This window comes from Phallusia mammillata, chromosome 3 (genome assembly GCF_965637545.1).
Source record: "Phallusia mammillata chromosome 3, kaPhaMamm4.hap1.1, whole genome shotgun sequence".
In the NCBI taxonomy this organism is placed as follows: Eukaryota; Metazoa; Chordata; class Ascidiacea; order Phlebobranchia; family Ascidiidae; genus Phallusia; species Phallusia mammillata.
The window spans coordinates 784038-990771 of NC_137254.1; the positions used below are offsets into that span (position 1 = coordinate 784038).

The 206734-nt window shown below is 36.6% G+C and overlaps 17 protein-coding genes, 2 long non-coding RNA genes, 2 other non-coding genes and 3 pseudogenes across 28 annotated transcripts; 11 read left to right on the forward strand and 13 right to left on the reverse strand.

Annotated features, from left to right (window-relative positions):
• The first annotated feature begins 4545 nt into the window (after window positions 1-4545).
• On the forward strand, window positions 4546-7113 carry LOC145219106 (uncharacterized). Its single transcript, XM_080086484.1, has one exon. It carries the CDS (start codon window positions 5123-5125, stop codon window positions 7094-7096), a length of 1974 nt encoding a protein of 657 aa, XP_079942610.1. The 5' UTR covers window positions 4546-5122; the 3' UTR covers window positions 7097-7113.
• LOC145219107 (uncharacterized) lies at window positions 7058-9361 on the forward strand (annotated as a pseudogene). The gene is made up of 7 exons (XR_013857857.1): window positions 7058-7340; window positions 7402-7507; window positions 7619-7779; window positions 8111-8189; window positions 8246-8451; window positions 8626-8785; window positions 9154-9361. The product of XR_013857857.1 is annotated as an uncharacterized LOC145219107 (transcript).
• Window positions 9362-12640: 3279 nt separating this feature from the next.
• Window positions 12641-15994, reverse strand: LOC145220613 (uncharacterized). Its single transcript, XM_080087810.1, has one exon. The coding sequence runs from the start codon at window positions 15944-15946 to the stop codon at window positions 12785-12787; it is 3162 nt and encodes a 1053-aa protein (XP_079943936.1). The 5' UTR covers window positions 15947-15994; the 3' UTR covers window positions 12641-12784.
• Window positions 15995-21380: 5386 nt separating this feature from the next.
• Window positions 21381-29853, reverse strand: LOC145218124 (GTP-binding protein 10-like; annotated as a pseudogene). The gene is made up of 11 exons (XR_013857545.1): window positions 29732-29853; window positions 29051-29253; window positions 27713-27807; window positions 26077-26219; window positions 25631-25704; window positions 24869-24972; window positions 24394-24461; window positions 23867-23958; window positions 23259-23529; window positions 22318-22431; window positions 21381-21487 (listed from the first exon to the last, which is right to left on the reverse strand). The product of XR_013857545.1 is annotated as a GTP-binding protein 10-like (transcript).
• A 1109-nt stretch (window positions 29854-30962) lies between these two features.
• On the reverse strand, window positions 30963-33541 carry LOC145220614 (uncharacterized). The gene has a single exon (XM_080087811.1). The coding sequence runs from the start codon at window positions 33539-33541 to the stop codon at window positions 31676-31678; it is 1866 nt and encodes a 621-aa protein (XP_079943937.1). The 3' UTR covers window positions 30963-31675.
• Window positions 33542-40775: 7234 nt separating this feature from the next.
• On the reverse strand, window positions 40776-43013 carry LOC145218125 (uncharacterized; annotated as a pseudogene). The gene is made up of 5 exons (XR_013857546.1): window positions 42868-43013; window positions 42113-42705; window positions 41780-42039; window positions 41562-41737; window positions 40776-41409 (listed from the first exon to the last, which is right to left on the reverse strand). The product of XR_013857546.1 is annotated as an uncharacterized LOC145218125 (transcript).
• Window positions 43014-43820: 807 nt separating this feature from the next.
• On the reverse strand, window positions 43821-44702 carry LOC145220616 (uncharacterized). Its single transcript, XR_013858241.1, has 3 exons — window positions 44553-44702; window positions 44398-44491; window positions 43821-43976 (listed from the first exon to the last, which is right to left on the reverse strand). It is a non-coding gene; the product is annotated as an uncharacterized LOC145220616 (long non-coding RNA).
• A 3529-nt stretch (window positions 44703-48231) lies between these two features.
• On the forward strand, window positions 48232-53814 carry LOC145220615 (uncharacterized). 3 transcript variants are annotated; one of them, XR_013858240.1, is made up of 8 exons: window positions 48232-48375; window positions 48525-48582; window positions 48666-48792; window positions 49158-49280; window positions 49465-49539; window positions 49687-49744; window positions 50236-50362; window positions 53753-53814. It is a non-coding gene; the product is annotated as an uncharacterized LOC145220615 (long non-coding RNA). The 3 variants fall into 3 exon arrangements; XR_013858238.1 differs by lacking the exons at window positions 48666-48792; window positions 53753-53814 and having other exon boundaries at window positions 50236-53051; XR_013858239.1 differs by lacking the exons at window positions 48666-48792; window positions 53753-53814 and having other exon boundaries at window positions 49161-49280; window positions 50236-51314.
• Window positions 51358-55746, reverse strand: LOC145220612 (uncharacterized). Its single transcript, XM_080087808.1, has 2 exons — window positions 55617-55746; window positions 51358-55481 (listed from the first exon to the last, which is right to left on the reverse strand). The coding sequence occupies exons 1-2, from the start codon at window positions 55708-55710 to the stop codon at window positions 51502-51504; spliced, it is 4074 nt and encodes a 1357-aa protein (XP_079943934.1). The 5' UTR covers window positions 55711-55746; the 3' UTR covers window positions 51358-51501.
• A 4840-nt stretch (window positions 55747-60586) lies between these two features.
• Window positions 60587-64865, reverse strand: LOC145218841 (large ribosomal subunit protein uL14). Its single transcript, XM_080086246.1, has 5 exons — window positions 64791-64865; window positions 64515-64598; window positions 62442-62570; window positions 62074-62187; window positions 60587-60693 (listed from the first exon to the last, which is right to left on the reverse strand). Exons 1-5 carry the CDS (start codon window positions 64801-64803, stop codon window positions 60611-60613), a joined length of 423 nt encoding a protein of 140 aa, XP_079942372.1. The 5' UTR covers window positions 64804-64865; the 3' UTR covers window positions 60587-60610.
• A 349-nt stretch (window positions 64866-65214) lies between these two features.
• LOC145220454 (ADP-ribosylation factor-like protein 16) lies at window positions 65215-92198 on the forward strand. Its single transcript, XM_080087660.1, has 2 exons — window positions 65215-65224; window positions 91150-92198. The coding sequence occupies exon 2, from the start codon at window positions 91166-91168 to the stop codon at window positions 91667-91669; it is 504 nt and encodes a 167-aa protein (XP_079943786.1). The 5' UTR covers window positions 65215-65224; window positions 91150-91165; the 3' UTR covers window positions 91670-92198.
• Window positions 67822-88924, forward strand: LOC145217629 (guanine nucleotide-binding protein G(i) subunit alpha). 3 transcript variants are annotated; one of them, XM_080084925.1, is made up of 11 exons: window positions 67822-68062; window positions 70152-70282; window positions 78406-78448; window positions 81344-81485; window positions 82108-82265; window positions 84346-84474; window positions 84784-84912; window positions 85911-86040; window positions 87068-87221; window positions 87583-87781; window positions 88191-88924. In XM_080084925.1, the coding sequence occupies exons 2-10, from the start codon at window positions 70165-70167 to the stop codon at window positions 87771-87773; spliced, it is 1194 nt and encodes a 397-aa protein (XP_079941051.1). In that variant the 5' UTR covers window positions 67822-68062; window positions 70152-70164; the 3' UTR covers window positions 87774-87781; window positions 88191-88924. The 3 variants fall into 3 exon arrangements, with proteins under 3 accessions (XP_079941051.1, XP_079941054.1, XP_079941052.1); XM_080084928.1 differs by lacking the exon at window positions 84784-84912; XM_080084926.1 differs by lacking the exon at window positions 84346-84474 and having other exon boundaries at window positions 67823-68062.
• Window positions 92199-94508: 2310 nt separating the features above from the next.
• Window positions 94509-95905, reverse strand: LOC145218126 (protein phosphatase 1 regulatory subunit 3B-like). The gene is made up of 2 exons (XM_080085522.1): window positions 95684-95905; window positions 94509-95030 (listed from the first exon to the last, which is right to left on the reverse strand). The coding sequence occupies exons 1-2, from the start codon at window positions 95879-95881 to the stop codon at window positions 94509-94511; spliced, it is 720 nt and encodes a 239-aa protein (XP_079941648.1). The 5' UTR covers window positions 95882-95905.
• A 547-nt stretch (window positions 95906-96452) lies between these two features.
• On the forward strand, window positions 96453-99010 carry LOC145218548 (CCA tRNA nucleotidyltransferase 1, mitochondrial-like). The gene has a single exon (XM_080085966.1). It carries the CDS (start codon window positions 96571-96573, stop codon window positions 98041-98043), a length of 1473 nt encoding a protein of 490 aa, XP_079942092.1. The 5' UTR covers window positions 96453-96570; the 3' UTR covers window positions 98044-99010.
• Window positions 99011-99028: 18 nt separating this feature from the next.
• On the forward strand, window positions 99029-99726 carry LOC145218549 (NADH dehydrogenase [ubiquinone] 1 alpha subcomplex subunit 13-like). The gene has a single exon (XM_080085967.1). The coding sequence runs from the start codon at window positions 99032-99034 to the stop codon at window positions 99494-99496; it is 465 nt and encodes a 154-aa protein (XP_079942093.1). The 5' UTR covers window positions 99029-99031; the 3' UTR covers window positions 99497-99726.
• Window positions 99727-99733: 7 nt separating this feature from the next.
• Window positions 99734-112969, forward strand: LOC145218547 (uncharacterized). The gene is made up of 13 exons (XM_080085965.1): window positions 99734-99879; window positions 101250-101303; window positions 101901-102087; window positions 103023-103177; window positions 103735-103827; window positions 104425-104585; window positions 105188-105294; window positions 107665-107790; window positions 108750-108913; window positions 109858-110043; window positions 110460-110683; window positions 111180-111267; window positions 111917-112969. Exons 1-13 carry the CDS (start codon window positions 99736-99738, stop codon window positions 112025-112027), a joined length of 1800 nt encoding a protein of 599 aa, XP_079942091.1. The 5' UTR covers window positions 99734-99735; the 3' UTR covers window positions 112028-112969.
• A 21-nt stretch (window positions 112970-112990) lies between these two features.
• Window positions 112991-131936, reverse strand: LOC145218127 (uncharacterized). Its single transcript, XM_080085523.1, has 25 exons — window positions 131550-131936; window positions 130313-130414; window positions 129673-129831; window positions 127968-128020; window positions 127451-127629; window positions 126973-127172; window positions 126546-126650; window positions 125840-125941; window positions 124600-124796; window positions 124027-124210; window positions 122946-122999; window positions 122658-122778; window positions 119795-119958; window positions 119383-119436; window positions 119233-119277; window positions 119064-119168; window positions 118741-118881; window positions 118113-118202; window positions 117735-117824; window positions 117219-117447; window positions 116307-116495; window positions 115615-115713; window positions 114720-114833; window positions 113671-113753; window positions 112991-113164 (listed from the first exon to the last, which is right to left on the reverse strand). Exons 1-25 carry the CDS (start codon window positions 131934-131936, stop codon window positions 112991-112993), a joined length of 3420 nt encoding a protein of 1139 aa, XP_079941649.1.
• Window positions 131937-134272: 2336 nt separating this feature from the next.
• LOC145217477 (uncharacterized) lies at window positions 134273-140562 on the forward strand. The gene is made up of 5 exons (XM_080084752.1): window positions 134273-134434; window positions 135398-135691; window positions 136717-136799; window positions 138830-138935; window positions 139948-140562. Exons 1-4 carry the CDS (start codon window positions 134341-134343, stop codon window positions 138908-138910), a joined length of 552 nt encoding a protein of 183 aa, XP_079940878.1. The 5' UTR covers window positions 134273-134340; the 3' UTR covers window positions 138911-138935; window positions 139948-140562.
• Window positions 140563-140829: 267 nt separating this feature from the next.
• On the forward strand, window positions 140830-154972 carry LOC145217475 (enhancer of polycomb homolog 1-like). The gene is made up of 16 exons (XM_080084750.1): window positions 140830-141286; window positions 143949-144105; window positions 145250-145413; window positions 146374-146490; window positions 147400-147486; window positions 147546-147694; window positions 147956-148129; window positions 148569-148701; window positions 149244-149390; window positions 149901-149996; window positions 150700-150809; window positions 151210-151340; window positions 152763-152909; window positions 153340-153385; window positions 153533-153675; window positions 153783-154972. The coding sequence occupies exons 1-16, from the start codon at window positions 141134-141136 to the stop codon at window positions 154733-154735; spliced, it is 2907 nt and encodes a 968-aa protein (XP_079940876.1). The 5' UTR covers window positions 140830-141133; the 3' UTR covers window positions 154736-154972.
• Window positions 154973-155065: 93 nt separating this feature from the next.
• On the reverse strand, window positions 155066-165580 carry LOC145217476 (UV radiation resistance-associated gene protein-like). Its single transcript, XM_080084751.1, has 15 exons — window positions 165354-165580; window positions 164242-164401; window positions 163228-163320; window positions 162833-162930; window positions 161953-162125; window positions 161603-161708; window positions 161405-161531; window positions 160663-160849; window positions 160342-160409; window positions 159761-159926; window positions 159043-159219; window positions 158366-158451; window positions 157630-157745; window positions 156822-156977; window positions 155066-155935 (listed from the first exon to the last, which is right to left on the reverse strand). The coding sequence occupies exons 1-15, from the start codon at window positions 165423-165425 to the stop codon at window positions 155513-155515; spliced, it is 2208 nt and encodes a 735-aa protein (XP_079940877.1). The 5' UTR covers window positions 165426-165580; the 3' UTR covers window positions 155066-155512.
• Window positions 165581-167049: 1469 nt separating this feature from the next.
• On the forward strand, window positions 167050-193004 carry LOC145217942 (unconventional myosin-Id-like). The gene is made up of 24 exons (XM_080085316.1): window positions 167050-167237; window positions 167945-168051; window positions 168362-168463; window positions 170671-170756; window positions 172354-172527; window positions 173070-173199; window positions 173670-173806; window positions 175666-175753; window positions 176948-177063; window positions 178779-178855; window positions 180014-180152; window positions 181132-181344; window positions 182239-182384; window positions 183393-183525; window positions 184027-184193; window positions 185862-185948; window positions 187035-187155; window positions 187407-187519; window positions 187935-188045; window positions 188396-188540; window positions 188847-188951; window positions 189789-189905; window positions 190481-190635; window positions 191020-193004. The coding sequence occupies exons 1-24, from the start codon at window positions 167140-167142 to the stop codon at window positions 191177-191179; spliced, it is 3027 nt and encodes a 1008-aa protein (XP_079941442.1). The 5' UTR covers window positions 167050-167139; the 3' UTR covers window positions 191180-193004.
• Window positions 177121-177194, reverse strand: Trnas-gga (transfer RNA serine (anticodon GGA)). The gene has a single exon. It is a non-coding gene; the product is annotated as a tRNA-Ser (tRNA).
• Trnas-gga (transfer RNA serine (anticodon GGA)) lies at window positions 190168-190241 on the reverse strand. The gene has a single exon. It is a non-coding gene; the product is annotated as a tRNA-Ser (tRNA).
• A 9139-nt stretch (window positions 193005-202143) lies between the features above and the next one.
• LOC145218803 (uncharacterized) lies at window positions 202144-206728 on the reverse strand. Its single transcript, XM_080086208.1, has 6 exons — window positions 206598-206728; window positions 205345-205422; window positions 204740-204877; window positions 203650-203754; window positions 202968-203135; window positions 202144-202466 (listed from the first exon to the last, which is right to left on the reverse strand). The coding sequence occupies exons 1-6, from the start codon at window positions 206667-206669 to the stop codon at window positions 202302-202304; spliced, it is 726 nt and encodes a 241-aa protein (XP_079942334.1). The 5' UTR covers window positions 206670-206728; the 3' UTR covers window positions 202144-202301.
• Between the last annotated feature and the right edge of the window lie 6 nt (window positions 206729-206734).

Consider the following 206734-nt stretch of genomic DNA (forward strand, 5'->3'; position numbering starts at 1 on the left):
GTTGTATATTAGGGTGTCAAAATATAATGTAAGCCACCCTAGACTCTAAGGCACATTTTGCGATGTTAGATACTATTGTTTAATACACTTCTTTATGCTGCTACATAGAACAACTAATTGTCAACAATTGTCAGTCACACAAATAGTTCTATTCAGCAAGAACAAGTGACATGTAAAGCCAACATGAAAAAATTGAACACCAATATGGGATTATGCATTCAGGTTGGACAGTTTTTCTACGTTTTAGATATTTATCACAACATAGGGTTGGTTTACTTGATTATAATCCTTAATTCCATCCAACAAACTTGGCAATAATACCTTCCGTTGAAGTCAAACCGAACAAACTACACAATTTTGTAATTATATCTATCTGCTATTAAAGTTTCATTAAAATCCATCAAACATTTAACGTTGTTCGACTAGCTTTCGAACAAATGGGAAAATACACAGATTTAAAAACATACAAGTTTTCGGGGACCAGTGGGGCTATTGAGTGGCACAAAACAAATGGCACATCCACATTACTATATCTACCATGTGTTGCAGTTTTATCGAAATCCATCAAAGATTTCATGCTACAAAAGTGCATGGACGAACTTTCCAGGAGAAAAAACATATATATATGATCCTTCAGTAAAGTGAAGTGGAGCAAAGAATTCAAGTTATCCCTATCGTTTTTGAAAGCAACAAAAGCAGATTCACAGCACAACAAAGTTTTGTAGTACTAATCTGAACAAACTGTCATCAAATTTCAAGCCATAGCAAGCGGTTTGTAGTTAAGAGCCTTGCTAAGTTCATTCAAATGCTTGTCATCTTTTCTTGTGCTAAAATTTCCAGGGCAAAGTTCAAATGCTATTTTAGTGTTTGTTTGCCAAACTGTTAATGTCACAATAACCCACAAGCAAACAATGGTTTCAAAGCTTGTTCTGAAACAGTAAAAATTAATGGTTGCTTCATAAATGTAAAACAAAATCTCATCATATTATTCTTCGGTGATACTAAATATTTTACTACATGTTTCATTGTACAAAAATAAGTTGCACAATAAAAAAAAACATTAAAAGCTGCCAAAAACCTTGTATACAAAAAAAATTAATTTAACTTCTATGCTGCAGAAAAGAATAGGCTCACAATTATAAATTACTTTTGATGATAAATTCACAGCAGGAGAAATTCTAAATTGTAGTTGTACATAGGACACCTACATTAAAACGTTACTTCAAATCTAAAAATAGCCTGTGCTTGAGGTGTTCAGTGGCAAATATTAACTAATCAGTGGGTCCCGCGGTAAAACACAAGAGATCATTGTGTGGTATTGGCACTGCACACAAAACTTGTCGGATAGCAAACAGTGTCTGTTACGCAAGTACGGACGGTGTGTGTACCCAGACCCAGGCCGCTTCTCATTAGTAAGCAGAATTGCTGCAAAATTCTGCACGAATGACTGCGAGGCAAGCAAAAAAGAACAACAATACTACTTTTTACATTTTTTTCACACAAAAATGCATCTAGTTTAACAAACGAAAAATTGAGTTTTAACTATCTTTGCAAAATCTTAAGAACAACTTATTTGCTTAACTGCCAAATTTGTATTATGTTTTTCAAAGTTGTAAATGGGCCTGAAATTGGAGCCCGAACACGAAAGTACAAGTCCGAAACCTGGCCGCAACCCGTATTGTTTTTGAGAACCCTGTTTAGGCCCGAAAGTTTGATTGACAGGCCTGTACATTGAAGACTCAGAAAAGACCAAGACAACAAACAATTGGCCTTAAACAAGGCATTTTAGGGTTGTTTGATATTAGGTCAGGTCCAGCAACCGGCTAATTATGAATGTTTTTAATTACAACGAAAAAATGATATAATGCGCTGCCAAACTATCTCATTTTAGCACATTTCTAATTGACTAAATTGTGATTAAGTGGTATGTGTTACTGGCATCAAACTAATGCACACTGCAAGCTTTATTTCACATTTAAATTTGCTTGAATTGATCTAGCATAAAACAAAATTTGGTGATGCACAGATGTTGATATTAATAAATAGTGCAGAAAAATACAATATATAAGAATTCTAAGAAATCAATTTTTTCATACTATGGCTTAAATTCTTTTTAAAAACAATAAACATAAAAATGTTACACTTGGCATAGTCACACTCTCATACACACTCGCACTTATTATTAAACGACAAGTTTTTTGCAACACACTCAAATTGACATGACACTGGTTAAAAACACAGAAAGAAAACAAACTTCATAAACTGCTGGGCACTAATTGTCAAGAAATAACACCTCTTGCAAGCGTAACAATTCATGCAAAGTTAAAGCTTCTCACAAAATAAACTTTCTGGTAAAAAATTTCAGCCTTTAAACTGTTGATTTGAGGTTTTTTAGGCATTTTCTGTGTAAATGACATACTGAATTATTGATGCAAAAAATACATAACTTAACAATAAAAATGAAATCAAACAACACAAAAATCCACCGAAGACTTAGTTTTTAATTTGCAATCAGCGTTCAAATGCAAAAAAACGTGTTTTAAAATTACAAAACTTTTAGTGATTCTAACTTCCAAGTTTGTCGGAATAAAATGCAAAATACCTTCAACAAATTTTAGCAAAAAAAAAATACACACAGTGTTGCCAAAATACTTTTAGAATACGGAGAAGCTTCACAGAAAACCAGCTTGGAATAAACTACTTGCCCAATTAATCATTACTAGCTCGTTAAAGAACCGCAGAAAAATAATAATGTAATTATTACATCATCAGCTGGTTGAGGGCACAGTTTAATCCGGACCAGTACGATAAATCACAGAAATCGTAAATTACATTGTAATGTCTTGGTGTGTGGTCTGCCCTTGACCTTATGACACACTTTATTGCAATAGCTTCCAAACTGCGCGTACTACTTGTAAAACATGGTTTCTGTATTTTTCTTGTTATCAACTTCTTTTAAACCTGGCCGTCTCTACCTACACTTTTTACACTGACAACTTCTTTAAAGATTTTATACTACAAACCACTGCATGCTAAAGTGCCAGTAACCAGTTTAGGAATAAATTATTAGTTTATTTTAACACTGTTAATCCTACGTAGCAACAATTGTACACTGGAAAGGGCATTTACTGCTGAGATTTAACAAATATGTCGTTCAACTAGTGCAAAACTTGTATTTGCGCTGATGTTTCGCCCACCAGAATGGTATTGCGAGCAAACTAGCGTCCTTAAAAATCAACTAGTATTTTGTTTAGCATTACACCAGTTGAACGACAAAATTGTTAAATATGCAACCTGGTGGACGAAACGCTTCTTCAGTATTTTTACTGCTGAAATATTTAACCATAAATCTGTAGCAAAAGTATGTTGCTATCCCAAATCAGTTCCAAATCAAATGTCAAACGCCTGTCTGCAAAAAAAAAACATCTGTAGCGAATCTAAAATAGAAGCGCACCTGTTACTACAATCAAAAGAATAATAAAACAGTAGAGAGACAATTAAACAAAGCGATCTTTCCATTGTGACGATTAGTTCTAGAGTGGCGTATCAATTACCTTCCACTTCAAAGAACCTTTGACTTCAAAAACCGCGCAAATCGGTTTGAAACAAAGTTTTTGACACATAGTCGAAAAAAGCTTTGTGATTTTTTGTTTCAAAGCGAAATCAACTTCATACCCAACTAAAAACGGCATTGCGTTGTGACGTGCTTGCATTTTATTCTTTTTTCCTCTGTTTATCGTGCACTGTACTGCTCGCATTCAGTGTTATTTACCCTGATGAAGGCGACCTGTATAGGACGCCGAAACGTCGAAAAAATACATTTGCCAGAAGAGCTCTACAAACTTGATATTATGCCAGGCAGCAATAGCTTAAATAAAAACGGCATTATTACCAATGTGGCATTTATTGTTAGTCAAGTATTTGTCGGTTAACCCCAATACATTATCGATAGTTAAAGAAAATGACTCGATTTTTAATAAAGTCTAAATTAACAACAAAGCAATAGTCTAAAGCAGTGGTTCTCGGTAGAACGACTAACACAATAACTCACGGCACAGGCCTGCTAATTTCCGGTAAGTGGCGCAACGGAGCATAAGCGTTTGCAATGGCAATAATTGCCAAGTCGTTAATTTGCTGAGTCAGCAATTATTGCTATTGCAAACGCCTATGCTCCGTTGCGCCACTTACCGGAAATTAGCAGGCCTTTGCCGTGAGTTATTGTGTTAGTAGCTCTACCGTGGTTCTCAACCTTTTATTGATGGTAGAGCTACTAACACCATAACGAGAATCACACACCCAAATGTGGTTGGTTATATCTCCAAAAATGCTCACGGTTAGGGCTATTAGGCTTGGGGTAAGGTATTAGCACTTAAAATTCAATAAAACTAACCCAAAAAATTAGTTAATAATGCAAAAATTTTATGTAATTATTTCCCAACCCAACCCATTAATAGCGGCTAAATACAAATTCAGCTCTTTACGCCCCCTTGTGAAAGCGAAGTTCGGATTCTCGTCATGGTGTTAGTAGCTCCCCAGATAGCAAGACTTTGTTGGCAGACCGTTGGCCAACATATTTTTCGTTGGCGTTGGCTCTTGGTGTTTGGCCCATCATTGGCGCATTGATTTTTCAGTAAATACAGCCTGGTTTCTTTATATTTATTAGCAAGACTTTTGGTTAGACAAATGCATAATCGTTTTGTTTGTTTTGAATCTTAACCAATTATTTATATTTTCATCACCTATGTTGGCGTTCGGTCCGAAGCCCAACCGTTGGTTTAAAAAAGCAACGCCAACGTAGGCGCAAAGGGGCTGGTTCGCAGTTATAAGGAAGTGAGCTATATGGGACGTACGTTTGTTTACAATAATATCATTCGATTTATCCCATGTCAGTTTACAACAACTTACTTTGGCAACCTTACAACCCATACCTTTCCAATTACTCTGGCGTCTAGGTTTTGGCGGGAAAACCTTAAAATTGCCTGCCCGAATGTTTGTGATGACGTATCAGAGTCACATGACCAAAAGCCCGCCAAAAAAGACAGAGACTGGTAGTGTCGTCGGTGGCCTTCACGTAAAAATGTTTTTACAGATTCGCGTTTATTAGAACGCTGTAGTGTTAAAAATGCCGCGTAAGTTAAAAGTAAAATCACAGTGGACAATTCGACGTCAAGTAAAACGGAACGTCAGGAAGTTGGTGTCGGAACTTGACTCCCAGAAAGAGCAACCAGTTATCAAGGAACACAGCAGTTATGAGACGGTGAACATTGATGTTTTGGATTTAAATTGTGTTACAAGTAATGATGTAACTTTTTGTGAAACACAAGACAACTGTTTTAGTATTGACAGTAGTGATGATGAGGATGACAATTCTTCTGAAAGCTGTTTAAATATGAAAGCTGAATTAGCAACATGGGCTACTTCTAATAGAATTTCTCATGCTTCCTTGTCTTCTCTTTTGTGTATTTTAAGGGTTGCTCATCCATTTTTGCCAAAGGATCCCCGCACATTGCTTCAAACAGCCACAACTTATGATGTGAAGGCAATTTGCGGTGGCGAGTACTATCATTTTGGTGTGGAGAATTGTATTTTAAAGGAATTGAGTAAGCTTTCAACTTTCCCAGAAAAAATATTTTTGATACAAATAAACATTGATGGCTTGCCTTTGTTCAAAAGCACAAACAGTCAATTTTGGCCAATTTTGGGAATTATTACTAATCTTTCATATGCAAGTCCTTTTCTAATAGGTCTTTTTTATGGACCTTGTAAGCCAAAGCCGGTTCAGCAATATCTGGAAGAATTTATTGCTGAAATGAAATCCATTGAAGAAAAGGGTTTGACTCATGACAAACAGAATTTTAGTGTCAAACTATCTTCTGTTATCTGTGATTCTCCTGCTCGATCTTTAATAAAGTGCATCAAGCAACACAATGGCTATGCAGGTTGTGACAAATGCACCCAACATGGACATTGGAATAATCATCGAATGACTTATCCTGATTTTAATGCTCCCTTGCGTACTGACAAGTCCTTTGCTGATATGGAAGATGATGAGCATCATTTATCTGTATCTCCTTTTTTATCACTTAATGTTGGACTAGTGTCTAACTTTCCTCTTGATTACATGCATTTAATATGCTTGGGTGTGACAAGACGCCTAATTGGCCTTTGGTGTCATGGACCTTTAACAACTCGCATTAGTTGTTCACAGGTAAAGGCCATCTCAGCTTCATTGCTTGGTTTGCGAAGTTTTATACCATCTGAGTTTGCTCGAAAACCTAGGGGTTTAAATGAATGTGACAGATGGAAAGCTACTGAGTTTCGCCAATTTCTGTTGTATACTGGACCAATTGTTTTAAAAAGTGTTTTGGATAATAATGTATACAAAAATTTTATGCTTTTGCATGTAGCAATATTTATTTTGCGAAGTCCTGTTTTGTGTAAAAGTTGGTGTGATTATGCCAACAACTTGTTAAATTTATTTGTAAAACATTTTACTCAGTTATATGGATGTGAAAATTTGGTGTTTAATGTTCATGGTTTGTTGCATATTTGTAATGATGTTAAAACCTATGGTGCACTGGACAATTTTGCATCTTTTCCTTTTGAAAATTATTTGCAAAAATTGAAATGCATGGTGCGAAAGCCCAAGTATCCTTTGCAACAAGTGTTAAGAAGGTTGTCAGAAGATTTTATGTCTGTTTCTGACAGAAGTAAAAAATGGATTTCTTTTCATCACTTACATAAATCTGGGCCTTTGCCACAATCTTTTGGCAATGGATTTCTGCAGTACCGGAAGTTGCAATTGCCAATTCTTGCAATTTCTGTGAGTAATGGCAACAATTGCTTTAAACTTAAGGGACAGATTATAAAAATATTCAACATTTTGGTTTCCTTGGATGCAATTTTGTTAGTATACAAAAAGTTTGAACATGCTGTTGAGTTTTATTCCTATCCTACCAGCTCTAAAACATTTGGCACATATTTTGTATGTGATCTTCATGAAAAGCTATATGTGTGTATGTTGTCAGAAGTTGAAAGCAAATGTGTATTGTTGCCACATAAGCATGGCTTTGTTGTATTTGAAGAACATTGTTAAACTTATTTCATCTACAGGTTATTTATAGTCATGTATGCTGTAGTAGAGTTTTCTGGAGAAAATGATGAGAGTGGTTGTTCAATGATTGAAATAATACCTTTGGGGTGGCTGAGGGAAAATGAGAAGCTCTGTTATTGGCCGCCATATAGGAACAGTTTAAAAATTGCAAAGTGTGTCAAAAACCATGTAGATGCTGATTCAACTTGGACTTCATGCACTGTAAAAAGGGTAATGTACAAAACAGGTATTTCATTTGTGCTTGCATGCTTGTTTTGTATGTATACTTACAAAACTGCAATGACTAGATTCATACTTGAAGGCCCGAGAAAAATTGCGCCAAGCAGAAGAAGTCTCAGATCTTCAAACATCAGATATTTCTGATTCTGAAGTGTCAAAGAAGCGGATAAAAAGGTTTGTTAGTTATCTTGAATGTTAACCTATGAAAAAATTGAAAAAGTATCACAGATCATTTTAATGAAAGTTTTTCATACAGTCCATGTTTATCATTAGTTTTATTTTTAGACCAGTGGCTCGTTATGCTGATTTTGACTCTGATAGTGATGACTCATCTCCCCCTTCTACAAAAAAGAACTCAATCTGCACCTTTACCACCACCCTTGATACGTACCTCAAGTGCTCAGAATCCAGAAGAATTGAAGCGTAAACTTTTGGAAAGTGATCAGGTGTGTCATGTTTTCAAACATATTTACAAAATCTGGTGTGGTTAAAACTGAATTTCCATGTACAGTTATTGGGTAATATTATATGTTGCCAAAATAATTAATCTCCTTCCAAGTACAGTGAAAGAATGAATAATTAAAGGCTATAAATTTGTCACTGCAGGAAGTACCAGAGCAACATCATTTTTAAATATCAGGTTGCTTGTTAGAAATGCATTAATTTTGTTAAATGATAATATACAGCGACTGATTTAAAGGTCTTTCTATGGTACTTACTAAAGTTTGTGTATATATATATTTCTTGACACATTTTTGATTATTTTTGTTTTTTTAGCGAATTGATGATTCATTTGAATTTTCCAATGATGACTCCTTTTCTGAAAAAACTTGTGCGTCCCAAAATACTTCCACATGTATGTATTTTTGTTTATGCAGTTGTATTTTGTACTTAAAGTTTTTCTATTATTAGCTGTTCAAAAACAAATTCTATGTGGCATTGAACATGTGAAACTGCAACTGGCAAATGTGTTGGCTGTACTTCAAAACAACTCCCAGAACCCTTCTAACCCAATAAAGTTGCCATCAAATGTATCGTTTCCACTAAATGACATGGAATCTTTGCAACACTTCGAAGATGTTTTAAAAGACAAAGACAAAACAGTTCAAAATAACCTGGTAAGAATAAATTTAATTCCAAAAGGCTTTACACTTGTTAGGTTAATTTATGAAGTATAGGAGTGAGTCAGCTTTTTTGTGTGAAAAAGGTGGGTGTTGTGTACAATAATTTCTATAATGAAAATGTGTGATTGATTTTTTTTGGTAATGATTTCTTATTGTTGTATCTAACAGGTACAATATTTGGGCAGTATTGGTGGAAAGGACATCAGCACAACTGTAAGACATATCTTGGTGCATTGTGTAAGCAATAAACTTGCTTTGCAGTTCAACATGAAAGGCAAAGGAAAAAAACATGCATTTACCCTTCTTGGACTCAATGAAATAATTCAAAGTAAGTTTGACACTTACCTCACATATCAGTGGTTCCCACCCTAGGATTGGAAAACCTCCAAAAGTTAGGATTTCGTTTCTAGCACAGGGTAATTGTACAAGGGGGTCCACAGAAATGATTACATTACAGAAAGGTTAAATATGCTTTAGCTGGTAATATTTGTAGTGACTACAAAATGCCCTGGCTCATACTTTGCAAGGCCTGCTGCTAGAAGAGTGTAGTAAACCATTTCGAATATCTTTAAACTTTAATGCCACATATTCTATTGTCACAATAATACATTTATAGAACAAAATTCAGTGAAAAATTTTATTTTTTCGGGAGGTAACCCACCTGGAGGTTGCATAATAACATAAATATTTTTACAGGAGCGGTGCGTCGAAATCACATCACCGCCAGTGCAACGGATGCCGATATCAACGCAGTTACTGCAGACTGGCTACGTTTCGCAAAAGACCGCGACGGAGGCCGCAAAGAGAGGGAAAGAAAGAAATGGGAAGCCCAGTTACTCTCAAAATAACAATTTCCATCTTCCTACATTCGTTACTTCGTTTTAATACAGAAATTGTTATTGTGCGAAGTGTGTGGTGCTGTTTGTAAGCAGAAAACCGTGTGCAGAACAAACGTTGAACCATTGTAGAAAGGACGTTGGTGAAAGCATTGGGCCAACGATGGGTAAAAATTGGCCCGATGAGTAATACGGTTGGGGATTACGTAGGGGACTGGTTGGCCTGACAGTTTCGCCGTCCAGAAGCCAACGAGGAACCAACGAGCATTTAGACGTTTACCCAACGGTAACCCGACTAGTTGGCCCGATTAAAATTTGATGTTCACCCAACGTTTTGCCAACAAATATATGTTATCTGGGTCTACCTTTATTGATCGCGTACCACCTAACGATTTTTTCTTTCGCTGCGTGTCACTTAAACCCTGTTTACATAGGTGGACTAAGAAATAAACCTGTTTTCCTGGACTATCTATAGCATATTTCTGAAACCAACAAGGTTAACAGTTCCAAAGAATGTCCAAGAAAATAGTTTCGCCCGGAACCAAGGCTGAAAGTTGGAAGTTGCATTTCATGATCCGACTTTAATTAAGTATCTCTGCTTTTTTAACAGCTATGCGAAGTGGAAATAATATGAAAGAAAACAACTCGCTTACCACCTGAAAAGCACAGGCGTACCACAAGTTTTAAAAAAGATTTTGACACATTGGAAAAATGATTTGTAATTTCTTGTTTAACAGTCAAAATATTTTTATAGCCTCGCTCATTTCTGCGAGACATAAGCGCCGGATATCAGTCAACATACGCATAAAGAAAGTGGCCTTGATATTGAGAATTAGCTGAGAAGAAGAGATTCAACGCCACTACTACATATTTTCTACATGAGCACTCGCATCTATTTCTATACACTGTTCCATGTCTCTGGTCTGATGAAGATATGCTGCATTGCTTGTGCGAGATATTTCCTTCTAGCACTTTTCGAACATTAGTCACGTATAGATGGGCTCCATTTATTTGCCATTCGTAATTGCCAATTTCAATTTTGAACTTTTATATTAATAAACCCCATCAGACCCTAATGCAGCGGTTCTCAAACTGGGGTCCGCGGTCGGTTAGGGTCCGTGAGGCAATTTTGGGGGACCGTGAAAAGGTTGAAGTAATTCTATAATTTTATTTGGCGTCAGTTTGTGCCACTGAATCAGTTTAAATCAAATTAGAATTGAGAGTCGACTGTCTCCATTGCTAAACAATAGCCCTTATTACATGACAACTAAAAAAACGCAATTGTTTGTGCACAATCGTAATGTTTATTTTTTCTGAAATACATATTCAAGCTAAATGACCGCGAGCCCTCGAAATCATGGCAAATGGGCCGTTTTGAAAAATTAATGAAAAAGTTTGAGAACCACTGCTCGGATGGGACATAGTGCGTTGGATTTGAACCACCAACCTCCACCGTTCAGTCGGTACATGTGTCTGATGGCCCGGATTTTATTTTAATGACAGCTTTCATGCAGAGGTATTCGTAAAGAACTTGCCAAGCAGTTTGACCACTTACATCGTTGTTTGTTCGTGCTTGTAAGGTCGACAGCGCGAAATTCAAATCGTAAAAACAGTAATTTAAGTAAAATTTAGCAAGTCCGGTATAAACTCGTCAAACGATGAACTGTTTTTCCCCCAAGCTTCGTTAAAAATGTCGTTAACTGGTCGTTGTTACCTGGTTATAACACCCAAGAGGTTACTAAAGGTCAACGTTGAACTTACATATTTCGAAACACAGTTAATGTTTTACGGCTTTATCACAACTAATTTCTCAGCTTTTGTGATATTTGGAGGTTATCAGGCTGAATTGCTATGACATCAATTTTGAGCATTAATATCATACCTTATTTTGGTTATAGCAAGACTATTTTTGAAAGTAAATTAACTTAGCTATAACCTCCAATTGGTAACAAAACTTAGCATCTGTATGCGCTATGCAACAAAACAGAATGACATTATAACCAGTCAGTCATCAAGCAGGAAGCCTTAGAGCTGTTTTGTTACTACTTGTTTTGTTGTGTAGTAAAACAAAAAACAAATAATTGCATTTAGTCCCCATATTGTTTAATGGATTGGATTTCTTAGAAACAAGTCTTGACTTTTGTAGTGAAGCAATTCAACTAATCTTTAATTGAACTTATTACATCAATTCAAAAAGCTGTTTCTTTAAATAATGTTTAGGACTGGCAGCTTGTTTTTACTAAAATTTGAAATTCTCTTGCTGTTTGTTTCACAGTAATCTAATGAAATGAATTTTCTCGTTTGTAGAAATCAGCATTTGAACAAACGGAATGTTTGTACAACATAACAACAAACAGGACTGGAAAATTTTATTACAACAAGTATAAAGATCTCATTAGTGGAAATATCTACAGCGCATTGTCTAAATAAAACACAGGTGCATTTAAAATTTAAACCATTTATGTGTTTATGAATCTTATTTTCCAACAGTAAAGAGACTAAAATATTACAACAGGAGCTTTTACCCTATATTGCTTTTACACAAGCACTGTAAACCAAGAGGGTCATAACTTAGTATTTTGCAATAGATGTTTTTCTGTATTTTGGTTAGTTAAGTGCAGGGTCATGCAACATACGGTCCGCGAGAGCTATTTGTGTAGCCCACGCTGATTGCGTCAAGTAGTCCATTGTTTTATACTTTTCACTGTTAAATCATAGGAAGATGTTGTTTAGCATTTTTGACATTGCATTACTAGGTAAAATTTAGGCAAAGTTCTCTGGTTTAAAATTTTGCCCTCGTGGACCCTTGAAAACAAACCAGGGACCCTTGAGAGGGGCAAACCGCAGGTTGGAAACCACTACAATAAATGAATTTTATCAAAATGTATCAAATTGGCCCTCAGCATCATTATGCATGTAAATTGTGGCCCATTGCAATAAGCAGTTACACGCCCCTGGTTTATTGCTATCCCTATTCATAGTGAGGTTAGTGGTTCAAATTTCAATTCGGTGATTGTTTAAGTGCTATTATGTAGCTTTGCTTGCTATCTTTCACTGATGCTTGTGTCCTATTGTACTCATATCGATTTATACAGACTCTTTCAACTGTTACTAAACCTGGATATTTGTGTGCGTATTGTTGTAAAGCTTGTTCTTAATTACAAAGTTGTTATTTTTTCAACAAAAGGCAAAATTAGTTTCTATGCTGTTTTAAATGTAACAATCGTTCTTTCTACATTTAAAAAGCATGCTAAACACCTGAAGTGCCCTTTTACTATGTTTGTAACTTTCTTAACTTAGCTCTTGCCAAAATAATAATGCATACAAAAATACTCAGACATTATAAGTCAAATTTTCACATAATAAATTGACATATTTACATAACCATATACACATGACGGAAACCAGATCGAGTATAATAAGATTTAACAATGCGAAAACTGCAACAAATATTTGTGGGATATTTACTATTGTTTAAGTTTATGGTTGTTTCATTCTCTAAACTCAATCACTCTGTCGCCTTCTTCATCTGCATGAGCATTGTATCCAACAGCTAAATCAGTTGAGCGATTTGTAGCTGCACGTAAAACGGACAATTTCTCCATCAGCCATTTCTTTGCCCTAACAAGTTGATCTTCTATTGCTTTAGAGTAAAGCAAGGGATTAAGAGCACTGTTGATTGGTAGAAATAGACAAGCACTCAACACATAAGCATCTGGTGGCATCTTGATCCCTCCAACACTCAAATATCCCATAACACAAATTGGAATCCAGCAACAGAAGTCGGTCAAAATTAATCTCGAGATTCTCTTCTGCATCTTGGAGCTAATATCGTTGCTTCTAGATCCTTTCATGCGGTTACTCTGTTTGTAGATGAGAACATATGCAACCACCATGTAGATGAACATAAGGAAGTTGATTGTGATGAGGAAAGTTGAATATTCCCAAGCAAATTCACTGGTTGTGGCAAACAAACGTGGCACACAGACGGTTGTTTCTCCATAATATCCAAACTCTCCTTTGATTGGGTTGCGAGGAAATGTTTCCTTGATGGTTTGTTTCACATCAGTCCAACTTTCTGGTTCCATACCAGTAATTCTTTGTGCAAGAAGTGACATGTTTTCCCTGGAAACAAAATCATTTCCGAAAATGTTGTTTGGAAACCAAACATCAGTTGTAAAATATTCCGAAGTGACTTTTAGTAAAGGAACAGTTGCCAAAACTACAGCAAAAATCCAGCAAAACAATTCAGCAAGTAAAACTCTAAGAACACCTACACTTTGAATTGTAAATGGTTTAAAGGCTGATACAAGGCGATAAGTGGTCATTGCTGTCATAGTCATGGCCGATGCTTCAGAAGAAACCACAGCAAGTGCCCCGAGTCCCGAACACAAACTACTTGATCTCCATTCCTTATCAAATAAACAATACAAGCCAGAAAATTGTGTGGCTTGCACTATAACAACAAGCAGATATATTCCCATGAGGTAATCTGAGCAACATAGGTTTAGAAGAAAAATACTTGTGTTAATTAAAACATTTTTGTTTCTGTCTACATTCCATAAGCTGCGAGCAGTTGCAATAAACACAAACGAATTTCCTCCCAAGGCTAACACTGCTGTTATCCAGAAAATTGCTCGGTATATTGGATTGGCAATCATTTCATTGACATCTGCAAACGCGTCCCCAGCCAAGTTCACACATTCATCACTTCCATCCGAACAATCGCGAATTCCATTCTGCACCAGTTTCCATTCAACTGACAAAGGTTGTTTGTTTGTGCAATAAAATCGTTCCTTTTCGCAACAACATCTGCTTTCATCAGATTCATTATCGCAATCGATAATTCCGTCACAAACAGTTTTTCTGTCAATAGAAATTAAATCTTTGCCTTTACAATAAAACTGGGTTTTGTTGCAAAGTTCAGGAAATTCATCTGAGCCGTCGTCACAATCGACTTTTCCGTCGCACACCAGTGTGTTTTTTATGTTAAACTTTCGTTTTGAAAAACAAGAAAACATATTTGGACAATTCACTTCACCATATAACTTCAGCTTGTCCCCAACTTTTCCATCACATATTAAGTCCAACAAAACTCTGGCTTCAATTCCCTTACCTAGCCAATACTGAAATTTACTCCTCAACCAATGGTTGTCATTTCTCGCACACTTAAATATTTCGTCAATTTCGAGGCCTTTAAAGTTTTCTGGTAAACACTGAGTTTGTTCCAAATTATTTGCAGATGAACAGTATTTTGTGTTTATTTGATCAACACATTGCACGCTTGAGTTGCACAACTTTCCACTTTGAACTGAACATACAGATTTATTTTGGCAATGCATCTGATTTGATGGACAATCACCCCTTATATCATTACACAAACTTTGATTAAAACACAAACACTCATCTGTCATATCAAAGCAATCCACTATACCATCACAAACTTGCTTGGATGATATAATCAACTTTTTATCCAAGCACTGAAAACATTTGAACTCTCTGTTGACAAAACAAAGATCAGATTTATCAGAACATTGAGCCACTGAATCGTAAACGTTAGGTTGAGGCAAAACACAAACACCTTGTCTCGATGATCCAGAGCATTTAAACCCAAAACCAGATTTTATTTCATCACTGTTGTCACTACAACTACTAACTGAGTCACAAAAATGACTTCCAGCTATGAATTTTTTATTATTACAAAAGGCATAATTCTGACAATTTTTTTCAGTTTTTTTGCAGATTGAGGAGACGCAAATCACATTCTTGCTTTTACAACTGTTGATGTCATCAGTACAAGATGGTTGGATTACTGTGTTGCACCCTGCTGGAACTGGGGAATGTAGAAGATACCTGGCAAGTTGTTCACTCTTACAAGTTGTGGCAAACATTGTGCAAGATTGACATGTGAAGTTGGAAACTGAACAAAGTTCGTCACTTCCATCATAGCAATCCTTAAATGTGTCACCAATCCAGTCAAAAGGTATGCATCTGCCAGTAGATGAACAATGTTTGTTACCAGGATCACACGGACATCTTGCGTAAACTCCAGAGCAGTTACATGTGTAATGTGTCTCATCACTACCATCAAAACAGTCACGATTTCCATCACATAATAAAGATCGCTCAATACAACTTCCCCCTATACTGATGTCGCATTGTTTCGTGCCAACACATGCACATTGAAACTTATGAGCTGGACAAGTGCAATTAACTTCATCACTCCAATCTCTACAGTGATTATATCCATCACATTGCCTGTATTTGTAGATGCAACCCCATGCAGTTGTGCAGTTGTTTGTTTTGTAGCAATCACATTCAAACTTATCAGCTGGACAAGTGCAATTAACTTCATCACTCCAATCTCCACAGTCATTATATCCATCACATTGCCTGTTTTTGTTGATGCAACCATTATCAGTTGTGCAGTTCTTTGTTTTGTAACATGGGCATTCAAAGTTATGAGCTGGACAAGTGCAATTAACTTCATCACTCCAATCTCCACAGTTATTATATCTATCACATTGCCTGTTTTTGTAGATGCAACCACTGTAGACATTTGTGCAGTTCTTTGTTTTGTAACAATCACATTCAAACCTATAAGCAGGACAAGTGCAATTAACTTCATCACTGCCATCTATGCAATCTATCATTCCATTACATCGGTCCCACTCCGACACACACCCAACAGAACCTTTACAAGTTGTGTTGAAGCAGTCACACTGGAACGTGCCTTCAGGACAAACCTCACTAAACTCGTCGCTCCAATCACCACAGTCGTTGTACCCGCCATTTACCCTCCACATCTCAATACATCCTGGTTTGTTTCCACACCGACCAAACTTGTGACAAGCACATTCGAACATTGAAGAAGGGCAGGTGCAGTTGGGACCGCGGTATGGTTTCTCGCACACCGAGAGATTTTTAGGTTCTGTGAAAAAATTGCAAAATTAAGTTTTACAGAAAAATAAAATTTAGCCAAAGTTGAAGAAAAGTTTAATTTGATACAACGATGTGCCGGTTATTATAATAATTATTAAATAAATTTATAACCGGGTAAGCTTACTTATATAAGGTCGAGGAGCGAGTCTGAAATCCTCACCCGGACATTCACCTTCCGCGCATCCGACGAAAAAAAATAGAAATAATAACCACAGCATGTTTATGATTTCTATAGAACAACTGTTAATATAAGAGTTTAGTTTGTTTCTGTACAAAAAAAAAACTCTTACTCATGTAATAGTTGATTCTTTTGTACCAAGTTAAGTGTTGTTACTTGTAGTTGTGTGAAAACAAACAGAACACTTTTCAAACTAAATCCGATCCCTGTTACCGTGAACTTAAAACCACTTCAACACTACATCTAACCGATGAACTAATTTACAACTCTCAGAAAAAATACCCGGTTCTTATTTATTTTGTTTTGCGCTTTAATCTTGGTAGGGGAAAAGCATGAGCTAAAATCAGAGTTAGAATCAAAAGATTTTTGCGAAAACGAAGAAGCAGATAAATCCTTTTATGTCGGAACAAATTAAACAGGAAACCACCTGCATTAGATCTCCCAAAATAAATGATAAAATCGAATTATGCCGCACAAAATTAGACCAGGGTTACACAACTTGCGGCCGCAATGACGAGTTTGTGCGGCCGTGAACATGTGTATTAAAATATATTCACTGGCCGCCGTGACGTAAATAAAACTCATTTGCCAAATATTTTGATTATCAAACTGCTCTAAACAGAGTTGTGGTACTGGAAAGAGTATTACCAGTTTAGTAGCCATATAACTCAGACTGTTTGTATGCTTATTGTGTGCAAACAATGCGAAAAAACAGTTACCACAAGCGTATAGATTATGACGTCATAAACAGTTAAGAACTGATCTTCACACTGTGCAGTTAAATCTGTGCATCAATTTAGGGGCATTTTGGGCGCCATTAGATGGTATATATATATATTATTTTTTGCATCAGTGATTTTGAAACAAAAACAGGCAGGTAATTGGTTGCCGTTGGTTGAATAAGAATCTGCGATGTGGCCGTCGTAGCGAACAGGTTGTGCAACCCCGTCTTAAACTGCTCAATTTCCAACCAAGTTCTCTGCCATTTAGACCAACTCCTTGCAAACTAATTTAATACTAATCTCGAAACTAACCCTAACCTAAAATCCTTAAATCATTGTGTCTTTGAAACTCCATTATTGCATGGTAAAGCTCACACAATCTGGCGCAACAAAATTATTGAGGAAAAACAGAAATTGGACTTCTCGAATAAATTCGTCCACAATCAAACATTTCTTGCAAAGTGTATTCCGCGAAAATATTTGTTTTAAATCTAGACATACATACTGCAATAAAAAATTCGGCGACAACTGTGTCAAAAATCTAATAATTAACACAGCCACGTAGAGCAAACCAGTACATGTAATACTCTGTACCATTATGTTTCAATTGATTTAGTATTGCGTGGCCTTCGTACGGTGGCCCAGAAATGCAAAACACAAAACTCGTGACACACGCAAAACTTACCAAAGTTAGAACACGAAAATCGTGGCATAACCCTAAGTCAGAAAACATTACCCATGACACGCACCGAAGTAAGAACTCAAAAAACCCTGGCACGCACCCCAAAGTCAAAACATGTTACCCATGGCACGCACCCCAAAGTCAAAACACAAAAACAGTGGCACGCATCAAAGTCAGGACATGAAAACCGTGGCATAACCCTAAGTTAGAAAACATTACCCATGACACGCACCGAAGTAAGAACTCAAAAAACCCTGGCACGCACCCCAAATTTAGAACACAAAAACCATGGCATACCAGAAACCATGGCATTACAGACTATTCTTATTCTTCTGAAAAGCTGTAGTCACTAATTAAAATATATAATCCAATGGTATTTACAATACAAAAAAATCAATACTGAGCAGAATTAAATTCAAGTTATTATTGGTTCGGTCCAGAGTTGTAAACGGGCCTGAAATTAAAGCCCGAAGCCGGCCCGAACCCGAATCGTTTTTGAGAAGCCCGTTTAGGCCCGAAAGTTTGATTGGCAGGCCAATACTTGAAGCCTTAGAAAAGACCAAGACAACAAACACAATATACAATAGGTCCCGAACAAGGCGTTTTAAAGCTTTTTGACATTAGGTCAGATCCAGCAACTGGTTATTTAGCTAGTTAAATTTATTTGAAAAAAAATACTGACACAAAGTGTAAAGTCAGGCCTGAATAACGCCGGATTTTCTGGAAAAAACCTAAGCCCGAAACCGGTCCGACTTACAACTCTGTTGTAAGCAGCGACATACAAAGTTTTTTTTCCCTACCGTTGGTTTTTCCCTACTGGTTCGGCCATCCAACACAAGTATGTTTTCTTATCTGTCCCCTTACTGAAATTAATTGCCCACCCCTGGACTGAAACGTCTGATTATGGCTGATTTTGTCCACTTAATGTTGCGATGAATTAAATATATCAAGCGAAAAAACACAAGACGAAATCTGTTTAAAAATCTGATATAAATAAATCTAGACGCAATTCTGTTAGACTAAAAATCTCCCGAGCTACTTTACACTGCGAACTTAACTAAACCCACTTGCAATCTGAATAAACCGCAATTTCGCAGAATATTTATAGGCACTGAAACGGAAACGACAGGTGATATGTGGCACAGCCTTCTATCTTTCGATCTTACACACCGGTGTCATCCGCCTTGTTTTCTGAAATCAGATGACGAACGCCAATTTGCGTATACACTGTACGTATATACTAACTGCAAAACAACAAAATGGTTCTTTATGTTTTGTAAATTAGCGCTTTGAATTTAAACTAGCATGTAGTACTGTAGGTTTCGGAGATATAAAAAGCTTGTGCATAAACTTCCAACTTGCAAAGTCGTGCATGTAACAATCGCTGTGATTAACTGCACGAAACCCGCTTTAAGCTTGCAAAGTCGTGTGTAACAAGCGCTATGGTTGACTGCGCGAAGCTCGTTAGGAAACCTGCTTTGAGCTTGCACAGTCGTGTAGAAACAGAGTTTTAAACGGGCCTGAAATGGATGCCAGAAACGCGGCCCGAACCCAAATGTTTTTTGAAAGCTCGTTTAGGCCAGAAAGTTTGATTGACATGCCTATACATTGAAGCCTTAGGAAAGACATAGACAACAAACACATTAGACAAATAGTCTGAAACAAGGCGTTTTAGGGCTGTTTGACATTAGGTCAGGTCCAGCAACTGGCTACTTAAATTTTTTCGAAAAAATACTGACACAGAGTGTAAAGTCCAGCCCGAATGAAGCCCGTTTTTTTGACGAAACCCACACCCGAACCCGGCCCGACTTAGAACTTTGTGTAGAAAGCTATGTGGTTTACTTAACGATGCTCGTAAGAAAACCCGCTTTATCTGTGCAAATTCGCGCACGTAACAAGCGCTATGGCTTGTTTTGATCAAACAAAAAGCATGCATACGTTCAAATGTTTTTAGGCACCGTTTTTATTTAAGTTAGGGGCAAATAGCAAAGCAACCCGCCGGTTAGTTTTTTGTTAAAGACGACGGTTGCAAAATGGCCAAGCGTTAGAACACTGGTCTTACGTAAGCATGGAAAATACACAGTATACCACTCTCTGGGTAATTTGTTACAAGCGCAAGGCTCGTCCTTTCGCACTCATTAGAAAACTTTCTTAGGTAAGCATGGAAAAATACACAAGCGACCAATTAGGTATTTTGTTATGATCACGTGACCTTTATAAGCATCATCCTTTCGCGGGCATAAGAACACCAAGCTTTAAGCAAGCATTGGAAAATGCGGCATGAAGAGCGATTCAGTGGTTGCTCCAAATTATCAATGCATTGTGCCTGGTGCGTTATTACAAAAGATATAACTTAGTTTCATCAGAAATGTGTAAATTGGAACAACGAAATGCGGAATAAAACTACATGACTGAATGGAATCAAATTCAAAACGCAAACATTATAGATAGCAGATCTACGTCAACAGGCGTTGTGACATCACTATCATTTCTAGCAACGAGTCATTACATTCCATCATGCGTGACAAGGCTTCCCATATGAGCTCAATGAAGGGTTATTTCCTGCGCTTGCAAAACGACACCAGTAACACGTTAGATGCAAGCAAAACAAAACTGCCACCCTAAGAATTACGGCGCTTAAATTCCTTTGAGAGCTGAACATTTATCTAAATGGTCGAGCTGTGGTATGTAACAAATCGCCCACTCGGCGCGCCCGCAAAATTGTGATGATTTTATCAAGGCGCGTTTGGTTTTACGCACAGTCCACTGAGTTAATACTGCATTGTAAATTAGCAATGCACGCAAGTTGTGAAATTTCCGGTAGAAAATGGAGTTTTGGCGAAGTTTTGGTTTTGGCCCGAACTTTTTTAAAATGCGAAACTTTAGATAAATAAAATCGTTAAATAAATAAAATCAGTTTCACAACCAACCAAATTAATTTATCAAAACATCATAAATTAACCAATCTTGTCTCTATACAACAGTAGCCACGTTGTGAGTTCTTACTTTATTAGTTCTACCAAAAAAATACAAATTATTTTGCAGACAACGTGGCTTGTGTTTTGGAAAGACTACGATTAAGTAATGTAAACTGTTTAGGAACCAGTACACAGCGATAACACTAACTGTTTTTTTTCGCAGGTTTGAGCTGCTTGATACGCAGAAAAACGCTCGGTAGGCGATCGTCAGTTATGAAAAGAGAACAGTTGGTTAATTTCGGTAGAACTACTAAAGTGATTTCCTATTTTTGAGTGTCTCTATCGCCCCCCGCTGGTTGTATTAACTCCTTCACGACTTTGTACACTCAACATGCGTTTTCCCAAACCCACTTTGTGTAGTCAACCATAGCGCATTTTTTCCAGTATTACACCAATTTAGGTTACCCTACGTAATTCAAAAGGGTTGTTGCACAAAGTAACTGCATGAAAGCTGGTAGATTTGCTGCAAACCCCATACAACCACGTTTAGCAATTAACAAACTTAAATCGGCCAGTGTGGTTTTCGAACCAACAACTTTGCGAACATTTCAAAGCACTTAGAGACGGTTTAAAGCACAACAAATATTTTGCAGGATTTTTTCTCATGTTTTACGCAATCGAACTGGCATTTGAAGCGATCCTCGGCCAACAGTCGGCACATTCTTTTGCCACAGGACCAGTGATAGCAGAACCTGAGGATGCAAAAAGTATGTTTTTAATATCAAGTGGCAAGAGTCAAGTCAAATTTATTTACATTGTCACTTCATCACACTGTCATTGTTACATATTTTCAAAAAACAGAAAAAAAACTGGTTTATTTAACAAAGTTACAACAACAAGGATCCCTGCTCTGAAGGTATAAAGTATATTTCTTTAGCTAACGAGAGCAAATAAAACCACAATCACCAAAGTCATGGGTCTTGTAAATTGCAAACACAATAAACTTATCACTGTAGCAACTATTGTGTCAAACAAATTGATGTTGCATAAAACATATCTACCATATGTGAAATTTGGAATATATGGATTTTGTGCCAAAGTGCACAAACATATGATAGGAATAGAGCATGCTTTGGATAGTTAGGTTCTGTTCAGATTCAAGTCTTGGCATCAGGGTATTCAGTCCCGAAAGATGGTAAAATGGATCATCATAACTAGAACACTTTTGTTTGTGGCAAATTGTTTACTTTAGCATATGGCACCAAAATGTTGCTCAAGTCCCAAAAAGTTGCTGTTATATTACTGTGTAACATAATTCTTTACAGTACTATCTAACTGCAAAACGAAACCCAAAATACATGTTGTCAAATGCTGTGGATTTTAGATGTAACTTTACAGATGGCAACCTGGATTTTTAAAGAATGTATGCATGAAAATAACCATCACAAAACATTAATGGGTTTGGGTAAGTTTAAGATTTCAAAACCTAGTAAATTAAAATCAGTACATTCCATTCCAGCAGGTTTTACTGGGCTAAATATGATGCGCTAAACTTAATAAAAATACAAATTGAAGACTTGACCTTTCATTTCGCCCTTGACATTAACTATCACCCCGGCATTATCCTCGAAATATACAAACTGCCCATTTTTCCGATGTATCGGCTTCGATTGTCGTATGAGAACTGCAGGGTGAACTGTTAGACAAAAAAGTAGTTTTATTAAAGCCTGGATATCCCAAAGCCATTGTGTATTTGCAACTTACTTTCAGCCACACCAATAAACTTTCAACCTTATCAAGAAATTATTTTGACTTAAGTATAATAATTCATGGTATATATTGAAAATGTGAAACAATAAAAACAGTATGCAACTAATATAAATACTTTAGTATTACAATGTAGTGGTAAACTTATAAAAAACATTGACAGACTCATTTGAATAACATTTTGGAAATTATATTAAACAGCAAACAGTATAAACAGCAAAATGTCATGCATATATGTAATTATAGCATTAACATGAAATACTTGAAAACTAGTGACCTTGTAACTTTGGAGGCAAAATCACTTTTAGTTTGGGTGGGTTTAATACTTTGACATAAAATGCTCATGAAATTTGACATGAATGGTAATATATGTCACAAAAAGATAAATTATGTCAAACAGCAGCTATGTATTAAGTTAGTGAACGATGCAAACAAAATTATGGTGATTTGCTGCATTACCATGACAACCATGTAATTTAAATGTCAGTCTCACAAAAATAGAGTTTTTTTTCAAATAAAATATTAAAAATAAACAGCAAAGATTTAAACAACTGGTTTTTAAAACATATTTAATGTGTTAAGACTTGAGCTCATTCCCCAAAAAATGAGTTCTGAGGTGTTTTATTATTTATTTGTTATGCTGACTATTTGTTATTATTTATTTTATTATGTTATGCTGACCATGAATCAATTTTGAACTGAACAATCATTTCCATACCAAATTGACTGAACCAAAAAAACGGTAAATTTTCTAACCTTAGTGCAGAGAGATTTTCTCTTGGTGATAAAATCAATTTTCTTTCATTGTCTTGTTTTGTTTTATCCAACAAAGCATCATCATTATTGTTGTCGTTGTTCTCAATTCTTAAATGTTTGTTGTCTTCAAACGCTGTTTTGTCGAAAACTTCTCTAATACGAAGTTTTAATTCTTCAGTTCCAGTGCCTTCTTGCGCAGATATTGGAATGATGTGTTTAAATTCGGGTTTATCTTCTGGTAAAAGAGCTTTTGGAATAGTGTCAAGATGTGCTAAAAATTTAAACAATTACACAATTTATTGCAAAGGGATTAGCCTGGGTAAAAAATAAAATAAAAATAAAAAAATGAATTTGGAACTAAAACCTAGAGATGAAAATGATTCAAATCAGGGGTGTCAAACTCAAACAACTTTGAGGGCCAAAAACAAACTTTTAAGAAGTCGCAGGCCACACTACAGTGTATGACAAAAAAATACATGATTAAAAAGTGAAATGTTAATATTGCCATTAACTACATGCAAAAATAATTTTGTAATAAATAACAAACAGATATACAGTGTGAAAGAACCAACTGTGCTCTATTGTTTTGTTTGCAAACGATGGCATACTTCTAAAAGTTACTTCGCTGGCTACACAAAAACTCTTGGAGGGCCGCATGGTTGACATCCCTGATTTAAATAACTTGGTTGGCATCAACAAACTGTTACAAAGTCAACAACAAGAAACTATGAAAGAATAAGTAAGCTGCAGACTGTGCACACTGTTTCAACCGAAAAGGTCTCATCAGTGCAGCTGGTGACAAGAAATAGGCCTTTATAAAGTTAACTAGAACAAAAAACACCAAATGCCAACTATATGGATGACTCTGCAAGCTTAAAGCGGGTTTCCTAACGACCTTGGTGCAGTCAACCATAGCGCTTGTTACATGCACAACTTTGCAAGCTTAAAGCGGGTTTCCTAACGACCTTTGTGCAGTCAACCATAGGGCTTGTTACATGCACAACTTTGCAAGCTTAAAGCGGGTTTCCTAACGACCTTTGTGCAGTCAACCATAGGGCTTGTTACATGCACAACTTTGCAAGCTTAAAGCGGGTTTCCTAACGACCTTTGTGCAGTCAACCATAGCGCTTGTTACATGCACAACTTTGCAAAAAGAATGACGTCCGTTCGTTCAACGTGTTTCAAGAAAGAATGCCCACATCCCTGTAAATAAATGCACTAAATTTGTTCACAAAGTTGTCAATCTTGCAATTGCAAGGTTGGTGGTTCTAATCCAAGTTTGGCCTCTAAGATGACCCAGTGGTTAGTGCAACCGCCTTGCAATCGTAAGGTTAGTGGTTTTAACCGCAGTATAACAGTGGTTCTCTGTGGTACGCATACCACTAAAGGTACGCCGGAACTTTTCAGGTGGAACGCGAGAAACTTTCTGTGATACATAATTCAATGACATTCCTTTGAATTTGCTTAATATGCTAGTCAGGGTGAGGAAATAGGCCTATTTCTTGGACTGTCCATTCAAACCGGGTTTAGGATAGGTGGTACGCAGTGATAGAAATAGTCGTCGGGTGCTACGTAGTCCCTATAAGATTGAGAAACACTGTATAACATACCTTGTGCATGAATGCTCCTTCCATAAGTCCTGGCAAATCAGCAAGTTTTATCGATCGAAAATCAACGTAACTTATCACTCCAATCTCCGGGTTCATTGTGGTAACTAGAAAAAAAGTTAAATAACAATTTTGCAATTAAGTTAAATAATTCAGTAGCGCTGATGCCAGTAATTATTGATATTGAAAACTGTTATTGATTAAAACAAATAAATAATTCGAAATGGTCTTTTTATGCACAAAATCAGAATGACATCAAATAATAGAGAAAATTAACATTATCAATTTACCATGCATTTCTATACAATTGTCTGTAATACATTTTAATTTTCCCTAAAATCTAGCACCTCTTGATGGGTTATTGTTACTGCAATTGTATCTATCACCAATACAATGGATACTAGTAAAAATTAAATGATTCAGTGGCGTGTTATTGATTAAAATGAATAAATAATTCAAAATGCTCTAGTTAGGCACTAAATCAGTATAACATCAAACAATAGAGAAAATTTACATTATCAATTTACCATGCATTTCTATATGATTGTCTGTAATACATTTTACCATTTTTCCTACAATTGTGCCCCTTAATAAAAAATCGACTGCTTAATGGGTTATTGTAATTGTATCTATTGCCAATACAATGGACAAAAATCTATCAATGTTTGCAGTTTACAAGTTTCAACTAAATCACACAGCTATGTTTTTGTGTATAAGCAAAAAACTTATCATGATATTTGTATTTCAACAAAACTGGGTACTTACATGGGTAATTAGCAACTTTAGGTGTAGCGTTGGACAAGGCTGTCAACAATGTGAATTTGCCGGCATTCGGAAATCTTTTAAGAAACAAAAACTATGTGTCATTAGCATGAAATAAAAAATGGCCTTTTTGGTGAAAAATTACAACTTTGCAATTTCATGAGTGGTTCTTAAAAAATGTTTGACATTTTTTTCAGTCAACACCCTACATACATATTTCTTTGAAACCAGTTTTGTTTTAGGCTAAGATCAGTCCTGAAGTGTTCCAGCGATCCTGGCTAGATTTTTTCAGCCTACGCCTTGCCATATGGTGGTGAATGCTTGGTGGTTGGCCGATTTTGTATAACGCTTTTAATGGGCCTGGCATACTGTGATTGTTTTAGGCTAACAAAAAGTTTTTTAATATAAAAAAGAAGGGGACCCATAATTACCTAGAATTTTTCACTTACCCAACAAATCCCACATCTGCAATTACTTTCATATCCAGCCAGAGATTTCTCCATTTTCCCTTTTTCTGTTGGTAGTTGTCGAGACGATGCTCCTTTCCCACCGGTAGCAACAAGCAGTGTATCTTCAGGTTTTAATATATCACCTGCAAATTTAAGTAAAGCTTCAAAATTTAACATTTAACAATCTATTTGTGAAGCGTGCTGTGCAGCAATATGGGTCGCCAACCTTTATCACTCTAAGAGCCATTCGCACCATTTTAACATGGTAAAAAACACTGGGAGCCACAAAAGCTGTTTTAAAATGATCTGCCATTGCAAGAACGTTTTGTTTTTTTGGTCTCAGGACTTTCGACTTTTTGTTATAAGTTAGTTTCTTGCATATCAGGCACACTTGGAAAACCTTGTCAGCAGCGAAAGCAAATGAATCCCCCATGCAGCATTAAATGTTCTGTTTTCTTCAGACACTGATATTTATTTTTAGTTTAACACTTATTGTTAGACAATATGAACAAAACAGGTATTGTTGCTTAACTGTTTGTCCTAAGTCGTATTATTATGCTTTGCTTTACCTGTTTATTTTGTTATTTTCACACATAACATGCCTACAAAAGTCTGACATAATTTTTACAAACCTTAATATACCTTAAACGATCTCTAAAACCCATACTCTGCCAGTTTCAAATACCAAACATCTAGGAAAAATTTTGATAAACATATGGGTTCAGGTTCGGCTAGGGTTCACTTGGTTTTGTTTTTAAAGGTTCGGGTTCAGTTCAGGTTTTTAAAAATGAAAATTTTCGGGTTCGGGTTTTGTTCCGGTTTAGACAAACTATCCGGTCCGAACCAGTTTGGGTTTTTTAAACTGGTTTCAACTTTTATTCATTTTAATTTAATTCTACCCATCATCTACCTGGCTTTATCAAACTCCAAAAGAATTGCACTGGTGCAATGTTATTTTTTACACGCCCTATAAGCGTATTCTTCAGTGCGCTGTTTTGAAAAAAATCACAAAACCTAAAACAGACTGCATTTTTTTACTGGTTCGGTTCCGGTTCGGGTCTGCTGCCAAACAAAATATGGGGTTCAACTTCGGTTCGGGTTTTGGAAATTGTAATTAGCGGTTCGGGTTCGGTTCGGGTTTAATGAAATTAACCACTTAAACCGGTTCGCGGGTTCAGGTTCAGTTCAGGTTCGACTCCCTGGTAGGGCTGCGAGTTTGACACCCCTGTCTTAAACGATCTCTAAACCCTTACTGTGCCAGTTTTAAATACTAAACATTTAGGAAAAAGTTTGACAAACAAACAATACATACATTTCAATATACAAGTGCACAGTCTCATAAACCTGTATATGCTGTTGCATGTTGTGCACCCCTGGTCTAAATTTTGGCTTCTTTCCATTCTTACACAACACTCCACTGTTTTACACTACATTTTAATAAAAGCATTGGCTTGCATAAACATTATCTGAAGTATGATTAAACTGCATACCACACATCACACACCTAATTCTACAAAAATAACAAGAGGAGGGCCCAGGATAAGAAACAATTTACTCAAAGCTGTAGGTATCCATCCATTGCCATAACATATTTTGGAACAAAATAAACTTTTAAAAAATCCCTCTTTTGACTCACCAATTACTTTGTTTTCATCCGCGTCAATTAAAGTAATCCCATGGGGAACCTAAACGTATATGCTTCCACCTTTTAAACCGAACAGTTTGTTTCGACTGAAAAACAAATAATAAAGAAAATTATTTTAGATTAGGTGAAACAGAACACTATATAAGGATCTGTTCATAAGTTTAATGGTGAAAATAACGGCCCAAATAGACATAAAAAGCGACATGCTTTATTGTTCAAACGTTGCAATTGCTCATGTCATCATCAGTGATATGAAGGCCACATTAGTTACACCCGTTTATATACACTTTAGTCGCATGAAGGAATGATAAAAAGGTGCGAAACAAGCGTTGTATAAAAACAATAGATAAAAAAGGTGCGCAGAAGTGAGGTGTAAGCCACCTGCTAGGTGAAAAAAAACTGTTGTATTACAAACTTTTCAATCATGATGTCCAAGGCTGATAAAAATTTTGAGTTTTATTTATAAATGATAAAGCTCGAAGTTTCAAGTAGAATCCCAGTAAACCAAATTTATATCTGCTGTTTACATTTGGTAATAGAAATAGTATTCCACCCTACAGACTTTAAATCTGTAGCGGTCAAGTGGTTTTAAACCATCATTTAGGCATATTAGTTTGCATCAAAGGTCTATAGTTATTCTAAAATGTGTACCAGCAAATCACACAACATATTTTTTTCATTTACAGCCATTTTTACATGTTAATATCATCAACATTTGTTACAAGTTAATAAAACTGAACGCTTTTGCATTTTTTAGCTGTATGAATTGTTATATATACTAGAAATTTAATGTTTAAATTGGCGTTTGGTACCAAAAACTGTTGTATAATTGGGATAACACAATTGGTGTATAGATTGAAAAAGCGATGCAGCCAAGTCACAACAATAGCCAGTCATATTGCTTTTTTCGCTGCTTAAATACAGTTTATAAAACCCTATTGTCACAGGTAAGATGATGTTTTTTGAAACACGTTTTATAAATACAGTGGAAAACTACAATTTAAATCAGGGGTGGGCAACCTGTGGTCCTTGATTTAAGGTTGTGCGGCCTGCAGAGACCCTTGGATTTCCAATGTATTGGCAAATGCGTCCAACTATTACATGTTTTTGAGCAGATTAATGCTCCCAATGCTATTTTTCTGCGACCTGGCAATATGTGGCTAGAATCAAAAAGCAAATTTTACTTGTAGTTAACCATATTTGGTAAGCAACAAATTGAAATCACCTTGTGTTATACACAGGTGTGGCCCCCGATCTGATTTTGGCAATTGTAATTGGCCCCACAGTAACAAAGGTTGCCCAAACTCCAATTTAAACGATTTCACTCACCTTGAGTTCTCCCCATTGTGTGCAATGAAGCGTTGTGTTGTATACGTCTTTTTCATGTCCTTTAGAGTTGTGCTGTTGTCTTTCGCCGTGACAACATAAACATCGCCGCCTCGTCCACCGATTCCCCCTAAACTGGGAAAACTGATTCCTCCGCTGCCCCCGCGAACATAAACTCGTAGCTTGTCCACAAACTTGTGATTGTACTGAAAGAATTTTGAACAATCTAATTAAGACATATAAAATCTTTTGCCACTAGGGATAATAATAGAATATAAATAAAATTCAAACTTTTTACTTTGTCGCAATAGAGGCGATAAACTTATCTGGTCTGTCAACTATTCGTCAAGCATGGACTAGAAAATGTCTGGCGAAAAAATCTAATAAATAAAATTTTTCTTCCATTTTGAAAGTGTGGTTAATGAATTTAATTGTTTTTACATTTTTAACACACTTCTTTTATTATATTTGCATTATTATTTATATCTCTGTTCATAAAATTAAGGAGTTTAATGCATTTTGGCAGACTAAAAAAGTTATAAAATTGCAAATATTGTGTTTTTGCTTTTTAAAACCACACATTACCACTTTGAGCTAAACGTTTTATAAATCAAAATGTTGAAAAAAGCATTTCATTTAATCTAGAAAACAAACTTTTCAAAAAATATTGAAATCAATCTGTACCTTTCTGATAAAAGTACGAACTGTTAGATGAACCATTTTTTTTGAAGAAACGGAAAATCTCAACGCTTTAAAATCGGTTTTTCACATTTTCAGTAAAAATTTTACGTTTTAACGCAAAAATCTAATTGTTCTGAAATCGGAAAAATACGATTTTATTTTTTTGCACAACAAACATGTGTTTACAAATTCTCAACACGCGTAACGCATGACTAGGTTGCCCACTGAACCATAACATTTTTTCATTCTTGTGTTAGTTCGTGATGAAATTATTTTATTTCTTCACTATTATTTACACCCACATAAATTTGGTAGAGCTACTAACACGATAACGAGGATCTACCCCCCAAATGGACCTAATTTCCGGTAGGTGGCGCAATAGAGCATTCCGCGCCAAAAAGGCGTATTATTGAAAGTGTACTTACATTATTTGGTCGTGGTGTGTAGTTTAATTATGTTGTGTTTGTTTCATAAAATGGACATTAAATTTATTAATTTTCATGTAGAGCAATGGATATAAAGTTCATTAATTGCAAAAACTGTCACGTGGAGCTGCGGCAGGTTGCTGACAGCAAAGTGAGTTGTTTTAAATTGTCAAGTAGTCGTTCAAAATTTAGCAAGACAACTTAATTCATTCTGTTTATTATACAGACACAAAGGGAAAATCGGCAACGAAGGTAATACAGTTGATTGCTAATTAGGAAATCTGTGTGGCAGATGATTTAACATAAATAGAAATGCTGTATATATGTTCAATTTTACAGATTTATGCCTTACCGGCAATTCAGGGCCCTACAACAGTAAGTGACCTGTTTATAATCATTACCATACAATGTGTTACTATTATATGTCTTATATTTTACAGACAAAATAAAATATCCCCTAATGCAAAGTAAGCAAAGTGGTGTAACTGAAATTTGGTGTAATTAATCCATCTATTGCATTATTATTTACAGATGGCTTCCCAGAAACAAATTTAATCATAGAAGTAAGACCATTTTTTAAATATGCCTGTTTATAAAATAGATGACAACATTGTGTTTTTAGACCTAAGAAGAGTCCCATTTAAAAATAAAGTAAGTATGTGACATAACAGTGGATTTCAGTAAGGTGTTTGTGCCAATTGATTATGTCTGTGATAGAGCTAATGACATTGTAGGAAATAGGTATGTATATTATTACGTGTTCTGCGACTTGCGTTTTCCTGATTCTTCTTACAGCAATAGTCCAGCCGTTGGTTAGTTTGTTTTATTATAACACCAACAGTAATGCAATTTAAACGTGGCTTGACGTAATGTGATTCATACGCCCAACCGAAGTCGAATCGAATAGAATAAAGTCACTTCAAAACCACAGAATATATACACAGATCAAAACAACATAATTTAGGCATTCGTCCCGTCAACATCCCGTCCTGGTACGGATGCTCACAACGTTCTCATCCTGTCCCACGCAATAACGGACAATTACATGACATAGCCACTTGTGGTTCCCACGTTATAAGTCGCGTAGCATATGAAAGTTACGTAATGGAAAAGTTACAAGTCATGGCAGCTCTACCCATGACGTCAATGCGAATATTACATCATTTATGTTACATTAGTCTTCCCCCAAGAAGTGTTTTAGACTGATGTTTTGCGAGACAGTAAACGATACAGTAAGCGAAAACGAACAACGATTCGAAAACAAACAATAAGAAAGACAATACAAACACTGAGTTGCGTCTTAGGTAAACACTTGAGAAAACATTTTGACAAAAAGACAATAGTACACAACGATAATAGCGTGACGATAATATTTGATCGTATAAGTAAAATGATAAGTCGATGTCAGTATATTCTACAGCTATTTTGTATTTGCTTTATTTATTTATTTATTTTTATTGGGTTTTATTTGTAATCATTTTTATGGGTTTTAGCACCACTTAACACAATCATTCCTCAACTCTTAATCCAAATTTGGATAAATTTGGTTAACATTATGAACATTGGTAGTAGGGATAAATCCTACTTCCTCACCATTATCAGGCTTAGGTTCGTCAACCTTATCGTTTTTACGATATGCCTCAATTTTTCCCCGGGCTATTTGAATGGCTATTGACAGATAGTGTTTAAGAGCCCAGAATGTTAGGATTCCGCCCCATATAAGAGCCAAAAAGAAAAATACTACCATAATACCGCCTATAAAAGGGCTTGTAATATTACTTATGGCGGCAATAAAGACATTTGTTACCACATTTTCTGCCGTCTGTGCAACAAAATCCATATCGGCATCGACATTACTCTTTAGGTTAGAGTTTATGTAATGATATAGCTTATCATGCGTAAGTCGAGCCTGTGACAAAGCCATTAAAATGCTCGTCATGTCATCTAGGCCAGTGGAAGGTCTAGGAAATTCGTTCATAATGGATTGATAATCGACAGTATGTGGGGTATAGTGAACAGGAGCTAGTTGGGGAGTAAGATAATGTACTTTCGAGTTAACATGGGCTAAGGTGTAATTTTCATAAGTATAGTAAACATCTCCCACTTTAAAAGACATAATGCGTCCTGGAACATAATTTTCAAGGAACTTAATATTCTTATAAACATAGCCATCTCTATAATATTGACCCGTGATAGAGTGATTTCCGTTTGGGTCTTTAAATTGAATAAGAGGTCTAGTAGCAAATAAATTACCATGACGTAAATCACGTATAACAGTTCCGGAAACTGGTTCACATGTTATTGCGGTAACGACATCACCAATAGTAATGGCAGCTTTGGGTATCCCAAGGAGTTGACTTAAGGTTTCTCCTGGATATTGGCGAGCCAATAAGGAATATATCGTGGTAAGCAAAGAAGTTAATTGACACTCCAAATAATGAATATCAGCGGTTACATTTACGAATCCTTCGCTCACAGTATCACTTAACTCGGTTAAAAATAGGCCCAAAGGATTCGAGCTAGCAATAGAGTCATTAACATCGGGAGGAGGATGCCTTGCTGCGAAAGGGGTTCTTAGAGCACTACAATTTTCTGGAACTAAAATTAATCCTCCAGGTGCACAAAACGGAATATCACCATAACAATCTCCAACATTTGACGAACATTGTACACTATGATGAATACTCATACCAAGATCACGTATTTCCATTCTATGAGGTGTCGACAATCCTTTTTCGAAATGGATAAGTAATTCATGAGTACCCAAAGGTGTAGTAACAGGACAATCAATACGATCAGGTACAGACCACACATACGAACGTGTCCCCACAGTGCACGCGCCTCTATGAATATTGCAATTCGATAAAATTCCGAGAGCGCTTTTCATAACCTTGTTTATGTGGTCATACAAAACAACAGACTCAGTAAGAATCGCATTTCTGACACTACCTTGTGCCGAAGTTGGCCAATGATATTTAATTTCAAGCTTATTTCTAGTAGACCATGAGGACTTAGTTAAAGGAACTAAATCACCCATAGATGAGGTCTTATGAGTTCTAGACCATTGTTCACAAACACTAGCAAGAGGAGCACCACCAGCTATAGTGGTCACTTCATGAGTTTTTGCACCAAAAAAATATGAAACACTTGTATACTTTTCTATCATAACTTGGCACATAAACACTTTGACTTTAATAAAATCAGTAGAAGGATGATATACTTTTGCCTTGCAAGATGTTACGTTTTCAGGTTCAGGGCGCTTGCATGGCGGAGGTTTGCTTATTACGTATTCACCATCCGACACTGTTTCGTGGCAAACCTGAAATGTCTGTTCACACATAAAACAACCAAGAAACATAACAATAAGAAAGCATTGTAAACGCAGCATGACTTCAGTCTCTGTATCTCAAAGGTTTCCTAATTTCACGTCCTCTTCTCGTCTGTCTAATTGGTTCAATCGGTATCTCAGGAAGAGCCGAACTGGTCTCTCCTGTAAGTAAAGGATCTGTCGTTAGATCAGTGTCTATGTCAGTGTCAACTACGAAAGAGGGTACAGTTTCAACCACAGCATCAGTGTCCTCAGAGTTATCATCGTTGTTAACAACATTTGGTAAACGTGCAACCTTAATTCTGTCAATAGAGACACTGTTTTCTTTTCCAAACATTGCCAAAACAAAATATTTGTTATGTCTTTCAAGAACTTTAAACGGCCCAGTGTAAGAGGGATGCAAAGGCGGTTTGTGCCCAGAAACCTTGACAAAAACATGTGAGCTAGTTTGTAGATTTTTATCAATATAGGATCTTCTAGCTGGCTGCTCACGCCTGGGAGAAAAACGTAAACCCGACATGAAAGAAGTTAATCGTTTAGCATAGTCAGATTTGGTTTCACTACTCTCTACTTCCTCGAAAAACTCGCCTGGCAATCTCAACTTCTTTCCTGATACCATTTCTGCTGGAGAAGCATCTAAATCAACATTATGACTAGCGCGGATTCCAAGAAGAACCAAACCAAGATTAGAATACCAATCAGTGGGATTTTCATAAGATTTTAGAGCCGCTTTTAGACGTCTATGCAATCGTTCTGCCAAACCGTTGCTTTGGGGATGATAAGCTGTAGTTGAGCAAAATTTAGTGCCCAACATTTTGCATAAATCTTGGAATACACCTGACAAGAAGTTGGCGCCGCGATCGCTAGAAATTCTCAAAGGACAACCGAAACGCGCCACCCAGTGGAGAAGAAATGCATCAGCACAGCTTTGGGCAGTGTAGTCAACCAGAGGAATAGCGTCAATAAAACGTGTAAATCTGTCAATGATTGTTAATAGATAAGAGTATCCACCTGAGTTTGGAAGTGGACCAACAATGTCTATGTTAAGATCACAATACTTATCAGTAGGTTCAACATAATGAGATAAAGGTGCAATGTTGTGACGGTAGACCTTGTTTACTTGACAAGGTATACATGTCTCGCACCAGTTTTGTATGTCTGCGTTCATACTCGGCCAGACATAACGTTCACAAATCAGCTTCCGACTGATTCTGATTCCAGGATGACTAAGATTGTGTAAGACATCAAAAACACGTTTTCTAAACTCAGTAGGTACAACAGCACGAAACACTCCAGTAGATATATCACCAATCAAAGAAGTTGGACTTCCAGGAAGACGTCTGCTAACTAACTTTAAGCTTACACACTGATCTGACAACATCTCTTGGAATTCTGCAGTCTGCTGACCTTTAGCAAGTTCCTCTAAATCTAAGACATCATTAGAAAGTTTAAGAGCATTGATTTCGATTCTAGACAAACAATCCGCCACTTGATTATGCCATCCTGCAATATGTTCAATGCGGTTGGTAAACTGTGAAATGTAATCAAAATGACGTTCTTGTCTAGGAGACAAATGATCAGATTTAGCCAAGAAAGCCTTGATCAATGGTTTGTGGTCAGTTATGACGTTAAAATCTCTGCCACGTAATAAAGGTTTAAAATGTTTAATGGCTTCATAGATGGCAAGAAGCTCACGATCAAACGTCGCGTATTTTCTTTGAGCTTGGTTTAGACCTCTGGAAAAGAAAGCAAGTGGACACCATTTATCATCAACGAACTGGTGTAAAACAGCTCCCATAGCAAAGTTGGAGCTATCACAAAGAAGACTGAACTTTCCATTCATCTGAGGGTATTGCAACAGTGCTTTCTCACTTAGCAACTCTTTTGACTTTTCAAAAGCCGTAATTGCCTCAGGGGACCAGTGAAGAGCTTTTCTCTTTACCTGATCTTTCCGTAGCATTGCATTCAACAGCCTTACATGAGCTGCACACTGAGGTATAAACTTGCGGTAAAAAGTTAGCATACCTAAGTATCTACGTAATTCTTTCGCTGTAGTAGGTCTGGGAAACTTTCTAATTGCCTCAACCTTTTCTTCTAAAGGACTGTAACCTTCAGTTGATATCCTGTGTCCTAAAAAATCTAGAACAGTTTTTCCAAAATCACTTTTGGCAACATTGACCTCAAGACCATATTCATCAAGTCTTGTCAAAACAGCTCGCAGATGGGCTTTGTGTTCTTCAGCAGAATTGGAAGCTATCAACAAATCATCTATATAACAATAGACAAATGGCAATCCTTTTAATACCTTATCCATAAAAGCCTGAAAACTATTCGGCGCATTTCTAAGCCCAAAAGGAAGTCTAAGATATTCAACTGCCCGTCCGGGAATTACAATAGTCGTCTTAGATATAGAATCGGGTGCAAGGGGAATGTGAAAAAACGCATTTTTTAAGTCAATTTTGGTAAAAATCTTTCTTCCATGTAACCCATTCACAAAATCTGCAAGATTTGCAATTGGCCTATTCATACTTTGGGTTATTGCATTTAACGAGCGGAAATCCCCGCACGCGCGGAAGCCACCCCCTTTTTTAGGAACAACATGAAGGGGTGAAGCCCACTGGCTTTCGCTATCTCTAACAACACCTTGGCGTTCCAATTCATCAAAGTGTTCATTCACCATCTTCAACATTTCAGGCGACAATCGTCTAGGCCTGCAACTCACTGGATGACCTGTTGTGATAATCTGATGTGTAATGTCGTGCTTAATTGGTTTTTCCAACGACATAGGCTGAAGGACAGAGGGAAATTCAAGCAGTATTCTCTTAAATTCATTGCTTTCATCTTTACTTACAAAATTCTTACTTTTCTGTTCCACTGTTGTCTTATGCTCACTACCAGCTGTCTTAGCTGCACTGTTTACTTCACTTCCTAAACCTCTAACATACTTACGATTGCCATATCTACGGCTTTGCTTCATTCTCAAACCATCATGACTAGGCCAGGGAAAGTCCCTGTGGGAAAATTCCCTACAACAACTTGGCTGCGACTGACGTGACTTACGCACGTCACGTTCATGATGCGCAAAACGTGGTGACGTCATATAATTGCCACGCACACTTCGAACACCAGAACATCGCCTGGAGCAACAGCAACTCGGATCACTGTAAAACTGTGGTCTTGTTACAAGTCGTCTGTTGGGTACATCAACTAAGAGAGAAAAGGCATACAAAAAATCACTGCCAATCAGAGCTTGGTCAACATCACAAACAACAAAAGTCCATGAAAAAGTACGACCTAAACCAATATCGACATCAAGACGTTTTAACCCATCAGCATGAATAAAATTACCACCAATACCATGTAAAATCTTATGCTGACGAAAGAACTTATTTTTGACAAACCAACGAGGAAGCAAACTTACATCAGAACCAGAATCAACTAAAAAAGAAAGATTAAAGCGCTTATCAAACACACAAAAAGTCCGTTTCTGAAATAAGCCTTTCCTACCAAAATCCGGCGGAAAGGCGCTTACTAGTTTTTTTTATTCTTGAACTGATAATTCAAACGACAAGGAGGATCACAGCGCTTAGCATTATCACCAAAAAGTGCATGATAATAACAAAGATTACCAGGACCTCTAGACCAACGTTGTTCAAAGCGATTATTCTGCTGAAAACCAGTATTAGGGCGCCCAAAACGACGCTGATTAATCCAAGGCCTTTGGCCAGAACTTTGCCAATTGTTACGCGGAACAGCGGGTCTCATTTGCTGGCGAAACTGAGGTACCCGTGGTCGAAAGTTACGACTACCAGACATAAAACCATTGTCTCGCGGACTCGAGCACAACTGGCTTGACAATGCATTAATCTGTTCCACCAACTTATTCATACGTCTCTCCATGTTATCATTAATTATTGTTTGAGAAGAAACAACAGGCGTTACAGCCACGGATCTACCCAAATCTGGAACATCAATCTTAGGCGAACTAAGAGACATCATCGTATCAGCCTTCGCTGCTAAATTCTCCAAAGAATCGTCATAATCAGTCGACAAAATTAGGCGCACATTAGCAGGTAATTTATCAATGAAAAACCGTTTCAACAACCTTTCAGTCGTAGCGTCCAACGGACCAGCGTGATTTAACAACGAAATCATCTCATTAAGCAAATCAGTGGGACGTCTACCATGAAGACTAGTCTCATTAAGAAGCTTATTCAACCGAGTAATATCACTTTGTTCATAATAACGCAACAACGCTTGCTTAAGAGTGGAATAAGGAAATTGGTCACTTTCAATTTGCAAAACTGCGTTCCCAACCTTAGTAATCTGTTCCTGATTAAGACAAGACACAGCGTAGTTAAACATTTCAAACTCACTGGTTATATTACAATTAGACAAAATCGCCTCGAAACTTCTAAACCACGCTTTGGGCAATTTAGGCCAAAATTCAGGCAAACGCATTTTGGGCGCTTGCTCTGCTAAAGTCCTTTTTCCTGTACGGTTACTTGCAAAATAACGGTTATAACTATCTCTATCAAAATCATTATCATCATTAAACATAGGACGTGGCATCTTTAATGTATTGGAACTAACATTCACAAACTCCGTATCTGCCATAAGCGTAGACCCTGGTTTTGTGGTTGACGAACTTGGGCCAGAGGTTAGTTCGTTATCGGTCATTTCGAGAGTTGATGGGATAACCGTATTAAATGGAGAGAATTTTACCGTAGACTTAGGGGTTGACGTTTTACTCTTTTTCTTACCAGCGAATGGTAAAAATTTCTCCATACACTAGATGCTTTGGTTGAACGTTACCACAGTACAATAATACTAATACTTAATGAGTGACAAAACTATTTCACGTAATATAATGTTTAAGATTGGTTGCAGTGACTCGTAGTGAAGAAAAGTTATTGGCTTACAATGACATTACACAAAAAAAATAAGAAAATTTGCATGCACACATTACCGATGACGTCGTCGATTCGTTATTTCCACCAGATGATGCGGTTCCACTCCTGTTGTTCCGTTGTTCCGTAATCCAATTGTAATAGACAGTTCGTGTTCCGATCTTCGTACCTCGAATAATGTGAATCCCGTACACGATCCGATGTCCGTACCACGAATGATGTGTGATCTCCGCACGCGAATTAGTGCGACCTCCAAACCGAATCCGTCTCCGAACGTACGCGAATGGATAGTGTCCTCCTCAGTGGCTCGAGCTCGATTGATTCGTCAAGAAATTGAAAGCTCGTGCTCTTGAATCCTTGTGGATGGATTGATTGATTGATAGTAACCTTCTAGCACTTGGCAAGGCTTAGTGCTTGTTCGTGTCGACTCGTCGTAGTCGAAGCGATGCTTGATTGTTGCGGGGTTAAATTGTACCGCTTGCTTGATTGTTGCTTGACGCTTGAATGGATCAGAAGGTTATTTGTTGAATGGTTTAAGAAAGATTATCTTCGTTTAAATGATGAAAGATCTTCCGACCAAAAGTACAATTGTTTTGGTACTCACGGTCACAGTTGTTGTTGTTGTTGTTGTTGTGGTTGTTGTTGTTTGACGTATTTCTTCTTCTCTTCTTGCAATTTACTGCCGGTAGCAAATCGCAGTCGGGGTACACCAAATTGTAGGAAATAGGTATGTATATTATTACGTGTTCTGCGACTTGCGTTTTCCTGATTCTTCTTACAGCAATAGTCCAGCCGTTGGTTAGTTTGTTTTATTATAACACCAACAGTAATGCAATTTAAACGTGGCTTGACGTAATGTGATTCATACGCCCAACCGAAGTCGAATCGAATAGAATAAAGTCACTTCAAAACCACAGAATATATACACAGATCAAAACAACATAATTTAGGCATTCGTCCCGTCAACATCCCGTCCTGGTACGGATGCTCACAACGTTCTCATCCTGTCCCACGCAATAACGGACAATTACATGACATAGCCACTTGTGGTTCCCACGTTATAAGTCGCGTAGCATATGAAAGTTACGTAATGGAAAAGTTACAAGTCATGGCAGCTCTACCCATGACGTCAATGCGAATATTACATCATTTATGTTACAACATCACCATTTTTGTAGGCACCAAAACAGGACACCCCGGCAGAAAATGTAAGTATGGTAAAAGTCCTTAAGTGTAAAGTTTTTTGAAACTGTTGCTGTGCTTTGCAGAAAGAAGAGAAATAAAATGAACAAGTTGTTTATGGTGTCGTTTTTGAAAGTTTTAAAGTAAAGATAACAATGCACAGAGTCTGCATAATGCGTTCCATATACACAATTTCTTTGGCAGTTATGTTTATGATAAAAAGATAACAATATTTATGATTGTATTTACTAATATGAGAACTTATGTAAACTATCATGAGAATTCCAACCACACCCATGGGGCTCTCATTTGTGGTCGTTGGCATTTTTGATAACCCAGACGCCTCGCCAGTAGCCCTATGAAACTGGGGGTTTGTAGTACAACCACACCTTTAAGCGTTCAATACTGCAGGGTTTAAATCTGCAGACTTAAGGCTAACCACACCTGTTGAAGTGTTCAAAACTTCTTGCCGTAATAGTAAAATACTATTGCAGTGAGTCAATCACACTCAGGCGTTCAAGCTAAATGCTTAAGGGTTAACCACACTCAGGCGTTCAAGCTAAAAAGCTTAGGGGTTGACCACAATAATGTGTTTCAGGAAAAATGCTTGTTAGGTAATATCACTTTTAAAGCATTTGTACTGATACTGATAAACTTTTCAAACAATGCCTTACAAAAAAGTGATATTTTGTCTATTACATGAACTAGATATTGCAGCATTTAAGGGCATATAAACCTATTGTCCACAATGGAACATTGTGAAATTGTGTAAAGACAGCTGGTGTGAAAACCTTATTTACATCTCACACACTTAACCCATTCCCCTTTCATAATGCTGGTATTGTCTAACATAGTGCCAGTTTGACATATTTTACACTGGTCTCTCTTCAGACTTCCTTGAAGACAGTTACCAGAAATACAGTGGAACATATTTTTTCGATATACAACTGTGAAAGCGGGTTGCATAAGGTTTGTGCCTGCTGCAAGCCATTTTGCGTACATGCAAATGAAAACACCACAACTAGAAGAATCGTTTTGTGGGGTTCGCATTGGAACTTCCACTGATTCTAGTTGGAAATGGAATTTTTCAGCCAGCAGGTAGTTAGCCAACTCCTTTGCAGCTTGAATCTTTGTACTTGTCCTAATACAAGGCATATCAATAGGATCCAAGTAAATAAGTTTTTTGTTTTCAATATCAATTGTCAAAAGAATCCAGTGGCTCTGCGATGGGTTCCATGGAATGAAAATAAGCTTTTTGTCTGTAAGGGACAAGCCACGCCAAAGATTTTCAATGGGACCCTTTTTTCGGTGAATTTCCGGATGGTTTGCTGTCTTGGAGTGTCTTCATTTGCAACAGTGGGTGAATTCACAGTTGTGTTTGAACACAATGAATAAGTTGAAATGATATTACTTGTAACAGCTTCTTCATTCGGTTTTGATGCACTTATAGCGTTCACAACATTTGGATCCAACACCATGTGAACAGAATTGTGGTACCATTCAGGTAAGCTGGACCAATCAACATCATCATACTTGTTAAACACAGCAAACATGTGCTTACATGGCAAGAAGTGTCGGGTAAAATCTGCACATGTGCATTTGGGAAATTCATCCTTTGATCCCAATCGCACAGTGTACATTTGGCCAGTAGATTCACTTTTAACTGAGAATACATTTCCATTCCTTGCAATTGTGTTTGATTGCAAATTTGCAGACTCTCCAATTCTTTGAATACAATGTTTTACCAATTTTCTTGGTCTGTTTTGTAAAAAGTCAGGAACAGAATTGTTGTAACTTCTGTAGTTGCTTGAAGATCTTAAGTTTTCTTGCTCATACCTAGATTACATACTTTTTTTCATACACCGACAGTCAACTATAATTAAATAAAAAAGTATGAGACACATGTGAATATTCCTTAACAAGTTGAGTACTTTGACAAATGTTGTACAAACAGGGATCCAACAAATTATATTTTTGTTGCAGCTTACTTGGTTTTTCCATCTGGGAGAAAATCTTTGTGTAAAATTGTAATCAGTCCAGATAAAGATTTATCTGTTCTGAAACGTGTATGGCATTCTTTTAAAACTCGATTTTGTCTTTCCACACCATTGTTGGTGCGAACAAGTACTTTTAATTGATCTGCTCGATACAGCCACAACCAACGCTAAAAACATACCTGTCATAAATACCTAGCTCGTATCTTTTATTTAACAACTTTCCTTACCTCTTTTTGTGATAGCCAAGTTTTAATAAAATAGTTTTGAAGTTTATCATTATCAATCCATTGAACACATGACTGAAAATCGTGTAATGCTGTTTGGTAAGTTTCCTCACTTTCAGCTCTGGCAATAGCTCTCATAAATGCTAATACTTCATCTTTGCTATCCCGAACACCGTTTTCAGACTTTTTCACCCAACGCTCCCATGCTTGCTCACGATGAAAGTCGCATATTAAAACATGGCAATCTGCAAAAGTATAGTTTATATATTAGTCTTTTCATTAAACATATACATAACTCAAAATTAAAAACAAGCTTACCTGAAAAAACAGTTTCAATGGCATGTATTTCAGCATCACATTTGTCTGTCATAAAAAAAGTTGGTTTCCAGCCAGGTGTCCATTTCTTCAAAAGCGAAAGAGCTTCTTCAATATCAATTTGCCTCTCATTTTGTGTGATAAAACTAGCCACAACCTGGTAGTTCATGTTTGTTTTAACACACAAAAAAAAACAAAGGCAGGGCATATTTAGAAGTCTTATATGTAGCATCTAGTAGGCAAATGTCCTGCCCGTAACGAAGAAGAAGTTTTTGCTGCCAATGAAGTTGATGGACAAACAACATAGTTTGCTCTGATGCAATTACAGGAGGTGTTTTTTCATCTGTAAGGTCTAAATTAGTGGTGTTTACCACATTAGGAATATATATATGGTAGAAGTGGCTCTCGACATCCTTTCTTGTCGGAAAAAATCTTCTGTTTGTGTTTGATGGCACATTATCATTTTTAAACAGTTCATGCACCACAAATAATTTTAGGCCTCTCATGATCTCCCCAATATTGCATATGCCTTCATTTACCATTTCATCAATTTTAGCAATGATCCGCTTATCAACCATTTGAAGAAATCCTGCCGCCTACAATACAAACAAACACATATATGTATGTCAAATTATTATATTAGGTGAAACAATGATCACTTATGGAGATATTTGGTAGAAAGAATAAAAGGTAAAGATTTAAAAAATCAAAAAAAAATCATTTATATGTTCGAATCAATAATGGTGTTTATAACATACTTCTCCAATAACATGGCCAGAATGATCACCACTGCTTGGGAAAGAAACGCTACAAGCACATTCCTTTAACATAGACTCCCTTGAAGCTTCGTCTTTCAAAGCCTTGTGAATAAGCACAGCTGACTTATTCCTAGGGTTTTGAGATCTTGCCATAACCTGATATTAACAACAGCAAACATCAGTAAATATGAAATTATTTTTTATTTGAGTATTAACATGAAAAAAATACTCACTTGAAATTGGGGAAACCTTGGTATTTCTTGTATTAGTATTTTTGCTTTGCAGTTGCACTTTTTTGAACCTTGAATACACATCTTTTTTTTGGCAGGATTTGGATGGTCAAGCAACTGCACACAACAACAAAATACGATTTTTGTCTTTAAGTCAATGTAATGAGTAACACACAAGCATACCTGTTTGGGAATGCATGGTTTACGTTTTTCATTTCTTTTCTTATTTTGATCTTTGGCATGTTGGCACTCCAGCCACACACTTTTTACAATAACATATGGGATAAAATCTTTGTCCCATCGAATACCACCTTTTGATATATCTTTGTCAACATAACATGATCAGCAATAAATATGCGACCGTTGATTTTACAAAATAGTATACAATAGAAATGTTTCACATACCATAACACTTTTTTTGGTACACAATAAATTTGGTTAAAGTGGTAATTTCAAACTCCTCAACTGCCCTTTCGGCTTGTTTAAACGTAGAAAACCACTGAAATGTATTAGAATAATAGTTTATTAAACCACATAAAAAAGTATAGGACAAACCATACCTTCAAATTTGTTTCATCTACTTGGTTGGGTTGCTTGCATATTTTTTCTGTAGGCAATGTCTCCGTTAACTGTTACAAATATAATAAAATGACTTTGGGGGAGCTGAAAAATATATAATGTAAGAAGGACACGTTTCTTCTATAACAACTATAGGTTCACAAAAGGAAAACTTAGTACATTTAGTTCTATACAAACCATGTCAATGGGAATTTTTAAAAAGTTTATATAAAATGCTGTTTGTTGAGACAGCTGCTTTCCAGTTGAAAGTGCTTCTTTGATGTGTTTGCCTACTACCCACCGTCTAAACTGTGACTTGTTCTACATATAAAGCAGAAAATTGTGTGACCAAGTATCTGAAATATTTGTTTATCACAACACAAAGAACATGTATAAAGGACAGGTTGTTAATAAACCTTATCTCTTTTCAAAATAAATTACATTTTTAAAATAATTAAACTTTCAACTTTGATACCTTAAAGGTTGGAAACATAGTAACTTCAAACATTGTTATCGTGTACGCATGCTGGAAAACCATCTCCTCATTTTGCTGAAATGATTTCCAGCAATTACTTTGAACAGTAATGTATGGAGTGTCATTGTTCCAACACACTTTGCTTTTTTTAATGTCTGTAAGTTTATGTGTTTAAATATATGTGTACATATACAAATATGTTATTAAAATGTTACATATATGCAGATGAATAAATTTCTTTAAACTAAGGTTAAAATGTAGACCCACCATATGTCTTTGATTTATGCAAATGCAGCTTTAAATCCGTCACAGTTTGGAATTGCAGAAATGATTTTTCTGCATTTTCTTTACATTGAAACCACTGCAGCCAAAAAATATACTTTAAGACAAACCAAATTCGGAATTTTCACGCAATTACCAACCTTTTGAATTTGGTTTGATGTTGCAAAATCAAATTCATGCAAGGTTCTTGCATTTTCATCTCTGCAAAAAAATAACTATCCTTTTGTTCTCAATTTATTAACAAAACAACCTACGTGGCTTCTTTAGCATTGCATGGAGTCATATCTTGTGCACTTGAGTCCTCCACCATGTTTGCTTGCGAAAATTAATTGTTTTAAATTTAGCTTAATTTTACTACAGCTTAGCTTACTTTCACTTAACGCTTAATTTCACTAAACTAAGCTACACTAAATTAAATTCAGCTTAATTTAATTAAACGCCACTTAATTGGTTGCAAACGTGGCGCAAAACTTAATTAAATGGCGCAAACGCCTTTTTGGCGCGGAATGCTCTATTGCGCCACCTACCGGAAATTAAGTCCTTTTGGGGGGTAGATCCTCGTTATCGTGTTAGTAGCTCTACCCATAAATTTTGCCCAGCATATGCTTGCGTAAAAAAGCTAGGAATATATTTTTCCCAACAAATTGAAATAAGGCTCGATGTAATATAGATGTTGGATTGAGATTTTTATTCGTACAAACCAGTAATTACAAGTAAACCAATCAATACCTCCAGCATTTAATTCCTCAAAATTGTATACCATATGTTGTCACATTATGTTGACTGTTTGTGGTTTATAGTTGTAGAGATAGATGTTGTTTCGAACGATATCCAACACATAATCATATAATTTAGTCCATTTCGATTATCAGGAGTCAACGGACGTAATCGTGTACAAACGGAGTAGACATAATTAGATCTAGCAAGTGATCGGTCACTACAGCGACTTAAGACCTATATATTTTATTTATCGCGGTTATGTTATGTCTTACCCTATATATTTTTATTTATCGCGGTTATGTACCCTTCCACGATGTTAGGCAGGTTTCGTTTTTGATGGTCGTTGTTTACATACCTCCAATATTCAACCGGCTGTAATTTACCCATGTTGTCACACCCAGTCGCGTTGCCCTTCGTGCCGCTTGCTTCTCCAACGAAATTCCACCATTCTGTCACATGTAAGTTTTAAACGTAGTCTTAAGATCCGACTGCTGCGTGTTTATGTATTGACTTCTCTCGCGTTTGGGTGTTTTGCCTCTGTATTTTGCAGGTGTTTATTTTGTATTGATATAATTTTTTTAACCTATTTTACTTTTTACCACTTTATTTGGACAGTCTAGGCTAGGCTACTACATCACGCAGTATCACAAGGCCACCGTATTGATTTCAATGCGGCGTCTGTTGTGGCCCGGGAGCCTGACTACAGGAAAAGACTATTTCTTGAGTCATGGAATATTCACCAACGGGGCAACACAATGAACATCAAAACAGACGTGATGCTTTCAGCGTGCTACAGGCACCTGCTCAAAGATTAGAGGCCCAATCATTCGATATCGCGCGTGCTTGCGTTTCATTCTTTTTTCCTTTATTTATCGTGCACTGTTCTAGTCGCATTCAATGTTATTTACCCTGATAAAGACGACCTGTATAGGACGTCGAAACGTCGGAATAAAAATACTTTTGCCAGAAGAGCTCTATAGACTTGATACTATGCCTGGCAGCAACAGCTTATTTAGGCTACTACATGTTTGCTTTTACTGAAACTGCAATGCCTGTTTATTTAAGGCGAAATCTATTTTTCTGTTGGTTTAAAAATAATGATTTACACTTTGTACCTGATTTTTATGAAACAGTCTAAATATTCACGTGTCCTATTTATGTATATTATTCTTACATTGGCGTATTTTCAACCGCGAGGTTTGTTTATCCGTTTCCCGATTCTTTGGCACTAGTGTAGTATTTTGTACTGTTACGTGCCATATTTATATACGGTATAAAAAATAATCCAATGCAACGTAATTTTCAGTGGGTAGCCTACCTCAGGTTTGCAAAATAACATGCTCGATGTCAATTTTGGTTTCTACAACTGTCGATGACCTAAAATCACCACATAAATTTATTGTCGCCTTTTTATATTCGAACCAAGTTTTTCAAATCAGAAACCCGTACACAGCGATAACACAAACCGTTTTGCGCAGGTTCAAGCTGCTTAATACGCAGAAAACGCTCGGTAGGCGATCGCTCGCTCATTTCTACTAAACATGAGCGCCCGACATCAGTCAAGCGCAACCGGACACAAAATAAACAAATTTACGCAAACTTGAGCGTGCGTTATACGCACAGTAAAACGGGCCTTAAAATTGAGAATTAGCTGAGAAGAAGAGATTCAACGCCACTACTACATATTTTCTACATAAGCACTCGCATCTATTTCTTTACACTGTTCTATGTCTCTGGTCTGAAGAAGATATGCTGCATTGCGTGTGCGAGATATTTTTTCTGACACCTTTAGAACATTAGTCACATATAGATGGGCTCCATTTGATTGCCATTCGTAATTGCCAATTTCAATTTTGAACTTTTATATTAATAAACCCCATCAGACCCTAATGCAGCGGTTCTCAAACTGGGGTCCGCGGTCGGTTAGGGTCCGTGAGGCAATTTTGGGGGACCGTGAAAAGGTTGAAGTATTTCTATAATTTTATTTGGCGTCAGTTTGTGCCACTGAATCAGTTTAAATCAAATTAGAACTGAGAGTCGACAGTCTCCATTGCTAAACAATAGCCCTTATTACATGACAACTAACAAAAATGCAAATGTTTGTGCACAATCGGAATGTTTTTTTTTTCTGCAATACACGTTCAAGCTAAAGGACCGCAACCTTCGAAAGGGGCTGTTTTGAAAAAATAATGAAAAAGTTTGAGAACCACTGCTCTAATGGGACATGGTGCGTTGGATTTGAACCACCAACCTCCACCGTTCAGTCGGTACATGTATCTCATGGCCCGTCCTTTGATTTGATTGACAGCTTTCATGCAGAGGTCTTCGTAATGAACTTGTCAAGCAGTTTGACCACTTACATCGTTTGTTTGTTTGTTTGTGCTTGTAAGGTCGACAGCGCCAAATTCAAATCGTAAAAACAGTAATTTAAGTAAAATTTAATTTAAGTAAAAGTCCGTATGTTTACAGGTCCAGTATAAGGTCAGTAGGTCACATCATGTGGTTTTACTTGCGCGCGGTATAAACTCGTCAAACGATGATCTGTTTTTCGCCTAAGCTTCGTTAAAAAGTTCGTTAACTTGTCGTTGTTACCTGGTTATAACACCCAAGAGGTTACTAAAGGTCAACGTTGAACTTACATATTTCGAAACGCAGTTAATCTTTTACGGCTTTATCACAACTAATTTCTCAGCTTTTGTGATATTTTGGAGGTTTTTAAGCTGAATTTGTTATGAAACCAACTTTAAGCATTAATATCATACTTTATTTTGGTTATAACAAGACGATTTTTAAAAAGTACTTTAACTTTCAATTTAAGTTAGACATTTTTATGTTTAAGAATTTGTGATAAAATGATTATTTTTTATTCCAAATTAATAGTTTACATTTTTTCTGTGAACAATGCTTATTTTACTGGAACTGAGAGAAATCTGCTTTGCACAGAAGATTTGATTTATAGAAGAATTTATGAAAGTGAAGAAAATGTTTAAGGAAAACGAATGGCATTGCGGAATTATGAGTTTATGCCGATGGTAGTGAACGGTTGAATATATTAAACTTAACTTGAAGTGTGTATCCCTAAAACTGAACATTTTATTAAGTTCTATCTAAACTCTTGTAATTATCTAAACTGGTCTAAAATATTTCAATTTATTTTGTTTTCTTCCTGCAGCTTGTTCAATTTTCCATAAAATGTTGATTGATTTGGATTAAAACGTTCCTAGCAGATGATTTTCACACAAGGTATGTTTTTACATCTTTTTTTATTTATACATTGGTATATCATTTGTATAGTTTACCCCCTAGATTCTTGGATCCACCCCGTTAACCTCACGCTACAAAATGCTTCAATGCATGTATTGAATGAACAGTTTGAGGTGAAATGTACACAGGTAGAAGGCTGGCTGTCACTCTACATCAAAATGTTCAGCACAACATCACCACAATCAGGTGAGTTTAAAATCTACAAATAGCAGCAGTTGTCGTCTACTGTCTACTGCTCTTTTGCCGTGCAAAAAATTTTTGGTTATTAGCAACTCCACTTTGCCAAGTTTTACTATCAATTGTGAAGCACAGAACTACACCTACATTTGCAATGAACAGAAATTGTATGTATCTGTTTAATACTCAGTAGGAACCTGGATGTGTTGTGCATAACAAGTAAGTCATCAACCCTCAGTGCTGTTTTGTTACCACTTGTTTATTCTGTGTCTAAGTTTCGCTGGTTTGAAGCAATATCTCAAGTTTTATGGAACTAAACACATAGGCTATATATTGTGGTTAAAACCATTGTTGTCCTTGCTTACATAAGGATGTTCATTATTACTGCAGCAAACTTTGCTGAACAAACAAGTACCAAGTAATTTTTGTCAGCCTCAAGCAAAATGGTATTTGATTTGTTGATTGTAACAAAACTTAAAAGTAAAAGTAGTAAAATAATCGTTTTCATGTCCACTTAATAACTGACAATTTTTGTGTGAACAATGAATATTTTACTGAAACTGAAGAAAATCTGCTTTGTACAGAAGATTAGATAAATGGAAGGATTATGAATGTGACGAAAATAATCAAGTTTTTCTCCACACAAGCTGTCCAAAGCCTAAACCAATTAACGCATCAGGACAACGAATAACATTGCGGAATTATGGGTTTGTGCCAATGGTAGTGAATTTAATTGGTGGAACTTATTTGGTTAAAAATGGTTATTAAACTTAGCTTAATTTGGGTGGTGTGCATCCCTAAAACTGAACATTTTATTAAGTTCAATCTAAACTTTTGAGTAATTTACTAAACTGGTCTAACATTTATTCAATTCATTTGTATTTCCTGCAGCTTGTTCGATTTTCCATAAAATGTTGATGGATTTGGATGAAAACTTTCACAACTAGTAGATGATTTTCTCACAAGGTATGTTTATTATATACTTTATTTCATCGGTGTTATGTTATTGGTTTAGTTTACCCTCTAGACCCCAGGGGTTACCCTGTTAGACCCACACAATAAAATGTTTTAATGCATACATTAAATAACCAGTTAGCTGTGACATGTACACAGGTAAATGACTGACAGTCACTCTACTTCACAATGTTCAGCACAACATCACCACAATCAGGTGAGTTTAAAATATACAAACATTGGCTGCTGTCGATAATCTACTGCTCTTTTGTTGGGGAGAAAATTCTGGTCATTGGCAAATTCACTTTGTCAAGTTTTCACTACAAACAACTGGAACGTACAAATAGTACTAATACTGTTTATGCATCTGTATGCGCTATGCAACAAAACAGAATGACGTTATAACCAGTCAGTCATCAAGCAGGAAGCCTCAGAGTTATTTTGTTACCACTTGTTTTGTTGTGTAGTAAAACAAAAAACATAATTGCATTTAGTCCCTATATTGTTTAATGGATTGGATTTCTTAGAAACAAGTTTTGACTTTTGTAGTAAATCAATTCAACTAATCTTTAATTGAACTTATTACCTCAATTCAAAAAGCTGTTTTGTTAAATAATGTTTAGGACTAGCAGCTTTTTTATGAAAATTTGAAATTCTCTTGCTGTTTGTTTCACAGTAATCTAATGAAATGAATTTTCTCGTTTGTAGAAATCAGCATTTGAACAAACGGAATATTTTTACAACATAACAACAAACAGGACTGAAAAATTTTACAACAAGTATAAAGATCTCATTAGTGGAAATATCTACAGCGCATTGTCTAAATTAAACACAGGTGCATTTAAAATTTAAACCATTTATGTGTTTATGAATCTTATTTTCCAACAGTAAAGAGACTAAAATATTACAACAGGAGCTTTTACCCTATATTGCTTTTACACAAGCACTGTAAACCAAGAGGGTCATAACTTAGTATTTTGCAATAGATGTTTTTCTGTATATTTGGTTAGTTAAGTGCAGGGTCATGCAACATACGGTCCGCGAGAGCTATTTGTGTAGCCCACGCTGATTGCGTCAAGTAGTCCATTGTTTTATACTTTTCACTGTTAAATCATAGGAAGATGTTGTTTAGCATTTTTGACATTGCATTACTAGGTAAAATTTAGGCAAAGTTCTCTGGTTTAAAATTTTGCCCTCGTGGACCCTTGAAAACAAACCAGGGACCCTTGAGAGGGGCAAACCGCAGGTTGGAAACCACTACAATAAATGAATTTTATCAAAATGTATCAAATTGGCCCTCAGCATCATTATGCATGTAAATTGTGGCCCATTGCAATAAGCAGTTACACGCCCCTGGTTTATTGCTATCCCTATTCATAGTGAGGTTAGTGGTTCAAATTCCAGGCATCTTCTTAGTGACCAATGTAACAGCCTTGATTTTCGATAGATGATCTTAATTAAACCCAAAAGTTGCGCAGCTGATTTCAATTCGGTGATTGTTTAAGTGCTATTATGTAGCTTTGCTTGCTATCTTTCACTGATGCTTGTGTCCTATTGTACTCATATCGATTTATACAGACTCTTTCAACTGTTACTAAACCTGGATATTTGTGTGCGTATTGTTGTAAAGCTTGTTCTTAATTACAAAGTTGTTATTTTTTCAACAAAAGGCAAAATTAGTTTCTATGCTGTTTTAAATGTAACAATCGTTCTTTCTACATTTAAAAATCATGCTAAACACCTGAAGTGCCCTTTTACTATGTTTGTAACTTTCTTAACTTAGCTCTTGCCAAAATAATAATGCATACAAAAATACTCAGACATTATAAGTCAAATTTTCACATAATAAATTGACATATTTACATAACCATATACACATGACGGAAACCAGATCGAGTATAATAAGATTTAACAATTCAAAAACTGCAACAAATATTTGTGGGATATTTACTATTGTTTAAGTTTATGGTTGTTTCATTCTCTAAACTCAATCACTCTGTCGCCTTCTTCATCTGCATGAGCATTGTATCCAACAGCTAAATCAGTTGAGCGATTTGTAGCTGCACGTAAAACGGACAATTTCTCCATCAGCCATTTCTTTGCCCTAACAAGTTGATCTTCTATTGCTTTAGAGTAAAGCAAGGGATTAAGAGCACTGTTGATTGGTAGAAATAGACAAGCACTCAACACATAAGCATCTGGTGGCATCTTGATCCCTCCAACACTCAAATATCCCATAACACAAATTGGAATCCAGCAACAGAAGTCGGTCAAAATTAATCTCGAGATTCTCTTCTGCATCTTGGAGCTAATATCGTTGCTTCTAGATCCTTTCATGCGGTTACTCTGTTTGTAGATGAGAACATATGCAACCACCATGTAGATGAACATAAGGAAGTTGATTGTGATGAGGAAAGTTGAATATTCCCAAGCAAATTCACTGGTTGTGGCAAACAAACGTGGCACACAGACGGTTGTTTCTCCATAATATCCAAACTCTCCTTTGATTGGGTTGCGAGGAAATGTTTCCTTGATGGTTTGTTTCACATCAGTCCAACTTTCTGGTTCCATACCAGTAATTCTTTGTGCAAGAAGTGACATGTTTTCCCTGGAAACAAAATCATTTCCGAAAATGTTGTTTGGAAACCAAACATCAGTTGTAAAATATTCCGAAGTGACTTTTAGTAAAGGAACAGTCGCCAAAACTACAGCAAAAATCCAGCAAAACAATTCAGCAAGTAAAACTCTAAGAACACCTACACTTTGAATTGTAAATGGTTTAAAGGCTGATACAAGGCGATAAGTGGTCATTGCTGTCATAGTCATGGCCGATGCTTCAGAAGAAACCACAGCAAGTGCCCCGAGTCCCGAACACAAACTACTTGATCTCCATTCCTTATCAAATAAACAATACAAGCCAGAAAATTGTGTGGCTTGCACTATAACAACAAGCAGATATATTCCCATGAGGTAATCTGAGCAACATAGGTTTAGAAGAAAAATACTTGTGTTAATTAAAACATTTTTGTTTCTGTCTACATTCCATAAGCTGCGAGCAGTTGCAATAAACACAAACGAATTTCCTCCCAAGGCTAACACTGCTGTTATCCAGAAAATTGCTCGGTATATTGGATTGGCAATCATTTCATTGACATCTGCAAACGCGTCCCCAGCCAAGTTCACACATTCATCACTTCCATCCGAACAATCGCGAATTCCATTCTGCACCAGTTTCCATTCAACTGACAAAGGTTGTTTGTTTGTGCAATAAAATCGTTCCTTTTCGCAACAACATCTGCTTTCATCAGATTCATTATGGCAATCGATAATTCCGTCACAAACAGTTTTTCTGTCAATAGAAATTAAATCTTTGCCTTTACAATAAAACTGGGTTTTGTTGCAAAGTTCAGGAAATTCATCTGAGCCGTCGTCACAATCGACTTTTCCGTCGCACACCTGTGTGTTTTTTATGTTAAACTTTCGTTTTGAAAAACAAGAAAACATATTTGGACAATTCACTTCACCATATAACTTCAGCTTGTCCCCAACTTTTCCATCACATATTAAGTCCAACAAAACTCTGGCTTCAATTCCCCTACCTAGCCAATACTGAAATTTACTCCTCAACCAATGGTTGTCATTTCTCGCACACTTAAATATTTCGTCAATTTCGAGGCCTTTAAAGTTTTCTGGTAAACACTGAGTTTGTTCCAAATTATTTGCAGATGAACAGTATTTTGTGTTTATTTGATCAACACATTGCACGCTTGAGTTGCACAACTTTCCACTTTGAACTGAACATACAGATTTATTTTGGCAATGCATCTGATTTGATGGACAACCACCCCTTATATCATTACACAAACTGTGATTAAAACACAAACACTCATCTGACATATCAAAGCAATCCACTATACCATCACAAACTTGCTTGGATGATATAATCAACTTTTTATCCAAGCACTGAAAACATTTGAACTCTCTGTTGACAAAACAAAGATCAGATTTATCAGAACATTGAGCCACTGAATCGTAAACGTTAGGTTGAGGCAAAACACAAACACCTTGTCTCGATGATCCAGAGCATTTAAACCCAAAACCAGATTTTATTTCATCACTGTTGTCACTACAACTACTAACTGAGTCACAAAAATGACTTCCAGCTATGAATTTTTTATTATTACAAAAGGCAAAATTATGACAATTTTTTTCAGTTTTTTTGCAGATTGAGGAGACGCAAATCACATTCTTGCTTTTACAACTGTTGATGTCATCAGTACAAGATGGTTGGATTACTGTGTTGCACCCTGCTGGAACTGGGGAATGTACAAGATACCTGGCAAGTTGTTCACTCTTACAAGTTGTGGCAAACATTGTGCAAGATTGACATGTGAAGTTGGAAACTGAACAAAGTTCGTCACTTCCATCATAGCAATCCTTAAATGTGTCACCAATCCAGTCAAAAGGTATGCATCTGCCAGTAGATGGACAATGTTTGTTACCAGGATCACACGGACATCTTGCGTAAACTCCAGAGCAGTTACATGTGTAATGTGTCTCATCACTACCATCAAAACAGTCACGATTTCCATCACATAATAAAGATCGCTCAATACAACTTCCCCCTATACTGATGTCGCATTGTTTCGTGCCAACACATGCACATTGAAACTTATGAGCTGGACAAGTGCAATTAACTTCATCACTCCAATCTCCACAGTCATTAATTCCATCACATTGCCAGTCTTTGTAGATGCAACCACCAAATACAGTTGTGCAGTTGTTTGTTTTGTAACAATCACATTCAAACTTATGAGCTGGACAAGTGCAATTAACTTCATCACTCCAATCTCCACAGCTATTTTTTCCATCACATTGCCAGTCTTTGTAGATGCAACCATATCCAGTTGTGCAGTTGTTTGTTTTGTAACAAGGGCATTCAAACTTATGAGCTGGACAAGTGCAATTAACTTCATCACTCCAATCTCCACAGCTATTATATCCATCACATTGCCAGTATTTGTTGATGCAACCATATCCAGTTGTGCAGTTCTTTGTTTTGTAACAAGGGCATTCAAACTTATGAGCTGGACAAGTGCAATTAACTTCATCACTCCAATCTCCACAGTGATTATATCCATCACATTGCCAGTATTTGTTGATGCAACCATATCCAGTTGTGCAGTTCTTTGTTTTGTAACAAGGGCATTCAAACTTATGAGCTGGACAAGTGCAATTAACTTCATCACTCCAATCTCCACAGTTATTATATCCATTACATTGATCGTTTTTGTCAATGCAACCATATCCAGTTGTGCAGTTGTTTGTTTTGTAACAATCACATTCAAACTTATGAGCTGGACAAGTGCAATTAACTTCATCACTCCAATCTCCACAGCTATTTTTTCCATCACATTGCCAGTCTTTGTAGATGCAACCATATCCAGTTGTGCAGTTGTTTGTTTTGTAACAAGGGCATTCAAACTTATGAGCTGGACAAGTGCAATTAACTTCATCACTCCAATCTCCACAGTGATTATATCCATCACATTGCCAGTATTTGTTGATGCAACCATATCCAGTTGTGCAGTTCTTTGTTTTGTAACATGGGCATTCAAACTTATGAGCTGGACAAGTGCAATTAACCTCATCACTGCCATCCAAACAATCTATCTCTCCATTACATCGCCACCTCTCCCCCACACACCCAACATAACCTTTACAAGTTGTGTTGAAGCAGTCACACTTAAACTCGCCTTTACGACAAACCTCACCAAACTCGTCGCTCCAATCACCACAGCCGTTCCCCCCGTCATTTGCCCACCTCATCTCAATACATCCTGGTTTGTCCCCACACCGACCAAACTTGTGACAAGCACATTCGAACATTGAAGAAGGGCAGGTGCAGTTGGGACCGCGGTACGGTTTCTCGCACACCGAGAGATTTTCAGGTTCTGTGAAAAAGTTGCAAAATTAAGTTTTACAGAAAAATAAAATTTAGCCAAAGTTGAAGAAAAGTTTAATTTGATACAACGATGTGCCGGTTATTATAATAATTATTAAATAAATTTATAACCGGGTAAGCTTACTTATATAAGGTCGAGGAGCGAGACTGAGATTCTCACCCGGACATTCACCTTCCGCGGATCCGACGAAAAAAAATAGAAATAATAACCACAGCATGTTTATGATTTCTAGAGAACAACTGTTAATATAAGAGTTTAGTTTGTTTCTGTACAAAACAAAACTCGTACTCATGTAATAGTTGATTCTTTTGTACCAAGTTAAGTGTTGTTACTTGTAGTTGTGTGAAAACAAACAGAACACTTTTCAAACTAAATCCGATCCCTGTTACCGTGAACTTAAAACCACTTCAACACTACATCTAACCGATGAACTAATTTACAACTCTCAGAAAAAATACCCGGTTCTTATTTATTTTGTTTTGCGCTTTAATCTTGGTAGGGGAAAAGCATGAGCTAAAATCAGAGTTAGAATCAAAAGATTTTTGCGAAAACGAAGAAGCAGATAAATCCTTTTATGTCGGAACAAATTAAACAGAAACCACCTGCATTTGATCTCCCAAAATAAAATTGAATTAATGCCGGACAAAATTACAAAATTAGCCCAGGGGTGCACAACTTGCGGCCGCAATGACGAGTTTGTGCGGCCGTGAACATGTGTATTAAAATATATTCACTGGCCGCCGTGACGTAAATAAAACTCATTTGCCAAGTATTTTGATTATCAAACTGCTCTAAACAGAGTTGTGGTACTGGAAAGAGTATTACCAGTTTAGTAGCCATATACATCAGACTGTTTGTATGCTTATTGTGTGCAAACAATGCTAAAAAACAGTTACCACAAGCGTATAGATTATGACGTCATAAACAGTTAAGAACTGATCTTCACACTGTGCAGTTAAATCTGTGCATCAAGTTAGGGGCATTTTGGGCGCCATTAGATGGTATATATATATATTATTTTTTGCATCAGTGATTTTGAAACAAAAACAGGCAGGTAATTGGTTGCCGTTGGTTGAATAAGAATCTGCGATGTGGCCGTCGTAGCGAACAGGTTGTGCAACCCCGTCTTAAACTGTTCAATTTCCAACCAAGTTCTCTGCCCTTTAGACCAACTCCTTGCAAACTAATTTAATACTAATCTCGAAACTAACCCTAACCTAAAATCCTTAAATCATTGTGTCTTTGAAACTCCATTATTGCATGGTAAAGCTCACACAATCTGGCGCACCAAAATTATTGAAGAAAAACAGAAATTGGACTTCTCGAATAAATTCGTCCACAATCAAACATTTCTTGCAAAGTGTATTCCGCGAAAATATTTGTTTTAAATCTAGACATACATACTGATGCAATAAAAAATTCGGCGACAACTGTGTCAAAAATCTAATAATTAACACAGCCACGTAGAGCAAACCAGTACATGTAATACTCTGTACCATTATGTTTCAATTGATTTAGTATTGCGTGGCCTTCGTACAGTGGCCCAGAAATGCAAAACACAAAACTCGTGACACACGCAAAACTTACCAAAGTTAGAACACGAAAATCGTGGCATAACCCTAAGTCAGAAAACATTACCCATGACACGCACCGAAGTAAGAACTCAAAAAACCCTGGCACGCACCCCAAAGTCAAAACATGTTACCCATGGCACGCATCCCAAAGTCAAAACACAAAAACAGTGGCACGCATCAAAGTCAGGACATGAAAACCGTGGCATAACCCTAAGTTAGAAAACATTACCCATGACACGCACCGAAGTAAGAACTCAAAAAACCCTGGCACGCACCCCAAATTTAGAACACAAAAACCATGGCATACCAGAAACCATGGCATTACAGACTATTCTTATTCTTCTGAAAAGCTGTAGTCACTAATTAAAATATATAATCCAATGGTATTTACAATACAAAAAAATCAATACTGAGCAGAATTAAATTCAAGTTATTATTGGTTCGGTCCAGAGTTGTAAACGGGCCTGAAAGTACAAGCCCGAAACCCGGCACGAACCCGAATCGTTTTTGAGAAGCCCGTTTAGGCCCGAAAGTTTGATTGGCAGGCCAATACTTGAAGCCGTAGAAAAGACCAAGACAACAAACACAATATACAATAGGTCCCGAACAAGGCGTTTTAAAGCTTTTTGACATTAGGTCAGATCCAGCAACTGGTTATTTAGCTAGTTAAATTTATTTGAAAAAAAATACTGACACAAAGTGTAAAGTCAGGCCTGAATAACGCCGGATTTTTTGGAAAAAACCTAAGCCCGAAACCGGTCCGACTTACAACTCTGTTGTAAGCAGCGACATACAAATTTTTTTCCCCTACCGTTTGTTTTTCCCTACTGGTTCGGCCATCCAACACAAGTATGTTTTCTTATCTGTCCCCTTACTGAAATTAATTGCCCACCCCTGGACTGAAACGTCTCATTATGGCTGATTTTGTCCACTTAATGTTGCGATGAATTAAATATATCAAGCGAAAAAACACAAGACGAAACCTGTTTAAAAATCTGATATAAATAAATCTAGACACAATTCTGTTAGACTAAAAATCTCCCGAGCTACTTTACACTGCGAACTTAACTAAACCCACTTGCAATCTGAATAAACCGCAATTTCGCAGAATATTTATAGGCACTGAAACGGAAACGACAGGTGATATGTAGCACTGCCTTCTATCTTTCGATCTTACACACCGGTGTCATCCGGCTTGTTTTCTGAAATCAGATGACGAACGCCAATTTGCGTTACACTGTACGTATATACTAACTGCAAAACAACAAATTGGTTCTTTATATTTTGTAAATTAGCGCTTTGAATTTAAACTAGCATGTAGTATTGTAAGTTTCGGAGATATAAAAAGCTTGTGCATAAACTTTCAACTTGCAAAGTCGTGCATGTAACAATCGTTATGGTTGACTGTACGAAACTCGTTAGGAAACCCGCTTTAAGCTTGCAAAGTCGTGCATGTAGAAACAGAGTTTTAAACGTGCCTGAAATGGATGCCAGAAACGCGGCCCGAACCCAAATCTTATTTGAAAGCCCGTTTAGGCCAGAAAGTTTGATTGACATGCCTATACATTGAAGCCTTAGGAAAGACATAGACAACAAACACATTAGACAAATAGTCTGAAACAAGGCGTTTTAGGGCTGTTTGACATTAGGTCAGGTCCAGCAACTGGCCACTTAAATTTATTCGAAAAAATACTGACACAGAGTGTAAAGTCCAGCCCGAATCAAGCCCGTTTTTTTGACGAAACCCACACCCGAACCCGGCCCGACTTAGAACTTTGTGTAGAAAGCTATGTGGTTTACTTAACGATGCTCGTAAGAAAACCCGCTTTATCTGTGCAAATTCGCGCACGTAACAAGCGCTATGGCTTGTTTTGATCAAACAAAAAGCATGCATACGTTCAAATGTTTTTAGGCACCGTTTTTATTTAAGTTAGGGGCAAATAGCAAAGCAACCCGCCGGTTAGTTTTTTGTTAAAGACGACGATTGCAAAATGGCCAAGCGTTAGAACACTGGTCTTACGTAAGCATGGAAAATACACAGTATACCACTCTCTGGGTAATTTGCTACAAGCGCAAGCCTCGTCCTTTCGGACTCATTAGAAAACTTTCTTAGGTAAGCATGGAAAAATACACAAGCGACCAATTAGGTATTTTGTTATGATCACGTGACCTTTATAAGCATCATCCTTTCGCGGGCATAAGAACACCTTTAAGCAAGCATTGGAAAATGCGGCATGAAGAGCGATTCAGTGGTTGCTCCAAATTATTATCAATGCATTGTGCGTGGTGCGTTATTACAAAAGATATAACTTAGTTTCATCAGAAATGTGTAAATTGGAACAACGAAATGCGGAATAAAACTACATGACTGAAAGGAATCAAATTCAAAACGCAAACATTATAGATAGCAGATCTGCGTCAACAGGCGTTGTGACATCACTATCATTTCTAGCAACGAGTCATTACATTCCATCATGCGTGACAAGGCTTCCCATATGAGCTTAATGAAGGGTTATTTCCTGCGCTTGCAAAACGACACCAGTAACACGTTAGATGCAAGCAAAACAAAACTGCCACCCTAAGAATTACGGCGCTTAAATTCCTTTGAGAGCTGAACATTTATCTAAATGGTCGAGCTGTGGTATGTAACAAATCGCCCACTCGGCGCGCCCGCAAAATTGTGATGATTTTATCAAGGCGCGTTTGGTTTTACGCACAGTCCACTGAGTTAATACTGCATTGTAAATTAGCAATGCACGCAAGTTGTGAAATTTCCGGTAGAAAATGGAGTTTTGGCGAAGTTTGTGTTTTGGCCCGAACTTTTTTAAAATGCGAAACTTTAGATAAATAAAATCGTTAAATAAATAAAATCAGTTTCACAACCAACCAAATTAATTTATCAAAACATCATAAATTAACCAATCTTGTCTCTATACAACAGTAGCCACGTTGTGAGTTCTTACTTTATTAGTTCTACCAAAAAAAATACAAATTATTTTGCAGACAACGTGGCTTGTGTTTTGGAAAGACTACGATTAAGTAATGTAAACTGTTTAGGAACCTGTACACAGCGATAACACTAACTGTTTTTTTTCGCAGGTTTGAGCTGCTTGATACGCAGAAAAACGCTCGGTAGGCGATCGTCAGTTATGAAAAGAGAACAGTTGGTTAATTTCGGTAGAACTACTAAAGTGATTTCCTATTTTTGAGTGTCTCTATCGCCCCCCGCTGGTTGTATTAACTCCTTCACGACTTTGTATACTCAATATACGTTTTCCCAAACCCACTTTGTGTAGTCAACCATAGCGCTTTTTCCAGTATTACACCAATTTAGGTTACCCTACGTAATTCAAAAGGGTTGTTGCACAAAGTAACTGCATGAAAGCTGGTAGATTTGCTGCAAACCCCATACAACCACGTTTAGCAATTAACAAACTTAAATCGGCCAGTGTGGTTTTCGAACCAACAACTTTGCGAACATTTCAAAGCACTTAGAGACGGTTTAAAGCACAACAAATATTTTGCAGGATTTTTTCTCATGTTTTACGCAATCGAACTGGCATTTGAAGCGATCCTCGGCCAACAGTCGGCACATTCTTTTGCCACAGGACCAGTGATAGCAGAACCTGAGGATGCAAAAAGTATGTTTTTAATATCAAGTGGCAAGAGTCAAGTCAAATTTATTTACATTGTCACTTCATCACACTGTCATTGTTACATATTTTCAAAAAACAGAAAAAAAACTGGTTTATTTAACAAAGTTACAACAACAAGGATCCCTGCTCTGAAGGTATAAAGTATATTTCTTTTGCTAACGAGAGCAAATAAAACCACAATCACCAAAGTCATGGGTCTTGTAAATTGCAAACACAATAAACTTATCACTGTAGCAACTATTGTGTCAAACAAATTGATGTTGCATAAAACATATCTACCATATGTGAAATTTGGAATATATGGATTTTGTGCCAAAGTGCACAAACTTATGATAGGAATAGAGCATGCTTTGGATAGTTAGGTTCTGTTCAGATTCAAGTCTTGGCATCAGGGTATTCAGTCCCGAAAGATGGTAAAATGAATCATCATAGCTAGAACAATTTTGTTTGTGGCAAATTGTTTACTTTAGCATATGGCACCAAATTTTGCTCACGCCCCAAGAAGTTGCTGTCATATTACTGTGTAACATAAATCTTTACAGTACTATCTAACTGCATCATGAATCCCCAAAACCAGGGGTGGGGAACCTGCGGCCTAAAGGCCACATGCGGCCTATTGGGGCACAAAGTGCGGCCTTCCAAGTCAAAATACATTTTTAGGATGTTGGGACTACTGACTGCAACAGGCGCAGAAAAACTAGAGCCAATAGTCCCATAGTGCTACATGCAGCGATTTCCGTAGGACTACCGAAAGGCCAAGGTTCTACAATCTTAATTGAGTTGCAAAAGAACAATTGTTTGCGCATAATCGAATGTCTTAAACTCGTCTGTGATGTCACAAGGTGTTCTTAGATCATTGATATTTGTAAACAAGCGAGTTTCTAGTATAAATAAATCCATAATGTTGTAGTGAAGGTGAAAATGCAGTCAGGAATTTTATTTAGCTTCGACAGTAAGTCCTACAACACTACGAGGGAATAACAAAACGACCATTCTGCAAGTCAAAAGGTTAAACAGCACTGTCAATGGCCTGGGAAATAGTCTATGCGGCCTAACGAGTGTCGATAAACTGTTTGGTGGCCTTTACATACAAAAAGGTTCCCCACTCCTGCCCAAAACATATTGTCAAATGCTGTAAAATTTAGATGTAACTTTACAGTTGGCAACCTTAAATTTTTCAAAATGTATGCATTAAAATAACCATCGCAAAATATTAATGGTTTTGGGTAAGTTTAAGATTTCAATTCAGTAAAACCTAGTGAATTAAAATCAGTACATTTCATTTCAACAGGTTTTACTGGGCTAAACATGGTGCGTTAAACTTAATAAAATACATATTCAATGCTTTACCTTTCATTTCGCCCTTGACATTAACTATCACCCCAGCATTGTCCTCGAAATATACAAACTGCCCATTTTTCCGATGTATCGGCTTCGATTGGCGTATAATAACTGCAGGGTGAACTGTTAGACAAAAAAAGTACTGTATTAAAACCTGGATATCCTAAAACATTTGTGTATTTGCAAATAACTTTCAGAAACACCAATAAATTTTTTAACCTTATCCAGAAATTATTTTGACCGAAGTATTAGAATTTATGGTATATATAGTAAGACAATGTAGTGGTAAACTTATAAAAAGATTGACGAACTCATTTGAACCAACAATTTTTGTATTGAACCCAAGTTACACAAAAAAACAAAATAGTTAGTTTCACCTTTTTTCCTTAGTTCCGGTTTACCCTTTTTCACAGTTGCAAGTACGACATCACCAACGCACGCAGCCGGTAGACGATTTAAACGACCACGAATGCCTTTGACAGCAATAATGTACAGATTTTTTGCACCTAAAACAAGCACATTATTATAAAACCTATTGTAAGTCCAATTCATACATTTGTAGCTGGGTTATAAGCCAGCTTTGGGCATTCAACCGTGAAAGTATGTCAGTAATAAACAGTAACATGACTCAGATAATTTGAACATCAACAAATTGTTTTCTGCCCCGAAAGATGGTAATATAGATTATCATCATTGTCATGTTTTTCTTTTGTACATAAAACTTGTTTTTAGTTGTTTAAGTGCTTTAATTCTTGCTTGCCGTAATTCATTTAAGTGCCATTTTAGGTAAGTATTTGTAAAAACCAACAACCAACCCTGGTTATTGTGTATATCAATAATAAATTCATTTACTAACTAGAAAAGGTGGATTGCCTTGTTATTGCTTATTTGTATTATCTTTGTCCTATTACACACCATATGACGCCCTATGTAAGCAAAACCAATAGTTCGTGTGATTGGTTATGGTGGAAATAGGATAAAAATATTTACAGACTTCCAAAGGACAAATACCAGAAAGATTCAATCCAAACTTTAAAAGGTTTTGCAGATTTTTTTTATTATAATTTTATAAATTTGTAAAAGTAGTAAAATAAAAAGGAAAATACTACAAAATCAGGTTGAGAATTGAATCTCTAAGTTTAACTATTATAACGCGCATACAAGCACTGTTTTAAATATTTTAATAATTAATTTATTTGTAATAAAGATCATACACTTGACACTTTACAAATACGGTGTATCTAAAACATACAGGACCGCTCAGTGCTTATCGCTTGGTGCACCTTTACCAGATTGGAAAGTTTTGTTTTTGCGCGGAGGATATTTTTTTCGCCAAAATAATTGCGCGGATTTTTGCGCGGAATTACATTTTTCTGCACGCATTGAGAGATTTTTGATTGACAGGCATTTTGCATGTAACGCCTGCAACACTATCTAACAAAAAGAACAACAAATAAACACTACGAATCTTCAATTTTGCTCTATTGCGCACGCAGCTGCTTTGCTAAACTGTAAAAATTTTCATAACGATTCAAACATTTTTTGGCTGTTACATTTCTTTCTTTTGAAGTAATTTAGGATTGCCGAACTGCTTTTGATTATTTGTCAGAAAAACATTATTTTATGTAACTTGAATAGCCGGCGGTCACTTTAATGTCATAACTACGTCCTAAAAATACTGATAAATGTCCTTTAAACGACTACGTTAGCGTATCAAAAATGTTATTGCAAGCGTGACGATCGGTAAGTTACGATGCGCTTGACTGATTTACGTGGAATATTCGCGAAATAAGGTTTGTGACGACATATAACTTCATTGTGCAACGTAAATATAATATTTTACAGAAAGTTTATTGAAGTTACCTATAGAAGCTGTGGTAAGTTGCACGGACAACATTTTTTTGCGCGGATTACACGTCAAAAGCCTAAATTTGCGCGGATTACAAGGGAAAATCAAAAATATTTTAAATCCTCCGCGCAGGCCATTCTTTCCAATCTGGCACCTTTATATCGCTTGGTGCACATTTATATCGCTTGGTGCACATTTATATCGCTTGGTGCACCTTTATATCACTTGGTGCACATTTATATCGCTTGGTGCACCTTAACATCACTTGGTGCACATTTATAACGCTTGGTGTATCTTAATATCACTTGGTGCACATTTATATCGCTTGGTGCACCTTAATATCACTTGGTGCACATTTATAACGCTTGGTGTATCTTAATATCGCTTGCGCTTGGTGCATCTTTATGCCAGGTTATTAAAAAAACAATAAACATAAAAGTTTTGTTTTTATCTGGTAATAAAATGCAAAGGTGTAACTAAATCAACGAATTTAATTGTCCTGTTTTTACATCACGATTCTTCAAACATTAGTTCAAACCAGACCAGATAAAAACAGGAAACATTTTAAACAAGCTAATTTGGTATTTAATACTATACAAACCTGTATTATCTGCACAGTTGACTACGGCGCCAACCGGTAAACTGAGGGTGATACGGAATTTACCTCCAGACGCGCCTCCACGTCCTAAACAACAACAAAATACTTAAAATTATTGCGAAAAACTGCATCACTATTCTGGGCTTAAAACAGAAAACAAGTCATAAAAAACTTGTCTAAACAGACACAAAACACTTGCTGGTGAACAGGCTCAATTTAGTACATTTGTATTAAAGTTTAGAAAAGGATTTAGGCAGATTTAAACTCTTTTTAACCGACCTCTCTTCGACATGATTCTTGTTGGAAAAGAACCAAATGCGCATAATTTTGTTTCACCACGCACATTTCGGTGGCGCTATAACAATAAAATATTTTATTAGGCGGGGTTTTTCAGCCTGCGTGGCAGATTTTTGTTTAGAATTATGTTAACAGGGCTATATTATGGATTTAATCAAAAACTTTCTTGGGTTAATGTCAAATCCACCCAAATTTCCAGATTTATTTATCAACAAAAAGCAACAGCACCTATCAAAAACGGGAGCAACAAATGTTATTTACACATTTTGACAATAGTAGCCTGCAGAACAAGTGGTAATGTAATAGCCGAAACACTGAATAAAACAAGTAGATTTTTCGAATATTTTAGCAAAAAAAACTTGGGACAAAAATGTATATGTCAAAGCCGTTATTTGGTTAACAGAACGTTTTAATGGGTAAAAATTTAACAAAAGGAAAGATGAAATTGTTTATCATTGGAAACATTGAATTTTTCGGTCTACGCCGTGCCTATAATATGGAGAAGGTACAGAATTGGTGAACATCAAAATCATTTCATAAACCTTTTATAACAGTTTTAAAATCTAAATAAACCGTCTTATTTTGTTGTTTTTGTTGAAAATACATTTAGATTGCCATTTTATTGCGTTTTTAAACTGCCATAGCATACACCCAAAACCGCTGTTTCCAATTTCAAAATAATCAATAACAATCCATGGCGTCACTTCAAAAGCAAAGCAACCAATCACTGGATCAGAAACTCACCTTAAAATGACGTCATATTGGCCCGTAAAAAAGTGTATGGTATCCGGCATAACAGGGAATTTAATATGAAGGAATAAATGTCATAGAAAAAGCCAACAATAAAATGCATTTGCAGGACTAATCGGTCTTTGCCAAATTTGAAATATTAAAATGCTTGCTAAGACGTTTTTCTGTGCTTTTTATCGACCACCTTTGTGACAAAATAAAGCCAGAAATCGATTCTCATTTTAGTGTGTCGATGAAAAAGCGGCGTCAAGAGGAGTGGGAGCAATAAAGAAACAAAGCGGAGAGCGCGGCGTTCTTTTTTTTCGGCGCGTTACAATCGATATGGAACTTGTTAGGGCGTATTCTTGGAAAGAAGCGCAGCTTTTCGCAAACAGGAGTTACAGAACGGAAAAAGGTGTTTTTTACATGACCTTGCTGCACGTTTTTTCGCTTGTTAGTGGTTATTTTTTGCTCAGTTGCGAACATATAAATAAATTATTTGTTTTTCTATGTCTTGTTAAGGTTTGGTTTTTGCTATTTAAAGGCATAATTACAAAATAAAAACCAAACGTTACAGCGTTATTACTTTTTTATAAAGTTTCAAAAAATATCTTTTGCTACAAAGCGCATTTAACTGTGCTAGAAATGTGTTTAGAATGTTGTGTGAGAAGTTTTAGCTGTTATTTAGTTCTTTTATTTGTTCAAAATAAGTTTAGTTGTTGGTTTTACTCTTTCCTAAACAATTTTAAGAATATCGTTTATTTAAGAAAATTGGTGCTTCAAGCCTGTTTAAAAATTACTACACTTTAATTAATGTTATTGCCTACTTTATTATTAGAATTTATAATCATGTATTAGTCATTTCTGTTGCGAGGAAAAAAGTTTTCTTAAATATTTTAGTGTAAGCTTTTGAATTTGTTAAATGCAACCGGACTAAAAACAAGGTTTAATTAACACCATATTCCATTTTGAATCCTTTTCATAAGTACAAAGTATTGTTGAAAATCATAATTCAGTGCAATAAAAAGCGCCATAGACCACTAACAGGCTTTTTTGCTGTTTTACTTAAAAGATTAAGATATTATATTTCTAAATGTCTTCAAAAAACCTTTTTAGTAAAATTAGTTTTGCATGATTTTGAATTGCAAATGTAGCATTGAATTGTAAAGCGATTTAAACAGACAAAAACATAAATTTAATGTATGATAATAGTGATGGGACAGGTACCCGGTACTCAGTAACGATGGAATCCACGATTTCAGTAGTATCGATACTGGTACTCGGTATTGAAATTTTTTTTCTCAGTTTTCGTTACCAATGTGCGAGTACCAAAGGTCCATTTACAGCATAAGAATACGGGCAACTTTATGCCAATATTTGCTTCGGACAGCATAAAATTGGAAAAAAGTTCTGCCAGGTTACGTATATTTTTTTCACTATCGTATGGAGATTACATTTTTCTGCATGTGTGTGTGCAAGCCTGTACCCCGACCATGACAGATAAATTAGCCAGTGATATACAACTAAGTACAACACTGTACTAAAGTACTCGGTATCGATGGTATATACATGTGGTACTCGTACTCGGTATCGGTACTCGCTTCAAAACCTGGTATCGTCCCATCACTATATGATGATGCCTCATTAAATATTAAAAGGATTCTGCATGCTATAGTTGATGCATAGATACTCTAATTTTCTTTTTTTTAGTGTTTTACTTTTTTAATAAACATTTGGGTAGGTCTTGACATAAAAAAGACCTTTACACTTTAATTACACAATGTGGTAAGGTAATCTTGTTGCATTAATAAGCTCAAGAAATATTTGCATAAAAAACATTTCGTAAATTGAACAAGGTATTTAAATATATAAACTGTTGGTGCCAGTGTCTTGCATGGCATATAAACTAATAATGATTCTTGGCAAATGATTGTCTAAAAATGATGTTTTTATCACCCTGGTGATGGCAACCTAAATATGACATTGAAACTTAGGTTAAAACAACACATATATACATTTGCCAGCCAAGTATTATTTGTTTAACAAGATTTTTGAATTCAAGTATTTTTGTGTGCATTTTTTTAATGTTAAAACTGTTGTGTAAAATTAAAAAAATGGGGCAAATACACCATAAAGATCATATTTCTGCACAAAGTGTGTAAATGCAGTGACATGTGGTCGGCAACCTGCAATGAGAATGAGCCCATTGTTCAACAGTCCTTGTGACGTCATAAACTTATGTACAAGTGCTGATTAGTCTTTTGTGTAGAGTTTCTCGTTGAACACTCACAAAGTTTATCTTTTTTCTGCAGAAAGTGAAAACGTAACATTCTTGAGTTGATTTTACACTGAAAATTCTTTTATTACTTGTTGCGACCTCAAGGATTTCATTTTAGCCCTTGGAGAAGAATTTTGTGGACGCTCGTTTTTTGTGCCAATTATCAAAGGGGCTATTTGACAAAGCTCGACAACGACCAAGAGACTTTATTCTTTCATTTTGGCAACCCTTTTTGGTGATATTAAAAGTAAGTGTGTAACCTGTATAAGTTTTTGTAGTCTAATGCGCAGTGTTAAAATGCAATAATGTTGAAAATCTTGTAAGGAAAAATGTTCTTCACCTAGAAAAGTCTACCCACACATAATCTACGCATTTTTAACTTTTATTATTTCAAAACAACTAAAATTTGTTTCTTGTTTGTAAAAAATACTCTCATGACAGTTTGTTACTTGACTAAGTTTGTATTTTTACTGTGGTTTATTGAGCCCAACCAAGAGAGTAATTGTTGAAAATAAGACAAAATCTCAAGTCAAAAACATGGACGTTTGTTAGAAATAAAGGACAATAAATATTTCTAAGACATTGCCCTTCAAACTAAAGACAAATCTTCGAACATTTGTTAGAAATAAGGACAATAAATATTACTGCCCTTCAAAATAAAGACAGACATAAAAATATACAAGGACGGTATAGAAACCTTGCTTATAGAAAAGTCAAAATATGTGTGAGTTTTAATGTTTTAATAAAATGTTATAAAAAAACTAAAATTTACACGTTTTAGTTTCCCATTAAATAGGTAAAAACAACACCATTCGGTGTAGCATTTGCTTTTAGTCTGTGCTGTCCTACTTCCCACCAAGTATTGTTTACCAGGCAGTGTAGTCACTTCCTTTGGTGACAACCAGATTGTCTTTGAGCACGTGAAACTCCACAGAAACCTGATTTCCTATTACACTTTACACATCCCATATTTATTCATAGAATTTCTTGCATGAGAGCCGCATTTTGATCATAATTTTTACCCCTAATAACCTTACAAAATTGTTGTTTAAAAGACTTCTAAGTAACGCTTATTTTGACACTAAACTGTGGTCTCTTGAATGTATATTTATACATTTGTATATATGTACGCATATACTAGTATTGGTTTTTCAATCAATTTTGTACAACTGCCACAATTCATAGTTTTTCAGTTCCTGATTTGAATTTAAACCAAAATTGTAGTTTTTAAATCAAATGTAGTGGGATTGTAAAATAACATAGAGAGTTTTTTATGCTTTAGTGCAGTGTGGTCCAACTTTATTTTGTTGCGGGCCATTCAAAATCGTTAACTTACTACACGGGCCAAGGTTTAAATGTTTTCAGGAAAAACTTTTTTCTGGGTCAAACTCTAACTCTACACCTTTTTTTGTCTATCGATAAGTTTATTTTTAATTTATAGTTATTTACTAGGTAGAAGCTACCAAAACCATTCAATTTCCACTCTAGTGCAAAATTGCCCCAGATCGGTGTATAGAAGCAGAACCCTTTATTGCATAACAATGCCTTGTCATGCGTCACAATAGGATATTTTGCAGTATTTAGTGTGTTTTAATCCACATTTTGAAAACATTGAATCATTGAAAACAAAACTTTTAGTTGTCATTAAAATATTGGGACTTTCGCGGGCCAACAAAATTACCTCGCGGGCCACAAATAGCCCGCGGGCCTGCAGTTGAACCACGCTGCTTTGGTGTGTACTTTAATCCAAAGTTTATATAAAACACAAGTTAGCCAACCTATTGTTACATGATAGAGCAAAATAATACAGCGTGTTAAGGAAAAAACGCATAAACTGCCTGAATTTTACAAACTGGAAAGCTTTAATGTGAATTTGATTGATCAAATTGTTAGCACCGAAAAGATTCATTCAATTTGGCCAGTCAAATTGAGATAAAGGTCTCCAGTTTGTAAAATTCAGGCAGTTTATGTGTTTTTCCTACACTTGCTGTATTATTTTAGACACATTAAAAAGTAAGGTAAAAAAACACGTAATGGGTTGGACAGTTTGTGTTTTATATTGACTTTTTTAAATCAAAGCCACTGCATTTGTGAGTGCAAACAAAATGCAATAAGTACTGTATTAGTCGCATTCAGTGTTATTTGCCCTGGTAAATATGACCTGTATAGGACGTCGTATTGTTGGAATAAAATAAAATTTGCCAGAAGAGCTCTATAAACTTGATATTATGCCTGGCATCAATAGCTTATAACAACTTAAATCAAAGCTACTGCGTTCGTGAGTGCAAACAACATGCAATAACTACTTTATGATCGACCAATGACTTTGTTTTTAGCTTCAACGCCGAAATGGGGTGTGCAGTATCAACCGATGACAAAGCAGCGAATGAACGATCCCGACAAATCGACAGAAATTTGAGGGTGGATGGGGATAAACAGTCACGTGAAGTCAAACTTTTATTACTGGGTGAGTAGTGAAACATTCTCATAGCGATGTATAAATATCGGATAATGCTTAGATTATATTTTCACTTTATTGCTCTCTTGCCAGTAGATGAAACATTAGCGAAAGTTTTTTTGACAAAAAATGAATACCTTGAGCAGATTTGATCACTTAAGTAAAATTCAAAAAAAAGGTGTTGAATAGCCAACAATTTTTTTCTGCAAGATTGTTTTCACAAGACTTTTACAAATTCCTTTTTTATTTCTACTTAGTGGCAGCAATGTTAAAATTTAACAAACTAAAAATTTAACTAAAATACATTTTACCTGTTAATTTTTTTAACCGAAAGTATGTGCATTGTTTGTTAATCTGATTATCTGCAAAAAAATCCTAAGTGTGGTAAACTTGTGGGCATGTTTTGGCCGTCGTACTCTATACAGTTGGATGCTTTTTCTTTGTGCAGGGTCTAATAATAGAACAGGGTAATTATGCATAGAGTCTTGTGAAAGGCTCTCAATGCTTTAATGACTTAAGTGCTAATTGTTTTAGGGCACTGCCAATCTCATCATAGTCTGAACAATTGCTTTTGTGCTGTCTTTTGGTATGGTGTACTAAGCAGGCTTCTATTTATTATTACATGACAACTTATCAATCAATGTTACTTGGCCTATAGTTTTGAATGATAGTTTGTTTCTTATGTTGTATGCTACAACCTACAAGACTACTTTTTTGTGTACAGCTGTTGAAAAATAGAAAAACACATGTTGTTAATTTACCTATATTAGTGTACCCAAGCAGTTGGCGTTGATTGTGGCAAAAAGCGCTTTTGTCAAATAAAAATGTCCAGAGTGTGCAGTCCAGAGTCCCAATCAATAAGTAATGGCTTGCCACTGAATAATATATGACCATCTGTTGCACAGGGCACACCCAACTGCACCTCTAGGGAGTTTGGTGCCTGATGACAATGTCAGTTACCTCTGTGCTATGTGGCTTTGTAAAATATCATAGCAAGGCTTCTATCATTTAAGTCCTTGTTTTGTTTTTTTGAAATTGCTTTTTTTTTCAGATTTATGGTCAATCATAGCATTGTAATTAAAAACAGACTAAAATCTATTTTTAAGTCCCGGAAATTTGATGCTACAAATCATTTAATGTTCTATTGCCATTCTTGCAACGATTTCCACCTTTCATTATATATTACAAGTTGGTAAATGTTTATTTCCAGCTTAAAATCAGTTGACTATTTTAGAAACATTCCAAATCATATCATTTATTAGGAATCATTTATTGACTCATATGCTTTTACATTCCTAATCATAGTTGTGAAAGAACTATAGCCTTTTCTGATTTTAATCCCCTTTATAGACACAGAAGATGATTTTTGGCAAAATGTATTTGTTCTTTTTGAGATTTGCAACTAATTTTACTGTGAAAAAAATACATTTCCCGAGTAAGTAAGGTTCTTGTCTTGCTTTGTGCAGTTAACCATTGCAGGGCATTGAAAAACTGTTGTAAATCATATGTATGTATTGATTTTATTTTTGTAATGCCATGTTTGAACATTTATGGTTGACTGCACAAATCTGGCTTAAAAGCAAACATATGTCACAAAATATATATGGCTGAATGTGACAATGAATGGCACAGCACGTAATCAAGCAAATACTGCAATCATTTTGATGATTCACTAAAAACCATTGTACCTGTTGTGACAAAAACATACAGCAGCACAAACAAAAAGACATTCATCTATGTAATAGTTTAATTATTATCAAACACATACTTATTGTGGTCTTGAAAGTACGTCAATAAGATTAGTTGCAGTTGTGCCATTGCATGTGTACACAAGACGAAGACCTACTTGAATAAATCAATATTTGTGCAACCTTACAGCCTATATTTGCATAGTGTTGTTGTCGATACTAGTAGCTACATCTATGACTTTTATTCAGAACTTCTTTACTGTTTTTCTGGGGTGTCTTATGCTAAATTGAAAGTTAAGACACAATGTGAAAGTATAGATAGCTTGTTTTAGCTAAATTGTCAAAAACTCTCATATCAATATTATGGCATGCATTATAATTACTTTTCAATTTCCTAAATTTGTGGGTAGGTTTGACAAATAACTCTGATACCACCAAGTTTATGCAAAAAAGAAACAGAGTATATAAATTTAATTACCTTACCTTACAGAAATCTTTAAAGGAGTCTAAAACATAAATGAAAAATATTATGCATAGCAATTAGTAAACAAATTTGGCCGTCTTCAGGGGGAAATTAACATTTAAAGTAGGTCAAATTGAAATTGGCTGGGGAATAAACAGCTGAATCTGTTGATTTCTTCTGCCTTTTATCTGTTTTTTTTGCTGATTCAAAGCACACAGCATGAGTATTTAATGTAAAAGTCACTTATTCCACAAAAAACAGTGTTCTTTTTGTACTGTCTTTAATTATTTAGTAAAAAAATAAAAATTTATACTCAAAGGGCAAAAATGTCACTTATTTACCAACATTTGCAATAAACTAGGCAGACTCACATACCAGAGTGGCTTATCATTTTGACTTCCTTTTTTTACATTGAATGCCAAGGTGCTCAACTTCCCGCTTCAAAATTCAATTGTTCTAATTTTGCATCCCATTAGTATAATTGCGTCCAGTCCATGTTAAATTGAACACTGCATTTACAATATTAGCACAGAGGCAAGTTTGTAACTCTGTTGCATTGCAGTTTTAGGAGTAGCATTTTTTCCAGCTCTGTACTCAATTATTGTTGGCACAGCAGGTGTTTATGTGTTAATTGTTTGTTTTCAAGTGTATGAGTAAATAATGTGCAACAATAGAATGAGCTTTCTAATTCAATATATTTAAATCTTTTTTAAAGTTTATTTTTTTTTACAATAAACATATATTTGCCAAAATCAAACTCATTTTTTAAAAATTAGTTCATGTTTAGTTGAAGGACCACGATATTATGTGTAGTTTATTTGCCTTGTTGCAATTAAATCATATGAAACAACTTCTCATGAAACAAACCACATGAAAAACAACTTCTCATGAAAAATATCACAAAAAACAACTCTCATGAAACAAATCACATGAAACAACTTCTCATGAAACAAATCACATGAAACAACTTCTCATGAAACAAATCACATGAAACAACTTCTCATTAAACAAATCACATGAAAATAACTTCACATGAAATAACAATCATTCAACACAATTTAATTACATGTACATTGTACATATTGCAACAATACAAACTGGATTAAAACCCTAATATATGTATCCAATAGGTAGAGTGGTTGTCTTTTAACATTGACATTTATTTTGTCGAAGTTATACAAAACAAAATTTTAATAGCTTTTAGAGGCTTTGTTTTAAGTATAATCTTGAAAAATATTCTTGTTTGTCACTTAGCTTGTGACGAAAAACCTTTTTGTTACAAGCTAGTGATTTAAGAAAACCACAAATTTGTATTGAAAACCCTATTTCGGAGAAAAATTTTGGAAACATGGTCTGTTTGGTCGAGGCATTCATCCGTGACATTACTTAAAACCTGGTTACGCTTGAGTTGATGTGTTTTGGAAAGTTTATTGAACCGGAACCTGTTTTAAATGGTTGCGTTAAACTAACAAATGGATTTAAACTAACTCTGATCATAGTGTTTGAATGAAAAGTATTTAATTTAATGCGGCTATTTCACACAAAAACTTGCCATCGTACTGCTGGCTTTGTACCTTTAACAGTAGTGTAACTTACAGGAATATTAAGTTTTTTGATAATGTAACCGTGTTTTTTTATTTAACGAGCTTGATTACGTTGAAAACCCGTTTTAAGCTTACAAAGTCGTGCATGTAACAAGCGTTATGGTTGACTGCACGAAGCTAGTTAGGAAACCCACTTTAAGCTTGCAAAGTCGTGCATGTAACAAGCGCTATGGTTGACTACACGAAGCTAGTTAGGAAACCCACTTTAAGCTTGCAAAGTCGTGCATGTAAGAAGCGCTATGGTTGACTGCACGATGCTCGTTAGGAAAATTTTATTTTCCCATACAACTCAATCTCAAGCTTGAGTGGAAAACATGAAATTTACTCCCGAGCTTTTGAATTATTGATCTACAAGCGCCAAAATGTTCATTAATTATTTACGATTTTCTTACGGTACATGTCCATGGGTTTTGTGCCTGTCATATGTGTTTTCTACCCCCAAATGTTTTACTTCACGGCTCATTGGTAGGAAAAACTCTTGCTTACGATGCGTTAATTATCTGTCTAATTCATCGTTATGGCTGGAAGTTAATTGCAACATAGAAAAACTTTTTACTTAATTTGTTTTGCGTTATTACTAGAAATGTACCGAATCGGCTTTTTTTGAAACCGAATATTCGGCGATTTTGCCAAATAAATTTGGCCGAATTCACCATAAAATTTATGACGTCACGCGAATTTATAACGTGGGTTTTGTCTGGAGTGGTAAAAACGATAATGTCATAAAAAATACATAATAGTTGATACGATTTTAGTTACGGCTTAGTTTTGTGTGGCAGCTATTAGTTTGTGGTATTAGAGAAACTTTACATACATATATATCTATATCGGAAATATAATTTTGAATATAATAACAATGTTTCAAATTTGTTGATTAATTTCCGCTATTGCGCCGAATGTACAGGATATTCTAATTGTTTCCATTTCCTTTGGGGTGATTGTTTGTGACGTCATAAAGGGGTGTGTTTGGTCATAGAATAGTTGGATGTGTTTTTGTGCCAATTCATCTTGTCTTGTTATAAGGACATTGACATGTTTAGCAGTTTTTTTGACCTAATGTTTTAATAATGAAAAGAAGCCGATTAAGAATAGTCATATGGACCCCGTATGTCGTTCCACCAAAATCAAAGCGGTTTAATCCGGAATTTGAAATCGCCACGAACGGCAACGGGATTGTGACGTAATAATGCCGAGGAAATGGGTCTTGCCGATTTTAATCTGTCGTCCAGATGTTAAACTATTCCACAGATTGCGATTGGTGTCTTATGTCTCCGCTGTGACGTCATAATGCCCTTTGTGAGGTCAACGACGCGTCCCCGGGATTCTAATCAGTGCTTTTCTAATCAATAACTTCTAAGGCGTCGTAAACAATAAAAGTTCATTTCTAACAATATGTACGTTTTTTGCGCGTTTTGTGATCTGAATTCTTTGCTTATTGATAATGAACGATTGCTGATTGATTGTTACGTCATATTCAGCGATTGCTGTTTGGTTATTACGTCATAATCAACGCTTGTGACGTAGTGGTGTCAAATTTATGTCATTGGTAGAACGAAGCACAAAAAAATTTGTTTCGAATATTTTTAATTTCTTGTTTTCCTGACGGCCTTATGACGTAACAATGCACTTGAACAAACAAGCATTGTTTGAATTTTTACTTTCCTTTGTGCAGTGCCACGACTTTGCGAGTTTTCAGCTATAAGGCCAACTTTAATACACATACAAATTATATTTAACTTTTGCAAACGTTACAACTCAAATAGTGAAGTCCAGTGTTTTGTTTATTTTCACAAGTTGCTGAAAATTTCGTTTCAACCAGCAATATTTTGCACTTGTTTCACTAAGCGCACAGATTTACCTCTGAGATATCACTCCTGTTTTATGTAAACATTGCACGGTGTCTCGGCAAACACAGAGATACATCTTGGCGCCCAGTTTCAGTTCAACGCGGTTTAAATCACGCCATCTGCTGTGATTGGTTAATACCTCGCATGCATGGCTGCACACAAGTGTTAACCCAAAAATAAACGCTTTAGTTTTTATGCATGGTCGAATTTCTGGTTTGACAAAAAATTTGGACAAATTCTTGTTCGAAAAGTTCGAAATGCGACGTTTTCTGGTTATGACGTCACAGTCAAACCTGTTTATGACGTCACACTATAGGAGAATTTTTCTTTTGTTTTACAAATTCATTTTTGGGACGATTTTGTAGCCACTGTTGCAGAAAAGAGTAATTTTTGTGCGTGCTGCCAAAATGTCTGAATAATCTCTGCAGGAAACACCATCTTTAATTAGTGACGTCAATTTCGGCGGATGCGCTTAGCCGCTTAGTGTAGTTTTCCAGACGATCACTTGTTGCCCAAAAATCACGAAATACTTCCGGATTTTTGTGTCATTTCTTCACACTAAAACTTTGGCATTTAATTGTGTGACAGACATTTTACAAAACTATTACCTTTGCAAGCTTAAAGCGGGTTTCCTAACGAGCTTCGTGCAGCCAAGCATGGCGCTTGTTACATGCACGACTTTGCAAGCTTAAAGCGGGTTTCCTAACGAGCTTCGTGCAGCCAAGCATGGCGCTTGTTACATGCACGACTTTGCAAGCTTAAAGCGGGTTTCCTAACGAGCTTCGTGCTGTCAACCATAGCGCTTGTTACATGCACGCCTTTTCTAATTCACAGAATGACAAAATGAATCTAGCATTGAATTGTTTCATGGACCCCTTAGGCAGCAGAATAATATTTACACAGCACTAGTAACTTGCGTAAGAATGTTGTATTTAAATCTGTACACAACATAATATGTGTTTAGGGTTGGTCTCTAGTAAACTTATGTGAAGTGTACATACTACAGTTAGTCGTCCGAACGTTGATACTGGTTACCTGCCTAGCCTAACAATGTTGTAATTTCAAAGGCATTAACATTCAGTATGTGTAAACAAATGTTTTAATCTTTAGTGGTTCCAACTTTTAAGTAGGAAATTACGGATGTAGAAAATGTGGTAAACCTCGTTTAGTGTTATTTGGCAGATGCTGCCGCAAAACAAGACAAAATTTTTCTACAAAACGTTTAATCGGGAATTGAAATCAAAACGCGGTTTAAAATTAGAAACTAGACGCGTAAACGGCACGTTTTGCAACGTTGCAATTCTGCGCGGTTACTATAAGTCACGTGATTTAACCAGGAAGTGTGATTGGTCGAACGGCGTCTGAATTTAAATTTGCCGTTTTGTGTTTGCAAATTGCGCTGCGAATTCAATTTATGAACAAAATAACTTAAACAGTTTGCTCTAAGGCCAAATAACCTCTTGGTGAACTGGCTTGTGGGTGGGTTATTTCCTTGCAAGAAAAACAAACAATTGTAAACAAATGCCCTCAGTTTTGGAAATTGCGTTGGTTTAATGCCACCAACTTGAGGACTGTGTTTGATTTGTGCAGTCTGAATAAATATACCCATATCAAAATGGATGTTTTGTTAAATGAAGTGATTTGAAAAGGCCAAGTTTTGCTATGCTGAATGTTCTGGAGCAATTGGTTGTCTTTTTATTGGATTATGTGTGTGTTTTTATGTTGAACACATATTTTTCTGTACAAACCACTTTTCCAGACCAAACTGCTTTTCACTTTACCCTCTAAAACTGTGTTTTTTTGCAATTGAACATATTCTAAAATGTAAGTTTTTGCAACAAATGTTTAAATTCCCAGCTAAAGTTTCAAGTTTTGTTTTCTTAAATACACATATGCTGTTTTTAACCCTTTTTTCTTAACTGTTTTACAATGATACATTTTTTGAGAAATATATTTTATTACGATAGAAATTTAAACCCGCTCTAAATGTCGATAAGATGATTAGACTTTCTTGAAAATGACTTGCAGTTATCGGATGTGGGTAGTTGTTACTGTAATACCCACTAATTACCAAATGTCAATTAATTTGGTGTAGTCCATGCCCTATTATTAGCGCAATTGGGTGAACGCTTCCTAAATATACAACACCATGCCACTCAAAACTAGAAGTCTGCATTGGCTTCTGAACATTTTCTTTATTTAGTAAAGTTTCCATTAAAAATGTGCACTAAATGGAACTTATTGATACAGATGTTTATTGTCACATCAAACCTGTCTGTTTTTTTAGAATTAGACTATTAAAATGTTTAGAATTATACCTTTGTTTATCGTGCACTGTACTAACACATTCAGTGCTATTAACCCTGATGAAGGCGACCTGTACAGGACGTCGGAATAAAAATACAATTGCCAGAAGATCTCTATAAACTTGATATTATGCCTGGCAGCAATAGTTTATATATGTCTGTTTGCAATTTAAAACTGAAATGGTTTTATTGCTTTTTTTAACTGTTTTTTGTTATTTTAACAGGTGCTGGAGAATCTGGAAAAAGCACAATCGTGAAGCAAATGAAGTGAGTGCTTGTTTACAATATTCTCGTTGGTCTATTAACGTTACAGCCGATATTGTCACAAAAGAGGAACCACATTGTTAACATCTAAATGATTAATGCCTGCAATTTGGCAACTAACGAATTTCGAGACTACAGTTCCTAGATTAAACACCACCAAATATGTGCATAGTACTGCAATTTAAACCCTAAATTACTACTTTATTTTAGCTCTTGCAAGTTATTTCTGATTGTGCTTTTTATATGCTTGTTTACACAAGGGCAGATTAATATGATGCAATATTTCAGTAACTTTATGAACTCCAAGTAACCAATTTTAGATGGTATTTGGGATTTAATACACAGTAATTCTACAGAAACCGAAAAACACATGAACATTCTTATCGTAGTATACCAGGCCCATGAATGTGTTATACGAAATTCTTATAGCCTGTGCCATGTCATATGGGAACCGTCTTGATTGGGTATTATGTCTTTAATGGGCCTGGTGTACTATGATTTATGAACGAGTATGAGTAAAAATTGTGACATAGTTTGCCATTTTAAAAATCATTAAAAAAATTTTTGTGCCACATACTGTTTTAAAAAAAATCGCAAAAAATGCGCTAAGCGCTAAGTACATAACCAAGTTACTTGTTAAAGTCTTAAGTGGCCTAATACATAGAGCTCTGTTGTGCATAAAAATGTAAATATTAGCTTTTATAATTACTTTTTCATGTCATGTATACCACTGACAAATTTGTATGTAACATAATGATGAATCCCCTATTTACTTTTATATACCTGTCCATGACACTAAAATAAATGTTTTAAAACATCCCTACAACACTCAATTAAACTGCTTTTTTTGCTTTTATAAAAAGAACCACTAAGAGCAGACTATATACTTGTAGTGAATACATGCAAATCAATTGTGGGAGTTAGCAGGTTCGCACGGGTTCTATAGAACCGTCTCACAAAAATGAGATCAGCGAACCGGTTAGCATTACTGGTTACTGTCAATTGACTTTTTGTAACAAAAGCGGCTGCAAAATATGACTTTTGTGATAGAACCTGCTGACAAAAAATCCCACCACTGATGCAAATGTTTTAATAGTATACCGTAATTTTCCGTGTATAATGCGCAAAATTTAATTAATTTATTGTCCTAAAATCTAGGGTGCGCATTATGCATGGGTACAACAATTTTTGAAGAAAATCTGCCTCGAAATAAAACTTGAAATCAGACCTTTCTTCTTGTTTGTTGTCAATCGCGCATCACATTTAGCCATCCTGCCCAACACACTTAGTCAGTAAAATTCATAATTGACGACACATCGTTTGATGCGATGGTGCAATCCTTGATGGTGTGTTATTGTCAAATACTGCACACTGCCCATTTAGCGACAACGCAAATGGGGTGATATCATTGCCGATATGCAACGGATCGAACTAAAATTTTGTATATAAGTTTGAATTTAATTATTCTGATTTTTAGGTATTTTAATCTGATACATATTAAACTTCATTTGTGTTTTAAAAATAAAAATGTTCTCTGCAAGTATTAAGATCGGTTCCGCTTGAACGCGACCAGTAAGATCTCGTTTGCTGTCACGATGTACCCTACACAAATCCTAAACATTTTTCGCTATCGAGTTTGCGAGCGCATGCGCAGTGATACTGACCGGCAGAATAACATCCGGTTGTTTCAAAAGATGATCTTTTTTCTGAAATAATTTTACGTTTACGGATTTAAGAGTAAACATTTGGGTGCGTATTATACATGGGTACAGGCTTTTTTCCAGCATCGACATGCCATTTTTAGGGTGCGTATTATGCACGGGGGCGCACTATACTTGGAAAATTACGGTATTCATTTACTATCTGTTTGCAGTTTTTAATTGTCTAAAGTGGTAAAAATGACTTTACTTGCATACATGATTATTTACCTTCTATTTTAAGGAACACATAAATGCACAAATAGTTACTGTTTTCCAGTTCTGAATAATCGCTGACTAGTTATCTAATTGCACCAACTGTTGTTACATTTACATCAAAAAATTCCCTTGTGTATAAGCATTTATAATAGTAGTTGCCATGTATTGGCTTGATGCATTGTATTATTAACAGTACAAAGCTATGTCGGAAATTTTGTACCATCTATAAGATATTTCCTGCAATTTTACGTTTAGAAAACAAAGACTAAATTAAGTGTATATGTACTGAAAATTTAGATAGACTGTATATCTGAAGCCTATTTTGAAAGGTTTGAAAAATGTTATTTTCTTAATCAATTCAAGTTGGTTTTGTAACATTTTGCACTTGGTCATGTCAAAGCATTCGTTAAAATCTGAAATTGATTTCTCTATGAACCAGGCCTCCAATTGTGCTCTCTATGTTTTGATAAGGAGCTCATTATTTTCTTGAGAGTTGCCTGTGGATAGGCTTTGTGCTATGTCTTGTTATGAACATTGTGTCAGCTTTGTAAAGTACTTGCTGACATATTTATGCATCAATTTTAGTTGTTCATTGTCTAAATCAGGGTTTTTTAACCTTTTTTGGGCCACAGAACACTTTTTGCAACAAATTTTTTTCACAACAAGTCTAATTATTACACAACAATAAATGACGCAAATCGCAAAGGACATTAAAACTGTTGAAAGTGAATAATTACTTTTTTAAAGAATAACTATGTACCCCCATAGTGAAAAAATTAGTGATTTTTGACCGGTGTTTCATGGACTAGTCAACTTCTCAGCAACTAACTTGCTAGCGTCAGTGTCTGTTAAATTTTGCCTTTTGCCTTTATTATGAAGAGTTGTTCAAATAAATCGCTTTGTTTAAAGTTGTTTCATGAAAACAAATACAAAATTTTTGTCAAAAAAATTTGTAGCTTTCAAATATGATTTCTGTGTTTAGAATTATCCACGAAGACGGATACACTGAGGAAGAATGCTTACAGTACAAAGCCGTGGTTTACAGCAACACTCTGCAATCACTCATCACAATCGTCAGGGCGATGGGAAACCTTAAGATTGACTTCGGGGCTCCAGACCGCGCTGTAAGCAAATAAGTTGTAAAATATGAAATTGTTGAACGAATTTTCGCCAAAACTTAATCTATATATGCCTATTCAATTGCAAGCAACCGTTTAAAAAGTTTATAGGTTTGTGAGCAGTGATGGGTTTCAGCCGGTTCGCACCGGTTCTATAGAACTGTCTCACGAAGTTTTATGAGATCAGCGAACTGGTTAGCATTACTGGTTACTGTCAATGGGCTTTTTGTAACAGAACCGGCTGAAAAATATGACTATTGTGACAGAACCAGCTGACAACAAATTTGAATCCCACTACTGTTTATAAGTGTTTATAATCATACAGTTTGTGCAACAATCAATGATGGCAAAAGACATTTTATCGTAATATCTTGTCAATATTTTTCATGATATTGCATTCAATTTTCACATTACTTTACATTGTTGAAACACAATAAGATGTGTACCTTACATGTAAACTGTCTTTGCTCAAGCAACAAGCCTTTAATTTGTTCTCTAAAAGAGAAGTCTAAAATTGAACGGTAAAGAAACGGACAAAAAGGCTAATACTGAAATTTTTCACATACAGAACTCAAAATGTTATAATTTTTATATTTTAAAATTTACACATATGATTTCTATATTCCAGGATGATGCACGACAACTTTTCGCTCTCGCTGGATCGCTTGAAGACGGTGAAATGACATCAGAACTGGGAGACTGCATGAAGCGAATGTGGTCAGACAAAGGTGTCCAGGTCTGTTTTAGCAGATCTCGAGAGTTTCAACTTAATGATTCAGCACAATAGTAAGTTATGAATTTATATTTTTATCAAATTCTGTAATGCAGTTATTAGGGATGGGCCAAAATTGCAAATGTTCTGTTCGGTCGAACACTGCAAAGCTCGGTGCATTGTTCCATCACAAACATTCCCAATTCCCGCTAGTTTTGTAGCTTTCCAAGGTCCCTTACGTCACTAGCGGGGTATTAATCTGTGCAGGCCCCAGAAATACGAGCTATTTCAACATCTGACACATAAAAAAACAGTCAAAAACAGTGTTTCTTGGATACCCTTTTGAACACTAGTTTTGTATAAATGGGCATGAACATGCAAATTTATTGCTCGGGCAAATTTGTACAAAACCTGAGCATAGCTGTTTTTGATGCTCGGTGCTCAGCCGAGCAGTTGCACAAACTGACCCTGGTAATAAATTTGCATATTCATGCCCTGCTAACTTACGAAACTAGAGTTCGAATGGGTATCCAAGAACAAAATGAAAATTAAATGTGTTAGGAAAATGTGTACTTCTGGGACCTGTATGGCTCAAAACACCGCTGGAGGCGTAAGGGACCTTGAAAAGCTACAAAGCTAGGGTAGAAATGGGAATGTTTGTGATGTCACAATGCACCAAGTGCGCCCAGCCGAGCATTGAGCATTAACATGAGATGCTCGGTGCTCAACCAGACAGAACATTTGCAGTTTTGGCCCATAGTGTTTATAGCATAATATTGGTCCCTTAATGCAGGGGTCCGCCCTTTCACCTTTCAGTTTGGGTCGCGAAATATATTAAATTTCCCATGAATATAAGCATCGCATCTACAGTATTAATGAATTTCGGCTTTTTTAATCTTTTCATTATTATTGCATTGTTACGTATGACTACGTATGACATAAAGTATATGTAATAATGTAAAAAGTTAAGCGCACCTATGCAAGTGTTCTCAATACAGAGCCCACATTTCTCATTTGTTAGAATAAATACGTTCGTTTACCTCCTGTTTTATGTGAAAATATCAACTGACAATAGCATAATAGCAGTCTTAATACTGATATTTAGTTGATTAGTATTTTCCACAAACGTACATGCTAAAATGTTTGGGTCACGAGAATTTAGAGCAATTTTGCAAAATGCTTGGGTCGCGAGAATGTAGAGCAATTTTTTTAGGGTCACGCCAAAAAGTATTTGCGGACCCCTGCCTTAATGGACTGTTTCAAAATATTATGGGCCAAACATTTAGTCAAAGCACCTTTAGTCAATCCATGGTTTGGAAATATTACAATTTTTCGGTCAATTCTACAATTCTATGAGAGGGTAAAAGGCTAAAAGACTTAACCCTTACTTCTTTTGTTTCAAATTACCTCAAAAATGTTCGCTGGCATTAACCTACTAGTTTAGCTATGGTCTGTTAAATGTACAGCAATATATAATCCTTATGTAAAGGCCAAGGATATACTGGGAAAAGCTGTGAGACGTTCACTCAGATCAGTGATCACGGCATACTCGTTTATAAATCATAGTACACCAGGCCCATTGAAGGCATGTTAAGTAGTCTCTAAAGTTTTGTGGTAAAAAAAAATAGGAAATACTGAATTTGCCTTCATAAAATCCTTGTGTTCTGGCATAACCCTATCAAGTCTAGACAAAATTAGAACAAGACTATTCTCTGTCCTCACGTCAACTTTACCCCAGTGCCCGTTGTTTATGTGTGTTTTATGATGTCACAATCCATGTGTGATGTCACAATTGGCTTGGGTGTAAAACATGTAATGAATATTTTTACGAAAATACAAATTTCTGCATGAATGAAACTGCCAAAAAACTTTTGCCTTACTTTTTTGAAAATTTGGTGTTTGATTTCACAGAGTTTGATCTACTTTGATTACACTTTTGCTTAATCAGGTTAAAATAAAATAAAAAAAATCTTAGAAATTCGTTTTATTTTGCCAAAGTTGCGAAAAAAAATTTTGTAAGAAAAAAAGTTATTGGGTTAAGATTGTTTTTTCATCCTTTGACTAGGAAATTTATTTCAAATTTTGTTTAACAAGGTGAAAATAATTAGGCAATCATAAACTACCTATTTTTTACTAACCATACTTTTATATCAGCTACTTGGATAGCTTAGACCGCTTGGTATCATCTGATTACGTCCCCACAGAGCAGGACGTCTTACGCTCTCGTGTAAAAACCACTGGTATCGTGGAAACACAGTTCGAACACAAGGATTTACATTTTAAGTGAGGGCCTGTCTGTCACTAGGTGTCCCCACAGTGCTGTCTTTGTTGTTTTTTGTTGCTGTTTCTGTGTTGGTTGCTATGCTCTTGGTGTTGGTGGTTTAGTAATTTTAAGATACAAGTCAAAATACTCAATTAAAAATTGATTTTTATTTGGATTTTCTAAAAATTTTAAACAAAAGAGCTATTTTTTTGGAAAGAGTAACAACTTAGCCACTCAAATATCCGTGTATTAAAGCAACCAACACACACCAAGTGAGCTTTTTATGTTGCATGAACTCGTTAGCATGTTGTTTGTTGTTGTTGCCATAGCTACCTGGATTCGCTGGAGCGCTTAACGAGTTCCGGTTACATCCCGACACAACAAGATGTCCTCAGAACGAGAGTTAAAACCACTGGAATAGTGGAGGTTCACTTTAACTTTAAAGACTTGACTTTCAAGTGAGTTGATCTTGAAACACAGAGATTCTAAACAGAAAAGATTTTTGTAAAGAAAGAACTTTTTTTGTAAGAAACAGGAAGGACTGTTGTATGAAATCGTTATCTTTTCAGAATTGTGATTAATGTCAAAACTGTCCAAAAAACGCTTTCACAAAATTTCCCTGAAGATGGCACATATTTTTTTCTGCCAAATGCTGGTTTGTTATACGTGTTTGGTCAAGAAAGAGTGCTTTAAACTCATTTAAATTTACACAGATGTTAGTTAGTTATCCAAATTTGATCCTTCTGAAGTTTGACCCTGAATGACCCAGCACCCGCAGGTCCCAAAAACATAAAATTAAATTTGGTTGACTTCAAAACTAGATCAGCAAATGAATAAAAAACTTTACTTTGTTAACAATTTTCTGCTATTGTTTACCTCATATAGATAGACTAAATCTACTACCAAAAACATACGTTTTGACATTTGTTTAATAGATGAAAGTTTCTGCCTTAAGTAGCCTTACTGTTTTCACTTTTTCATATTTTGTTGCCAAAAACAAAATGAAATAATTTTCATACCTTCCCATCACTGCAAGAACAGTAAGAACAAGGTGCATGTTACTGTGAAAAGTGTCTGTTTATTATTTTGTCTTGTTGTAACTGTGCTGTGCTGCAGTGTTGCCAAATATTTGTGGTTTTGTCAATGGTGTTATAAAATACTATCTATAATTTTTTACAGTTTTTCTAAAATTTAAATGTGTAAATAATGTGGATTAGTATAGTTTGTAAAGCTTTATAAAACAATTTACCCTAAAAATTCGAGCTATATGTAATAATGTAAATACAAAATATCAAACTTTTTTGTTTAATAATATGTTGTCAAATAGAAAGCAAACTATCGATTATATTAAAAATTTTGATCCATCCATAAATTACTAAATCAAAGAAAAAGAACAAAAAACAATTTTGTTCCATATTTTTGTTGAGAAACAGAAATAAAAAAAATTTTTCAACAGAATGTTTGACGTTGGTGGCCAGCGATCTGAACGAAAGAAGTGGATTCATTGTTTTGAAGGAGTAACCGCAATTATTTTCTGCGTTGCTCTGTCTGCTTACGACCTTGTTCTTGCTGAGGATGAAGAAATGGTAAGATCAAAAAACAATTTGTTCGGTCAAGAAAGAGTGCTTCAATTTATTTCACACTTCAACTAATATTAGTTATTAATCCAAATTTGATGCTCCTAAAGTTTGACCCCGAATGACCCAGCGGTTCACCCATAGGGCTCCAAAACATTTTTTTTAAACGCTGGTTTGGTCAAGAAACAGTGCTTCAAATTTATTCAAATTTACACAGATGTCAGTTATTTGTCTATATTTTATCCTCTTGAAGTTTGACCCCAAATGACCCAAGGGTTCACCCACAGGCCCCCAAAACGTTAATTTTTTAAAAACAGCTGTACTTGTCAAAGTGCATTATTCTGGAGTTTCATATTATTGTTGATGATGGGGTTTGTTACTCGTTCTTTTTAAAAGTCATTGTTTTGCCTGTCTGTCTTTTTCTGTCCAGCCCAAGTTTGCACACATGTTTTGGTCAAGCATAAGTGATCTGAAAATCTCAATTTTTCACAGTGTACTATAAATTTTAACCCAGTTGGTTAAGCCTTACCCACAGGCCCTCAAAATGTGAGATTTTGAAAAGGGACATACTTAGTATATGAGCCAATATCTTCATACTGGTAGTTGTTACACAAATGGTCTAAAGAGCTTTGCAAATTTTACTTGGTTTCACTTATTTTTTACTTTTGTACCCTAAATATTTGGGTTTTTTTATCAGAAATGTAACTCCTAATGTGCAGAACTTTTAACACTTAGTTGCTTGCTGCACATTAGTAAGAAATAAACCAGTATAGGCAATAAACACAAGCGCGAAAGGCAGGTTAAAAAGTAAAGATAACGGCGATAAAAAGTCATGTGTTAAAAAGGTATACCGGGGTCGAATTTTGATCTACATTTAGCTCTGGGGCTGTGTTCCTGAATGTAGAGTGATTCCAAAATCAGCAGGCGAGTAAGATCTTTTGACGAAACCAGTTTAATTAAGTTTATTCCAAACTAACCTTAATTGAACGCTATGATCTAACTCAAATTTTAGCGTTGTTTTGTTTTTTTCGTTTAGAATCGTATGCACGAGTCGATGAAGTTATTCGATTCGATTTGCAACAACAAATGGTTTACCGAAACCTCGATCATCCTTTTCCTCAACAAGAAGGATTTGTTTGAGGAGAAAATTGTAAAGTCCCCTCTGACCATCTGCTTTCCCGAATACACAGGTGAATATGATGATGATTAGAACGTTTGTGCCACCAGCCTTACGATTGCAAGGTGGTTGCACTAACCACTGGGTCATCTTAGAGACCGAACTGGGATTAGAACCACCAACCTTACGATTGCAAGGTGGTTGCACTAACCACTGGGTCATCTTAGAGACCGAACTGGGATTAGAACCACCAACCTTACGATTGCAAGGTGGTTGCACTAACCACTGGGTCATCTTAGAGACCGAACTGGGATTAGAACCACCAACCTTACGATTGCAAGGCAGTTGCACTAACCACTGGGTCATCTTAGAGACCGAGCTGGGATTAGAACCACCTACCTTGCGACTTACACAACCAATGTTTCCCGTTTCAGGCCAGAGCACATACGAAGAAGCCGCCGCCTACATTCAGTTGCAGTTTGAAGACCTGAACAAGCGCAAAGACACCAAGGAAATCTACACCCACTTCACCTGCGCCACCGACACCAACAATATTCAGTTTGTGTTCGACGCCGTCACTGACGTCATCATTAAGAACAACCTTAAGGACTGTGGACTCTTTTAAATTTTCCGGTAGGTAGCGCTAAAGCTCGCTTGTTACATGCACGACGTTGCAAGCTTAAAGCGGGTTTTCTAACGAGCTTCGTGCAGTCAACCACAGCGCTTGTTTCATGCACGACTTTGCAAGCTTAAAGCGGGTTTTCTAACGAGCTTCGTGCAGTCAACCACAGCGCTTGTTTCATGCACGACTTTGCAAGCTTAAAGCGGGTTTCTTAACGAGCTTCGTGCAGTCAACCACAGCGCTTGTTTCATGCACGACTTTGCAAGCTTAAAGCGGGTTTCTTAACGAGCTTCGTGCAGTCAACCACAGCGCTGGTTACATGCACGACTTTGTAAGCTTAAAGCGGGTTTCCTAACGAGATTCGTGCAGTCAACTACAGCGCTTGTTACCTGTAGTAAAATGACGTATTTCGATTGACAGGCAGCAAAGTCCTCGACCCAAGTGAAAATGACCGGGGCCGAAACACAACAAACTGCCACCCCTCCCCTCCTATGACGTGGCATATTACGTCATCATCACCATGGTGACGAGCAAAGACAGTATTTACATGCGGTCCTCTCTATTTGTTGTCGTTGTAAATCATTGTTGTTTTATCCTGATGAAAAAATGAACTTTTTTGAGGAAACCTTTTCTCTGTATTTTCTTTATTATTTTTTGTAAATTACTTCTGCTTTTATTTTATTCCTCCCAATCACAAACCCAACGTCATTTCTTTTTACCGCTTCAGTAATTTTTCTCACATCCTTGACAGTGGTAGCTTCCCTTCTATGACGTCACTAGCCTTCATTGGCCACGTCATCGTATATCATATTATGACGTCATACACAAAGTCAAAATACTGTTCATTTTGCATTTAAATGAAATTTGCATCAATTGAGTTTTGCATTTAAATGAATTTTGCGTTGTGACGTAACAACGACCTTCCGTAACAATCGATGACGTCATAGAAGTGTCGGTGACGTAACAATGTGTACAAAAAATTCGCGTTTCTCTTTTGTGACGTCATCTGTCGTTTTTATTCCGGTCGAAAAACTGAATATGGATGACGTCACAATTTGCTCGTTGTGACGTAGGTACTTAACTTTGTTGTAGTTGAGTTTGTTCAACAAATGTGGAAAATGAAATATAATATGACTGTCCTGGGCAAAAAGTCACTGTTTGGTGGTTTACCATTGAGTTAAGGTACAGTCGATCAATAATCTGCTGCATTTCTCTATTCTTTCATAATTTTTTTTTACTTCAGGATTGAGACTCAGATTTAAAGCAGTTTAGAAAACGGAGGTATAATAAAAACTACAGACAGTGCACACTGTTTCCACCACCTATAAGGTCTCATCAGTGCAGCTGGTGACAAGACATAGGCCGTATTGGCCAGTAAAGCAATCTTCCAGCACTCCAGTTTGTTGGAAGCAACAGGGTAAAAAGTCATCCCTCACCTATCCTGTTTGGTGCCACAACTGGGCATTAACGAAAAAAGAAACAGTATGCACTGTCTACAGCTCATCATATTGGCTGTATGCTTTTATATTTACTGGAAACAATAATATTTTCCAAGCTGGGCTTTTTTGGAGTTGGCTGTAACAATGTATAGATGTAACACCACCGTTTTAGTATTTTGGTATATTTTCTGCTCATGTAAATTAGATTTTATAGCAGTATTGTAGCTTCAGTTATTACCGAGATCTTTTGTCAAAAGACCAATTAATTTGAAAGTGGAATTGTTTGTCATTTGAATCAATGATTGTGTAGCGAGCCCTGAAATTGCTTTTCCAAGCGGCCATTGAGGATTTAAGCAAAGCAACCATGGATCGATATGTTAATGCCTGTTATCTAAATTGGAAACCGGGTGTAAAAAATCAATACATTTGAACCAGGCGAGCTATTTGGCAACAAATCGTGAACTGATTCGATTTAAATAATAACGATAAAACGTTCAGGAAAAATATTAGGCGATTTGGGCAGTAATTTTGAGTTTACATTTTTTCGATTCATTTGTTTATTCCGATAAAATTGTTTCAGTCTTTACACAAATAAATATTTTACGTCATATTTACTAAAAAGCAAAACTCAGTGGTGGGAATCAAATTTTTTGTTCAGCCAGTTCTATCACAAAAGTCATATTTTTCAGCGGGTTCTGTTACAAAATATCTATTGAAAGTAACCAGTAATGCTCACCAGTTCGCTGATCTCATAAAATTTCGTTAGACGGTTCTATAGAACCAGTGCGAACCGGCTGAATCCCACCGCTGACTAAACTGTATTTCTTAGTTTTCATTTTATTTATTTCTTAGTTTTCATTTTGTTTTTGTCATTTAGTCTAATACAAAAGTATGGTAAATGCAAATGTATGAAAAATAATAAAAGAGGTGATAAACAGCTTAAAGATGCATTAAACAGATGCAAAAAGTCGAAGCTAAGCCGAAATATCACAAAATATTGGTCTAAAAAGGATAATAAAATAAACACATTTTTTCTTCTTTTTGCAAATTTTCGATGCTCATTTGCGCTAAATGCGGAACAATTTGAAAGGTGTGCATGGACGTTAGGTGGCGGTACATGCAAGTTTATTGTCTTTTGTGAAATTGTCAGAAAAAAATTCTGTGTTTATTTTGATTAATTGTTGTTCTGTTTTTGTCCGAGACTAGTAAGGTATTGGTTTAAATCTGCGTGCTACTCAGTTTAATATTCTTGTTTTGCAAATCTTCCTGTCTTTGTGTGAAAAAAAAATTTCCAGTCTTGCCAAAAGTTTTTTGAAATTCAAATTTTTCCTCTAGGTAAAATTTCTATTGCTTGCTGACTGTATTACACTAAAATAATAATTGTTACAATGAGGGACATTTCATTACTTTTTGTTTTTATTGTAGCAGATTGGAGCTAGTAAAAAAACATGACAATAAAAGCCAATTGTTAAATTTGTCTACTTTTGCAAATAAGTCCAGCCAAAATATTCTGGTTCTGTAAGCAAGATATTTTTTTATTCTATCAATTTTTTTAAAAGGCTGATATTGTAGTGGACAGTGGTTGTCATGCAAAAGCATTAGATTTAACATCATAAACTTATAAAATTGCCCAAAGCCCCTCACAATATTATTGCTTTCTGACCACCTTTTTCTCCAATTAATAAAAAGCATTATGTTACCATTCCTGGCTTATAACAGTACGCCAGGCCCATTGAGGGCTGCTGATGTCAGTTATAAATTTGTGTTTATCTTTTATGGCCTAATTTAGGTTTCATAAATTTTTCAAATTGAAACAAACTGAATAACTTTATTACACAGTTTGAATATTTTGAGAAATGGCTGTAGCTTGCATCTGTTTAACATACATATAGTAACATGCTTTTTATTTTGTGTAAACTGCCAGATTTTTTAATGGATATATAGATTTAAATCAGTATGATTTTGTTACTGGGGCCATCGGGCAGCGGAAAATCGACATTACTGAAACTTTTGATGCAAGATAGCAAACAAAAAACATCGAAAAACGATTTTGTTGAGCTGCCGGCGACAATACCAACGGTTGGCTCAAACATAAACAACATAAGTCTTGGAAAAAGGAGCCACATAGAAATCCGCGAACTTGGGGGCTCAATGGCACCTATTTGGAAAAGTTACTTTGATGAAGCAAAAGGAATTATATTTGTAATTGATGTTTCAAACCCGCAGCAAATATCGGTTGCTTCGATTCAACTAAAAGAAGTGTTAGCTTATAAACTGCCAACATTAGTTGTGCTCAATAAATCAGATATTTTGTCAGTCACTAGTGTGAATGAAATGAAATATCTTTTGCGACTAAATCAATTGTTTTTAGTCTGTGAAAGTTATATGTCTGTAGTTGAAACAAGTTGTCAAGATAAAACAGGATTTCAAGATATTTTTAAATGGCTTAGAACTTTTTAGCTTGGATCATTTTACAAGCAGTCAAATCACATTAACATTTTTTTTCTGCTTTGTTTCTATTGTAATTTATGATTATATTATATATTTTTGCTACCTATGTTGCATTTTTCCATCATCATTCATGCTAATTATATTTTTGTATCAACCAGTTTAAAATACATGTGCTGACTGTTTTGTTAGTGCGAATAATAGGACTATATTTCTTTTTTTTACATATATAACTTTTTGTATCGATAGTGCAAAAAAATCTAGAGACTGTCCATTTGACAAATTTAGCTATTTAATCTTATTGCTTGTTTAACATGCAGTTTTTTTAAAGCAATGTAGTTTGTGACATAGCTCATTTTGGTATTTGTGCTTTGAAAAATTAGCTTTTTTTGTTAATTTAGAGCAGTGGTTCTCAACCTTTTTGTAGTCACGGACCCCTTTTATAAATTTCAGACCCCCATATGAAGTATTTTCTATGTTTTTTTATTTCTTGCATTATACGTTATTATACTTCTGCTCTTGGGGCAGCATTTTAATCAACCTTTACAGTCGTTATATCTTAATGAAAGTCTGTACCGTAACAGTCGAGATAAATTTTCTAGTGTACAAAGATTGAATCAAAGCACTATAAATTCCATTGTCCATGTGTGTTGTGATGTAACAATGGAGATAACAATCCCAAAAAAGTAGTTTTCCCTAATGCATAGGTTTAATAAACAATCCGCACTTGTGGGTAGGAATGTAAAAAACGGTTTGGAAACTTAACAATATTTTACTGTTGGTTGATGATACTAAAAAATGTTTACTTTCACTGCCCCCTGAAACCATCTCACAGACACCTTGGTGGTTTGTGAACCCCAGGTTGGAAACCACTGATTTAGAGCTTTGTCAGTGAGAATGTGCTCGTAAAATGCAGGGGTGTCCAAGTGTGACCATTTCTTATGGCCCATGGCTGTTTTTTCAAATTCTGTTGCGTATGGTCACACATAGTTTAAGTTGTTTTTTCAGTTTGTGGTGACTTTCGACATTTGCTTAATAATTTTTGTTGCAATTTGATCATTCATAAAATTTTTACTGTTGTACAAGTTAGGTTGACATAGAACACAAATACTGTATTAAAAAAAGTTGAGTGTTAGACATTAAAAATTGGTTTTGGGCATTTTTTGTGGTTTAAAAACGGCGAATGTTATATCCGGTAGATGGCGCTCTTGGGTAAACTTGCCAAATTAATTCATCAGGGACCCGGATACTTGCAGCGGTGCTCTACAGACTTTTCTGTTTAAATCAGTGGTTCCCAACCTGGGGTTCGCGGACCCCCAAGGGGTCCATGAGATGGTTTCAGGGGGTCCATGGAGGCAAACATTTGTAGTAGCATTAACAACAATACAATATTTTTAAGTTCCCAAACCATTTTTACAATCCTGTATATGAGTGCAAACTGTTTATCAAAGGAAGCTTGTGATTGTTCCTCCATTGTGACATCACAACACACATTAACAATAGAACTTATTGTGCTTTGTTTCGGGTATTGTACACCATAAAATTTATCTCTTTGTTGCACTGACTGCTACTGTACAGAACTTTATTGAGACTGAAGGACTGTGAAGGTTGATTAAAATTCTGCCCCAAAAAGCGAAAGTTTAATAACGTATAATGCAAGAAACGAAAAACATAACAAGACTACAATACGTTGGTCGTCCGCGGACCTATAAAATTTATAAAAGGGGTCCGTGACTACAAAAAGGTTGGGAACCACTGGTTTAAATGCTTTAAGTTTAAAACATCTTTTTTTCAGATATGATAAATGAAGCAACTAGACTTGTATAAGCTGTTATTAATTTTCGTTGCTCAACATATGTTGCTTAATGAAGGCCGGTACCCGATAAAATTTCGGTTTCAAACGGTCCGCAGAGCAATAAAAAGGTTTTTGACAAAATATCATTACTATCACAAAAAAGCGCAGTTTTGTTTCTCAACAAGTTACAAAACACAAAGTTTTACAAGATCCAGCACTTTTTTCAGAATACTGTTAGTTTTCAAGGCGCGTAGTCGCATGAATATAGGCGGTAGAGTGCATCGTGCATCAAAATCAGCACAGACAACCGCTTAAAGGTAATACCTTCTAGAACGGGGGGTGGGCAACCTGCGGCCCGCGGGCCAAATGCGGCCCTTTATTAAAAGTTGTGCGGCCCGCAGAGACAGCACTTGAATTTCTACTGTACTGGCAAACGAGTCCAATTATTACATATTTTTTAGCAGATTAGTGCGCCTGGTGCTATTTTTCTGCGACCTGACATTAGGCTGCTAGAATCAAATGCGAATTACTTGTAGGCTATTTAAGCATATTTGGTAAGCAACGAAGTAAAATCACCTTGTGGTATACACAGGTGCGGCCCGCGATCTATTTTTGACAATTTTAATTGGCCCCACAGTAAAAAAGATTGCCCACCCCTGTTCTAGAATTTAGACTAGAGTACTAGACCCTTAAAAATAATTGTGAAACTAGTGGAGGTTAGGCTACTTAGCGTGAAAATCCTGGACAATAAGAGTGCTTTGAAAACTTATGTTCGGACACCAACATTACAGAAATGCCAGAAATTTCTAAGGTCTGGTAACCGTAGGTTAGATTAGAATGCCTTTTGGTAACAAACAAAATCAGAATAAGGTTTTGGAGCTGTCATGACAGCTAATGAAATGCAGGCATACTCGTTTTTTTATCATTTATCCCTTAAACACGAGTTAAACGCTGAAAAAAAAACACCTGTTTCGAGACAAACATGTTTGAAGGGCCATTGGTAAAACTTCTTGTTTAGAATTTAAAACTAAGCGATTTATTTCGACCTCTGTAACATCACGTGACAAACGCTGCTGTGTCACCAACTAGGTCGTCGCCAGGCGAAGTCATGTGAGCAGCCACACAATAGTCAAGTCCACGGTTATTATCCCAGAAGTTGGCGCCATTGCACTGGTATCGCACGCAGAAGTTCAATTTCCGGCATTTTTCAGGGATTGAAAAGCTGAAATCGAAAACATCGATGTGCTCGTTGTCGGAGCGTGAAAACTTTCCCCTGAAATGCTGAAAGGTTTTCCAAGAGTCAAAGGTCACTCGAAGGTCGACTTGTTTGCTGTAGGCAAGGTTAACTACGAACACAGATCCAATGAGCTGATCGTTTTTGACCCAAGCAAGATGCAAGGAAACGTTTTGAGTCCATAAAGTCCGCATAAAATTTCGATAGTTCACTGAAGGCTGGGGAAAAAGTAGAAAGTATTTTTCGATCTCTAGTTTCGATTGTTGCACGTCGTTCATTTGTGACGTCATAGAAGAAAAAGAACGCCGCACAACGAAATCGGTTGAACCGTCGAATTCTCGGATCTAAATTAAAAAAATAATTAATTTGCTGCACAATTACGTGAAGTTTGATAAATGCGTACAGGTTATCATATGGTTTGCGGAAAAAAATGGTTTATAGGCTAATCACATTTCTTACAAAAGAAATAACTTAAAAGTTAAATTATATCGCTGTAAAAGTGATGCGAATTTCAAACAAACCGTTTTAGCCCTAAAATCACTTTATGTGTTATTTTAAAGCTTACTGGAACGTTGTTTGGAGCTGCAAGACAAATTTCGATATTTTTTGACCTTAAAGACAGTTTACACAACTTTTGTCTAATCGCTTCCACATAAGCTTTTTACAGTGCGCATTGTTTCGACCTATAAGGTCTCACCAGTGCAGCTGGTGACGAAAGATCGGCCGTATTGGCTAATGTAGCCCAGAGCTGTAAACGGGACCGAAATTAGAGCCGAAACCGGGCCCGGACCTGAATCGTTTTTAAGAAGCCCGTTTAGGCCCGAAAGTTTGATTGGCAGGCCAATACATGGTGTAGTTATTTAACGACATTCCAATTTGTTGGGACTTGGGAGTAACAGTCATTTGCACATAATTTTAAAGTATATTAAGTTTCATACGGTATATGTTAGCACTTGACTAAAAAAAGTTTTGCGTTTAATTAAAGTGTAAAATGTACCTCTTCCAAATTAAGACCTCGAGTGTCGGCAAACGAGACACTTTTTGCACGTTTCCGTCCTGAACTTTGATGATTTTCACCGCGAAATAAAGATTCAGATAAACTTGAATGCAGACCATCGGTCCGTTTCTCGTGGGCATTTTCTTTAGCAGAACTTTCATCAGTGTTAACCATATCTACGTCAACTCCTTTGGACATGTTAAGTAATGTAGGCCTTGACTCATTTTGATAGTTGCAGACGTTTTTTTGTACAAAAAAGTTTGTTTTTTTAGGCAGGCATAATGCAATGCCAATTAATGCGGTAAACTGAAAATACAACTTAGTTTTGCCTTTTGTTGCATCACAACTATTGCATTGTGACGACAACTTTAAAAGTAAGAATGCCTAAAGCGCATTTTTATCAACCATTTTGGACGTTGTAATTTATTTTTAATAAATATACAGCATTTTACAGTAAAAAAAGTTCTGTTACCATCGTTTAAGCGCAAAAATATTTACTTTTGCAATATTTTGCAAAATGTTTATTGATTTCTATGGTTGTACTTGCCATCGTTGCAAAAAAGGTCATTGTTTTAGTTTTCAACAAAATTAAATCATAAATTCTGAATTAAGTTGTAATTTTGTTTGCTAATTAATATTTTATAAAGAACTACAGACTCTTTGCTATTATAGATGCAAAAATTTGCCGTGTTTTAAGAAATACTTTTTCATTAGGAACAGAAAAACTTTTAAATTGGGAAACTTCATTTTGCATTTTTGCATGTAAAAATTTTCTGTTTTTTAATTTGTTAGCACAGAAAATGCCCGAAACTCTGTTTTCATCAGCTAATTTAGGAACATCTTTGTATTCCATTTGCTAAAAAGCTTATTGATGCACAAATTAATCTATGTGGCCTCTTCAGCGTTTTTGCGGTGTCGTACATCGATCCTTTAATTCTTTAGGACTTTTGGAAATTTTTCGCTATCGCCAACTGAGCAACATCACAGTTTCCAAGGCTAGATTCTCCAGTAAAGCTGCATCGCAAATGTTATCTGCCGACATTTGTAAACAACCCGAGCCGACTGCTGATGTTAAAATTAACACTCCTCAGTTTCAAAGCCTGTTTACTGAAGGATTAAAGACAGTCCAAAAGTTGTTTAAAGACAATAATTATGAACTACGTCTGTGTGGGGGTGCGGTGCGGGATTTGCTAATGAACAAAGAACCTAAAGATATTGATCTTGCAACGGTGGCAACGCCTGATCAAATGGTCGCAATGTTTGAAAAACAAAATATTCGACTGATTTCAGCTAACGGGATCTCACACGGAACTGTTACATGCCGAATAGCGGAGCAAAACATGGAAATCACAACACTAAGGATTGATAAAGTGACTGACGGACGGCATGCAGAAGTTGTTTTTACAGATGATTGGTTTTTAGATGCTTCACGCCGTGATTTGACCTTCAATGCAATGTTTTTGACCTTGGATGGTCAGCTTATTGACTTTTACAATGGGAAAGATGACCTTGAAAATCTTAGAGTCAAGTTTGTTGGTGAAGCGGAGCAAAGAATAAAAGAAGACTTTTTAAGAATTTTGCGATATTTTCGATTTTTTGGAAAAATAGCTGACGACAATACAAAACATGACGTTGAAACATTAAATTGCATCACTAAAAATGCTCATGGACTGGCTGGTATTTCCGGTGAGCGTCTTTGGATGGAATTAAAGCTTATACTCAGTGGTAGGTTTGTTTTTGAAAGCTTCAAGTGTATGCATCAATGTGGGTTGTTCCCTTATTTGGGTTTACCTTCGGAACTTAACAGTGATCTACTTGAAAATGTCTGTGCGAAGGCCAGACATTTAAACATGCACCATGTAACGCCACTGGCGGCTTTGTTTAATACTTTAAACGAGGTGGACATATGTTGCGAAAAGCTGAAACTTTCTAATGCAGAATACCATATTCTTTGGTTTATTGTTGCATACAAACACACCCTGCCTAAAGGAAATGACCGTTTTAATGCCTACATGGAAATGTTAGTAAGTGGATACAGGTTTCGACAAGATTTATTGTCCAACTTGCACGAGCTTTTAAAATTTGCCGGTGACATTGAAGCTTTGGATTATTTCACAAATTTCAAAGTTCCCAGCTTTCCATTAGGTGGCGAAGAAGTCAAGTCTCGTGGCCAGATCAAGGGGAAACAGATAGCACCGGCAATGAGTACCTTGTTTGCAATATGGAGACACAGCGGGTATACGTTGAGCAAACAACAACTCTTGGAACATTTTGGCCCGGACACAAACTGGACAGACTTGCAAGCGATGTACCCACAAATAGAAACAAAATTTGCTCCGAAAAAACGAAGGAAGTTATAGTATTGGACTCATTTTGGGTGTGGTTTTTAGTGCAAACAATTATGGTTATTTGCAATTCATTTATTGCATACAGAATCCCAAACGTTATTCTATTGATTGATTCCAGTTAACTGCATACTCTGTTTAATTGCATACTGAAACCAATATTTTGGCCTATTATTTGTAATATACTGGTTTGTTCATATTTAATCTAATTGCATATTGAACCTTGAGTAGTCTGTCAAAAAAGACAAGCATTAATATTGAGTTCCAGCAACGCTTTTTGAAACACCTATTTAATGTGTGCAAAGTCGTGTTTTTCATTAAATTATTATTGGATTTTAACAAGTTAAATAATATGCCCAGTATCAGTACATCATGTTAAGCATAAACCCAAGATGCCTTTTTATAAAATTTTCAAGATGCAATTCCAAAATTATGTTTTATTTGGACATTTGTGGAAATAAATCAACAAGGGTACATGGAAATTTAAACAGTAAATTGTTGTACAATGTGTTTGCATACATTCTTTGCTTCTGTTTACAAGACATGTCAGACTGCCTTACCAAGTTCCTATGTCTATTAGTATTACCCCAGCCATAGTTGTGTGCTACACATACAATCACACATTTATGACCGGCCAATGTGACCAAAACATGTTTTAATCTTTCATTAATTAGAAGAAAAATCTGTTGTTGACCAAGTTTTATGATCAGTAAATAAAGTATTGCTGCCAGGCATAATATCAAGTTTATAGATAGTGTTTAAATATATAAAATACTAGTAATCATGTACTTGTGTACAAGTGCAGTAAAATAGGCACTTTAAAAACTCAATTTACTGATGATGGCATGTCGCTTTTTACGTTTATTTGGGCTGGTATTTTCATCATTAAACTTATTAATAGATCCGCATATAGTGTTCCAAATTCGAATTAGTTTACAAACTTCATTTTGCTACTCGAAAAACCTGTTTTTTTTCTTTTAAGGTGGTAAAATCAAATAGAATTATGTCGACAGGCTGGTCGGACATAAAATACCGGCAGGACATGCCGCCACCCGGTGGCTATGGAAGTATTCCTTACAAACGGAACCTGCCTGTCCGGGGCCCGTCCGGTTACATGATGTTCGGATTAGTAACTGCAATCACTCTCAGCGGGTTCCGCCTGCATCTCAGACAGCGACAACTGTGCCGTGATGAAATGAAAGAGAGTCTTAGCGCAGAAAAGTTGCTCATCCCACTTATGGATGCTGAAAAAGATCGGCATGACTTAAAGATCATAAAGGAAACGGTCGAATCGGAGGCCCTTAACATCGTTGGTACCGGTTACGTGCCTGACCATAAGGCTGGAGACCGGGCTGTTGAAAACTACATCAAGCGTTATACCTTCCCAAAACTACAGATTACGGACACTTTCATGCCTTCTGTCTATTTCTCTTACCAGTTGTCAACAGTTCCAAAATGTGGTCCTTAAATTTCAAAAATTCAAATCCCGGACTTGAGTTCATTGTAGTAAAGATTGCTTTATTATTGTTTTTGTGGTATTTTCTGTCATACAAACTTGGTTTAAATCGTTTTTTGGTTTTTCTGTTGCGTGTACTTTTAGTAATTCTGTTAAGATACTAAAAAGTTTCAACTAAATTGAAAGTTAATGTGATTAATGTTTTTTGGCATATTGACTCTTAATACATTTGTGTGCATTAGGTGAAGAACATGGAATTTTTGTTGACATTAATAATTTCTTCGGTTGTATTATGGTTTGTTTTTCTGCGACGACATGGCAGAGGACCTCGTGCGTATATCTGCCGGAAACAGAACTGTTATGATGACAAATCGTATAAGAAAAAGTTTATTCAGGTATGTTCAATATATTTTCTGCTATATTGCAAATTATTCCAGTTTATTGCATACTTGTGGACTGTACAGTCTGTTTAAATGCATATTCAGTTCCAAAACCTTTCATTAGTAAACATACTGGTAAAAAAACAGTTGTCAAATAAAAAGGTTTGACTAAACAAAATTTTATTCTTATAAGAATCTTATTTAGGTTTCCAAACTGGCAAAAGCAGTATTAGTGACATAAATTTTGTGCATTCAGGACAATGAAATAAAACTGTAAATGTTCTGTATTGGCTAAGTACTGAATTGAATGGTGTTAAATTTCTGAGAGGTATTGTAGTATAACATATATGTATATGATTATTAGGGATGGGCTGAGCCGAGCCAGAACCCGAGTACTCGGTACCGAGCATCGCTGTTTTTAATGCTCGGTGCTCGGCCGAGCAGTTGCAAAAACTGACCCGAGCGTTAAATTTGCATATTCATGCCCTGCTAACATACGAAACTAGCGTTCTAAAGGGTGTCTATGAACAAAAACGAATGATTTTTCAAATGCATTAGATAGTGGAAAAACACGTACTTAAAAGGGCATGTACAGCTTAATAAAACACCGCCGGTGACGTAAGAGACCTTGCAGAGCTAAAACGTAGAAAGGGGATTTTTTGTGACGTCATAATGCACCGAGCGTGCTCGGCCGAGCATTAAAGTGAGATGCTCGGTGCTCGACCAAACAGAACATTTGCAATTTTGGCACATCCCTAATGATTATGACACACTTATAAATGAATCATAGTATGTCAGGCCTATGCTGAAAGCATTCGCATATATGGCAAGGTACAGGCTAGAAAAATCTAGCCTGCAGTGGGTATTCGAGACCACGACAGGGGTCTTTCCGGGACTCGCGCTCCACCAACTAAGCTTCACAGGCAGTGGTGAAAGTCGAATCACAAGCACCATTGCCTGCCTTGTATACTGCACATGTCAGCTTCGTAGTAGGGGATCGCCAGATTGATATTTAGCACAAGCGCTTGAAAGGCTGGATTGCCATGGCTTCGAATTCCACTGTAGGCTAGATTTTTCTATGCCTTGTCATGTGGGGATGCTTTGCGACTGGGCGCCTTCAATGGGCCTGGTGTACTATGATTTCTATAGGAGTGTGCCATGATCGCTAGTCTGCAGGGCACTTCAGGGCTGATGCCAGTAATGAATTTTTGTCAATCTTATCTAATGTAACATGGTGGTATATTACACATAGATAATGCACTATTAAGCTTCGTTATACAATGTCTATAGCTGTTAGTTGTATTAGGCACTGAGAAAGTTGGCATATACTTTGTGTTGAGTGCACGGTTCCAATGTAATCTAAAATGTGGTTTATTTTTTCACAGGTCCCAATAATGCGTGGATTTAAACTCAAACTTCTTACAAAGCTAATGAGTTCGGTATGTATGCCATATATTGTTTTAATATAAAAAAAAAAATTTTGATGCTAGGTATTTCAGCACAAATTATTTTGTTGACATCGATGGTTTTTCTAATGCAGCTTTTTATGTGTTTAAGTCAATGGAAACTTGTTTTTTGGTGTTTGCAAAACTAAAATTGTCTAACCAAGTGTTTTCTAAATTTAACCTGCTTTAAAATTATCCCAAAAAGCCAAATGTCTTGTTTTGGTGAAATATATCTTTAAGTTAAAAAAATGGTTACTTTACTTTTGACAAAGATTCTGAAAGTTAAATGATGTGGTTTAAACCAAATGCCAAAGAGCAAAAAAATGAAATGATCAAAATGCAAGTACAAGATTTTTTTTTTTGAAAACCTAAATTGCCTTAAAAAAAATCAATCGCATTTTTTATGTCCCACATAGGGCAAATACATTCTAAAGGTATTTGCCCTTCTATACTAGGAAATAACTTAAAAAAATATTGTAAGTAATACTATTTTATCCAGTGCCTTTGGAATGTTAAACCACCAAATTATTTAGCTTTATTAACATTTAATGTTATTTTCGTGATAATTTATGTAATTTTTTTATTTTTCAGCTTTTCGGGAATATATGGTTAGTAAAATATATAAACGCCGAGGCAGAATTTTTTGACTTTCGGAGGACGTCATTTGAAGAACTGCCCACATTTTATCCAACGGCCTACCTTCAAGTGAAACATGACGATGAAAAATCGTTCACTCACGCCGATGTCGAAAATCTAATTCATGGGAGCCAAAAATCAGGTACTTAACAGAATGATTTTTGACGGAGCCCAAACACCTGTTTAAAACAACTCATCTCTAAAAATGCTGACGGGTAAAGCTATTAGAGTTAGGTATCATCTGAAAAATTTCAAAAAAACTCTTGTTCCAATTTAAAAAAATTAAAAACTTACTTCTCAATGGTACCTCTCTTTAGCCACTAAATAAATAATTCAGTTCTTTGCACCACCTACTGAAAGTTAGCTAAATGTTGATCTGACATGAGGTATGCTGTTAGTTGCTCTTCCTTTTCACCTAGAGCAGGGGTGCACAACCTTTTCACTTTGACAACCGCATCACAGATCCATTCTTTCACCAACGGCTGCAAGGGTCTGTGTGATTAAAATACTGATGTAAAGAAATATGTTTGTCTCATATAGATACCCTATAATGGCACCAGAAAAGCCCAGATTCATTTCAAATTTTATCCACAGATCATGCTAGACAGTCTGACGAAAGTATTAACCATTTACGATGTAATAACCTGTATTATGGATTTGTGGTTCCTGTTTTTCGCATTGTTAGCACACATAAGGCACACAAAATATCTCAAGCCAATGGATACTAATCTTTCTAGCCCCCCAAAATGTATTTAGAGCAGTTGTAAAATAATAATAAAGTGTTTTATTTACATCATGGTCGCCCTTATAGTTTTAAAATCTAAAGCAAGAGTTTTATTTACGCCACAGGCGCCTATTCGTATATTTTAATATATATATGTGTTCACGGCCGCACAAACTTGTCTCTGTAGTTGTTCACTCCTGACCTGGTGTTTGTGTGGCTTGCATTTTTAATATCATGCTAATAAATTTGCCACGCTGCATTTTTATGCAATTTGCGTTCAATTTTTTTTCCTCAAAAGATGAACAAACTGGAAAAGTTTTGAACTTTGACTAATACAGAATTTTTTTTTGAAGAAAACTTCAAGTTTGTGTCGATGAGCCAAATTTTGTCACACTACAAAAATGGAACAATAACACCAAGTCAACTTGCTGAAAAAACCCTCAGGATTTTAGGACGAATGAGAAAATACAATATTATTGTCGATTTTGATGCGGAGAACCTAAAAAAGGTAACAATAAAGGAAAAACTAATACTGTAAACCAGTAGTTCTCAAACTGTGCGTCGCATCGCCCTGGTGTGTCGTTTCAATTTTCCTAGGGCGTCGCAGAATAGTTTTGTTTCGTTGCTTTTTGTTGTTGTACCAATAAATACAACTTTAATAATACGTTTCCTCAATAACTTTTATTTGCTGGTGTGTCGCAAGACCAGAAAGCTTTTCCAGAGGCGTCGCAATAAAAAAGTTTGAGAACCACTGCTGTAAATGATAATTTGATTAGTAACAAAATCTTAGTTTCTGCCAAGTTTTTTTGGTCCAAACGGTTTCGGATTAACCAGGGTTTTCGGTATATACTTTATTGCAAAGGTTGTAACAATTGTTGAACAGCAATTTTATATCAAGTCACTTTTGAGGTCTTTTTGAAGTATTCCTATGTTGATTTTTTTTATCATAGTATTTACTTGAAACACCAGATGCACATTTGAAAAGTGGTTTTATCTAAAACTCTCAATGAACTCAAATCAAAAAATATTGTGTTTAAACACTACATGATTTTTTTTGTTTTCAAGATGGCTGCCGCTTCAACGGATCGATATCGTGACAAACGGACATTATCTCCAATCGACGGAATTTTTGTTGTCATAAAAGACGAATACCCTGCGGTTGGTCAAGTTTTTATTTATTTCGTTTATATTTATACTTTATATTCAGTTTTGCTATGAATGCTGCTCATAGTGTAGATGTTTTATCAAATCATTTGTCATTATTAGTGCAGGTGGTAAACTGATTTATCGAAACTGTCAGGAAGTTATGTATTAAGTTAGAGTACTCTTAAGTTCCATGTATAGCAGTAATTCTTAAACTAGTGTGTCGCGAAATATTTCCTATTTTAAAGTGCAAACATTCCATGATGTTTCAGGGCTTTATGACGAAATACTGATGTGCATGACATTGTTTTAAAGCTCATATTTTTGTCATTGGTAATGAAAAGCATCACAATAAAGTTATAAAATATTCTTTGAACCACTTTTGTTATGTTTATCTGCGAAGTGTGCCTTAATGCGCGACATGTTTAAAAAGTTTGAGAACCACTGGTGTATAGTGTTCCTAGAATATTAAATATTCATAGAATATGATCATTTTAAGTAAAGACCAATGTACAAAAAAGCCATATATAAATAAGAATTTTTAATTTAGTTGTAGGGTAAAAGTCAACATTTGCGAAAGTTTTTAAATGTTTTTTTTTCATTTTTTTGCAGACAGGTTTGACTTGTAGCAGTGGAACAACATTTATTGGGCGCAACAGCTGCAAAGAAGACTGCGCTATGGTTGCTAGGTTACGGGAGCTTGGTGCAATTGTGTTCGCTGTAGCGAATATGCACGAGTTTGGTCTAGGGACCAATGGAAATAATGTCAACAAGTAAATATATTGTTTGAATCTGTAGTTGCTTTTTTGATGGGCAAAAAACTATGTCGATTAATGAACCACTGGGTCATCTTAGAGGCCGAGCTGGGATTAGAACCACCAACCTTACGATTGCAAAGTGGTTGCACTAATCATTGGGTTATCTTAGAGGCCGAGCTGGGATTAGAACCACCAACCTTACGATTGCAAAGTGGTTGCACTAATCATTGGGTTATCTTAGAGGCCGAGCTGGGATTAGAACCACCAACCTTACGATTGCAAGGCGGTTGCACTAATCATTGGGTTATCTTAGAGGCCGAGCTGGGATTAGAACCACCAACCTTACGATTGCAAAGTGGTTGCACTAATCATTGGGTTATCTTAGAGGCCGAGCTGGGATTAGAACCACCAACCTTACGATTGCAAGGCGGTTGCACTAACCACTGGGTCATCTTAGAGGCCGAGCTGGGATTAGAACCACCAACCTTACGATTGCAAGGCGGTTGCACTAACCACTGGGTCATCTTAGAAGCCGAGCTGGGATTAGAACTACAAACTAAATATGTTTTACTTCGAACCATAACATTACAAATATTTCAAATGTTGCCATTTTTCAGGGGTTACGGCCGCTGTCACAATCCCTACAACGAAAACCACTTCACAGGTGGAAGTTCGTCTGGATCTGCAGCAGCTGTGGCGTCTGGGATCGTCCCTGTAGCGCTGGGTTGGTATTTTTCTACTTACAGTCATAAGCTCATTTATATGAGAGTGTGATAATTTTTGGGTCAGTTAATTTTTCCAAATTTATAAACTGTAAGTTTACGTATGTTGTGTGGCTTAAAGTAACTAAGCAAAATCAATTCTGTTCAGACAAAATCTGCAAAAACGATTTTATTGCATTTTACTTTATCATAACTGTTACTTTTCATTATGGGTCCCCTTCCCTGAAGGGGACACATATTGTTTTTGTCCGTATTTTTTTTTTCTTTTTTTCTTTTTTTCTTTTTTCTTTTTTCTTTTTTCTGTCTAACGCTGGTTTGGTCAAGAAAGAGTGCTTCAAATTTATTGAAATTTGGACATGTGTTACATATTAATCCAAATTTGCTCCACCTGAAGTTTGACCCCAAATTACCCAGCGGTTTACCCACAGGCCCCCGAAACGTAAAATTTTTAACGCTGGTTTGTAACGCTCGTTTAGTAAAGAAAGAGTGCTTCAAATTTATTCAAATTTGGACATATGTTAGATATTAATCTGAACTTGGTCCACCTGAAGTTTGACCCCGAATAACCCAGCGACACACCCACAGGCTCCCGAAACGTAAATGTGTCTAACGCTCGTTTGGTCAAGAAAGACAATGTAGGTAGAAGTCCCAAGAGAGTACGTTAACGAATAATAGGGCAGTTCGGGGGGGCTCAGCTTGACGTCGGACAGACGTTTTACGAGACGTCGTTTCGGTGATTAGAAATCAGCTGTTTTGCACAGCAATGCTAAGTCGTTTTATTAAGTTATCACTCACATTTTCAGTTTTGGCTAAGGTTTCACACATATGACGCGATTTAAACCTAATAAGCGTGCTTCGGTTTCGTATATTGTCAAGCAAAACTTTGTTAAACAAACTAAATATAAAAAAATAAACTTGACTTTTTTGCAAGATAAACGTTTTTTAAATGCTCGTTGTCAGGTTGGCCGCTGCATGACCATGGGTTACTTAAGGTCAATTAGTAGGTATTACTAACACAGTTCAGAACTTTCTTTCGCCATAACGTAGCGTTTTTTTTTTGAATCAAATACTCAAGGCATGTATAAATTAGGGCAAACGGTGTTGTTGAACACCAAGGACGGCGTGCTATTGAAAACGGTGTCAAAAGGTCAAACAGTCGTTTGGTGTGTGCACCCTAAAGGTTACTACAGGTCAATGGTACTCGTTTTGCGAAACAAAATGAAAAACTCGTTTTGCGAAACAAAGTTAAATGAAAAGTTATGTATACACTTGCAGCAAATCGCTTTTTAATTGTCTGTAACACAACTGTTACAGCTTTCTAGAAAAAATTGTGTTTAAAACCCGACCTTGGACGACAATATCTGGGTCAAAGCAAGAGATTAAATTGAAAGTATTTGTTTCGTTCTTTTTTAATGTTTTCGTAATTATACGACAATAATAGTGCAAAAAAATACAACAAAATTTTTCATTGTTGGGTTAATGCTTTCTAAAAATTTGTTCTTAAGAATTTAAAAATCACCGCAACATTTGTTTACCGCAAATCCGCACAAACACGCGTGTGGGGACCCATTAGTTTTTGTTTACAAAAACAATCATATGTGTAGATCAAATGATGTGTATAGTAAATTGGTAAATATCGTATAGAATATATAAAATGGAAGTATATCAGAAAGCCACCATTCTAGTTAGTTATAGTTATACAAAATATTGCAGTTAGTTTCACATTTTTGGGTGGTTATAAGGTTACCAGATGGAACTTCAGCTTTTAGTAGCCTAACTTACAGAAGTTTTCACAAGTCTTTGTACGGGGGAATTTTTTACGTTACAGGGTTACATTCAGTGGTGAGATTATATTTTTTTGTCAGCCGGTTCTATCACAAAAGTCATATTTTTCAGCCAGGTCTGTTACAAAAAATCCATTGACAGTAACCAGTAATGCTAACTGGTTTGTTGATCTCATAAAAAATTTGTGAGACGGTTTTATCGAACCGGAGCGAACCGACTGAATCCCACCACTGGTTGCATTATAGCTGTTGTCTGCTGTGATAATTTTGATGCACAATGCACCCTACCGCGAATATTGTATATCTTGGAAACAATGCATACTAAAAGCTGACAATACTCGACCGGATCTTGTAAAACTGTTTTGTAACTAACTTAGACACAAAACTGCGCCTTTTATCTCTGTAACAGTAATAATATTGTATTAAACATGGCGGTTTTGGGGTTGGTAACGTGACAACATGCTAATACATGTGTCAAAGATAGGTATTGAAACCGTTCAAAATTTGGCCCCGCAGATATGGTAACCTTACTATAACTGATATCACGAACAAAATCAATTCGTCACAACACTTATATTGTTAACATAGGAACCGATGGTGGTGGTTCGATTCGAATTCCCTCATCTTACTGCGGGGTTGTCGGTTTGAAACCAACTTTTGGACGGCTCTCGTCTGCAAAAATGCACAGTCATGCTAACACTGTCAGTCATTGTGGTGAGTGAAATGTGTTTCCAATGTGTTTTTTAAATTTGTTGCTTTTTAAATTTGAATTCCTCACTTAACAATTGAAAACATTTTTATCCTTTCCCAATAGTAGACGCTAAACCATATAAAGACTATTTAAATTCTGAGGTTTTATAGGGATGTGCCAAAACTGCAAAAGTTCTGTTTGTTCGAACAGCGAGCATCTCACGTTAATATTGATGCTCGGCCGAGCACGTTCGGTACATTGTGACGTCACAAACCTTCCCAATTTCACGCTAGTTTTATAGCTTTCCAAGCAGACTTACGTCACCAGTGGTGTATTAACCTGTACAGGCCCCAGAAGCACGCGTTTTTCTACCATCTAACACAGGTGTCGGCAACCCCTGGCTTGCGAGGTGGTTTTTCATGGCACGCCAACCGATTTACGTGTTTATATTGAAGTAACAATTGAACCTGTTACACTGCTGATTTTCAGTTTTTAATCATGCCATTGTCTTAAAATTCAGCCTTACATGCACAAAACACTTTGCGTTCTCTTTATTATTGATTTTTGCTGGCACGAACCACTATTATTTGGAAAAACGTTGGCACATAAGGTCATTAACACATGGAAATAACAAGTAAATTGGCATGCGTCGCCTAAAAGGTTGCCGACCCCCGATTTAACACATTAAAAAAACTTTTTTTGTTTTTTGGATACCTTTTTGAACACTAGTTTCGTATGAAGGTATGCAAATTTAATGCTCGGGTCAGTTTGTGTGAATGCTCGGCCGATTATCAAAAACAGCGATACTCGGTACCAAGTACTCGGGTTCTGGCTCGGCGTGTCCCTCAGGTTTAACGCTTTGTTAGTTTGGTGTATTATAAAGTATTTTTTCAGGGAAACTGTTTCTAAGATATTTTTTTTTCAATTCTTATACTTGTTAACATTTTTATTAAAATCTAACATTGATTTTTTTTGCGTAAAGGTCCGATATGTGGAAATGTGCGCGACACGGCAGCCGTGTTCTCACTTTTGGCCGGAGCCGATCAACGATTCCCTGAAGGTACAAACCAACCAAAAGTTATTTTGCCGAAACTGAAGGAAAACCTGGATGGATTAAAAATTGGGATCGATCGAAGGTTTTTTGAGGTTTGAAAAATATGTTTTTAGTTATAATAAGATCTCATCAGTGCAGCTGGTCACAAGAGATCGGCTGTATTAGCTAGTGTAGCCATCCAACAGCACTCAGTTGGTTAGGAGTAACAGGGTAAAAAGCAATGCCTCACTTAGTCTATGCCAGTGGTTCCCAACCAGGGCCCATGGCCCCCCAGGGGGGCCACGAGCTGTGTTCCGGGGGGCCACGGGCGTAGATTCACAAGAAACACCCACTAAAAGACATTTTCACTTTAACTTTTTTCCCAAAATTAATGGACTATTTCACATTCTATTTGTTTATAGTGAGGTTTATCACGCTCATTTACTCTATTAGACCTGTTTAAGGCCAAAATTAACACCCCATTCCAACGCGAGATTGCTATCTACATTTTAAGGGGGCCACAGGTCCTACATGGTAACTTGAAGGGGGCCACGAGGCCAAAAAGTTACTTTAAGGGGGCCACGGTCCACGAAAGGTTGGGAACCACTGGTCTATGCGATGCCACAACTGGGCAAAAACCACAGAGGAAACTGGCTCACAATGGTCTAGAAAAAATGTTTAATTGAAAATAACAATCAAGGCTTTTGGGAAAATAATTATTTTGTAAAAAAAAAAAATTTCTACCAATCATTTCTGTCTGTGGTTTGCAAGTTTTTCAATGGTTTTAGAATATTTAAATTAAAAAATCGCCCGACCTCAGTCGTGTTTACCCACTATGCGTCAACCTCACTCTCTGGTGAGCCCCAGTCACATAACGCTTCATAATACCTTGTAGCTACAGGGCGTTTAGCCATTATCCACCAATTGTACCCTTCACTATTTTGCTCCATAACGTTTAAACGTTGCACAGCTGTTTCTGGCTTGGTGATTGTTTTAGTGCAATTGTGTCGCTATGTGTTCTTTCACCAAGCGAAATAAACCCAATTCTAATTACCAGGATTGCACCGAAGAGGTTCTAGAACATTGCAATCGTGCTTTACACCACTTGGAGCGCTCCGGAGCTGAAATAGTGGATTTGGAAATAGCCGAGTTGAACGAATGTTCAGTTGCACATCGAATAACAATCCTGTCGGAAATGACAACTTCCGCACAAAAGGATTACGACAATCACTACGATGAATGGGTCAGTATGACGTCACAAACTCAGTTTGTTCGCTATGACGTCATAAAGTCAAAATTTGCATCTCGCATTAGAATTGATTTTTATGTTTTTTGTGTGTTTGAAAAAATCGCGGCAAAAAAATGTTATAAATGATCGACGTCAGATAATAACCGATTGTGACGTAACGCACTAGTGACGTCATAATGTTTTGATCTCAGATGCGAAACAGTTAAGAAAAGTTTTTTTTAGTAAATTAACCTAAAAGTAAGAAGCAATAGTAAGTGGTAAAAAAACCCTATTAGTTAATAAACCAATTAGTAAAATTAACCTATTAGTAAAAAGTACCTAGTGGTAAAATTAACTTATTAGTAAATAGTTGCATGGTTGCCTGCACACAGCTGTCATGAACCCTTTTTAACGATTTAATATTTCTATAGACTCTACCGAACCGTATGTTATTTGAAATGGGGAACCATATAACTGCTGTGGATTATGTCCAAGCAAATAAGCAACGTACACGAATGATTGGAATTATAAGGGAGGTGTTTGAACAAGTGGATGTTATTGTGACTCCGACATGCGCTCACGCAGCACCCAAAGTACATCCTGGTGACATCAAGTATGGAGCTGCAAATGCCAACCAGGATACAATGAATATGAGGTGAAAAGGCTCTACTGACTAAAGTACATGATCTGAGAGTTATATGCTTTGTTGGTTGATGCAATGTAAGGTATTCTAAAGAATTTTCTAACTTTTTCACCCTCTGTCTAACGATGGTTTGTTATACATGTTTGGCCAAGAAAGAGTGCTTAAAATTTATTCAAATTTGGACAAATGTTAGTTATTGATCCAAATTTAATCCTTCTGAAGTTTGACCCCAAACGACCCAGTGCTTTACCCACAGGGCCCCAAAACGAATTTTTATAATAAACGGCTGTACCGACTAAAGTACAGCATCTGGGAGTTTCATGCTTTGTTGGTTGGTGCATCGCAGTATTTCAGAAGATTTTGTAACTTTTTATTGGATTCACCCATTTTCACCCCTTAACTCCAAAATATTCATTTTTAGCTTTAGCACTCCTTTCGGTCAAAAATACAAGCCAGAATGTGCTAAAATTTTAAATATACTTTTTTAACATGAATATTTTGTTTTTAGATTTTCAACTTTAGGAAATTTCACAGGAATTCCGGGTGTAAGCATTCCGGTTGGATACAATGATTCCAATCTACCCATTGGCTTCCAGGTAACTTATGTGTCTTATTTATTCAAGGGCAGCGCTTATTGTGTTTTTTATTTTATCTGACACAATTTATATTATGCCAAAAGGATTGTTTCTGATTTTAGCAGTCACATTTTCTGATTCTTTGTTGTCCATAAAAGCGCACTTGGTTTTATGTTTTGGTGTCAAAACCAATTAAAATTTACGAATGTGACAAATGTTACTTACCTCCGTTGCGCTTTTAATTACCCCAGTGTTACAATTCGCAGAATGAAACTAAAGCATTTGCAGTTGGTTATGTCACACTCTTATAGAAATCACAGTACACCAAGTCCATTAAAGGCGCCTTAACGAATCAGCCAGTCACCAAGCATTCACCACCACATGACAGGCGGAGACTAACTAGAAAAAAATCTAGCCTGCGGTGGGATTCGAACCCACGACAGGCTCGGCGGTAAACCCATCGAATCACAAGCACTGTTGCCTGCCTAGTATGCTGCACGTGTCAGCTTCGTGGTAGGGACCTAATGTCCATTTAAGATGATTCATTTAAGATTTAAGATAATATGGTTAGCTAAGTGTAATGCCGAACCCGAATTGAGTCCAATTTATTCAAACTAAAGCAAGGACCCTCATTATTATTTAAAACCAACTTTTTTGTTCTTTTTTACAGATAATGGCTTCTTGGTGGAGAGAGGATTTGATTTTTCAGGTCGCCGAATATTTGGAAAACAAAATTAAGTTGAAACGACCTTCAGTGTATTTTAACTTGGTGGATGAATAACTTTTGTTTTGTGCAGTCAACCATAACGCATTTTAATGTGAAATATTAAACTAATGGTAATATATATTTGTTTCATCACAAAAAAAATTGTTTCTAGTCTGCCAAATATTATTCGTTATGGTTGACTGCACGAAGCTTGTTGGGAAACCCGCGTTAAGCTAGCAAAGTCGTGCATGTAACAAGCGCTATGTTTTTTCGCAGCTTTAAAATAATTTTATTTATGACAAAACCAACATGTCAGTGTTAATTTAGAACATTTCGTTTGTCAAACAACATCAATGTACTAAAATTGTGTAGTTTATTTTTTTTGCAATATTTTTAATGAAAAATAAGTTCTTCGAACAACTTTTATTTGCCTCAATTCAAAATTATTTTTTTATTACCCAAGTTTTATTAATTTGTGTGCTTCACTGATTTCGTTACGTTTTGTGATAAAGATCAATTGTAAAGTTTTTTAACAGCTTTTGATAAATTTGATGCTAATATTTAATTCATATTACTTATGTTTCTTGCCTTAATACTTTTTTTGAAAATGTTATTAACGTACTCAGTTGAATTGTATTGTTTTCCAATTTTTATTTTTGGTGGAAATTATATTTTCTAATGTTAAAGCAATTGAATACGTGCTATAACTTGTATATCTAATTTTTTGCTACATCCCACTCTATAAAAACTTTTAGCTAACTAAAAGCGGGCTAATAACTAAATTCTGATTATTTTCACAAAAAAAGTGTTTTTAACTAGTTTCAAAAATGCTGAAAAGGTCAAAAAGTTACCTCGTTTAAAAAATCGCATTTTCACTTCAAACTGAACGTACTTCAAACCTTTCTACCTTACGTAGTTGTGACGTGTAAAACAAAATTCTATGACGTCATAATAGCCCGAGCATTGTGACATCATCCTATGCAATCAAATCCGAAATAAATCAAGCGAAAAATTTTAGACTTCTTGTTTTTTTCCCGCTCAAAATATTTTCGGCAGTTTTACGTCACGTGACAGTATCATTGCGCCACCTAGCGGATTGAGCTGCTTGGTCACGTGAGAAATAAGTAGAGTGGGAGCGGCTGGCTCGCTAGGTGTCGGTGTGGAGCGAATTCTTTCGATCACACTTCTGCGCGCTTGCTGAAGTTGAGGTTTCTGTGGTGGAAAAAAGTTGCTCGTTAGGAAACCCGCTTAAGGCGTGCGAAGCAGAGTTGTAAACGGGTCGAAAATTGGAACCCGAACCCGAAAGTGCAAGCCCGAAACCCGAATGGTTTTTGAGAAGCCCGTTTAGGCCCGAAGGTTTGATTGACAGGCCTATATATTGAACGCCTCGGTAAAGACTAAGACAACAAACACAATAAACAATTGGTCTCGAACAAGGCGTTTTAGGGCTGTTTGACATTAGGTCAGGTCCAGCAACTGGCTACTTAGCTAGTTAGATTTGTTCAAAAAAATACTGACACAGAGTGTAAAGCCAGGCCCGTTTTTTGAAGAAAAGCCCGAACCCGGCCCGAGTTACTGCCCTGGTGCAAACTCGTGCATGTAACAAGCCGTATGGTTGACTGCACGAAACTCGTTGGGAAACCCACAATTTATGTTAACTCTTAAACTCAACCAATGCAGTTTCAAAATCCTATCAATTTATATAAATAAGTTATTACCTGAATCTGAACGTTCAGTTGCTTTTGAATTTCAGTTAAAGTTAGACCTTCTGAGTTTCTGTGGTCATTTCTACGATGTTGTCCTGCAGAAAAATTGGAAAAAATCTGCCCTGGTTCAAACAATTAAGAATATGCAAATAATCGACATATGCGATTAACCGGATTTTGTGGTTCGAGCAGGGTTTTTTTAAGGTTTGGTTTGGGTGACCGCTAAGTAGTTTTAAGAGACCGCAAGTGTTTCATTCAAATACCAAAAACTGTAGTTGTAGTTGCAAGTTCAAATTTTGGGAAACCGTTGGAGAAATTTGAACACCTCAAAATACCTTAAAAAACACTGGGTTCGAGTATAAGTACTCAATCTTGCTGTACTCAATTTAATGTCTAAGAATCACAACAAGTTACTGTTAAATCGTCAGCACATTCTATTTCTGCCAAATAGAGCTGGATTAACCATTAGGCAAAGTAGCCACGTGCCTACAGACCAGTCAAAAATCCAGGCCACTGTAAATGATTGGGCAACACTGATAATTCTAATTTTTTAGTTGGCAGCTCTGATTTTCGGGCCACTTATAAAATGTGCCTACAGGCCAGCAGACTCTTAATCCCGCACTGCTAGAGCTACTAACACAGTAACTCACAACACGCCGCTTAAGGATTTTTCCTTAAGGTGGCGCAACGGAGCATATGCGTTTACTGTGACAATAATTGCTGAGTCAGCAATCTGCAGGAATTTGCTGAAAAATAGGGCAACGTTTTCAAGTGATTCGTATTTACAACAGGTTATTTTTGGAATCACCATTGTTTTGGTTTCCGAAATTCGCAAATCTTTTCAAGAAAAATGTAGAGATCCATCTATTGGTCTACCCATGCAAACAGGGGGGACTCAGCGTTACAAGAAGTTTACGGTGGTACGCGGTCCGCATAAGGTCGAGGACCACTGGACTAGACCATTGACAATGAACTCATTAAATTACTGTCTCAAAAACTTTCTGCGTAAATTTTCTAATGAAAAGTATTAGTGGACAAACAAGTAAAAATAAAATCTTTACTTGGATCTTGATATGACTGCGCAGTAGGTAAACTCCCAGCTACAACCGGACCGAACCGGCTCGAACCGGATCCACCATGAGCAACAGCTTGTGGAGATTCACGCTGAATTGCAGCTGTGAAGAAAAAGTTGTACATCAGAATATGCAAAGATTGTTAAGTGGGTAAGCTGGGATTAGAACCACCAACCTCACGATTACAAGGTGTCTTAGAGGCCGAGCTGGAATTAGAACCACCAACCTTAGCGGTTGCACTAGCACTGGGTCACTTTAGAGGCAACTTTTGTTCATTTCAAATTTGAACTCCAGATTTGCATGTTTTTTACTACATAATGCAGCGAGGCTGAAAACAAACTCCCTACTGATGTGGGTGTGGTCATTATGTCAAGCAGTTAATTCGAAAATAGTCTGTTATTTTGACCAGAGATTGTCGTAATGCTTGATTTTTTGCATCGGCGGACAGTTGTAATTGTACTCGCCTTTTGCGATTTACGCAGCTACCTCAGTTTTCGCATTTCTGTGCTTTCATGCAAAATGCACATTTCATAATCTGATGATGTTAGGTTAGTAAACTTTTACGCATAATCCTCTTTCAACTGACATACAAACTGTATTCCCTTTTATTACAAGCCGCAACAGCCAACGAGGTAGTGCTTTAGATTTATAAATCGAAATCATATAGGTCCTGTTCGTCACAGTGCCAAATTTAACTGAAAAACATGTTTCAGTAATGCAGTTTGGTCTTGTTAGTTACGTGGTTTTGTGCGCTTTGGATACGAAACGCATACATATCACTTGCCAAAAATGTCGTTGGACAAACTAGCGTATTGGGGAAAACTGTGAATTAGATTAGAACTAGAATTTACGGCACCGGGATTAAAACCAAATAAGTACTCACAGCTTTTAACGACCATTCCAAGCCCACGAAGCTCAGGTTTCAACCTCGCTCGTCGGACTCGCGCCAATTGCATGTCACGTGGTCGACTCGCTCTACCGCCTTTGAATCACGTGATCAACCATGCAATCAAAATTATCGACAAAATATACATTTGAGTTGACAACATAAAGACAAGAATTAAAAACAGGGTCGTGCAACATTCGGCCCAGAGTCCGCGACAGCTATTTGTGTAGCCCGTGCTGACTGCGTCAAGTAGTCCATTGTTTTATACTTTTCACTGTTAAATTGTAGGAAGTTGTTATTTAGCATTTTTGACATTGCATTACAAGGTAAAGCGTTTTGGTTTAAAATTTTGCCCTCGTGGACCCTTGGAAACAACCCAGGGCCCCTTGGGAGGGGCAAACTACAGGTTGCAAACTACTACACCACTGCAATGAATTTTATCAAAATGTATCAAATTGCCCCTAAACATGTAAATAGAGCCCATTGCGATAAACAGTTGCACGCCCCTGGTTTAAAACAACCCAGAAACAGCTACATTAGGCACCAAGCCATGGATTCGAACCCACAAAGTTTGGATCAAGTTTACCTGCGTCTGATGTGGTCGAGAAAAGAATCTAAAACAACCTAGAAGTATCTAAATTAGGCACCACGCCTGGGATTCGAACCCACAAAGGTTCGTTCAAGTTCACCTGCGTCTGATGTGGCCGGTTTGCTTTTGGTCGCTATCTGATTTTTCTGTTGCACAGATTCTGTGGCCGCATGACCAAATAAGGACAGAGGGGGTTGTGGAGCTTCGGGGGCGGTTTGGGCGTGGAATAATTTAGTGGGTCGTCGTCCAAGTGTCCATGTGCCTGCCTGCCTTCCAACACTCGGACTGTCTGTGAAAAATGTTAAAACCAAATCGTGCTGTGTTCGAATCCCACTGCAGGATTTACCAACGCTTTTATGTTTTAGGCTAATTTCACTTTTTATTCGGGTTTGTAAAGTTAAATTGATTAGAGTTGAGTTTATTTCGCTTGGTGAACGACAACATAAATTTTCGCGACACAAAGGCAATATTTTAACGTTTTTGTCACAAAACAAACCGACAATCGAGCCATGAAATGACATATAAGCAGTGGTAGGATTCAAATTTTATATCAGTCGGTTCTATCACAAAAATCATACTTTTCTGCCGGTTCTGTTACAAAAGACATATTTTTCAGCCGATTCTGTCACAAAAAGTCCATTGACAGTAACCAGTAATGCTAACCGGTTCGCTGGTGTCATGAAATTTCGTGAGACGGTTCTATAGAACCAGTGCGAACCGGCAGAATCCCACAACTGCATATAAGGTCTTATCAGTGCAGCTGGTGACAAGAGATCGAGAAATGAAATTTGTGCTCAGTTGTGGCATCGCACAGAGTATAGGCAAGGCAAGGGTTTTTGCCTGTTACTCCAACAAACTGGAGTGCTGTTGGATGGCTACACTAGCCAATACGGCCGATCTCTTGTCACCAGCTGCACTGATGAGACCTTACAAGTCGAAACAGTGTGCACTGCCTGCAGCAAATAGACAGTTATTGTCAAATAACAGATAATTAATTTGGAGCAAAACTCACTGAGCGGTCCTTCCCCCATCGCGTGTGGTTGTGACGTAACAGACGTGTATCGCTGCACTCGATTAATCGAGCCCCGTTCCGCTCTGGTTACTCTGGCCATGTAACGCATGGATGACTCTACTTTGTTCTGGATGTTACGCATCGTTGACTCCGAGTTGGGAACCAATCCTTTCACATCGATTCGTGGCTCTTCTTGAACCGATGTGTGAATATCACTGTACTCTGCATGCTGTAAGTGGTAGGATTGACTGCACGAAGCTCGTTAGGAAACCCGCTTTAAGCTTGCAAAGTCGTGCATGTAACAAGCGCTATGGTTGACTGCACGAAGCTCGTTAGGAAACCCGCTTTAAGCTTGCAAAGTCGTGCATGTTACAAGCGCTATGGTTGACTGCACGAAGCTCGTTAGGAAACCCGTATTAAGCTTGCAAAGTCGTGCATGTACCAAGCGCTATGGTTGACTGCACGAAGCTCGTTAAAGAACAAGCATCAACGCAGCATTAATATTTCGAAACAAACCTGTTTTGCGACTTCACTGATGTAAACGTTCATAACATCGGTAACATTGTTTCTCATCGATTCTTCAACTAGCTTCAGTTTGCAACGAATCTGTGCCAAAAAGAAAAAGATTTTTTGATAACTTCAGTCTCTACTTCTCTATTTACACTTTTAAGGATTTGTAAACGTATGTTACGCCTAGTGCTTTTTTTGAAAACGTTATTCTTTTCATTCTATTCAACTATAATCTATAATATACCTTTACAAAACACTTTATCAAAAAAATAATCCATTCTATTCGAATAAGGATTTAAACTTAGAGCCCATCTTACATTCACAATCTATTATTACAACAGCACTAAACCATTGAGACGTCATTTTGCTCGTTTGTGACGTCACCTGCTCTGGCAAACTCATGTCCTTCCATTCCTGGCTGTGTTCGGAACAAGACGTTCCCAGTTGCGGAGAAATCCCGTTTTTCGTTTTGCTCTGTTCAAATTTGTATTGTAGAAAAGTTGAAATTAACAATTTGAAAATTTTAGGGACTTAAAAATTTCCAAAGTTTGTGCAGTGGTGTATATTTGTTAATTGACTTATTTTTCAGGCGTTGCTTATGGCATTAAAAAATTCTTCAGTGTTTTATTAGAGCTACTAACAACATAACTGACGTCAGCCGCACATTTAGCTAATTTTCGATAGGTGGCGCAGGAGCTGAATTATTTATTGAGCGGCTAAATAAGGGTAGGGAAGTAAGTTTTGAAAATTTTGCATTAGGATCTAAGTTTTGGAAAAAGTTTCATTGAAATTTCAATGATAATACCTTACCTGAATCCTAACTGTCAGTATTTTTGGAGATATATCATTGTAAACAGGTATTTGTTTTCTTTGCGCCATTTTTTGTTACGTGAGTTATGAAGTTGGTAGATCAACCAATTAAGTTTAACTTACAAATTCATACAACTCAAACTTTTGCCCCCAAACTCGAAATTTTGCTTAGCTTAAATTCACCCCCTGCCCACAGTTTCACCTTTTCCAGTTTGCTTTGAACATTACTCGGTAAATTTTTCTTGATGACTTCGTTTGCTTCGCACATCATTCCTGTCTGGCAACCAATCACCGCTTGCGCTTTGTTCACGAATCCCGAAACATTCTTCATCATGAGCTCCATCTGTGTGTGACGTCATACACTGATTATGACGTACACGTCGCGTCACAAACAACGAAAATGCACTCAAAACAAAATTAAACAATAATTTTCAAATTCATAGTGACGTCACAAACCACATCGTTTTTTTGTGTGTGACGTCACAACTACAGTGGCAGTGTGACGTCACAGTGACGTTGTATTACCTCACTATGCATTGAGTTGATGCCAGCCAGGTTTTTCGCTTCCAACATTTGAGGGTCTTTTCCTCCCAACATTTCTTCAGCCAACTGCTGAATGCTCTTTGTCACCTGTTATTATGTCACAGTGGGTGATTATTACGCAACAGCTGAATTTGCTATATGACGTCATTACCCGGCAAGATACTAGATCTTCTCTCGCCTCTTTCAATTCAGTGATCTGAAAACATTGTTAAAAAAACTGCTAAATTTGTTGTTTTTTTTGTTTCCTGGAGATTTCAGCAATAACTCGACTCGATTCGATTTAGCAAAGAGTTGCACAAACCTTTTGCTGTTCGGCTTCGTCAGGAACCGTATCGCCCCCATGCGGCGGAGATCCCTGCATAAAAAATCAAATAGAAATCGTAAAGCATGTCTCACAAGCATTCACCAAGGCACAGACTAACTAAATGAAACAAGTTATTTTGAGCTATAACATCAAGAATCACATATGTACATGTTTATTACTGGGTTCAAACCATTGTACGTCAGGCTTATTAAAGGCATATCAAGCAATACCACAAATAACAAAGCAAAGACTAAAAAAAATCTAGCCCGCGGTGGGATTCGAACCCACGTCATACAAATTTCAAGAAAAACACTAAACAAAAAGACTCTATGGTCCTAAAAATTAAGCCTGAACTGAAACAATATTAGTTAGAAACAAAAAATAAAACTGAAAAGAACAAAGAACTTACTGAAAATATTCGAATGTAGTCATTCTGACAAACAATCCCATGCTCCAGTTCCTGTATGTCATCTTTTTCAAGCTGACTCAGCATTAATGCCGATTCCGTCCACTGCGGGCCAAATTGCTGATTCATCTGTTCTGCAACCTGATACAAGTTGCGCCGTTCTTTTGCTGAGTCATAAACACACGAAAGTTGTTATGGCTGAGTCATGTTAATATGTAAGAAGTTGTAATTCAACCTAATGTGACTTAAGCAGTAAGCTTAGAACAGCGGTTTCCAAACTATAAGTCGCGAGCCCTAACTGGGGTCGCCAGACAATTTGACTGGGTTCGCCTAAGACATGACTCCCAACTTGTTTTAGACCATGGACCACTACCCAGTGGTGGAATTCAAATTTTTGTCAGTCGGTTCTACCACAAAAGTCATATGTTTCAGCCGGTTCTGTTACAAAAAGTCCATTGACAGTAACCAGTAATGCTAACCGGTTCGCTGATCTCATAAAATTTCGTGAGACGGTTCTATAGAACCGGTGCGAACCGGCTGAATCCCACCACTGCACTAGCCCCAAAAAATAAACTCATGGACCACTTTATTGTTGAATAAAAAAACAATCAATTTCAATTTAGAGCCTACTATTTTTATCCATGATGTCACAGCAACTTATGTCAACTTATGTTATCAAGGGGTCACGGCACCAGAAGGTTGGGAACCACTGGTTTAAAAATAAACAACTAAAATTTCTTCTCTTTTAAGGCCATAGTTTAAATGGCACCGAGCGAACCAACTGCACCACAATTAGCCCAATTTTTTAACCTTGAACATTATCTAGGAACCAGAACCGACAAAACTCTTCATTTAGTATTTGTAATTAGTCCCATAACAACCCAACTAGCACCAAGCGAACTAGTGGTACCGAGCAAGCTTGATTATAAAAACTTAGCTGCGTACCTAGCATAAGTAACTTTCAACACAGTTATTTTATTACCCCATCGACACCAAGCGAACCAATCGTACCGGGCAGACCCATATTTCAACTAGAATGGTGGCTTTCTGATATACTTCCATTTTATATATTCTATACGATATTTACCAATTTACTATACATATCATTTGATCTACACATATGATTGTTTTTGTAAACAAAAACTAATGGGTCCCCACATGCGTGTTTTTGCGGATTTACGGTAAACAAATGTTGCGGTGATTTTTTAATTCTTAAGAACAAATTTTTAGAAAGCATTAACCCAACAACAACAAAATTTTGTTTGTATTTTTTTGCACTATTATTGTCGTATAATTACAAAAACAATCAAAAAGAACGAAACAAATACTTTCAATTTAATCTCTTGCTTTGACCCAGATATTGTCGTCCAAGGTCGGGTTTTAAACAATTTTTTTTTCTAGAAAGCTGTAACAGTTGTGTTACAGACAATTAAAAAGCGATTTGCTGCAAGTGTATACATAACTTTTCATTTAACTTTGTTTCGCAAAACGAGTTTTTCATTTAACTTTGTTTCGCAAACGAGTACCATTGACCTGTAGTAACCTTTAGGGTGTACACACCAAACGACTGTTTGACCTTTTGACACCGTTTTCAATAGCACGCCGTCCTTGGTGTTCAATAACACCGTTTGACCTAATATATACATGCCTTGAGTATTTGATTCAAAAAAAAAAACGCTACGTTATGACGAAAGAAAGTTCTGAACTGTGTTAGTAATACCTACTAATTGACCTTAAGTAACCCGTGGTCATGCAGCGGCCAACCTGACACTGAGCATTTAAAAAAAACTTTTATCTTGCAAAAATGTCAAGTTTATTTTTTCATATTTAGTTTGTTTAACAAAGTTTTGCTTGACATATACGAAACCGAAGCACGCTTATTAGGTTTAAATCGCGTCATATGTATGAAACCTTTGCCAAAACTGAAAATGTGAGTGATAACTTAATAAAACGACATAGCATTGCTGTGCAAAACAGCTGATTTCTAATCACCGAAACGACGTCTCGTAAAACGTCTGTCCAACGTCAAGCTGAGCCCTCCCGCTCTGCCCTATTATTCGTAAACGTACTCTCTTGGGACTTCTGCCTACAGTGTCTTTCTTGACCAAATGAGCGTTAGACACATTTACGTTTCGGGGGCCTGTGGGTGTGTCGCTGGGTCATTCGGGGTCAAACTTCAGCTGGACCAAGTTCAGATTAATATCTAACATATGTCCAAATTTCAATAAATTTGAAGCACTCTTTCTTTACTAAACGAGCGTTACAAACTAGCGTTAAAAATTTTACGTTTCGGGGGCCTGTGGGTGAACCGCTGGGTAATTTGGGGTCAAACTTCTGGTGGACCAAGTTTGGAGTAATATCTAACATATGTCCAAATTTCAATAAATTTGAAGCACGCTTTCTTCACTAAACGAGCGTTACAAACCAGCGTTAAAAATTTTACGTTTCGGGGGCCTGTGGGTGAACCGCTGGGTAATTTGGGGTCAAACTTCAGGTGGACCAAGTTTGGATTAATATCTAACATATGTCCAAATTTGAATAAATTTGAAGCACTCTTTCTTGACCAAATGCGTCTCACAAACCAGCGTTAGACAGAAAAAAGAAAAAAGAAAAAAAGAAAAAAAAATACGGACAAAAACAATATGTGTCCCCTTCAGGGAAGGGGACCCATAATTACCAGCAACATTTGGCTTGGTACCTACTACCGACAAGCCGAATCAGAGCATTTTAGGTGGAAAATTGACAATCAGTACCGTTCGAACCAATGGTACCGAGCACAAATCATGTAACAACATGCAAAGATTGGAAAAAAGTTTTCAAAAATTCGTAACTTTATACTATAACGGATAAGAAAAATGTTATTTACCCGACTTGTATTGCAGCGTCGGAACCGACTGAGTTTGTACGCCGCATGACGTCACAGACACGTGTGCTATGACGTCAGAATTAGGTTTTGTTGTCGCATCAAGTAATTCAGTTTGCGTTTCCTGTGAAAAAAATCAGAACAGCTGAGTGAAAAGTGCTGAGTCACGATGACTAACGCAAAAATGATTCTTGTTTGGACTAAGGTAAATACTAAAATACCAATTTTCTGTTAAAAATGTGTTTTTTCACATTGCAAAGCTTACATGTAAGTAATCAAAGTAAATTTTACCTGATTTTTCGTTTCTAATTGGCATCGATCTTTTCTTTGAGAAGATACGGAATTCTAAAACGCAAAAAAATAAAACATAAAAGATGTTGCTGAAATTTGAATCCTGTACCTTTCGATCTACAGAATTTCAGAAAACGTCTTTTTTCAAACAAAGTTATTTTCTGGTATAGCTACTAACACAATAACTCTTCTTTATCTTAACTTTTGTCATATTTTCAACAATTAAAAGTCAAATCCCTGCAACAAGTAAAAGTAAACCTAGACCTGAGCTGTTGTGAGATGCGCAAAGTATTTTCTACGAACAAGAAGTTGCTGGAACAGATTGTTTCTGGCAAAAAGAATGTGGCGTGTAATATGTCATGGCTCGTAAAAATGCAAAGACTTGTTCAAAAACGTTTGTTTTGTTCGTATGAAATTTAATTTTAAGGTTTTTCTTATTTTGGGTTCCATGTCGATGGCAACCCTGGTTATAAATAATAAATAGAAATTATACCTGATTTCGTGTTTCTAACTGGCTTCGATCTTTCCTTAGAGAAGATACGGAACTCTAAAAAGCAAGAAAGCAAAGGTGTTGCCGAGATTTGAACACTGTACCTTTCGAACTGCAGTTTTCCAACAAAATTTGCTTTTTTCAACAAAGTTATTTGCTGGCATAGCTACTAACACAAGAACTATTTTTTATCCTAACTTTTGTCTTATTTTCAACAATTAAAAGTCAAATCCCTACTACAGGAAAAGTAAACCTAGACTGTTGTGAGATGCAAGTATTTTTTACAAACAAGGAATTGCTGGAACAGATTGTTTCTGGCAAAATATATGACGTAGGATATGTCATGGCTCGTATAAATGCAAAGATTTGTTCAAAAATGTTTGTTTCGTATCGTATAAGATTTAATATTTAGGGTTTTTCTTATTTTGAGTTCCATGTCGATGGCAACCCTGGTTATAGCCAATAAAAAAATTATACCTGATTTCGTGTTTCTAATTGACTCCGATCTTTCCTTAGAGAAGAAACAGAACTCTAAAACGCAAAAAAACAAATAAAAATATAAAAAGCGTTCCCGAGATTCGAACCCCGTACCTTTCGATCTGCGGATTTTCTCGCATTTTCCAACAAAACGTGTTTTTCCTTCTCCAGTGTGACAACCCGGGCTTTGAGGCTTTCGAGTTCATCCCGTGCACTTATCGTGCTTGGGGTGGGCGGAGGAACCACCCTTGCCCCCAGTTCAGCATCTCGCGGCATCAGATGGCTGCTACTGCTCGATCTGTTGTTAAAGAGGGTTTGTTGTTTCAAAGGTTGATGGTTCGAAACTGACGGAAACCGACGGGTTTTAATAATCTCGATAAAATGCAAGAGCGTGTTTTTGGCTCGTGTTCTATGACGTACGCTTTAATGAATAAAGCAAAAAACTGCGGCAGACCTTCGTTTGCATCCATGTAAGGCAGAGAAGAGGTTTCTTGCGGCTGGTCCGGGGGTGTGTGCTTTTTGTATTTTTTGCTTTAAATTATTGGTTTTATTTTGTTTTTAGACACTGATGATGCTTATAAAAGCAAAATGCATTTGTTTTCGTAAAACAAATCAAACACAGCGACAGAAGTAGTGATTTTTACACTGAATTTCCTTTAAGTCAGACTTAAATAAACTCAATCTTACGTGTCTCGTTTTCCGTGTGAACTTTTTGATGCTTCACGCTCCACTGGTTTATACAGAGACTCCGTCGCATAGCAACTGTTTTTTCTCAATGCGCTTTTCAGTTGTTGGATTTGACGCTGTTGTTCTTCAAATTGTTGTTCCTTCTCTTTAAGCGTCCACGTGACAACTTCTAGCTTCTGCTTGATGGTGCTCAAGTGCTGAAATATTTACAAATGGGGAAATTCAAGTTTTTTGAACCGTATTGTGACTGTAGGTTTTCTTATTAAGCATTTTGTTTTTTTATAGTGCATTAAGTAGCATTATTTTTATCACTTTATAAGGAGACAAAATACATGTCAATATTTATTAACAGATGCAATTTATGCGTTTAGAAAATAAAAGTAAATAACATATGCAACATATTTTTTAAAAGCTGAGCAGATAGTGTGTTGTATTATAGAAATTTTCGAAATGACTGAATATTATGAGATACATAAATAAACGAGTACTGTTTTTGCAGCAGTTTTTATTATAAATAATTGAAGAACAAACTTCGTTTATACATTATGCCTGGCAGCAACAGTTTATTTATTATGAGATTTTTTATAGTTCTCCATTTTTTTATGTTCTCGAATTAATTTATGGCACAATAAAGGCAACTAGCACTCCAGGACATTTACTGAACTAATACGGAGTCAAGGCATACAGTAGTGATCCTTTGAGCACGGGCCAATACCTCTGAAGGACTGGCGCTGGAAAATAGAAAAGCAGATCAAGTTATAATGCGGCAACTTGCCCAGTAGTTCTTAACTGGCGGTCCATGATGACTTTTTGGTGGTCCACAGGACGTTAATTATATTGGCCTGGAAATGTTCCATGTAATTTGTTGAAAATTCAGTAAAAAAAAAAAAAAAACTGATCCAAGTTGCTGGTCATTTATTATTTTTTTCGCTGAGTTATTGTGTTAGTAGCTCTACCCTATTTGTTAAGACGACCGAGTAGTTGGCGCAATCGCCTTATGTTCACAAGGTCATGGGTTCTAGTCCCTTGTGTGCTTTCCTGGGAGCTGTACAAAGGATTTTCTCTAGTTCGGCGGTTCTAAACGCGTTTCAGGCCATGGACCACTAGTTCAATTAAATATATATCGTGGACCAGTCCATTGATAAGTAAGGATGAAGAAAGCATCAACAACAACTTTTTTGACATAATTGTGGAAGAAAATCAAAAGTCATATTACAACTGAAAAACTCTTAATCCGAACCTGTTCAGTATCTTTCGAAACTTTTTCCTTCTCGCTTTTTGAAACGGACATTTTTTTCTTTTTCTCTAATTCTGTCGCGCGCTTCTTCATTTGTTCCACTTCCTGCAAAATCACCATGACAACCGAGTTTTATCGTATGACGTCACTGCTTAAGTCATATCTCTGTACGTGTGTACTGGTATACAGTAAGTGTTGTGAAGCTTTAACGGTGTTATTATGCACTGAATATGGAAAGAATGGCAATTGGTAAATGACTTTGGTTCCCAAGCAGTTGCTTGGCCATTGTGAGTCAGTTTCCACTGTGGTTTATAGCCAGTTGTGGTACAGATTAGGTGAGGCCTGGGTTTTTACCCTGTTACTCCCAACAAACTGGGGTGCCGTAAGATAACTATGCTATCCAATACGGCCAATCTCTTGTCACCAGCTGCACTGATGAGACCTCATAGGTCGAAACTGTCAGCAGCGTAACAATTATTAAACAATTGCAATAAAATATGTATTTACTATGTAAAGCTTTGCTCAAAGGCCAAACAATTTTGGGTCGTACAATCATAAGGTTGGTGGTTCTAATCCCAGCTCGGCCTCTAAGATGACCCAGTGGGTAATGCAACCGTCAAAAAATGTTAAGAAAAAAAAAATTAACATCTTCATCTTAGATGGTTTCTGTCGATTAAAATTGCTCCATAACAAATGCTTATGGTCACACCGATTGGAGTCGTTTGTTTTCTTTTCTTCCGCTTACAACTTCATCCTTTGTGAGAATATGATCGTTTTGTAGTTTCTCGTAATCTACGTACCATTGCTTCACAAGCTGCAACGAAATTGTTTAAAATAATCAGATAAAGAAATGAAACTGCAAAAAAATTAAATAAAAAGTTCTACCTATATCATTTTCCTTTTTATTATACTTTTTCGTGTATTTGTTTATTTTGTTTCAATTTTACCTTTTGTCCAAACAACATTTGTTTTTGCTGAGTAATGCTTGCAAACTCAAGACCCGCTTTTGCTGACTAATGCTAACCAACTGAAGACCTTTTTTGTTGAGTCATACTACCTATCCAATACCCGTTTTTGCTTAGTCATACTACCTATCCAATACCCGTTTTTGCTGAGTCATACTACCTATCCAATACCCGTTTTTGCTGATTCACTCTCTTTTCTAGATACTCGATGTCTTTGTCCTTGGCTTCCATTTGACCGAGAATTTGTTTAAGGTTTTCCTCGAACTGATGCGAGTGTGCCATCCCTTCCATTCTCGTTCGGTTCAACATGTCGTAAATCTCGGTGGCCGCGTTTTTCAGGTAAGTGAACTCCTGCTTCTTGTCCGAGTCAACTGCGAAAGGTCGCAGGTTCAAACCCCGCCAAGTTACTGACATAACACGAAAATTATTCCAAACATCCGACTTTGGGTCGTACATTCGAAAGATTGGGAGCTCCAATCTCAGACAGGCCTCTAAGATGACCCAGTGGTTAGTGCAGTGGTTTTCAACCTTTCGTGGACCATGCCCCCATGAATGTCCCATGGGCCCTGGTTGATGACCACTGGGTTAGTAAAACCCCGCTTTGCAATCGCAAGGTTAGTGGTTCTTATTCCAACTCGACCAAACCCACCTTTGCTGTGTCTTCTCCTGAATTCACTATCCATCACATCTTGTTTAACTTGTCGTTGCAGATTTCTTCTTTGTCGCTCCAAGTACGCGGTATCGTTTCCGTGGGACTTAAGCAGTTTAATCTTCTCTTCTAATCCCGCCACCCTCTTCATGTTCTGCTCAACTTGCGTCAAGTAACCACTAAGCGGCGCCCGCAACCCGGCGACATGGAAATAAAACGCAGCATAGAAATGACTCCCAACCTTTCTAATATTGTTGTCCTTAACTGTTTTCGAAAATTCAAATTAATACCCATAACGTCACAAAAAGGTGACGTCACGACAAAATGACGTCACGAAACTTCAAAGATGTAATAAACCCCTAAAAATGTGAAAATGCCATTTTTTGGGTATTTCCTTGTTGGTTAAGAACCGCTAGGTTTTAGAATTTCAATAAATAGTCATTTACGTTGTTTCAGCTTGTCAAATATCGCTTAGTGTTCAACAACAGTGTTTCACAAACTTATTTTTAGTTCTTACGCTACAGCGTCGGCGTCTGGAAGAGGTGAAGTGCTTCGCGGCTCGTCATCTTCCTATTGTGACGAAATAAACGGTTATTTATGAGTCAGCAAATTTTGAAGTTAAAATGACCAGCGTTTTATGGCTCAATTCAAGTTAAGTAGGCTTCAAGGGAAAACACACAATCATCTTGCTTTAAAACAAACCACAACCTGGTGTAATTACTGATCACTAGGGTGATTATTTTTTGACCTAAAAAACGAAAAATTTTGACCAACAAATTGAAAATTTTGACAAATTTAGACTTTAAAAAACTTGTTTTTGGCAAAATTAAGAATATCTGAATACAGACCTAGCGTATTCTAAAAAGGGAAAAGAACTAATTAAAAATCACTGCCAAAAAACTGCAGCTAAGACACACAAAAAATTGTTCAATACATTTGTATAAACGAAAGATACATGAAGTATCTAAAGCAAAACCGAAGCAAGAGCTGCACCTAAACCAGTGGTTCCCAACCTTTCTGAACCGTGGGACCGGTAAAAATGTAAAAAAAATTCCACGGACCGGCAACAAAAGATCGTAGTGAATGCAACAGATATTTGTAAGCTTTTTGTTTACAAAAGTTGTCGTTGCGCAACATAATGAAAGATTTAGTCATTGCCTATGTATTTAGGACAACAAAATTACAACCAAACGCCAATCAACTCAACTCAAACAACAAAACGCCAATTCATTTACATCAGGGGTGCCCAACCTTTTTTGACTCGCGATCGACTTTTGAGGTAGTTCAACCATTTCAATATAAATTAGCAAAAACATGGCGAGTACCAGAACAAAATAACAATTACTACTGCAACTATATAATATTGCAACGTAACAAAGCACCAACTTATGAACTTATTAACATATCCTTGTGATTATTTCGCACAATAAATTCATCTATGTACAGCAACGCGTTACAAAGCAACTATTTTAAATAATTTTCTGCAACCCTCGCGGTCGGCTTGAGATCAGTCCGAGATCGACCAGTGGATCGCGATCGACGGGTTGGGCACCCCTGATTTACATACAAAATCAATGTTAGTGGAATGTTTGCTGTTGTTTTGCTGCCAGTATGAATCTCATCTCAAAAGCGAAGAATAACTTTGTTTTACAAAAATTTGTTGAATGCTAGACACAATTTATGACAAAACAATCATAAACGTCACAAAAGCTTCATTAAACAATTTTCCAGATATCAACGGTGGAGAGCTACCCCAGTGTTACAGAAAAGCGTAAAATGACTTTCGCAGGTACCAACAACTTTGCAGTAGGCCTACTTATCATTCCATTTCAAAAAGTAGCTTGTCATAAAGTGAGATAAGTTGTGGACCGGCAAAATATTTCCGCGGACCGGCGGTTGGGAACCACTGACCTAAACTACCAAATTTGTGCACGTTTTGACGTGTGTTGAGCATCACACCATATCGACCTAATTATTTCACCACATGGTTTATGATTCACAAGAAGTAGACAATGGGCCATTTACAACAGTATGAAGTAGGCTACAAGGTGTAAAATGAAAAGTTCACCGACAGTGCAACCTCTACAAGACCACGACAATGCAGTTTGTAAACAAATTTGACATAGTAAAGAAATTTGACTTTGTAAACAATTTTGACAATTTTCGATCAATTCTAAAAATTTTGACGCCCTACTAATCACAAATCCAAAATTACTAGTTACCATATCGAAGTGGTCCTCCTCCATCCACGTTTGCAAAGATTCTAGCAATTCCCTTTTCCTTTCGCCTCCCCTGCTTTGATTTAAATATCTCAACTCGTCCTTGCGCTGCAGTGACATCTTGCGGAATTTCTCGAGCAGGATTGAAACGTTGATACGCAGCTGAGTGTCAAATTGAATCAAATTTTCCGAGTTGGACACAAATTAGAAATTATCACTAACTCCATATTCGGAACACTATACGGATCTGTTTATAAGTTTAATGGTGAAAATAACGGCCCAAATAGACGTAAAAAGCGACATGCTTTATATTTTAAACGTTTCGGCAAATGATCATGTCATCATCAGTGATATGAAGGGCACACCAGTTGCACTCATACCAGACTGCACTTACACTATAACCTCAATGGCGTTAGAAAAAAAAAACAATCCTTCTTTTGAACCGAATAGAAGACCTTTAAATGTTCAAAATCCTGTGAAAAAATAAGGCAATAACCCCGACATTAAATGTAGAAAAAATTATGTATATATAAAGTGGTGGGATTCAATTTTTTGTCAGCTGGTTCTAATTTCGTGAGACGGTTCTATAGAACAGTTGCGAACCGGCTGAATCCCACCACTGGTCCCACAGTTAATGCAATACCATGTCATCTTCAATGTTAAAAAGGTGTTCTTCGATATCTTTGACAAGATAACTTGCTTCTGAGGCCTCTTCTGATGGTTTGGATTCATATTCTTTCACCGCCTGTGACGTAACAGAAGGAATCGACGCTGTATTGTTACGTTTTTAGCTCAGAGCAGTCTTTTAACTGAACAAAATTGTTTTTGTGTCACTTTATGTTCTGAGTGTATAACACAGGTTTTTGTTTCTCAACCCTTTCAGGCCATGGACCACCAGCTCAATTAAATGAATATCATGGAGTAGTCTATTGTTAAGTAAGGATAAAGAAAGCACAACAACAAGCATATTAGCTTGAAATATATTTATGTAATACAGAATTTATAGGAATGATATCAAACAACTGACAGTTAACAATAAATGGTCAATAATTTGAAAGGTTTTCTCGTACTGAATATTCAATAAGTTATGTGCAACTATTTCAGTTTATCAACAAATATAATTAACGTCCTGTGGAGTGTGGACCACCCAAAAAGTAATCATGGATCAGTAGTTAAAAACCACTGATCTAGCAGCTGACGAATTTAAATAAAGGTTGTGTAGACCAGGAAGTCGTTTAGAGTTTATATGGAATGCGCCCTACCAACTATTTCAGCCCATTGTAAGCAAGCGATTTCAATATTTATTTGTTTATGACAATATCAATGTTAGTGAGGTTTTTCTGTGATCTAACAATGCAGCAACAACCCCTTACGAATTTTACTGTTAGCTGGTAACACAATAATAACAAATTTGGCACCCAACGAAATAAAACTACTCTTGCAACATTTTAAAGTTTTATCTAAAGGTGCGACCTGCCTTTTAAACCAGTGGTTCTCAACTGGTGGCCCATGACGACTTTTTGGGTCGTCCACAGGACGTCAACTAAATTAAGTGATTAACTAGTGATGATTGCATAACATGTTGAAAGAGGATCAAAATGTTAGCTGTTAATAATTGTATCTCACTTCTTGAAAATCGGTTTCAAAAATTTATGTTTTTAGCTCAAATGGTTGTTTCGTATGCGTACTTCAAACTTGCTCAAAAATGAAATGGTCCACGATATTATTTGTAATGGGCCGGTGGTCCATGGCCTAAAACGAATTGAGAACCACTGTTCTAAACACTTTAGTCATCATTGTGAAAGGTTGTACACCCCTGTTACACTTTATGCAACTAAATTTGAGTTTAAAATATAGTTAGGAGCCACAAAAAACTTCACCTTATTGACCCTGTCCTGAATTTCTTTGACCTTATTCAGTCTGCTGGTAACAATAGAACTTCTTCTGTATTTTTGCACAGACTTTGGCAGCTCCAAAGGAATTGCACCTGCAGCAATTTGCGACAATCCGGCAAAATCCGCCGGGTTAAATTGCTTGCTAGCCCTGGAACCACGTCTCATCAACAAATGCTCGGCTGCTAGGATCGAACCACGTCGTTCTTTTGCAGTTTGTTCCAACGATATAGGCATTAACATTTTCATCGATTTCTTTTTATCAATTGGTTTTTCTTTTCCCGCCCTTTTTCTTTCCACTTTTTCCTTGGTCTTTCTTATTTTTCCAGTTTTGACCTTTTCATCTCCTATCCCTGGTAAGCCTATTCTCCACATGATGGTTGACTTTGAAATTAAAGAGTTTCGAAAATGAAACAGTATACATGCGAAATGTATAGTAAATCACAAACGCATACACCCCCTTTTTGCATAAAATGACGCAACAATCAAATTGTTTCAACACAATTGCATTAATAAATTGTGAATTTCATGCTAAGAATCAAACTAAAAATAACTTATATTCAGTGGTGGGGTTCAGCCTGTTCGCACCAGTTCTGTAGAACCGTCTCACGACATTTTATGAGATCAGCGAACCGGTTAGCATTACTGGTTACTGTCAATGGACTTGTTGTAACAGAACCGGCTGGAAATATGACTTTTGTAAAAGAACCGGCTGAAAAATATGACTTTTGTGATAGAACTGGCTGACAAAAATTTTGAATCCCACAACTCCTTTTATTAAACGAATTTAACATTTACTTTTAATGTTCGGCAAAAGAGGAGGACATGGCCTTTATAAAAAAGAAAATAGTAGACATAAACTTCAAAATTATCTACAAAAAATGTATTAAAACACACAAACATCTCTTTGCAATCTTTAAAGTGTAGCGATCACGTGCTTTCAAACCACAATTTTGGCATTTTGGTTTGGCTAAGCATTAAGTAATGGAAAATATAAACTTTGCAAGCATGACTTTTCGTTCCATGGAAATTATATGCTGCTTTTGCGACATATGGTATTGAGCGGTGTAACCTTACTGTTCCATGTGTTCTCATGATTCAGTAACTATTGGAAACACATATTCAATGTGGTTGTTACAAGTTCCCGTCTTCCTCATATGTTCCAACAGGCTGACCAGAAGACAGGCTGTTGCGTAAACCGGGTGTTTCGAAATAGTTGTGCAATCCATTGCAGTGCTGCATATCTTTGCACGCGTTTAACTTAAACAAACTAATAACTGTTGTGAGTAAAAGAAAGTGCTATTCTGGTTTGATCGCACGAAAAACGAGTATCAGTTTAAAAGCCAATGTTTGTCGTTGATCTTTCTCTTTTCCATCGTATCCTTTCCTTGAGATAAATGAGACTTGATGTGTGTTGCGTAACCAGAATAAAAGACAAGAACTAAATTGATGTTTTGTGGATCATGTCGGCTCTATGCAGCAAGCGTTAAGAATTGTAATAATGAACTTACTCGCTACTGCAGACGACCGATACGAGCCACGAGAAGCAGAAGAAATAAATAGCTTTCAAGTAAAGATTACCATAGCCCAAGAAGCTCAGATGACGCGGAGAACGTTTCCAAACCAATAGTCACTTCAGGGCCTTGTTATTCATTGCGGGAATTGCGCACGCGCGCACATTAGCCCCCGCAAAAGCCATAAAACTTTATTCATTTAAAGTTTTTTCACATTACATTTTAACAATTTACGGAAACCAAATTTCCAATAAATAAGATTTCTGTGTTCGAAACTTTACGTCGCCGCGGTTACGTAAACACCTGACGTCACGACGTAAGTGACGTTGGATTATTTTCTCCCTTCAGTTTGGCGGTCGTGTAATATTCGTCACTTTTTTCAGAGAAGGCAACTTTTTAATTGAAATTCTGTTATTCAGTTTAGAAAAGAAATAACTACAGCTATTTGTAGTTAATATGTTGGATTATAATTCTATTTGAACACCTGTTTTCATTAAATTGTTTTTGTTTTATGTTTTGTTGTCATAACATTTGTTCAAAAACAGTTTGTTATTTCAATTCAAATTTTCTTGTTCTTAAACGGTCTTATCATCATTCATTTTTCATTTTTGCGTTGTTACAACTAAATTTCATGGCAATATCACTGTTTCAATTACAATGTGCTGTTAAATTTCATGTCTTTTGCAAACGCTGCATAAAGAATTTTTAAAAAACACTTTAAATAGATTGTTGGGGTTTGAAAAAGAATGTCTAACTGCAGTCTGCAGATGTAAAGTTATTAAGTTAAAAAACAGCCAAATTTGATGAGTATGAATTAGTGTTTTTCATTTGATCTTATTTCTTGTTTGTGGTTCACTTAAAATACAGTAAACAAGCCATGAGACTTGGGTTCTCAAATGGGTGTGATTAGAATCAGTGATGGGATTCAAAATTTTAGTGGGTTTTTTGTTCTATCACAGAAGTCATTTTTAGCTGGTTCTGTTACAAAAGTCCATCGACAGTAACCAGTAATGCTAACTGGTTTGCTGATCTCTTAAAATTTCGTGAGACGGTTCTATAGAACCGGAGTGAACCTTCTGAATCCCACCACTGATTATAATCTCAAACATAATGTTTAAATTAAAATCTTTCAAACTGTTAAGGAGGTTATTTATCTGTGGTTTATTTGCCTGTGATTTTGACTCTATTACAAAATTATTACAATGGTTTTATCTTTTTCAGTTTCTTTTGCAACTTTTGTAAGAAATCACATTAAACTGTAAAACATGTCATACCCAGGAGGCCCTCCCCCACCCGGTGGCTACCCCCACCAGCCCCAAGGGGCATACCCTCCTCAAGGAGGCTACCCACCACAGCCAGGTATGTGTTTTATATTTCAAGTTATTTCTTTTTTGTAGCAATAGGTAACTAGCGATGCAATGCAACCAGTGGTGGGTCTCAAATTTTTTGTCAGCCTGTTCTATCCCAAAAGGCATATTTTCAGCCAATTCTATCACAAAAGTCATATTTTTTAGCCAATTCTATCAGAAAAGTCATATTTTTCAGTCGGTTTTATCACAAAAGTCATATTTTTCAGCCAATTCTATCAGAAAAGTCATATTTTTCAGTCGGTTTTATCACAAAAGTCATATTTTTTAGCTGCTGATCTCATAAAATTTCGTGAAATGGTTCTATAGAATTGATGTGAACAGGCTGAATCCAACTACTTAATGCAACCAATATATATATCATGTCTGAAAATAATAGTACTACTTTTTTATAAAGTGATTTGATTACAGAAAACTAAAAAGTGTTGTATTATAGCAGTGGTTCTTAACCTTTTTATCACGGCCGAACCCCTTTGATATTTTTCAGCTTTGGGTTGAACCCCAGCAAGTTACATCCTAGGTTTCTGACTTATTTTGTGCTTTTCGTCATATGTTTTTGCTGCCAACAAAGATGTATTATTTCGTAGCTTATGAACAATGCCCACAGTGTCCTATGTTACGTCAAATATAACCTAATTACAACCTTCCAATGTTTTGCCATCTAGCAAATATATACACACTATATACCCCTATATTTTGTACAAAATGTTTGCCGAGTATTTGTACTTCCAAAGACCTTTGTCGGGGTTTGACGAACCCAGGTTAAAAGTCACTGTATTATAGACAATGTTATAACAGTAACAAAATTAAAAGCTGAAAATTAAGAACATGTGATCCATGCTCATAAATATACCTGTTTTGTTTTTGAATAAGTCAATTTTTAGGTCTTTTTGAAGATTATTAAAAAACATGGTTACATTTCTGTTTTGTCATCACAGCCAATCTTGTCACATAGGTGTTGCACCATCAGCTCCACCCCACCCAGGAATGCCCCCACAAGCCTATCCACCCGGAGCAGCACCTCCAGGCATGCCCCAACAGTACCCAGGTGCCCCACCCCCATATATGCCTCAGCAACCAGGCGGCTACCCCCATGCCCCAGGAGGTTACCCTACCCAACCGGGCATAGCAAAACCCCATGCTGGTTACCCACATCAACCCCCTATGATGGGACATGGTCATCCAGGGGCGCATGGTGCGTACGGGGCCGCTGCTGGGTATGCTGTCGGAATGAAAGTAGGGAAACATGGTGAGACCATTACAGTATATATACTTTTCAAGATAACCTTTTCATGTGGATACTGCCTTGCAGATTTCACATTCTTTTAGTTTGATGATAAAAAAATCCTGAAATGGGTTGCGTCTTCGCAACCTCTTTGAGGAAGGTTGAGAAACAACCTGTACTAGGTAATGCAATTTTTTTCACAGCAAACTGTTAAAAATATGCATTAAATAAATATTGCTGTAAGAATACTGGGGACCCATTCATTTTTGCTTGCAAAAACAATCATATGTGTAGATCAAATGGCATTTATAGTAAATCGATTAATAGGGTACACAATATATAAAATAGAAATATATAGGAAAGCCACCTATTCAGTTTTGCTTGGCAAATGTGGCGACTCAATTGCACTAAAACAACCACCAAGCCGGAAATAGCTGCGCAACGTTAAAATGTTATAAAGCGCTGCAAAGGTAAGGGCACAGTTGGTGGATAATGGCTAAATGTGCTGCAGCTACACCGTTACTATAAGCGTTATGTGACTGAAGCTGACAAGAAAGTGAGAATGGTTCATTGTGGGTAAACATGACTGTGGTGGAAACAGTCTTGGGGTGTATAAAAACTTCTGGCCAATAGTTGTTAGTTTAACAAACTATTGTGTATAGTTTAAAAAGAAAAAAAGCAAGTTAATGGATGGCTTTTATAAATGTGGACACATTAATTTAACAACCTTTGTCTCAAACCTTCAATTTAAATTAAAATATCTTTAAATAAAACAGCAGAATTAGAAAGTACCAAACAACTCCTAAAGTTAGATTTTTCTGTTATAAAACATCTTTACATATTTGAAAAATATTGTAACTTTGGCTTATACGTGTTTGTTACAATGTTTGTTACAGACTGCAAGGTATGATTTTGGTATAATGCCTTCAATAGACCTGCCGTAGATTTGTCAATGAGTGTGCCGTGTTCGCTGGTCTGTATGGAAGCTTCAGGGCTGATTCCTGTATAAATGTGTTATGTCAACTAAAAAATGATTGCTTTTTCTGTAGGTAAACATCACAAGCATCATAAGCACCACGGACACAGCAGTAGTAGCAGCAGTTCAAGCTCCAGTTCCAGTGATGATGAATATGTGAGTAGAAAACTGAACATGGCACTTTTATACAGACTAAGCCACTTAGTTGCATACGGGTTAATCACCTAATACGTTTTATTGCATAGGGATCGGAAATCCATTCACTAGCCAACTGCTTAGTTGCCTAATCGAAGTAATTGTGTTTGAATGCTTACAACTTGGTCATTTGATTTACTAGATTTGTCTTTGTCCAATTCTGCAAGCTTTTAGCATGTTTTTGGTTGGTATTTTTGTGGTTAACCAAAGCATGGACTCTGAACCGGCCATAAATTCACCCATAAGAAGTAATCGTGTCATGTTTTCATAGCATATAAAGCAAGCAAAAAAGTGTTAACGAACATCAATTGCCAATTTCAGTCTAAAATTTCTTAATACGTTTAACTGTTTAGTGACCAAAAAATTTGGAGAAGTTTTTATTCCTAGTTTAGTTTTTAACAATTTTGGATCTTATGTGTCTATTTAGTATTTGCGCAGTAAATTGTATGTGAAGCATAATTAATTTAAATTTTTAGCTGGTCTAACAAGTTAACTTTGTAGACGTTCTGTCCTAACATTTGAGGTACCAATCTTATGTTTGTAAAGTAACAATACATGTCAGGAAGGATTTTTTGGTTGACTATTCAGGCATGCCCTTGCGGTAGAGGCAGTGAAAAACAAGGATAGGACTGTATTCTCATAATTCCGTTAACAATCTTTAAACTTGTTTATCACATGGATGGCGACTCGTAGCATACTCCCGGGTGCCAGTGCCTGCTGTGCCTCTTTTCACAACATTACCACCCTTCAATGTTTAAATTTTAACACTTCTCGAAGTTGAGTTGAGTTTATTTTGCTTGGTGAAATAACACATAGCGACACAATTGCACTGAACAATTACCAAGCCGGAAATAGCTGCGCAGCGTTAAAACGTTATTGGGCGCAAGAAAGTGTAGGGCGCAATTGGTGGATAGTACAACGCGCTGCAGCTACACCGTATTATAAAACATTATGTGGCAGGAGCTCACCAGAAAATGAGTTTGGCGCACTCTGAGTATAACACGACTGGAGGGAAATGATGGTGGGACCAGTCGAAGAGGCCCTAGGATCTAATGGTTATATATTTGACCAATTCATTTGTTGTGAGCATTAAGCGCAATTGAAATCAATTGTGTTGCGCGTGTTCGGCGCCTATGAACATAATCCCAATATTTCATGACTAGTTTTTCATGTCAATGGAGCTTAATAAGATTTGGTTATTTTAAAGGTTCACCCTAGGGTAAAATTTTTTTTACTAGATTTAGGTTTTAAATGGGGTACAGGGACCTCCAATTAACTTCTTTTTTTGCTTTGTTTAGTTAGTGGAAAAAAGAATCACTATTTTACAATAATTATGAGGACTAAGTCCTGATTTAATGAGAGGTATTGGGTTGTTATGCTGCAATTAAATGGTCCCATCTAGGGTTGGTTATGGTACAGCTCTTTATATGTCCAGACTCTATATTAGTGATAGGACGAGTACCCGGTACTCAGTACTTGGTATCGATGGTATCGAAGATATATACATGTGGTACTCGTACTTGGTGTCGCTACTCGCTTCAAAACCTGGTATCGTCCCATCACTACTGTCCAGACACATAACAATTATGTCCAGATTTTGGTCTCCAGACTGTATATTGCATGACATTCAGTGTGGAAGAAAAGTGGCCGACCTAATCTTTGCACTTTAATAGGTCTTTACTGTTAATGGTGTTGTAGCAAATTGTTCAAAAAAATCGCTCATATAATGTCCCACTGCTGCACGGTGTGATAGAATGATCGCTACCGAAACCTGGCAATAAAAAGTTTGAGTAGCGCTTGAATATACTAAGGAATCACTTTGAAAAATATCACAAACCAGACCAGTGTTAGGCCATAACCTGTTATTTACCAAGACCTGGACTAGACAACATGTACGAAACAAACCAATCAAATATCAAAGTTTGTTACATATTAACAGAAAATATGATTCGTGTTGCTCAGATTAAGAGCAAACAAATGTATTTCTTCAGAAACATCTTCCAAAACACCAGAGGAAACAGATGAAAAAGATGAAGAAACAGATGAAGCATGGCCACAAACACTATTATTAAATCACAATCATCAATGTTGCTTCTGGTAATGTCTGTTTAACAAACTTTTATTAGGTATTAGGGTTTGGGCAATATTTTGTTAGTGGTAGAAATACAAGCTTTTAAACATCTTAACTTGTTTTGAAACTGAATTTGCATTTCGTAATAATGTACTAAAATTGTTGAAATATGACACATACATACTATTAACTACTAACGAATAGACGAAGGCTAGACTAAGATTAGAATCACCAACTTGCAGTACAGAGGCGGTTGCACTAACCACGAGGCCATTTAATTGACAGAGCTGGGATTAGAACCACCAACTCTTTAAAAGCAATGAACTAACCACTGGGTCATCTTAGAGGCTGAGCTAAGATTAGAACCACCAACCTTATGATTGCAAGACAGTTGCACTAACCACTGGGTCATCTCAGAGGCCAAACTGGGATTAGAACCGCCAACCTTACGATTGCAAGGCTGTTACACCAACCAATAAGTCATCTTAGAGGCCAAGTTGGGATTAGAGCCACCAACCTTATGATTGCAAGGCAGTTGCACTAACCACTGGGTTATCTTAGAGGCCGAGCAGGGATTAAAACCGCCAACCTTACAGTTACAGGGCGAGTTACTAACCACTGTCACCTTAGAGACTAGGCTAAGATTACAACCATCAACTTTTCGATTGTAAGGGTGTTGCATTAATCACTAGGTGATTAAAATATGTCACAACGGTTCAAACAAGTTTGTCAGTTACTAAAAAGGAGCAACTACAAGTAAGAACAATCGCAGTACGCTAGACCCATTGAAGGAATTATATCAAATCAGTCGGTCAACAAGCATTTTCACATGACAAGGTGTAGACCAGAAAAATCTAACCTACGGTGGTATTCAAACCCACAAAAGTTTTTCCAGGACTTGCTGGTCTGACTAGATGCTTTAGGACTGACCCCAGCTGGGAATTCATGTTCAACTCAAAAACAAACAATTGTAACCATAATGTTGTATACACCATGTTTTGCTTCATTGTAAGTATTATAACATGAGATAATTTTCAGGTGAATGAAATTGTGGAGCACTGATGAAATTTTCACCCAGTCAATTGATAATGAGAAGACAGTCTACTGTATAACCATGTTTTTTTCCACTGCTCTATGAAGTGTATTATTACTAAATAATGTTTGATAAGAATTCGGTCACTGCTTTTTGTATTGTATCAATTTTGAAATTGGACATAAAACAGATATAAGAGCACAGAAAGACTACACTAGTGACAAAGATTTGGGAAACAAATGCAAAAACCTGTTTGTTAAGTTTATTTCGTTCAAAATGGTGTGTGTTGTGATACTTGCGGTAACTTTTTAACATACACATTTCTGTAATTGCTGCCACATTTGTATATACATTGGTGTGTTTTAATGTGGTATATCTTTATATTTGTAGCCATTTGTTGCACTATTCTTCACATAGCTATGTAATATGCAGCAGTAGTGTGTTAAAATCAATTTGTTTGTCTGGATAAATATGCCTAATTAAAAACTTAAAGGACAAAAACAAATTAAGAATTTAAAAAAGACAGAATTCTAACTTTTGTGTACGATACTGTTACAAAAATTGTTTTGTGGTACTTTTGTTGTGTAAATATTACAGCAGTAAGTATTTTTGTCTTTTAACCATGTTTATATGTGACTGGTGTATATTAGAAATTGTAAAAGGGCAATAATATTATAAAATAGATTATTAACAATTTTAACAATAATTATTTGTGTTACATGGTTTGTACATATATTTTATGTTTTCCCACCCATGTAAATATTGCCTAAATGAATTAGTTTACAAACTAAAATAATTTCCACCGAAAATATAATTTTATTATAGCCGAAATTCTTATTTCCGCGAGAAATCCGATTTTTTCCGAGCCAAAAATCCGAAGCGATCCGAAATGCCTTTTTCCTTTCGTGGGAAAACTGCGCAGTAGGCGAGTGCGCAGCGACTCGTGTCTCCTTTTTCGCGTTGCATTGTGGGTCAGTTGTACGCGGATCAGTTGAACGAGACAGACGCGACATCAACATACAAGAACATGATTTCTCGAATGGCCAAAAACAGACATGCACACATGTAAGGCATCAGAACCAAGTCGAACGCCTAGATCAGGCCTTTCTCTTGGCATCTGGCACAAATTTATTTCAGTTTTGAGGCAGCTAAGCGTTTTTTGAGGCTGCTTTCAGTGGAAGGTTTTTCACGATGAGTAAGCTTTCGTTTCGGGCGCGAGCCCTCGACGCGACCAAGCCAATGCCGATTTATTGGAAAAGGGAGTTATCTGATTTGCAGGATTATTCGGTTTTGAACCGGGCAGTGCCGCAGATGCCCTCGGGAATGGAAAAAGAGGAAGAATCGGTGGGTTTTTCTGCAGTTTCTTTGTTCCCTTTCGGCTGGTTGTAGTAGCCACTGGATGTCGCTGTGCCTTACGCAAGCTCATCTTTTGCGGCGGGAAAGCCGAGAATTTTTGCAGGACGTCTTTTAAACATCCACGAATTCACTTAATTTGCAAAGTGCTGAATTAATAACAACCCAAAATATTTAATTTGTCTAATTGACTTCTACCATCTTTCAATTTCCAAAAATAAACAAATTACAATTTTTGGGCCAAAAATGTGACCCCAATTTTTTTCAAAAAATTTACACGAAGTTAACTAACATGTATTGTAACATAAAAAGCATCGCTTTATTGTGCAAAAAAAACCTATAGTTTTTGGCTTTAGTGTATGTAGTCGCCTCCTAGTGGTAATATTTCAAATTTTGTGTTTCTATGTCAATCCCGTTTGTATTACAATTGAAACAGTACAGATAATATTTTTCCGTTTTTTTTTTCAATAACACTTCGTTGATCACGAAATTGCAAATTCCATTTTCACTCGTTGTTTAACACACATAACCGTAATTAAATATTTTCCATAAACTATTCAGAAAGTTGTAGTTCGAAAAAAGCAAACATTTACTCTCAAACACAAGATATTCCTTTCTAAACATATGTTACATACTGATTTGAGATACTATATATATAACGTATTTACTCGATTGTAAGCTGCCTTCGATTGCATGTTTAAGTGTCAAAAAAATAATGTGAGCTGCCCTTGATTATAAGCCGTACTTGTGATGTTCGGGACAATTTTCCTATACCACTTTATTCTGGTGCTACATAGTATTACCATTTTTTTACCAATTGTTAGTCCTGAAACCCATTCTACTAAGCCGAGCATATGTTGGCATGTTAAGCCATTGTGCAAAAGAATTTTAAATATGAATTGAACAAAAAGCAGGGTCAATACCGCTATGACATAAAAATGTAAGCTACCTAGGTTATAAGCCACGACAAACAAGCAAATAAATACAGTATATATATGGTATCTCAATTTTAAACATAGTGATAGGCATAAAATGTAATCCGCCCTTTGATGGATAGGGGGTAAAAAAATTGCTGCATTTGATAAACAACTTTTGCATTTGATAAATAATAACTGTTTTAGCCTAGTTTGCATAAATGTAGCAACTACCAATAGACTAGTTGCTAAATACTTTTGGAAAAAAAATGCAGTTATATTTTACAATACTCCAGTTTCCAGATTGCGTTAAACAAGATTTCATGTCAAAACCAGACAATTCCATATAATTGCAATCCAGGAATTTACCAAGTTTGTTTTATTGCATATTCTGAACTAGAATTACCTATTTATTTATTTTGCCCCAATTTACACTAGTTTGAGAAAAAAGGAACGAACAACGAATGGGATATCTTAGGCAGGTTTTTTTTTAAGGTTTGGTTTGGGTGACCGCTAAGTAATTTTAAGAGACCGCAAAGGTTTCATTTAAATACCAAAAAATAGTTTTTGGCAAATTTTGGAAAAACACCTTAAAAAAAACACTGATCTTAGGTACTAGGTTTATTTATGTTTTGGGACCCAATTTTTTGCATGATGCATATCTACAAACAATTAGTTACATATATATATACTTGTTATATTGTCACAAAACCTGAGCAAGTGCCTTTTTGTTGTCTTAAATAGTACGTATATATTTAGGAACACTATGCACGGACTTGAAAAGTAGTTTAATCATAAACATTACTGCCAAGGTAGTGGTGTATATAGAATACATCGTGTAGACGTTTGGACAATCTCTGTTGTCATCATCAGTACATGTATTCTATATACACCACTACCTTGGCAGTAATGTTTATGATTAAAGTACGTATATATATATATATATGTTATTACATATAAAAGGTGCTCGCGGGCCACATAAAAGATATTCTTAGGCAGCATGCTGCTCAAATACCATGGTTTGGGTATCACCCAGACCTATATATATATATATATATATGTGTGTGTGTGTTTCATATCAGTGCAGTTGGTAACAAGAAAATAATCATATGAGCTTGTATAGCTGCACTAGTTTTAAGTAAGATTGTTTATCATAAAACTTTTAATACTACTAAACTCCAAAATTTTGTTACTTTTTTTACCACCCATTTGAGCAGAAAAAAACAAGTTTTCTGTTGGCTGAGAAACTAAAATAAAAAAGTAAAGAGTACCAAATTTATTCTCAATAAACATTAACCTATATATACATATATATAGATGCTATTGCTGCCAGGCATACTGTCAAGTTTATAGAGCTCTTCTGGCAAATCTATTTTATTCTGATGTTCAACGTCCTATATGAAGATGACCTGTGTAGGATGTCAAAACGTCGGAATGAAAATACAATTGCCAGAATAGCTATATAAATTTGGTAACATTAACCTGTCCAGTAAAACACAATAATGTAGTATAAGCTTCAAGATGTCTTATACCAGTCTTGCCTTTTTTAAAAGCAATTTTTTTAAGAACTTGATTAAATAGGTGAGGCATGGCTTTTACCCTGTTACTCCTAACAAACTGGAGTGCCGCTGAATGGCTACACTAGCTAATACGGCCGATCTCTCATCACCAGTCAAAACAGTGTGCACTGTCTTCAGCTTGTCTAAATACCTTGCTTACGAATTGTTTTTTGAATGTAGGAGCACCATCTACAGCGAGCTATATCGGCACAACAGGTTTATGGTGACAAAAAAGTGATGGTCATCCCTGTTCCTGAGGCGGAAATCTCCCTCGAATGCTACAACAATTTGTACCGAAAGACTTTTCGACTGCCTAAACACTACATCCATAATCAAGGTAGTAATATATATATGTCAAACCCAAATATAACTGCAACGGCTTTTAGCTTCGAGGCAACCTGTAAACATGAATACATTATTTGAGTGCTTAAATTGTAAATAAAAAACATACTGTACAATAGGGGTCAATAAACTGTGGTGTTATTTTATCTAGCCTGCAAAGATATATCTTGGACATTATAACATATATTAATAAAGCTTGAGTTAAGCTTTGATAGTTAACTAACGGGTGAAGTATTCCCACGACAACATGCATGATGATGTTCACCTAGTTTTATAAGATGCCTAGATTGCAGACAAAACTATGATGATCAATTTAAATAAGATTGCGTTTGGCCCTACCTCCCTGGTTCCACAAACATGCAGAGTACAGTTTTGAAACACCCCTGTGTTGGCGATGTGGCCCCCTGTGTGTCGTTTTTCTTATTATCTAGCTCGCTGTAAAAAAGTTTGGTGACCCCTGCTCTACATATTAATATCTGCACAATGTGTATATATATGGAAACATACATTAAAGTTAGTTAGTTATGACATGTATTAATAACTGGGATCAGCTTTGAAGCATTGGTGCAGACCAGCGATCACAGCATACTCATATAGAAATCATAGTACGCCAGGCCTATTAAACATATTTGAACCCACTGCAGGCTAGCCTTGATATGTGGTGAATGCTTGGTGACTGACTGATTCGGTAGAACGCCTTCAACAGACCTGGCATACTATAATTTCTATAAAAGTAATTACGATTTATTGATAATATGCCAGGCCTATTAAAGGCGGTCAAACTGGCGATCCCCTACTATGAAACTGACATGCGCAGCGCACAAGACAGGCAACGGTGCTTGTGATTCGACTTTCGGCGGGTTCACAACTAAGCCTGTGTAGCTCAGTTGGCAGAGCACAAGTCCCGGAATGACTCCCGTCGCGGGTTCGAATCCCATCACAAGATTTTTTTGAGTTACCTTATGGGAATGCTTGGGAGACCGGCTGATTCGGTATTACCCCTTTAATAGGCCTGGCATACTATGATTTATCGATAAGTATCCCATTATCACTGGTCTGCATTGCTTCAGGACTGATCCCAGTATGATTAAATTCATCTTAGGATTTATTTTGTTTCAAATTTCTTGTGCACGTTTCAGCCCAAGCTCTTAACTCAATCCTGGAACAAGATCAGCCTGACTACGACCTTGACAGCGACGACGAAAAATGGTTAAAGGACAGTAAAAAGCGAACTGGATTAGAAATTGCACCGCTTCAATTTGAGGAGATGTTTGATCGACTTGAAAAGTCTTCAGGAAACCAGGTAAACAGCTTTTCATAAAGATTAGAGCAGTGGTTCTCAACCTTTCATGGACTGTAGCCACCTAAAAGTAACTTTTTGGCCTTGTGGTCCCCTTCAAGTAACCCTGTAAGACCTGTGGCCCTCTTATAAAAATGAAATGGGGGCCGGTGTTGGAATTCGGTACTAATTTCGGCTTTAAACAGGTCAAATCGAGTAAACAAGAATTCTAATTGTGAAAAACCTCAATATAGGCAAATCGTGTGTGAAATAGTCGATTAAATTAGGAATAAAGTTATTTTCAACACTAACTTAATTATGCGCATTAAAAAAGGAAAATGGCCTTTAGTGGGTGTTTCTGTTGAATATACACCCATTTTTAAGGTCGGGTGATTTTACGCTACACAATTGCTCTAAGAAAAAATATATAAATGGAATTACAAACATTTTGGTTGGTAATATACTGAATAATGTTTCGTCAGTGGGCTGTATAACCATTTTCGGACATCAAGCGAGGGCCATTCAACCTTTTTTCATGCACACGATAAATTTGAAATTCTCCCAAAGAATCAGTACATTCATTTTCTGAAACAAACAGAGTTTCTCCGCAACACTGTGTTTGCAACAAAATAATTGTTTACTGGACAAAAGGAATTATTACATCACATTTGGTGAAATACTTGCAAACTGCTGTATGGCCCACCGGTTGAAAAGGGCTGATTTAGCTTATATATACTTGTTACGTATAGTATAGCAACTTACCAAAAACTAGTGGGAAATTTTGCTAAATTCTCAGAAGAATTGCCCTTTTTTCTGAATCAGTGTGTTGGCGAGGGCCACACTAAGTAGATTGGTGGATTGTGGCCCGTGGGTCGCCTGTTGCACACCCATTATCTATAACAAAGACTGGCAAGTCCTTAAACATCTTGATAACCTTTTAAATGAATATAATATAAAACATCATGTGTATATTTTTATGCATAGCTCGTAACTTTGCAAGAAGCCAAACTTTTACTCAAAGAAGATGATGACCTCATCAAAGCTGTGCACGATTATTGGTTAAAAAAGAGAAATAAAATGAAAGGCTCGCTTGCATTTCAGGTAAGGGTTGGGTATTATTATTGCAAAACTAAATTTTTAAATCCTTTAAATTGGTATTTTGCCAATCTGCCTGATGATATAGGTTTGAATGTTGTTGAGATGAAAATGTGTTTAAACTGAAATTATTTAGTATAGTTAGTTCATTTTGTAAAGCACATCATTCTTTTCTGCTATATTTTACAGTTCATGTAATTTATAACCTAATTGCCCCAGGGAATGGTTGATGCAATTTTGGTGCAACTAACATTTTTTTAAGGCAACCAATTGATATATATATTAGCTGCAGTGTAAAAATTAACTTGCAATTAAGTGGAATTTTCTATTATCCAATATTGTTTCTTGACTGTTTATAATTTTTGCTTTTGGGGTCAATATAAAGCAGAGTATCTTAAACTTTTTGGGTTGCGCCCCTTTTGACATTGCTTATATAATTTCACGATCCCCTAAGTTAATAAATATCAATAAAAAATGCTATTTAATTTAGCACCGACGAAATAATAAGGGTGCTTTTTTCAATTAGATGTTTAATTTTTGTTTTTTTTAGAAACAATTTAAATTGTAGGTCTGCTGTAAAGTTTGTTCCAAGTGTTTACAGTTACACATGTGGAAAAGTCACTTTAAAACTGATAAGATACGATAAAGTAGGGCAGGTACACAGTGCCATGTTGCTAATATTCCTGTAAAGCACGAAATGTTTAATGCATTGATTAAAGCATGGAGATTTTTAAGTCAAAACATTGTAGCGAGATTGTGTTGTGCCCCCCCCTGCGAACCCTTCATACCCCTACACCCCCAGTTAAAGAACCCTTGAAGTACATGGTGTTTAGGTTGATTAATCATTCCAAACATAAAGCTAAAATGCAAGCTTACCCAGAAAATGTGTTTGTTTTGACACTTCCATTTTTTCAGGTACGTCAAGAACGGCGGGATGGCTCATCGAGCAACGATTGTTACGTCGCATTTCGCAGACGAACGGAAAAAATGCAGACAAGAAAAGTATAAAAATTGTATTTTTTTGGAATATTTTGGAACTGAAGTTTTGTTTGTTTTTGCAGAATCGCAAAAACGATGAATCGTCGTATGAAAAAATGTTAAAATTACGTCGAGATTTAAGTAGAGCTGTTACTATCCTTGAAATGGTAAAACGAAGAGAAAAAAGCAAAAGGGAATTATTACATTTAACACTCGAAGTATTTGAAAAACGGTAAATGTTATTTCTTTCATATCAGACATATATAACTGTTGTGTGTGCTATTATGAAAAATAACATCACAATTTAATTGTTGAAACACAGGTATATATATATTTCTCTTTTCTGTAAATGCAGATGCTAGATTTTTGTGCATTTTATCTGTCGTTAATAAAACCATTACAAGTTGTTGTGACTTCTGTCGTGGGTTCGAATCCCACCACAGGCTAGATTTTCTAACCTAATGTTTACCACATTTTTGATTTCTTTGTTCAGATACCAGTTAAAAGACTGGGATGCAAAACTTTTACGCTCCGTGAGCACGCAGAAGCCTCGCTCGCAGTTTTCGCTTTCTGGTTACAAGCGGAAACGAATGCAGAGTGGTTCGATCAGCATCAAACATAACAACATCAAAAATACATCGTTAATTTCACAAGGAAAATTAGACAGGTGAAAATGATTACTTTATATCGATTTTATGCATAAACATTTACCTAAAGTTGGTGGCAGTTTCTGACAAGTTAAACTATTTTTTTACATTAGGGAGTGATTTTTTATGATTTTAATAGATTGCATGTTGAGTGACTCAAAAACATTTACATGTAGTTTAACAACAGTTAGTTTTTACAGAAATTTACAAACAGTAGCTTAATGTCACTTGTGGTAACAAACAGCTGTAACCCTCCATTTTATAGATAATGACATGAGCATTTGCCGAAATGTTTGAATATTAAAGCGTTTTTTTACGTCTTATTGGGCCGTTATTTTTCTCATTACACTTATGAACAGATCCATGTATAATATACCATATAGGTAAACTATGTGTAAAATTCACCTTGCTTATGATTTTGCCGGAACCAAACATAAATGTTGTTTTGTTATTTACCAGGGAAACAAACGTGCTGAAAAAGCCGAAAACCAAGCGCCCTCGATTCAAAAACCTCCAAAGCAATTCTTCAACTGCGTTTGCTAATCAAGCTACCAATGCTGAAGCTATTGGGAGGTTGAAACACTCTTACAAGGTTCGTTTGTTTGTTCTTCTTTCTGTTGGATGATGTTGCCACTGTTCAAATATCTGGGCATTTGTAGCAGCCAGTGGCCTGTCTGGTCATACAAGACTGCTCTTTCCACTTGGTGGTCAGTTTATCTGACACAATGAGATTCTTTATAAATCTGCTGTCTGTCTGTCCACGTTTAAATACTGCAGAAGTAACCAGGCCCCGTTTGTACATGACTATTTGAAAGCACCCAACCTCTTTCTCAGGCTATTCAGACGCCAAGGCAGACCGAACCTGATGATGTGTTCGATGGGTCGGACAGTTGTAATAAAGTGGGCTGCTGGTGTTCCCCCAGCCCCTCTTTCCATTGGTTAGCAGTTGGTACTAAGGGGGTGCCTTGATGTTAATCTTTTGACTGAGGTGGCTGCCTCCGTGTTCTAGTGGAGAAGATGTTGTTTCATTAGATCACAGCATTTATCAGTAAAAGTGTCACAACGAATCAATTTCATTGGGCTTCTAAACATTGATCCTTGAAACCATAAACAAAAACTTTTTCTGTTTTACAGAATTCAGTTCCTTCTCAAAAATCAAGTTCCGTTGCAAATAAATCGCACCAAAGTGTGTTTGCAAACCCCCCAAGTTACCCCGGTGTGGGTGACTCTGTTAACCCATATGACTACCCCCCTTCGAGTGACGAAGAAGTCAAAGAACAGGTAGAACTTAAACACAATAATTATGTGCTTTGCAATGCCCGGCTCCCTGCCCAAAAGTGTGGGTCATTGTTTATTTTACATTTCTGTGTTGCTAATTTTTGCAGCCAGTAGTTTTTGCTTGTCGAATGTCTTATGGCATTTCTGCATTTCAAACTGTTCTTTCACTAAACAACCTTGTAACGTAACAAAAACGTTTTTTTTACATCCAAAAAAGCAACAAAAAAACTTTTATACATTTTCTTGCAATGATGTGTTAAAAACAATTTAAGTCTAGAACATACATCACTATCCTGTATTTAATTGTATGTTCTAGCCAAATCTCCACTTCTAAGTGTCAAAAGTTGGATATAAAAGACAAAAGGACTTAAAAAGACAGAAATTAGTTTTCATTAAAAAAATATCTTTTTTTCTGCTTTTTTTGGCATCTTAGATGTGCAATGGGTTAATGAAATTTTAACTAGTTAAAAGGAATTAAATTGTTATTTTTGCAAACTTGTTGTTTTTTGTTAGGTGGGTTCGCCGTCACTAACCGATGAATTTGACGCCAAAAAATATCCTGACGGAATGTTCACGTTTCGACGAAAACCGGGCTGCGTTTATTATTCAGTAAGATTAAAAAGTTCAAATTCTTCTATTAGGCAATAAAGACGACTCTGTTAAAACACGGCATTGAGAGAAAAGCAACAAAACTAACAAAGAATTTCGACATATTTCTTTGGTGCAGTCACCACAAATTGAAAAAATCTCAAAAAAGTCATAATTATGTTGGAAAAATTGAGGTTATTCCCCTGTGATGATACAACTTTCCCTTGATTTCTATGAGAGGAAAATCTGATTTAATGAGTCTGAGGGGAAAGTAATGTCAAAATTATAAATAACTTGATGAAAATGAAACAGCAGGTTTCTTGCCTAATGACAACATTGGTTGTTAAACAATGTATTGTTTCTCTAAAGACAACCAAAATTACACCTTTATACCAAAGGAAACAAACGTTTTTGAACAAATCTTTCATATGCCATATATTGTGACAGAAACAATCTGTTCCAGCAATTCCTTGTTCATAGAAAATACTTCGTGCATCTCACGACAGCCCAGGTCTAGGTTTACTTTTACTTGTAGCAGGGATTTGACTTTTAATTGTTGAAAAGAACACAAAATATGGACTCAGGTCAAAACCAATAATTTTTTCTAAGACATAGCCCCTCAAAGTTAGGACAAATCTTAGAAATAAGGAATGCATGGCAACCCTGCATGTAAACTTTAATGTTCAAGGTTTTTCTGAAGTAAAATTGAAACAATTATTTGCAGCCTCAGGCAACTATGATCGGCGATTGGTCATGGATGAACGAATCCAAACACCGGTATTGTTTGACGACCTTGAATGTTCCTGAAAAATGTATCGGTTTCACGCGTAGAAGGTACGTCAAATTACTTTTTTAGGACTAACCTACTTAATTACGGGTTACATATTGTTTTAAAATATCCACAGTAGCTCTTTGTGACATATGCATAAATTCATAACTGCGGTCAGCGCTGAAGTGTATATCCAGACCAGCGATCATGGCACACTCGTATAGATATCACAGTGTGCCAGGTCCATTGAAGGCGTTATAGCGATCTTGCTAGATTTTTGTAGCTTACGTGTTGTCATATGGGAATGGCTTGGTGACTGGCTGATTTGGTATTACGCCTTTAATGGGCATGGCGTACTGTGATTGTCTAATGAGAGTTCTTATACAAATAAATTTACATTGCCTAAGATTTATAAATCAGCTGTACCTATTTCTGATATTTCAACAGAAATGATTATTTTTTCAGAATGGGTCGTGGGGGCCGGGTACACCTGGACCGTGCGTATCATCCGTACCACAAAGAAATTGAGAATCTTGATTTATTAGATGAACACGACCATCAACCTCCCAAATCACAACTAAGGGATCTGCTTAAAGGTAACAAAATGTTGGTGTGTTGATTGTTGTCAGTAAAACTACTTAAGCACTCATATCATCTACATCAGTGGTTCCCAACCTTTTTTGTCGCGACCCAAATACTTACCAAAATTTTGTTTTGTGGCTTCTCGCGACCCATGGATATGCATTCTCACTATTTGGGTTGTATTTTTGTTTGTAAATCAGGAAAGCTTTTCGAAAATTACTGCGCTAGTTTGAAAACTAAAAAACATCAAACAAAAATTATTCGTATTTTCGCCAACTTTAGAGCTGGTTCAAAGCATTATGAGCCAGACAACGCTTAACAGTGATCTCACACAAACATTATGACGTAACAAACATAATAATTCACTATGACACCAAATAGTAAGGCTTAAACTATTTGACATCGGTTAAGAAAAATTTTTGGTCCAAACGGCTTCGGATTAACGAAGGTTTACTTTCTACTACTGTTAATTTAAATTTCTCGAAGATATTTCATTACTGATGTTTTGTCAAGTTGTGTAACTTTAATGTAAGTTGCTTGTAGACTTAAGCCAGGTCCATTAACTGAAAGACTTAAGTTAGATTAAGTGTTGCAACCTTTTTTTCTTGATGTCACCAACCAGTTTCTGTATGTACTGGTAAATTTTCCAGAAAATAACTAATACTCTATAACCGTAACGATCTAGCATTTTCACACCCCTTGTGGATCTATGCCACCAAGTTAAAAATACTGAATTTGCTCAAGGTGCTTGTGTTGGCTCATTCAAAGTTTAGTAATTCAGAGAAAAACAATATTTTGCATTAGTGCAATGGTTCCCAACCGTTATCGACAAATTCCTCACTTAACAATTCAAAACATTCTCATTCCTTCCCAATAGAATACATAGTAGATGCTAGGGATGGGCCGAGCCCAGCGAGAGCCCGAGTACTCGGTACCAAGCATCGCTGTTTTTAATGCTCGGTGCTCGGCCGAGCAGTTGCACAAACTGACCCGAGCATTAAATTTGCATATTCATGCCCTGCTAACATACGTAACTAGTGTTCTAAAGGGTGTATGAACAAAAACGAATGATTTTTTAAATGTATCAGATAGTGGAAAAACTTGTACTTTATGGGCATGTTCAACTTAATAAAACACCGCCGGTGACGTAAGAGGCATTGTAGAGCTAAAACGTAGAAAGGGGATTTTTTGTGACGTCATAATGCACCGAGCGTTAAAGTGAGATGCTCGGTGCTCGACCAAGCAGAACATTTGCCGTTTTGGCACATCCCTAGTAGATGCTAAACCATACAAAGAGGATTTCGAATCGGGTATTTTACTAACTTCACATGTTATATTCCCAGAGCTTAAGTGTCTGTTTACAAACCACATGTAAAAGTTAAATTTCCTCGGTGGTTGTGGACTCCCATGTAACTAGTCTGCGTTTGATCACACAGAAATTAAGCAGAACCGGTGGAGACATTACCGACCCTCACATGAAGTTCAAAAACCAGCCTCGAAAGAAGATACAACGGATTCAAACCAAGTTTTTCACTGGAATTCACCTTTATATCAACAATCCCAATCTTCAAAGGAACACATCGGTAAGAAGCTGGATTTGTCTGTCTAGTTTAGTGCCTTTGTTCACTTTAAGCGGGTTTCCTAACGAGCTTCGTGCAGTCAACCATAGCGCTTGTTACCTGCACGACTTTGCAAGCTTGAAGCGGGTTTTCTAACGAGCTTCGTGCAGTCAACCATAGCGCTTGTTACATGCACGACTTTGCAAGCTTAAAGCGGATTTCCTAACGAGCTTCGTGCAGTCAACCATAGCGCTTGTTACATGCACGACTTTGCAAGCTTAAAGCGGGTTTCCTATCGAGCTTCGTGCAGTCAACCATAGCGCTTGTTACATGCACAACTTTGCAAGCTTAAAGCGGGTTTCCTATCGAGCTTCGTGCAGTCAACCATAGCGCTTGTTGCACGCACGGTTCTATCAACTTACACAACCAATTTTAACCAAACATTTTTTTACAGATGTTAAAATGTCAAAACGGGATCACGGTGCGCGAAAATATTCCAGGTGAATTAATTGATGATTCACTTCGATTTTCGTTTAAACAAGTTATCTGATAAATATTTGCCGATAAAAGTTTTTCAAAAAGTTTATATGATTTCTATTTGCCGATAAAAGTTTTTCAAAAAGTTTATATGATTTCTATTTTTTCAGGTTTTCCTCCCCCAAACACAAGAGGGCAGCACCGAGCCGATCTTTGGAACTCGACAAATCTTCAATCGCGTTCGCAATGTCGGCGTTGGTCACCATGCCAACGCAATCGACAACAACGACTGTGACATCACAAAACAGCATAGGTAAGTGGCGCGAAAATTTCAAAAATTCTCAAAAAACTATTTTTCTGAAGTTAAAAAAATCAAAAAAAATAGTTTTGTCCTCTGTTAATTTAAAATTTTTGCCTCAGGTGTATCGCGACTGCCACCTGGCGGCCGTTCCGCGTCCAGCAAACCGAAAATCGCCCAGCACAAATGCGTAACCTGCGGGGGGCTCGTCACCTTCACAAATAACGTAACCACTACGAGAACACGCACTCCTGACACTGCGATGGTCACTAGCGGTCAGCAGAGAGGCCTCACCCTCCCAGTGACGTTATCGGTTGCTACTACGTCACTACACACGAGCAGTCAAGCGCAACGGACAACGGTGTTACCGGCAACTGTGACTGTTTCGGCTTCGAAGGCCGGGGTCCCTGCTTTGCTGAAGATAAGCAGTACAGGCTCAGTTGTTGGGAGCACCGTCATTTACCCGCAGCCCCAATCCCGAAGCGCTGACGACGTTAAAACTTTACTGGAGGGCGACAAAAAGGCGGCAAGGTCGCAGCGGAGCGCTGTCAACCTGAACGTGAACTTCACCTTGCCCCCCAACGTGCTGGCGTCCATTAAAAGTGAGACACCTAGTGTAGGGGGGTCGCGGAACTCGCATTCGGCCCCGAGCTCCCCCAGATCCGCAGTAGTCCACATGCTACCACCGGATGTCGCCCCTAAAAAGACTTCCTCCTCAAAAACCATCAGCCTGAACCTCGTGACGTCATCATCTGCGCCGTCAATGACGTCATCGCCACAGGAAGGCGCTCGTTTGGCGATCGGGGGCAACGTTGTGAAGTTGGGGTCTTCACTTTTCACCCTGACTCCTTCGACGAACACAAAGACAAGTGGCGTCGTCGTCGAGATGCCTGATATCCAATCAGCGAAAGGTAAAGCTACTGACGTTGCCGGTAAGAAGACTGTGCTCTCATCGGACGAGAACCACACAGTTCAGATTGACATCGGTTCGCCAAACACCGCCGATCCCGCTAAAGTGGCTGCCGCGAACAAGAACGCCGCCTCGAAACCCTCGCGACCGATGGAAGTCACCTGAAGGTCATTATGGATCAGAACTCACCCCCAAACGACTGATGACGTCATGGCGCGATGACGTAATGCACTTGGCAATCTTTTCACTTTCGAAATTCGGCCGGCGTGTTCTTATGCAACCCCCCACCCACTTTTCTTGTTCTTTCAATTCGTTAAAATCGTGTCTATGACGTCACACTCCCCTTTCAGTGACGTCATAATGGTCGTGCGCGCTAGATAATGAATAAAACCGAAAACCCGATTTTTTTTCCGCTTGTCGTTTTTTATTCGGCGATCTTTATTATCACATCGCTTGAAGAAATAACATACTGTGGAAAATTTACTTCCAGGGAACTTGAAAAAAGAAAACGAAAATTAAACGAAATACCAAGTGTTTGACGTCATATTCGTGACATTACAGTTAAATGACGTCATCTTAAATCATTTTTTGGTAAAACTTTCCGCTATAACACTGGAATACATGACGTACCCACAAACAGAAATCATACACAGGGACGTTACCAAGCAACCAATGACGTCATTGCACAGTTCGAGTTTAAAAAATACGTAAATTGCACATTAGATGACGCAGCAAAAAGTTGAAGGTGGTACGCGTTAACCTCATGCCTTGCGCGGTACTGTTGGTCCGCTTGGTGCTGAAAGGGTTTTCCAAACTTACAATGGTTTAGTTTTGACAAAAAAAGAAAGTCGCGAGGTGGGGTTAGAACCACGAACCTCATAAACGCACATTTTTACTCAAAAATCACTGAAAAGCGCCGGAACATCAAAATTAAAACTAAAATCAGCACAAATCCAGCTCCTCGTCTTGTGATTGGTCCGCTACAGTCACGTGGTCATTGCCGTCCAATAGGAAATTCGCTCCGTTCATGTGACCAGATGAACCAATCGCGCTCATGTACGGCAAACTTTCCCGAGTGCGGGGAACCACCTCGGTTGTGACGTCATCGCCCAGTGACGCGGCCCTCTCGTCACGTGACTCGCTGCGCGCCGAATCCGAGCTGGCCGAAGAGTTGGATCTCTTGCTCCACCCGGCGGATTTGCGACCGAGTAATTCTGCCCGCGCGGTGGCGTGCTTGAGTTTGGACGATTTGGTTTCGTTTTTTGAGGTTTGAGGCCGTCCTACCTCCTCTAAACCGGTTAAATGGGAGCGATGAGGTTTCGTAGAAGGAACAATCGAATCTATTGAGTCTTTGTTGATGTCAGACTGAAAATAATAAGATATTTGAAATGTTAACTGCTGGGAGATTTTGAGATAATAGAAACATAACTGGGATCAGCCCTGGAGCGTCGATGCAGACCAGCGATCACAACACACTCATTTTATATATTATAGTACGTCAGGCTTATTGAGGGAGTTGTACTGGATCAGCCGGTCACCAAGCATTCACCACAATATGACAATAGAAATCTAGACTGCGGTGGGATTCGAACCCACTACAGGAGTCTTTCTGGGACTCGCGCTCTACCAACTGAGCTACACAGTCTCAGTGGTGAATCCGCCGAAAGTCGAATCACAAGCACGGTTGCCTGCCTCGTATGCTGCACATGTCAGCTTCGTAGTAGGGGATCGCCAGTTCGACCAGTATCATACATGAATAGCTGCTGGGATCAGCCCTAAAGCGTCCTTGCTGACCAGCGATCACGGCACACTCATATAGAAATCACAGTACGCCAGGCCCATTGAAGGCGCCATACCGAATCAGCCGGTCACCAAGCATTCGCACATGGCAATAGAGGTCATTGCAAAACTTGAATTGTTTCTGAGTTGTAAACGGGCCTGAAATTGGAGCCCGAACGCGACCCGAACCCGAATCGTTTTTGAGAAGCCCGTTTAGGCCCGAAAGTTTGATTGACAGGCCAATACTTGAAGCCTTAGAAAAGACCACGACAACAAACACAATATACAATTGGTCAGGAACAAGGCGTTTTAGGGCTTTTTGACATTAGGTCAGGTCCAGAAACTGGCTACTTAGCTATTAAAATTTATTCGAAAAAGTAGTGACACAGAGTGTAAAGTGAAGCCCGAACCCGGTCACTCTGGTTTAACACTTACAATATATTGAATCTTGCTACGTCACCAAAAGATTTACCCTGAAATCCGAAGTGACCTCTTCGTGACCTTGTTCTGGTTCACCCACAAATAAGTCGACCCCCCTTTCGACCGAAGTGGGGTTACGAGGGGGGTTTCCCGTACCGAATAACTCCCCCCTGAGTGAAGAGAGCTCGCTGTTACGATGTTCCACTCTCTGCGAAAAGAATGACGTGTTTATTACGTCACAACAGGTGTGTATGACGTAACAGTTACGTTGTATTTTTTTTCAGCGTAAATAATACACCAAGTGTACGTTTGTTTGGTAAAAAGACCTTAAGATAGACACGCAGTGGTGGGATTCAGCCGGTTCGCACCGGTTCTATAGAACCGTCTCACGAAATTTTATGAGATCAGCAAACCGGTTAGCATTACTGGTTACTGTCAATGGACTTTTTGTAACAGAACCGGCTGAAAAACATGACTTTTGTGATAGAACCGGCTGAAAAATATGACTTGTGTGATAGAACCGGCTGAAAAATACGACTTTTGTGATAGAACCGGCTGAAAAATATGACTTTTGTGATAGAACCGGCTGAAAAATACGAGTTTTGTGATAGAACCGGCTGAAAAATACGAGTTTTGTGATAGAACCGGCTGAAAAATACGAGTTTTGTGATAGAACTTTCTAAAAAATACGAGTTTTGTGATAGAACCGGCTGAAAAATATGATTTTTGTGATAGAAATGACTGACAAAAAATGTGAAACCCACCACTGGTTATAGTGTACACTGAATGTAGGCTATTTTTCTAAGTTGCCTTTTACATAATATTTAGACATCGCAAAATTTCAAACAGAATCTATTTACCTGCGCCATTTTTCTCGGTGAAGCATCTTTGGTTTGAATTTTGTTGAATTGATGTTGGGGTGTCACAGGGACATTTAACGTTGGTAAAATATGGGGAATTGAAGATAAGTTGCCATCTGTGTGATAAAAAAATAGAAATGTTGGTAATTTAAATGTTAAAAAACATTTGTTTTTATAATTTTTATTTGCATACTAATATTTACTGTTTTAAAAGGTGGCATTATGGAATGTAAACAATCATATTACAGCAAAAAATACTTTGTACATAAATCTGTTTAAATTGCTGAATCCTAACACAGAAAAAAACTCTTGGGAACAAAATAAAAAGTTGTTTCAATTTTATGTTTTTCATATTTCCTACAATAAAATTTATACTGCCAAACGAGCGTTACAAACCAGCGTTAAAAACTTTACGTTTCGGGGGCATGTGGGTAAACTGCTGGGTCAATCGGGGTCAAACTTCAGGAGGATCAAATTTAGAATATTAACTAACATCTCTGTAAATATGAATAAATTTGAAGCACTCTTTCTTGACCAAACGCGTCTCACAAACCAGCGTTAGACAGAAAAAAAGAGGGAAGGGGACCCATAATTTATAATGCAGTTATTCAGAATTGTTTAATCACAAACGTTCTATAGGATTTACAATCCATATGCAATTGAACAGATTTTTGCCCAACAACAATTATTCATACATCTTTTATTTTACTCATTATTTTAAACAAAATCTGCCTACTTGAAGTTGAAGGGGATTTTGAATCTGATCCGGTTCGTAGCTTGTCCTGTTCAGAAACTGAAATCGGGATCGGTGCCGAATGAAATCTGTAAAAGAAAACGTTGATTGCCAACTATTCTTATTCTTACATCCTCCACTTATTAATTAACCAAACATAAAGATCTAAATTAGGGATGTGCCAAAACTGCAAATGTTCTGTTTGGTCGAGCACCGAGCATCTCACGTTAATGTTCGGCGTCGACCGAGCACGCTCGGTGCATTATGACGTCACACAAAATCCCCTTTCTGCGTTTTAGCTCTGCAAGGTATCTTACGTCACCAACGGTGTATTAGGCTGTGCAGGGCTCAGAAGTACACGTTTTTCCACCATCTAATACATTTGAAAACTCATTTGTTTTTGTTCATATACACCCTTTCAAACACTAGTTTCGTATGTTAGCAGGGCATGAATATTCAAACTTAATGCTCGGGTCAGTTTGTGCAACTGCTCGGCCGAGCACCGAGCATCAAAAACAGCTCGGCTCGGCGCATCCCTAATCCAAATGCATTTTAGGGTATTTTTTTGCTTGGTTTTATGAAATCACAATTTGTCCCAATCCCGCAACACAACACCTGTAGTTTAAAACAATAATTTTGTTGATTTATTAAAAATATTTTTGTTTACTATTTTAACTTACATTGATTTTGCTCCTAATCTTTCCACCAGTAGGGAGTGAATATTTTTCAAGGTCATACGAAGGTCAGATGTACCCATACCGAAATAATACCGGAGCTGTGCAACATTTTTGTTCAACAAGAACACGCCATATTCGAAAAGAAAACGGTCTTTGTTGCCTTTCACATACAAAGGAAACCTACAGAAACAAAACAGCTTCATTAGATTGTTTTGGTTTTTGCCTAAAAGTTGATAACTTTAAGCTGCAGACAGTGCACATTGTTTTGACCTAGACGGTCTCATCAGTGCAGCTGGTGACAAGAGATAGGCTGTATGAGCTAACGCAGTCATCTAACGGTGCTTCAGTTTGGGCATTGTGACATCACAAACATTCCCAATATCCTGCTAGTTTTGTAGCTTTCCAAGGTCCCTCGCATTACCAGCAGTGCATTAAGCCGTACAGGCCCCAGAAGTAGGCGTTTTTCCACTTTTAAACGGGCTCAAAAAACAGTCATTTATGTTCTTGGATACCATTTCGAATACTAGTTTCGTATGTTAGCAGGGTATGAATATGCAAATATAATGCTCGGGTCAGTTTGTGCAACTGCTCGGCCGAGCACCGAGAATCAAAAACAGCGATGCCGAGTACTCGGGTTCTGGCTCGGCTCGGCCCATCCCCAATAGGAATACAACCTTAATCTACAGCTCACTTATTTATTGTTGCACCCTTAGTTACTTACAATCGGTCCTTTTCGCTCAGTTTTTCTGTCACATGATCCAAAATCATTAAATTTGCACCCTTGTGGACGATCGGGTAGCGAAGCGGAACGAGAAGGAATAGTGACATCATAGATAAAAGTTGTGCCGTGAAGTCAAGCGCAACCGACGTCTGAGTATCTTCTCGGTCTGAAAATTATAAAAAAAAACTATTTTCAAACTTGTAATTTTTGAATTATTATTTTTTGTTAGGCACACGAACTGCAAACTAACTTCTATTACTGCATAAGACCTAAATCGCATATTTGAATGTCAGGTAGAGTTTTTCTTAATAATAGTGGTTCGTGCCAGCTGATATCAATAATAAAGAGAAAGCAGAGTATTTTGTGTATGTAAGGCTGAATTTTAAGACAATGACTTGATAAAAACTATAAACAAGCAGTGTAACAGGTGAAATTGTTACTTCAATAAAAACACGAAAATCGGTTGGCAGGCCAAGAAAAAACACAGACATGCCAACCTTGGAACACATGCCCTGTATTATTAGATGAAAAAATATTGTGGTTATATAATTAAAAGAAGCTTGTTAAAATTTTGAACTTACTGTGGAGATGTTCGGAGTCAGGCAAGATTGCTCCACTAATGGAATAAAAATTGGAATTGTTTTCACTTCTGTAAAACAAATGGAGATTTAGTATCCGTGTAAAATACCATAGGATTTTAAAACAATACAATTAATGTTCTATTAAAATTTTACTCTTTACAAAATTTTATTCGTGAAGCAGCAAAATAGTTTTTAAATTCAAAATGCAAAATTTGTAGACAAAAGGAAAAATAATTGAAACATATTTTTCATTCCCCCCCCCCCCCCAAAAAAAAAAAAAAAAAAAAAACAATGACATAAAATGCTGTAAACATGTCTTACTTGAGTTTTATGACTTGAGAAATTGGAAATATTTGTGATAACTCGGACAAAATATTTTTTCGTCTAACTCCAAGTTGCGACCCAGATTGAGCAATTTTTTCTCTCGTGGCGATGTAATTGTCGTAAAACTCACGATGTTTCAAACGGTCGGCTTTCAGCTCATCCGATTTAACTGCAAGGTCGGTTTCTACAGAAAAACATTTTTATCACTGAAGTACACAAGTGTTTCAGCACAAAAACAGACAAATTTTGTAAGTGGCATATTTTAAACATAGGTAAACACGCTATAGTTTGCTATACTTGACTATACAACTATAGGCTCGTTAGGAAACCCGTTTTAAGCTTGCAAAGTCGTGCATGTAACAAGCGCTATGGTTGACCGCACGAAGCTCGTTAGAAAACCCGCTTCAAGCTTGCAAAGTCGTGCATGTAACAAGCGCTATGGTTGACTGCACGAAGCTCGTTAGAAAACCCGCTTTAAGCTTGCAAAGTCATGCTTGTAACAAGCGCTATGGTTGACTGCACGAAGCTCGTTAGGAAACCCGCTTTAAGCTTGCAAAGTCGTGCATGTAACAAGCGCTATGGTTGACTGCACGAAGCTCGTTAGGAAACCTGCTTTAAACGTGCAAAGTCGTGCATGTACCAAGTGCTATGGTTGACTGCACAAAAATGTATCTTATAAAAATTATGTATGGTTGGCTAAAATATATTTCACAGCGAATAAAACAATTTGTTTTTTCACCTTGCTGTTTTAATTCCAACTTTTTCTTATCAGCCGATCTTCTTTCGATGGTTTGAATCGACTTTTCGCGCTTCAGTAACTGTCGCAGATGATTGATTTTGTGTTGCAAATTTTCCAATTCAACTTTCTGCCAAAAAATATTTTGTTTTTGGTAACTTTTTAATAACTATACATGAATGAATCAAACCCATTTCTTACCATATCATTGTGTTTTTTTGCTTTTTCTTGAAATTTTTGAATCGTCTTTCTTGTGTCTTGCAGTGATTTTCTTTTTTGCATAATTGATTCTTGGCAAGAAATAATTCTAAAAAACACAAGCAATTTTTAACATCCCAAATCAATTTAATTTTCAAATATATTTTTGAGGCAGTGATTGGAATTAGAACCATCAACTTTACGATTGCAAGGCGGTTGCACTTACCACTGGGTCATCTTAGAAGCCAAGCTTGGGTTAAAACCACTTACGATTGCAAGTGTATTACATTAACTAAAAGCATAATTGGATCAACCATTCAGCAAAATTTGTGTCACAAAAGTTGGTATCTTACTTTTGAAATTCAGAAACACTAAAAGACTTTCGAACATCGGCATAATCGGCAACACTCAGTATCGATTTCTCAAAATCATCGGCGATTGTGACCATGTTTTGGTTTGTATAAAACCATCGATCGATTCTGAGGACAACAGTGTTGGAATGGAACGAAACTTTGTCATTGTATAACTGGAAAGCAAAGATACAAAAAGTGTTTGCTTATTTAGTGGCAAAAAACACAGTTAAAAATAAGGTACAACAGACAAAAAATAGCGTGATAGACTAAACAAAGCTGTCAGATAAGTTATACGCAGTGGTGGGATTCAGCCGGTTCGCAGTGGTTCTATAAAACCGTCTCACGAAATTTTACAAGATCAGCGAACCAGTTAGCATTACTGGTTACTGACAATGGACTTTTTGTAACAGAACTGGCTGAAAAATATGACTTTTGTGATGGAACCGACTGACAAAAAATCTGAATCCCACCACTGGTTGTGTACTGAATACATGGTTTTTATACTAATAAAGACAACAATGATTGTTGAAATGTCTCTAATTTCATGTATTCTCTCTATACACAAGCATTTGGGTAGTTTTGTGCTCCAGCGAATATTAAAGATAATTGAAAAAAACTGCATCTGCAGCATATGGGAACATTTTGACAAAACAATTAAAAACAATGTAAAAGCATTAAACCAATGAATGATAAGCTGCAGACAGTGCACATTGTTTCAACCTATAAGATTGATACGGCCAATCTCTTGTCACCAGCTGCACTGATGAGACCTTATAGGTCGAAACAGTGTGTACTGTCTGCAGCTTATCTATTAAAAACAGTTTAAGAATAAAAAACCTTCATATGATTTCAATCAGTATTTTGACAAGAAAACACTTACTCTGTCCCCTACATAACATAACTGAGATGTGGACATACTCCATTGCAGTGCAGGTAAAGAAGTACTGCCTTGCAAAATCCATAGACGGACGGTAAATTCTGTACAAACAAATGCACATAATGTTGGCTGATGATATGGGTGTAGAGACTAACGCTTGTTGCATGTAGGGATTCGCTAAGCAATGAAAAATGCTAAGCGATGCATGTAACAAGCGCTATGGTTGACTGCACGAAGCTCGTTAGGAAACCTGCTTTAAGCTTGCAAAGTCGTGCATGGAACAAGTGCTATGGTTGACTACACGAAGCTGGTTAGGAAACCAACATATTAAAGCAGCATTTCCAATTTTTCAGTAACAAAAACATTTTATTACACATGTGATTAGGTGAAGTACAAACCTGTGACATTCGAACTATTTCCTGCAGAAAGTTTAAATGAGGACCAAGTTGGATTGTTACTGTATCGAACCTTGTCGCTACTGTAAATAATACCTGGAACACAAAACAAACAAATATGTGGTCATGTCTTGTAAACAGTCAACAAGTATTAAGAATATGTAAACTCAACCAAATCTAAAACATATTATTTGGGATATTTTTGCAAACAACTTAAGCTTTAGACAGTGCACATGGTTTCGACCTATGAGGTCTCACATAAGCTTGCTTGTTTATTTATTGAGTGTATCAATTTAAATTAATTCAAACCACACTGTTTCGTCTGAATAGGTTGAAAACTGAAACTGAAACAGAATAACTGTAAATATGGAAACAGGTTGCCAAAGATACAGAATCAGTCGATAATACTCAAGAAAATATATATTCCGCCTATTGGTATCGTTAGTTTCTTATTCAAATAGTTTTTTTATTGATTCAATTCCATTTTTGGTCTGTTACGATTCCATTTGAATGAGAAACTGACGATGCCAATAGGTGAAATATATATTTTTGGAGTATTATCGACTGATTTTGTGTCTTTGGAAACCTGTTCCCATATTTAGAGGTGTACTGGGAAGAAACAGTGATCGTCATTAAGTGTGCTGCCTGTCAGAGGGTCAGATACCACGCAACCGATTGACCATAAAATTTGTGTAACGATGCCAATAGGTGAAATATATATTTTTGGAGTATTATCGACTGATTTTGTGTCTTTGGAAACCTGTTCCCATATTTAGAGGTGTACTGGGAAGAAACAGTGATCGTCATTAAGTGTGCTGCCTGTCAGAGGGTCAGATACCACGCAACCGATTGACCATAAAATTTGTGTAATTTTCACAAAATTTTAAAAACCTAATTAGTGTTTCAAGTTTGTAACGTCGAAACGTCGGAATAAAATTACATTTGCCAGAAGAGCTCTACAAACTTGATATTATGCCCGGCAGCATTAGCTTATATATCTAATTAGTGTTTACTTACTGCCAAGAGCATTTCCTGACAATTGGTCAGGATTTGAAGAATGAATAGAAAAATATAAAAGTGGTTCGTTGTTTTGTGGAACATTTGCATAATCATGGTGGTGTTGAAGTGCTATCGTCAAGTTTCGAATTGCTACCGTTGTCACATTACGCAGACGACGCTGAAAAAACAATTAATGACATTTACAAAACAAGTATAATATATATATATATATATATATATATATATATATATATATATATGGGAACTTTTATTTAACAAGAACCGATTTTTTTCAGACCAAATTGTTACTTCTTTTAGTTATTTTTTCAGGCAGTTGTGCATAATGTTATCTTGGAATAAAATAATTACTGAAAAAAACAAATGCTAAAGAAGTCATTTACTGCTTTGAACAAAATATTTATACAAACCTTACCTAATGCACTATAAAACGTGAAATAAAATTATCGTTAAGAAATTGGGTAAAAAGTAAGGAAATTTAAAGCAAAAATTTTTTTGACTTCATTTTAGTTGAGTTTATTTGTAAAAACGTAGTGATACATTTGCATTAAACAACAACTGAGCTGGAAATAGTTGTGCGATGTGCAAACAAATTTATGCAAAAAAGTCTAGGGTACAGTTAGTGGATAATGGCTACACGCGCTGCAATTTTAGCGGCATTTTCAGTTGAGTAGAGTTCGCCGGGAATACAAATCGTAGCAGCACAATTGCACTAAAATATTAACCGAGTAGGAAATAGCTGTGCAATGTTGGGACGTTAAAAAACAGGACAAAATTGAGGGCATAATTTGTGGAAAGATGATAAATGCACTGCAGCTACACCGTTACTAAAAGCATTATCACATCAGAGGGTGAGGTTGGCGCATTTGGACATCGAGACTGGGGGGGCAACGTTGGTGGAACCAGTCAAGTTGGGACCTAAAAGCTAACCACCCGTGTTAGGGAAAGAGGGTGGGGTTCAACAGAAAAAGAAACCACCCAAAGAAACCCTATGTTAGATAGTTTCTGGTGCCAGAAGAAAAAGTTTTAAATAAAGATTGTGCATTTTAAATTGATGTTGCACTCGCAATTAAACATGCAAAAATGATTGCATTCTAGAGTAAAAAGCTTACCTGCTGCAAAACACAAATCTTCTGGTTGGAAGCCTGAAATGTAATCCCGGTGTCGTCATCTTGTTGCTTCATGTTTCAAACTAAAATAAATCCCATTTACGGTTGTTTTCCAGCGAAACTTGAACTTCACATCGTAAATTAAACTGTGATTCAGTAAATTTAACAAAATTCCTGCCCAAAAAAGCACTTATTTGACACAAAACAACTTAAATAACTTTTTTATTTCGTCTTGGAAGTAAATAATAAATTCGATTAGTTGCAACAAAAATACTTTGCGATCATAGTATTAAATATTATCGCATGAGAGAAAGCAAAATATTGCATAAAATGATTTTACGATTCAAAAGAAACTTTTATTTCTTTAAATTAAAATAAAACAGTAATTTTGAACTACTAAATTTTTGAGTCAATTTTTCTTTAAATTTTTTTAAACAATTTTTCAGAGCTTTTTCATTTTTTTAGTTACAGGTTTAACTTCTCGTTTGTGATAATATTATGACATTTAAAACTGTATTTTAGTTTCAGCAACAAAAGGAAATGAAATGGTTTATTTTTATAAACGATTTCATTCAAATTTCCGGAAGCTGTAAAATCAATGGTGCGTGATCATAAACATTCACTGAAGCCTGACTGATAGGGCGGCGCTTAAAGTGAGTGATAACCAATCAGAAGTCGCGTTGACACCCATGTAGTAAAGTGCCGGTTTCAGAAGAAAACAGTTTTGCCTTTTTTGCCGGAACAACAATATTCATGTTTTTGTAGTTTAATGGTTTCCAACCGGGAAGGAATTGTTCCCAAAGAAGGAATTTTAAGACTTTTTACTTTCAATTTTTAAAAGCATTTATTTTCAATTTTTAAATGTAATTTGTAAATAGACACTTTAGCTCTGAAAATATAACCTGTGAAGTTAATATAATACCAAGTTTAAATCTTCTTTGTATGGTTTAGCATCTACTATATATTAATTAGGAATCAATGAACTGTTTTGAATTGTTAAGTAAGAAATTTGCTGGAAAAAGTTGGGAACCACTGTTGTAGTTAGTTTGGAAAATAGCGAGCAAATTGTGTTTTAAAGTGATCAGCGCATTTTCTCCTAAAACATAAATACGAGAAATGTTTTACAGATTTGAGTTGTTTTTAGAAAAATATCATAAAAATGTCTTGCATATATGGATTTGTAGTTTGTACTCGTAAAAGTATGGTATTATGTCTGTTTTTTAGGCCTATTATATTTGTTTATACTTATAGTGGCACATTTTGTTAAATGGGTTATGTCAAAATTACTGGCGAACTGGTAATTTTTTTAGTGCAAATGTATCAAATTGTTTTTAACAAAAAGTAAACAAACTTAAATGATTTATTTCTTAACTGACATTTAATATGGGAAACAAAATCTAAATGATTATTAAGTTGCCAATACTAGACATAAAAATATGATAAAAGTATGCTATAAAATAAACTGTAAAAGGCAATGTTAAAGACAGGTGATACGTGTTGTTTGCTTGGCATTTATATTACTGCCTGGTCCTGTTTATCACTTGTGTTGTACCTGGTATAATTAGTCTGCACCATGCATGCTTGCGTGCACATGGGACTTAGCAGTCCTGCACGCCCAACATCTTGCCAGGATCTGCCATATTCCGCAGACTGGGCTACAGTTACAGAAAATATGTTCACATCACAGAAAAAATACTGAACATGTGTTTGTAAATTGCAGCATAGTTTAAGTTAAAGGCTGGCAAAATAATTGTTCTGCCCGTCACAGTTGGAATAAACGAGCAAAATAATGGCGGGAGTAATGGAGGGGTCGGAGTTTGGAAAAGGGGATTTCGTCCTTCTCGACCAACTCACCCAAGAAGCTTTTATGGACAATTTACGACTACGGTGAAATTGTTTTAGAAAATGTTTTTATATTGTGTGACACAAATGTGTGTTTGATTTTGGCTGCACAGTCGTTTTTTTTTTAATGTATGCTGCCTATGGTGATATGTACCTTTCCCTTAACAAAAACGTGAATGGTTGGTTGGTTGGTTTGTTTGTTATTTGATTTTTATTCTCAGTGGGCGAGCAACTCACTCACAATGAGTTTCCTGTTAAACTGTTTTATTGCACGCCTGTAATATCATTTTATGATTTAGTTTCAATTTAAGGATGTCACTGGGTTGGGGCAATGCCTTTAAGTTTTGCTCAACAAAACACAAGCTTTTGAGATAGGTTTAGAACCCACATCCTTGCGAACACATCGCAGTTAAACTAACCATTCCGCCAGTGTGGTGATGTCCCATATTTTACACTTCTTGTATGAGTAACAGGAATAAACAGATGATAGTATGTCAGGCCTATTGAAGTAGTTATGTCAAGATCTCGCGCTCTACCAACTGAGCTACGCAGGCTCAGTGGTCAATCCACCAAAACTTGAATCACAAGTATAAACAAGCATTTTTAAACAAAAAATATTTTTTTGTGTAAAAGATGATATGTGATCCCATCCAAAAAATAAATTTATTTAAAATTATATTTAAAAATCTAAAAAAAAATCTTTGTTAATAGTAAATAACTTTGTTGTTTCAAATATTTATTAATTTTTGTAGGTTCCAAAAAGGACGGATATATACATATATCGGAGAGGTGGTTGTGTCAGTCAATCCATACAAATCCATGAACATCTACACTCAGGATTGTATAAAGGACTACAAAGGTGATGATATAAATGTCAACAATGACTTTGCTTAGTTACAAATGTTACTGGTAAAAAAAGAGAATTTTTGAATTAAAATTTAATACTGGATAATTTTTTAGTCTACTTAACTGGTTTATCTATATCTAAGTTAATACTTTCCTATTTAGGCATATTTTTATAAATTTGCAATTTGTTTGTTGTTATGTTTATGCAAATTTACGACAAGTACTTACCTAATAACTTATTTTACTTATGTTGATATTTTCGTCATCATGTAGGTTTAAAAACTTTATTGATTTTTGCATTAATGCTTGTTTATTTGATATAGGTCGTGAATTTTGGGAACGACCTCCCCACATTTACGCCCTTGCAGACGCAGCTTACAAATCCATGAAAAGATATCTCAAAGACACATGCATTGTGATATCAGGTAAGGGAAAACTCGTTTTTGCCAAGACTCCATTGATTTAGTATTGTTTGTTCAGAGTCTATTTGCTAACAGTAAATCAGGAAAGTTTTTTGTTTGCTTTTGTCGTTTTTGTGAGGATTATTATAATGTCAAAGACTTAATGTTGATTCCTTGAGTGCGCAAGGTGCATTAGGATAATTTATTTCAGTTTTTTTAATAGCTTGTTGACTACATAACACAAGTTGTCCTAAAATAGCCCTCAGCAAAGTCCATGTAGACATTTCCCACAATTTTACATATTTAGAACATTAAACACATATTTTTTTTATTTTTTTTGTTTGTGAACAAATTAACCCACAAACAAATATTAAATATTTTGTATGCCATAATGAATAGTGTATACTGCCTACCTAATTATACTAAATATCGAAAATATGGATATTAATGCCCATTTTGTGATGGTGATTTATTAACAGTTCTTAATTTTGGATATTTTAGCAAAAGCACATTAGGACAAATTATTTTATTACTTTTAATGTTTAAATGTGCAAGTGTTTTTTTACTGTGTAATACGATTTTGCTAAAGATTTCGTAAGAAAATTGAAGAAAGCCTTTCAACCGTTTTTACACCAACACCTATTCTTACACTAATAATACATGAGTAAAAACAATTTCTTTAACAAACATGTATTTTGTGTGACTCAGTGTATACTGTATACTGTCTACCTAGTTGTACAAAATAACAAAATTGTAGACACAAACACCCAATTTTGTGATGCTGTGATAAAGTGTTCATAAATTTGGATATATTAAACTACCCATATGATTAATTTGTTTGTTAACAAGCACCCGATTTGAGAAGTCACGTTTTATCACATCATTATATGCCCAAGTTGACATGAGACATGAAAGGCCACAAAGTCTGAAAAACTTGCCACAAAGTTTCACAAGGCAACAGTCAATTGCCTGAATATGGTCGTACGAAATTATGGTGACATCATAGTTGCCTTATAGAGGCGTGTGACATCATAATTGACGGCCCACCACTCCCGTTGTACCACAACATAAGATTATACCCGGATTACTGAACTAAAATAAACACCATTGAGCCTGATTCCATATTTGATTTGGTCTGCTTTGAAATTTGTTTTTGGAAATAAAATTTAGTGTTCATAAAATTAAAGATTTTTGCTACTTTACTTAAATTAAGTGTAAACTTTTGAAAAATTTGTTAATATTTAGGTTAACACTGGTACAGTGCACGATTTATCGTTGCCAGAAGAGCTCTACAAACTTGATATTATGCCTAGTAATAGATTACATATTGAGCCAAATTCATAAATCATTTTTTTTATCATAAACCAAACAATTTCATACCAAAAAGTAAATTAGTCAGGGTATTAACATATCAATGACTTTAAACTTGCCGATTTTCTCTGGTATAAACAAAGCAAAACTTGGTACGCTTGTTGTTTTTACCACTAGCAAGTCGTGTACCCGTCAACCCTCACAGCCGGAAGTATTATGACATCATTTGCATCCTGTATGATGTCACAGTGTTGATGGTGGCATGATTCTTTTTCTTTATCGACGCACAACCGGTGTAACAATTTGTCAAAAACTTGACGCCGGGCACACCCATTTTACTTTTAACAACACTTCGTTTACTAAACATTTATTGTTATCAAATAAAAGTAAACATGCTTTACTAAAATATTTTAAGTTGTTCATTTGTTTTCAATGTTTTATTTTTTAATCAAAGTTATGTTTTCAATGACACTTGTTTTTTTTTAAAATTTGTTATTGTTGCATAAAACACACAGTATTGCATTTGTTTTTACTCCACTTTTGTGCAAAATATTGTTGAAATAAAAATGTATTTTTTTCATAAAAGTTTAACTAGAAAATTTTCGTATTAAACTGTACAAATATACTACACAAAACCAACTACAAAAAAGCTATAGACAGCTAAAACACCTAAATTCTACACCCTAAAAAATTTATTTTAATTTTGGTTAAATCAGCCATTCTTCATGCAACTCACATTATAAAAAAATATTTATGTTCTGTTATTTTTTTCATAACTGCTTAAATTTAATTAATTCTTTTCGAAACCAGGCATAAAAATCTACTTTTTTATTGAGTTGAATCAGTTGTTTTTTTGCAAAACTGCAATGAATTTATATCCATTTGAAACCAACCTAAAAAATGTAACTTTTTGTTGAAAGGTGAATCTGGTGCTGGAAAAACCGAAGCCTCGAAGATCATAATGAATTACATCGCATCGATCACAAATGTTGGATCACGATCAGAGGTAACTTGCTGTTGAGTACTAGCTCCCTATTGTTACATCACAATGACAGCAGACTTTTATATGAATCATCTCACACCGTAACAATCACCTGCGGTGCTGTTAAATAGGAAACTTCTTTAAAAGGAAATTAGGAAATTGATCTCATGTGCTTTTGTTTAAAGATAATTGGTTTAGGGGAAATTTTCCATTTCTAACGCTGGTTTGTTCGGTAAAGAAAGGGTGCTTCGAACTTATTTAAATTTACACACATGTTAGTTAGTTAGTTGAAGTTTTTTTGAGATCACTCAGCGGTTCAACCATAGGCCCCCAAACCATGAAATTTCAAGGATAATTTTATTTTTATTCCTGTGAATGCATTGAATAAAAACATATTTTGACAAAAAATGTTCTTTTATTGCTTGCCATGTTTTGTTAAATGCTGGTGTCTATTATCAACTTATGGCAATGAAGCGTTTAATTTTTTAAATTGTTCCTCCAATTTTTTAACAATCAACCTCCTCGAAAAAATAAGCCTTTTTTCGTGTTTTTTTTCGATTTTTAATTCTTAAACCATGTGACAAAAATGCTATACCTCCATTTTAATCTTAAATGTGTTCAAATTTCTTATGGATTGCATTAAAATGCAAAATATATTTTTCAAACATTTTTTCTCTTAGCTTGCTAAATACGCCCAACAAAAAAATATTTGCAAATTTGCAGAAACCTAAAAAGGTCTGCAAACACCCAATAAAACATCTAAAATGTCTTGAAACCGATTGACCTGGACAGTTAATATTCTTTGACATGATTTACAGCATTTTAGAAAGATTAGTACCTCATAATTTATTGACGGCCGTTAAATAAAATAAGGGTAATTACGCTGAGTATTTGTGTGCTTATGTGATAAGCTGGAGGGCAAACAAAACCTAAACTTGACTTGGTTTGCTAAACTGGGTAATAATTAATAATTTACTTTCTGTTTCTGTTTATTATTAATTTGTCATTGCAGTATTTGCCGTTTTGCTAATTTGGTATATTTTACTGTAAATGACTTAAAAATTTCTTGTTTGACTTTTTTTTTTTTGTTAATCTCAATCTTAGTCAATACTAAATTGTTTAGTAGAAAAAAAATATTATTCATGTTGTGGTTATGCTTTATGTACTTTCCTTAAGGCAGTGAATCATTAATTGTACTGCAATCCACAGTCACGTATTTCGTTAATTGTACTGCATTCATTACTGTTTTGCCTGCGGTGATTATGTTTTGTCTGTGCTCTGTAAATTGGCAATTATCCAAGATATAAATGCTTGTTTCATTTATTTGTTATTCATTCTATTTTACTCTTTGAGCGAACAACACAAAGAAACACATCAGTTCAGAATATAAAAAAATACAGGCAAAACAAAAAACAAAAAGGATTTTAATTAAGTTTAAAACTATTGCTTTACCACTAAATTATGTACACCTTAAATGATATTTATATCTGTACACTAAACACCTGTCTTTTGTATTATTTTTTGTTTAACATTATAATGATATGCTATGAATATTAGCATTTACTTTTGGACAAATGCATTCACCACCTTTCTAGTTTTCATAAATTTTGTGTTTTTGCAGATCGAAAGGGTTACAGGAATTCTACTGAAAAGCAACGTTATTTTGGAAGCGTTCGGGAACGCGAAAACAAATCGAAATGACAACTCATCGAGATTCGGCAAATATATGGATATTAACTTTGATTTTAAAGGCGACCCCATCGGAGGCCACATCAATAACTATCTGCTGGAAAAGGTATGCACTATTAAAAGTCCTTAAAACTGTTGTATCATGGAGCTTTGTGATACCAAGACACATGAAATCTATGCTGCACATAAACTAGTGTGTGGCCACAGCGTGTACATCTAATGTTGCTCACAGTGGTCCTCAGTGTATTTAGGCATAAAAAATCTAACACTTTCTTATTGAAAAACCAAATTGTTAAAAACATATTTTCATTGTATTTTGTTTACACACCCATAAGACAAAGTATTGTACAAACAAACTTCTTTCAGTGATATGTTTTTGTGCCCGTTCTAAAATTTCCAGGGGTTGTGTACAGACTTGGTGGCTGACAATCGAGTGAAAAATATTTTTATGGTGTTTAACTGTCCAATGCAAAGTTTTCAATGCCTAGCAAAAGATAAATTTACACAGCAAAGTAATCACTTAATTTATTCTTTGGCACAAAGTTTTAAAAAACATAATCTTGTGAACCACTTCATACAATTTATGCAACTTGGCTGTGTTTAATGAAAAAAATAACTTCTCTAAACTTGTTTTTTTCTGTTTCAAAGTCACGAGTTGTCTTCCAACAAACTGGTGAACGGAACTTCCACTCATTCTACCAACTAATGCTGGGAGCCACAGATCAAACACTAAGTTCTCTGCATCTAAAACGTGATGTTTCAGCTTACACATATATAAGTAAGTAGCCAATTGTCTAATTCAAACTTGCTGTCAGTAGGTATTTTACTACTCTTGTTGATAGTGTTTTATGGTTTAACTTGTGTACGATTTTTAGCACTGTTTTTTTAAGCTGATTACTTAGGTGAAATATATATATCTTCAAAGCGGTGGATGACTTTGGACTTTCAAAGTTTTCAGTTTGTTAATATATGTGACTGTTGTCTCCATCTCTCGTACTGAGTTTCTGGTGATTCGTGATTATAAAATGATTATAAAAAATCAAGCACCGTGTAACAATGACAGATAAAAATGTGTTTACCAGTGACCCAAAGTTGTAGCGAGGGGTGAACCACCACCTGCCTGTGTGCGAAGTTTGGACAATATTTTCCGTATTAAACTTATGAACAGATCCATGTATAGAGTTCCATATACATCTTGTCTTGTCAAAGTTTTCAGTCAGTAAATTCTGTTTATTATTTTACTTTCAGACCAAGGCCAGACCAATAATCGTTCAAATGACGATAAAAGAACATTTAAAGACATGGGCGGAGCTCTTAAAGCGGTCGGATTCAGCCACGAAGAACAGCAAAGTCTATTCAATCTGTTGGCCGTCATACTCCATCTGGTAAGCCAAGTTTAATAATGAAATCTTGTTTTTGTTGAAATTATTTTTTCAGTAAGCAGACACACCAAGTGTCTCATAAATTTAGTTATTTGTCCTATTTTTATTTTTATCACGAAAATTCCTGGTTCGTGGACTGAGGGTAAATTTGCACCCCAAGGGTGAATTTGACATGTTTTGGGGTCAAAACATAATTTTGCGAAGTCTGGGTTTTAATGAACATAAAGGGTAGATTTTATTGTTGTGATCCTTCGTAAACAACAGAAAAAGGTTCAAAACTATTGTTCTGGGTTGTTTGGTGCTCTGCTTTTCATTGTCATTGTCGTTTTGCAAAACCACAAATACGTGAACTCACAGAATGAAACATTGGCTCGAAAATACATTTTGTAAAATGTATGTCTGGCATAGACTATATTTGGCCACATATATTTGGCTTTTAAAACTTTCGAAATGTCTTACAGACCAAGTAGGCTTTTAAGCATGTAGGCTCATTGTTTGCAAACACTGGAAAGTGAACTGGCAACATGAAGAGTAACGATATAAATAGTCGCATCATAAACAGTTGAAAGTGATTGGCAAACTATACACTTAAATCTGCAAAAAAAAATTGAAATCAACATATACTTAGATAGGCAAGTAGATGGGGTATTATGAGATTAATCTCATTTTTGTACAGATTACATTTATTCGGAGTGTATTACGGAACAAACTAAGTAATAATTATAAACCAATTTTTTATTTAATTTATGAACAACAACCATAGAGACACTGACATTCGTTGGGCAAACAAGCACCTCTGATGCAAATGTCAGTAGTGGAAAGGTTGTGCATTTTTGCTATAGATTGTCAATCTCATCATAGCAGCTTAAAACATTTATATTATCACAATAACATGAATGAGCGAAACCTTTACCCCCACAGTAACATATACATAGGCAGCGTACAATCATTTCAGTACAGCTTGGCAATAAAAACATCAATCCTGGATTGCATGGGATGAGTGGCTGGCATTAAATGATGATTTTTAAAGATTTTGTCTGCCGTTCAATCAACAATTAACTTTATTAATCATCATACGCCAGGCTCATTGAAGGCGTTATACCGAACCAGGTGGTCTCCAAACATTCCCATATGGCAAGGCATAGGTTATAAAAATCTAGCCTGAAGGGATTCAAACTCACGACAGGAGTCTTTCCGGGACTCGTGCTCTACCAACTGAGCTACACAGGCTTTGAAAGTTGAATCACAAGTATGCTTGTCTGCATAGACACTTAGAGGCTGATCCCCGTATTGAATTTAGATGTTTATCTTAACCAATTATTAAGCGTCAAGTTAATGTCTTGAATCCTGGAATTTTTTTTAAGAAAAATATTTAAGTAACAGGATTTTAAGGGGTCCTTACCATATTATGGTTGGGGGCACTGTTTTTAAAAACTGAGAGGGTGCTTTGGTGTTAATTTACTTTTCTTTGTGGCCAAAGTATTTTGAAATACCTTACAATTGCCATGAGAATGTTATAAATTGTTGTTGTTTTTCCCTAATTTTGTAAGAAGTGATTGGTATTATGTATGTTGTATGGCAAATGTAGTGTTTACTATACAACGTGGGAGTTTCCTGTTGTTTAGCCCTGTTGTGAAACTTTTAGCCTAACCAATAAAGGTTATGCAGGCGCTGGTATATAAATTTTATGTGAATTGGGACCTGCTAAACTATTTTGACACATTACCAATGAGTAACTTTTTTTTATCATGCAAAGAAGTGGTACGAAATTAAAAAATGCCATATTGGTTAGTGTAGTCATCTAACAGCACTCCAGTTTGTTGGGAGTTATATCGCATTAACTTAAACTTCATTGCTTTTAGGGTAATTTGAAGTTTTTAGAAGATGGTGACAATGTTTCGATTCAAAACCCAGAGATTGTTGGATACATTGCTAAACTCCTTGGGACAAGTAAGTTTCAGTGATGTGTTTTATTTACTAGTGTCAGATAAAATACCACATTCAACGTCTGAAGCAGTGGTTCCCAACTTTTATTGGTGAATTCCTTACTTAATAATTTAAAACATTTTGATTCCTCCTTAATAGACTACATAGTAGATGCTAAACCATACAAAGATTATTTAAAATCGGGTATTTTATCAACTTCACAGGTTATACTCCCAGAGCTAAGTGTCTCGTTACAAACCACATGTAAAAAATAAAGTACATTCCTCCCCTAAAGTTTTAAAATTACTTTTCGGTTGGGAACCACTGTTTTTTTAAGCAGCAAAAATATTTCAAAATTTTATTTTATAAAACTTTTTGAATTGCTATTGTTTGCAAAAACCACTTTTGAACTGAAAATTTGCTATTTGGCTTTACTAAATTGTTATGCAACAAAAAAAATTCTAAAATTTAAAATATTTTGCTTACTGTTAGCAAAACCACTAAGGTATTAAACACTTCGGAAAAATAAAATCGCTAGTTTAATTGATCAAAAAAGCAGGTGTTTTCATAATGGGCATTTAAACAAAACCAATTAAGTCACACTCTTTAACTGTCTTTGGACTTTTTTAATACTGTCATGTTCTTTGAAGCCTTAAAGTATTGGCGTTTGAGGGTTTTAGAGCTGAAAATAATCATAACATCCTAAAGTTATTAAACCAATAAATAAACACATGAGGTACAGTATTACAATTTCAGGATAGGCTTAAATGGTTGAAAACCACTTCTTTGCTGGTATAACTAATCTCACAGTTTTTAGATAATCAGGAGTCAATAACTTCTTTCAAATGCAATTGAAACTTAGTTTGCCCCATTTTCAATAAATTAATAAACAATTATTGAAAATCTTCAGACAGTGCACACAGTTTTGACCTATAAGGTCTCATCAGTGCAGCTGGTGACAAGACGTAGGCAGTATTGGCTAGTGTAGCCATCCAACAGCACTCCAGTTTGTCTGGAGACACAGGCAAAAACCCTTGCCTCACTTAGTCTGTTCGGTGCCACAACCGGGCATAAACCACAGATAAATCTGGCTCATGTCACCAACTGCACTGATGGGGCCTTATAAGCCTTATAGCGCGCTGCCTGCAGCTTAGCATTTACTGGCTCGATGCTTTCACATAAATATTAAAAAAACCAACAAATTATGTTAACTTGTAGGTGCCGATGAAGTGAAGGCCGTTTTACTAACACGAGTTGTTGCTGCACGCGGTGAAGTCATCTCAACTTTGCATACCCATGAAGTGACAGGCCACGCCAGAGATGCTTTCGCTAAGGTGAGATAACATGCTTCTCAAGCACTACTATGCAATAAAGTGCCCGCTACAACAGCTTGCCTGTGGTGGGATTCGAACCCACGACAGGAGTCTTTCCGGGACTCGCGCTCTACCAACTGAGCTACACAGGCCCAGTGGAGAATCCGCTGAAAGTCTAATCACAAGCACCGCCTTGTATGCTGCACATGTCAGCTTCGTAGTAGGTGATCACCAGATTGACCAGTATCAGATAAGATGAACATAAATTCATAACTGGGATCAGCCCGGAAGCGTCCACCAAGATTTGTGTGCCATTTAATTTAAAATAATGATAAATATGACTTATACAACACAAGCTAAAATAGGTTTTACTTTGAAAAGTACTGTTTTTGTTTGTCAAAATAGTTCTTTAAATTAATTTGAAGTAGGTTGTTAAGACACCTGAGGACAATTTCAGTTTAAATCCTTGACCACCCACACAAAAGTTATGAGAATATGTTATTATGGGTCCCCTTCTATGAAGGGGACACATATTGTTTTTGTCCGTATTTTTTTTCTTTTTTCTGTCTAACGCTGGTTTGTTATACGCGTTTGGTCAAGAAAGAGTGCTTTAAATTGATTCAAATTTGGACAAATGTTAGTTATTAATCCAAATTTGATCCTCCTGAAGTTTGACCCCGAATGACCCAGCGGTTCACCCACAGGCCCCCAAAACGTATTTTTTTAAAAACGGCTGTACTGACTAAAGTACAGCGTCTTGGAGTTTCATGCTTTGTTGTTTGGTGCAATGAAAGGTATTCTAAAGAATTTTGTAACTTTTTATTGGATTCACTCATTTTACCCCTTAAACCCCAAAATAATAAGTTTTAGGCCCAAAATACAAGCCCTAATGTGCTGAAATGTTAAACAATTGTTTGCAGTAGGTTATTCGTTCAGTATTTAAAATTTTGCCTTAATCTGCCAAATAGTTCCTTTTACAGCCCATAATATGTGTACACTGTCAGTCAGATAGAAGTCTCAACTCTAAAGGGAGTAATTCACTTGTTTACGATTAAGGCGGGTGAATGCAGCGGGAGTGCTCAGCTTGACTTCCGGACAGATGTTTTACGAGACAGTGGTGTCAGTGATTAGAAATCAGCTTTTTTTGCACAGCTATGCTATGTCGTTTTATTAAGTATCAAGCACATTTTCAGTTGTGGAAAATTGTGTTTAAAAACTGACCTTGAACGACAATCTCAAGGTCAAAGTATGAGAATAAATTAAAAGTATTTTTCCCATTCTTATTTACTGATTTTTTTTGTAATTATATAACAATAATGATGCAAAAAGAATACGGACAAAACTTTTAAAAGTGGGTTAATGCTAAAGTTGGTTAAGTTTTTTTTCTTAAGAATCTAAAAATAACCAGGACGTTAAATCTGCACAATGCGTGTGTGGGGACCCATTTGTTTTTGCTTGCAAAAACAATCATATATGTAGATCAAATGATGTGTATAGTAAATTGGTAAATATCATATAGAATATATAAAATGGAAAAATATCAGAAAGCCACCCTTCTAGTGTTATAAATTATATTGTTCAGTCTAGTAACTTTACCAGTTGATCTGTCTAAGTCACTTTCTACTTATAATCTTATTTCTTTTGGTGATAATTTGTTTAGAAACGGAATTGAAAAATAGGATTTGATTTTTTTACTCACCGGTTAAGTGTCGGAAATTTATTTTTTAATTTTTCAGGCGATCTACGAAAGACTTTTTTCATGGATCGTTGAACGCATCAACGGAATCATTGAAGTGAAACTTGATGTTACAAGGTGATAAAATTTAACATTTTGAATCAATCTTTTTTTCATGTTTTTTTTGTTTTATTTTTAACAACACAAATAGGTAAAAAAATTAAACATTTTCTAAGAGGCTTTTTTTATTAATTTTTTGTTTGAAATAAAAAATTTGGAACAAAAATATTCAAACTCATTTAAAACGTAAAAACTTGATTGCAAATAATACTGCTTAAAAGCTTGTATAGTAAATACAACATATTATAATGCCCAAATAGTAGCCCAAATTCACTGTTTCGCAAAATGTTATTGTCATGTTTCGACCTATAAGGTCTCATCAGTGCAGCTGGTGACAAGAGATAGCCCTTATTGGCTAGTAAAGCAATCTTCCAGCACTCCAGTTTGTTGGGAGCAACAGGCAAAAACCCTTGCCTCACTTAGTCTGTGCGATGCCACAATTGGGCTTAAACCACAGAGGAAACTGACTCACAATGGTCAAGAAACTGTTTAGAAACCAAAGTGATTTTCGATTCAGTGACACTATATCAATATACGAGCATCAAGCCAATTAATAATAGGCTGCAGAAATGTCTTGTCGCCAGCTGCACTGAAGTGGCCTTATAGGTCGAAACAATGTGCACTGTCTGCAGCTTATCATAGTACGCCAGGCCTATTACTGGCGTTGTACCGAATTAGCTGGTCACCCAAGCATTTCCATATGGCAAGGCACAGGCTAGAAAAATCTAGCCTGCGGTGGGATTCGAACCCACGACAGGAGTCTTTCCGGGACTTGTGCTCTACCAACTGAACTACACAGGCTCAGTGGAGAAACCGCCGAAAGTCGAATCACTAGCACCGTTGCCTGTCTTGTATGCTGCACATGTCAGCTTCGTAGTAGGGGATCGCCAGTTCGACCATATCACATAAGATGTCAATTTCACAGGTTGACTACTGTCGTGGGTTGGAATCCCACCGCAGGCTAGATTTTTCTAGTCTGTGCCTTGCCATATGGGAATACTTGGGAGGCCGGCTGATTCGGTATCACGCCTGTAATAAGCCTGGCATACTATGATTTACAATGGTATGCCGTAACCGCTGGTCTGCATTTACTGTATACAATTTTTCTAGCAGTCAAGTTACTTTTAAATAATTCACTTTATTTTGAGTTACATAACCAAACATTTTGCTTGGCAGATATGGAAAGAGTACAGTGATCGGCGTCTTAGACATTTATGGCTTTGAGATTTTTGACAACAACAGCTTTGAGCAGTTTTGCATCAACTACTGCAACGAAAAACTTCAACAGCTTTTCATTGAGCTCGTTCTCAAGCAGGTAAAGTGTCTAAATTTGTTGGGAGTACAAGCTAAAAGCCATGCCTCACCTATTCTGTGCAATGCCACAACTGGGCATTAACCACAGAGGAAACTGACTCACAATGGCCACGCAACTGCTTGGGAACCACAGTGAAGTCGGCTCAGTGTCACAGTATCAATGTGAAAGCATAGAGCCAATAAATAAGAAGCTGCAGACAGTGCATACTGTTTCAGCCTATAAAGTCTCATTAGTGCAGCTGGTGACGAGAGATCGGCCGTATTGGCTAGTGTAGACATCCAACATTACATATCAGACAGGAATATTCTACCAACAGCATTTAACGTTACAATTCAATTTTTATCAGTCAGTTTTTATTGATATAATATAAAACACAGACCTATTTTTTTAGTATCCACCAGTGCTCTTTGGACCACCTAGCGGTGTTTAGCAAGTCGTCTGACATTTTTACCGTTTCCCAATTTCTCTCAAGCAAAACCAAAACACGGGAGTCTAACTTCAGGGTGTTTAATTGCTTTTCTAAATTCTTAAATGCAACCTAGATTTTCCAAAATTCAATCCTAAAAATAACTTTTCCTGACCAATATCCCCCTCCAAAAAAATTCTCGTTAAAAAAAATGTACTTGAATCCTAAATATATAAGCTATTGCTGCCAGGCATGCTATCAAGTTTATAGAGCTCTTCTGGCAAATGTAATTTCAATACATAAGCTATTGTTGCAGGGCATAATGTCTATTCCGACGTTTCGACGTCCTATTCAGGTCGCCTTCATCAGGGTAAATAACACTGAATGCGACTAGTACAGTGCATGATAAACAAAGGAAAAAAGAATCGAACGCAAGCACGTCACAATGCAGCGAAAACACCGCGCGATAACGAATGATTGGGCCTCTAAATTACATAAACTTAAAATTGTGGGAACTTAAATCTGTTGGTCTCAATGGGATTTGAACTCACGACCTTATGACTTTTATTCCAGGAACAAGAGGAGTATTTACGTGAAGGCATTACCTGGCAGAATATCGATTACTTCAACAATCGCATTATATGTGATTTGGTGGAACAACCACACAAAGGAATCATCGCAATACTGGACGAAGCTTGCTTAAATGTTGGAACAGTCACTGACCAAATGTTTCTTGAGGCAATGGACAAAAAGTTGAAGACACACAATCACTACACAAGTCGGAGGGTAGGTTGTTTTTGTGTTTTTTTTTTCGGGGTTCGAACCCAGGACACTCCCGGAGACGAATCCCGATCAGGTTTTTTATGTATGTGTATATGGATCAGGCGCGCCAGACCATTCGGCCAAGTTCCATGTTTGCTGGAAATAAAGTGAAAAATTTAAGTTAGATTAGCGCTACATAGTGGTAGTTTAATAAGTGAGCGAACTCACGGCAGACCCATATTTGGTAATTTTTTGATAGGTGGTGCAAAGAGCTGAATTATTTATTTAGCGGCTAAAGAGGGGTAGGGTTGGGAAGTAAGTTTTTGAATTTTTTATTTAGCAGTTTTATTGTTCATTTTATTAAAGTTTTAATAATAATACTTACCCTAACCCTAATAGCCCTAACCGTCAGCATAATGGAGATATACCGTTTTCAATAGGATTGGTGCTTTTTGCGCCACCTATCGAAATGTAGCTATATGTGCGACTAACGTTAATTATGGTGTTAGTGGCTTTTTTCAAATATTTTCAGGTTTTTTCTCTAGATCTGCACAAATCAAAACGTTACCACATCAAAAAGTGTTGGCTATTCTGAATGAAACTTTTCGGTTTTAACGATTTGACCAATCAATTTGCGTTAAAGCCCACCAGTTTGTAAAAATCAGACAATTTATGTGTTTTTCCCTATACCTGCTGTATTAATTTGGACACAAAATGGCGTCCATGAGGCTATATCGCGTAGCAATGGGTTGGACTACTTTTTACATATTCTTTGTGTCGCAAATTGAAATCATGCAGCATACTTACAATATACCTTACTTTCAAATTTAAAGCAATGCAGCTTAAATTGCAACTCTTATTGAATTTAACGCTTCTCACTTCCTCTAATATTACGTTAAATGAAACTTTTTTTTTCAGTTAAACCCCAAAGACAAAGACCTTGTTCACGATCGCGACTTCCGTATTATGCACTACGCTGGAAATGTTACATACTCTGTTGAATGCTTCATGGAAAAAAACAAGGATCAACTATTTCAGGATTTCAAGAGGTTGCTTTACAAAAGGTAGGAGTGCTATGGTTGACTGCACGAAACTGGTTGGGAAACCCGTTTTAAGCTTGCAAAGTCGTGCATGTAACAAGCGCTATGGTTGACTGCACGAAGCTCGTTAGGAAAACCACTTTAAGCTTGCAAAGTTGTGTACGTAACAAGCGCTATGGTTGACTGCACGAAGCTCGTTAGGAAACCCGCTTTAAGCTTGCAAAGTCGTGCATGTAACAAGCGCTATGGTTGACTGCACGAAGCTCGTTAGGAAAACCACTTTAAGCTTGCAAAGTTGTGTACGTAACAAGCGCTATGGTTGACTGCACGAAGCTCGTTAGGAAACCCGCTTTAAGCTTGCAAAGTCGTGCATGTAACAAGCGCTGTGGTTGACTGCACGAAGCTCGTTAGGAAAACCACTTTAAGCTTGCAAAGTTGTGTACGTAACAAGCGCTGTGGTTGACTGCACGAAGCTCGTTAGGAAAACCACTTTAAGCTTGCAAAGTTGTGTACGTAACAAGCGCTATGGTTGACTGCACGAAGCTCGTTAGGAAAACCACTTTAAGCTTGCAAAGTCGTGCATGTAACAAGCGCTATGGTTGACTGCACGAAGCTCGTTAGGAAACCCGCTTTAAGCTTGCAAAGTCGCTCATGTAACAAGCGCTGTGGTTGACTGCACGAAGCTCGTTAGGAAACCCGCTTTAAGCTTGCAAAGTCGTGCATGCAACAAGCGCTATGGTTGACTGCACGAAACTCGTTAGGAAACCCGCTTTAAACTTGCAAAGTCGTTCATGTAACAAGCCCTATGGTTGACTACACGAAGCTCGTTAGGAAAACCGCTTTAAGCTTGCAAAGTCGTGCATGTAACAAGCGCTGTGGTTGACTGCACGAAGCTCGTTAGGAAACCCGCTTTAAGCTTGCAAAGTTGTGTACGTAACAAGCGCTATGGTTGACTGCACGAAGCTCGTTAGGAAACCCACTCAAAGCGCTGTATTATCAAACTACTCACTAATGCTTTGTTTCACTTTTCAGTTCAAACAAGGTGATATCGGAAATGTGGCCAGAGGGGGCGCAACACGTAACGGAAGTGACGAAACGACCTCTGACCGCTGGAACTCTCTTCAAAACGTCGATGATTCAATTGGTTGAAAAACTTGCATCAAAGGTGAACAACAAAAGTATCTAAATTGACTGATATTCATAACTGGGATCAGCCATTCCTTATGGCAAGGCAAAGGCTAGAAAAATCTTCAAACCCACGACAGGAGTTTTTTCGGGACTTGTGCTCTACCAACTGAGCTACACAGGCTCAGTGGAGAATCCGCCGAAAGTCGAATCACAAGCACGGTTGCCTGCCTCGTATGCTGCACATGTCAGCTTCGTAGTAGGCTTCACAGGGACAGACAACGGTTTTTGGGATTCGACTTCCGACGTGCTCGCCACTGAGCCTGTGTATCGATATAACACATTCAATAGGCCTGGCGTACTATAATTTATTTACGAGTATGCCGTGATCACTGGTCTGCATAGCCGCTTCAGTGCTGATCCCAGTTATGAATTTATGTTCATTGCAGCTAGATTTAATTATCACAGCTATCTACACAACCTTTTTGCTAGTTCCGGCCGCGCAAAAGTTACATTTTTTTTTTTGTTGTTTTTAATTCAGGAGCCGTACTACGTGCGCTGCATTAAACCAAATGAGATGAAATCCCCTGTTCAGTTCAATGAGGATAGGTGTAACCACCAGGTGGCGTACTTGGGCTTGCTCGAGAATGTTCGGGTCCGACGTGCAGGTTTTGCCAACAGACAACCTTATGCACGGTTCTTACAAAGGTTTGTTTATTAGGCTGGGATTAGAACCACCAACCTTACGATTGCAATGCGGTTGCACTAACCACTGGGTCATCTTAGAGGCCGAGCTGGGATTAGAACCACCAACCTTACGATTGCAATGCGGTTGCACTAACCACTGGGTCATCTTAGAGGCCGAGCTGGGATTAGAACCACCAACCTTACGATTGCAATGCGGTTGCACTAACCACTGGGTCATCTTAGAGGCCGAGCTGGGATTAGAACCACCAACCTTACGATTGCAAGGCAGTTGCACTAACCACTGGGTCATCTTAGATGCCGAGCTGGGATTAGAACCACCAACCTTACGATTGCAAGGCAGTTGCACTAACCACTGGGTCATCTTAGAGGCCGAGCTGGGATTAGAACCAACAACCTTACGATTGCAAGGAGGTTGCACTAACCACTGGGTCATCTTAGAGGCCGAGCTGGGATTAGAACCACCAACCTTTGGATTGCAAGGCGGTTGCACTAACAACTGGGTCATCTTAGAGGCCGAGCTGGGATTAGAACCAACAACCTTACGATTGCAAGGAGGTTGCACTAACCACTGGGTCATCTTAGAGGCCGAGCTGGGATTAGAACCACCAACCTTTGGATTGCAAGGCGGTTGCACTAACAACTGGGTCATCTTAGATGCCGAGCTGGGATTAGAACCACTAACCTTTGGATTGCAAGGCGGTTGCACTAACAACTGGGTCATCTTAGAGGCCGAGCTGGGATTAGAACCACCAACCTTTGGATTGCAAGGCGGTTGCACTAACAACTGGGTCATCTTAGATGCCGAGCTGGGATTAGAACCACTAACCTTTGGATTGCAAGGCGGTTGCACTAACAACTGGGTCATCTTAGAGGCCGAGCTGGGATTAGAACCACCAACCTTATGATTGCAAGGCGGTTACCGCACTGACCACTGGGTCATCTTACAAGCCGAGCTGGGATTAAAACCAACAACCTTACGATTGCAAGGTGGTTGCACTAACCACTGGGTCATTTTAGAGGCCGAACTGGGATTAGAACCAACAACCTTTCGATTGCAAGGCGGTTGCACTAACCACTGGGTCATCTTAGCGGCCGAGCTGAGATTAGAACCACCAACCTTACGATTGCAAGGTGGTTGCACTAACCACTGGGTCTTCTTAGAGGCCGAGCTGGGATTAAAACCAACAACCTTACGATTGCAAGGTGGTTGCACTAACCACTGGGTCATCTTAGAGGCCATGCTATTACCACTGATTAAACTAAAATATTTTTTTGTGGAAATATAATATTTTTAACAGTGATGGGCCGATACCAGATTTTGAAGCGAGTACGATTACTGAGTACTTAATATAGCGTTGTACTTAGTTGTACATCAGTAGCTAATTTATCTTTTGGGGTACTTGTGTGCACACACGCATGCAGAAGCATGTAGAAAATGGCAATCTCCTCACGACAGAAAGAAACGTAGAACTTTTTCCCGATTTGTGCTGTCTAAAGCAAATATTGGCCATAAGTTGCCCATATTCTTATGGTGTAAATCGGCCTTCGGTACTCGCACGTTGGTATCGAAAACTGAGACAAAATATTTCGATAGCGAGTACGAGTATCGATACCACTGAAATCGTTCGATACCGTCTCTAATTTTTAAAACTGTTCTTTTTCTTTCAGATACAAAATGTTGTCATCTTACACCTGGCCAAACCACCAATGTCGCACAGACAAAGAAGCTGTCCAAGCTCTGATCAAAGACATTGAGTAAATATTGAGTTTCACTTATTAATGAGGCTGGCTTAATTTGTCATTGCAATCTTTAGTAGTTATTTAATTTCCATTTTTTTGTAAGTGTTAAATTTTTTATTCCTCTTCAAATGCCAATTTTGTTTTTTCAGCAAATCTTTTTATTGGTTAAAACCTGAAAAAAAAGTCTCGGTTTGATAAAATATTTTTTTTTTGTGGTGACCCAATAATTTTTATGTTTAAATTTACCTACCGATAAAAAAGTGTTTTTTATTTATTTATTTATGGTGACCACATATTATATTTATAAATTTCTACTTTTTTTCGTTATTCTCAATCAAATACTCAAAAATGTTTAAATTTGTTAATATTTTTTTTACAAAATTAAAAAAATATTTTTCCGTGAAAACCTTGTTTGAGGATAAATTATATTTTTACAAACCTCAATATTTTTCTTTTATGTGTGATCTTTGTCAAATTAATCAAGTTTTTTATTTTACTTCTCTGCAGCCCCCGGTAAGCAAATATGCATGAATTTTTCTGTGATTTGCATGAAATTCTAAACTTTTGCTTGCTTGAAATTTAGAAAAACTAACATGAAAAAAATTACACAACACTAAACTGTATGAAGTAGTTGAAAAAAACTAATTTCTTATAAATGTATTTAAAAATGTAAATTATAATATTTTTTTGGAAAACAATTGGTTGCAAACATAGATTTGTTTATGGTTGTTTTGATTTGATTTGAAGGTTTTACAAAATGCAAAGATTTTTTTATTACTAACAAATAGTGTGTGGTTGTATAAAAAGCATTTATTACTTTGTTTGCTTTTTTTATTTACAGTGTTTTTTCTCCACTAAGCACAACAAAATTTATATTTTTGGCACAAATTTGAAAATCTTTTTTTCGTAATTATATTTTTTACCACTAATTCAAATGTAACTTTAAAATGCACAAATTTGATACAAATTCAAGTTTTTTTCTAAACGACATTGTTCTATTTTTGTTTAACTATTCTTGGTATGTTTGAAGCTTGTGCCTTTTTTATGAATTCATTTTGAGGCTACAGTTGTTATTTTTCCAAACATTGTTACGTCATACAGGTTTGGTCATGACGTGGCTTACGGCAACACGAAAATTTTTATCCGAACACCGAATACTTTGGTCACCTTGGAGGAAAACCGGGCCCAATTGATTCCACACATTATTGTGCTTCTGCAAAAGGTTAATTTATTCGGTTTTTTATAACAGTGTTTCCTAAACTTTTTCTATTGTGTTTATTTATGATTTCTATATTTTTATGTAATGACTTTTATGTTTTTTTATGATTTCTGTGTGTTTTTTAATGATTTTTGTGTTTTATTTTATGATTTCTGTGTTTTTATGCTTACCATGTTTTATTTTTTATGATTTCTGTGTTTTTGTTTTTCTTTCAGAATTTCTATGTTTTTATTTTATATGATTTTTATGTGCAGATGTGGAGAGGAGCGAACGCGCGACGTCGTTATAAACGAACAGTTGCAATCTACAGAATCATGAACGCATATCGCATGTACAGAATGAGGAGTTACTTGATGGAGATGAGCAGGTATTTCGATAGGTGGCGCAAAGGAGTTAAATTATTAAGATTACTCGATATTATGCGTAAAACTACTACCACAAGAACCCACTGTAGCCAGGTTTGCTAATTCCGGTAGGTGGCGCACTCAAATATTTTAAATGCATTTTTTGTGTAAAAAATGCTGACGGTTAGGGCTATTAGAGTTAGTCTGAAGTTTCATAGTAATAATAACAATGAAATCAACCTAAAAACCTAGTTGTTCATGTTACATTTAGTCCCTAAACCCAGTTTCACTGTTTTTTTAATTAGCTGCGCTCTTTACGCCCTCCATCGGTATTTAACAAACCGTGTGTGCTGTGAGTTCCTGTGTTAGTAGTTCTACCGATTTTTGGTTGATCAACTTTTAATTTTGCTGACGTTTTCACAACAACGTGTTTTGCAGGCGATTTAAGAACGTGAAACGCACAAAGGATCTCGGAAAATCGATTGTTTGGGCTACACCACCGAAAGTCCTCTTGCATTTAGTGGAGCAAATGAAACAGATGCACGCAAGGTACCATACAGAAACATAGTTTTACTTGTTTATAAGGTACAACGCGAAAATAGTTTAGTACTTTTAAATTACGAGACATAATACCGAATCAGCCGGTCACCAAGCATTCTCCACCATATGGTGAGGCGTAGGCTAGAAAAATCTAGCCTGCGGTGGGATTCGAACCCACGACTGGAGTCTTTCCGGGACTTTCGCTCCACCAGGTGAGCTACACAGGCTTAGTGAAGAAACCCGTCGAAATTCGAATCGCCAGATTAATCTTTAATCAGTTAGGATAAACATAAATTCATTCCATCAACCTGGCATTGTTCCAACTTTAAAATTTAAACTCGGCCGTCTATTTTATTTAGATGGCGCGCTGCTTACCTCATTCGCTCTATTCCTCAAGATCAGTGGCCTCTGTTGAAACTGAAATGCGCTGCTTATGATGCTCTGCATGGAAAACGTCAGTCGTGGTTAAGACCCCGGAAATGGGAGGGAAATTACCTTGCCTCGGTGGGTACAAATATATTTTCTATTTGAATAAGTTTTTTTGGTTTCTTTAACGTCAAGGTTTTAAAATTGCTATACGTTTATGCAGTGGTGGGATTCAATTTTTTGTCAGCCGGTTCTATCACTTGAGTCATATTTTTGAGTCGGTTCTGTTACAAAAAGTCCATTGACTGTAACCAGTAATGCTAACCGGTTCGCTGAACTCTTAAAATTTCGTGAGACGGTTCTATAGAACTGGTGCGAACCAGCTGAATCCCACCACTGTTTTTATGTATTCTGTTGTGTTATTAACGTTATTCCATTTCCCAGATGTCTGACAATGCAGCTCAGGCTTCTACATTTCTGTCAGCTTCAAATGCTCTTCGGTCGAAACATCATTTCAACAAAGTTGTGTTCTCTGCTCACATTAGAAAGGTACTAGTGTTGGATTTTGTTGTTTGAATGCAAAGTTTGTATAAATGCAAATCTGAAAAATCGCGATTCCGTTTAATTGCATTCTGATTGTTAAACTGTAAATTAGCAATATTTGGGAAAATATGTTGGTAATTTTAGTAAAAATGTATGGTAATTTAGAGCTGTCATTGAAACTGAAATATTATGGCTGTTTGCAGTTTGTTTTATTGCATACTGAATTTTGAATTAGCTTATCATTAGTTAAAAAAATATTCCGGTTTATTGCATACTAAATTCCTAATCATCGCCTATCTTTATTTAAATTCGGTTTATTGCACACTGAATCCCAAACTATAACCCAGGGATCGGCAACCTTTTAAGCGACGCGTGCCAATTTACTTGTTATTTCCATGTGTTAATGGCCTCGCGTGCCAACGTTTTTTTAAACAATTGTGGTTCGTGCCAGCAGATATTTATAATAAAGAGAAAGTTTTGTGCATGTAAGGCTGAATTCTAAGACAATGGCATGATAAAAATTATAAACAAGCAGTGTAACAGTTTAAATTACTACTTAATTATAAACGCGCAGGTCGGTTGGCGTGCAATGAAATGCCACCTCACGTGCCAGGGGTTGCCGACCCCTGTCATCATATCATTAGTAGGAAAAACTATTGTGTTTTTCGCACTTTACACACAGAAAAACTGTGCAAAATTTTCACATTTCGGTTTTCACTCAAAAATTAATCGAAAAATATAAACAGTTTGAAAAAATTGTTGAAAATGTGCACATTATGACGTAATATTTTACCCTAAAATTTGAAATTTAAAGTTCGAAAAATTTAAAGTTTTTATTTGCAGATCAACAAACACAACAAGAGCGAGAACAGAGCTTTACTCATCACTGACAAGTTTATCTTTAAACTGGACCCAGCGAAGAAATACAAAGCGATGACTTCTGGAGTCCCACTTCGCAAGGTGATGAAGATTATTGCTTTGCGCAAAATAGCTGCGTAAAATCATCGTGTCATAAACACTACAGTCAATGATTGTAACCATGTATACACTTGGGCACAAACAATGCTTCACAAGTAGATAAGATATAATTGAATTTTTAACACTAGTGGCCGTTGATGCGACATGTGAAGAGACTGTTTACACTAAATTTAACTGAAAAACTTTTTCAACATACTGCAAAAGAAAGCCAGTAAAAAAACAGCCGGTAAAAAAAGAAAAATCCAGCCTGCAGTGGGATTCGAACCCACGACAGAAGTCTTTCCGGGACTCGCGCTCTACCAACTGAGCTACACAGGCTCAGTGGTGAACCTAACAGCATAATTCACGTCACCCGCATTTTTTTCATTTTCGATAGGTGGCGCAAAGCGCACAAATCCTATGGAAAACGGTATGTCTCAAAATATGCTGACGGTTTGGTTTATTAGGGTTGGGGTTTGCTTAATGTGGGTCTCCTGTGAGATATGGTGTTAGTAGCCATACCACAAAAAAGGCTTAGGAACGATTGACTAACATTGCGAATGGTTTAACTTCATCAGGTAACCGGTGTTAGTGTGTCAAACGGAACTGATCAGCTCCTTGTGGTTCACATCGACGGTGCGGATGACATTGTTGGTTGCATTCATCTCACAAACCCAAGTCAAGACGACCGAGTACCAGAGGCGGTCGCTCACTTTATGTCTGTCATGAAAACGTAAGTAAACTGCGTAGAACTGAGATGCAGACACTGTTTCAATCAAAAAGATCTCATCAGTGCAGCTGGTGACAAGAGATAGACCGTATTGGCTAGTGTAGCCATTCAACGGCACTCCAGTTTGTTGGGAGTAACAGGGTAAAACGCCATGCTTCACCAAATCTGTATAATGCCACAAGTGGCGAATTTAAACTGACTAATTTTAGATTTACGTTGCACAAGCCCGTTTAGTCATTATCCACCAACTGTGCCCATCACTATATGCTCTTCATAACGTTTTAACATCGCACAGCTATTTCCGGCTTGGTGATTGTTTTAGTGCAAATGTGTTGCTATGTTTTTTTCACCAAGCGAAATAACTTAATTGAAACTTTATATTTTTAGGGAGTGCCATACCGATTTGCGTGTGAACGTTTCTCAGCAAATCCACTGCAAGCTTGGTGGGAAACAGAAAAGTATTTCAATCGACGCACAAAATGGCGTTTCGTCCAACTTCCGGAAGGTCACCAACACCGTTTTGAACCTGACCACGACCTCCACTTAAGGTCACTACAGGTCAACTCTGCCCGAGGTTACTCCAGTTCAAATGTCCCCCTTGAGCTGATGTGCAACATTTTTTGTTAGGTCGATATTTTGAGACCTAGATTTTTGTATGTTCTGTGAGGTAACTTCGGGTCATATTGGGCGAGGTTACTCGGGGTCAAGTTTCCTGTTTGAGCTGATGTGCAAAGCGGTGATTTTTTATTGGGTCTACATTTTTTTGATGTCCTCTGAGGTAACTTCGGGTCATATATGGCAGGGTTACTCTAGGTCAAATGTTCTCCCTATTTAGGCTGATGTGCAAAGCGGTGAATTTGTATTGGGTCGATATTTTTTGACCTGGGATTTTCCGATGTGTTCTTAGGTAACTTTGTGTCATGTTTACAGGGGTAACCTTTGGTCACATGTTCCCCATTCTAGCTCTTTTATGGCGGCCATACTGTTAAACTTGAAAAGTCATTTGGTAATGTAACTTTATGTCAAATATGTTGGGGTTACTTCAGGCCAACTCTGGTGGGGTCACTTTGTGTCAAATAATCCAAGCTTAAGATAATGTTTCATTTTACTGGGGCGAAACTGAAGGTCGCTGGGGTTACTGTGGGACATTTTTAGCAAGGTCAAAATGTCAATTGAGCCCGTTTTAACCAGTGTTCAATATTTTTAACCAGCTTTTATTTTTTATTTTTTTTAAAACACTTTCAAGTGAACCGACCAAACTGTTGACAAAAACAGACAATTCCGGTTAAATGCATACTGAATCCCAATTACAACATTCCACTTAATTGCATAAAAAGCTCGGTTACGTTCATCATAATCGTTTGTATTACTTTAATTGTTTTTTTTATTATTATTACTAAATGTAAACTAAGTGAACAACGCTTTCTTGCATACATTAGTGATTGAATTTTTTAGTACATTACTGCTAGTCTTGTGAAAAGCTTATGCAAAATGAACAACATTTTATGCATTTAGACATAAATTGTGAAAATCATTCCATTTTTGCATGTAGCCGCACTTCCTAAGTTTTACAAAAGAGGCCTTAAGTCAGAATAACAGCACTTTTGGATTTTTACATACTCACTGTATGAGTTGAATTATGCTTGTAGACATTCAATTAAATTGTTTTGGCACTGTATTTTAATTTTTTTTTTAATTGTTTACAGCAAGACCATAATGTTTCAAGTGTCATTTTTAAACTTCGTTAAACAAAACTGACGGAAAAGTGATTATGCCATTTTTGAACAAATTAAAAATGGGATTTTATTGTCCAAATTTGAAGTTAGAATTCGTTTTTATTGTGAAATATTTTTTCTGCTTGCTTAAATTGTGCTTTAAAATCATTGATGTCAGTTTCTGAAACTCACAACATTGTTTTGTATATTTTGCATCTTTATTTCAAAATGAGTAACTACGGTTGACAATATAATAGGCCTTTTCAGTTGTTTCTTTTCAAAACCTTGTTTTTTCGTTTTATATCAAAAAAACTAGTTACAGTAAAATGTTCCTTCAGTTTAATTCCAATGTATTTGTTGCTACAAACCTGTATTTTGTTCAGCCAACTTTGACCCTAAAATAACATTTTGCATGTTTTTAACAACACTCTTATTTACATATATGCCTTTGCCAAGTGATGTATTAAAAATACTTAAACCCATTTAATGTAAAACCTACTGCTCAAATTTCTGCACTTAATTTTCACAATGAGTGTATTTGATAATTTCGCAATTATGTGATATTTTTGTTCTTTTGCGTAGAAATGTCAATCAGCACTAATATAGAGTGGATTGCCCATTTTGAAATGGTAATTAATAAACAGAGAAGCGTTAGAACTTTGTGTGATGTTTGTATTTCCATTACTAAAGAGAATTGTCAGCTTGATTCAGTGCCAAGGTTGGATGACCCAGTGGTTGGTGCAACCTCCTTGCAATCGTAAGGCTGGTGGTTCTAATCCCAGCTCGGCCTCTAAGATGACCCAGTGGTTATTGTAACTGCCTTGCAATCGTAAGGCTGGTGGTTCTAATCCCAGCTCGGCCTCTAAGATGACCCAGTGGTTATTGTAACTGCCTTGCAATCGTAAGGCTGGTGGTTCTAATCCCAGCTCGGCCTCTAAGATGAACCAGTGGTTATTGTAACCGTCTTGCAATCGTAAGGGTGGTGGTTCTAATCCCAGCTCGGCCTCTAAGATGAACCAGTGGTTATTGTAACCGTCTTGCAATCGTAAGGGTGGTGGTTCTAATCCCAGCTCGGCCTCTAAGATGAACCAGTGGTTATTGTAACCGTCTTGCAATCGTAAGGGTGGTGGTTCTAATCCCAGCTCGGCCTCTAAGATGAACCAGTGGTTATTGTAACCGTCTTGCAATCGTAAGGTTGGTGGTTCTAATCCCAGCTCGGCCTCTAAGATGAACCAGTGGTTATTGTAACCGTCTTGCAATCGTAAGGTTGGTGGTTCTAATCCCAGCTCGGCCTCTAAGATGAACCAGTGGTTATTGTAACCGTCTTGCAATCGTAAGGTTGGTGGTTCTAATCCCAGCTCGGCCTCTAAGATGAACCAGTGGTTATTGTAACCGTCTTGCAATCGTAAGGTTGGTGGTTCTAATCCCAGCTCGGCCTCTAAGATGAACCAGTGGTTATTGTAACCGTCTTGCAATCGTAAGGTTGGTGGTTCTAATCCCTGCTCGGCCTCTAAGATGAAAATTTTGACCCGATTTTTTTAAAAAACCCTATGGCTATAGCCTTTCCGTTTTGTCGATATTTTGGGGTGAAAAAATCGAAGAAAAATCCGGTTTTGGGTGGGTTTTCGTGGGAATATTCCAGTTTCAAACCGGTTTTGACTGGTTTCTGCCTCCTACCGAACCTCCAAACCGGTTCCAAAAATCGACAATTTTGACTCGATTTTTGAAAAAACCCTAAGGCTATAGCCTTTCCGTTTTGTCGATATTTTGGGGTCAAAAAATCGAAGAAAAATCCGGTTTTGGGTGGGTTTTCGTGGGAATATTCCAGTTTCAAACCGGTTTTGACTTGTTTCTGCCTCCTACCGAACCTCCAAACCGGTTTGAACCGGTTTCTAAAATCGACAATTTTGACCCGATTTTTGAAAAAACCCTAAGGCTATAGCCTTTCCGTTTTGTCGATATTTTGGGGTCAAAAAATCGAAGAAAAATCCGGTTTTGGGTGGGTTTTCGTGGGAATATTCCAGTTTCAAACCGGTTTTGACTGGTTTCTGCCTCCTACCGAACCTCCAAACCGGTTTAAACCGGTTCCAAAAATCGACAATTTTGACCCGATTTTTGAAAAAAACCTAAGGCTATAGCCTTTCCGTTTTGTCGATATTTTGGGGTCAAAAAATCGAAGAAAAATCCGGTTTCGGGTGGGTTTTAATGGGAATATTCCAGTTTCAAACCGGTTTTGACTTGTTTCTGCCCCCTACCGAACCTCCAAACCGGTTTAAACCGGTTTCTGAAATCGAAAATTTTGACCCGATTTTTGAAAAAACCCTAAGGCTATAGCCTTTCCGTTTTGTCGATATTTTGGGGTGAAAAAATCGAGGAAAAATCCGGTTTCGGGTGGGTTTTCGTGGGAATATTCTAGCTGCAAACCGGTTTTGACTGGTTTCTGCCTCCTACCGAACGTCGAAACCGGTTTGAACCGGTTTCTGAAATCGAAAATTTTGGCCCGATTTTTGAAAAAAACGTAAGGCTATAGCCTTTCCGTTTTGTCGATATTTTGGGGTCAAAAAATCGAAGAAAAATCCGGTTTTGGGTGGGTTTTCGTGGGAATATTCCAGTTTCAAACCGGTTTTGACTGGTTTCTGCCTCCTACCGAACCTCCAAACCGGTTTAAACCGGTTCCAAAAATCGACAATTTTGACCCGATTTTTGAAAAAAACCTAAGGCTATAGCCTTTCCGTTTTGTCGATATTTTGGGGTGAAAAAATCGAAGAAAAATCCGGTTTCGGGTGGGTTTTCGTGGGAATATTCCAGTTTCAAACCGGTTTTGACTTGTTTCTGTCTCCTACCGAACCTCCAAACCGGTTTAAACCGGTTTCTAAAATCGAAAATTTTGACCCGATTTTTGAAAAAAACCTAAGGCTATAGCCTTTCCGTTTTGTCGATATTTTGGGGTCAAAAAATCGAAGAAAAATCCGGTTTCGGGTGGGTTTTAATGGGAATATTCCAGTTTCAAACCGGTTTTGACTTGTTTCTGTCTCCTACCGAACCTCCAAACCGGTTTAAACCGGTTTCTAAAATCGAAAATTTTGACCCGATTTTTGAAAAAACCCTAAGGCTATAGCCCAGTGGTTCTTAACCTTTTTTCCTTGCTGCACCCCTTTCAAATCACCAACCAATTTTCGCACCCCCTTTCAAACCAATAACCAATTTTCGCTCCCCCTTCTGTAAATGCTTGAATAGAATAGACCTAACCAACCTTAATGATTCAGCATCCCCGCACCCCCTAGGAACAGTTCTCGCACCCCTTGGGGGTGCGTGCACCCCAGGTTAAGAACCCCTGCTATAGCCTTTCCGTTTTGTCGATATTTTGGGGTCAAAAAATCGAAAAAAAATCCGGTTTTGGGTGGGTTTTCGTGGGAATATTCCAGTTTCAAACCGGTTTTGACTTGTTTCTGCCTTCTACCGAACCTCCAAACCGGTTTGAACCGGTTTCTAAAATCAAAAATTTTGACCCGATTTTTGAAAAAACCCTAAGGCTCTAGCCTTTCCGTTTTGTCGATATTTTGGGGTCAAAAAATCGAAGAAAAATCCGGTTTCGGGTGGGTTTTAATGGGAATATTCCAGTTTCAAACCGGTTTTGACTTGTTTCTGCCTCCTACCGAACCTCCAAACCGGTTTAAACCGGTTTCTGAAATCGAAAATTTTGACCCGATTTTTGAAAAAACCCTAAGGCTCTAGCCTTTCCGTTTTTTCGATATTTTGGGGTGAAAAAATCGAAGAAAAATCCGGTTTTGGGTGGGTTTTCGTGGGAATATTCCAGTTTCAAACCGGTTTTGACTGGTTTCTGCCTCCTACCGAACCTCCAAACCGGTTTCAACCGGTTTCTAAAATCGAAAATTTTGACCCGATTTTTGAAAAAACCCTAAGGCTATAGCCTTTCCGTTTTGTCGATATTTTGGGGTCAAAAAATCGAAGAAAAATCCGGTTTTGGGTGGGTTTTCGTGGGAATATTCCAGTTTCAAACCGGTTTTGACTTGTTTCTGCTTCCTACCGAACCTCCAAATCGGTTTAAACCGGTTTCTAAAATCGAAAATTTTGACCCGATTTTTGAAAAAACCCTAAGGCTATATCCTTTCCGTTTTGTCGATATTTTGGGGTCAAAAAATCGAAGAAAAATCCGGTTTTGGGTGGGTTTTCGTGGGAATATTCCAGTTTCAAACCGGTTTTGACTTGTTTCTGCCTCCTACCGAACCTCCAAACCGGTTTCAACCGGTTTCTAAAATCGAAAATTTTGACCCGATTTTTGAAAAAACCCTAAGGCTATAGCCTTTCCGTTTTGTCGATATTTTGGGGTCAAAAAATCGAAGAAAAATCCGGTTTTGGGTGGGTTTTCGTGGGAATATTCCAGTTTCAAACCGGTTTTGACTTGTTTCTGCCTCCTACCGAACCTCCAAACCGGTTTAAACCGGTTTCTGAAATCGAAAATTTTGACCCGATTTTTGAAAAAAACGTAAGGCCATAGCCTTTCCGTTTTTTTCGATATTTTGGGGTGAAAAAATCGAGGAATAATCCGGTTTTGGGTGGGTTTTCGTGGGAATATTCTAGTTGCAAACCGGTTTTGACTGGTTTCTGCCCCCTACCGAACCTCCAAATCGGTTTAAACCGGTTTCTGAAATCGAAAATTTTGACCCGATTTTTGAAAAAAACGTAAGGCCATAGCCTTTCCGTTTTTTCGATATTTTGGGGTGAAAAAATCGAGGAATAATCCGGTTTTGGGTGGGTTTTAATGGGAATATTCTAGCTGCAAACCGGTTTTGACTGGTTTCTGCCTCCTACCGAACGTCGAAACCGGTTTGAACCGGTTTCTGAAATCGAAAATTTTGACCCGATTTTTGAAAAAAACGTAAGGCCATAGCCTTTCCGTTTTTTTCGATATTTTGGGGTGAAAAAATCGAGGAATAATCCGGTTTTGGGTGGGTTTTCGTGGGAATATTCTAGTTGCAAACCGGTTTTGACTGGTTTCTGCCCCCTACCGAACGTCGAAACCGGTTTGAACCGGTTTCTGAAATCGACAATTTTGACCCGATTTTTGAAAAAAACGTAAGGCCATAGCCTTTCCGTTTTTTCGATATTTTGGGGTGAAAAAATCGAGGAATAATCCGGTTTTGGGTGGGTTTTAATGGGAATATTCCAGTTTCAAACCGGTTTTGACTTGTTTCTGCCTCCTACCGAACCTCCAAACCGGTTTGAACCGGTTTCTAAAATCGAAAATTTTGACCCGATTTTTGAAAAAACCCTAAAGGTGCGTTTACACTACACGCGACGCGACGCAACGCGGCACGCCGCGCAAGCGATCAACTGTTTACACTATCGGTAACAATTTCGCGTGACTTGCATATTTTTTGCTTATTAATTGTTTATTGTGGTGTCGCACAAGCGCGTTGTCATTAGAAACCAGTTATAACTCTTTTTACTGACACAAAAAGAGACAAACACAGATTTTTATCATGGTTGGTACAAAAAAAAGTAGAAACGTAGCCTTGTTATTGATAGCCAGGAGAATGGCTCTAAAGAAACGACGGGCGCGACGTTGGTGGGTCCATCCGATTTTGCAGCGAAGGTCCGAACTTGGTAAGTTAAGAAACTATTTATACAGTGAAAACAGGTTTGATTTTTAGCTAAAAATACTTTCTTTAGGTGAATTTCATCGTTTAATTTTGGAGTTGCGCCTCGAAAGACTTTCCGAGTTTCGGACTTATTTTCGAATGACGCCAGAAGCGTTTGATTTTTTAGCGCATAAAATTGGACCGAAAATAAAGAAGCAAAGAACTCATTTGAGAACAAGCATTTCCGTTGAAGAACGCCTTGCACTGACGCTTCGGTAGGCTTTAAAAAATTACATAGCCTATAGCGTACGATTATTAAGCCGTTCTGCTGTTTTGCAGGTTTTTAGCCACTGGCGATTCTTATTCGACAATTGCCGCATCCTTCCGAACATCAAAATCAACAATATGCCATGCTGTACCGGAAACATGTGCTGCTATATGGGAGACATTGCGAAATGAGGTCATGCCTATTCCATCGAGGCAAGATTGGGTAAAAATTGCAGAAGATTTTGACCAGTTTTGGCAATTTCCAAACTGTGTGGGAAGTGTTGATGGCAAACACATTGTTATGCAGGCACCAAATAATTCAGGGTCGATGTTTTATAATTACAAACATTCACACAGCATTGTTTTGCTCGCTGTAGCTGACTCGCAATGCCGATTTATATGTGTGGATGTGGGGGCTTTCGGTAAGCAGTCAGATGGCAGTGTATTTGCCAATTCCGCTTTCGGAAAAAAATTAGAAGCGAACGAATTGGACCTTCCTGGGTGTTCGACACTGCGTGGCAGCAATGAAGTTGCTCCCTATGTCTTCGTTGGTGATGAAGCATTCGGTTTAAAAACCAATTTCATGAGGCCGTTTCCAGGAAGAAACCTTGGAGAAGGAAAACGAATCTTCAACTACCGTTTGTCTAGAGCAAGACGGACTGTCGAAAATACCTTCGGCATACTATCTGCAAAATGGCGGGTTTTCCGAAGGCCCATACCACTTTCTCCGTGTAGAGCTGATGCTGTCGTAAAAGCATGCTGTGTTCTACACAATTATTTACGGTACTGCTACTGTGATGACCGTGATTTTGACCGGGAAGACCGACAGGGTCACATTACTGACGGCAGTTGGCGAGAAGAGGGACAAGGGTTTCAAAATATACAAAGACAAGGACGAAGAAATTCTGATGCTGCCATTAAAGTGAGGGAAATCTTCAAAAATTATTTTAGTACTGAGGGTCAGGTTTCATGGCAGCTGGACAGGATAAACAGGTGTTAATGAATCCAACAACAACAACAACCACAACTTTGCTAGAAGAGTTTTGTTTTGTATTTATTGCATTTTGTTTCGTTTGTTATTCGAATTCAGCTTGGTGAAATAAATTTAGAATTTTAATTTTGATTTCAGATGCCTTTTTCTTGTCCAAGTCTTTTAGTTTAGGCACCAATGATAGCATGAACATTCGGTCAGGGTCTTCTTCTTTAGCTTCAAACATAATGCAATGATAGTATAAACTTTGGCAAAAAATGGTAAAAGTTGGCTTTGATTTTTGACTTTTGGCAAAAAATTACATGTACAATTGTTAAATTATAAGTACAACAAAGTATTTAAGACATGCCTGTCAACAACAAACTTACTATCATTTTCCAGTAGCTCGAAAATCTTTTTTTCAAAGCTATCCATTTCCTTTCTTTTTTTGGTTGGTCTTTTGATGGCACTATCCGGAGATTTAGTTGTGAAAAACTCATCTTCACTGCAGCACGGTTCCAGGGTTAGTGTGACAGTGTCTTCATCTAAGTTGCTTGTGGTGCTACAAAATATCAAATTGTTAACAACAAAAAATGTAACAACAAAAAAGTGTGTTTTGACTGTTACCTCCTGGGTTTTACATAAGGATCAATGTAAGAAATTGCATCATACAGACTCCAACTATAACTGCTGGATGCTGCTGAGCCTGACCTCACATTCATTTCTTTTCTTTTGATTTTCACGTATTTATCCCTCAATGCCTTCCACTTTTCTTTTATGTCTTTAACTGAAAACATTTTTAAAATGTCTCATCTGACTTTCTGTGATGCCTTACTAACATAACAACCACTTGCTTACTGTATTCTAGCACTAAAAAATGTTTTGCAAACTGTAAAAGTAAAAATCATGCCTTATACTAACACAATGACTACTTGCTTACTATATCCAAGCTCTAAGAAAGTGTTTTGCAAACTGTAAAAGTAAAAATCATGCCTTATACTAACATAATGACTACTTGCTTACTATACTCTAGCCCTAAAAGTTGTTTTGCATACTGTAAAAGTAAAAAAAAAACACCAATACTAACCTGGTGTGTTCATCTCAGAAGCTATTTTAAGCCAGCAATTGTCTTTGATGTTGCGATTGTGGTAATCGCTGATGCTGGTATTAAACAAAGCAGGAAAATCCCGCACTTTGTTAATTAAAATTTCTTCCATTGTTTGCTAAAACTAAAACCTTAAAAAAAGTTTATTATTTTCGTGTAAATCAATAACCAAACCAGGACTAGCATCCTGTCCAAGGGTCTAAAACAAATGTCAGTGACACAAAGGCTATAATTCATAATTGAGGCAATTAGTTCTATCATCCTTGATTACGTTTTCAGTTTCAAATACCTTTAGTAGCAAAACAAACCACGCATATAGCTATCAAAATTTGAAAAAGTTAAAAAAAGCACAGGCTGCTAGTTCACAACAGTACACGCGCAAAGCGATTTTTCGCTTCAGAAGCGATTCAAAGCGACGCGACGCGACATTCGCGTCGCGTCGCGTGTAGTGTAAACGCTTCAACACAAACAAGGCAAAAAGATAACGGGTCGCTTCGCGTCGCGTGTAGTGTAAACGCACCTTAAGGCTATAGCCTTTCCGTTTTGTCGATATTTTGGGGTCAAAAAATCGAAGAAAAATCCGGTTTTGGCTGGGTTTTCGTGGGAATATTCTAGCTGCAAACCGGTTTTGACTTGTTTCTGCCTCCTACCGAACGTCGAAACCGGTTTGAACCGGTTTCTGAAATCGAAAATTTTGACCCGATTTTTAATCCGGTTTTGGGTGGGTTTTCGTGTGAATATTCCAGTTTCAAACCGGTTTTGGTTCCTACCGAACCCCTAAACTGGATTTGAAAACATAAAATGTTCAAACAGGTTTTCATGTGAAATATGTAATTTTATTTTTTCACTCAGTGCAAACAACTTACATAAAGGCACTTGGTATATGTAGGTGTTCTTGTGTGATAATTGAATGAGCAAAAAACACACAATTTTCACACAAACTGGTTACAAATACATTACAATCGTTTAGCAAACATTAAGTTCTGGCAAGATCATGAAACCAATAAACATTTTGAAATGACTAAAATTTGAGGCTTTGTTTCAAACAACTTCAAAAATTCATTCAATAAAATAAAAATGACATTAGTTGACATAAGAATGCTGACAACTATTGAAAATTTTTTTCAGTTAGATGGTACATTATCCATATTTAAAAAAGAACCCTAAACTAATTGGTTAATAATGCAACTATATGTTTATGGAAAATGACAAACAGAAAGTTAGTGTGTTGTTTCTAAAAAAAAGTATCTATGCAAATCCAGAGCTATATTTTCATTGCCAGTCAGGGTTATTAATATATCATTTCCAATTAAAAATGGTTACACAGTGAGCAAGGCATACTACAACAGTGAAAATGTGACATAAAAAATAAAAACAAGTTACTAAATGTTCTAAACAAACACTACAGTTTTAATCAAACATGATCATAAAGTTTAAAAGCTTAATGTGAGATTTCCAGAAAACTTCATTCTGTCTTGCAGAAACCAAATTATCACTTCAATAAAGAATGAAAAAAAAATCAGACGCTTTATTTGTTTTTTTTATGGACAGTTTAAAGTCTAATAACCCTTTGTATCCCACTATTGTGTAGCATAAGTGGGTTTCTACAATAAGTTTATGCAGTGGTGGGATTGAAATTTTTTGTCAGCCGGTTTGATCACAAAAATCATATTTTTCAGCCGGTTTTGTTACAAAAAGTCCATTGACAGTAACCAGTAAAGCTAACCAGTTCGCTGATCTCATAAAATTTCATGGGACGGTTCTGTAGAACCGGTGCGAACCTGCTAAATCCCACCACTGAGTTTATGCAATCTACCAACCTTTACATTTAAAAACAATTGAAATAAACGAAATAAGAGGCCAATTACCAAATTAGTACAATTATGTGATTGAGTTTCAAAATAGAATTCCCTTATGTATATCCAGCATCTGAAAGAGTATGATGTTGCCTACAAGCTAGTTATTACCACCCAAACATTTTCCCTAAAATTGTTCAGTTCCGAATGAAATTAGCTGCTAATTCGAAGACTCTCTGCAGCCCGGGATACTTTGTCCCAGTGTTGTGACTGTAGTGTCTTGGATTTGTCGATTTCTTTCCTCAAACCAGAAACATCTTGTTGCAATGTGTACATGTGAGATTCTAACCGTTGGATTTCAGCCTCTTTAAGATCCAACTAAGGAAAAGAATGTGGTGGATTTTTACACAAAACCATCTACTAAACGAATCCTATATCACCAATATTGTCGAATGTGTTCACAAGGTTGTGAGTTCTAATCCCATCTCAGTCAAGTAGTATTACCTTATGGGTTAATCTAAATTTAAGTAACCAACTAACCAAGTCAAAACATCAAATCATTTTTTTAACAGACTTAGAAACTGATTAAATTTTAAATAATTTTTAACTGAATAATAGTTAAGAAGCAATAATTCTTAGCTGATTAAATTTTTGGAAGAATTTTTTTACCTCATTAAATTAAGAGAAATTTTGATTTTTAACTAAATACATTTTAGAGAGTTAACGATTTTAAACTGATTAAATTTTGAACAGAAATGATCGATACTGATTAAATTTTGGTAAGTAATGACAAACTAAATTTTGGTAAAGTAATAAAAGTTAAAAACCATTTCCTACGTCCAATTTTAAACAAATAAAACTTGAAAAAATGTGGGCTACCTTTTTCTGTAACTGTGAGACGTGCTCCACGAGAATTTGTTTGTCTTTCCTCAACTGAGCGTTGTCGTCGTTACACCTGACAAACCTCATGTCGAGTTCCTCGTATTTGCTCTGAAGTGTCCTGTTGTGAAACTTCGAGCTCGACATGCCATCTTGGGCCTTCAACATCTACAAAGAACATTGTTTTTTGTCAAAATTTTCCCATACTTAAAGTGACTGTCATCTAGTTTGTAAAGAAAAAATTTAATAAACGTTTTAGTGCGTAAGTCTTGTAAATTTTTGAGCCTTTAACATCTATAAAGAACATTGTATCGGTCAAGTTAGCCCGATACATAAAGTGGCTACAATCTGGTTTGCAAAGCGAAAATGTAAGAAACGTATAACTTTTATAGTCTTGCAAAATTTTAAACTTTTATCATCTACAAAGAACATTGTTTATGGCTTTGATTTTTTCCATGTTTAAAAGTGGGCAGCAATCTGATTTATAGAGCCAAAATAGAGTGTAAAAATGTAATAAATAACAAATTGTAAAGTAAAAAATTGGGTTTTTAAAATTTTTTGAGTCTTAGTTGTTTCTTGAAGATAAAAAATGAATTGCAATTATAAGTAAAAAGAAACAAGACATGTTACAAATCATACTAGAATTCCTATTTTAACCAACGTTAGTGTTTTTAAAATTTACCAACGACTCAAGTTCATGAAACTTCCTTCTTTCACTTTCCAGCATTTCCCTCATCTTCTTTACTTCAAGTTGCAGAACTTGTTCCGTCCCTTTCAGTTCAGTTATCTGTTGAAAACAATAAATATTATAATTTATGTTAAGGTAATGTAAAAGCTAGAGTCAATAAGCCAATAATCTGGCCATTGTGAACCAGTTTCCTCTATGGTGTATGCCCAGTTGTGGTACAGATTAGGTGAGGCATGGGTTTTTACCCTGTTACTCCCAACAAACTGGAGTGGTGTTGGATGGCTACACTAGCCAATACGGCCTATCTCTTGTCATCAGCTGCACTGATGAGACCTTATAGGTCAAAACAGTGTGTACTGTCTGCAGCGTATGTTAAGTTGTTCATTGATTTAAGCTGTGACCGCTGTGTCCAGCTTGTAAATACTGCTTGCCTGATGTGACCAATTTTTTTAACACAGACGTTGACAGTTGGAGCTATTTGGGTTGGAGTGAGAGTTTGTTATGGAAATAACACTTCAATCGGGTCTCATTTACCTATACAGGTTGGTCACAGCAGTCATGCATTATATGCAGGTTGGATTAAAACTCTTTTGGTAAATATTTGCCTTTTAAAACAGGTATGGAAAGAGGTTTTTAGTTTTTTTCTGTTTATTTTGTTAAACATTCATCAGACCTTCATAGGCTCATTGTGTGGGAAAAACAAAGTATAATAACAACACATATCATCAGTGCAGTTGGTGACGAGAGATAGACCGTATTGGCTAGTGTAGCAATCTAACAGCACTCCAGTTTGTTGGGAGTAACAGACTAAAAAACCCATACATCACCAATTCTGTTCGATGCCACAACTGGGCATACACCACAGAGGAAACTGGCTCACAAAGGCCAAGCAACTGCTTGGGAACCAAAGAGAAGTTGGCTCACAAATCATGATGTCTCAAACAGCTATGAGTGCAAATTATACAGTTCAATCACCGGTTAGGATACATACACAGGAGAGAGAGGGCTATGTTGTTGGAACCAGTAAAGGTGGTAGCTAAACTATGTTTTAATCCTGAAATAGACTCAAATTAAACCCAAGTACCTTAGATGAGTGAGTCATGGCCCTTGAGTCTTTCTCATCACGAATCAGCCACTCTCTGTCGAGTTGTTTAGTGAGATCAAGAACACGGGTTTGAAGTGACGCGTTTTCAAGGCTCAGTTTCGAGACATCACCAGACAACTGGAATTAACAAGAATAAATATGGTTTATATATGCAGTGGTTCTTAACTGGGCCAAATGTGACATGCTTCAGGCAAAACAAAAATAAGTAAACACACATGATCAGGTATGGCTAAATGATTTTAGATCAAAGAATTGAAAAAGGATATCACAGCATTTTAAAAAATGCCTATGCCAGAGTCCTTGAAAGACTGGCGATCCCCTAATACGAAGCTGATATGTGCAGCATACGAGGCAGGCAACAGTGCTTGTGATTCGACTTTCGGCGGGTTCACCACTGAGCCTGCTTATCTCAATTTTAAAAGCACAAGCCCTGGAAGACTCCTGTTGTGGGTTCGAATCCCACCGCAGGCTAGATTTTTGACCAATGCTTGCCATGTAGGAATGCTCAGTGACTGGCTGATTCAGTTTGACATCCATAATACGCAAACCGAGAAATACAAAATGCGGTTAGGTTTTATTTGTACCTTGTCTTTCAAAATTCTTTCCTGGTTTGCAGTTAGTTCTGTAGACCGCAGTTGTTGCCGTAGCGATCGAATTTCATCCTAAAACAAAACAAACCAATTTGAAATTATGTCCATTGCAAAGCTTCAAAAATTCGTCCCAAATTTCCAAGAACTATGTTATAGAATAAAAAGATTAAACTAATGATTTGCTACACTTTTTAATTAGGTATTTAATCGAACCGAATTTGCTTTTAACCGGAATATTTCATAACTTATATATATTAAGTTGCAATTCAGGTTTTATCAAACAATTAATTGTAATAAATTTCAACATATTACAGTATATGCTACAGTTTAGGATTTAATATGCAGAAGGAAAAGAATTTGTGATTTGCCAAAAAAAAATGTTTAACAAGTAGACTGCAAAACTATCACATGCATAAAGTGAGCTAGCTTTATTGTTTAATTTTTTTTAACCGAAAACCAAACTGTCAGAGAGCTTTTATAAACTAAAAATCATATTACAGATGTTTCACTAATGGCCGTTTTTAAGTAATATTTTTCTCACTTAAACTTCTAGTAAATAATTCAAGCTGCTTTTCACTTCTGTTTGAAAAAGTTTGACAAACAATTTTTCAATCCAGGTAATAAATTGTTTTAGTTTGTTTCACTTACAAAGAAGTCTTGTGGAATTTTTGCAATACAGACGAACACAAATGCAAGGTAGAATTTTTACTGGGTTTGCAAGTACACTGGGTATTAGAATATTTGAAAAATCCAAATCCACATCAAAATCTAACTGATTGTGAACATCTGGGCAATGACCCCCCCACCCCCACCAAAAAAATGCCATAAAAACAAATTAAATTTATCACACAAAGTATAGATGGGAAATGATTAAACTTTTATGAAACTACAATGGACCAACCAACAAAGTATAAAATCACTGGCTTCTGTAATTTAGTAAATCAAGCCATTTTTAAAATTTCACATTTCTGGGGCTTGTGGGTGACTTGCAGAGTCATTTGCAATCAAACTTCAGGAGGATCCAACTTAAATAAATTCCTAACATATGTGTAAATTTTAATTGGTTTAAAGTACTGTCTCTTGACCAAATGCATGGGATGGAACAAACCAGCGTTCGACTAAAGAAATAAAAATACAGATAAAAACAACAATTTGGAACCACACAGTGTGCACCAAAATAATAGAAAAGCAAATAGGAAATAGAGTTTATATTTTGAAGCAGAAATAAAATGTTACTTTTTACTCACGGTAAGTTCGCGTGTTATTTTATCATGAATAGCCATCGTGCTAGTGTTAAATTTTTCCTCCAATAAATGCATTTCAGATTGTTTCCTTAAACATTCAGCCCGTTTTTCTTCGAGGAGAGAATGTGTTTGCTCATGTT

Bases quoted from the DNA above. Each gene is read 5' to 3' on its own strand.
- LOC145219106 (XM_080086484.1), top strand. From the start codon at position 5,123: ATGCCGCGTAAGTTAAAAGTAAAATCACAGTGGACAATTCGACGTCAA.
- LOC145220613 (XM_080087810.1), bottom strand. From the start codon at position 15,946: ATGATAGATTGCATAGATGGCAGTGATGAAGTTAATTGCACTTGTCCT.
- LOC145220614 (XM_080087811.1), bottom strand. From the start codon at position 33,541: ATGCTGCGTTTACAATGCTTTCTTATTGTTATGTTTCTTGGTTGTTTT.
- LOC145220612 (XM_080087808.1), bottom strand. From the start codon at position 55,710: ATGCTGTGGTTATTATTTCTATTTTTTTTCGTCGGATCCGCGGAAGGT. The intron at 55,482-55,616 runs GTAAGCTTACCC...ACTTTTTCACAG, and splicing joins CGCTCCTCGACCTTATATAA to AACCTGAAAATCTCTCGGTG.
- LOC145218841 (XM_080086246.1), bottom strand. The intron at 62,571-64,514 runs GTTTGTATAGTA...TGCTTGTTTTAG, and splicing joins CAACTGTGCAGATAATACAG to GTGCAAAAAATCTGTACATT. The intron at 60,694-62,073 runs GTAAAGCATTGA...TTGCATCCTCAG, and splicing joins TGTCAAGGGCGAAATGAAAG to GTTCTGCTATCACTGGTCCT.
- LOC145217629 (XM_080084925.1), top strand. From the start codon at position 70,165: ATGGGGTGTGCAGTATCAACCGATGACAAAGCAGCGAATGAACGATCC. The intron at 70,283-78,405 runs GTGAGTAGTGAA...TTATTTTAACAG, and splicing joins AGTCAAACTTTTATTACTGG to GTGCTGGAGAATCTGGAAAA. The intron at 81,486-82,107 runs GTAAGCAAATAA...TCTATATTCCAG, and splicing joins TCGGGGCTCCAGACCGCGCT to GATGATGCACGACAACTTTT.
- LOC145220454 (XM_080087660.1), top strand. From the start codon at position 91,166: ATGATTTTGTTACTGGGGCCATCGGGCAGCGGAAAATCGACATTACTG.
- LOC145218126 (XM_080085522.1), bottom strand. From the start codon at position 95,881: ATGTCCAAAGGAGTTGACGTAGATATGGTTAACACTGATGAAAGTTCT. The intron at 95,031-95,683 runs GTACATTTTACA...TTTTTAATTTAG, and splicing joins GAGGTCTTAATTTGGAAGAG to ATCCGAGAATTCGACGGTTC.
- LOC145218548 (XM_080085966.1), top strand. From the start codon at position 96,571: ATGTGGCCTCTTCAGCGTTTTTGCGGTGTCGTACATCGATCCTTTAAT.
- LOC145218549 (XM_080085967.1), top strand. From the start codon at position 99,032: ATGTCGACAGGCTGGTCGGACATAAAATACCGGCAGGACATGCCGCCA.
- LOC145218547 (XM_080085965.1), top strand. From the start codon at position 99,736: ATGGAATTTTTGTTGACATTAATAATTTCTTCGGTTGTATTATGGTTT. The intron at 110,044-110,459 runs GTCAGTATGACG...ATATTTCTATAG, and splicing joins ACAATCACTACGATGAATGG to ACTCTACCGAACCGTATGTT. The intron at 111,268-111,916 runs GTAACTTATGTG...TCTTTTTTACAG, and splicing joins ATCTACCCATTGGCTTCCAG to ATAATGGCTTCTTGGTGGAG.
- LOC145218127 (XM_080085523.1), bottom strand. From the start codon at position 131,936: ATGTGGAGAATAGGCTTACCAGGGATAGGAGATGAAAAGGTCAAAACT. The intron at 127,630-127,967 runs GTAAGAACTAAA...GGCGCCGCTTAG, and splicing joins CCAGACGCCGACGCTGTAGC to TGGTTACTTGACGCAAGTTG. The intron at 113,165-113,670 runs GTAATAACTTAT...TTTCCACCACAG, and splicing joins AACTGAACGTTCAGATTCAG to AAACCTCAACTTCAGCAAGC.
- LOC145217477 (XM_080084752.1), top strand. From the start codon at position 134,341: ATGTCATACCCAGGAGGCCCTCCCCCACCCGGTGGCTACCCCCACCAG. The intron at 135,692-136,716 runs GTGAGACCATTA...CTTTTTCTGTAG, and splicing joins AATGAAAGTAGGGAAACATG to GTAAACATCACAAGCATCAT. The intron at 136,800-138,829 runs GTGAGTAGAAAA...GTATTTCTTCAG, and splicing joins GTTCCAGTGATGATGAATAT to AAACATCTTCCAAAACACCA.
- LOC145217475 (XM_080084750.1), top strand. From the start codon at position 141,134: ATGAGTAAGCTTTCGTTTCGGGCGCGAGCCCTCGACGCGACCAAGCCA. The intron at 141,287-143,948 runs GTGGGTTTTTCT...TTTTGAATGTAG, and splicing joins TGGAAAAAGAGGAAGAATCG to GAGCACCATCTACAGCGAGC. The intron at 150,810-151,209 runs GTACGTCAAATT...TTATTTTTTCAG, and splicing joins ATCGGTTTCACGCGTAGAAG to AATGGGTCGTGGGGGCCGGG.
- LOC145217476 (XM_080084751.1), bottom strand. From the start codon at position 165,425: ATGAAGCAACAAGATGACGACACCGGGATTACATTTCAGGCTTCCAAC. The intron at 162,126-162,832 runs GTAAGTGTTTTC...TTTGCTTTCCAG, and splicing joins TATGTTATGTAGGGGACAGA to TTATACAATGACAAAGTTTC. The intron at 160,410-160,662 runs GTAAGACATGTT...TTTGTTTTACAG, and splicing joins TCTCAAGTCATAAAACTCAA to AAGTGAAAACAATTCCAATT.
- LOC145217942 (XM_080085316.1), top strand. From the start codon at position 167,140: ATGGCGGGAGTAATGGAGGGGTCGGAGTTTGGAAAAGGGGATTTCGTC. The intron at 177,064-178,778 runs GTGAGATAACAT...TTAATTTTTCAG, and splicing joins CCAGAGATGCTTTCGCTAAG to GCGATCTACGAAAGACTTTT. The intron at 178,856-180,013 runs GTGATAAAATTT...TTTGCTTGGCAG, and splicing joins GTGAAACTTGATGTTACAAG to ATATGGAAAGAGTACAGTGA.
- LOC145218803 (XM_080086208.1), bottom strand. From the start codon at position 206,669: ATGCATTTATTGGAGGAAAAATTTAACACTAGCACGATGGCTATTCAT. The intron at 205,423-206,597 runs GTGAGTAAAAAG...GTTTTGTTTTAG, and splicing joins AAATAACACGCGAACTTACC to GATGAAATTCGATCGCTACG. The intron at 203,136-203,649 runs GTAAATTTTAAA...TGTTCTTTGTAG, and splicing joins TTCATGAACTTGAGTCGTTG to ATGTTGAAGGCCCAAGATGG.